Raw genomic sequence first — 288,358 nt, 5'->3', positions numbered from 1 at the left:
TCAAGAATATACAAGAAAGTTATATTTTCTTAGATGCACTAAAAGTTCCAAAGTAGTTCTCAAATAATAACAGTTGCAATCCTGCTTACATTATCACTTAAATAAAAACTCAGTTTGTAAATAAAAGCAGAAAACTTAATCTGATATTCAAGGTGGATTTTAAGAGCAAAAAGTTTTATACAATCCTGAATTAGGGTATGTTTATAAAATCTGGTTTACTTATTTCTTAAAAAATTCTACAATACTGAAACAATTGGCAGCATGATTTATAATAACAATAGTAGTCAGCTCTTATGCAGGTTTACTCAGAATTACGTTCAATGAAGTCTGGTGGCTTTTATTTTTATGCAAACATGCACAAAATAGGGCTCTAAGGACTGCAATGCAACCTTATCTGGGTATAAGCCCCAATTAATGCCAAATACTTTTTTCCAAGAATATATAAGATTGCAATGTATAAAAATACATTTTCTTTTAATATGCCCCACCACTTTATCCTAGGCTTATACCAAGATATTTTAGAATCAAGTATTTTTATCTTGAAAAACCATTTCATTGATTGAAGTTCAAAACTGAAAAATGGCTTCATGTAAATTATGTTTTTAATCCTTAATATATTATGTTGTGGAAGAAATTTAAGAAGAGCTTACCCAATAGTGAAGAATTAAGATATATGCATGAAAACAGAATTTCACAGCCTGTTCAAATGTGAGACTGCTTGATCATGTGTCATGTCTATGAATTTACTTTTATATATGCAATTAAAAAAAACACAAAAAGTATCCAAGTATTCGTTTGTTAATGATAATAATGCCCAGGGGAAAAACGGAGGTAAAATATGAATAGTTAAACTGAGAAATGGCAGATGTTAGCTTTTCCATATAATTTTCTCTTATCCTACAGTGCCAGTGGCAACATCCATTTAAAAATTGTCTTCAGAATCCTCACTTAGCAGGAACAAGAGCTATACCATATAAAATGCTCTTCTATTGAATAACTCCTGTATATTTCCAGGTGGATATATGCAGAACACTTCTGGAAATTGCATGCCTAACACTTGAAAGGTCTTATAAATACATTGGATGATGTTTATGTTGTCATTAGAACTATGCATTATTCTTGATAACATTGAGGCAGAAGGAGTTGTGTCATTGGGAAAAACTGGTTTTCACAAAAGATGCTGCAGTTGTGCTAAGAATCTGCTTGTGACCTTCTTACATGCTCATAGTCTTGAGCAGCAGGCATTTCAGTGGAAAGAGGGAAAGGATAAACAAACAGATTCAGCAATGAAGTTGCTAGGCATGTAAACACTGCTGCTGCAATAATATTACTTGGCACAATATATTATCAAAACGTTAGAATTTATCTAACCAACAACTCAAAAAACCCCTCTATGACATAGGTTTGTAATATGGAGCAATTTTTAATTACTCTTATTTCATAAAAGCATATTTCCCAATTCTTCCATTTCTCAAGGCTTTCTAAACAGGGATTCTAGAGGTAAATCACTTTTAGATAATCCCGTCCAACAGCATCACATCACAATAGTTACACTTTGACCTTTGGGGATTTGAAAAGCAACCACTTTCCCCTTTTGACCCCTAAAATGTCTCTCTTAATTAACAGATATGCTGTCCAAGAAAGAGTGTATCCCACCACATATACATTAATTACGAGGTTATTCCTAGGAAATATGCTTTGGTTCTTAAACTCTGTTCTGTTAATTCAACATGATATTTTATTGCTTTTTTCCCATTCCCCAAGCACACAGCATTTCATTTCATACCTGTCTTGATTATTTCCTGTATCTTATATTTTCACCTCACACCTCTTATATGAGAGACTGGGTCATGACAGTCTCTCTCTCTGTCTACTGTCTACTGCTATCACAATTACTTCCTCTTATATTATTGTTCATGATCTTTCTTTCATGCTTATAGAAAGATGCACGCACATTCAATGTGTTTCCAATATTTTTGATATTGAAGGATATATATTCATTGACTTTGCAGTTGACAATGCTGTTTTATCTACCTCCCGTTGAATTTGATAGCAAAACTCCAAATTTATTTTAATGAAATTATTTTTGTCCACTACAATAGTATGAGAAAGTTAGATTTTTTAAAATTCTGACAGTATCACTCTTTGGGCTCTTAAAAGGAAAAGAAACAAACAGAAAACTCTCATGCCCCCTAGTCCATCCCAAGACCCTTCAACAGGCTTTTAAAAGTACGTATGCAAAGTAAGAGTAGGAGAATTTTTACATAATACTTATAACCATAAAACATGGTGTGTGTGGGGGGGAGTTCCTGTTACACTGGAATCCTGAATGCAAAAGGTATAATTTTGAACTGACCTTTTGAATTCACAAAGTGTTTTGTTCTTTCTGCCAAATGGACTTAGCTTTATGGTCTGTTTAGCAGTGCCGTTACCTTCTGCATACCAATTTAGGGGCTGTGAAGACACTCTTAACAGTCCTTGATAACAGCCTTACACCTTTTCAGTCACACATACATTGATTCTGGATATTTTAAAAGGAGACTTTAACTAAAAAGGAACATGACAACAATGCAAAGCTTTTTGTTTGGCTAAGTTATTTACCTTTCTTTCACATTTCTTATTTAATGTCATCATATTCAGGTTGAGATCCAGAGTTGCAAGTGACAGCAGGAACTGTTTGTGCATTTGCCTTAGGTTTAAAAACCATATGGAAAGCACAAATAAGGTAAAAGACAAAACCTTGCCATATCCTTAAGCAAGCAGATGGGGCAGGAGGTTGTAGAGGATTGTAGATACAGAGGGAACACCATATGGTCAAAAGTGCCCTCTACTGCAGTACTTTCTGGAGGACCAAATAAACTAATATTTGGGTTTTGTTTTTCTGTAGTTAATCAAATACAGTACAGTATAAGAACTTTTGTTTCTTTTCCTTTCCATTTGAAAAGGAGAGACTCACCAGGTCATCCTGATCCCTGAAGGTCAATCTTGCTCACTTCCACTGTAGTTCTCTCTCTAGGACCCTCAGAATACTTGGCTTGTCTTTCTCGCCTTCTATTGCCACCACCCCCTTCGTCCTCCACCTTCCTCTGGGTCTCCCCCCCCAGTCAGTCGCTTCTTCCTGACAGTTCTAGAAAGCAGTGAGAAGTCGCCTTGCTTAAGCCTTTGCCCAGCATCCGCAATCAGATCCCATGATCGCAATCCACATCTCGGCAGATGTACCAGAGAATCACATATAGGATGAGGAGGATGGCGAAGATGAACAAAGCCACCAGAATCGCCTTGGTCACAGGAGAAATGAGGGACTGCATGACACCCGGGGGAAAGCAGCAGCCAAAGGCGATCAGTTGGCAGTCAGGACAACGTTTCGGGAAGGAATGCCAGGAACGGAAAGCCCCGCCGATGAAGGAGGCGCAGGTGGAAACAGCTGCTGCTGCTGCAACAGCAGCAGCCCAAGCAAACGGTGCTTCCCCGGCTGTCTGATATAACCCAGCTAAAACCCAGGCTGCATCTGCATTGGTTCGTGCCAAGCTGCCAACCAGAGGCTGCGAAGCAGAGCCGCCGGGCGGGTGGGCGAGCTCCACACCACCTCCCTGTTCAAGGCGCCCGAGAAGAGATGGACCCGCGGGCGCTCGCTCACAAGCCCCCGCTCTTTGGATCCTGCTGCTGCTGCTGCTGCTTGGATCCGTCGGCGGTGAAGAAGCCGAGAAGCACTTCTTCGGGGAGCGGAGGGGGCAGACGGAGAGAAGTTAGCGCTCCAAACGGCGCTGCCATGGGCGCCGCGCGCTCGCCTCTGTGGCCCCGCGGGTGTCGGAGGAAGGGAGGGGAAGAGGGGGGGCCCGCAAGAAAGAACCTCGCTCTTTTTCCCTCGCCGCTGCGCTCGCCTCCAGTTCAGGGAAGCGTCGGAAAGACGCGCCAGGACTCGGCGGCTCGGCGCGCGCCTTCAAAGTTGGACGGGGACGCCGAGGCCGCTTGTAAAGCTCGGCAGCCGCTGGGAAAAACAATGCGCCCCGAAAGCTGGCTGCCGAAAGCCATGAAAAGGGACAGGGAGCGCGGCGCCCGGACGGGAAAGACTGAGGAGACGCGCGCCTCGAAGTTCCCTCAGCGCGCCCTGAGGTGCTTCCCCCTCAGCTAAGCGGTGGCGGCGGCAGCGGCGGCGGCGGCGGCGTGCAGCCAGAGCTTCTCAAAAGTCCCTTCTGTGGCGCGTTTTCTGCAGAGGAGGAAGCCGGCTCGCTGCAGAAAGGGAACCTGCCTGATTAGTATTCCACCCAGCAGAGCCTGTTCTCTCGTTTTCCCGCCTCCTTCCCACTCGCCTGCCCGCCCCCCGCGCCTTGTCTCGTCCTTCTCCTCACGCAAACGCCAGTGCAGCTGGGGAAGCCTCGCCTGTTACTGACGATGCGTGTCTTTGCCTGGGTTGTGATAGTAATTGCAGGGCAGTATGAGAAAAGCTGGGCGCCTGTGGACGTAGGGGAAGACCTGGGTTTATAATCCCCAACCTCTGGTTGAGTTTAACTCGGGTGTTCTTTCGCTTCAGTTTCCATTAGGCATCTAATGTAACTGCGGCCAGAGGAGAAGAGAAAGAGCTGTTTTGCCCCCCCCCTCTCTAATATAATAAATAAGGGGTAGAACAGGGATGGTGTGTTCTGGGGAGTTGTTCAGGCAAGTATTTCAAAAATCCAAGGACATCCATAGGTTGTACTCCGGATTAATCTAGAAAAAGATGCCCTCATTGGTACAGTGGATTCAAGATGCAGGTTACTCATCACTGGTTGATTGCATCACCAGTGAGATGCTGCTTGTGCTGTATGCAGACCGAATTCCACGGTGTTATGTCACTTCACCTAATATTTTCCACTGAAGAAGGTTCCTTCAGTTCAATTACAGTGCAGATCAGCCCAAGGTATACAGTAGGGCTACTCTGAGCTCTCAAGAAATGTGTTCTAACTGGGGCTGTACATTGTTGGAAAATAAATGATAAAAAAGGAGAATGTATAGAAACTGCAATTGATAATCATATCTGTAGTGTGGTTTGTGGTTGAAGGTATGGGATAAAGAGGTTCCGTTTAATACAATTAATGGGAAAGCATCTCACCTGGGACATTTTATGTGGACATTTGTATCTGCATGAGTGTGCACAAAATTATATCACAGACTACAGTATATCATTTCATCTGAGGCTTTTTTGTGTCATCTAATCTATGTTCTTTCAGAGCATACCTTGACTTCCTTACATGGTGGTTACATTTTGAATTTTGGTTTGCTTGCTTGGTTTTTAGCACCAGATAATGAACTTTGTTTCTTTCTGAGTTTCTAATTATTTGCTTAGTGCATTTTAGATTGTTGATTCATCATTATATTTGCTTTCTATTTTGGAGGCTGCTTTTATATTACTTTAAATTCTACTTTATATTAATTATTTACTAATTTGGTGAGATGAGTTGATTTTATGTTTATATTTAATTTTTTAATTCTGTTACCAATTTTTTTAAAAATATTTTACAAGTTTAAAAAACTGCGGATAACTCAACAAATGTTATGAATAAATAAAAATTCTCATTTACCTGTTGGTTTAGGCTTTGAAACTGCCAACATGTTGCTTATTTCCCCCTCTATGGAACTGTTAAATTATATAATGAGTACATTGAGACAGAAATTTTACATGCAATAAAGTAAGATGTGGTCAGAAATGTTTAGAAGAATTCATCCAAAGAATGGTAAAGTGAGCAATACCCCACCCATATTTTAGGTATATTATTTCCAATGACATATAAAAGCTATAAAACAACATTTTCAACAATTATTTGAAATAAAAATAATATTGTGTTGATAAGTAGTACTAGATAATGTTTTGGTGATCTTAAACATTACCATGAGAAAACTACAGTATTTAAAGTATTAAAGTATTTTTAGGGGGGGGGTCCAGTCTGCTGTTTCCAATATATAAAAATAACTTTGATCAGCATGTTAAAAAAAGTAAGAAAAACTGTCTGATTATTTTATAGCCATTTAGTTTGTACATATATTACCTATATTTAGGATACGATGTCCATAGTAGTAGTAGTAGTAATAGCAGCAGCAGTAAACTGAAATTCTGCTCTGTAGCAGAAATTCTCCTGCATTATTAGAGACATCATGTTGTAGAATAAACCAAAGGCGGGGAGAAGCCTCTGTGGGGCCTCTCTAGGAATTTCCTGGGAGGAAACAGGTCCTCCACCCTCCCTGTGGTTTCCCCAATCACAAGCATTATTTGATTTTACATTGAATCCTATGGGGAAAATTGCTTCTTCTTACAAACTTTTCTACTTAAGAACCTGGTCATGGAACAAATTAAGTTTGTAAGTAGAGGTACCACTGTAATTGAAAAACATTTTTTTAAAAAAAAAGAAACTTTAAACAAGGTCATCAGAGTAATTAGGATGCTCGGCTTTCTATAAAGAAAGGCTACAGCATTTGTCTTTTAGAAAGAAGGTAGATGAAGAAAATATGTGTATAAAAGATACAGAGAAATTGAGAAAGGTTTTTTTTTACTTTTTTTTTAATTTGGTAATCATATTTAAGCTACAGCATTTGCTACCAGTAAATAAGGTGATGGTCATCAAGTTGATTGACTTTAAAAGTAAGTTCACAGATTATTAGGGAGTTCAGTGCTACTAGCTTTTACTCAGACAAATTCTTGACCAAACTCAAGGCAAAGATTCACAGACACAGTTATTATGTTTTTTTCCATTGCAGATATTAGAAAGCTCCTTAATAATAAGCAACTATAATTTTATTTTTTATTTATGTATTTATTTTGTCCAATACAATACTTCTTTTAGGCTTGCTGTAAGGAATAACTAGGATGGAAGGGGTACGCATGAAGGATAGATATATCTGTCCCAAAGTTCAAATCCTGCTTGTTTCCTCACTTCTTTATGTCAAAGACGGACACAAAGCCATTCACCTCTCAAAGAAAAGTGGTTGGCACCTATGTATTATTGTTGTTATTCACTTAAATTCCTTGAAAAGAAATAATCAGACAAAGAAGGCTTCGGAGTAAGGAAACAAGATTTATTTGGGCGCAGTAATGTCTATACTCAAGCAATTTGCAAAACGTGGTGCCATCCTGAGGATGCACACTTACAGAAACAAAATGCAGGTTAGTTATACTCTAACAGACTGCTCCCAGATATGCCAGCTAAGCTGACATAGTGGGTTATAAACTAAGTTCGTCTCCCGACAGGTGCCTTTCTCCTATCCCTTTATCTTTGTCTAAAAAGCTACGTGCAGGTATTTTTGGTTTCCTGTCTTTCAAGATGGGACACAAACAATAATAAATCATCTATTTTTGCTGACCATCTTATCACCAGTTTCAACAATACTTATTTGTTTTACTCTTCTGCTTCTTGTTACAAAGGTTACTGGAAAAACTTTTCATCAATCACCAAAGTTCATTCAATGGTCACACATTTTTATATACAAAACTTTAATTTTTAAAATCTTCACCTCTCATTGTTATAGATCAGTCTTGTGTCAGGATATCTCGACAACTATGAGAGATAGCCACAGGAAGGCAGGGGGGAAAAACCATTATTGCAGTAATGAGATGCAAATGGTACCGTGTTTCCCCGATAGTAAGACCCCCCCGATTGTAAGACATATGGGGGGTTTCAGGGGGGTTGGCTAATATAAGCCATACCCCGAAAGTAAGACATATGTCTTACTTTCGGGGAAACACGGGGGTATTGCCGGGGGGGGGGAGCCCGATGACCAGCGCCGTCCTTCGCCACCGCCTCTTCCCCGGCTTGGCAAAGCGAAGGACGGCGCTGGTCCCCGCTAAGCCTTCTGTGCCTGACTCGGCGAGGCGAGAGGGAAGAAGGAGAAGCGCAAGTGGATGCGGAGCGCCCGGGAGGCATTTATCCGCCCGGGAGGTATTTATCCATCCTTCGCTTTGACGGCGCTGGTCCGCCCGCTCGGCTCGCTTCGGACCAGCGCCGTCAAAGCGAAGGACAGATAAATGCCTCCCGGGCGGATAAATGCCTCCCGGGCGCTCCGCATCCACTTGCGCTTCTCCTTCTTCCCTCTCGCCTCGCCGAGTCAGGCGCAGAAGGCTTAGCGGGGACCAGCGCCGTCCTTCGCTTTGCCAAGCCGGGGAAGAGGCGGTGGCAGCGAGGCGAAGGACGGCGCTCCCCTCCGCTCGGCTCGCTTCGGACCAGCGCCGTCCTTCGCCTTGCCGCGGCGCCACCGCCTCTTCCCCGGCTTGGCAAAGCGAAGGACGGCGCTGGTCCCCGCTAAGCCTTCTGCGCCTGACTCGGCGAGGCGAGAGGGAAGAAGGAGAAGCGCAAGTGGATGCGGAGCGCCCGGGAGGCATTTATCCGCCCGGGAGGCATTTATCCATCCTTCGCTTTGACGGCGCTGGTCCGCCCGCTCGGCTCGCTTCGGACCAGCGCCGTCAAAGCGAAGGACGGATAAATGCCTCCCGGGCGGATAAATGCCTCCCGGGCGCTCCGCATCCACTTGCGCTTCTCCTTCTTCCCTCTTGCCTCGCCGAGTCAGGCGCAGAAGGCTTAGCGGGGACCAGCGCCGTCCTTCGCTTTGCCAAGCCGGGGAAGAGGCGGTGGCAGCGAGGCGAAGGACGGCGCTCCCCTCCGCTCGGCTCACTTCGGACCAGCGCCGTCCTTCGCCTTGCCACGGCGCCACCGCCTCTTCCCCGGCTTGGCAAAGCGAAGGACGGCGCTGGTCCCCGCTAAGCCTTCTGCGCCTGACTCGGCGAGGCGAGAGGGAAGAAGGAGAAGCGCAAGTGGATGCGGAGCGCCCGGGAGGCATTTATCCGCCCGGGAGGCATTTATCCATCCTTCGCTTTGACGGCGCTGGTCCGCCCGCTCGGCTCGCTTCGGACCAGCGCCGTCAAAGCGAAGGACGGATAAATGCCTCCCGGGCGGATAAATGCCTCCCGGGCGCTCCGCATCCACTTGCGCTTCTTCTTCTTCCCTCTCGCCTCGCCGAATCAGGCGCAGAAGGCTTAGCGGGAACCAGCGCCGTCCTTCGGTTTGAGAGCCGGCTTCTCCTTCGCGCGCCCTGAATTCGGGGCTGGGGGTGGGTGGACGCCTAACGCCGCCCGCCCGGAGGAGAAGAGGCCTCGCCCGGGCCAAAGCCCGAAGACGAGCCGGCCCCGGTGCCCAGGACAATATAAGACATACCCCCAAAGTAAGACACAGTGGGGCTTTTGGGGGTAAAAAGATAGTAAGACACTGCCTTACTATCGGGGAAACACGGTATACCTTTCACCTTGTGTAAATGTGGGTGGCCTTCAGCACATTGCCAATTTATGGTAGATAAAAATAAAATAATTACACCTGGAAGTCATCGTATTAATTTTTATTTATTAATTTGCATTAATTGTATTCATGTTTAAAATAAAAATTAATATAATTATAATTATTGTATTAATTATAATTAATGTAATAATTGTAATTATAATTACATTAATTAATAATTAATAGTATTACAGTAAATAAGTTTTCCTAATTGTTCTAATTAATATGTTCATTAGAGGTCTTCATCCTTGACTCATTGCATATATACATCCAACTGGTATCAGTCATGAAAAGCTTGACACCATCTCTTGTCATCACATGTACAGTACAAATATCTAGAATCAGATTTTACCATATTTCCAGAAACAGTTGCTAGGGAATAGTGAGAGCAGTATTGCTTACAGGTCTAACTTGTGAGATTTTCAAACATCTGGACAGCCAGAGGTTGGTATATCTATAGCTCAATCTGATAAAGTTCTCCTTCTGTTCTAACATATTTTAGGAAAGTAAATTGAATTCTGAAAAATAAAGAGTAAAAAAAAAAAAAAGAAGTGTAAGCAACTGAGAGAAGGATGGAAATGTAGCTAAGCAATGCCAGATATCACATAGATGAAGAGGAGATGGATAGAGAGGAGTTCATTAACAATTTGCTGTATCTCATTAACAGCAGCTCAGTCCAAGCTGCAAAGAGCCTAGGAAATAATATTCAAAATGTTTAATGATATTATGTCGTAATGAATGAATTAATAAATGAGAACTAGAGGTGATTATTTTAGTTTTCAGAATTCTATTCTGTTTCCTTAACATAAGGTCATTACTGTTTGTAATAAGGTCTAAGGCAGAAAACTCTTTGTTGAGAAACAAAAGGGTTTTGGTAGATTGGATGTACTGAATGGACCAGTCAATAATAATAATAATAATAATAATAATAATAATAATAATAATAATAATAACAACAACAACAACAACAACAACAAGTCTCCGAAGACTCGGGTGGAAGCTGCTGTCTTTGAGAAATTTTTTTAGGTAAACTACAGTTTAAAAATTGTAAATTGGAATAAACAGGAAAAATGCATGATTCCAATGCAAACTAATAGGAAAATTGTATGAAAGTGGGAGGGAAGCTGAATTTAATTTTGAAAAAAAAATGAGAAATTGAGCAAAAGCAAATTTGACAGACTCATTTATTCCTACAATAAGTATAGTCAGTATTGCAAATCTTTTATAGTGGATTAATTTTCCTTGAACTGAAATATTGTTGAAATTAGAACGCTGTCAGTTGCCAGGACTACAGCAATTATTTCTAAGCATTGCACTTTTGCTAACTTGACTTGAATTCCTTTTTAAAAATAATTTTATTAAAAATTACAGTTGCAAAGATAAAACTAATACAAAATAAACAAAATAAAAAATAAAAAAGGTGTAGAAAAAATGGAAAGTAAAATGGGAAAAATATATGGTAAAAAGCGGGGAGAAAGAAATATATAAAGAAATATAGGTAATCCTCAACTTACAACAGTTCATTTAGTGACCATTCAAAGTTATAATGGCACTGAAAAATGTGACTTCTGACCGTTTTCATTGTTATGATCTTTGTAGTGTTCACATGATCATGAGACCAAAATTCAAATGCTTGGGAACTGCTTCATTTTTATGACCTTTACTGCACCCCAAGGTCATGTGATCATATTTTGCAATCACATTCTCACAAGTAAAGTCAATGGGGAAACCAGATTCACTTAAAACAAGTTACCAGGTAAAAAGGGAGGAAATCTCACTTATCAAATGTCTCACTTAAACTTTGAGCTCAATTGTGGTAAAAAGATGAGGACTATCTGTAACTTTTCCCTTCAACCCAACTATAAAGAATTTTAGTAACTTATCACCTCCTCTTAAAATACATCAAATGATCTCTTCTTCTCATTCATCTCTTATCTACAAACAAACCACTAATGTTCCATCTTTTCAGTGTTGTTCAGTAAAACTCCATTAAGGTTGACAGGGTTCAGGAGAAGAGCCTTTCTACTGAAACATGATTGCTTTTTAGGGTTTGGGGTTTTTTGGTTCCTTCTCACAACATTATTTAAAGCTTTAACAATGCTCTTTTGTAAATCCAATACAGAAAAATTATCCAGGTCACTCCCTTGGTTTATTTGTATATGCCTTTTAATAATTAAGTCATTAACTAGTTTCTTTTATATGTTCAGTATAGCATTCTTTTCTATATCTTTCTTATAACTTGTCATTTTTAAATTCACTTTCAGATTAATCTCAATCTTCCCAGGTTTCCTCTTTTCACTTTTCTCTTTCCTAATTTCCTAATAGTTAACCGATAGTTAACAAGCAATTTCTAAAAGTGATAATAAAGGGAAGTATGTGAAGGTAGGGCCCTTAAAGCTGCCAACCATATTTTGAGCAAAATGGCTGTTCCCTTGTTTCTCAAAGATCTAAACCCATTGGATATTGTTGTCTTGCTCTCTCCTCATAAGAAGCAACTATCTGGTGCAATTACGGGCAATCTCAAATCCTCTCTTTCCAGCTTTTCCTTTTACTATAATCATTCACAACCATTTTCAGTTGGCCATTTCCCAGAACTCTGCTACTTGGATTTTTAAGAGTTCACTGAAGGTTAAAAATATGGAACCACAAAGCAAAATCACTTCAATGAAATAATTATTGTTTATATTCTGCTAATCATGGCCTCTGTTTATGATGCTTTCTCCCAAGCACTACATGGATCAAAAATGGAAATGAAAGCAGAAGTTTCTTGTCACTGGATTGATTGTGATGCCATCATGCCTTTGGTAGTATCACTGAAATAATGGACAACATTATTTTAATTTCTGTAGATTTAGGATAAGCTTGCTTCATTTTTGTTATTTGAGTAAGATTAAAAAATAAGCCTCCTTTCACCGTATCCTTTCACAAAACAAGTTGGTTGAGATCATATATGGGACTGATTGGGTTAGATTGTAGGCATGACACTGAAATATAATTTTATTATATTTTATTTGTCCATATACTATTATATTTTATTCCAATTCCATTTTAAATTGTTTTTATTGGATTTTAGTAATAATTTGTGTTTGGGATTCTGCACTTTGATATGGCCCATGGGCTAATCAGTAAAGTAACCCTGGACAACCCTGTCCTTTCAGATAGAAAACGATACTTAATATTTCTAGAGAACTTTTGAACATAACTTCAAATCTGATATTTCAGTTCACACTCTATAATGATGCTTCCTTGTTTCTAGAACAAAGTTTCTCAGCTTTGACAGATTAAAGATGCATGGACTTCAACTTCCAATATTTGCCAATTACTGTATTTTCTGGAGTATAAGATGGACTTCATCTGGCTAGTGTCCTTAGTCGGGTGAGCTTCAGCACATTATTTTATCCCCTGGTTAAGGGCTTAAAAAAACCTTTATTTTGAGAGAGTAACAATGAAAGAGCTTGCAAGCCAGTAAGAGCTGGGAACATCATTAGCACCTGGAAAAAAGAGTCGGAGCAAGTAGAGCAATGAAAAAAAACCCTGCAAAGACTTAGGGCTTCACAGGGCTTCACAGAGCAAACCAATGAAAGAACCTGAGAAGATTGTTAGCAGCTAGTTAGGGGTGAAAAAAAACCTATATTCAGAGTATAAGATGTACCCTAATTATCAACCTTTTTAAGAGACGAAAAAGGTGCATCTTATACACCGAAAAATATGGTAAGTATGCTGTACACCAGGGACGTTCAACCTTTAAGAATTGTGAATTCCCCAGCCAGCATGGATGTTGAAGTCCACAGGCCTTCAATCTGCCAAAACTGGATACCTCAGCTATAGGCTAAGCTATGTTCATTGGGGAATTGTTGGAGCTGAAGTCTACATATCTTCAAGTTGCTAGGTTAAGGAACACCACTCTAAAGAATAAGGATGGATGGACCATTTGAATAAATGGTTGTCAGTCCTCTTCTAAAACACTAGCTTGAAATTCTTCTGGCTATCTCTGTCATGGTGACCAATGTCTTCAAACTTGGATAATGCTATTCCATTGAGTCCAGTTCAATTCATGCTGTGGTTTTTGCTTCCAGGTATTAACAACCACTTGTACAAACCATCCAAAGCAGGTTTGGTCCTAGTTTAAGTAAAAGTGCTGGTAGATTGTTTATGGGAAATTTATTGAAGCAAAGCAGATGCTGAAAATAAAACTTTAGTAAAGCTACTCGTATTCTGGAGAAAACTGCAAGGGAATTTTTAAAAAAAATCAAATAGTTGAAGAAACAATAGCAACAGGAGTCTAATTGATGTATTTTTCCTGAGCAATTCTACTCAGATACAAGGTAAGAAAATTCAGGGTCATCCCAAGTAAGTTGATTTGTAGAAGATTCTGGTCATATTTTTAAAAATACATTTTCTCACAATGCTTAAGTAAAATTTACTACAATAAAATGGCAGTATATGTGTGTGAGAGTAAGAGAGAAATTGAGAAACAGATTGAAATAGAGTTAAAATGCATTTTTAAAGGTTTACAGACATATTTACTCAGGAATAATTCCCACTAAATATAATTAAACTTTTCTCCACACACATGTATCATGGATAATGCTGTAATAAATTGTTTTGTTTTAAATCAGAATGGGTAAAGCTGTATGATAGATTCTTAATTGCATGTAGTACATGTATTGTTTTGTAGGAAGCATTGGGGGAAAAAGTCAGGTCTGATTCCAATCTAGGAGAAAGATGCTGAAATAAAATGGAGGCAGGCTGCAGGAAAGAAAATCTCCATTTATTTGGTAGCCAGAAAGTTCAGTGACATCAGCATGTTTGTGGAGTAGCTGACAAATGGAGTTAAGAATAGGTAGGCTTTTATACATTCTTTGGGGTTTGTGATTGAGACACCTGCTCCTGTGCAAGAATGAGTCTTTAATATTTTAATGACAGTTGCCAGATTCTTATGGGGTCATGTAGGGGTCATAGCTGACTACAGGCAAAAGGGAAAATGCAAATTCTAGGTGGTTTGTTTGTCTGAGCCAATCTTGTCAGCTTTCATTTCTTACCTATTGTGCTGCTTATTTGGAGTTTCTAGCTGCTCTTTGCTTATAAATAGAATGCCCTGGCTTTCTGAATGGATACAAAATATCCATTCCTAAAGACTAGTCTCTTCAGGTTTTCGCTTGAGGCTGCTTTCCTATAGCACAGTGTGTCACACTGGCGGCCAATGGGTCAAATGTGTCAGGGGTAGCCATACCACCCCAACATGATGCCACAACTTTGACACTTGTGTTATAGCACAAATAAAGGGGATGCTTTCTGCCTTTAAGAAGATGTCCTCCAGGTGAAATATTATATTCTGCCTCTTTATTATATTAAGAATAAATAATATTTTATTCTAGGGAGGGGGGCTTCTATGGAGATAAAAACTCTAAAATGATTTTTGTTATTCACATTTAGAATATTTTTTAAAAAATCACATTCTCTCTTCAGATGAAATTAATCAAGACCCACCTATATCGCCAGGCATGGGGGAACTGAGACACCTCCCCCAGGCTTTTATATTTTATGTTTGGTATATATGTGTTGTATGGTTTTAATTGTTGGGGTTTTATATATCTTTTCTTTTAATATCAGATTTGTTTACTGTTATATTGTTTTTATTATTGTTGTGAGCCGCCCCGAGTCTTTGGAGAGGAGCGGCATACAAATCTAATAAATTGAAATTGAAATTGAAATGGAGAAGATGATTTAGAAAGGCAGGATAAATGAGTAACAATCTCACTACTGATTCTTGCATCTACAATTTTAGCAGTATAATCTGCTACAATGTGATTAGTTTTTGTGGCAAAAATAAAAATAAAAGAATAGTAACACAACCAATAATTGATTGTTCAAGAGTTATTATATACCTTGAATTGATGAGACAAAAGACAAGATTGTTCAAGAGTTATTATATACCTTGAATTGATGAGACTGCTGATGCTCAGACTGTAAACCACTTGAGCCAAGTCTAAGCTTTCAACGTATTCAGGAGAGATACAGTAGATCTATCCGCAGTTCCTTCTTGTGTAAGCTAAATTAAACATTTATATTGGGGTCAGGATATCTTAGAATATTAATAACTGAGACAATAATTATTATGCTTTATGCCTTATGATCAGCTACAAGCATTATCAGGATGGTATAATGCTGATTCATCTTAGCCAAACATGTCTAAATCTTTTATTATTCTGAACACATTTCTTTATATGTATTTTTAAAAGTGAATGCATGCCTGTTGAATAAATAGTTTACCTAGCAGACAGAATTTACAAATGATTTAGAAATTTCCAGTATATGCTCAGAATTTTTTTAAAAAATGTTTAAATTAGGCCATTAACCCTAGGTATCAATCCAATTTAGATCTTTGAAGCTATTATCATCTCTTTATCAAATAATGGGGGAAATGGATACGTCTATGTTCAAGATAAAACACTTTCACTCATACACATGTATACATATCCCCAATAGCATTTATGTTAGCCATCAGAAGAAAAACAATACAAAGTTTTTAAGGCAATATAATTACTAAATAAACTGACAACTTAGAATTAACACAAAAATTTGAGCTGCTTGAAGGCCATCAGATAGTTGAAAACTAAGGGAGAAATGGATTTTAAAAACAGAGGCATACAATCAAAATCACATGAAATATCAGTACCACTTTATACCGTATTTTTTGGTGTGTAAGACGCACCGGAATATAAGACACACCAAGATTTTGGAGGAGGAAAACAAGAAAAAAAGTATTCTAAGCCAAATGGTCAGAGATGGTAGTTCTCAGTAATCTAAATATTTAAATGTACATGTATTTTAATGCTGCTGAAGGGAGGGCTATCTTTAGGCCAAGATAATGCTAGTTATATTTTTAGTGGCAGTGCAGATGAATCTCTAGATATGCAAATATGGGTCCAGACTATTGGTCAGTTGTAGCAAACCAATGGGTTTCTTCCATGTTCTTCCCTAACCCCATTCATTTGCAACCTGTTATTTGTATTACACAACCACCACCACAAATTTAGGATGGGACTGGAGAGTCTCTGGAGGGGAAATAGCTGCCATTTACTCACTAAAGCCCCATACTCTGAATTCTATCCTTTAAAAGTTTTAGAAAAAAAGCAACTGAAGCCTTGAATCACTGGAAGTTTTCCATTCTTATACTAGAATATTCCCTACTTGAGAATGGGTGGAGGATAAGAAACAAGTCAATGATTCTAATCCTTCCATGTTTGAAAGTGTAATTTTGAATTGGGGTGACTTTTAAGCATTATGCCAAGCATAGACTTTGTTGGAAAGCAGTGGAACATTAATTAGTGAAAGTAAATAGGATCTAGATTGGAAAACAGAAGCACTGAATGGAATTACAAAATCTGATTAAACATAAAGGAGGGATATATACTGCATGGTGTACTATGTTTCATAATAAATGGGACTATCTTCCAGTTTTATTGCACAAATGGCTCTCAGGTACCTATTCAATATTCAGCAGTTTTCTGCTGAAAAACTTAACAAAAACCATCAATATCAAAATATGATGTCCATAGAAAGCTGAAATAATAGCGAAGATAATAGTTTTAATGTATAATAATGTATAAAGCTTTATAAATCAGAAACTGAAGGGAAAGTGAACAAAATCAAAAGGAGTATGGAGAGGAACAAATATGTTCCTAACTCCACTTCAATCAATCAAAATTGAATTTTCTTATATTTGAGAATGAATGTGAATGTCATATACTGTATATTCCTGGACTTCTTCAAATTTAACAACATCTGTAATATTTTATACAGTATATATATATAGCATGTTTATGTATAAGAAAAGATACAAATGTCAAGTTATCCATGAATTTGGGACAGATCCATAGATGCTCTTATACTCTACAATACATCAATATATTGATGACTAATTTAGCTCTTGGCCCCAAGGAGATAAATCAAATGGTTATCTAGCTTTTTGGAACTCATATTTAGTGCTATATTTCATATACATATATAAATTTTAGTAATCTATATGTTGGAAAGTTAATGAATGTTGTAATTTAATGTGGAACCAGCACACCTTTTTCTGATCTTCATGTCTGCAAAATGTCCCCTTGCAAAAATAGAGCAAAAATAATTTTACTTAAAGTTAAAATTTACCCGAGGATTCTACACCAATAGTCATAAAGTGATCAGAATTTCTCACCCAGGCTAAATTAAATCCTGGGAGGCTGAGCTTTGCTGAAAATAGATAATTATGAAAGTGTTACATCTGCATAAAGCAAAGATTAATAGGCTTTTCTCAATTATTGAAAGTGATTAGGTTAAGTTAGTAATTCTCTACATTAGGTCTAGCATTTTCTAGGAATATTGGTGAAATATTTCGTGTCTTTTCGAAAGTGTTATAAAGCTTTTTTCTCTCTCTCTAGGATAGACAAACCCCAAACCTCTGCTTTGAAAACTCTGCAACTTAATCTTGTATGATAGAGCATTTGAATGTTTCTAAAAAATAGTAAAAAATAGTAATTCTTCAAATTATGCAGCAAACCAAATTAATACTTGAATAGAACAAATTGGGTTTTTTGTTAAGCTGGATATTACTGCATACAGTGATAACCAAAAAACAAAAAAAAAAAATATGTACAAGCTTTTGCAATGGGTATGTCAGTGAAGGCCAATATATGCCATGTTTTGAAATGGTATAAAAATTAGACATGACTCCTATAAATACCCTGGGGGAAAGGCTCAGTTTTCTTTGATGCATACAGAAGGTATCTTATAGAGGATTAGAATTTGATTCATGTAACGTAGTGTTGGCTTTTACAGAATGCCAAACATCATGATTTGTTGATGAAAGTCAGAACTTATTCATTGAACTGTGGCCACATCAAGTTATAGATGTCATTTACAAACCATACAACCCATAATGGTTGGATTCGCACATCATGTGAAACCAACATCAATCCAATAACAATATTAGCTTAGTAATGCATTGCATAATATCATCCTTATTGGTTGTACTTCTTCAAATGGTAAAGAGGAGGTTTTTTTAATATCCTATTTGAAAATGTCTATGATGTAGCTTGAGACCTGCATGCAGACTCTATGCTCTATCAATGCATTGTTCTCAATGCATCAATACATGCTGCTTCACACTTAAAGGTACTTTGTCCTTATTGTGATTGGCCATTGGCCAGTAGTTTCAGTATGTAAACAATTATAAATTGATATATTAATCTATTGAGTGCATTCATATATGAAATTAGGAAAGTTTGGTTTAAAACTTAAATATGGGTCACATGTTGAATAGTTCCTGTATTTCTTCCAAAAGTGGAGAAGATCTTATTGTTGCAGGAGGGTGTATATAATTATATATGCAAAGGAACAGATTTTAGGAGAGTAATTCAGTTACTTTTTTAGGCTGTGGCTCTTTATAATCTTGTGAACAATCAGTAAAATTAGGTTAACTGGATTTATGGGGTTAACTGATGTATAACCTAAGAATCAGCGGTGGGTTGCACCCCATTTAGACCAATTCTTAGAACCGGTAGAAGTGGGAAGCTCCGCCCATCTGCCCAGGATGTTCCGCCCACCTGCCCAGGACACTCTGGAGACAGAATAGCGCACCCTAGTGGCTGGCAAATCATGGTAGATAAATGTGACATTCTGTGATAAGCACTCTGACCTGTGTGATCTTTTGTCTACGTGACTTTCTGTAAGCACCAGATCAACAATTAAGGTGATACGTGACATTCCATAAATTTCTCCCCTTCCCTTGGAAGACATGCTTCCTTATCAGTTGCAAACAGCTCTGGAGAAGACCTCCTTAAAAACACGTATGCCATGAGCTTTAAGGAAACATCAATTGACCATTCACTGTCCACAAGGTAAAGCACAAACCAATAGGATCCTGTGTTCTCTAATACCCAATGAGATGTAACTTGATGACTAGTGGAAAAGGGGATACCCAATGAGATGTAACTTGATGACTAGTGGAAAAGGGGATGCAGGTTTTGTCCAAAAAGGAAAAGTGCCTTCCCCAAAAGATGCCATGCTGCTTCCTCCCTCTTGATTGACAACAGGACACTTCTGTGCATGCGCAAAAGTGTTATGTGCAAGTGCGCATAACCAGTGACAATCTAATTTAGAAATAATCACTGCTAAGAATCTTGCTTATTTGAATTATATGTATCCATTAATAATGTTGTTTTTATTTTGTAAAATAACAAACTATGTGTTCTAGATATCTAGATCATTTCCCCCAAAATTTGATAGCATATTCTACTTTAATGGTCTAATCTGAGAAGGTTACACAGCTATTTAATGTTTTCTTTGCGTGTGGTATAATTAGGCACTTGGTTTCAATTCTCTGCCTTAGAAATTACATCTTAAAATAAATTATAGATATTATTTTGATATTTTCAGTGCAGAATTTAAAAATGAAAATTTTCTACTTAATCAGTTTGATATAAATGATTTCAACGACATTACAAAATCTTGATATGTTTGCAAAATCCTTTTTTCTCTCTGCCTTATTTTGCTTTCTTTTCTTTTTACTTTTTAGCATTTTAGTGGGTCTGTCTTTATTTCCGTTTAGAAATTTCCTCAAATATATAAATGATTACAGCTATCTTTAACTTATGAATGGTTGCTTAGCAATTGAAGTTACAATGGACTCCCAAAAACAATTTACAACCCAGTTTTGAAGTTCTAACCCCCATTGTATATGTGATCACATTTTGGCCACTCAGCAACTGATCTACATCATGGCCAACTGCTATGGACAAGTGACTGGGACTTATGCTGGTTTTGCCAGAAGCAAGCATTTACTTTTAGTTTCTGGCAAAAATGTCCTACAATTTATTTGCTTAACAATTGCAGTATTAAATTATGACCAGTGACTTCACTTAACAACTGCTGCTGCAAAAAAGTTGTAAAATCAGATGTAGTCATCCGGTGACCCATTTTATGATTGCCACAACATACGACCATAGTTGCATGGATCAATCGCCTTTGTAAGTCAAGGAATATGTGCAATGGGGTTTTTTTTTAACTGGTTCACTTTGAATTTTATGTAAGGCTAATTAATAAGTACAGCTTTCAGTGAATTTACAGCTTTGCTGCAAGAATGGAAGATATGTAGGTTTGCTTTATTGGGCTCAGGAATAGAAAAAGATCAATTTGGGGCTAGAAAAACAAAGAGAGCTTTTCAGAAGGAAGGCAATGTCAAACTTAGACAAAATTATGAAGGATTTTTCTATAGCAATAAAAATCAGAAAAAATAATAGTCAGACAACCAAAGTCAAATTAACGGAGTAATGTTCAATTAACAAAAAGTCATATATTTAAAATAAATGATGCAAGTGGTGATTGGATTAGAAAAAATTATTACATTTCAGAGTTGAACGGGCAGATAATGAATAATCTGGATACTGTACATTATATCAATATCCTAGAAAAAGCTAAACTCATTAAAGAAAGATGAGATGATTAACATTTTTCCATTTACTCACTAAAACTCTAGTTTTGATGGTATCCAATAGACATATTATTTATTAGATTTATATTAGATTTATATGCAGCCCCTCTGAGGATTTTCCAAGGACATAAAATCATATAAATAAATAATGAGGAAAAAATAGTGAAATTATCTATAGAAACAGACTGAAGTTGACCAAAATCAACATCAAAAAGTTAATTTATTTTAAAAGAAAACATAAAATGCTATTTTGCATTATTTTGCAACATTAGAAAATTTTAATTTCTTTCTGTGTTGATTTATCTAACAGTGCCACCTAATGGGCTTTGTCAGAAATTGCCTACAAAGCTTTTTACAGCCTATTTATGATTCATTCTCCACTGCTGAATTGAGATGCTATCAGCCCATCCTTGAACTGACAGAAAACATATTGGCATTAAATTTTCTCTTTGCATTTCCAGATTCTTTCCTGCATTTATTGCCTGTGTTCCTAGTCACTAAATTTACTTGACTTCCCTCTAAATAATAGGTAACAGCCTAATAGGTTTTATGCAAGGTGAAGTTGTCTTGGAATGCTAGTACCACTTTAAAAAACTCAACTAAGGTTAATCTATGAGAATGTACTTGGTACATTGGAAGCAAATGAAGGTGAACTTCAAGAGCACAGTAGAAGAAAAAGTTGCTGCCCACAGGTTTGTGCTGCAGTTATGTGCAAATAGCCTATTTAGCGTTAGCTTATTTAGTGAATTTAGAATCAGCTTTCTTCTGCAAGAACCCTCTACAACAGGAATGTTAAAGTGGCAGGCCATGGGCCACGTTCATCACACACAACCATGCCCACTCCACGAAGGGGAAAATTTTCACGAAACATCATGTGATGTGGCGAATTTGACACCTTTACTCTAGAAGGTGTACTGGTGCTAGAATTCCCAGATAACAAAACTATCTCACACCAGCTTCATTAAATTATGTAGAAGTTATAATTTACAAAGTCGGTTTGAATGGAAATTTATCTTTTTATAAGATTGTTTTTGTAAAACCATTTAAAAACTTTGCTGAGCTTTTGTGTGATATTTGTACAGAAATAAATAATAAAATGTGGTACTGGTTAGTTTTTCATCCTCACATGATAACAGACAAACTTTTAATACATTTTCTGCAAAGAGATGTTATGCACTAGAAACAAATTCTTTATGTGTTCTTTATGTGTTGGCCAATAAATAATATTTTATTCTTTCCTATATAATTCTAAATGAAATGAAACAAAATCTGCTGGCTCTCCCTCAAACATAGCTAGATTTTAAGGAAATTGTATATATATGCGGGGGAGATTCCCTGAGATCCATATATATATCACTATATATATGTAGATTGTTCTGAGTTCGGGTTTTGCCCCGTGTAATATTTTGAGTGTCTATGCGACGTTTCGGTGAAATCACATTCACCATCATCAGGCTGAAGTTTTAAGCTTCGTGCTGTTGTAAATATGGATATATATATCACTATATACACTATATACACTATATACACTATATAAATATGGATATATATATCACTATATACATCACTATATTACATAGTATCACTATATAAATAACAAGGAAAAATAAAGGAAACAGTAGGTCCACTATATCTTCTCTCTTAAGTGGACCTACTGTTTCCTTTATTTTTCCTTGTTATTTATACAGTACAGTGATACTTTTTTATTATTATGTTTCATCTTTGTTGCAAGTCTTTGTTCATTCTGAGCCTTTGCTTTCTTCACTTCTTTGCAGATTCAAGATGACTACTGAAACTCTGCCTTAGTTACATGTTTAGAATCAGCTTTCTTCTGCAAGAACCCTCTACAACAGGAATGTTAAATTGGCAGGCAACTTTGTACTTGTCCTTTTGTGCAACCGTGAAGGTTTTTCTTGGATTTCTTGTTCCCCCCCCCCCAGTAGTATTGTGTTAAAAATGAAATACTGAAAAGAAAATATTTTTTTCAGACAGACCATTGCTACAAATGAAGAAGTATGTCCAAAATTTCCAAAGAGATTGGACATCAATAGCTACACATTTATATTGTTACAAAGCCTTGAAAAATTCTAATGAACAATTATGCCTTCATGCGTAATGCTTGAAATACTGATGAAGGCTGAAAGATGAAGGATAAAGAAAATACTGTGACTCCCAGATAGTAATGGTCTGCTGCCTCCAAGGGGTGGGGGACACAGTGGGGGTAGTAAGTTTATGCATTATTTATTGAATACTTAATAGTTTTTTTATTGTCCTTCCTTCTCTTGTACCTTAGTATGATCCTTAATTACTTTTAAAATAGGAAATAATGAAATAGTATGTTTTTATCCATAAACGCTTTAATCAATTTAATCATTATCTAGAACTGAACTTTTATAGCAATTAAAGAAAATTGAGCTAATTGTCTAATATGCAATTGCCTAATTAGGCAATATTGAACCTTGTGGGTTCAGTACAAAACCTTAAAATGTTACTGAAAAAGAGTCCAAGCACCTATTTGAAAAGTTATCTTGGTCAGTAAGCCACTCCCACCCAGTCACATGACCTTTAAGCCACCACCCCATCACATGAATGTTAAGCGACTTCCAACTGGTCACATGGCTGGCAAGCCACTTCTACCCTTTCACATGACCATCAATCACACCCACAAAATAAGCCAAAATTTTGGCAGCCCATCACTGCTCTCAGCACAACTAAGAAAACCATGCACGAATTATATTGAACAATCCCTGAGATCCATGTAAGGTTAGCTCTTCTTTTAGTGACTTAAGTGTCTTAGCTGTCACTCTTACATTGATTTACTCCAGATCTTTAATGGGGAGACTATAACCTATAGAAAATTCAACATTATATTGCATTTTATCATATTAACTTATGATTCAAACCATGTGAAACTAGAGATCTTTGCATATCTATGAAGAAAAAGAAGAGTGTAGTTGACAGGCTTGTTCTTGTTATGTAAACAGATTTCAAGAGTTTGTCAACTTGAACAGCTATAGTAATTATTCCTTGTTTGCTCTTTAATGGAGCTTGAGGTTTTCATGTAACATTAATATTTATTAAAAATCAACAGGCAGCCATTGACGCTGAAAGTTTTGCAAAATACTATTCTTCAACAGGGACATTTATCATAATAGATTCAGACAAATTTGCAGAATATTGGGTTATTGTTATCTTATTGATTACTTGATTAATATCTTAATAATTTAATTGATTATGTCTGAGATCTAGCATTCCTAGTCAATTACTTTGGATTGCTTGTATATGTTATAATTCTTACAAATTCATTGATACTAATTCTTCAATAGATTTCAGGAAAGCAAGAAGCAGATATGCCTATCCCTGATTCATTGATTCAAATCAATAAATAGATATATTGCAGAAAATTATATGAATTAAAACTCCCACTTCAAAGTGGATTCCACAACTGAAAAGGTCTATGCTAAAGTATTCATTTTTGTATAAATATTTTTGTATACAGATTTTCAAAACTAACATTTCTAAGCATACTTAATTTGATACATATTTCTATTGTAAAATATGTTTATATATTCACTCTATAAATTTCCCATATATAGTTTTAGCAAAATTATTTTTATATTTCTCAAATATAGTTTTAGCAAAACAGTGTTGGGTTTCATGAATTATCTGCCCCAACAAATTCTGCTTTGTTCTATTATTCCTCACCCCACAAGAGTTGTAAATTACAGATCTCATGACTCTTCATGGCAGAAATTTTACAGTCACAATTTGGATAAAAAGGAATTTTAACTGTGAGGCTCCTCAGGAAGTGCAACGCCGGAAGACACATCTGCTGATCACACTGATGATATTTTAATGATAGACTTTCCACCCCACCCCAAAATTTCTCTCCAAAAAAGTGAAATGACTATATACATAAACATAGAAACTGGGCTGGAATATATATACACTGGAATATAATCTCTCTTCTGTACTATTCACATGTTCATATTTTTTACATTTAAAATTATGTTGTATGACAATATCTGATACTGTATATGTGTTTTTATGTTGTGTTTTGTTTTTAAAATTGAGTAAATTATTTTTTAAAATTATGTTGTAATTTGGTCATAAATTATCATGATAAGAGATGGCCAAGAGTGGAGAAAATGAGAGAAGACCAAGAATGGCAGAACGAAGGGTTACAACAAAGGAGTTTTATATAACAGCTTTCTTCCAGATATCAATCAACTCCTCCTATTTAATACTTCACAGCTCCATCTGCTTACTTCTAGGCAGGTGCTTGTCTATTTCCTACTGGACATGCAGTCTGTGAGAAATGCTCAGAAACAATTTGGTGAAAGGCAAGCAAGCATTGCTTTCTTGCCAGGAAAAGAGTTCTAATATAAACTTGTGTTGTGAATATAGCTCATAATATATAAGCTGAGACTCATTTATCAAGGAAGTATGCAGGCAGAAAAAGAGAACTCATTAAACAGAAAAAAGGAAAATTGAAAACCAGTGAATTATATAGAGTAGGTGAATATAAAAGTCAGTAATATGAAATGATTAAAGCCTATTGGTTTGTACATAATGAGGAAAGGTGTGCAGAATTTAGATCCACTGATGGCAAGGTGAAATGGTATGCAGGAATGATCTTGGAAGATGTGAGGGAGAGCCGCCAACTAGACAACCAGCATGAAAAAGATACCTCAGCCCACAGAAGGAAGAAGGGTGTGGGGAAAGTTTCAGAAAGGACTTCTCCTAGTTTTCTGGAAAGTAAAAGGAAAGGAGGGAGAAACACTTTCAAGTTTATATTCAAGTTTATATTAATGAAACCTTACAATAGAATACTCCTGGTTGTTTCTTGTTTGGACTACCTCACAGGGCTAACATTAGATTGCTTCAAGGTCTTTGTGGGCACTCATATATCTTAATTCCGTATAGAAGACCCTTTTTCATTAGTTTCCATAGTATCAGTGTATCACCACTCTGTTGCCTCTTCCTTAATGTTGCCTTATTCTGATATGTATTTGTATGAGCCCATATATTACACCTTAAACTGAGTCCACATATTTGACTTTGCACAAATAGTAATAGATTATTAATTTTTCAAACAAATTAACATCATATTATTTTAAATTATGTTTAAAAATTATATAACTAATATTCTAGCAGCATATATCACAATTTATAATTTACAGGGGGATTGACTCTAAGTTCACATATCATGTTCTCCAGCACATTATTTTGATGCTATTTTGATATAATATGCTCACCCTCTTATTGCTCTTTCCTTGTTTCTTCCATTGTCTGCTGTTATAACCAATTTCTGGAAATTATGGTAATTATGGATGCTGCTAGGCAAATGTGTTCCAATGTTGCAGTATTTTAATTCTGCAGTTGGAGTGATTTCCATGGATGGATGGACAGAGAAACAAAGTGTGTCTATAATTTTATCTGGAAAAATAGAAAGTTTTGGAATGCCATAGAGGATGCTGTCTTTTGCCAGACACTTATTAAACAATATTTTAATTATGTAGGATATATTTTTTAAATGTAGTACATTTCCATCAAGTGGCTCCTTTGTCCTGGTGATTTCATAGAGACATCCATGTGGTTTTTTATTTATTGATTGATTGATTTTGTCCATTGCACAATGAGAGTTATATTGGGTATACATATAGTAAATATATAATGAAGGTTATAGAGGATATACTCATAGTAAAGTATATCTAAGAAAGAAGAGAAGAGAAGAAATAGGAATAAAATATATCAGTGAAAGAATAGAATAAATATAAGAAAGAAGAATGGTATAGGAGATATAGGAGAGCAATAGGACAGGGGATGGAAGGCACACTGGTGCACTTATGTACGCCCCTTACTGACCTCTTAGGAATCTGGAGAGATCAACCGTGGATAGTCTAAGAGTAAAGTGTTGGGGGTTTGGGGATGACACTACAGAGTCCGGCAATGAGTTCCATGCTTCGACAACTCGGTTACTGAAGTCGTACTTTTTACAGTCAAGTTTGGAGCAGTTAATATTAAGTTTAAATCTGTTGTGAACTCTTGTGTTGTTGTGGTTGAAGTAGTTGCCGACAGGCAGGACGTTGCTGCATATAATTTTGTGGGCAATACTTAGATCATGTTTAAGGCATCTTAGTTCTAAGCTTTCTAGACCCAGGGTTGAAAGTCTAGTCTCGTAGGGTATTCTGTTTCGAGTGGAGGAGTGAAGGGCTCTTCTTGTGAAGTATCTTTGAACATGGCAATTTTTTAAACTTTCCAATCCAGTCTAGATCAATCTGGCTGGCTCCCACCCAGCTATCTCTATTTGTTTTAACTGTAGATATTGTACTTCTCTTCTAAGCTTGCTTTCACCCTCTTAAGGATTGTGCAGAACCTTTGAGTTATCAAGGACATGCACAGAGGAAACGTGGGATTCCAGCAGATATCCAGGAGATATTCAGTCATAGAAGACAAATATATTAAAGTGTATAAAATAATGTTTATTTTAGAAATAGCACAGTCAAGTTAAACAGTCTGGTCATACACATTCAAATCAGTCAATACAATAATAATATTACAAGCCTGTCTTTGTCTTACATATCAGACATACATTACAGCTTACAAATGCATCAAACTATAATCGAACACACAGAGCTGACTACATCAGCAGTGAATCAGCAGAAAGAATAGAGAACAGAGAGAGAGAGAATCATGCTTGCTGGCTCCCTCTTATAGCAAATTGCAATACTACCTCTTAAAGCTATAGTACCTCAATAAAAACAAACATTCATTGTTAGCTTGTTTATATATTGCAAACTCAACTGTTTTGTACAGTTGGGCAGGATACCAGACCATCGCATCCCTAAAAGCTCCTCTATAATGAACTGTCTAAAGGAAAGCAATTGCGCGGGGGACAAAAGAAGCGATACAATGAAAGCCTCCTTCAAATCCCTCAATATTAATATCACCTCCTGGGAAACCTTGGCACAAGATCAATCAATACGGTGCACCCCAATTCACAAAGGCTGCCAGACATCTGAAGACAGAAGAACAATCATATCAGAAAAGAAGTGAGCACTCTGCAAACCCAGATTTGCAAATGTTTTGACAATGGTGTCCACACATGTCTGCCCAACATTGGCAGAACATTTCATGCCCATATAGGCCTTACCAGCCACCTACAGACACATCATGGACAGCCCACAACCTGTTAAATGTCAAAGTCCTCTTCGAACACAATGGACAAATATCATCATCTGGTTGGGTTGAGATAATCAACAGATTTTTTCATCAGGGGTATAAAGTAATTGCAGGAAATAGCCTTTTCATAGGTGTGAGTCACTTTTAAAAGTCTTTAATAAGACACCTGTTGGAACTTAAAGAAACTCCGGGTTATGGGCAGAGTTTGCCTGCAATACTGCATTCTAACCCCTGTACTACCCTCACACAGAACCTTGGTAACATGGTCTCAACTGCAATTTTTATTTTAATTTTTTTGACATACCACTGTATGAAACATCTCAGTATGTTAGGAAGCTTATTTTAAAAAATGTTTACTTGGTTTACCTCCTGTAATTACAATCATAGGTGTTGCCAGTCATTAAGTGGGTCACCACATGACCACGCCGGATTTCGTGATCTTTTTTGTGGTGGTTGTTAAGCAAATGCTAATTTCATTAACTGAATCCATTATTTGCAAATGGAATTTTTTATGAGTTAACATCAGTTTATGGCAAAAATAAGGTTATAAATTATAGTCATGTGTCCATGGGATGCTAAGATCAATCGCCAAGTGCCCAAAATGCAATTTTGTGACAATGGTGTGGCAACTATCAGAACTTTGAATCTGGATTGTAAGTGGCCCTGGGGAGTGACCAGTCATAACTCAAGGATTACCTCTATGTTTACAATCATTGATGAATGAAATGAATAACTCATTTTGAAATTAGTCTGTGTTCACTGAATATGCTTTACTGCTTTTAATATACTGAAATGGGAATGGGATGAGTAGTTAAATTGAACATATTTTATTTGATATGTCCACCAAAATAAGACATCCTGTGATAATAAGCTCAGTTGGACTTGACTGCATGACACTAAGGCCAAGAGCTTATTTCAGGGTTCGAAAAAAATATAGGACAGTGTCTTATTATCAAGGAAATATGATAATAACAATAATCTTCTCCTTTCTATTTATATAAGTATTTGAGGCAGCTTTATATCAGGGGTGAAATGCTCCCAGTTTGCTCATGGCTGTCAGTCATCAGCGAGCAGGTCGTGAAGGCAGAGCAAGGCTTTGCAGATGCCACCATTTGGGTTCTTTTGCCCTCTGTGCATGCAATGAATGCTTTGCGCATGATCAGAGAGTAAAAGAACCCAAATGGTGGTGTCTGGGCAGAAGGGAGGACAGAGCCTCGCACTGCCTTCGCGACCAGCTCTCCAACAACCAACAGGCATGAGTAAACCGAAAGCATTTCACCCCTGCTTTGCATATGAATCATGAAGTATGATTAATGTGTCTTCTATCACCATGGAGAGTGGTTTTCTCATTCCAGTAAATGGGCTAAAAGTATCATAGAATAGTTCAGGATTTTGTACAAATGTGGCTAAAATCTTCATAGTGCCTCAATAGTGGTTTAGTGGTTCATTAATTTACATACCATCTATTTTTAATATTTGTCTCTACTATTGCATAACTATTATATGCAAAAGAAAGAAAAGCCTCAGGCTTGTTTTAATAATAATAATCTTTCCTGCTTTTCATTACTGCCTGCTATAATGTGTATGGAAAAGGTCATCAGGCATTGTGCTGAATTTCTCCTTCAAGCCAAACAGCTTGACAATTTATATTCAGCAGTGCTTTCATGTTTTGTTACATTCGTGATCTGAGGAGGGAGGGGGTATGAATCAAAATAAAAGAATGAAAAGAATGTTGTTTTTTCAACCTTTGAAATATACTGTATCTTTGTTAACAGTTGTTTACTGAAGATTCCACTCACAAAATTGGAAGTGGCATATTAGTGTCACATTAGCAGAACATTATATCTCTATATGAGGTGGCAGGAAGTAAGCCATAATTTATTTTGTCTATTGTTTTAGAAAGGCCGTAGAATTAACACATCCTGTTTAACTTTTTATATACATCCTTTAATGATCGTTTAGCCTATTTACCTCAGGTACCATATTTTAATTTTATGTTGTAATATTTATGTGTTATTATTTTTTTTAGATTTAAATCTATCCTTCAGGAAATAAAACTGGTATACATAACACTTTCTCCTTGATTTTTTCCTGCAACAATATGGTGGGAGGAGAGAAAGAGTGATAGGCCAAAATGACTGTGAATCCAGTTCTCCTCATTATTAGACCACCACCATGCTGGTTTTTACAGCTTCCTTGAATCTAAACACAACAAAACCTTTTCTCCCCCTTCATCTGACCATCATTTTGGAACAAACCCAAAAGCTATAAAAATATATATATATATAGGGAGGTAGTGCCTTTCCAAGCATAGGTTATGAGCCTCAGGGATAATGTAAAACCATGGGAAGAAAGTTCCCAGACAATCCTTACAAGTCTTTTCCAAGCAGGATAGCCTGTCTGATGTAAAACTATACTGAATGCAAAGCAACACAATGTTTTTAGATCCCTGAATGCAGCCTGAATGTTATTTTTGTTTAAGACGCTTTGGCTTCTTAACAAAGCTTTGACTATTGTCTGGTCTGCACTTTGCAAATTGAATTATGATGGAAGTGTTGCTCAAACTGTTGATTGGCCCAGCCAAATGCTGGATTTGTTTTTCTCTGGTGCAAAGTAGTCAATTGTCAAGCTGGGAGACTGTAAAATGGTTTATTTTGTACAGTACAAAGAGATGTCCTTGAGTTGGGGTGTCAAACTGGCAGCCCATGGGCCGGATGCATCACAGGCAGTCCAAGTCCACTCCCGTTCCATGAAAAAAAAAATTATGAAACATCACATGACGGCAACATGATGTTGTATTTCCTGGAAGGACTAAATTACAAATCAACAGCCCCCAATACACAAATTAACATACTTCTTATATGTTTGGAAAACATAGGCACATGTTAATTAGCAAGCAATACACAACAAACAACAAAATATTTGCATGCATACGGTAGTAGAAGATGGCCCTCCCATCATCTACTGTAGAGGGGTGGGTTCATTACTAAAGAATTCCAGCACTCACTCTTCTGTGGCTATTTGATGTGGCTCGTAATGAAGTATGCAAAACATTTTAGCTGATTTATCTGCAGTAAGAAAGGAAAGTTAATCCTGAATCAGCTGCTGACCTGAATCACATGATCCTCCAGGACTGTAAAGGAAGAAAAAGGGGCTCAAAAAAAGAGACAAAAAAATGCAATTAACTGAAATTGACTTTCTGTGGCTCAGTACAGCCACTGTAGATGAAAGAACGCAAGAATAAAATTGTAAAAATGAAAGTGGTGGAGATTACAAGCATCAAGCAAAGTCCCAGAAGGAAAAGAAAAGATGAGCTATATCTTTATTTTCTGGTTTGTTGGGAGAGTCCAAGAGCAAATTACAACCTGCCAGTATTTTGTAAAGAGCATCATTTAAGAACAGTGATGGAGAAGTCAATTTAAGGCAGGGTTGTCAAACTGGCAGCCCACAGGGGGCCACATGCACAGGCCACGCCCACCTTGGCCCCTCAAAAGCAAAAAACTCCATGATACGTCACAATACATCATGTGACGCAATCGAGTTTGACATCTCTGAGTCTACGGAGAGGGGCGGCATACAAATCTAATAAATAATAATAATAATCTGTAATTTAAGGCAACTCAACACTGTTTTATTTTTTCGCTCCTGACTTTAGCAAATGAGAGTGGAAGCCTACAAAATGGAAACAAAATTTCAGTAATTATGTGAAAATGAGCAAGCTTGCCCTTCCCATTAAATGTGTTATTATTTTTTTTTTAAAAACCCTCAGATGAAATCATTTTATATTTAAAAAACTCTAGAATTCTATAATTGCCTTATTTGAAATTTATTTAATTATAAAAATAAATAGCATATTTCTTGCCCAGCCTCCAATAAAATCGTTATTTTTAGGGGGGCACAAATATAATGTGAATCTTTTAATCCAAGCATTTGCTTGGAAACAAGAAATTCCAGAAATTCCAGGCTTTGAAGAGGGTGTGGCCATATGCTGTAGTGACATGGAGTTCCCTGCGCTCAACAGGGGAATCCCAATATCCACGTCACTTGGGGTATAACCCACCCTGGAAGGGTGGGGAAGAAGTGGGACCATTGGTGACCTCGGAGGAGTGGCAACCCTCCCCCATAGGAAACTGGCTTAGAGCCCTTGACCAGCAGTGCTGCAAAAAGGCTTCAAAAAAGTCATCCAAACCACAACAGCCACAACTGGTTTGATTGACATGCTTGAAGATTGGTGGAGCGTGCTGGAGGGCTAGAAGAAGGAAATAAATAGAAGCTGGTGAGTGTTTCTTTATTGATAGAAGCAAAAGGGACTGTTTAAAAAGGAATTAAAGGGGGATAAAAAAACAAGAAATTTTAAAAAGCAGTTATCTAGCCACAGAGGACCATAGAGAAATCGTGTATGTGTGTGTGTGTGTGTTAAAATTGCACTGCCTAAACTTTGAAGATTTGAAACCTTGTTAAAATTGAAATGGTTATTTAATAGTTTGGCAAAGAAGTTTTTTTTTTCTATATAAAATATTCTGCTTGATAGAACTGACTTGAAGGCATTAAATTCACACCCAATCACATATGAAAATGTTATAGAAGCAGTCCAATAAAAATATAAAGCAACCGTGTTTTGTGTTCCTTACCCTTTATCATTACTAAATTGGTAGGAATTGAGTTTTTTCCATAATATTTGTCATTTGAAATAATGCCTGAAACACTATTTCACTTATCCTCTCTAATTAATTTATTTCCCGTGATAAATGTGCATCCTTTCATTTGACCTGTTGTGGCCTCTTACGCCAATTCCTGTCAATGTATGAACAGAATGTGACAACTGAGTGTTGCTCAAAGAATGCTAAGGTTAGTTTAAATTCCAGAGGAAGGGAAGATGTAAGAGATGGAAAGTTTGGTCTGAGAAAAGCTTGGAATTCCAAATAAATTTTTCCACCTCTTAGTAGGAAAAAAGGGGAAAGGGGATTACAAATAGATATTTATTTCCAGAGAAGGCACAGATTAGCAGTCTGCATACACTTTATGCAATGTACGTAGCAAAAACTTAGCTTGATATCACAACTAATAAGATATACTAAAAAAATTAACTTAAAACATAACCTTAGAGAACTTTTACTATCTTGTAATTTAATATTTTAAAATTATGTTTGTTAATTATTTGTTCAAATATGGGACATTGTTCCACACTTTTCTCACATACTGGCAACTCGTGTTATTGCTGCCTAGAACAGAAACCCATGATTAAGCAATTGACAGCATAGAATAATCACTCCTGAAGAATGAAGAAAACATCAGGTTCACGATCTTGGTGGAAGAAGAAAACCCTTCTAAATTTCCTGCCAATGAGAAATTACCCCACTGTGCAACTCCAAAGGAAATACTGAGAGATTCTCTCTCCTCTATTTCTGCATAAGCGGATCTGAAATTGATTAACAAAATTAACTCAGCACAATACTGTAGTGGTACCAATTGGTGGCACCAATGACAGGTTACATCAACCGTAACAGATGATATCTGGTTCCCCTTCAATTACTCCTGATTTGTTGAAATTAACTTTAACAGTTCATGTTCATACTTGAATTCAGACCATTACGTCCCGAGGAGACACTGTGCTCTATCCAGCAACTGCCAGACATTTTTCCATTGGCTAAAGCCTGACAGCTCAGCCGGCAGGAGAATTGGACAACTCCTATTGGCTGCTCCCTTTTGACAGCTATTATTATAAAGCGCAGCTGACAGGAAGAGTTTGCTGGTTCTTGTTGTTCTTATTCTGTTAAGGTTGTCTTTGAATAAACGTTATTTCTTGTATTACCTAGCCTCAGAAGTGCCTTCTATTGTCCCAGATAGAACATTTGACGATGAGGATGGGATTCTGACGCCACGGTATAGAGAAGTGGAGTTAGTCACTAAAAGAGCCGACTGCGCTTTGCTGAGAATGATTCTATTTTTCGTTAAATTGCTTTCCTTTTAAGGAGGGCTTCTAGGCAACCTTCAGAACTTATGAACTGGCCACTGAGACATGGAATGCTTACTTGGAAGGTTTTGGGTTCTTCCTACAAGCTAACAATCTGGCTGAATTGTCCAGGGATCGGAAGCGGGAACATTTTTAAAACGTGTGTGGCCCACATATCTTTGCGATGGCCAGAGTTTTGGTGGCCCACAGATCTTTGCGATGGCCAGAGTTTTGGTGGCACCATAGCTTGTATACGCTGTCCCCTCAGGCATTTTACTGGGCAAACTGCAGAACCATTATGCATCAGCTCCTTCACATATATCCAGATGCTTTATGTTTCACCAGAGAATCAAAAGGGATGGAAAAGCTATCAATCACTTCATGGCTGCCCTCAGAGATGCCATCTGTGAGTTCCCTGATTTAGACAACTCCCTGTTAGAACAATTGGTTTGTGGTGTGAAGGATGTCCAACTCCAACACTGGCTGGTAGTAAAAAAGGATATCACCCTCCAGTCCATGCTAGATGATGCCTGCATGTCCCAGATGTTTGACAAATCTACTGCCAAGATGCACCGCACCCCAGCTCCAACCCCCTCAGATCGAGCCACCCCACCATCCATCACAATGATGCCATTCCTGATGACATGCCAAACAACGTGGATGATGTAAGCCACCTCCAGTCATCCCAGGCACGAAAGGGCCAACTTGCTAGGTGACTGCCCCAAACACCATACTTCGGCTGCAGCCCGACTCTGCCGTTTTAAGATGGAAGTTTGCCAAAAGGGGCCATCTACTCAAGTTCTGCCAATCTGCCCTGCAGGACCTCCCTCCACAGTCTACCCAATGCCCTGACCGGAGACCAAGGGGTGGATTTCTTAAACCTAGGGAAGATTGCTTCACAATCTTCTGGGTAAACAACCAGCCTGCAGTTGCCATACAGCTACAGCCTCCAATAACAACATTTTCCTAACAGTTGGGATTGAGGGTACCCTTTGTCATATGGAGGTGGACACAGACTCTTCTAGATTACTTATTGTCTGGCCCACCAATCAGAAACTGGTCCCCAGCCTAACCAGGGCACAATTGTAGGTCTGGTATCCCAGCCTTAGAGATTATCAAGGCAATCCTATCCCTATCCTAGGTCAGGCCAAATTTTTAATTGAAAGGGGTTCTATCTTAGCTTGCCTTCCCTTAATCATAGTCAGGGACAAATTGCCCAGTTTGTTAGCCCCTGACTGGTTTCAGGTCTCCACATCTCTGACATCTACCCAACTGTCGCTGGTGATTTTGAGGCACTGACCACTGAATTTGCTGAGGTCCTTGATGACAAACTTGGTAAATATATGGGGACATCAATCTCTCTGAACCTAAACCAGTGGTTCCCAAAGTGGGCGTTATCGCCCCCTGGGAGGTGGTGGGATGCCTTAGGGGAGTGCTAAGTGGTAAGGGTGGGTGGCAGGGCAGTGGTAAGAGGGGCCAGGGGGTGGCAGGTAGTTCACCAGTCCTGTCCCTGCACTACTGCCCATGCCCACCCAATCACTGCTTTTTCCTGGTGGGGGCTGAGTGGGTGGGCATCTTACTGGAGTTTAACAGCTCTGGCCCTTTAGGTAAAAACATGCAAAATATACAGCCTTTTTTAAAGATTGATTGGTAAGACGCCATCTTGTGGTGAGACGCAGTTTGGGGTAATCGGTCAGGTGGGGTAGAGCGGAGCAAAGCGGGGGCTGGGTGGGGCTGGGCGAGCCACGAGACAGGCATCCTATCTAACACTTGTAACTCTATCACATTCCTCAGTGTTGTGTCCAGAGAAGCCCATTATAAAAGAAAACATCTCAAGTTCAATCAAACTTCTCGAACTCGGGAGACATTTTCTTTTGGAATGGGCTGCCCTGGACACAACATTAAGGAACACAATGGAGCTACAAGTGTCAGGTAGAATGTGCATCTCACGGTGGTGCGGAGTTTAGGAGTGACTGATCACATGGGGCAATGTACTCTCAGTGGTGCTAAGTTAAATAATACTATATATTCTATAAAAATATGAGTAAGATGCTATTGTTTAAAGGATAGTAGTGTTTATATACCTCTTCTACTAAATTAGCAGAAAGGGTTAAATCAGATCTGTCTGTATATCTCATATATTTTTTTCTACATTTTATATATCTCCTTCTCTATTCTTCATTGATACATTTTATTTTTACATCTTTTCTTCTATCCTTTCCTTGATATATATTACTATATGTTTATTCTCTTCAATGTGTACAAAATAAATAAATAAATAAATAAAATAAGGCTCTGGCCACAAAATGAACATATGCTAGAGTTTACTATTAGCACATCTTTGCCAGAACCTTTTGCTAATTCCTATATTTCCTTACCTGGCAGATTTTCTGTCCAATGTAACAGTTCACTTAGTTTACTTAAGGAGTTAATAAAAGTTTCAATTTCCTTAATTCATTGTCATTTTTCAACCCCGCTCCCCTCCCAAAAAAAAATCCTCAGGAAATGAACATATTTTTTTAAAAATCTCAGAAGAATTAACAGTAACACATTGCTTCATGGGTTTTTTCCCCCCTCTCATCATATTACCCGCTGTTTCTCTATTCTAGCTAAGCAGCATTTCAAGCCTAAAATATGCTCACCCCACCCCTGAATTGTTGCTAAGAGAAAATACAACACTGGCAACAATTTGATTAGTCAGAAAAGGGCTTTTTGTTTTGCAGAAAGTTTTTTTTCCTTTCACATAAGAATAAACATACAGGATTTGCCAACAAGCACACATTTCTTAAATTAGGGGGGGAAATGAGTGCAACCTTCTGCTTTTGTTTAACTATGCAACTTATTTGCTCAATAAGTTTTCTTGGAAGACTGAAGCATTTTCCAGAGGTCCATATTTGCCCCTGAAATCCGTTATTTTGAATGGCTTTTAATCTTCTCCACTCTTAAAATTATAGTACCATTGTTACACTATTCATTTGTAGTAAGCTACAAATAATACTGGGAGAACAAAGAACTGTTGCAGTTTTTGCTACTGGTTTGTTTTTTTTAAAATCTAGACTCTTTCAGCTTAGAGCTAATATTATATAGACAAAGCATCTGTCGGCTTCTGGACTTTGGTAAGACAGCTATTTGGTTCTTCTGCCTCCCCTGCACACAGAAGCAATTACAGAAGAATAAAAAAAAACCCCAACCCTTCTTCCTGCTCCAAGAAAAGAAGAAAAGCAAGGCATTCAGAATCCAATTGTAACATTACCAGTAGGTCTCAACTCTGCTAGGGATAAGCTAGAAGTCAGACTGAGGAAAGCAATCATTATATGGGGATTTCAGAAATGGTACTTTAGACACAAAGAGATCACTGCTTGGGAAATACTGATCTGGCATTAAAAACAATCCAACTATAGCTCATCCCTACAGACTGAAGGAAACCGATTAATTTCAAACAGTTCTGCAGGATGTCTTTTCAATGCTGACACCCTTTCCTAGCCCATTCTACTAATGACACAGTGGCTCATGTGCATCCTGTCACATGTCAAGCTCTATGATACTCAATAGTACATTCAGTTATTGTATGAAGTAGCTGCCCTGCCTAGGGACTGTAGGAATTTGGTTAGGGGATAACAGGCTTCAGATGAAACCTGGCAGAATATCTGTGCGTTAAAGGGGCCTGGATATCTGGAAGTTTATTATCCTTATTTCTGGATGGGTTTACCCTACCTCTGAATGTATACTGCTCAAAAAAATAAATGGAACACTCAAGCAACACGATATAACTTCAATTAAATCAAACTTCTGTGAAATCAAACTGTCCACATAGGAAGCAACACTGATTGACAATCAGTTTCACATGCTGTTGTGCACATTCAACTTTGTACAGGACAAAGTATTCAAGGAGAATATTTCATCCATTAAGATCTAGGATGCGTTCTCTGAGTGTTCCCTTTAATTTTTTGAGTATTGTATATACTGTACTTCTTAAATTCAGCATACATTCCAAGAAAAAAAGCCTTAAATTTAATAGTCACAGGGCAATATAACATTTAATAATTGTAAGTTCAACTGACAAATATTCTGTGTTTGCTTTTAAGACTCTAGAAAACTGGTGCAAAAGGCCAGCTTCTGTCAGAAGATATGCTCTTAAAACAGTTTTTCCAGTTTATGGTTGCTTTATATATCATATTTTTGCCCCCCAAAAGAGGGTGGAAATGTTGGTGTGTCTTATACACAGAATACAGCCATTTTTGGCCTCCTAAAGGCCAACCCCTGGATCTCTTTTTTGCGAAAAATGGGCTCATTTTTATTTATAAAATGGGGTGCGCAGCGAGTTTGGGAGGCTTGCAGAGTGCTCCTAGGGGGTGGCAGAAGGCAATAACACCCATTTTTGAAACAGTGGGTGTGCACCTGCGGCTCCATGCACGATTTTGCTACCTCCTCAGGTGCAGAAGCAAAATCGCACTGGTCGTGCAAGCACTCACGAGTCGCGGCGGCGATCCCAATTTAGCATTCCAACTCGTAGCCCACCGCTGCATATGGCCCTCAGGACATGATAGGATTAGCCCTACTCAAGATTCAAACCAGGACAAAGCCATTAAGCCATAATACGATTTGTCCAAAGCCCCTCCATTACATCATCACCCAGCAGGATTCAACCAGGCCTGGGACTCAAGACAACCTACAATGTTACCTCTGCCTGGTCCCACGGGTGTCTGACAACCAATTAGAGTACATTTCTTACACAGGAACAGGAAGCTCCAAGGCAGGTTAAATCTCTTTTCCTATCTCACCCATGTGCCCTTTTTGCCCAGGACCTCAAACTATATGGTCCTGTCCACCATTAAACAATCTTTCCAACCAGTCTCCATGTGTCCAGTGTCTTTCTTCCCACTCGGAATTGAACCCACATGGACATTTCTTCTAACACAGTGATTACTGAAATTAATGAAAACACTCATTGGCAGAATTCTCTTTTGGAAGTAGTGATGAGATGTTTGCTTATAAGCATAAACACAACAAACATCTATAAGTCCAATGCCTATTTCTCCTAGTGCTATTCAAAATATGTGTGAGATATCCTCTTGACTCCTTGGGAGCTATCATACTTGGTAATACAAAGATACACACACACACACACACACACACACACACACACACACACACACTTATCTGGACCTCTTCAGAAAGCATTATGAACGATATCAGACGGGACTGGTGCATCTATCTTTGGTCTTCTTGACCTCTCAGCTGCTTTCAGTACCATCAACCATGATATTCTATTGGGCTGGGTGGCATAATCTGGCACCGGTTCAGCTCCTTTATTCAAGGCCAGTACCAATCAGTGTTAATAAGAAGCAAGAGATCCAATCCACAGCTGCTCTTTTGTGGCAGGATTTAATACTCTCTTGGCTCCTTTTTAACATCTACATGAAACTTCTGAGTGACATAATCCTATAACCAGTGGTGGCAAACCTTTTTTGGTTCACGTGCCAAAAGGGCACGTGTGGGTGTATGCTAGCATGCGTGCCTATGCCCACACCCCTTCCCTCCCTCCCACACATATGCACCCCCGTGCTGCCACCAAGCATACACACAATCCCCCACATCCCTGCGCATGCATACAGGCCTCACTGAAGCCTGCGACGTGAAAAAACAGCCAAACAGGCAAACTGGAAGTTTTGAAAAATTGATGTCAAGTTTGCCCATTGTGCTATTTGTTTTGCACTCTGGAGGGTTCAGGGATGCTTCCTGAAGCCCCAGAGTGCAAAAAACAGCCCAAGAGGCAAACCAGAAGTTCAGAACACACTTCCGGTTTGCCCGTTGGACTGTAGAAATCAAGTCAAATCAAATCAAATCAAATCAAATCAATACAGACAGAAAAGAAAGAAAGAAACACACACACACACACACACAGACATACACACACACAACACACACAAGCTACATGAGTTGCCACTTTGCCTCCACATCAATTCAAAGTGTTGGTATTTACCATCTTATCTGAGGCATCACCTCTTCCTATTTATATCAGCCTGTTCCATGAGATCTTCTAGAGGAAGCATGATGTGGGTACCATCAGCTAGGATTTATATTTGGTAAAATTCAAGAAGTGCGCTTCTCTGCCATGGCACCAGACCTTTGAAACATTCTATTTCCTGAAATGCAATTATTAAATTAAATTAAATCATTTTGATATTCTGAAAGATCTGGTTATCAAGATCTGGGACTGGCTATTTTTATTCTCTCTTGGCCTAGGATTTGCATTTTTTAAATACTATCTACAATTAATGTGATTTCTGAATATTTCTTTACCATCTGTAAGTTGTTATAAGTGGTTTTATCCATTTGTTGTGGATACTTTTGGTAATTTATTTATTTTATTTTTATTGGATTTGTATATAATGGGTGATTATATAAATTTGATTCATAAATGTCTATGTGTGTGTGTTTAGTAGTTACCACAATGTGGCATTTTTTCATGTAAGATTAAATTGTGGAGGGGTATGAAAAATTACATGACAACAATGTATTTGAGGCAGACTAAGTGATTCATCATAGCTCAGGAACAGTGCTGACCTAGCTTTGAATTCTATTGTTCTGAGGTTTTGTAACCAGTTTAAACACTGGATGGATATAGCATTTGTCATCTCTGATGAATACTTCCTTTTATTTCTTCCACTAGAGCAGAGCAGTCCTAATCTTATTGGGTGTGCCCCTTTGCTAGCACAATGGAGCACTACTGATAGGGTGGCATGCTCAACCTGGATGCCTCAGATATGCTTGTTAGAATTGGGGCACCAGCATTCCATTGTCCAAACTCCTTTTTAATTCAAATCCTTTTTAATTTAGTTTTTGTAACAAAACTTCACTTTGGCAACTTAAAGCATAATTCTTGCTTCTGCATTGAGCAGGGTAGGGATAGAGCACTGTGGCCACTGATAATATACAGGACTTTGGATGTCATAAGGAGTTTCTGGAAGATCTTTTTTTCTCCCAGCTAACTACATAGGACTGATGTAAAGTTAATTGATATTGATATAAACGTAATTACAAATTGTATTACAAATTTTACAAATACAGTACACGATTTTTTGGGGGAAAAAACCCCTAACAACTTCCTAGTAAAAGATGATTGCTATATTCTAGTCCACTTAAACGGTAACAATCTCTAAAGAACACAAAGTTATTAAATGAGATTTGTCAGTTCTACAATTACTATAATATTTCTTACAATCATTACAAATAAATGTTTTTGAAATTCATATCATGGTGGAGATTGTGACTATTAAGACGATAAAGTATTTTAATACCACAACAATTAAACATAATACATATGCTTTGCATACACAGGATTGACTTACCATTTGAGAAAATGTGGTTGTTGATTAAAATATCGTATTTGTATGGCAACCCTCAGCTTCACCTCCTCAGCCTCCCAACTTTTATCAATTAAATGGGCTATTAGCATAAGTTTGCAAGTGTAAAAAAGACTTACGAAGGCCATACACCCAAAGCAGGGAAGTCCTTTGCTTCAAGTCTTAGCATAGGCCAATATATCTATATGGAAGCTTACACAAGAAATATATCTAGTGGTGGGATTCAACCAGCCGAACCAGTGGTTAAATTGATTGCTGGCCCCACCCCTTCCAGGTGTCCCCATGTGTTTCGTTATGTCTCCCAGATAAGTTCAAGGAAGCCTAGTAGCCCAAAATGGGATGCGGAGTGCGACACAGTCCTCCCATGGCCCGTTTTTGGTTCTAGGGGACTGCAGGGAGACTTACTAGTCCTAAAATTGGGTGTGATAGGTATGGCACGCCCATCCTGCAGCATGTTTTTGCTCTCCGGGGCTGCAGGGAGGCCTACTGTTTATTTTATTTATTTTATTTATTCATTTGTCCAATACACAAATACATAGGAAGAAAAATAGACATGTGATAATATAAAAGAGGGTGAAAGTGAACTTAGAGGAGAGGATATATGAAAGGAAGAGACAGGGGACGAAAGGCACACCATTGCACTTATGTAAGGGTTCCTAAGAGGCCCTTACTGGCCTCTTAGGAACCTGGAGAGGTCAATCATGGAGAGTCTAAGGGAGAAGTGTTGGGGGTTAGGGGTTGACACAATTGAGTCCGGCAATGAGTTCCACACTTCAATAACTCGATTGTTGAAATCATATTTTTTACAGTCAAGTTTGGCGCGGTTCGTATTAAGTTTGAATCTGTTGCGTGCTCTTGTGTTATTGCGGTTGAAGCTGAAGTAATCATTGACTGGTAGGACATTGCAGCATATGATCTTGTGGGCAATACTCAAATCGTGTTTTAGGCGCCGTAGTTCTAGGCTTTCTAGGCCCAGGATTGTTAGTCTATTTTCGTAGGATATTCTGTTTCGAGGGGAGGAGTGAAGGGCTCTTCTGGGGAAATATCTTTGGACATTTTCAAGGGTGTTGATGTCTGAGATGTGGTATGGGTTCCAGACAGATGAGCAGTAGTCTATGATGGGTCTGGCAAAAGTTTTGTAGGCTCTTGTGAGTAGAGTGAGATTGCCTGAGCAGAAGCTGCGTAGGATCATGTTAACAACTCTAGAGGCTGTTTTGGCGATATTGTTGCAGTGGGATTTAGCACTTAGGTCATTCGATATTAGTATTCCAAGGTCCTTTACAGAATGTGGGTTAACAGTGAGAGATTGTTTATTCAGTTCGTATGTGCGGTTAGGATTCTTTTTGCCAATGTGGAGGATAGAGCATTTGTTGGTTGATATTTGAAGTTGCCAGGTGTTAGACCAGTCTGAGACAAAGTCCAGATCTTTTTGGAGAGTGAGTGTGTTATCAATGGTGTTGAAAAGTTTCACATCGTCGGCAAAGAGGAGCTCCGGATGTTGAAACGCCAAAAGAGACGTCTAGAGAAGTGATGGAGGAAGAGTAGGTCCGAATCTGATCGAACACTTGTAAGAGCTTTTATTAAGACTTACAAAGTGGCGCTCAAGGCGGCAAGATGCGCGTACCATGCCGCCTTGATTGCATCAGCGGAATCCCGCCCGGCTGCTCTGTTTAGGGTGACCCGCTCCCTTCTTAATCAGGGGGGAGTTGGGGAGCCCTTGCAGAGTAGTGCCGAGGAGTTTAACACGTTTTTCGCTGATAAAGTCGCTCAGATCCGGGCCGACCTCGACTCCAATTGTAAAACAGAGTCAACTGACAACGAGTCAGTCGAGGTGACTGGGGCACGTACTTGTCCACCTGTCTGGGAAGAGTTTGATCTGGTGACACCTGATGAAGTGGACAAGGCCATCGGAGCTGTGAGTTCTGCCACCTGCTTACTGGATCCGTGTCCCTCCTGGTTGGTCTCGGCCAGCAGGGAGGTGACACGGAGCTGGGCCCAGGAGATTACCAACGCTTCCTTGGGGAGGGGAGTTTTTCCATCACTCTATAAAGAAGCGCTTGTGCGCCCCCTCCTCAAGAAGCCCTCCCTGGACCCAGCCGTACTTAACAACTATCGTCCAGTCTCCAACATTCCCTTTATGGGGAAGGTTGTCGAGAAGGTGGTGGCACTCCAGCTCCAGCGGTCCTTGGAAGAAGCTGATTATCTAGGTCCCCAGCAGTCGGGTTTCAGGCCCGATTACAGCACGGAAACCGCTTTGGTCGCGTTGATGGATGATCTCTGGCGGGCCCGGGACAGGGGTTTATCCTCTGTCCTGGTGCTCCTCGATCTCTCAGCGGCTTTCGATACCATCGATCATGGTATCCTTCTGCACCGGTTGGAGGGGCTGGGGGTGGGAGACACTGTTCTTCAGTGGTTCTCCTCCTACCTCTCTGGCCGGTCGCAGTCGGTGTTAGTGGGGGGTCAAAGGTCGGCTCCGAGGTCTCTCCCTTGTGGGGTGCCTCAGGGGTCGGTCCTCTCCCCCTTGCTATTTAACATCTACATGAAACCGCTGGGTGAGATCATTCAAGGACATGGGGTGAGGTATCATCAATATGCCGATGATACCCAGCTTTACATCTCCACCCCATGCCCAGTCAACGAAGCGGTGGAATTGATGTGCCGGTGCCTGGAGGCTGTTGGGGCCTGGATGGGTGTCAACAGACTCAAACTCAACCCGGATAAGACGGAGTGGCTGTGGGTTTTGCCTCCCAAGGACAATTCCATCTGTCCGTCCATTACCCTGGGGGGGGGATTATTGACCCCCTCAGAGAGGGTCTGCAACTTGGGCGTCCTCCTCGATCCACAGCTCACATTAGAAAACCATCTCTCAGCTGTGGCGAGGGGGGCGTTTGCCCAGGTTCGCCTGGTGCACCAGTTGCGGCCCTATCTGGACAGGGACTCATTGCTCACAGTCACTCATGCCCTCATCACCTCGAGGTTCGACTACTGTAATGCTCTCTACATGGGGCTACCTTTGAAAAGTGTTCGGAAACTTCAGATCGTGCAGAATGCAGCTGCGAGAGCAGTCATGGGCTTACCTAGGTACGCCCATGTTTCACCATCACTCCGCAGTCTGCATTGGCTGCCGATCAGTTTCCGGTCACAATTCAAAGTGTTGATTATGACCTTTAAAGCCCTTCATGGCATCGGACCAGAATATCTCCGAGACCGCCTCCTGCCGCACGAATCCCAGCGACCGATTAGGTCCCACAGAGTGGGCCTTCTCCGGGTCCCGTCAACTAAACAATGCCGGTTGGCGGGTCCCAGGGGAAGAGCCTTCTCTGTGGCGGCGGCGGCTCTCTGGAACCAACTCCCCCCGGAGATTAGAACTGCCCCTACTCTTCCTGCCTTCCGAAAACTCCTTAAGACTCACCTTTGCCGTCAGGCATGGGGAAACTAAACATCTCCCCTGGGCATGTTAATTATACATGGTATGCTTGTGTGTGTGTTTGCTATTACATGGGGTTTTTCTTAAATCGTTAAATATTTTAATTAATTGGATTGTTGTGACTGTTTTTACTTGTTGTGAGCCGCCCCGAGTCTTCGGAGAGGGGCGGCATACAAGTCCAACTAATAAATAAATAATAAATAAAATAAAGAGAACACAGTTGCTTTTGATATGGTCACAGAGATCATTGATGTAGAGAATGAAGAGAGTAGGACCTAGTACGCTTTCCTGGGGAACGCCGCTTATGACAGGGGCGGGGGTGGAGATGGCGCTACCAATTTTGACAATTTGTTGCCTGTTTGACAGGAATGCAGTAATACAGTTGTGGAGGAGTCCTGAGATGCCATAGGATTTGAGTTTTAGGAGTAGTTTGTCGTGGACCACTGAGTTGAAGGCTTTGCAAAAGTCTATATAAATTGCATCAATGGATTTTCCTTGGTCGAGGAGGGTAGTCCAAATGTTTTTTCAGTGAAGTAGTTGTAGGTTGCAGGATAGTTTCTTTCTGAATCCAAATTGTTTGTTTGAGAGTAGGTTATTAGATTCTAAGTAGAGGGTGATTGGTCGATTTATAATTGATTCCATGATTTTATAAGGAACGCAACAGAGAGATATTGGTCTGTAGTTGTCCACTAGTGAAGGGTCTCCTTTTTTGAAAATGGGGATGACTATTGCTTTTGGCCACAGCTTGGGGAGCGTGCTGGTCCTGAAGGATTTTTGGAAGATAATGCTTAGGGGTTCAGCAAGAGCAGAAGAAAGTTTCCTTAGGAAGTATGCACAGAGACCATCTAGTCTGACAGATAGGGAGGGTTTGAGGTCACGGATTGCTTTTTCTACATTGTCTACAGTGAAGACGATTTGGGTTAGGTTTTTTAGGGGGTTAGAGGTACGATTTGCGAAGATGGGGGAAGAACCATTGCTGCTAACAAAAACAGAGCCGAAAAAAGAGTTGAAGAGGTTGGCCTTGGATGGGTCATCATGGTATTCTTTGTTATTGGATCCTACGAGTTGTGGAATAGGTCTGGAGTCATTGAGTTTGTTGTTGACGAAGTTATAGAAAGCACGGTTAGACTTGGTGCGAAGGAGGCTTTCCTCTTGTTTGCTGTGATAGTTGAGGCATTCTGCTCTTATTCTTTGGCATATGCTTTTGTAGCGGACTTTAAAGTTGGTTACTGGGCTTTTTTTGTTTCTACGCCACAGGGATTTTTTTTTTGGTTTGTAGTTTCTTTATCGAGACAGGTATGTTATTTTTTCGTTTACCTCTGGAAGAAGTGAGTGGCACATGTAGTTCGATAAGCCTTTTGATTTGGAGTAAAAACATATTGTAGGGATCATCAGTGGTGATGCAGTTAGAGAACAAGGATTGCCAGTTAAGGATTGAGAGATTGGTGTCTATGAGATCATAGTTGGCTTTCCTGAATTTGTACTTAGGCGCCGCATACTTCTGGTGAGTGTTTAGATGATGTAGGTTGAGGTTGAAGTAGATCATACTGTGGTCGCTGTTGGAGAAGGGTTCTTTTGTGTGCAGTCCATAGATAGCACTTTTGCTGTTGCAGAATATGAGGTCGAGACAGTTGTTGAGTCTGGTGTTGTTTGATACTAGTTGTTCTAGTCCTAGGCTGGTGACAGCGTTATAGATGGCGGTATGTATAGGTTCAGTGGAGCATTCATTAAGTGACCAGTTGATGTGTGGTAGGTTGAGGTCACCAAGGAAGATAATGGGATGGGGGCAGGAGGTTGCCCAAGTTAGGAAGGAGGTTAGTTTAGTTGCATGGGTAATGTTGTAGTTTGGAGCTCTGTAGCACTGTAGGAAACGGAGTGTAGTGTTGAGGGAAATGTCACAAACTAGGCTGTCAGGAAGGATAAGATGTTGTGCAACTTGAATGTTTTTTAGATTGAGTGAGCTTTTGTAGAATATGGCTACACCACCCCCTCTGCGGGATTCGCGGTCAGACCGGAAGACCAGGTAGTTACTTTGTGTGATGATGGAGTCAGGATAGGAAGAATTCAGCCATGTTTCACAAACAAAGATTAAGTCAAATATGTTTGTGTCAAGTAGGATGAGGAATTCAGACAACTTGTTGATTATGCTTCTTGCATTGATTAGTTTACATTTGAGATTGAATTTGTGATCAAGGGTGAGATTGGAATAAGTTGAGTTGAAATTGGATTGGAATGAGGTAGTAAGAGGCGCACTATCCTATTCGTTGCTTGAAGTACTGGGTTTTTTTTTTTTGTAGATGAGGGATGGTGGGTGGAGAAGATGGTTGAGGAGGGACAGTGGGTTTGGGGATGAAGGGAGGATTATGAGTTTTGGTCCTGATGCAATCAGAGCGGTAGTCAATGTAGAGGTTAGTTTCACCTTGGTCACAACGTCTCCGGCCTGTAGTTCCCGAGAGCGGATGCATTGGAGTAGTGTTAGGTCTGGTCTGGATTGGAGTTTGTTGTATTTTGTGTTATTTCTGGCGATGGAGTTCATGGTCTTGATGAACTGTTGTTTGGTAATTTCATTTTTGCAGACTATTCTACACAGCCGGGGAGCCATTGATCCATCACTGTACTTTAGTATAGGGCCGCTTCTAGAAACCGCTAAGATATCATCAGGGACGATTGATTGAGGATGATGGTTGTGGATGATACTACGGATATTTGATAGATCGGTTTCCCCATTTTCTTCTAGGCCAAAAAGTACGGCATTATGGCGTTTTTGTCCACGTTCCATGGCATTTTGCATCAGGGTGGAGATGTCAGTAGTAGGGTTTGGAGATAGAGGTAGTGGTGGCTGGGTGGAGTATAAAGTGGTGGTGGGGTGGTGGTGTAGGGTACTTGTTTTGGTGTTTTAGCGTGTATCAGATCTTGGATGTTTTTTCTATGGAGGCAAGCTGTAGTTCCATGCTTTCTGTGTATGATTATTGAGTTTTAGAGACTGCTGATTGGATTACATCGGATAGATTGCCAAGGGAGTCTGGTTTGGGAGTACAGGATGGGCAGAAATAGTAGAAAGAAGGATTATCTTGAAGAAAAGTGGCGACATGCTTATTTATGTTAAGGCAGGTATGTTGAGCTGATTTTTTGCAGGAATGACATTTTATAAATCCTTCTTGTGTATTAATAGTGTTGTTGCATATGAAGCAAATGTTAACAGAATCATTTACTTGATTTGCTTGGGGTTTTTTCTTGGACGGCATAGCTGCTGGTTGAATGAGAGCAATTTGGAAGTGACTGCTAGGTTCCTTTGCAGCCACTAGGGGTGTTGGAGCGACCTGTACAGATCTATAGCTTTTGAATGAGAAAGGTTTTGGATGTGACTGCTGTGTTATTATACAGCCACTAGGGAGGGTTGGAGCGTCACTGCAAGCTGGGTGGTTTTAGGATTATGAAGAACAGAGATTTGAGGAGCAGAGCTGGTCTTTCAGCCACAAAGTAATGGCGGAGGTTGGGGGGAGGTCGCCAAGGGCACACTGCCTGGCTTCAGAGCTTCATGGGGGGGGGTTACAGAGGGCTCCGGAGGCTTGGGGGAGTCCTCCTGGCTTCTGGTGCTCCCGGTGAAGTCAGCTGGACATCGGGGGAGGTTGCTGTGGGCACCGAGGGCTCCGGAGGTTCGGGGCAGTCCTCCTAGCGTCTGGTTGTTCAGGCAGAGTCAGCTGGGCATCAGGGGCTTCAGGGGAGGTTGTAAATGGCTCCGGAGGCTCTGGGGAGTCCTCCTTGCCTCTGACGCTCCCGGAAGAGTCAGCTGGGCGTCAGGGCTTCGGGGGAGGTCAGGGATGGCTCCGGAGGCTCTGGGGAGTCCTCCTGGCTTGGTTGATGGCTCCAGGGGTTTGGGGGAGTCAGCTGGGTGTCATAGATGGTTCTGGAGACTCTGGGGTGTCCTCCTAGCCTTTGATGCTCCCAGGAGAATCAGCTGGGCGTCGGGGCTTCGGGGGAGGTCGCTGTGGTCTCCGGAGGCTGGGGGGAGCCCTCCTGGCTTTGCTGATGGCTCCGGGGGCTTGGGGGAGTCAGCTGGGCATCGGGGCTCTGGGAGGGGGTGTCGCCGAGGGCTCACGAGGCTTGCGAGGCTCGTGGGGAATCCCCTGGTGTCTGGTGCTCAGGGAAGTCAGCTAGGCGTCGGGGCTCCCTGTAGATAGCTGGGCTCGGGGGAATCCTCGTGGCGTCAGGGTCCCTGGGAATCGGATCAGGGGCAGCTTATAACATATGAAATAACAATATATAACATCCTGAATCCAATTAATAAGTATATGTACATATACACACACACACACACATTCAAACTTGTAAAGAACTGATAAAGAAGTAGAGGGAGACTTGGATAGATCTATTTGGAACTTTTTAGCTTTTGTCAGCTAGTCATATCCTTATAGGATTTGAACCTTCTTTAACTTCTAGGCCATAGGCTTTACACCCTTTTATCAGTAGAGCCAGGGGAAATTTAAATGTTTTTCTGTCAAGTTACCCAGCAGATCCAAATATGAGAGGGAACCCACTGCTCCCTACTATATATAAAATAATGTAGTATATAGGTATATATTCTCTTCTAGGTCAACTCACCACTCTCTTTTTCTCTCTCATATATACTGTATTTGTGTTGTCAGTTGATCTGGAAGAGACATATGTATACAGTATATGAATGTTTTATACCCACATGTGAATTTTTAAAGCAACTTATGTCTCTTCCAGATCAACTCACATCTATCTTTTTAAATTAGTTTGGCTCCAGAGTCAGCAGCTGGCAAAAGTTGAAATCTGAAGTGCCTCCGAAAAAAAAGTCACCAGTCATTTATTTGGACGCTAACCATAACTGAAAATAGGAACACATTAAAAATAAGAATTTCTCCGGTGCTTTACCCACGTTAAGGAACTATAAGGAGGATCCTCCAGTCCCGATAGAGCAGTGTTTCCCAACCTTGGCAACTTGAAGATATCTGGACTTCAACTCCCAGAATTCCCCAGCCAGCAAATGCTGGCTGGGGAATTCTGGGAGTTGAAGTCCAGCTATCTTCAAGTTGCCAAGGTTGGGAAACACTGCGATAGAGGGTACAATACAGAAGAACACGAGCTTCATTTCCAGTAGAGGCACGTTTGTCAAAAGACGAACCAAAGAAAAAGAACACAATATTTTTGAAGATCGATTCCATCCCCGGTTTCTTGCCATCAAAGTAAATCTTTAAATTCTTGACCCGGGAGCAAACTCTACTCTCTTAGTTAGAAGCATTTACAATCCTCTCTCGGCAATTAACTTTACAAGCACCCTTTCCCTCCAGCTTCAAAAAATTTAAAAAAAAAAATCCCAAACGCGCCACACCCTACGGACCTCTCGCCCGCGGGTTTCCTATTACGGGGACATGACTCAACGCCTGTGTCTTCCCTGCTAGACAGCGTTTAACAGACATTCCCTTCGCCCTTTTGATTGGCCGCCGATATTTAGCTCCTTCCCGGGATTGGTTGGTCGACTTCCCGGAGGGCAGCCCCACAGTTTAGGGGTAGCGCATATCGCTCTTGTTTTCGCCCAGTTGCTAACTTTGGGGTTGTTGTGTTGCGGTTCTTACGTAAGAATCGACGTTCCTTCTGTGAGGGCAGGGGGGGGGGGGAAGAGCGGGGAACGAAAAGAGAGGAAGGCGTTTCTCTTAAAAGTTTGCCTCAAGACTTGGAGAGAAGCAGCTGCTCAGAAAGTTCCTCGACCCGCCATGGGGAGACTCGCCCTTAGCCTCTCCTTAGCGATTCTGCTGCTGGCGGCCCTTTGCAGAGGTAAGGTCGATCCCCCTCCCTCAAAAAAGTTGCTCGGTCCGATTTCCCTCCCCCCCCCTCCTTGGTGCCCACCCGCTCAGCTGGGTGTGGTCGCTCGGTTATTTTCTTCAGCCCGACGGGCCCCCCCTTCTCTGGTTGATGGATGCCGCTCGGGTATCAAAACAGCCCCGCTCGAAGCTTTTATGCTGCAATGCCGCGGAAAAGGGGAAGGGCATTTATAAAAGCTTTAAAGATTTAGCTTTCGCCCTTTTTTTTTTTTAAAAAAAAAATCAGGTTGCCACTTCTCCACCCCGCCCAAGCTATAGGACATATTTTGAAGGAATAGTCCCAGAGGGACTGAGAGACATTGCTGGCTCATTGGACTGAAATTGCGCATTTTCATTGAGGGTTTTGAGTCCTCGGAGAGGAGCGGCATAAAAGTCCAATAAATAAATAAATAAATTTTGTTAATTCATTGGACTATAACAGATTTAAGACCTGGCCTCCAGATTTAAAAAAAGTGGTTTGCAATGTTTGTTTAAATAGCATATTGTGAACAGTTTATACAAGGTCGCATTTATGCTCAAATAAATACTTGGCTTAGGAACTTGAAGTCGTTGCCCAGCAAAATCCGCTTCTCTTTCCATTTTGCATTTGGTATATTACACAGTAGCCATAGTTCATTAACGGTGTTGTGTGAACCCAGTTAATTGTAGATTAGCCTTCAAGCTTTTGGGTCAAAGTAGCCTCTGAATCAAATAGTATTGGTGAAGGCAAAATGCATGAATGTTGCTAGGTCAAACTGCTGACTACCATATTTGCAGTTGTAGATTTTTAGAGAGACCAGGAAAAAAGAGTAAAGTCAAAGGAAATCTTGGAAAACCTGCATAGTAAAATGTTATATTGCGCAGTCTTATATTAAATGTTTGTACTATTGCATTTCAAGAAAGTTCCTGCTGAATTCTGTAGATTAAAAAGTACTTCTCCAGAGCTGAGATTTTAGTGTGTTGCTGCAAAATGACATGAATGTTTGGAATGTAAAGATTGATCACTTTAATGTGGCATATATTTTATGAGCTTCTCAGAGTCCCTAAAGTATTAAGTCTAAGTGTATGTGCATGCACATATGATTCAGTGGGATAGTGAGTACAGTAATAGGTTTGGGAAGAAGTAATCACCGAATTTAACACAGAATAGTATGGTTGCCTTAATAAAGATAACACAAATGGCTTGATAAATTCATTGTGTTATTGTTCTAGTATTTTATTTATTGAAGTTATTTTGCTCTACTTCATTAAAAGAATGTCGTAGAAAACTAAAGTATTGTCTCACTGAGCTTTAGATGTTGACATTTTTTATGTCAGACTTGTCTTTTTCTATATGCTCGGGATTTCTATTACTGTACTGTATTGCTATAGACTCCATACTTGTATTGAAAAATGGCAGACAGGAATTGAAGGCAGTATGATTGAATGACATTATAACTTATTAATATGGATTGGTTATGAGGGCTAGCCATAAACTTAAGTTGGTCTGTTTGGAAATCATGACTATGATCTGGAAATTAATGACTGGGAGTCATAATGCAAGAAATAAAATAAAGCTTCTGCAGGATTTTGGAATTTACCCCTCAGCTGCTCAAAGCAGGAAGTTTTTCTAACTCAGAATTGCCTTGCATTTTAGGAAAAATGCATTAATGAAATTGAATGCAGCTCTTTTATTTTGCCTCTAATAAAAATGAAGTATTTTTAGATGTAAAAATATTTTCCGTTTTCACTAATTGGGAAGTATTTTTAAAAAGTTAAAAAATATTTAATATATATTATGGAGGGGGGGATAATAATTTGGAAAAAAATATAATGTAAAAAAATTATTTTACCTTCAGAGCACAAAATTTGTATTTGTATTTATTAGATTTGTATGCCTCTCCGAAGACTTGTGGCGTCTAAAATAGTGATTGCAGTACAAACTTGTTTCATGTTATATCTAAATAGCTTAAGAAACTCACTAATGCTATCCCTCCGAAGCATTTTAAGAGAATGGGGGTATGATTTGTCTTTTGAATACTTTTGGGCTAGCACATGCAGCATTAACTCCATAGTGTTTGATACTTTGATATCGAAATATTCATAACTTTAATTGTGCTTTTTCCTTCAAACTGTTTGCAGTTAATGCTGGTCTGTGACCATAATAAAAAATTATTGAAACAAACTGTTTGCAGTTACTGATCATTTCCAAATTATCCACTATGCAATTTAAATAAGAAAATAAGTCATTAGGGAAGCTTTCAGGGTAGAAATTTATATGAAGCCTGACTATAGAACAATTGGTTGGTCAGTTTTAAAGTCAAAATCATATATTTAAATTTCTGCAATAAGCTTTCTAATACAAAAGTAAATGGTATTATATGTCAGCAAATGAAGTAAGCAATAATTATTATTTGTAAATAATAGTTTTTTATTTGAAAATAGACTTGTCATTTGAAAAGCCCCTAAAATATTAATGCTGATTATCAGAGATGGTCGTAACAACTGGTTCACCCAGCATCAGAAATATGAGCACATGTGGCATCGCAAAATATAGGAATCCGCTTGTGCATAGTGTACACATGCATGCTGCACCAAAAAAGCACAGCAATATAGGACGGGATTGCATTTGGGAAGATGGCCGGGGCGGGCCCATCTGCAGATCGCAACTACCAATCCTCCTGAACCGGCACAACCCACCACTGCTGATTAAAAAATTTCCTTCTCTTTAGTCACATGTTATCTTCAAAGGGCGCGGACTAGTTCATCTCTTCATTGAAGCCATTTTTCCATTAGTTCTGCATACCATAGTTCTGTCTGGCTAATATTGTTGACCTGACTATAATTTAAACTTTGTTTTTTTCAATATTTTGAGAGTTTGGCTATAGCTGCTTTACAATTAAATAATTTATTTTTAAAAAAATATTTAGTTATATAAAGTTGGGATTATTAAAATGTGGAATTATACATTTTATAAAATAAATTGAATGTATACTGCTCAAAAAAATAAAGGGAACACTTAAACAACACAATATAACTTCAATTAAATCAAACTTCTGTGAAATCAAACTGTCCACATAGGAAGCAACACTGATTGACAATCAATTTCACATGCTGTTGTGCACATTCAACTTTGTACAGGACAAAGTATTCAAGGAGAATATTTCATCCATTCAGATCTAGGATGCGTTCTCTGAGTGTTCCCTTTAATTTTTTGAGTATTGTATATACTGTACTTCTTAAATTCAGCATACATTCCAAGAAAAAAAGCCTTAAATTTAATAGTCACAGGGCAATATAACATTTAATAATTGTAAGTTCAACTGACAAATATTCTGTGTTTGCTTTTAAGACTCTAGAAAACTGGTGCAAAAGGCCAGCTTCTGTCAGAAGATATGCTCTTAAAACAGTTTTTCCAGTTTATGGTTGCTTTATATATCATATTTTTGCCCCCCCAAAAGAGGTTGGAAATGTTGGTGTGTCTTATACACAGAATACAGCCATTTTTGGCCTCCTAAAGGCCAACCCCTGGATTCCTTTTTTGCAAAAAATGGACTCATTTTTTTAAAAAAATGGGGTGCGCAGAGAGTTTGGGAGGCTTGCAGAGCACCCCTAGGGGGTGGCAGAAGGCAAAACCACCCATTTTTGAAACAGTGGGGGCGTTTTTGCCTTTTCCCACCCCCTAGGAGTGTTCTGCAAGCTTCCCAAACCCTCTGCATGCCCCGTTTTTGGAAAAAAAAACGGGGGGGGGGAATGGATCATTTTTTACATAAATGGGGATATTTTTGCCTTCTGATTACCCAATCTAGCATGACTTGAGGATGAATTCTGGGAGTTGAAGTCCACTAGCTTAAAGTTGTCAAGTTTGAATACCCCTGGGTTAGAGGTGCAAGGGTCTTCAAACTTGGCAAGTTTAAGACTTGTGGACTTCAACTTCCATTCCTGAGCTAGCATGACTGGGGGAGGAATTCTGGGAGTTGAAATCCACAAGTCTTAAAGCTGTCAAGTTTGAAGTTTTTAAAATGTGTACATGGTTCTAAAAAGTGTAGATGGTTATAAAAAGTATACATGGTTATAAAAAGTATTCTGCTACACTGGTATTATATTAAATAATATATTACTACACCATTTGGTTCAGAATACTTTTTCCCTTGTTTTCCTCCTCTAAAATCTAGGTGCTACTTATATTCCGGTGCGTCTTATACTCCAAAAAATACAGTACCTATTTTTAGGATTGCAAATAATCTGCCAGGTGTCAAACCACCTCCTTGCTTAATGCAGGATCATCTACTTTTGGGTGGAGGAAGGGAGAAGCAGTTAGAGAAGACTGTATTATTATATTTTAAGCAGCAAGCCAACAACAATGCACTGTTGTTTGGAATTAGGTTTAAGCTGAAACAAACTCCAGAGTGCTGCTGTCCACAATGGGGCAGTGTATTAAATACTTCATGGCAATCCATTATAAATAGCTTAAGCAGTTATTCATGTAGTTTATCTTCCTTGGCTTTCTCCTTCTTCCCCTCTAAATTGACTCTTGTAACAATCCTGTAATAAATTTGTTTCCCCTTTCAGCAGGCAAAAAAGAAGTCTTGGATTCAAAAGCAAAAGTAGCTTGTTCCCAATGTTGCCTAAGGCAAATTTTTGTATACATTTTGAACAAAAAATAAGTTTGCTTTTATCTACAAAATTCTAATCTTGAATGTTTGGTTATCATGACCATACATGAATCCCAGGTTTGATGACAGAGATATCAAGATAAATTTAGGGCAACTTTTATGAATTTGAAAAATTCTTGATTTGAGTGTGACTGTACAGAATTGCTCTGGGTGAGCCCAAAATGCTAATGTATGTTTGTACCCATTCCTTGATAGTCACCATCTGTATAAGAAGCTAAAAATAGAATAAAAGCAGCTTCCTGTTTTTATTTCTCAGCACCTGGTATAGAAAGGCATTCTCCTGTGTTTGGAAGTTATAAAATTATAATTTTCTAATAATGTTCACAAATATTGAAACTAGTAACTAGTAAGGAAACTAGTAAATAAAAATGCTTCAAGTTTAAATAAAAGGCAAGATATACCATAAATGAAATCTATTTCAACGTTGTTAACGTAAAAGCAGAGACGAGAGCTTTAGAGTCCTTTTTTATACTGTTGTGATTCAGCCTGAGGCTCCTCAGGGACGGGCTGGAGCTCTGCCGGATCCATGCCCAGGAGGAGGACAGTGACCAGGAGGGGGAGGACCAGGCAGACGGGGAGAGGAATGTCAGGAAGAGGAGGAGGGAGAGCAGCCTGAGATCCCGGGGGGGGGGGGCTCTCCCCAGCTAGTAGCCTGGATTCATTGGATGAAGACGCACAGGCTATAATAGACATGAGGCAGAGATGTGTAGCTCAAAGAAGGAGCCAATTAGAAAGGTATTTCCATCCCTGAATTGGCAACAGCTGGGTTTGGGTGTGGTTCTCCTCAGCAGGGTTGAAAAGGCAGGCCCGCCCTTACAGTCTTGTGGAGAGTTATCAACTGGGAGTCCTGTGACCTTGCTTCGATTCTTGGCATCTCTGATCTTGGCTTGTGGCCTAGAAGGCTGAAAGACTTGGGGGAGGCGTGGGTTTTATTATCTCCAGTGTTGTTTTTGCCAGCAAGACTCCTGTTTTATTGCCTGGCCTTCGTGAAACCTCTGTGAAGCTTCATCGTGTTCCTATCTGTAAGAACAGTTTTTGTTACCTGTGTTTGCTTTCCAGTATATAAACTGCCTTTGCTTTTTACCAGTGTGTCTGATACTCTTTTTGGTTGTTATTGGCGTCTGGGGGGACCCAGACAGAACAAATACTAGCAGGGGTAGGCAAAATTGGCTCTTCTATGACATGTGGACTTCAACTCCCAGAATTCCTGAGCTAGTATGATTGGCTCAGGAATTCTGGGAATTGAAGTCCACAAGTCATAGAAGTGCCAACTTTGCCTACTCCTGGTATAGTGGCTTTTAGGAATAGTTTTTGACTCATGACCATTTAATAACAGTTTGAAATTATAACACCCTCAGAAAAAAAGTGCCTTATGATGTGCCTTGAAGTAATGATGGTCAAACTACCCTTGCAGTCATAGAATACTATTTGGTGCTTGGTAATCTGGCTCACATTTGTTATGTTTGCAGCATCTTGCAGTCACGTGATCACAACTTATGACCTTCTCAGATATCTCTGAATAAGTTTGGTAATTTCACCAAATTCATTTAACCATAGTAAAAGGATAATAAAATTATTTTGAGTCACATGATGACTTGCTTTATGGCCACACCAACTTCTGATAAAAAATCCAGTACCAATTGGGACATAAGATGAAGACTACCTGTATTCATTTACAGTGTTGACTTGCAGTGAATGTCATATAGAGCACTTAGTAGTCTTCAGATTATTCTAAATAATCTAAGTAATAAAAAATAGAAATCTAAGTAATAAAATTATTCACTGACTTTACTAATAGTATTTAAATATAGTTCATTATTTGATTGGAATATGGGAAAATAAATACAATGACAAATGGCAGTTGTGTGAGCGAATATAATAAATAAAAGGATGTACCCAGACCTGTGCGCTCCTAAGGGTCAATGAGCCAGCTAACCCCTCTGGTTCGAAATACAAGAGGATACCTGAGATGACTGGAATGTTATTTTTATTTTCCTATAATAATAATTTGGGGTTTTCATCTAGGAGCTGCATTGTGTTTTCCATGGTCAAAATAGCATGGTAGATAATATCTGTTGTGAGTGCTCCTTGACCACCTCAGGTCATGTCAGATTCTGAGGAGGATGAGCCAGGCCCCTATAGATTCTCTAGGCGGATTGCCAGCTGATGCAGAGAGTGAGAGTGAGGGAGAAAGTGACCTGAGTGAACCCGAGCAACCTAGAGGGGGCTGATATAATAATGGGGGAGTGGCCCCAGTCAGGAGATGAGGAAGACATTAGAGTGGATAGTCCCTGGATAGATCCTCAATATAGGAGATTGCTAAGAAGGCGATAGGAATTGCACAATAAAAGGTATTACTTTACAGCCTTACCTCTTTAGGATGTGATGTCACTTCCAGGCAGTACAAAAGCAAAGGATTTGGGGTAATTGGGTGTGGGGTTTCAACGCCGATCAGTGGAACAGGTTTGAGAGTGGTGGTGTGTTTGAAAAACCATGATTTCTGCCTCAATAAAAGACATTCTCTGCTGGAGGATTTTTGCTCTGGATTTCAATGAGTTGATTGATATGCTTGAATGATAAATGGACTTGTTATCTAAGGAATGCCAATTAGGCCAAGTTTGGTACCTTTCCCACACTTTGCTCCCGAGAGAGAAATAACTCCCTTTTCCTTGCCATTCAAATCTACTTTTCACTGTGTATGCTTTTATCAATAAAGAGTTTGATTTTACCATGAAATAAGAAACTTTTGAGTCAATGGGTTCGCTGAGAGGGCCGTGCACAGAACAATATCAAAAGCAACTTCAAGTCCAAAAAGACTATTCGTCCTGCACATTCCTTGTTAGAGTTTTTCTATTCAGAGGATTACAATTTCAATTGTTACATTCCAAAGATATTGGAGGAAAAAAAAGTGAAAAAGATTGATGATCACTTCAGATAATCACTTAGACCCCATCAAGGTTGTGTGTGTAAGCAGTTCACACTTACTAACAGACTCATTCAGCGACCATTGCTAAAAGTTACAACATGCTGAAAAAAATGTTATGATCAGTGTCTGCATTTACAACGTTTGCAGCATCTTTCAATTACATAATCACCATTACATTCAGTATGTATTGTATTATGTACCTTAACTTATTGGTTTTCTCTCTCCCCCCCACTTGCATAGCAGAGATATTAGAGAGGAAGGGATTACAAGAGAGTAAACCGTGAAGAATAAACATCAAAGAAATGCAGTGGTGTCAGCAAATCTGGTTGCAGTTTGCAAACAGCCCATGTATTTCCATTGTGTGCCTGTTTACTCTCTTCCAATCCTTTCCTCCCCAATCTTTCCATTCTGGGAGGAGTGGAGGAAGTAGGAGAAATTGCCTAAAGAAATCACTTATTTCTTCTTTCTCCCTTCACTTAAAGACAGAGATGCTGGTTACAATTTGATTGCTAAACAAAGACTACCTCTAAAGTTTATATCTATTGCCTAAGAAAATGGGTTATAAGGCAGAATAAAATTTATTGTTACATTACCATTTCACATTTTTCATGTAAATTACCATTTCACACTTGATTATTCACTGGGGAGTGGGAAATTTCAAAACAATCTATAAAACTGTCAGTTTTACAAATAGCAATAATCTGAAGATTCATTTTCAAATGAAAATTAATTGAGCCAAAAATGGCTAAGAGTTTGGTTGTCTATTTTCTCCATGATGTCCTTAAGGCAATGTTACCTCACTAATGTGTCTCCCATTTTTCAGTCACTTTAAGGAGCAAAGTCAGTCTTTGTTTTGTTGTTGCTTTGTTATTTTCTATAGCAGACTGCTCTGGAGGATTATGCACTAGTTGGAATTTTTGGAAAAGTGGAAGAATAGTCCAACTATGGAACCTCGGCTAACGACCACAATCTGTTCTGGAAAGTTGGTCGGTACCCGAAATGTACGGTATCCTAAATGATTTTTCCCATAAGAAATAATGGAAATAGATTAATTGGTTCCTAGCCCCTGTCGACTCGCTAATACAGTATATGAAACTCACTCCTTTCGAAACATTAGCTTCTTTAAGCTGCTCCTTTTGCTTTAAAATTGTCGAGTTTGTTGACTTTGGCAAGCTGTATTTAGCGACGATATCTGACACGGGCATGCCTCCTTCATACTTTTTCAATCATTTTGATCGTAACTGTGTCTCAAGTGCGAATGATGCTTAGTCTGAGATGCTGGTCAGTCACGTATGGACGACATGGCCGTTCGGTATCCGGTGCAAATTTTTAACAAAATTTTTGGTTGATATCCGAAATGTTCGCTATTGAGGGCGTTCTCTAGCCGAGGTTTCACTATAGTTTTAACTTGATGAAAAGTTCGTTTTGAAAATCACTTCTTGTTTTTATACAGCCATTCTTTGTTTGGCAACTACCTCAGTAACTATTTGGAGCTCTGAGTGTCTGTCTCCCTTAGGATTTTTATTTCTTTTCTAGAGGCAATATTTAATTATTTAATTAATTATTTAATTTTTAGATTCGCCCTTCTCCTTAGACTCAGGGCGGCTTACAACATGTTAGCAATAGCACTTTTTAACAGAGCCAGCACATTGCCACCACAATCCAGGTCCTCGGAAGGATGAAAAGCTGAGTCAACCTTGAGCCGGTGATGAGATCTGAACCACTGACCTGCAGATCTGGCAGTCAACTTTAGTGGCCTGTAGTACTGCACTCTACCCATTGCGCCACCCCGGCTCTTTATCCTGCCTTTTTAATATTTCTCAAAATATTTCATTCTTCTAGGAGAGGTGTAGGTACTAACATTCTTCAAGAGGTAGGCAAGGTTTGGAAAGAGAAGGTTCTAGGTATTGTGGAAAGTATTTTAATGCAATTAGAAGTCATATTAGCCAGAAATTATATATAACACTATTTAACTCAGACTCCAGTTGTAAATGTAATGACAAAAAAAAAACAACCACCCAGTGAAAGAATGAAGTTCCAGCCAAAATAGGTTTTGCTTCAAGTTCCATATCCAATTTTCTATCTAAACAAACCATTTATTTTCTCTAGATTTAATTTCAGTTTCTCTTATCTAGGATGTTACTGTGATTAGGTGAAATTTAGGCATGCTGCATAAGAGAAATGGTAAAATTTTGTGAAATATCACAAATCGGCAGCTTACATATAATTCAGTATTTCAGAGAAACCTGGTGGCTTCATTCTTTTCTTTCTGTTCTCAAAAATTTTATGAGCAAACTGAAAAGGTTCAGCTTCCATAGCGATTTACAGTAAAAACCTCTTCAATGTCTGACTTCTCTTTTAGTCCATGAAAATACTGGTCTCTGCTTAGGATGAGTCTTAGCTATATTTGTTTTTATCATTCATAGAAAACAAAGATTGGATCAATGGTTTTCATAAGTGACTTAAAAGATATTTTTTTTCAGGATAAACTTCATATCTCGGTTTCTTTTTTTCTTTGTTTTATCTTCCTGTTTGATGCACTCTAGCAACACTGCAGTGAAGAGTTGAGTCATCCTAACTTCACTTGCTGCAGAGCTAATTAAAAATGCTGCTTGGCAGGATATATAAACATCTTGCCAGGATTTCTTTGCTTCATTGGGATGAATGATGCCTATACATTTCTGCTTAGTATGAAGTGACTAATGATGGTACAACCAGTTATATATTTTTTTCTAGATTGTCCATTTAAAAAGCTCTAAAAAGTTATAAACTGCTAAACCTTTACAAGAAATGAATGGCAAAGGCATTTATGATAAGCAAGACTAGCACTGAATCTTTTTTAACATTTATATTCTATATTGCACATGAACACTTAAGTTTTGAAGAGGCATTGCAGATGTCCACTAAGTTTTGAAAAAAATATTTAAAAAAAACAAATTAAAAAGGAAATACTATTTTTCATATCTTTTCAAAAGTAAATTAGAACATTGTAATCATTTCATCTATATCATTATTTTAATTTCCCTTTCACTACAGGAAGATTATTTTTGTATAGACTGCTTTTCCTCTGTAAATGAAACTTCATTCAGTGAAGAAATTTGTGATGGTTATAGCAAAGCATTTTCTTCAGGCACGCTGCAAAATTATGTGACAACAAAATAAATATGATCTTTTCTCCATATAATTTGGTATTATGTATTGAAAATTAAGTGAGTCTGAGTTTAAAACTTGATTACCTTTTAATATCTTCAAGAAGTCTATGGAAAAATTAATGGAATTAAATTATATAGATAAAATTATTTGGGATTAAACCAAATTGAGGAATGCTAAAATAAATAATTTGATTATTTGTATGAGTTTGATAGTGGTGCATAAAAAATGAAATACAGGTAATTCTCAATGTATGATTAAAGCCTGTAAGCCTGTAATTATGATTGTCATTGTGATTGTAAGTTGAGGCATTGTAACTGGTTTCAAAATTTGCATTGCATTGGCATCCTTTGGTGTTGAAAGACCATGGTATCATGCTCTGGACTCCCCAGACCACGAAGCCTGGGTGGATTAGTATGGAGGATAGACTGTTACGTCTCTGAATTAATCCACCGGAATGACAAAGGCCAGCTACATTGCAGGAGTTATCAGAACGTTACTGTACACAGTCAGGAACTGCTTCCCGGAGTCCAGCTCCGGATTTTGCCTCAAGGTTTACTCCTGAAGCTTTTTCCAATGATGAATATAGCCAAAGGCAGTGGAGGTTTGCAGTTAGAGTTTCCCTTCTCCTAGTGGTTGACCACTTCATATTTTGCCGTACTCTTGGCATACCACATCACTTGCAGAAACTGACTTCATGACTGTTGACTATTCCAGTAGGTTTTATCCGCTCAGTCCGTAGGAATCTGTCTTCACATGCTCGGGATAGACATGTTTGTATCTCGCCGAAGGTCAATAACCCATCGGCTACTGTCAGCCTGGTTTGGCCAGCCTGTTGAAGCTGTTGCCCAAGATGTAGCCACTGTGCATGCTACAACTAGTAAGAGCCACAGTACTGAGTGACAGGTGGGGACCAAAGGTGAATGAGCCGCCCTAAAAGCTGCCCTAAATGAGCTGCCATAAAAGGACATGACATGCCCCTACACCAGAAGTGTTACCCCTCCCTGAGCACCCCCTAAAACCCTTTCAAAATTACTAGTATTTTTAATGATGATCATTAGTGTCATTCCATTTTCCACAATGGAAATTTCCCCCCCAGAAACTGGGAGTAAGTGCATAGAAATCAGTAAAAAATGTGTAACACAGTCATGTAACTGCGAGATGCTGCTAAAGTGAGCTGGTTGCTAAAATGTGGTTTTACATGACCATGATTTGCAGCTATCTTAATTTAAAAAACACTGAGAAAATCCATTGTAATTTCAAATTATCGTTAAACAATAGATATTAAGTCAAGGACTATTTAGAATAGAATAGAATAGAATTCTTGATTGGCCAAGTGTGATTGGACACACAAGGAATTTGTCTTTGGTGCACATGCTCTCAGTGTCCATAAAAGAAAAAGATAAATTTGTCAACAATCATGTCGTACAACACTTAATAATTGTCATAGGGTCAAATAAGCAATGAAGAAACAATCAGCATTAATACAAATCTTAGGATACAAGCAACAAGTTACAGCCATACAGTCCTAAGTGGGAGGAAAAGGATGATAGGAATGATGAGAAAAAAATAGTAGAAATAGAAGTGCAGACTTAGTAAATAGTTGACAGTGTTGAGGGAATTATTTGTTTAGTAGAGTGATGGCTGTAAACCCAATGGGATGGGTTCAGTTGTAGAAGATATGGCTGTTGTTGGTGTGTCTGGGATGGAGGTTGTGCAGATAGGTGGTTGTGCCTTCTTTTCAACCTGCAGTAGAACACATTCAGGTCATCTGCCAGTTGCTGATTTCCTTCAGCTTGGGAAGGTGGTTTGCTGAAACCAGTGTTGTTTTTGAGAATTAACCACATGTGTTAGCAATCAACGAATAATTTAAAGGATTTCATAAAGTCTGATAGAATGTTAAACAACAATAAAGTTGCAAGTGTAGATTGTACAGCTAGAGAACCTGGAATTAGAAAAATGCAATTATTCTTCTGGTCTATGGTGGGAAAAGGCTAGATATGAAAGCTACAGGAAATTGCAGTAGCCCTTGATTTATCACTGTTCACTTAGACACCGAAGTTATGACCATCCCCCAAAAGGTATATAATATTCAATATGTATCTTTATTAAATAAAATTGGAAATTAACATGCAGCCAAGCACAATTTAAAGTATTATTTCTTACAATAATTCTATAGTTTCTGTAGATTGTATATGTTTCCTTAGAAAATAAAATGATAAGTGGCTGATGTCAGTACTTCGCTCTGGATTACAGAGAATCCTGAAGTGTTAGAATGGACAGTGGGTATATTTTCAGCCAACTTCTATTTTGAGAGTGGAGAGTCAAAGAAATATCTCATATATTAGGTGTGCTTGAAATGGAAAATAAATACATGTTTTGATTATGAAACAAACACAGCACTGCAGGCTACTTTAGCTAACTGCTAGCTGTAGTTCAGCAGTTCAAAACTCACCACCGATTCAAAGTTGTTTCAGCCTTCCAGCCCTCCGAGTTGGGTAAAATGAGGACCCAGATTGTTAGGGGCAATATGCTGATTCTGTAACTGCTTAGAGAGGGCTGTAAAAGCATTATGAAGCAGTATATAAGTCTAAATGCACTATTGCTATGTTGAATATTTGTGAATTAGCCATGAGTCACTAAAAAACTCTTCTCAGATTTTTATAAGATATAGAAATCTGTAGGAACTCAAAGTAATTTTATGGATTGAATAGGACAAGGATAATGCAAATCATCTGCTACTCTTCTTCAAAGTCAAGGAAATATGGTGCTTTTCTGTGCCCCAAACTTCTTGGCACCTTCCTTTTCCCCCTGCTTCTCCTAGGTCAGTGATGGTGAACCTATGGCACGGGTGCCACAGGTGGCACACGGAGCCATATCTGCTGGCACAGGAGCTGTTGCCCTAGCTCAGATCCAGTGTGCATGTGTGTGCCAGCCAGCTGATTTTTGGCTCACACAGAGGCTCTGGGAAGGTATTTTTGGCTTCCAGAGAGCCTCCGAGGGGATGAGGGAGGGCATTTTTGCCTTTGGAGTCTGGGGAGGGCAAAACACGAGCCTACTGAGACACCAGAAGTTGAGAAACAGGCCAGAAGGACTCCAGGGAGCGGGGGAAGCTGTTTTTGCCCTTTCCAGGTATTGAATTATGGGTGTGGGCACTTGCACATACCGATAGCACGCGCCTACACTCTTTCAGTACCCGAGAGAAAAAAGGTTCACCATCACTGTCCTAGGTTGTTATTGCTACATCAAAATCAGCCTTAATTTTTCCTGCTGTTGACTCTCAAACATTTCTGCCTACAACAACTACATTACTTGTTTCATTGCATACCCAATCTAAATGTTTGGGCATAAACCATCCCAAAATAGCTATTCTGGGTACAGAACAATTAATGTGTGACCATTTTGCCCATCCTTACTGGTAATATACAAGGAGCTATCTTTCCAATAGAGTTAAGAATAGGAAAGTGCAACAAGGAGCAAACTGCATTATGGTACGTACACTCACAAGTGATTGATTTTTCTGTAGCATGGGCTGATTTCCATAATCAAATAATAAAGACATAAAGTAAAAATCCAGTCATGTCTGACTCAAGATGCTCATCTCCGTTTCTTAGCTGAGAGAGCCAATGTTTGAAGGCATTTTTGTGGTCATGTGGCCAGCATGACAATATGCCAAGATGCACTTAACACTGTTACCTTCCATCCAAAGTGGTACCTATTTATCTACTTGCATTTGCATGCTTTCAAACTGCTAGACTTTCCAGCTGACAAGTTCAGTGCTTTAACCGCTGAATCATGGCGCCCCTCCCAAAGACACACCAAAAAAGGCTTTGTTAGACTAGTTGAAGAAGGCATCTAGTTTAAATGTCTATGTGCCTCTTCCCTGATTGGTTTGTAAATCAAAGTTGGGGAACTATTTTGACTGGTCATATATAATATATTTTATGTTGGAATTTATGTATATCTACTTTTTAGCTTGATTGATGAGTAAAAATCAATTGCTGAGAATCTGGCAAGAATTAAATGCCAAAATATAATAATGTTCCATTTTGGCTTCATGTGTGGTGAGCCCACTGGGAAAATGACAACACTGTTATTTATCAAAGGATTGAAGGTCTAAAATTATTTAATAAGATGTGTGAACAGGTTGCTAATTTCTGTTGCTAAAGATAATTTTATTTATGGATATTTCCTTCCCCTCTGTTCAAATTCTTTTTTCAACCCAGCAGCTGTAGAACAAAAATTCTCAATCTTTTTCCTACCTGTGAGCACATTTAGGATTTAGAAAAAATATTATGGTACAGAGTAGTGGCAGTTAGTTAGCTCAACCATTAACAAAATAGCAATTTATTGATAAACTGAACAAAATATTTAGGTGTGATCACACTTTTATTTTCTAAGATTGACTGTAAAATCTATGTGGCACCTAACAGCATTACTGAAATACAAGTTATGCATGCAGTTGGTGATTTGTTTCACTAATATCCTGTTCATTGTTTATTTATTTATTTATTTGGATTTCTGTGGGTTTTTCCTCCCAGGAACAATACCAACTATCCGTCCATTACCCTGGGGAGGGGGAGTTTTTGCCCCCCGCAACTTGGGCGTCCTCGATCCACAGCTGAGCTTAGAAGACCATCTCTCGGTTGTGGCGGGGGGGGGGGGGGGTTGCATGGCTACGCCTTGTGCACCAGTTGCAGCCCTATTTGGACAGGGAGTCACTTCTCACAGTCACTCATGCCCTTATCACCTCAAGCTTCAATTACTGCAATGCTCTCTACATGGGACTGCCTTTGAAGACTGTTTGGAGACCACAAATTATGCGAAATGCAGCCATGCGAGCTATAGTGGGACTACCAAGATCTGCCCACATTTCAACATCACTCCGCAAGCTGAACTGGCTGCCAATTGGTCTCTGGGCCCAATTCAAAGTGCTGATTAATGACTTACAAAGCCTTACATGGCTTAGGACCAGATTATCTTCGGGACCATCTTCTGCCTCATGTATCCCAGTGGCCAGTTAGGTCCCACAGAGTCAGCCTTCTCCAGGTCCCGTCAGCCAGACAGTGTCGACTGGCAGAGCCTTCTCTGTGGCGGCCCCGGCCCTCTGTAATGAACTCCCTCCGGAGATACGTACTGCCCCCTCCTGGTCTTTCGCAAAACCTTAAAAGCCTATCTTTGCCAGCAGGCATGGGGGGCATGAGTGATGAGACTGTCTCTGGCCGATATGAGATATGATTAGATTGGATGAATGCATGCGAGTGTTCATGGGGTCTTTTAAATGTTTTTAGTAAATGTTCATATTTTAGAGATATTAGATTTCGTATATATTGTTATATTAATGTTGTATGCTGCCCTGAGTTGCCTCAAGAAGGGTGGCATAGAAATCAAATAAATGAATGAATGAATGAATGAATGAATGAATGAATTTCTATGCCGCCCTTAATTAAAATAATCTAAAATAATAAAATAAAGGCAATCAGGAAGATATCAGCGAATTTCTGTGGCATACCCAGCCATAGTGTACAAAATCTAGTCCATGCAAACAATTATTGGTATCCTATAATTCTGTGAATACACTGGCCTGGGGTGATAGTGAAGATTATTTTCACCAATGTTAGGATCACAGTGGGTCACATGGTTAGGATGTTGGATTGGAGATTAGCAAGTCTGCATTCGACACCCATGTGCTGCAGCATAGTGGGTGAGTTGCCATCATTCGTTCCAACTCCTTGATGGAGACATGAAAGGTGCCTCCACAGACGTCCCCTGGGCAACAGTGATATCACTGGTTCATTCTTTCAATTCAGAAATGCCTTAAATGGTGCCATGGACATGAAAGGAACAGGGAACAAACAGTAGGGGGTGTTTATTAAAATGATTTAGAGCAGTTTAGTCGAGTATATTAAATCTCATTAGGGCACCACCAGGTCTTTTATTTCTATTTATGTGGGAAGCAGTGGAGGAAACCTTTGAAAGAAGAATTTAAAAAATAAAATGTTTGGGGCATGTGAGAGTGTTTTTTCTTCTTACAATATTTTCCATAGGATTAGTCAACTTTGTGAATAAATATATCATGACATATCATCAATGTCTAACATATATAAATCGGGAAGGGTTCTAACTTACCTCGCTGCCAGTTTGCTTCATCTCACACATACATGTGCAGTGTCCAAAACCAAGCCTCTGTGCATGTGCAAAAGGAAAAACAAGATGGCACAGCCTATGGTGCCGCTGAGAGAGCCAGTTCAGGGGCGAGGCCAACCTGCCATCACTGGTCGGAACTGGGGCAGTCCACCTCTGGTGTAAATTTACACTGCTCATCTGAGTATGTGTTTCATGTTAGGGCCATAATTTTGGTGTTGTTGTAGTTTGCTATTTGTACCCAATATTAGAATCTGTCTGTTAATTGCTTTAAGTAAGTGAGTTGATTTTAGCTGGTAGTTGTTATGTGAGCCAAATAATTTAATAAGCTGTCACTTTTAATATATTGTATGAATAGAACCAGATGAACTGTTTTTGAAATGTATTTAAGACAAAACATAGATCACTCAATCAATTGGGATGATTGGGAAATTTAAAGTTAACAATCTCTTCAGCCTATAAAGAAAGTCTTTATAACATATTTTACCGCTGGCACATCACTCCAGTAAGATTAGCCAAAATTTATCCAGGGATTTCTCCTAAATGCTGGAAATGCAAAAGTGAGCTAGGAACATACTTCCACATGTGGTGGACATGTGTAGAGGCCAGAATCGATTGGAAAAAATAATTGGAATTGGACAAAAGAGATTATACAAATTGACATAAAATTGGAACCAGAAATTTTCTTATTAGAAATGGTCGACACAAAGATTAAAAAAGATGATAGATACAGTGATCCCCCGAGTTTCGCGATCTTGAGCTTTGCGAAACGCTATACAGTGATCCCTCGATTAGCACGGTCTCGATTAGTGCGAAACGCTGCAACGCGGTTTTTCAAAAAATATTAATTAAAAAATACTCCACGGTTTTTTTGCTATACCACGGTTTTTCCCACCCGATGACGTCATACGTCATCACCAAGAGTCACTTCTCTGTCTCTTTCTCTTTCTTTCCTGTCACTATGCTTCAATCATTTTCTCATTTCTCTTTTTTCTCCCCTTTTTTCTATCATTTCTCTCTCTCTTCCTCTCTCACACTCTCTTCCTCCCTTCTCTCTCCCCCCCTCCACTTGCCCACGAGAAGAAAAAAAGCAACCTCTGCCGGGCAGCTCCCCTTGTGCCCCCGCTTTGTGCCTGCCTCTTTTGGGGATTTCTTTTTCTTTTCTTTTTTGCGCTGGCAGCGGGAGCTGTTGGGGAGGGCTCTGCCGGGAAGGCCTCTCAGCTGCAGAGCCGAATGGGGGCGGAGGCAACAGCGGAGCCCGGCGCTGGGGCCATGCGAGGCTGTTCATCCAGGGGGGCGTGGACTGGCAAGTCGCCCTCCTTTCTCTCTCTTTCTCAAGATCGCTTGCCGCTTGCCTATTGCAGCGAAGGAGGCGAAGCAAGGCTCCAAGCTGCAAAGCGGCAAGCGGCAAGCGATCTTGGAGTTTCCCCTTTGCCTGGGCGGCAGGAAGACCAAGGGAAGGTTCCTTCAGCCGCCCAACACCTGATCCGCTCCGCAGCGCGGCAGCAGCGAGGAGCCGAAGATGGGGTTTCCCCTTTGCCTTTACCCCATCTTCGGCTCCTCGCTGCTTCCGCGCTGCGGAGCAGATCAGCTGTTGGGCGGCTGAAGGAAACTTCCCTTGGTCTTCCCCGCCGCCCACACGCAAACTCCACCATCTGCGCATGTGCGGCCATGAAAAAAATGGCGCACATGCGCAGATGGTGGTTTTTACTTCCGCATCCAGTATAACGCGGAAATCGGTTAGCGCGGGAGGTCTTGGAACGTAACCCCCGCGCTAACCGAGAGATCACTGTATCGCGATTTTTCCACCCGATGACGTCACTCCCTTCCTTTCTCATCTTTCTTTCTCTCTCTCTTTCTCTATCTTGCTTCTTCCTCTCTCACACTCTCTTCCTCCCTCTCTCATCTCTTTCTTTCCTTCTCTCTCTTTCTCTATCTCTCCCCCTCTTGCTCTCGAGTGGCAAGCGAGCAGCCGGGCGGGTGGGTGAACGGGCAAGCGGAGCGGCCGGCCGGGCGGGTGAACGGGCAAGCGGAGCGGCCGGCCGGGTGAACGGGCAAGCGAGCAGCCGGGCGGGTGGGTGAACGGGCAAGCGGCAAGCGATCTTGGGGTTTCCCCTTTGCCTGGGCGGCGGGAAGACCCAGGGAAGGTTCCTTCGGCCGCCCAACAGCTGATCTGCTCCGCAGCGCGGCAGCAGCGAGGAGCCGAAGATGGGGTTTCCCCGTTGCGGGGAAACCCCATCTTCGGCTCCTCGCTGCTGCCGCGCTGCGGAGCAGATCAGCTGTTGGGCGGCCGAAGGAACCTTCCCTGGGTCTTCCCCGCCGCCCACACGCAAACTCCACCATCTGCGCATGTGCGGCCATGAAAAAAAGGGCGCGCATGCGCAGATGGTGTTTTTACTTCCGCACCGCTATATCACGAAAAACCGAGTTTTGCGAGGGGTCTTGGAACGGAACCCTCGCGAAACCCGAGGGATCACTGTATTTAATTATACATTTGATTACAGCTGCAAGAATCTGTTACGCCAAAAACTAGAAAAAAGTCTCCATGCCCACCAATGTACGGTGGTAACTCTACTTAAGAACGCCTCTACTTAAGAACTTTTCTAGATAAGAACCGGGTGTTCAAGATTTTTTTGCCTCTCCTTAAGAACCTGAGCCCGTAAAAATTTCCTAGGAAATTTGAGGGCGTCACAAAGGCCCGGCCAGTTTCCTGCCATTCCCCCTGGGTTTCTCTCTCTGACGCAATGTATGAGAGGCAGCCTTGCGCCGGGTGTATCTTTTTTTAAGCCTTAAAAGTTTTGCATTTTTAAAAATTCCCCTCCTCTCCCCTTCTTCCTTCGGTAGTGACTGTCTTCCTCCTCTTCTTCCTCCTCCTCCTCCCACCCAAATTCTGAGCTTTTATTTCTTTCCTAATGGGTTTGCACATATTATTTGCTTTTACATTGATTCCTATGGGAAAAATTGCTTCTACTTACAAAGTTTAGAACGTAGTCTACTTAAGAACCTAGTCACAGAACAAATTCTGTATATATTAAAAATAAAATAATGGAATTGGCAGAAATAAATAGATTAACTACGTGTATAAAAGAGAAAGAAGACTCAATCTTCTACAAAATTTGGGATAAATGGTATTGGTTTCAAAAATAAAAAGAAGAAAGGGAAAAATTATCTTAAACACATCACATTTAGGAGATCTTATGAGAATGAAGTGGATAAGCTATTTCAGATATGCCAGAATCTAGGTGGGCAAGGATTAGTTAAATGGTAGATATTCCATCATTTGATAAGACGTACTTGTTTGATTTAGAATTACATTTACCGGACATTAATAATTAAGTCTTTTTTATGAATTTTAGTTATTATTATTACTATTATAAGAAATAGAGCTAAAATGTATAAGTATGTATGATACTCATATGAAAATCTACAAATAATTTAGAAATGTATGAGACAGCAAGGTCATCTCTCTTGTTTTTAAAGTTGTGTATGTATTGACGTTTGCTACATATATTTGTATATAAACTTTTCCCCCTAATAAAGTAATTAATTTTTTTTAAAAAAAGACTTACAAGAAAGAATGGGACATCGATCAAACAGAATAAATTATTTATTCACAAGCTTTTAACCATTGCTAGATACAGAAGCTATAGCATGCTATGGCATGGAAACAATGACATGGCTATGTAATGCCTTTGCTCCATGAATTATACTGGTTCCAAGTAGGTTTCCAAGTACAGAGCAAAATATTGAATATCACTGGTTATCAGCCTTTCATAGTATAGGACCAAGTTAGTTGGGAGACTGCTGTTTTTGCTTGTGTGACAGAGTTAGCATGACCATAGTCCCATCAATGAAACAATGTTTCTGACTGGACCCTGGAATTGAGAGTTTTCTGTCTTAGTGCTTACTCCCTGAAATATCTTTCCCAAGATTCATGGCTTCTACCTGTTCTTTTTAAAGAAACATTAAAACACACAACAGACTCTGTGCTAGAATGCCCCTCTCAAATGTTCAATTGTTTGTTGTTTCGGCCTGGTTCGATGAACCAGTAGCAGCGGAGGTGGAATGCTCCGCCCACCCACCTGGGACGCTTCTATGCATGCACAGAAGCGTCACGCACAAGTGTGCATGGAAAACGGTGTCAGCAGTATTTACAACCCACTACTGATTTATATATTATGTATTTATGTTTGTGCCTGTAATCCATTCAAAGCAATACAAATTGCAATGGGCTATAAATTATTATTTATGCATAAGTAAATGTTGGTTTAGAATATGCAAAACAATAATATTTTTGTTTTTGTGGAATAGGACAAGGTTTCGATTTAAGTGATGCACTTGAAAATATTGGTAAGTGATTATTTATTTATTTTATTTTATTTTAATTTAATTTTTTTTTATTTTAGGCCGGCCTTCTCCTTAGGCTCAGGGCAGCTTACACCATGTTAGCAATAGCACTTTTTAACAGAGCCAGCATATTATAATCTTACAAGACCTGAAAATGACTTTCTATACATATTATAGTAATAGTAATATTACTTCTTTCTCTTCGGAGAGGGGCGGCATACAAGTCTAATAAATTATTATTATTATTATTATTATTATTATTATTATTATTATTACATTATAATGTGATGTTACTCAAATTATAACTAGATTTTGTTTGAGTTATATAATACTACATCATTTTATAGCTTGCTCAATCTAGGTGCCTAGGATCTTCCTGGTTTGAGCAGTGCATTTTATTCTGCTAGTAAGCTTTAACTTGCTGGCAAGGCAACAAATTACAATTTAAGCTTTTCTAAATGCTAATGTTGTAGGGTTTTAAATATATGCTTATTAACATACAGAGTTTTTTTTAAAAAGGAAAGTTATATATTATATCATCATGATCACCGCTAACAAATTAAACACAGAGCATAGCTTCTGGAATACTCTCTACATTCTTTACCAATAAGAATTATATTATAAGAATTATCTGCCTTTTTTTCAGTGTAAGGTAAAGCGTTTTATGCCTTTTCTTCTTCTTCAGAGATTATATTCAGGTAGCGGACATAACATTGCCTATATGGGAATGAGTCTGGGAGTCTACTCAAAACAAATTTCTGTCTGTGTGCTTTTATCTATTTTTCTTCTCATTTATTCTTATTGCACATATGAGTGAGTGAATGTGTTTTACGAAGCATTGGATGACTTCATGTACCTCATTTTAGGTCATGTAGTCAGGTAGGAAAGAAAAACATAGGTTAGATAGGAAGAGGTGAGAACATTTCAAGCAGCTGTTCTGGTTCTTCCTTTAGAGATGCATTGGGGATCCCCCCCCCCCCAAATAGTTACAGCTGGATAGGACATCATTTCAAACATGATTTTTCCGTTGGTTTTTTTCTGTTCACTAAATATTCACTGAATACTCTGTTTTTGCCCATTTAACTGATAGACAGACAGTCCCAAAACGTTTTATGCATTTTCTGCTGTTCCATTAGGTGGACTTTTATAACAAATATAGAGAAAGTATGGTAAACATGGCATTTGAAATTCTTTTCAACCTGTTTACTAGCAATAACCATAGCAGAGAGCTGTATTTCATTATGTATGGTACTTATGTATGTGTTTGTATTTTTATTTTCCCCTTGTACTATTTGTGCACAGGGTACCATGGGATAACTTAATATATTTCAAATGCAAATTTCTAGGAAACATAAAGGAGAGTGGCTTAGAATGGAACAATAAACAACACTGGGTTCTGCCATCTAACTGTCTTTCATGTAGATTTTGAAGAACTGTTTTCAACAGTACTTTTTCTCCCCTACAGCCCCAGTTGGGATGCAGCTCACTGTGAAACCTTATCTTTCTTTGGTGGCATCTTCTACCAAACCAAATTTGTCCTCTTTTGTCCATATTTTTAGAAACAATCAACCTGCTGATAGACAATCGGAATCTCACGCACCTTCATATATTTGGAAGGAAAGATTTTTTAAAAAATGAATCTCTGCCTACTTGTAGATTTAGTTATTACAAAATCAGTTTATCATCACTGTTGAAGGGATGGAGCATTGTATAATGATGGAGCATATTTTGGGAGCATCAGTACTTACAGTAATAAAATAATGGGTACCGTAGTTAGGATTTTTAAAAAATTGTTTTTTTGCTTTATATTAATTTGAATGAGAATACTTTTAAAAAATTGTATAAAGTGTCTTTTAGTGCTTTTTGGTTATATGAAATCATGCCACTGATTTTCACTTCTAAAGGACTACAAACAAGGATTTAAGGACTAAATGTTTATTCTGTTCTGTCTTAATGTATCATTGCAACCAATTATATTCTACTTTTATATTTTAGCTACTACTAAAAGGTCTAGTACAGTTACCAAAAAGCCAAGTAAGTATAGATTTTTGAAGTAAGCATATTTTTGGAACGGTTTTATTTTATGAATGTGGTTGCATTTGAAAATAAATGGCTATGGTTCAAAAATATACTCCTTTAATGTTCTTTTCCTATTAACATAAGAAAACTCTTTAAATACAGTGATACCTCGTCTTACAAACCCCTCGTCATACAAACTTTTCAAGATACAAACCCGGGGTTTAAAATTATTTTGCCGCTTCTTCCAAACTATTTTCACCTTACAAACCCAAGCCACCGCCACTGGGATGCCCCGCCTCCAGACTTTTGTTGCCAATGAAGCGCTCATTTTTGCGCTGCTGGGATTCCCCTGAGGCTCCCCTCCATGGGAAACACCACTTCTGGACTTCCGTGTTTTTGCGATGCTGCAGGGGAATCCCAGCAGCGCAAAAACGGGCGCTTCACTGGGAATGGAAGTCCAGGGGCGAGGTTTCCCAGCGAGGGGAGCCTCAGTGAAATCGCAGCATCACAAAAACATGGAAGTCCGGAGGTGGGGTTTCGAGGACTTCTGTGTTTTTGCGATGCTGCAATTTCGCTGAGGCTCCCCTCGCTGGGAAACACCACCTCCGGACTTCCATTGCCAGCGAAGCACCCGTTTTTGTGCTACTGGGATTCCCCTGCTGGGATTCCCCTACAGTATCACAAAAACACAGAAGTCCAGAGGTGGGGTTTCCTATGGAGGGGAGCCTCAGAGGAATCCCAGCAGCGCAAAAACGGGCACTTCGGCTGGCAAAAAGGGTGAGTTTTGGGCTTGCACGCATTAATCGCTTTTCCATTGATTCCTATGGGAAACATTGTTTTGTCTTACAAACTTTTCACCTTACAAACCTCATCCCAGAACCAATTAAGTTCGTAAGACGAGGTATCACTGTAATTGTAAAAAATACCAGTGGATTCTAGAAAACATTTGAAGATTCATCAAATTAATTAATATAGTTCTCTATTGTTTGTCTCATTTACTACTTTGTGCCAATAGATTTGTTTGTTTTTCACAGTATAATTATATACACATACATACACATATATACATACATACATACATACATACATACATACATACATACATACACATACAAGATAGCAGCCCCAGGATCAAATCCCAGTAAGGGTATGGCTAGCTGATGAGGCAAGAATAAAGCTGAAATAGCGCTATCCTAGTCTCCCTTAATTTTAAAAAAATTCAGCAAAAACATGTGAGACATATATATATATATATATCCTTTCATGCATGACCCCTAGCCTTTGGTTTGGTTATTCTACATGAGGCATTGATATCTTATATATTTTTCTGTCTAGATGATGGCTTCGACTTAGGAGATGCTGTAAATGGTAAGCATTAGAAGAAGTTGCTCATAACATCACTTGTTAGAATTTACCATAGTTTCCTAAGTATTAGTTTTGTATAGTTTAAGTACAACTGAGAAAAATAACTAGTGTATTTTTCGGCATATAAGAAGCACCTTTTTCCTCCCAAAAAGAGACTGAAAATTTGGGTGTGTCTTATACTCCGAATGCAGCTTTTTTGAAGCTTTTTTCCCCCCAGCCCTGACTAGGTGCTAATGATCTTCCCGGCTTCCTACTTCTGAAGGTTTTTTCAAGAAGGTTTTTTCTAACCCTAAGTTTTTGCAGGCTTATTTTCATTCCTACTCCTTTTGATAAAGGTTTTTTCAGCCCTAACTAGGGGATAAAATAATGTGAAACTGAACAGACTAAGGACGCTTGCCAGATGAATACCTGGTAGGTAGATTTTCCCCCCATCTTTTCCTCCCCCAAAATTAAGATGCATCTTATACTCTGAAAAATACAATATTTTTAAGACAATTAGATGAGAAGAAAGCCTTCTAATGGGCTTGGCATAAACAAAAAGTATTCATTAGTTACATGTGGAAGACCCCCCCCCCCAACTTTACAGAGGTTGGCAAGTTGTCTTAAATACAGTGATACCTCGTCTTATGAACTTAATTGGTTCCAGGAGGAGGTTTCTAAGGTGAAAAGTTCGTAAGACAAAACAATGTTTCCCATAGGAAACAATACAAAATCAATTAATGGGGCAAGCAAAAAAAACAACAACCAAAAGAATGGTGCTCTGCTGGGCACTTCTCAGCATTCTCCCAAATGCCGAAAAGTTCGGGTTCAGGTTTGGGAGGCCGCCGAGAAGCGCCACCACCCGGCTGTCGCCTTTTGAAACAGCCGGGGGGGGGGGGCGTCTCGGCGTTCTCCCGAACGCCGAACCCGGAAGTTCGGCAAAAGTTCAGATTCGGCATTTGGGTTCGGGAGAACGCCGAGAAGCCCCCCGGCTGTTTCAAAAGGTGACAGCCAGGCGGCGGGGCTTCTCTGCGGCCTCCTGAACCCAAACGCCGAATGCGAACTTTTGCCGAACCTCCGGGTTCGGGCGGCAGGTTCGTAAGGCAAAAAAAGTTCGTAAGAAGAGGCAAAAATTTTCCTAACCTCAGGTTCGTATCTCGAAAAGTTCGTATGATGAGGGGTTCGTATCACGAGGTACTACTGTATACCATATATTTATTTGGGAATATGAAGGATGGTGATAAATAATTAAAAGCCTGTAAAGAAAGTAAATATACTTACTTTGTTTTCATTACTGAATCATCAGTGAAATGAATTTCTCATTAAACATCAAAATGGCAGTTTTAAATTTTAAATTTAATGTAAATTTATATGTATGGTGCCTATAAAAATATAAAAAGGGTACTCAGCTATTCGATTCCATTTGGAATAAGCGGCATATAAATACAATAAATAAATAATTAAATAAATAACAGTTAAACTATTTAGATTTTAAATGGCAAAATAAATGTGTTATATGTGACCTCAACTACTACTACTACTACTACTACTACTACTATTATTATTATTATTATTATCATTATTATTATTATGCAATATGTCCCCAATACTTAAATGGCTGAGCTTTTTGTTTTTGAATTTGGTATAAGTTAATGGTTTTGCACTTTCTTTAAAAATTTCCACTTGTAATATGTTGCAGTGATATAGCATGATTTAATCAAAACGTGTATTACTGAGCTAAACGGTTAGGAAATATATTTTCCTTCAAGCAGAGACATTTATTTCCATCCAAACCAGTACCAGCTCTGAAAATTCGGGAATCATTTTCATATTTTTTTTCCTGTATTTTTCTCATGTATTTTTTCATGTATTTTCATGTATTTTTTCATGTACACACTTTACTTACACTTTTCTGATTTATGGTAAAATTGAGAAGTGTAACTGCATGTAATTCACATACAAATCATATCATAGCCAAGACATGTATAAAGAACTCTACAACTATAATTGCAGCATTGCAAAAACACCGAAGTCCTCGAAACCCCACCTCCGGACGTCCATGTTTTTACGATGTTGCGATTTCGCTGAGGCTCCCTTCGCTGGGAAACCCCACCTCCGGACTTCCGCTGCCAGCGAAGCACCCGTTTTTGCGCTGCTGGGATTCCCTTGCTGGGATTCCCCTGCAGCATCGCAAAACCACGGAAGTCCAGAGGTGGGGTTTCCCATGGAGGGGAGCCTCAGGGAAATCCCAGCAGCAAAAAAATGGGCGCTTTGCTGGCAACGGAAGTTCAGAGGTGGGGCATCCCAGTGGCGGTGGCGGGTTCATAAGGTGAAAATAGTTCCGAAGAAGAGGCAAAAAAATCTTAAACCCCGGGTTCTTATCTTAAAAAGTTTGTATGATGAGGAGGTTCATAAGATGAGGTATCACTATACCTCATTTTCCAGTTTGAAAGTTGTACTTATCTTTCTTTATCAGGTGAGGATGATTCCCCAAAAGTACCAGCACCACCTCCTCAGCCCAGACCTGGAAGTCATGGCAACAGTGGGGGTAAGTTTCCCCCCAAAAAAGTACATCTTTAGTGCCTACTCACATAATCATAGGGTTGAAAGGGATTTTAGAAGTCAAGCCCCCCTGTCAAGACAGGAGACTTATGTGATATCAATCAAAAGGTTGTCCACAACCACAGGAAGCAAGTTATTCCATTGGTTTAATTGCTCTCACTGTCAGAATATTTATGCTTACTTCTAGGCTTTAACTTTATTTGATAAGCTTCCACTCATTGCTTCTTGTCCTGTTCTCTGGTGCAGGACTATCTAGAGAATAAGTCAATACTCTCTTCTTTGTGACAGGCCTTCTGGTCCTGGAATAATCTGCCCCCCCCCCCCCGCCCCCAGATTCTTATTTTCCATACAGTACACATATGTAAATCCATCAACCGTTTGTCATATGTTTTAGCTTTCAGACCCTTTATCATCTTTGTTGTTGTTGTTCTTTGCACTGTTTCCCAGGGTTTCAACATCTATTTTGTATGTTGAAGAGTACTGGATCCAAAACCCAATCCTGAGGTATTCCACTGCATGCTTCCCTCAATATAGGTGTAGTTCCAGTGAAGACTACCCTCAGAGTGCAGTTGGTCAGCCAATTGAGAATCCATCTGTGGTAGTACTATCTATCTCAGATTATTCTATCCTTGCTGAAGTCCTAGTATACAATATCCACATAATTTCACTGAAATTTGGTTACTTTAAGAAAAAAGACAATGACAAAGTCTCGCATGATCTGTTTTTAACTCACACTGACTATGATTTGGAAATTTATGACTCGGAGTCATAATGCAGGAAGAAATAAAATAAAACTTCTGCAGGATTTTGGAATTTCACCATCAGCTGCTCAAAATAGGAAGGTTTTCTACCTCAGAATTGCTTTTGCTTTTTGTGAAAAATGCATTAATGCAATTGAATGCAGCTCTTTTATTGTGCCTTTAATAAAAATGAAGTATTTTTAGATGTCAAAATATTTTCAGTTTACACTATATTGGAAACCATTTTTAAAAAGTAAAAAAATAAACATTTTATAGATGTTATGGAATAATAATTTTGGGGGAATAATAATTTGGGGGAAATTATATACAAATTTTGTTTTTTGATACCTGTGTATTCATAATTATGAAACATTAATTCAGAAACATTTTTGGTATTTAGAGAGCAACAAAACATGAATCTGAGATATAGTTAAGGTAATCTTAATGTAATGACTGAAGCTGGAAATTATGTACAATTCCACTAGGCAAATTGGGGGATACATTATATGCAATTTAAAGTGTTCTTTTACTCCTTTTGTTATTATTAAAGGATTTGAAGATTCAGATTTATTAGATGGTAACTTGCCACCTGAGAATCCACAATCAGGTATGTTTTAAATATTCACTATATTTAAAATATTAGTATAGCTTTTATGTAAGCTTTAATATATTCCAAAATATATTAAATGGGAAATTGCTATCCCGGAATTCAATTTTAACTTCACATTTGATTTACATTGGTTCAATTCATTATATTAAGTTTATTTGTTTTTTGGAACAAAACGAAAGCCTTTTGTGGGTATATGTTCTAGTGTGAAACTTTTAGTTTTGATTTCATCTTAGGTAAAATTATTTTTTTATACTCATCTTTTACAAAATCTAGCTGGGAGGTAAATAAAAAAATTAAAATAAATAAACATTTCATATTGCATTGTATTTGCTAAGAATGCTGAAAGTGTCCTTAAATGAGACTACTGTATATCTTCATATTCATATTGTTCTGTTCTAAAGATATATTGTTCTAAAGACCTATTTTAGAACTAGGGTTAAATGCAGTGATTGCAGTGCAGTCTAAGACAGTATTATTTAAAAGTCCCATTGGGCTCCATACGTTTTGCTCACAGATAAATGAATACAAAAATGTAGGCTGACAGAACTGTTGTTGCAAAAATGCATTCCCAGCATTCCCTTTCTTAACATGCTTGGGTCTGATGATATGCTGAATTAATTGCTATAATGTTTCTTTATAACTTAGATAGTTCTCCCATTTTTAATAGCATGTTTTTTTCTAAAACATATTTAAGCAGACATATTTAAGTTTTTTTACAGTTCATCATTTAGCAACCATAATTGGGACCAGTAACTTAGTTGTTGAGTGGCTCCTAAGTGAAACTTCCATTGTGCTTATATAGTTAGTCCTTGAGTTACAAATGTAATAGAGCCTATCCATTCCATTTGTAACCTGAGGATTTGTGGGAATGAATCTCATATCTTGAATGGGATCACTCCCACCTTTCAGCCACGCATTGACTTATTAAGTGCACATGAGGTATTTCAGGCTGGGGAAGTCCATGAGGGGGGCTAGTGATGACAGACCACTTGCCTAAGACCACCCAGGACCTACTTGACCCACTCAGGGTGTCCAGCAAACCTGGCAAACAGGGAAATTAGGGAATTATCAGGGAAATCGGCAGTTTGGGAAATATCAGGGAATTAGTGAAAAAAACAGAATAAATCAGGGGAAAACTGTTTTATAGTGTTTAAAAATCAGGGGGAAATCATGTTAAAAAAAATCATGCTTCCTGGCACAGTCAAGCAAAAATGAGCATAACTGTGGCAACAACGTGCTTCCTCAGCTACCAATATTTCTCCACGACTTAGCCATTTGGTATGATTGACTAAACAATGTCGTCTGGCGGCCCTAACCCTCTGGAATCAACTCGCCCCGGAGATTAGGATTGCCCCCACCGTCCTGGCCTTTTGTAAACTCAAAACCCACCTCTGCTGTCAGGCATGGGGGAATTGAGACATCTCCCATGGGAAGAGCCTTCTCTGTGGCGGCCCTGACCCTCTGGAACCAACACCCCCCAGAGATTAGGATGGCATGGAAAGCTGAAACATCTGTGCCCCGCCAATTCTGATGAAATGGGCTGCAACCGCGAAGCAAGCTATCAGCCGCCTGGTTTTCACCCCCTGCCCCCCCACTGACTCACAGCCATAGTATGTCTGCTGCGGGCAAATGGGGGCTGGGGGATGCAGGCTGGGTGGCTGGCAGCTTGCTTGGCGCTGTGGCTGATTTCACTGGGATTGGCTGCACGCAGGGTGCAGAGTTTTGGGACACCGTTTCCTATCCGGCTTTCTACACCAAGATAGCCACCGCTGCAGCTTCAGCCGCCGCACAGAGTGGCTGCCAGGAAGAAAGGACGCAGGGGCTGAAACTACAGCAGCAGCTACTGGGGGTGCCAAAAAAAGGAAACACCTTGAAAAATCATCAAAATATCTTTTAATGTGGTGTTGGTCCATCTTTTGTGGCAAATACAGCCTCAATTCTCCAAGGTATTGATTCATGAAATTGTGAATTGTTTCCAAAGGAGTTTTAGCCCATTATTCAGTTAAAGCACCCTCCAGTTCTTTTAGAGATGATGGTGGTGGAAATCATCTTCTTACTTGAATCTCTAAAATCGACCATAAATGCTCAATAATGTTGAGGTCTGGTGATTGTGGTGGCCAGATGAGATGCTGAACTTCATTAGAATGTTCCTCGTGCCATTCTTTAACAATTCTTGCTCTATGGATTGGTGCATTATCATCTTGAAAGATGGCATCCCCCCTCTGGAAACAGTTCTTGAACCATAGGATGAATTTGGTCGGCCAAAATTCCTAAATAGTGATGGCTGTTAATTCTTCCATGAAGGGAAATCATTGGCCTGGTGGATTTCCAAGAAATAGCACCCTAGATCATCACTGAACCCACACCATGTTTGACGGTTGTGAGAAGGCAGTCTGGATGAAATGATTCTTTTGGCTGTCTCCAAACGTAAACACGGCCAGAGGTCGGAAAAAGGATAAACAATGATTTTTCAGAGAAAATCACATTTTTCCACTGCTCAAGGGACCATTTCTGGTGGTTTCTAGACCACTCTAAACGCTTTGAAACATTTGTCTTTGAGAGCAGAGGTTTTCTAATTGAAGCTCTTCCATGAAATCCAGATTTGTGAACAGTTTTTGTGGACACTGGGTTCTGTACGTGTCTATTGAGCTCTGCAGTGATTTTAGGAGCTGTGGTCTTGCGATCCGCTCTAACAATTCGTTTAGAGTCCGACGGTCTCTCTCAGACAACTTGGCCTGTGCTTGGCTAAGGACATTTTCCCTTCTCTTTCAAAAGCAGTCATTACTTTTGAGATATTACCTCTTGAAACGCCAAACATTCGGGCACTTTCTGTTACACTACGCCTGCCATTTGAGCACCAACAATTTGGCCTCTTTGAAAGTCTGAGAGGTCTGCCATTTCTAGAAGGTTATAACCAATTTCCTTAAATTTCTGTTAAAAAAAGGTAAAAATAACAATTCTGTTAAAAAAAAGGTAAAAAAATAACAATTAAAAAAAACATTAAAATATGTCAAGTTTTGATTGATTTGAACATGTTCAAACATTATGATGCCAAAAAGTCAGGTGTTTCCATTTGTTTGTCCACCCCCTGTATCTTGAGCACAGAGAGCTGGGTCGGAAGAGGCAGCCGAAACCTCTGTGCCTTGCCAATCCCAATATATCCCTATCTTCACAGTCTACAGATATTGTGTCTTGATATTGACAGCATCTCCTGTCTATCCCAGAATAATAATGTATTAGCCTATTATTTGTTTGTTTGTTTGTTTGTTTGTTTGTTTGTTTTAGATGCTGCTGCTCCCCGAGGATTTGGGGAGGCTCACAACATATAAAAGAACAATGCAGTACAAATTCAAATCCAATTAAAATGAACCCACTAATCTAACCTAAAACCCCATTATTAAAAATAAACTAAACCCACTCAACAACAACATACATATCATTCATCAATCAGAGGACTGGAGTCTAACGGCCCCAAGTCTGGTAGCATAGAGTCTTATGAAAGGCGAGGAGGGTGGGGGCAGTGTGAATCTCTGGGGGGAGCTGATTCCAGAGGGCTGGGCTCCCCATAAATAAGGCTCTCCCCTAGGTCAGTGATGGTGAATCTTTTTTCCTTCTGGTGCTGAAAGCGCGTGTGCATACACTATCGCACCTGCATGAGTATCTACACCCATAGTTCAGTGCCTGGAGAGGGCGAAAATAGCCTCCTCTGTCCCCTCCCCCCCGATGCCTTCTGTAGGCCACAAACCGCCCTTTTCCCAACTTCTGGTGGGCCCGGTAAGCCTCTTTTTCACCCTCTCCAATCTCCAGAGACTTCCCTGGAGCCTGGGAAGGGCAAAAATGCCATCCCCTGGAGGCCCTCCTGAAGCTGAAAATGCCTTCCCAGAGCCTCCATGTGAGCCGAAAATCAGTTAGTCAGTACGCACAAGCATGCTGAAGCTGAGCTAGGGCAACAGGCTCGTGTGTCAGCAGATATGGCTCCGCATGCCACCTGTGGCACCTGTGCCATAGGTTCGCTATCACTGCCCTAGGTCCTGCTAAATGACATTGTCTAGTTGACGGGACCTGGAGAAGGCCAACTCTGTGGGACCTCACTGGTCACTGGGATTCGTGTGGCAGCAGATGATCCCGCTATTGTTTCTAACCATACCTATATAATATATAATGGCATTCATAACATATGCATATAATAACTGTAGTATGTAAGATATAGCTGTGTGCTGACGCATAAGTAAAAACACTAATTTAGTGTGCTTCTTGAAAGGTCATGATAATGTTCTCTCTTCTAGGTCTACAAGGCAGAGTTCTGAATTTTCCCAATGAATCAAAAGGCAGTTTTGTGATCATATCCCCAATACAGCCTTTAAATTTAATGGCATTCACACTCTGTATGAGGATTGCAGTAGAGTATTTAGATGAACACAAAATAATTCTCTTCTCCTATCAGTCTCAAAGTGATGAATTGAGAATCTTGCATGAAGCAGCGGGCCACTTTGGTTTACATATGGGGAGTAGGAGTGTGAGGTTTGCCCTTCCTGATATCAGCCCTTTGGGGAGCCACATCTGTGTCACCTGGGAGTCAGTATTTGGCCTTACAGCCTTTTGGAGAAATGGAAAAAGTAGTATCCGAAAAGTGTATAATAAGGGACACATTCTGCAAGCAGGTGGCACAGCAATGATTGGACGGGATCAAGGGGCACAAAATATGTCTGATAAGCAAAAGCCACATTTTGTTGGAGAAATAACAGATCTCTACATGTGGAATTATGTACTAAAATCATATGACATACAGAAAGTTTTCCAGGCCCATGAGTTTCCCAGCGGAAACATCTTTGACTGGAAAATATTGTCATATAAAATTAGAGGCAATGTGATGGTATTGCCTAAGGGCTAATAATTCCATGTGTGCACATAAATATGTATGGAAATACTGTCCTACTGCATTGGGTAGCAGGCAAATAAGCAATATTGATATGATGTCTAAGATGACGAGTGAGCATTTTGTTCTTAGTTTGTCACGGTTCATGTTGAAATTTCTTGAATTAACCTATGAAAATATAATAAATAAAATTGTCTTATGAATAATAAGTTTGAAAAAGTGTATTTTTCCTTCTCATTTGATATGGCCAACTAAAATATAAAAAGACATGGCTGGTGTCTACTATACTATAAATCAGTGATGGTGAACATATGACACGGGTGCCACAGATGGCAGACGGAACCATATCTGCTGGCATGCGAGCCATTGCCCTAACTTAGCTCAAGCACACATATGCACAACCGCCAGCTGATTTTCAGCTCGCACATAGGCTCTGGGAGGGCATTTTTGGCTTACAGAGGGCCTCTGGTGGGGGGACGAGGGAGGGCATTTTTGCCCTCCCCAGTCTCCAGGGAAGCCTCTGGAACCTGGGGAGGTGAAAAACAGGCCTACCCTGCCCCCTCCCCCGGAGGCCTCCAGAGGGCGTCTGGGGCATGTTGGAGAGGCAATTTATGCCCTCTCTAGGCATTGACATATGGGTGTGTAGTTTCAATAGTGTGTGTGCATGCACTTTCGGCACCCGAGAGAAAAAAAGGTTCACCACCACGGCTATAAATAGTCTCTACATAAGCAAGACACATACATAGCAAACATGCTATATCAGATACAAAAGGAAATTTGAAAAAAATATAATTGCACAGCACAGAATGCATGGCATATACAACTATTAGAATAGAATAGAATAGAACAGAATAGAATAGAATTTTATTGACCAAGTGTGATTGGACACACACAAGGAATTGTCTTGGGTGCATATGCTCTCAACGTACATAAAAGAAAAAGATACATTTGTCAAGAATCATGTGGTACAACACTTAATAATTGTCATAGGGGGCAAATAAGCAATGAAGAAACAATCATTACTAATAAAAATCTTAGGATACAAGCAACAAGTTACAGTCACACAGTCCTAAGTGGGAGGAAAAGGATGATAGGAATAATGAGAAAAACTAGTAGAATAGAAGTGCAGATTTAGTAAAAAGTCTGACAGTGTTGAGGGAATTATTTGTTTAGTAGAATGATGGCATTCGGGGAAAAAACTGTTCTTGTAATTATAACATTAAATCAGTTTAATTCTAACAACCCTGGCAAAATATTTTCATTATAAATAAAAGTTTTGTGCAAAAAACAGATGAAATAACAATACAACTGAAAAGTGAAACTAAACAATAGTCTTCTTCCTGAGCAAACATAATAGTAAATTTAGTGCCTTATTTTGCCATATTAATTTGATGTGACTGTGATCCATCAAGATACTTTGGTTGAGAATTAAATATATTAGTTTAATTGCACAACTGAAAATATTATTTCTATTACATGATTTATGTGTAAGTAGTATTTCTGCTATTTAGGAGCGTGCCATTTGCCCTTAAAACTCAAATTCAAGCTGAGCTATCAAACACATTTTAATCTAAATTCCTGCTGTTTTAGAAGGAGAGTTACTGTATTTTTCGGTGTATAAGACGCACCTAGATTTTAGAGGAGGAAAACAAGGAAAAAAGTATTCTGAACTAAATGGTATAGTATTATATTGTTTAATAAAATACCAGTATAGCAGAATACTTTTTACAACCATGTATATTTTTAAAACCATGTACACTTTTTAAAACTTCAAACTTGACAGCTTCAAGACTTGTGGATTTCAACTCCCAGAATTCCTCCACCAGTCATGCAAGCTCATAAATGGGAGTTGAAGTCCACAAACCTTACATTTGCCAGGTTTGAAGACCCCTGAACTCCTAACCCCTAACTCAGGGGTCTTCAAACTTGACAGCTTCAAGACTTGTGTAATTTAACTCCCAGAATTCCTCCTCCACCACCACCATCGTAATAATAATTCCTTCTCTGTAATCTATTGGAAGATATTTTTTTTCAGACTGCTTATTTTTTTATCTTCAAATAATTTTTTAAAAAAACATGTCAAGTATGTTCTAAATCCTTTCACCATTCTCATCATCAGATTCCAAAGGGAAACATTACAATACATAATAAAAATGCAAAAGATGAAATTGTCTTTCTTACATGAGACTTGGCAAATATTTATGGGGCAGTTGACAAACTCCTGCCTAGCAAAGGAGCCAACACTGAGAGCAATTACCCTGATATTCATGACTCACTTTGAATATCACGTTGAATATTACTCACAAATCTTTTATGAGCACATCCCCAGAATTCATTTAACAGCCAGCTTCTCTCAGTGGTCAGAGCGGTAGAGTTGACCTGCAAGGGTCCCAAACATACAGCCGTCACTTCCTCCGGGGCGTTCAGGTCCTGCCTCCTTTCGGAGCCATGGCAAGTTTCGGCATGGGGAAAAGCCAAGCTTCTGTCCTCCGTCGTGTGGGCGCCCTTCTCCCTTGGTAGGTTCATCTCGCGTGGAGGGACTGAGAGTGCCCACCTTTCCTTCCCCCTCCCGGCTGCCAAGGAGAGCAACCATCAACAGCTTGCAAAGTGGGAAAGCTGCTTTTCCCTTGCTGGGCGAAGTAAGCGGTCTCCTTCCATCTGCTCGTGCCGGAGAAGCTCAGTCGTCCGGAAAGGCAGCTCCCGGGCTAGAGGGCTGCGTGACAAGGCTGCTCCTAAGGAGGAATCGTTTTCCACCCTTGCGCATGGATCCTGGGATTCCGAGGCAGGCATCTGAACTGGGGTGGTGCCGGCAGGGGCCCTGGGGACAATGCCCACCGTTGGGCAGGTGAGATGGGGTGCACAGCAGCAGGTTCAGAGAAGTGGGCGGGCGTTCCCTCAACATATCCAGCCAGCAGAGGAGCCTGCAGGGCAGCTTTGATCATCCAGCAGGATGGGGCTGGGCTCCATCAGCCCCCACTCCAATCTCCCGCCTTTGGGGACATCTTTGGGAGAGCACAGCGGTTGGCAAAGGCGCTTCAAGCAGAGGGCACCAGCTGCGTAATTCCCGAGGTGAGGCAACTTTGCTCGGAGCGCCTTCACTGACCGCCGCGCCCTTCAGGTGCATCTTATACCCAACATTCGGTGTATAAGACGCACCTGTTTTTGACACACCTTTTTGAGGTAAAAAGGTGCATCTTATACATCGAAAAATATGGTAAGTTCATTTTCTACAATTTTGTGGTAGTTAATTAATGTAAGAAATTTAGAATTTTTAACTTTAAAAGTAGCTTATAACCAAACATATTGGATCATCTCTAGGTATTGCAGTAATGAGCAACACTTCAGCAAAAAAAAATTATACTCTGTACATGTAGAATACAAGAAGTCTTAAGGCTTGGTTTTAAGCATGAGGACTTAGAACATGCTAATTTAAACTCTTTCAAATATGAAACATCCCATTTGAACTGAAATGTTTGGAGGATCTCCTGATTTCAAACATGCATCAAGGTTATTTCATAAAACAACCTGGCTTCTACTTTACTTTGTAACAAAAGTACCCCATTTTCTGTCTTGTACAGCATAATTTTATAACATGTAATAAATCTTCTTTAATCAACTATTCTTTGGTTAAAGGTGGGGGTGATTCAGGCTCCGCTGGAACTAAAACAGGTAAGCTTTTCTTTTAATCCCTTGTTCCAATTTTTCCCACATTTTGAATGTTCCTTGGCAGATAAAGTTAGATTTCCAATTGAGGGGAATTCTTTTAAGCTTGGTCCCTTATCTGAAAATTGGAGTCCTCATTTGTATCAAAAGAAAACATTTTACCATCACGTAGAATCCATAGCTAACCATCTCATCTCTACTTTAAGGGCAATAAGTTATAAGAAATTTTCCAGATAAATTAGATTTGATCTTAGATTGATGAAGCATGATCTTCCATCACATGCTTTATACGCCCATTTATACCATAAAAAGTGTAAAGGATTTGATGGTATGTTCAAAGACGTACTAAAGAACTAAAACCAGCATTTTTTAGTTCCATACTAAGAATGGCTTCCTCCTATATTCAGGAAGACCAAAATTATTGCAAACCAGAGAAAAATGCAACCTTCTCTAAAGTTACAGCCAATTGCTCTTCTCTATGTTACTGTTTTGACCTGTCTCCCAAACACGACAAACCCTCTGTAGTTAAATCAATGATCCCTTTATTAGGAGCACCAGGAGCCCTGGCAAAAGTGTCTCTCTCTCACAGCAGGCTAACAAGTCTGTCTGGCAGAAGATTAATAGTTGTCTACTATACTTATTCATTTCCTCCCCCTGCCCAGTCTTCTGATGTGGGTTGGTATGACACGTTTATCCCCAGAATTAGGTTTGCTAGCAATGATGTCTCTTCTTTCCCAAGGATTTCCTCATAGATTTCCACTGCTGTCCTCTTCTTCCTTCTGCACATCAGGTACTTGACCCAGCTGTTCCTCCTCTTACTGATCAGGCACCTCAAGGCCTGGGGGTTGTTGATTCTCCATCTGAGGGCTGATGGACAGCCCAGGCTCTGCTTCTGTCTCTGTCTCTGACAGCTCTATTCCCTATTCCCTCTCGGAGCTCTCAAGTTGTCTTGATGCTGGCCCTGACTCCCACACTGCCTCTTCATCTGATTCGGCTGCTGGAGGGGCCGGCGCCCACAGGCCAAAACAATTATCTACAAACTTTTAGAAAGACTTGTATTAAACAGAATAACTCTTGCAGTAGAATCTATAATCCAGGTAGAGCCAGCTGTATTTCACACTAAGTGTGTTTGTAGCAATCAAGTCATTGTATTAATTTCCTACCTAGAGAATGGATTCCAAAAGAAAATGAAAAATGTCTCTGTTTTTCCTGACATCTCAGTGGACTACAATACTGTCTGGAGAAAATGACTTCTTCTCAAATTTATCAAGATTATACCTTGTTGTACCTTGATTGACAACATACTGAACAACAGGTTCTTTCACGTTTTTCACAGAATTAAAGAGACACAGATATCATAAGTTGAATAACAGACAACCACAAGGATCGGTGCTATTCCCTGCTCTTTTTTACTTGTACATGCCTGACCTGCCTGAAACCATTTCTTGGAAATTTATTTATGCCGATGATATCAATCTCACAGTCCAAAGAACCAACTTCAGCGATGGAAAGGACATCCTTTCTCAAGATCTCCAGAAGCTGGATGATTACTCCAAATAATGCTGTCTCCAATCAAGCCTAAAAAAACAAAGTCACCACATTCTACATCAACAATAGATATGCAAATTACCACCCTTAAGTGAAATTCCAGAAGTGTATTTTACAATGTAATAATTAGCTGAATTTCCTGGGTTAACACTAAAGAGATCACTAACCTTCTGGCAACACCCAGAAAAAACAGCCACGAAATTGAAAGCTGCATCAATTTACTGAACAGATTGGCTGGAACATCCAGAGGTTCTGATGCTAACATCCCATGAAAGCCTTGGCTTTGGTTTATTCCATAGCTGACTATTATGCCAGCATGTGACTTAATAGCACCCACATCCAAATGGTCACTGTCCAACTCCACTAGACAATACATATAATCTCTGACAATGTTCCCTCTTAATTTTTTTTTGGTGTGGGCGGAAAAGTATAGTGTCTGAGCGGCAGTCCCTCGAGACTGGGCGGCATAGAAGTCAATAAATAAATTAATAAAATAAAATAAATAAATAAAATTTAAATTCATGATTTTATTTTATTTCTCTCTTTCTTACTCCCATTCTTTTCTTTCTTTCCTTTCTCTCTTTTCCTTCCTCTCTTTTTTCTATTTGTTGCTCTCTTCCTCCCTCCCTCTTTCCCACTCTCTCCCTCCCTCCTTCCCTCTCCCTCTTTCCCTCTCTTTCTCTTCCTCCTTTCCCTTCTATTTCTCTCTCTCCCTTTCTTTCTTTCTCTCTTCCTTCCTCTCTTTTCTCCCTCTTTCTCTCTTTTTTTTTCTGCCCTGCAAATACCACTCACACACACAAATATGTTTTGTGCGCCGTTGGGCGGTCGGCTGCAAGCAGGAGCTCCAGGACGGAGGCACCGATGGCGGTGGGTCGCCGTACATTGCTGTGCTGTGCATGGGCACGGGGCTGGCACTGGCCCGCTGGCTGGGCCGGGATGGAGGTGCCAGTCCCATGCCCAACGTAGCACCAGCATGTACGGCATCCTGAAACACATCCAGATGCCGTTGTTGGGGCCTCGCAGCCAACCGCCCCCCCCGCCGCCCCGCTCAGTACTGCTGCTGCCAATGCCCTCCCGCTCGACCCACGCTTAGCGGCGCCACCTTTGCTGCTTGCCCTTCTGCCCCACGCCCACCAGAGCTGCTCAATGTGACTGAAGCATGGGGCGGAGTAGGCGGTGGCGCCTGCTGCTGCTCCAGGCCCGCCCCTGAGCTGAGCTTCCTTCAGCTTCCTTGGAGGTGGCAGGTGAGCTTTGCAATTTTGCCTCCAAGAAAGGTGAAGTAAGCTCAGCTCCGGGGCGGGCCGGGGAACAGCAGCATCCGCTGCTGCCGCCTACTCTGCCCCGCACTTCGGCCGCACCGGCGCCAAGTAAGCCAAGGCTAGGTCCGTCGCCCTCGGCTCCAAGGGGCAGCCCCCAGCGTGGCCCAGTGCAGGGCCTGGGCGGTGGGTGAGAATCGGGAGGGCCTCACCGTCACCTGGCCGGGGAAGAGCTCCCCTCCCCTCCCTGCGATCCAGGACGGCGTGACTTTGTGCGCTTTAAACAAGTTAGTGTGTGTGTGTGGGGGGGGGGGGGTCCTGATGGCTGCGCGGGCGCATGCCTGTGCAGCTTAGAGGTAACATTGATTTCTGACGTATTGCATGCTACTCCTATGCACTTAGTACTTAGCAATATCATACCACCCCACATTAGAAGACAATTTGGTTGCAATCAACGAGGCTGAGCAACAAGGCCCTCCTTATTTATTAAGACAACCCTTCACAATCCTGATGTTAAGCCATTTACTCAACATCTGCCCAGTTTAACCCTGAGAATGCCTTGGAGAGAGCATTCTTAGATATCTTCTGACCGTTAGTGATCCCTCTACCAAACCACCTGGTTTTGACCTGCCTTGCTTTATCTTGTTGAAACTAAAAGAAATTAGGTGTGATACTGGAAGAACTGCTTCTGCCCTGGGATCAGTGGGGATGGAAAGTTCACCTTGTTGTGGTGCTGATGTGCAAACTTAACATATTGTGCAAGATTGTCCATAATGTGCATTCCCTGGTTCCATAGAAAATCTGCATGTAGCAACACCAGAGGCAATTGCCTGGATAACTAAATTGGTCATCCAGTTATAAGACCACTGCCATACCTCCATAGAAGTTTTACTTATAATTATGTGGACTATGTGTGTGTTTGTGTATGTATTTTCTGTCGAATCACCCTGATATCTCCAAATATGAGAGGGAGCATACTGCTTCCTTTTTGCCATTTGGCCCCTCCAGGAGCCATTCAAGCAGTTAATTTTTATAGCCCAACAAACTATATTCTATATGTGTAACTATGTATGTGGCCTGCCTTATAGGCAGACTGCATAGGTTCAAATCCTGGTAAGGGTATGGCTAGCTGATGAGAGCAAAATAGTTTGAAATAGATCTATAATAGCCTCCCTTCCTTTTCATTATCAGCAAAATTAAGTTTTACACACACTCACACACACACACACTACATACATACACTTCTGCTCTGTCATGTTATAATCATTTGCATTATTTATTTATTTATTTATTTCTAATTGAGGAAAATTCTTTTCACAGAATCTCCAAGCATGCTAGCTGGCATTATTAGTTCTGTTGTAGTGGCAATAGTTGGAGCTGTTTCAAGTTTTATAGCATACCAGAAGAAGAAGCTTTGCTTCAAACAAAGCGGTAAGTGACAGCTAACTTGACTTGAAACCTCCAAATGTTGGGGTTGTAAGATCTCCTAAAACAATTGCTTTAACCACATTGACATTGCGTGGTTTCCAAAGTAATGGAAAGCTCACAATTTGAAATAAACTGTGGATATAGAATGTTATTCTGTTCAAGACTGAGCTGAAGATACATGAATGTAAGGTATTTTAACTGAGCTTGTTTCTACAGATCAAGAAAACATTCCTGTGGAAAGCCAGCAAGGAGCACATGCAGAACCACCTGGTAAGGTCATAAATAAAGAGCTTTTAAAAATTACATATACACCTTTCTTGACCTGCAAAAGTGGCTTATATTTGTGATTTTGTGCAGTTTCCCACCTAGGTAATTTTATCAGTGCCCCATTTAAAGAAAAAGCAACAACATGGTTTTCTTCAGCCTAATGTCTTCATTTTCTTTTATTGCTAATTTTTGTATTGTAGATTAGATACAGCTAGCTCAGTTAAGAGACCTTTCTGGACCAAGACCATTGAAATAGGCTTTTGGAAATAGGTGGAATTTACATGCAGCTATTTTAAGCTCATTTAAATTTGATAGTAAGTACTAAGCATTGCTCAGACTTGATTTAACCAGACATAATTATTACATATAAAACAAAGTTCATGCTATTAGATTTTGCTCTTTCCACAGAAGACACTAGGAATCTTTTCTTCATTTTTTTTTGTCCCTTAAGAACTCCAGTATAGGACAGAAATTAGGAAATACAGTGATACCTCGTCTTACGAACTTAATTGGTTCTGGGAGGAGGTTCGTAAGACGAAACAATGTTTCCCATAGGAAACAATGTAAAACTGATTAATGCATGCAAGCAAAAAAACCCTTGCAAAAACGGCGCTCTGCTTGGCGCCGCCACCTTTTGAAACAGCCGGGCGCGTCTCGGCGTTCTCTCGAATGCCGAACCCAAAAGTTCAGCAAAAGTTCGGGTTTGGGAGGCCGCCAAGAAGCGCCGCCGCCCGGCTGTCACCTTCTGAAACAGCTGGGGAGCTACTTGTCGTTCTCCCGAACGCCAAACCCGGAAGTTCAGCAAACGTTCGGGTTCGGGAGAACGCCGAGAAGCGCCACCGCCCAGCTGTCACCTTGCCAGAAGAGCCCGAAGCTGTCGGCCGGTTGGCTCAAACAGAGGTGGGGAATCCCAATAAGGAATTCCAGGGGCAGAGCTTTCACGTCACGGAGACGTCCTTCCTGGAGTCCACGTTTCGGCCAGCCAGGAAGGACGTCTCCGTGACGTCAAAGCTCCGCCCCTGGAATTCCCCATTTGGATTCCCCACCTCCGTTTGAGCCTCCTGACCGACTGACAGCTCCGCAGCTCTTCTGGCAAGGTGACAGCTGGGCGGCGGCGCTTCTCGGCGGTCTCCCGAACCCAAACTTTTGTCGAACCTTTTGGGTTCGGCGTTCGCAGCAGCGGGTTCGTAAGGCGAAAAAAGTTCATAAGAAGAGGCAAAACAATTCCGAACCCCGGGTTCATATCTCGAAAAGTTCGTAAGACGAGGGGCTCGTATCACGAGGTACTACTGTATGTGTCATTTTAGGATTTTTTTAAATGAAGAAAATTTTTGAAGTAAAAGGAATAATTGCCATAGAGGAATAGTGTAACTGGGATGATAATAAAGCCCAAGTGGTTCCATTTAATCTAAAGAAAATACAGTAATACCTTGTCTTACGAACTTAATTGGTTCCGAAACAAGGTTGGTAAGGTGAAAAGTTCGTAAGACGAAACATTGTTTCCCATAGGAATCAATGTAAAAGTAAATAATGTGTGCAAACCCACTTTAAGGCTTAAAAAAAGTGGCAGGCAGACAAAGTGAGGCTAACGGAGTGGAGACAGACAGCGAGAAGTGAGGAATGGAGATCTTAACGAAGGCTAACGCCGCCCCAAATCTCTCCCAAATTGCTCCCCCAAAAGCTTCGTATCTTGCCCCAAATCTCTCAAAAAATCGCTCTCCCCAAAGCTTCATTTCCTGCCCCAAATCTCTCCAAAAATTGATCTCCCCAAAGCTTCATTTCCTGCCCCAAATCTCTCAAAAAATCGCTCTCCCCAAAGCTTCATTTCCTGCCCCAAATCTCTCCAAAAATCGCTCTCCCCAAAGCTTCATTTCCTGCCCCAAATCTCTCCCAAATTGCTCCCCCAAAAGCTTCATTTCCTGCCCCAAATCTCTCCAAAAATCGCTCTCCCCAAAGCTTCATTTCCTGCCCCAAATCTCTCCAAAAATCGCTCTCCCCAAAGCTTCATTTCCTGCCCCAAATCTCTCCAAAAATCGCTCTCCCCAAAGCTTCATTTCCTGCCCCAAATCTCTCCAAAAATTGATCTCCCAAAAGCTTCATTTCTTGCCCCAAATCTCTCCAAAAATCGCTCTCCCAAAAGCTTCATTTTTTGCCCTAAATCTCCAAAAATGTGGCAAGGAAATGGGACAGCTCCGGCGTTCCCCGCCTCAGGTGCAAGCAAAAGGAGGCAGGGAATTCCAGCAGGGAATTCCCATGCAAGCAAATGGGAAATCCCGGTGGTGACAGTCACAAGACAGGGGAATCCCTCTGGCAGTCAGATAGCTCATGCGCAGTAAGAGAGCCCACGGACCCGGGCTCAGGTTTGTAAGATGGAAAGAGTTTTTAAGACGAGGCAACGAAATATTAAACCCCGGGTTCGTATCTTGAAAAGTTCGTATGACAAGGGGTTCGTAAGACATGGTATCACTGTAGTGGTAAAGCTGTCTTTTCTGTCTTGACTTTTTGTTTATTTTTGATTTTTTTAAAAAAAGGAAAGGAACAGCCACTATTCTCTTCATTTATAATTATGCCTCAGACTCACGAAGACTAAAGGAAAGTGAGTGACAGACTTTGGCAATATTTTACAACCCACCAGATTAGGGGGGAAAAGGAAAACAACCTTAGACAAGCAGTTTGCTCTTTCTTTGTTGTGAACCGCCCGGAGTCCTCAGAGAGGAGCGGCATACAAATCTAATAAATTATTATTATTATTATTATTATTATTATTATTATTATTATTATTACTACTACTACTACTACTACTACTACTACTACTACTACTACTACTCTTTCTTTAAATATTTAAAGTATTAAATACTTTCTTAGGATTATATGTTTAAATCTGATAAGAACTAAATGCATTTAGTGATTATTACTTCCAGGTGTATTCAGGATTACAACATTAACTGGAAAAATTAACAATTGTAATAACCCATATAATTATAAGTTGGCTATGGCTAAAATGAGTCAGAAGCCTGACAGCAGTTTTCTTTTAGCGGTCAAGAATAATGACTGAACCACCAGAGAATTTGCTATGTTAAAAGGCCAAGTTATAGTGTGTCTTAAGCTCACCTATTTCAAAAGACAAATATAAAAATAAAAAAGCTCTACATATATCTTTGTGATTTCCTTAAATGGGATAAAATATAACAGTTGAAATATTGTACTGGACTTCAAGTAGTGAAATATGATTTTGTCTTTCATAATTCTCCATCTGTAATTTTTAAGCATTTCAACCGCAATTAATAGCTTGTTTATATGTTATTTAAGCCCATATTAATACTGTAGCTTGTATATTTATTTATTGTTTTTATAAATAAAAAAGGGAGACACACTACCTGTAAGGAAAACAGGAAAAGCCTGCTTGGAGGTATTTAAGTAGTATATTTAGCATGAGCTATAACAACTTTCAATTGTGACCTATATGTTTTTCATTTTCTGTCTGTTCAGGTAGTAAATAGTGGCAAAGAATATAACTTTTTTCATTATTTTCCCCTTTTAGTTCAACGTACACTTTTGCAGAAGCAATAGCAGAATCTAATATGAAGAGAAGACCAGGAACTGGATGTATAGCCTGCATAATTCCCTGAAGGAGCAACACAATGGAATTGCAAAGTAGATCTTTAAAACAGGCCTGTGGAAACATCTTTAGAAAGAAAGTGCGATGTTTCTAACCAATGAAAAATATTTCATCCACCATTTACCCTTTGAAGTTCAATTTTATACAGGGTGATTATTGTTTTTCAAATGTATTTTTATGGCATTTGTTGATTGGATTAAAGAGTTTTTTTCTCTTTCCCTTTTTCTTTTTCTTTTTGTAGCAAGGAGCTTGAAAAGGGAGGTGATGTACTTGCAAAATACCTTCAGGCAGGTTGTTCGCTAAGGAAAGCTTTGTTGATTGTAGATATCTCATAGAAGTACAGTTTGACTTTATTTACTGATGCATATCACACCATATGGATAAGGCCAGCTATTTAGATATTGGACGTGAAGTACAAGTTTGCTCTTATTAAATGAGTGGGTCTTAATACAGTACAGTTGTTCACTTCATAGTTGAAGTTACATGTTATAAATATGTAAGAATTGACTTAGGGCTAAGTCCCCTTGTCCCTGAATTTCCAGTTCATAAATACAGTATTAACATTTTTCCTTCTGCGTATTCTTGGTCACATTTAGAACATTCAACATGGAGTAAATGCCTTATCTGACTAGCAAACCTTTCGAAATTTTATCCTTGTATACAAATTCATAGGAATTGAAGGCATTAAAAATCTAAGTTGCCTTAATGTTTAGACTCAGAAATAATCTTAATATAATCCTTATCTTGAACATCTAAGCATCCAAAGGTTTATTATTTGTGTGTAGTGGGGCTGTATTTCTGAGCTGCATAATTCTGGAAGCAAATGTGATTTTAAAGAACAAGCACCATGCTCCTACAGGCTTTACAATACTTTTTTTGAAATGAAATCCAAAATACTTTATAGCCATAAGAAGAATCTATCATCTTTACATCAAGTTTGCTTAGGGTTAGTGTGGGAAATGTTTGCAATGCCTTCTAGTTCCTACTGCCAACATCTGCTGTGAGGCCTTAATTAAATGTGGGGACATAGCCATGGTATATAGTGACTTAAGTTCTTAGGCCAATTATGACCAAATATGATAGGGATATTACTCCTGGATTTCAATGACAGATTATGTGCAACAATCATCCCTTCCCTCACTGTCAGATCAACAAGGGAGCCTCTTTATATTAATATTTTGGTATTGGGAGGTTACGATTTTGGAGTGGTGGTAGGAGGAGGAACTCTAGGTCTAACCTTGCTTAGTCAAACTTGCTTAGGGTTAGCATTCTGACAGGGAAATGCAGGTAATTGAACTCCAGACAACTTAAAGTTGCTATGCTTGAAAAACATTGGCTCAAATAAACCCTCCAAATTCTGTGATTTTTTCTTTAAAAAGAGTGATAAAATTGCATTATAACAATTTAAATCTACCACAAAATTTTGGTGATATTGTTTTAAGGAAATTACTGTGGGGAATCATCCTCAACTGGGTGCTATTCACCCATTTTAAAGTAACTTGTTGGAGCTTTTAATAACAATTGGGGGGGGGGGGGGCGGGTAAAAGTGAAGTCTGGAGCAGGCACATTGCTTGCTAAATTATAAACTTAAATAAGCATGTGAACTAGTCCGTAATTGGCTCTTCTTTTGCTCTTTATTCCATAATAAAGTAACTTTCTGTAATGGAATTCCTGTTTAAAATTACTTAAAACTGCATATGACTCTGATTACAGAATTTATCTTACAGTTCATAAGTGCCCTACTAGTTTACATTTCATAAAGGCTTATTTGCACAATATTTTTCAAAAAATACACAATAAACTTCAATTTCAGATGCCTTATGTACAATACCTTGAAGTGCCAACATATGAATTGAGTAGAAATATGAGCTCAATATTTTATATTATTTCATTTAAAGGAGATTTGGAAATGGTCACTGAGACCATGTAAATTGAGTTACATATTAACTCAATTATTTAAATTTGTGATAAACTGAAAACAAAAATAATTGTATGTTGTGAGCCGCCCCAAGTCTACGGAGAGGGTCGGCATACAAATCTAATAAATAATTTTTTTAAAAATGAAACTCTGTCAAGAAATGTCGACACCATATTATTTAAGGGGACCTCATGTTAAGCATCATGCCAAAGTAAATTAAGTAAATCTTTGCATAATATGTGTATACATAGCCTTCTGGACATGTATATTGGGCCAACTTCCAATTTAAATTAGAGATGAATTAGCTGTATAAGCAATGCACGGATTTTTAAGTTGCCCTTTGCATTTCAAGAAACAAAATTTTGGGTCATGAGAATGTAGCATGTGTTCAGCACCAAATCCTAATAAATTCAGCAAGAACCTGCATTTTGAGGAAAAATGTGTGCATGATTGCAGTTAGCTTTTGCTAAGTGGCATTATTTCGATAAAATCCTTATTTCATGAACCAGGATTGATGCAGAAAATGATTGCTATTTATAAAGATATTTCCATGTTATTACTGAACAGAAGGACCTTAGTTCAAACCCATAAAGACTCTGAACTACTTGTGGCAAACTAAGCATGATTATTTTTATCTATTTGTTCTTCCTCATCTACCAGGAGTCTAGGTAGGAGGCAACTAATGGTTTGTTTTCAGTTTATCATTTGTTTCCCTTGTCCTTATCTGCAGCTAATGAGAGAGTTTCCCCATGATTTATCATAAACAAAACCCTGGAGACAATTGTTTAAGTTGAAAGCTCACTGCAGAGTTTAAATACTCAAATCCAGACACCTGTTTACTACCGAGGAAGAGAAGAACCAACATATGCAATAGCAATACATTAGCAAGCAGTTCTCATGTTATCCCAGTGTGTTCAGACTTTGCTATAAAAATTAGAACATGTTTGGAAAACATACTTAATAATCTATCCTATACATTTTAAAACATTGGAAGAGTTTCACATACTACAGTACTGTACAGTATTACAGATAAATGTGCATAAGAATTTGTAGACGTGGCTACACTTCTGCATTTATTTGGATGTAAATACCATTGGAACCAGATGGTATTGTTCTTTGGAAGGAATGCATATGATTCGGCCATTCATCTTTAAAACAAATCATTGCCATGGGTTGACAATGTGATTCATGCATGCTGCATGAAATATATCTATAGTTCAGTATGTTTAATTTTTAAGTAGATTTATGGCTCTTTGGATTATGAGAGTCTCAAATATTTGGTAATTAAAACCTGTCATTTGTTTTTAATAAAGAAATCTAAAATTATTTGCCTGATTATTTTGAGAGAATGACCTTGCGGGATAGAATTTTCTATTTGTAGAAGAGAATTCAAGATATAATTTGAGTAGAGGTGGTTTATGAAATATGAACATCCATTCTTTTGACCAGATAGTACTTGAATTCATTTTAATGAAAAGATCAGTGGCACATAACAGAATATCCAGCACAAACACATCCCAAGATAATCACAGGCTAATTCAGATAGATTCATGTCAAATATATTTGTATAAATTCAGCTACGTTATGTTTCTTCTAGGAATGCCATATTGATATTTTGGTATCAAAATCAGTAGCAATTCCATTGAAAAATTTAAAAAATGGTGTTATTTCTCAGATGTATTCACATTAGTGGATTACGAACGCTAATCAAGACAAAGCAAGATAGTTGTTTTTTATTCGATCATCATTCAAGGAAATTATCTTATGGAAGATAAATCAATGCCATTTGAGAAAGTAATTTTTGCAACAAAATGTAATGATGTATTTTTAAAAAGCCATTGTATGATGATGCTTCAAATTTTGGGCTCCCCAAAAAGAAATACAAAAATATAGACAACCATTAGCTAGATGGCAGCAAAAGGTTGGAACTTGACAGATTTAGAGATAAATTACAGCCCGCATGGACCATAATAAATCAAATCTGAGAGTCAATGGATTGAAGTAGAGAATCAGCTTTCAAACAAAGTTACTTTTAATATGAAAATAAGAAAATATAACTAATGCCTATCAGAGGCATCTGGAATGCGTGCTACATCGTTGCAGACAAAAGAGAAAGAGACAGGGCAAAATGGAGTTTTTCATGAAGGAGGAAATGATGCATGTATGACATGGCAGGATTTAACATCATGATGGGTGGAGCTAATACAAACACTATTTAATTAACTAATTACTGCATAACTCTGAATGACTTAGAATGTCTCTGGGGCTGTCAATATTCAGTGTGACAGAACTTTCTGTACCTCTGCTGCTGTTTAAGTGTCTTGAGTTTCTTTAATCCAGGGATAGTACTGTTGAGTTCTTGAAGGGGCATGAGGCAAAATAGTGACTTAGCAGCTCTTTATTGCATGCAGAATGAAATCAGCAAAGGGCCAGCCCGTAAAGCTTTCTTTAAATGGAGGGCTACCGGCTAGCTGAACAATCAGCGCTCTTTATTCTTCCGCTCTGCAAAGCGCACCTTGGTGGTAACAGCTTGCTTAAATTCAAATGCTGAATACATAACAGTAATCCTACTAAATTCTACGGTTTTTAAGTCATGGAAACTTGGTTCATGCTTGTGCTGTAAATATAAGTAGTCCTTGACATATGGCTACAACTGAGCACAATCTGTTGCTTAGCAACTTAGTTGTTAAGTGAGCATTGCCTCATTTTATGACCTTGTCACAGTTCTTAACCTTTCTGTTCTGTTAGCAATACATTCATACTGTTTCAGGTGTAACAAAATCAGCGTGTACCAAAAAGGAAACAAAACGGGGGGAAATCCACACTCATAGTAAGGACTTCTCAAATGAGGAAAAGTCAATTATTTACAAGTTTCAGATCTGCATGACAAATAATCTACAGGTCTCAAATTTCATTTCAGGTCATATTGACCCCAGCAGAAAAGCAAATCAATGACTCTTCCCCATTGACTTTGTTTTTGGAAGGCCACAAAAGATGCCACATGATCCTGGGACACGTCAACCATCATAAATGCATGCCACTTGCAAGCATCCAAATTTTGATTATGTGACCATGGGAAAATTGTAATGGCCATAAATGTGAAAATGGTGATAAGACTTTTTTCAGTGGCCATGACTATTTGTCCTCCACGGACCACAGAAGTACTCTGCGAGCCTCCCAAACATTCTACGCACCCCCTTTCTTTTGCAAAAACAGGTATTTTTGCCTTCCCTAGCCCCCAGGAGCACTTTGCAACCATTCCAAACCCTCTATGCATCCCATTTTTTGCAAAAAAAACCCCACCTGTTTTTCATCTGTTTTTGCAAAAAAATGGGGCACACATACGTTTGGGAAGTCTGAGAGTGTTCCCGGAGGCTAGGGAAAGATTAGATTAGATTAGATTTATTGGATTTATATGCCGCCCCTCTCCGCAGACTCAGGGCAGCTCACAACAATAGTAAAAAAAACCCAGTACATAGTGACAAATCCAATGCCCACCAATCCAATTACAATTATAAGTTAAGAAATTCATAAAATAATCCCAATATATATAAAAAACAGCACACAATCAATCAGACAACAAACAACATGGGCAAGGGGGAGATGTTTTAGTTCCCCCTTGCCTGACGACAGAGGTGGGTTTTAAGGAGTTTACGAAAGGCAAGGAGGGTGGGGGCAATCCTAATCTCAGGGGGCAGCTGGTTCCAGAGGGTCGGAGCCACCACAGAGAAGGCTCTTCCCCTGGGTCCCGCCAGATGACATTGTTTAGTCGACGGGACCCGAAGAAGGCCGACTCTGTGGGACCTAACCAGTTGCTGGGATTCATGCGGCAGAAGGCGGTCCCGAAGATATTTTGGTCCGGTGCCATGAAGGGCTTTATAGGTCATAACCAACACTTTGAATTGTGACCGGAAACTGATCGGCAACCAATGCAGACTGCGGAGTGTAGGAGTAATATGGGCATACTTAGGCCCATAATTGCTCTCGCAGCTGCATTCTGCACGATCTGAAGTTTCCAAACACTTTTCAAAGGTAGCCCCATGTAGAGAGTGTTACAGTAGTCGAGCCTCGAGGTGATGACGGCATGAGTGACTGTGAGCAATGACTCCCGGTCCAAATAGGGCCGCAACTGGCGCACCAGGCGAACCTGGGCTCGCATTTTTGCATAAAATAGCACATTTTCCACCCTTTATTTGCAAAAATGAGGTGTGCAGAGGGTCTGGGAAGTTGCAAAGTACTGCTGGGGGCTGGAGATAGGCCATTTTTGCAAAAAAACAGCCCATTTTTTTTTTACAAAAAGCTGCAGAGTCTGGGATGCCTGCAGGATGCTCCTGGGAGCTGAGGAAAGGCAAAAACGCCCCCGTTTTTGCCCAAAATGCCTTGTTTTCCACCCATTTTTTCACAAAAGTCTATTTTTGCCTTCCTCCAGCCCCCAGGAATATTCTGCAGGCCTCCCAAACCCCCTGTGCACCCCACTTTTTGTTAAAATGGGATGCAAGGGTGGGGCTCTGGAAGCTGTATCCAGCTGTACTGGCAGTTCCACTCTTAGGAGGGGAAAAGGTGTGTCATATATTCCGAAAAATACAGTATATAAAGCACTAACTAGGCCTGGTGCCTTGCAAGTGCAGTATAATTCAGCAACTCTGAAGTTCTATATCAGAGGTCCTCAAACTTGGCAGCTTTAAGACTTGTGGACTTCAACTGGAGTTGAAGCCAAGTTTGAGGACCCCTGTTCTAGTTCAATTTTTTGTGGTCTGCTCCACAGATGTATGACTGCAGCTGACTAGAAAGGTGAGAATTACAGTCTGGGAAAGATTCTGGCTTCTTTAAATTTGTCATGTTTCCTTTGCCACTTTCAGCACTGATCAAACAAACCTAGTGACATGTAAGTATTTTACAATATTTAAGGACAAAATAGATTTAATACTTGATTTAGTGAATGAAAGGAGCAGTATTTTTCTAAGTATTTAACATCTCCAATAAAAACAACAGTTCCCAATTTCCAGAGATTTGATTGAAATAGCCTATGCAACATAATTGTCTTCAAGATGAGTGCAAGTTAGGTGTATATTTTTAATACCAAACCACGTTTGTCTGTATTGAGTCTTCGAAAACAATTTTACAAAGTTTGGTAATTTCCCGAGAGTTAAGTTAGGAAAAAGTGTGATCCAGATCTCTTCAGGACTGCCAGCAGTTTGATTCCTCCCACTTTCAATGTAATTGCCTCTTACTACGTATTAGTTAAGGGATGGTTCTTGCAATGTCTCTGTGGGTGTTGCATTAAACAGCTGCCAAATGTTAAGATAGTTTGTGACTGGATTATGTTCTGTTCCCATCTTCTCTGTTAATTGGACATATAAGGCCTCTACAAGATTTGAAAGTGTTTGTGGTTGGAGAAGAATTTGTTTTTTGTTCTAATACCTTTAATTCATATTATAAAAATAAAAGCCAAGACAGAAGACCATGGTGAAGCTGCCAGTTGTTTTTTTGTGCTTTGGATATATTCTGTTAACTCTTGCAGGTAAGTTATTATACTCTTTGGTTTTGGTGATGGATATTATGTGTAATATTGATGTAATTCCATTGTTTTTCTAAAGCAAAGTATTTTAGACTCGAGTAATATCCAAAGCCGACTTATGTATTTCAAGGTTAGTAAGAAACCGATTTATACCAAGTCATATGTTAATTGATTTAACTCAATAGCATCAATATTACAGTCAATTGAATTATGGCATCTGTTGACCACTGACCAATATTTGAACAAGACTAGTATCGGAGACCATATGCCTTCCATAACTGGCTTCAGATATGTAGGTAAAGTTTTGAATAAAAATCACTAAAATGAGTTGGGAATTTTTTTAAAAAGTGATCTGTCATTTGTTCCTGTGTTCACACTATTACAGAACAATTTCTAATGTTCTGGTTTGAAGCAAGATATTTAGAAAAGTAGAAGTTAGACAACTGCACGTATTATTGGATGCTACTGATTTTTAAAACAGCTTTCAATTATAGTGCTGTTCTAAAACAAAAACTTTTCAATGCTTAAACTTGATTCCAACTATCACCATGTTGTTTGCTATGAACAGAACTTGCTCTGATATTTTCCTCTGAAATAAAATGTCTAACATGATGTTGGGATCATTTTATTTCCTTTTTGTCCAAGTTTATTCAGGATAAGTGTATGATGTTTTAACATGGCATGTCAGAACATCTGCTTAATTATAAAATTATGAATATGTTTGAAATGAATTAAGAAATCATTAGAAACCCATATAGTACAGAGTGTATTCATTAGTTTTAATTTCATTGTAAGCCTATCTACTGAAATATGGAAGCTGATATTGTATTTTACAATGCAAACAATCCCATCATGATACATTCATTACTTAACATTTTCGAGTTGATTCCAGAATTATAACAATACATTCATATATAATTTACAAAATGATCTTAGTTTTTTTAGCACTTTGGAATACAATCTGTTAATAGACATAAAAAGTGCCAAAAATGTACCTTTCCAGATATTATAGAACGTTAGTTCCCATAAACTTTACTTCAAGTAGATGAGCATGAGCTTTATTCAAATAATAACTAAGAACTGTAATAATTCAGATCTGTCTTCTGTTGATTACAATTTTTAGTCATTTTTGACAACAAATAACCAGGAATAAGAGTTGAGTTCAAATGGTAAAAAATGTATTACATGCTACCTATATGCGAGAATAAGATCCACTAATGTTCAAGGTAAATTGGCATCAGAATAGAATTTTGTTGGCCAAGTGTGGTTGGACACACAAGGAATTAGTCTTGGTGCATAATCTCTCAGTGTACATAAAATAAAATATACATTTGTCAGGAATCATAAGGTACAAAAAACAATCAAATCATATTAGGAACCAGTCAATATAAATCATAAGGATACAAGCAATAAAGTTACATTCATGGTCATTAGTGGGAGGAGATAGGTGATAGGAACAATGAGATTAATAGTAGTGCAGATTTTGTAAATAGTTTGACAGGCAGAATTGGCAGAACTCAAAAGTGGCTGGATCTAATGGGAGCGTAAAGATGCCAAACTGATGACATGTTTGATCTCACCACTGAGTCAGACTGACCATCTACAATTTTGTTAATGGAAGTTTTGAATTTAGTAAATTATTAAAGTCTCAAAACATTATGAAAAATCGCTGAATAAAGGTAAATGTTTCTCAGTGTCTTCTGAATTTAAAAAGTGTTAATCTTTGTATAAATTTGACAATAATAAATATTGATTAATTGTACAAATTCGATTTCAGCACACAGCTTTGATTGCCAATATCTGTCTGATGTTTTTGATCAAATGTCTTTAAACTACACAATCTGAAACATATTTCATGACTACATTTAAATTACTAAAGTGAAAGGCATTTTTTCTAAGCTGAAGGGGAAAAAATTACTGGAAAGGCATTGCAGCTGTTTCTGTTTGCAATGGATAAGAATGAGGAAAGGGAATGTTAAAGAAAAGAAGATGATTAATTTGAATTTGGTAAAAAGTAATCTGTACACTGTGAATCTAGATTCTTCTTTTTAAATGTTTCAGCCTTTAAGCATAACACTTATTAAGTCAAGTATGCGGACTTTCTTGTTCCAAAATAATTGCACTGGGAGTAGTCTCCTTATGTAATTACAATTATGAATTCACATGCAGAGACAGCTCTACATGCAAGCAGTGTGCTTTACCAGATGTATTATTTGTGATCATTATTAATATAAAACATAATAAATGGTGTTTGCTTGGTAGGGAACTTCGATTTTCCTTCCTTTTCGGCATATGAGCCATATAGCTCTCTACATGGGGCTACCCTTGAAAAGTGTTCGGAGATACAAATAGTGCAAAATGCAGCCAAAATGCTCCCAAGATCTGCCCACATTTCAACATCACCCCATGAGCTGCATTGGCTGCCTATTGGGCTCCAGTCACAATTCAAAGTGCTGGTTATGACGTATAAAGTCCTACATGCTTAGGACCAGATTATCTACAGGAACGTTTTCTGCCTCGTGTACTCCAGTGGCCAGTTAGGTCCCACAGAGTCAGCCTTCTCCAGGTCCCATTGGCAGGACGTAGGGAAAGAGTCTTCTCTGTGGTGGCCCCGGCCCTTTGCAATGAACTCCCTCCTAAGATACATACCACCCCTTCCCTCCTGGCCTTTCGCAAAGTTTTGAAGACCCATCTTTGCCAGCAGGCATGGGGGCCTTGAGTATGGAGATCAATTCCGGCCATAGCTATGAGTGATTGATTAGGCGAATGTGGATGCTTGTGTTGGAATGAATGGGTTTTTTAATTTTTTTCGGTTTTTTAATAGTAATTTTTACTCTGAGTCCTCGGAGAGGGGTGGCATACAAATCTAATATTATTATTATTATTATTATTATTATTATTATTATTATTATTATTATTATTATTATTATATTACTATGTTTATAATAGTAATGTTTATGTTTTTATATTATATTAAATTATATTAGTAATTTTTATACATGTACATTGTACTGTATTTGTTATGTTGTACGCCGCCCCGAGTCATCTCAGAAGGGCAGCATAGAAATCTAATAAATAAACAAACAAACAAACAAACAAACAAACAAACAAACAAATAAATAAAGAAATACTTCTCATATTTGCCACATAGCTTGCATTTCCCACCCTCTATCCTTGATTCAATCTTGATTAATAAAGATAATGCTTAAAGTATTTTCAATATTACCTCTCACAATAATAAATTAACCTGACTTTTAAAATGTCAGAAGGGAGGCATACAAATCTAATTAATATATAAATGAATTAATATTCTCAAAAACTCACATTCTTTCCTTTTTACAGCTTCTATGCCACTTTGGTATGTCCACGCACTCTCCCTACCTCATTTGTTGAATACAAATCTGAAAGAGGCATGACTCAGCTGCCCTGAATGTTGTGGGATTAGGCAGCATATAAATTTAAATAATAAATAACTAAATAAATACATTTGTGCCAAAGATTGCTGTAGTAATTTCCAAATCTACAGAAAAAATTTATTTGCCTTCTCTTCCAATATACACTATGGTGACCATATATTATTTCCACATTTCCATAATCTGTCTAAGTTTTGGTACTTAACTGATTGGTTGTCATTTTAGTCCTATTTTAAACCTACACTTTCTTTTAACTAGACCAGTTTTTCATAGTGTAAATGTTTAATAACAACTTTTTCTTCTTCCTCATCTTTTCCAGAGCCCATTATTCATTATTTTTATATTTTTATCTCTTCACGCTGCAATTCTAGTCCATTATTGTTTTTAATAGGGAAGAACTGCAATGTTGTTGGTGTTATCCAATTTTTTTTACTACCAGTTCTGTGGGTGTGGCTTAGTGGGCATGGCTTGGGCGTGGCAGGGGAAGGATACCGCAAAGTTTCCATTCCCACCCCATTCTAGGGGAAGGATATCGCAAAATATCTATTCCCTCTAGGGGAAGGATATTGCAAAATCTACATTCCCACCCCAGTCTGGGGCCTGCCAGAGGTAGTATTTGTCGGTTCTCCGAACTACTCAAAATTTCCACTACCGATTCTCCGAACTACTCAAAATTCCTGGTACCGGTTCTCCAGAATCTGTCAGAACCTGCTGGATTTCACAACTGGTGGTGTCCTATGCAGCAACTTCCCCCACAGTTAATTATGAAGTTTTGGTGACATTAATTGTTCATCTAACACTTTTTTCAAGGTTTTAGTACTGCCCAACCTTTTCTCAGTCCAGTAACCAATGTTCTTTGTCTCTGCATTGGGTACAATAATCATTTTTGCCCATCCCATATCTTATTAATCTTATTCATGCTTTTGCAATAAGAAAACAATTTATAAAATAAGGACACTGGAGGTGGGGAAAGAGGTGACAAAGAGGTGACAAAGAGGTGACAAATGACAAAGACCTGCTTCAGACTGACTGAAGAAGAGAATATGGTGGCAAAACACAGTGGTGTCCTGACTTCAATTTGAACCAATAAGATACCATTCACCTCACAATGTCACAGGTTTGCACTTTTCCTTAATACATTAGTTGCTGAGCCAAAGTTTAATCAACTGGCAAAGATGTTCGTAGAACATTGGGTCCACACTTGACATAGTGGAGAGATAGGAATAGGCCAGTCTCTGATACAGTCTTTCTACATGTCCATAATATAACTGAAACCATTGTGCTGTCAGATAGTCAGCCCTTGGAAATAGACATAATCTAGAATTTTAATAGGATTAAAGGATTCTCACATAATCTTGAAGGCCTGCCACAACATCTCCTGACTTCAATTTATATTGTATTTAAACCGATTGAGAAATATTTCTTTGGAGTTTCTTTCTTACACAAGTCAGATATATTTTTCCCCTTAACAACTCTACATATTCCTAACCTCAATCACACTGTCACTACAGAATACCACACTCTGGGTCCATCAATCATGCACATGGCTTGTCACAAAAAAAATAAGGTGTAATTTTTTTTGGAAAAAATATAATGAATATTTTCTCGTCAGAATCCATAATCAGAAAGAGCTTTTTGTTGGTTTTTTTCACAGTAGAAATTGAATTTGCAGTGAATTTCAGCTGTTTATTTCAAATGTCTCCAATGTATTCTGCATGATATATCTGTGCAATATTCATATAACTGAGTTGTTGCTTATTGATAGGTCATAGAACTTATTGTGAATTTATTTGCCATTGATCAAAAATCTTTCAGACAGGAGATTTTAAGACAGATGATGGGCAAAAGAAAGAAAAAGAAAAAAGGGATCCATTAGAAACTATATTCAGGAACAAAATAAACAACAATACATTTGTATTATTCCTAACAACAAAGATGCCACGATCAAACTCACTATGAGATACTATATACAATATAGCAATATTTTTACAGGTCACCCTATGGAAACATGGAGCCATGGAGGACACATGGCTTATTAATGAGCATTTCAGTAATGGCTGTTGGTAGCATAAAGTATCTTTATACAACTATGGCAATATATACTATGTAGAACATGTACACGTAATGACTGTATGGAACATATCAAGAGTTTTATGCTAATACAGTGGTACCTCTACTTACGAACTTAATTTGTTTCGTGACCTGGTTCTTAAGTAGAAAATTTTGTAAGAAGAAGCAATTTTACCCATAGGAATCAATGTAAAAGCAAATAATGTGTGAGATTGGGGAAACCACAGGGAGAGCGGAAGCCCTGTTTCCTCCCAGGAGATTCTTAGAAAGGCCCCATGGAGTCTTCTCCCTGCTTTTCCGTCCCTGTTTCCTCCCAGAAGATTCCTAGAGAGGCTCCATGGAAGTTTCTCCCTCCCTTTTCTGGTTACAGTTTCGGAGGTTCAGGTTTGTAAGTAGAAAATGGTTCTTGAGAAGAGGCAAACAAATCTTAAGCACCCAGTTCTTATCTAGAAAAGTTTGAAAGTAGAGACGTTTGTAGGTAGAGGTATCACTGTATATAGAATATAGAATATAAGCAAATTGATTAGGCCAAGAAAAAAGAAGAAGATATTTTTAAACGTTTTAATGTTTGTGTTTCTTTTGATAGACGATGGTGATTTTGACTTAAAAGATGCTCTTGACCCAAGTAAGTATTAGAAAATAAAATAAATGTTACTGAACAAGGCAAATGTTTTCACTAAACTAAATTCTGTTTCAGCTTATATTGAGGGTGGACAACATTATGACCACCAGTGGACACTTCTTTTTAAGTCCACTAGACTTCATGCATTAATTTTGAAATGATGTGACATTTTGCAAATTCAAACCTCAGTGTTTAACATCGGAATTATTTTCAGCACTGCTTCAGCACATGGGGTCCCACAAGGATTCTTAGAAAATTAAAATAATGGATGACTACAAGTAGAATCTTTGTTTAAACAATGTATTCCCACCAAAGCAGATATGGCAAAATCTATATATTGATATGTCACAAAATTTTAAACATTTGGCCCTGATGCATTCCTGGAAAGCTAGTAATGCAGCCCCACAAGATTGTTTACAGTAGTGGCGGTGGGCTGCTGCCAGAACGCCTATTTGTGTGCAGCTCTGCGGCTCTGGAATGCGAGTGCAGGATTGAGCGCAATTATGCTTCCTACACTTGTGCAGGTAGCAAAATCACGCACAAGGACATGTGGGCGTGTATGTTTCGGCAAGGTTTTTTTGCTTCTACGCATGCCTGTAGTGTAGAGGAGTTCAGTTGCCCACCTTGGGCTAATTCTGGACATTTATTTCCAGTAAAGAGATTATAGCAATGATGGGTTCCTCCCAGTTTGGACTGGTTTGCCCGAACTGGTAGTGACCCATCATGATGATGTCACCAAACCAGATCAGTCGATATTTTTGTATCTTTCCAGAGACAGAAAGAACATGGCTGAATTTCCTTATAGTTATTCTTTGGGGGTAGGAGTTAGGAAGTGGATGTGGGGAGTGGGTTAGACAAAGGGAGGGAGGGAGGGAGAGGGGAAAGAATGAGAGAGATGGACAGAATGAGAGAAAATGAGAAAGGGGGAGGGAAAGAATGAGAGAGAGAAAGATCTTGCCTCTGAGCACTGAAGGATGAGGCTCTCTTATGCAGCTGTTACGTTTTAGTGGCTAGCAGGAGACAAAATCCTCTCCATCCAGGAGCTTTTACCGTATAGTTCTCTTAGTCTCTCTTTCCCTGATGGACAAAGGTGGGAAAACACCAAGCATGGGACCAAGCTTGATGCAGAATTTGGGGAAGGGAAGGAAAAGACAGCTGCAGATGGACAACCTTGAAGGGAGGGAGTTCCTGAATTAAAACATTTTAGTCTGAGGAGCAACCCTCATACTCCTGGTAGAAAGGAGAGTGGGACAGAGGAGATGCTTGGAAAGAGTGTGAAGAGAAGATGGGCTGTTAGTTGAGCCTTAGTCTGTCCATTTGCAAGCTGAGCCTCCTTTATAGTCAATTCTTCCCACTCAAGAGGGCAGATACTTCCTTCCTGGAATAGAATCAGAACTTGTAGGATGCTGTTATTTCACTTTTCCTAGTAGCTTATTCCCCACCCCTTTGAAATTAAAGCAGCAGGTGTTTCCCTCTATTTAGGTAAAGTGTTCTCTAGCTGGTAATAATTCATCTTATGAAACGGTGTGGAAGCAAAGGTTTAACAAAGTTAGGCTCCTACCCTGTTTTCCTGAAAATAAGTCACTCCTGAAAGTAAGACGTAGGAGAGATTTCGTAGAATTACCTAATATAAGGCATCCCCCGAAAGTAAGACGTAGGAGACATTTCGTTTCTCAGCATTCCCAAACAGAATATATAGAATAGAATAGAATTTTATTGGCCAAGTGTGATTGGACACACAAGGAATTTGTCTTGGTGCATATGCTCTCAGCGTACATAAAAGAAAAAGATACATTTGTCAAGAATAACACTGCTGTCCATAAATTGCATCCCAAAACGCTGCATCAATCAGATTTAAAACACATCCAACACGCATCCAACATGTGGCTGCATGTTTGGATGCATTTTTTCTGCAGCAGGATACAGGACACAATTCATTGGAAAAAAAACAAGACATCCCCTGAAAATAAGACATAGCACATCTTTGGGAGCAAAAATTAATATAAGACGCTGTCTTATTTTCGGGGAAACACAGTATGATTTTTAATGACTATGGAGATGAAAGAGAAAGGGGGCAAGAGGGAGGGAGAGAGGCTAGAAGAAAGAAAGAAAGAAAGAAAGGTGAAAGGAAGGGAGAGAGGGAGGGAGACAGACAGAGACAGAGGAGTAGAGAGGGCGGAGGGAGGGAGAGAGAAGAGGAAGGAAGCACTACAAATCCTGGCACTAGATATGGATTCAGAAGACACTTTGAAACAGCACAGCAATAGGGCTGGAAGACATCTTGGAGGTCATCTAGTCCAAACCCTTACTGAAGTAGGAAACATTACATTGTCTGGATTATTTTGGTACTTCTAACAGAGAGGGAAATTGTCAGAAAAGAGAAGGGGTTTGCTAGGACAAGGCTGCCATGCAGAGGAAGGCAGAGATAGTCCTTGACTAGACCCCCTCCACGAGCAGCAAAAGCCTAAGCGTCGGAGCCGAAAGGCAAATGGCGCACCCCGCCGCTTAGGCTTTTGCTGCTCCTGGAGGGGGGGGAGGATTTTCTCCTCCCCGCCCCCCCCGGCAGCCAAACGGCGCTGAAGCTTTCGGCATCGGCGCCCACCCCTCCAGAAGCAGCAAAAGCCTAAGCAGCGGGGCACGCCGTTTGCCTTTCGGCATCGGCGCCTTCCCCTCCACGAGCAGCAAAAGCCTCAACGACTGGGCACGCTGCTTGCCTTTCGGCTCCGTCGTTGAGGCTTTTGCTGCTCTTGAAGGGGAAGGTGCCGATGCCGAAAGGCAAACGGCGCGCCCCGCTGCTTAGGCTTTTGCTGCTTCTGGAGGGGTGGGCGCTGATGCCAAAAGCCTCAGCGCCATTTGGCTGCTGGGGGGGGGCGGGAGGAGAAAATCCTCCCCCCCTCCAGGAGCAGCAAAAGCCTAAGCGGCGTTGTGCGCCGTTTGCCTTTCGGCTCCGACGCTTAGGCTTTTGCTGCTCGTGGAGGGGGGGTTGGTGGTGCCGATGCCAAATGCTTTCCCTCCGCGGTGGGGGGTGCAGGGCAGGCACAGTCAGCCCCAGGAGACAAAGAGAGAATGAGAGAAAGGAAAGAGAGAGAAAGGGAGGGAGAGAAAGAAAAAGTGAGAGATAGAAAGGATAGAGAGAAAGGAAATGAGAGAAAGGAAAGAGAGAGAAGGGGAGGGAGAGAAGGAAAGAGTGAGAGATAGAAAGGATAGAGAGAAAGAGGGAATGAGAGAAAGGAAAGAGACAGAAAGGGAGGGAGAGAAGGAAAGAGTGAGAGATAGAAAGTATAGAGAGAAAGGGAATGAGAGAAAGGAAAGAGACAGAAAGGGAGGGAGAGAAGGAAAGAGTGAGAGATAGAAAGGATAGAGAGAAAGAGGGAATGAGAGAAAGGAAAGAGACAGAAAGGGAGGGAGAGAAGGAAAGAGTGAGAGATAGAAAGGATAGAGAGAAAGAGGGAATGAGAGAAAGGAAAGAGACAGAAAGGGAGGGAGAGAAGGAAAGAGTGAGAGATAGAAAGTATAGAGAGAAAGGGAATGAGAGAAAGGAAAGAGACAGAAAGGGAGGGAGAGAAGGAAAGAGTGAGAGATAGAAAGTATAGAGAGAAAGGAAAGAGACAGAAAGGGGAGGGAGAGAAGGAAAGAGTGAGAGATAGAAAGGATAGAGAGAAAGAGGGAATGAGAGAAAGGAAAGAAACAGAAAGGGAGGGAGAGAAGGAAAGAGTGAGAGATAGAAAGGATAGAAAGAAAGAGGGAATGAGAGAAAGGAAAGAGACAGAAAGGGGAGGGAGAGAAGGAAAGAGTGAGAGATAGAAAGGATAGAGAGAAAGAGTGAATGAGAGAAAGGAAAGAGAGAGAGAGAAAATAAGAGAGAGAACGAGAGAGAGAGCAACAGAGAGAGAAAGAACAAGAGAGAGAAAGCATGAGAGAGAGAAAGAACGAGAGAGAGAGAAGGAAAGCAAGAGAGAGAAAAAGATAGCAAGAGAGAGAGAAAGCAAGACAGATAGGGAGAGGAAAGGAGAGCGAGAGAAATGAGAACAAAAAGGAGAGAAAAAAGGAGAAATGAGAAAATGATTGAGGCAGAGAATGAGCGGAGAGAGAAACAAAAGAGAGAGAGAGAGGTGATTCTTGAAACATATGGTAAAAAGCATCCAAATAATAAGAACACCCCCCCCAGCCCACACCTGTTTTTGAAAAGAATAAAAGAGAAAAAACCCCCAGCCCTCAACTGGTTTTGGAAATGGTTACACACACACACATAAGGGGGGGGGGGAGAGAGACAGGGATGGAAAAAGAGAAGTGAGAGGGAGAAGGAATGAGGGAAAAAGGGAGGAAGAGAGAGAAATAAGAAACATGAGAGAGAAAAGGGGGAAAGACAGGAGAAGTACCCAGAAATGAGACAGTGGTATAAATTTCAGGAGGGATGATTGATGATTGACTGTATTTATAAGGGAATGTTACATGGGATTGTATATATGAGGGGGTTATGTATGTATGTATGTATGTATGTATGTATGTATGTATGTATGTATGTATTTACTTATTTACTTATTTACTTACTTACTTACTTATTTATTTATTTATACCTCTATGCCGCCCAGTCCCAAAGGGACTGTCGCTCAGACACTATACTTTTCCGCCCACACCAAAAAAAAATTAGAGGGAACATTGCTTGGTGTGTTTTTCTAAATGCAGTAATAGAGCTTGAATGCGTATAGTTTGAGAAGAGGTTTGCGTGTGTGTGTGTACATACACATACAGTATATGTAGTAGATAATGTGTATTTTTGTGTGTCTGTGTGTAGATATATACACATGTGGCATATATACATAGGATTAAATAGTATATTTTGGATGTTCAGTAGTAGTAAATAGATAGGGAAATTGAATCTCACTGAGGTCTTTAAAGCGAGGAGAGGCCAGACACCCTAACCCTTGATGTGAGTGACATCAAGTTGGCCATGTCCACCCAGTCACATGCCCACCCAGTTACATGATTGCCAAACCACTCCCACACAGTCACATGACCATCAAGCCATTCCCACAAAATTAAGCCATGCCCACAGAGAGGCAGTACAAAATTTGGAACCCACCGCTGGAAGATATGATTGTGTTGTAAACATCACAATGAGTTTTAGAATTGACAACTAGTTTTTTTTTAATGTAAACTTTCTTTTTGATAATCTTAATAATACTTCAATGTTCCTTTACTTTTCTTAGATGAGAAGCCTTCTGAACCAACAAAAAAGCCACCAGGGGGTAAGCTTTAAATTGCAGTTGATCAAATAAATACCACAGTGCTAAAGCTTTCTCAGTGTCAGAAACTTTCCCAACAGCCTTTAAGGAGTTTTTGCTATTACAGTGGTATCTCTACTTAAGAACTTAATTTGTTCCATGATCAGGTTCTTAAGTAGCAAAGTTTTTAAGTAGAAGCAATTTTTCCCAATAAAAGCTCAGAATTTGGGTGGGAGGAGGAGGAAAAAGAGGAGGAGGACAGTCACTGCCGAAGGAAGAAGGTGAGGTGAGGGGAATCAAAAAAATCCAAAACTTTAAGGCTTAAAAAAAAAGAGGAACTCTGAGATGGTGAGGAGGAGCACACACCTCCCATACACCGGGCGTGAGGCTGCCTCCCATACCCTGTGCCAGAGAGAGAAACCCAGGCGGGCGAGAGGGGGGAACTTCCCGCTCCTTTGACCAAAAGGCAGCTGCTGCTGCTGCTGCTGCTGTTACCTGCTTCTTCTTCCTTCCCATGCTGAAGGGCTCCCCTCTCCTCTCACTCGCTTGCTTTGTAGCCTACGCCTTTCCTTCACTGTAGTCACTCCTTGATTTGGATAAAGCCGAGTTGATTCAGCTGGGGTGAAGCGGCCCCTTTTGCCTTTCCGCGCCCAGATCCTCCAGGAGGCAACCTCGTGCCAGGTGTGTGAGAGGCAGCGTGAGGGAGTCACCATAGCAAAGTGGTTTATTCCCTCTCCAAGTGCCGAGAGAAAGGAAAACACTCCGTTTGCTCTGGGCTGCCCAGAGTGAAGGGAGCATTTCTTTTCTCTGGGTGCTGGCAGAGGTTTAGTCCTTCTCCAAGCACCCAGAGAAAGGAAAATGCTTTGTTTGCTCTGGACTACCAAAGCCTCCTTAAGTGCCACTGAAAGCCTCCTCTGGCAGCCCAGAAAAGCTCGAGATGGCCAGGATTAAAGGGGGAATGGCAGGAAACTGGCTGGGCCTTTGTGCCGCTCTCAAATTTCCTGGAAATTTTTTCTGGGCTCGGGTTCTTAAGTAGAAAATGGTTCTTAAGAAGAGGCAAAAAAATCTTGAACACCCGGTTCTTACCTAGAAAAGTTCTTAGTTAGAGGTGTTCTTAAGTAGAAGTACCACTGTATACTTCTGGTTTGGACATTATAACCTTTTCTGGAGTGGTTTGCTGGTTTCTCCAGAGTGCAACTCATGCTTAATTCTTAAAGACGAATGCCATTTCTTCCTGCCCTTTTCCATCAATTGCCCATTCCTAATGTTATGTAATGTAAGTAGATATAAAAATAATATTCCAGTATTGGTAACAAGAATAATAATTGGCATTTATGGGCATTGTAATCCAAGTTTTTTTCTGGAGAAGAATAGTTTCAATAAATGTTTATTGTTCCTAAAGAAATAAAATGTACGATAAAGAGATTTAATTTATATCTGGAAATATTTATCCTAGGTAACAAACCTCCACCTAACTTATACCCTGACCTTAGACCATACTCAGATAATCATGGAAACGGTGGTAAGAACAGAAATTGTGTTGTTTAGATACATTCATAATATGTTTCTTTTCCTTGGTTTAATTTTATTAATTGATTTGTAATATGTTGATTTAGGAAATTCCTTTTATGGTGGTGGTGGTGGCAGCAGCATTGGAACTGGTAAGATTTCATTTTATTGTTAAGTTTTGAAATACTTACTACCTTTCCACCCTTTTCATTTATATCCATACATCAATATTATTGGAACATATTGATCACCACTTCTAATTTAATTTTTAGTACTTAAAAGAAAGTATTGTTCATATTATCTACTCTATATTAATTAGATTATAAAGTAGATATATGCCATCAGATAAAGGGAATATGATGTAAAGTTGAACTAAACTGCTTCTGAGATTGAATAGCATCCATGTGACATGTGAATATCTATGCTAGAAAAGCTGAGTGGCAGTTGGCTGCAGGAATTTGCATGGCCTGGAAAGACGCAAGTTGTGAAACAAGGCCACAACAATTTCCTTTAGTGCTGCTCAGGTGGGAGCTCCAACTTACCGTTGCTACTGGTGCTGATGTGCACACAGCTCTGGGCAACTGGGAGGCATGTGCACACATTGGAGTGAGATTTGTCTTCTGTGCATGAACAGGAAGCAAATGTTACGAGAAGCAAACGTTACAAGACTTTTGGTAATTTTTTGCTTCCGCGCATGCGTGAAAGCAAAAAGTCACCAAAAATCACTGAAATCTTGCCCTCACATGCGTCCTCTCGCAATATTTTGCTTCCTGTGCAGAAGCCAAATTTCGCTCCAATGCGTGCACTCGCCCGCCAGTCACCTGAAACTATGCCCACAGCTCCATTTCCACTACCGGTGTGGCATCCACCCCCGTTCTGGTAGCAACCCAATACTGGTGCTGCTTCCTTTAAAGATTCCTCCTTACCTGACTTTCATTTTAGTTCATGCATAAGAATCTGCTTTGCTATTCCACATGATTGCTTAATCTGCTTTTGACCTTTTACATCTTTTGGATATTGGTAGGTTCTTCACCAAATGCCATCAGGCAATTATCAAGGCACTTTAAGATGCATTTTGGTATACCCACTAATATTTCAGATAGATTCTGAAATCCTCAAGAAGGAAAAAAGGAGAGGATGAAAGAAAGAGAGTAACAAAATAATTAATTTTATTTTTTAGGTGGTTTGAATGACCTAGATCTCAATGATGGGAAACCTTTAGTTCCACGCCCAGCAGGTAATATATAGATTTTTTCCCAGGTGACTCATATTTCTCTATTTTCTTTGACAAAATAATTTCATTGGTAGATTTCTCATTATTATTTTCTAGCCTGCTTTTATTATGTAGACAGATCATTAACATATTGTCAATAAGGTTTCATACTGATGAAATGCAGTGCCCAGTGTCACTGAAATAGCACACATGCTTGCTTATATTGTCACATGAATGGTGCACCTAGGTCCAATCTCTGACACAGGTTAGAGGGTCCCCATAAATTGTTTTTTATTGTCAACTTTATTATCTATTTTGAGGATATATTTTCTGTAATATGAATTATTGTTCAATATTTTTGATATTTGATATTTGGCTCACTGCAAACATAGAATACATAGTAAAACAATTGATCCAATTAATTACGATTAAAGAACTTTAAAAAGATTCTAAAAACTTAAAACATTCAATTTATCATTCACTCAATAGGTCACTCTAAACGCACTTGTTGGTCAGGGGAAGAGATCTAGTGACCCCAGGCCTGGCGGCAAAGATGAGTTTTTAAACTTTTTTGGAAAGCAAGGAGAGTGGGGGCAGTGCAAATCTCTGGGGGGAGCTGGTTCCAGAGGGCCGGCCCCCCCACAGAGAAGGCTCTTCCCCTAGGCCCTGCTGACGGGGACTTGAGGAGATCAACTCTGTGGGACCTCACCGGGATGCTGGGATTTGTGCGGCAGAAGGCGGTCTTGGAGATTTATTTATTTATCAGATTTGTATGCCGCCCCTCTCTGTAGACTTGGGGCGGCTCACAACAGCAATAAAACAATATACAACAAATCTAATAATTTAAAAGTCACTAAAAATCCCCTTATTAAAAAGCAAAAACATACACACAAACATAACCATGCATAAACTGTATAGGCCTGGGGGAGATGTCTCAATTCCCCCATGCCTGATGGCAGAGGTGGGTTTTAAAGAGTTTACGAAAGGCAAGGAGGGTGGGGGCAATTCTAATCTCCGGGGGGAGCTGGTTCCAGAGGGTCGGGGCCACCACAGAGAAGGCTCTTCCCCTGGGTCCCACCAAATTACATTGTTCAGTCGACAGGACCCAGAGAAGGCCAACTCTGTGGGACCTAACCGGTCTCTGGGATAACCTGGTCCTATGCCATGTAGGGCTTTATAGTCAAAATCAACACTTTGAATTATGTCCAGAAACCGATTGGCAGCCAATGCAGTCCGCAGAGTGATGGTGAGACATGGGCATGCCTTGGAAGGCCCATAACCGCTTGCACGACTGCATTTTGGATGATTTGAAGTTTCCGAACACTCTTCAAAGGTAGTCCCATGTAGAGAGCATTGCAGAAGTCAAACCTCAAGGTGATAAGGGCCTGAGTGACTGTGAGCAAAGACTCCCTGTCCAAATAGGACCACAACTGGTGCACTAGGCGAACCTGGCCAAACAACCCCCTCACCACAGCTGAAAAACGGTGTTCTAAAGTCAGCTTTGGATCGAGGAGGACACCCAAGTTGCGGACCTTCTCTGAGAGGGTCAATAATCCCCCCCAGGATGATGGATGGACAGATGGAAATGTCCTTGGGAGGCAGTACCCATAGCCACTCCGTCTTGTCTGGATTGAGCTTGAGCCTGTTGGCACACATCCAGACCCTGATAGCCTCCAGACACCGGCATTGTGGTACTTATGGTACCAGTAGTGTAGTTTTTTTAAAATGCTTTTGTTCTTGAAATAACCATTTATTGGCTCTATCTTAGGTGAGAAAGAGCAAGGTGGAAATATGGGTAAGAGTTTGCATTTGTTTTATTTTGTATTTGTGTCTGTGTGATGATTAAGAATCAAAATATGTAAATAGTAAATACTTTATATATATTAAGTATACTTTATAACGTATTAAAAGAAAGGGTAATTAGAGGTATCTAGTCTAGGAATAGCTGAGGGCCACTTTGTTGGAATAGTTGGAAAAAGATTAATTTTTGATGAAAAACACTTGAAATTATCAGATCTGGAACCAATCCATATTGTTGTTTCTACTCCTCCATCTTTATCCTATTGCATAAAATTTTAGTTCAGTCCTTTCAATAAGCAGATAAGGAGAACCATATTTATTTCATTCAATTTAAGTCTTCAGTTGAATTCCAACTCTTACTGCATTACTGATGTTGGTAGCTTGGGGAAATCAGATAACCTCTTGAAATTTGAGAATGTATTTATTTATCACATTTCGATGCCACCTAAGCAATTCTGGTTGGTTTATAAATGTCTCACCTCTACTACAATCCATAACTCTGACTTGTTTATATTCTGGACTTCAATAGAATATTATTATAAATATCTTTGGCTCATACATTCAATCGGAATGATGCATACCAAGAGCTGAGAGGTCATACTGGATCTTTATCCTCAATATGGAGGTAGACTCTGGGTAAAGGAGTTTGAGACCTCCCTATAGAAATGTTAAAACAAGCCACAGTGAGGTCAGAAGGGTTACTGCTGCTCAGGGGTGGGCTACTGCCTGGATGGGGGGGGGGGCAGTGAAAATGGAGCTCCACCCCAGAGCACCCAATTCGCACTGAAAGATGTTCAAATACAGGGTGTCCTGCATAAGCCATGCCCACAGTGTGGTAATAAATTTTTTTGTTAGCCCTTCACTGCTTGCTGTTGTATCATAAAGTAATCACAGAAAATATACCACATCATATTGCCTGAAGCAAATATGCATATTTACATTACGATGTGTCATAATTGGTCCCCCCTTTCTAACCTTTAATACTGTATATCCATGGACTTCTCCTAGCTTCTAAACAAACAGCCAAAATTTTCAACTGTTTGTTTTAATACAGGAAAAAAGAAAGATTAGGATGTATCTTGTGGAGAGGTTGAGAAACCAGATTCTAAGTTCTGATCCTCTGGTTTCTCATGTACTGATTCCAAAAGAAAAGTAATCATTGGGTAAAAATGGGTTTGAGTTAAAGACAGACGAAGTAATTTCTTGCCACCAAACCTAGGCAAACATTTGGGTTGGAAGGTTCTTACATTTTTTCGTTCTGTCCATCCCAAATGGTGGCATCATTCCAATTCATTGATATTTACATGATTTGGGGGATGAGGAAGAAATGTGATTATAATACATGCGGTCCTCAACTTAACAACCATTCAACAGTCCAAAGTTACAACAGCACTGAAAAATGATTTATGACCATTTTTCACACCTACAACCACTGCAATATCCCCAAGGTCATATGATCAAAATTTGCATGCTTGGCAATTATATTTATGGCAGTTGTGGTGTCCTGTGATCACCTTTTGTGACTCTCTGATAGGCAAAGTCAATGGGAAATCTACTTTCATTTAACAAGCATGTTACTAATTTAACAACTGCAGTGATTCACTTAACAGCTGTGGCAAGAAAGGTCATACAATGGGACAAAATGTACTCAACAACTGAAATATTAGCAACAGAAATCTTGGACTTGACTGTAGTCACAAGTCAAGGAGTACATGTGGTGTTATTCATAACTGTTTTTCCCCCATCCTTAGTTGATTCTGCTACGACAGCTCAGATTACCTCTCCTGTTGTTGCTGCAGCTGTGATTCTGACTATTGGAGCCATAGCTGGCTATAGTGCTTATAAACAGAAAAGATACTGTTTTAAACCAAGAGGTAAGACTGATTACTTTAAGTGTTCTCTAAAGGTCTCCAAAATCAATCCTGGATGCCATAGCTTAGATAAGACTTGAGAATATCTTCATTATATATGGGACAAACTGTATTAGAGACCAAGTCTTTTCTCACAACAATTAGGGAAGATTTACAGTACTGTATTTCCAATTGGATCAATCAATCAATCATTTTTAGTGAGTCTTACTTTTATGATAGAAGGGATAAAAGAAACTATAAAGCTAGCCTTTTTCTATGAATGTTTTCTTTATCCTAATGCTATTATTTTTTTAGTCTTCTGCTACAGAAACAGGTAATAAAATTTCATCCAGTAACATCACAATGCCTTATTAAAAAATAATAATAATAAAAGCTTCATTTTAAAGAATGTCTTTGTCCTCTGTGAATTTTATTTTGAATACTTTTGCCAATTATAATTTCTCTCTGGTCTGTTTGAGTAGTGTTTTATATGTCTCCTTTAAGAATTGATTAGCATCAGAAACATGCTTTGGATATGAGCCATCAGTAAGGACTTTTGATTGAATTTGTGGCAGAGCTTCTTGAACATGCGTTGGATCATAGCCCTTAAATTAGCATGTTCTCTCTCAGGTGCTCTCTTAGACTGAAATCCAAGGCAAAAGTATTTTACACTTCCCCATCCTACACGGGTCTAATCCCTAAAGGCTTTTGGAACAATCTTGTGCATTTACTTTGAGGTCAGATCCACTATATTAATGCTATATCAATGCTACTTATTCTCGTGAATGTTTATATTACAGTACATTTTTATTTGAGAGTGAAGATATTTTCTAGAAAAGCCTCTCACAATACACTTTCACAAAAAATATGTAAATGCCAGACTTCATTCATTCATTCATTCATTCATTCATTCATTCATTCATTCATTCATTTATTAGATTTGTATGCTGCCCCTCTCCAAGGACTTGGAGCGGCTCACAACAAAAACAATACAAATCCAATACTAAAACGATTTAAAACCCTTAATATAAAAACAATCATATATCTCATACAGACCATGCATAAAGTGGAAGCAGCCCAGGGGAATCAATTTCCCCATGCCTGATGACAAAGATGAGTTTTGAGGAGTTTGCGAAAGGCAAGGAGGATGAGGGCAGTCCTAATATCCGGGGGGAGTTGATTCCTGAGGGTGGGGGCCACCACAGAGAAGGCTCTTCCCCTGGGTCCCGCCAGACGACATTGTTTCGTCAATGGGACCCAGAGAAGACCAACTCTGTGGGACCCAACCGGTCACTGGGATTCATGCGGCAGAAGGCGGTCCCGGAGATAATTACCTTCCATTCCATTCTATTATTTCTTCCATTTGTTTTCTTACCAAGAAATTATATTTTTGATTGAACTAGCACACTAGAAGCATCCAGGGGTATGTGTTGCACATTATTTGTAATGGGTTGCATTATTATTTGTGACAAAGGAACTTTTTTTTATATTAACACATGCACTTATGTTTTAGATGGAGCAGTTGTATAAACGGATCAGAAATTATCTAAGAAATATTGAATTCTACAAGATCATCAACAAAATGAAGGAACTGCATACTGTACTATGTACTATGATGCTGTTGCTAAGATTTTATGAAATGAGGCATTTTGTTTTTGTGTATTAAAACTAAAGAACAAAATTTTTCAAAACAAGAGATTGATTAATGATACTGTATACACTCCTCTACATTGTATGAATAGTAAAAAATCATGCTATGGTTTATTTTCCACCAGTTCATACAGAGTTAAAAACATTTTGTGTTCTCTTTATTTAAGATAACTGGATCCAAACAATCAGAATCTCAATTTCACTCTTGCTATACAGCCATTGGTTTATACTTAAGGCTCTTTATATGCCCTTTTTCAGATCTTCAGGATTACTTAAAAATCTATGGGGTGTTAGATGCACTGAAATGTGGAAAGATGCACAGAAAGATGTCCTCTCTCTAGTTTAGCTATACTGCACCAGCGTCCAGGGAAATATTGTACTTCTCTAACTTTATAAATTAAATTTCATTGAAACAAACATGATTAGTTATCTTCCTACATAAGCTACTTGAAACCACCTATTTTGTTAATAGTTCCCCTATTTTGGAGTGTGACTAACTGAAATGTTAATGTTAATTTGGTGATAAAATACCAGGTGCTGAGAAATAAAGATATTTTGTGGCAGGGGTGACATACCGGTTCAGGCATACCGGTAGCGGTGGCCACTGGTGGTTTGGAAAACCAGTAGCGGTGGCTGCACAAGGCTCCACCCACCTGCCCAGATGTTGCCATTTTCTTTTTTTAACTCTCTGCGCATGCGCAAAGGCTTCTGCACATGCACAGAGGATGAAAAACTATGTATGACAGTAGTGAATGCAAACCAGTAGAGAAGGTAAGTAGATTTCACCACTGGATTGTAGTCATCTTCATGAAGTGTTGAACAAATATTGTTATATTTAAAGGACATGGTCAGGAAAAGGAGAGTTCAGGAATACAATGGAATATGTGTATCATTTTTTCTCTTTAATTAGGGGGATTTTCCCCCTTCTTCCTTCAATTCTAATATATAATATATTGCCATGTATATTAATTTTTTGCTGATAATTCTTGTAAATCTATGTAAAAGTAAAGTTTTCTTCAAGTTAAATTTGACTCCCAGATTTAAGTTTGAAACAGAACTATGTCCTAATAAGGAACATGGCATTACTAAAATGTATAAATCTTTGTTGAAATATGAGCTAGCAATACAAGTGAAATAATGTATGATAAAATGGCTAAATTTTTTGGTTACTATATACAATTGGATCAGTGGGAAAATGTCTAGTTAGAAGGATTTAAATTTCAATTATAATTTTAATGAAGATAATTTTTACAAAATTGTATTTATTTATTTATTACATTTTTTTACACACTGCCCATCTCATGTAAATGATTCTAAGTGACTAATGATGTATAATTGGTATCTGTCACCTAAGAAATGTATATGCAGAATGTATAAAGGTATTTTGAATCTTTGTTTGAAATGAGAATAACATGAAGGGAGAATTTTATCTGTACACCGCCCTGAGTCCATTTGGAGAAGTGCGGCTTATAAATCTAATAAACCGAATTGAATTGAATCATATTTGTGAACATGCAAAAAGGTTAGAAATTTTTGGATACAAACATATATATTAAATCAGAATATTTTAAAGACTAAAGTACAATTGAAAACAGGCTTTTTTGGGGGGAGTGATATACAAGCAACTAGAAAAAAAATGTATGGTGGTTTGTTTTTGTATATGACAATTCCAGCAAGAGAATTATACCGTATTTTTCGGAGTATAAGGCACACCAGAGTACAAGATGCACCTTAGTTTGGGGGAAAGAAAACAAGGGAAAAAGGTGTCTGCCTTCCAGTAATTCACCAAACAGCAAAGAGCACAGAAGATATACACTGTTTGCTGTGTATTTCTGTGCATGTGCCTGTGTATTTCTGTGCATGTGCCTGACCCATAGAAATAGCAAAGAATCAAGAAATGTACATTATGGCAGTTATTAATCCCAGAAAGTTTTGTTAAATGTAATCACACTAACTCCTCCCAATTATTTAAATAGACCTACTCCAAATATGACTAAGTGAGGGTTTAACTCAGCTGCCTTATCTTAATACTAAAACAGGATACTGTTACATTTCAGATAACACTTTTACAGATCTTTAAAACTGAAGTGGCAAGGTTGGTAAAACAAGGACCCAGATTGTTGGGGGCAATCTGCTTATCAAATAATTCCCTCACCATTGTCAAACTATTCTCTAAGGCTGCATTACTATTACTATTAGTTTTACTCATCATTCCTGTTCTGATTTCAGGCTGATTATATAATACTTGGAATAAAGAAATTCTCAATGCATCTCATTGTAAAACATATTCTCTTTAATTTCTCCATTAACACTTCAACTCTGCATGCAGTTTTCTTCCCTCATCATTATTATCTCAGCAACTAAGTAGATAAGCTTGGCAGTAACATAAAAGACATTCCGCAAGTCATTCTGAAATTTATAGCTAATTAGGGCTAGCCAGGAGTCATAAAGAAACAAGTAATAAATCACATGTGATAGCTTACAATTCAGAGCAAGTTTGGGAGACGGTCATTCTTATTTTGCAAGATTGAACGAATTTAGCGTCTCTTCCATTTTACACCCGGATGTGAAGTAATTCAATAATTAGTTATTCTCTAATATCTCCTCCCTCTTTCTTCCAAGCATTTTTTAAACCTTCTGAAATGAGCATCCCTCCATCTGTGATCTCCCCCATTTGAGTCACTCAAACTCATGTCTATGTCATTAATAATAATAATAATAATAATAATAATAATAATAATAATAATTTATTAGATTTGTATGCCACCCCTCTCTGAAGACTCGGGGCGGCTCACAACAGTAATAAAAACAATATTATAATAGAACAAATCTAATATTAAAAAACATATAAAACCCTATCATTATTTAAAAAACCAAACAACACATTCATCCCAAACATAAAACAAAGTACAATAGCCTGGGGGAAAGGTGTCTCAACTCCCCCATGCCTGGCGGTATAAGTGAGTCTTGAGCAGTGTTCCCCGTAATACCCTCCCGCGCACCCTTTTCCATGGGCGCGCGCTCCCCATCCCCCTGCCAGACCACGTGTGTGTGTGGGGGGGGCGGGGAGGTGCCGGCAGTAGGAGGAAAGGGAACCGTGGCCGTCCCTGCCTCCCCACTGTGCCTCCGGCCCCCTAGCGCCCCTGGCCATGCCCCCTGCCCACCCGATCCACCCCCTCTCCTCCTCCGCGCCTCCTGCCTTGGGGCGCAACTTCGCTCGCGGTGGTGGTGGCTGCGGCTTCTCTTCGGGACGAAAGCACTCCCAGCCAGGGGGCTGTGAGAGAGGGCTTTCTCCTTGCACTTCAGGAATGCCCGCCCCGCCCCTCTCGCAGCCCCTTCGCTGGGAGTGCTTTTGTCACGGACTTTCAGCAAGGGGGCTGCAGTAGAGGCAGGGCAGGCATTCCTGAAGCACTCGGAGAAAGCGCTGTCGCAGCCCCCTCGCTGACAGAGAAAGAGAAAGTAAGTGAGAAAGAGAGAGAGAAAGGGGGGAGAGAGATAGCAAGAGAGAGAAGAGAAAGAAAGCAAGAGAGATAGAAAGAAAGTGAGAGAAAGAAAGCAATAGAGAGAAAGAAAACGAGAGAGAGAGAAAGAGAGAGAGAGAGAGAAAGAAAGAGAGAGAGAGAGAGCAAGAGGGGGAGAGAGAGAAAAAGAGAGGGAGAGAAAGTGAGAAAGAGAGAGAGAGAGCAAGAGGGGGAGAGAGAAAGAGAGAGAAATGACTCTTGATTTAAAGCATATGGTAAAAAGCACCCAAATAATAACAGAGGAAAAAAACTCCAGCCGTTTTTGTGTGTGTGTGTGTGAACACTTGAACCATTTCCAATAGCTCACCTGTTATTGGAAATGGTTCAAGAGTTCACACACACACACACACACACACAAGGGGGGAGGAGATAGGGATGGAAAAAGAGGAGAAGATAGTAATAATAGTAATAAATTTTGGTTTTGTTTTATTATTAATTTCTTTTAATAAAAAAAGAAGGGAATTGTTTATTTATTTATTTGTTTGTTTATTTATTTATTTGTTTATTTATTTATTTACATTCTATGCCGCCCAGTCCCAAAGGGACTGTCGCTCAGAAACTATACTTTTCCGCCCACACCAAAAAAAAATTAGAGGGAACATTGGTCTTGAGTAGTTTATGAAAGACAGAGAGGGTGGGGGCAATTCTAATCTCCGGGGGGGGGGGGAGTTGATTCCAGAGGGCCGGGGCTGCCACAGAGAAGCTCCATTGCTAACTGTTGGTAGAACAGGGAGATTTATGATATCTAAATCCCACTCATCATCCGAATCTGAAAACTCCTCACACTGCAAGGAAGTACTGTACAGTGATCCCCCGATCATTGCGAGGGTTCCGTTCCAGGACCCCCCGCAATGATCGGTTTTTCGTGAAGTAGTGCTGCGGAAGTAAAAACACCATCTGCGCATGCGCAGATGGTGTTTTTACTTCCGCAGCGCTAGCGAGGAGCCGAAGATTGGGGTTCCTGGGAAGGGGACTCAGCTGGGAAGCGGCGCTGGGGTTTCCCCACCGCCCACGCAAACTCCTCACTGCCGCTCGCCCGCCCTTCGCCCGCCCACGCCGCCACTTCCCAGCTGAGTCCTGAAGCGAACTTCCGCGTTTGTCTTCGGGACTCAGTTGGGAAGCCGCGCGGCTGTTTTAAAACGTCGCCGCCGGCATGGGGGGCTTCCTAGCAGCCCCCCAAACCCGGGTTGGGGGTCCGGGGGGTGCTGGCAAGCCCCCCATGCTGGCGGCGACGTTTTAAAACAGCCGCGCGGCTTCCCAACTGAGTCCCGAAGACAAACGCGGAAGTTCGCCTTTGATGTTTGTCTTCAGGACTCAGTTGGGAAGCCGCGCGGCTGTTTTAAAACATCGCTGCCAGCATGGGGGGCTTCCTAGCAGCCCCCAAAACCCGGGTTGGGGGTCCGGGGGGTGCTGGCAAGCCCCCCATGCCGGCGGTGATGTTTTAAAACAGCCGCGCGGCTTCCCAACTGAGTCCCGAAGACAAACGTCAAAGGCGAACTTCCGCGTTTGTCTTCGGGACTCAGTTGGGAAGCCGCGCGGCTGTTTTAAAACGTCGCCGCCGGCATGGGGGGCTTGCCAGCACCCCCCGAACCCGGGTGGCCGGGCGAGCAGCGAGCGAACGGCGGGTGGCCGGGCGAAGGGCGGGCGAGCGGCGAAGGGCGGGTGAGCGGGTGCTGGGGGGGCTTCTCGCCCTCCCGCCAGCAAGAGGGGGAGCGAACGGCGTGGGCGGGCGAAGGGCGGGCGAGCGGCAGCGAGGAGTTTGCGTGGGCGGTGGGGAAACTCCTCGCTGATGCCCGCCGCTCGCCCTCCCGCCAGCAAGAGGGGGAAGACCCAGGGAAGCCGCCCAGCAGCTGATCTGCCCGGCGCCATCTATGCATGCGTGCCCATAGAAAAAAGGGCGCGCATGCGCAGATGGTGTTTTTACTTCCGGGTTCAAAAATCGCCATATAGCCGTTTCGCAATGATCGGGAACGCAATACCCGGGGGATCACTGTACATACAATTCCTATCACCCATCTCCTCCCACTTATGACTGTATGACTAACTTGTTGTTTGTATCTTTACAATTTATATTAATATTGTTATTTAAACCTTATGACAATCATTAAGTGTCGTGCCTCATGATTCTTGACAAATCTATTTCTTTCACACACTGAGAGCATATGCACCAAAGACAAATTCCTTATGTGTCCAATACACTTGGCCAATAAAGAATTATATTCTATTCTACTCTATTCCATTGTACTCTATTCCATTCTATATGCTAACTCTTTAGAATAGAATGGAATAGAATAGAATTTTATTGGCCAAGTGTGATTGGACACACAAGGAATTTGTCTTGGTGCATATGCTCTCAGCGTATATAAAAGAAAAAGATACATTTAAACCGTTTAGAAGGGGCTGTAAAGCTCTGTGAAGTGGTATATAAGACTAAGTGTTATTACTATTGCTATAGTTGTCTCAAAAGTGCTTTTTCAGAAGGCAGCCCGACTATTTTATCCTTGAGGAAGAACCAAAGTTTTGTTTCTCATCCAAGAAACTCCATCAGTTGTGATTGGGCAGAAGAGACACACAGTATAGGTGACCAACCCCATCAGGACAAGCTTCAGCTGTCCCTCTGCATTTGAAAGACAAAATGCTGTTTCTTTTGAAGACAGCAAAGTCCAAATTTGGCTAGAGAAATCATTGGTTGGAAAGAGGTGTAAAAGAGAGAACATCAGCCTTCTCACCACCTGTCTCCAGTCTACAACGCAGCTCTTGCAGCGGCGCCAAGAAGATCCCGCAACCAAGTGAATCCTGAGGACAAGGAAGGACATCTTCTATTCTTCTTCCTCATTGATAATAAAACAGTCCAGTTGCCTTTTTTGCAAATTTTTTTGCCGCCTTACTGCAAAATTCTAGCGCGGCACGTCAATTCTTTTTTTTTTTTTGATTGACACTGGAGGGCATCGGTGCCGCGCAGACAGAGGAGGAGCCGCCGAACGGGCCAATGAGGGGCAGCCTCGCTCCCTCCCGGGCTGGCGCAGGGAAGGTTGCCCCCCACCAACCGTGCTTTGGACTGGCGGCACCGGCGACCGAATAGCAACTGAGCTCGTTGCACGAACCGCGTATGGAGTCCCAAGGGTGGCTAGAGGATTCGAAGAGGGCGCAGTCCGGCGTCGCCTTCGAAGCTCGGCTTTCTTCGTAAAAGGTGCGCGCGGTGGTGGTCTTGCCCCTTGGCTGGAACCCGGAGGGAGATGGAAGGTGCGGGAGGAGGGATTGTGCTGCGGGCAGGACGATGGGTGGGAGAAAGGAGGAAAGCTTGGCTCAGGATGGCAGAGGAGGCGCTCTCTGCAAGGAAGACAACGCGTTGGACTCCTAAGAGACAGCCTCGCTTTGCTAACGGTACTTTCCCTCTGTCCCTCCTTCTTTTTTTCCAACTTCCAAGTTATTTACTTACTTACTTACTTACTTACTTACTTACTTACTTACTTACTTACTTACTTACTTACTTACTTACTTACTTACTTACTTACTTACTTACTTACTTCTATTTTATTTATTTGTTTGTCAAACATGTACAAGATAGTAGGTATAGGTATAAACATAGAATAGAATAGAATAGAATAGAATAGAATTCTGTATTGGCCAAATGTGATTGGACACACAAGGAATTTGTCTTAGTGCCTATGCTCTCAGTGTACATAAAAGAAAATATAGATTTGTCAAGAATCATGTGGTACAACACTTAATGATTATCATAGGGGTCAAATAAGCAATGAAGAAACAATATTAATAAAAATCTTAAGATACAAGCAACAAGTTACAGTTATACAGGCGTAAGTGGGAGGAAAAGGACCATAGGAATGATGAGGAAAAAAACTAGTAGAAATAGAAGTGCAGACTCAGTAAAAAAATTGGACAGTGTTGAGGGAATTATTTGTTTATTAATATTAATTTATTAATATTAATAAACAAATAAGTACAGATAAATTAGGACAATAGAACAGTAAGATAGAGATGGTAGGAATGCTGGTGCGCTTATGCACACCCTCTTAGAAAGGGGGAGAGGTCAACTGTAGATAGTCTCAGGTTAAAGTTTTTGGGGTTTGGAGAACAAACCACAGAGTCAGGTAGTGCATTCCAGGCACTGATTACACTGTTGCTGAAATTGTGTTTTCTGCAGTTCAGTTTGGAGCAGTTTACATTTAGTTTGAATCTAAATCTCCCTGTGTATTTCTAAATTAACCTCTGCTAATCCATTCTGGAAGGAGAGCTACTTGTGTTAGTCTGTTGCAGAAAACTTTTTTTAGGATAATTTTTTTTTTTTACTGGTAAACCTGAAGATGGCAAATGATTTGGAGCGCCTCTAAGCCTCCCTGCTAAAGCTTTCTAAAATAAATACTCAATTTTAAACGAGGGCAAAGTTGAAGCGAGGAAATCCAATGCCAAAATTTAAAGGAAAGCAGGTTATATGATTGTGGAGAAAGGAAATACACAATTATGAGTATAATTAAAAGATTATAGATGGAGCCAACTCACTATAATTCTTGGGAGATACTTTTTGGATCAAAAACCAATACTGGAAAAGGGTATCTCTACAGTAGTGCCCACCAATTTTGCTAATTTTAAGGCCACTGCATAGGAGCTTCACTTCTTATCTTTGCAGACTACATAAAAGTTGTGGCTCCCGTTCAGATAACTTGGTCCAAAATCTTTTAAGGTTTTGGATATGTCAGTATGTATAATGGTTTTAGTCTGGGTAATCTCAATAAGGGTACAGTAATTTAGTCAAACATATACATATGATTAACATATGCAGAACTAAGATTAAATCCACCTTTCAAAGAATGGGTCATAGCAGTTAGTAAATCACACTCCTTATCTATTATTCCACTGGGGAAAAATGTATTCAGAGCCACAATCGAATTAAGAAGTTAGTCTTTCAAAAGTACTAAATCTGCTCCCCAAATCTGGATTAAGCAGATTTATCCCTCAATCTGAACATTTATTTCTTGGCTGTATTTATTAAGAAATAAATCCATTGAGTTCTGTGTTTTACAATTCTATGTGCCCTATGCCTTATATAGCAGCTGAAATGTAATATGTTTAGAATTATACTTTTGTTATGGCATCATATTATTGCTTGTGTCACCAGATGTCCAAATAAATGTCTTGTCCTGCTATTCTATGATTACTTTAACTTTATTAATAGTGTCCTTTGCTTTTCACAAAGTACCTCCCACCTAGTGGCCTAAATAAATAGTGATTCCTGATGGCTATTAAATAGTTAATATTTTGCTAGGGAATTTGAAAAAGGGAACATGAAACTACTTGTTAGACCCTCCTTTTCCTAGCAAAAGGGAATGGAATAATATGTATGCATTAGAATTGTCTTAAATTTTGCTTAAGAAATCTCTTCTTTCCCCCCTCAAAGAAAGTTGGGGGGTGGGGAATGAGAGTTTCAAAACTTAAAACATAATTTGAAAAGAAAAACCCTTTCTTTTCTTCTTCTGTTCTTTTAGAGGCAATTTATGTGGTTAAAATTCTCTGCACAATATTCACTTGTCTTCAACAGGAATTTTAAAAAAACTAATCCCAATTGGTATTTTTGGTTCTAGAGGAGGACCTATTGAAAATAAGGAAGAAGTTGTGGCATTAAAGGAATGCCTGTTAAGTTGAACATTACTCTGCTAGCAGTTGGACAAAAATGCCTGGTAAGTGGATTCCCGCCCTGCCTCTCTTGTTCTTTGTTCTCTGATATTTTTCTCTCTGGTGTTTTTTTTTATTACCCTAGAGGTGCACCTTCAATATTTAAGCAATATTTTACTTATGATCAAAAAGTAAAGAAAACATTTTATTGTGTATTTATTTTGATACTGGCATACCCACAACAGAAAAAAAATTAGAGATGTTGTAGGATTGTAAATATGTTACCTTTCAAATATGTGATAATTATATTTCAAATATGTGAAAGGTAATTATTTGAACCATATTTTAATATTCTAAAGAGTAATTGTTTTTAATGTGCATTAGAATAGATCTTGGGAAGAGAGAGCAATTTTATTTAAGAGTTTATTTCTGAGTACATATGAATAGAAATTTAATGTAGTGTTTGTATCAACAAAACACCCCAAACTTATTTTATGTAAAAAAGAACAAAATTTGTTTAATTAGCTTGCCCATTTCCCCCAACAGAAATGTCAAACCTAGTTAGATTTATAATTTATCAATTTTAAGATAAATTCTATCTTATTTTATGCTAATTATTAGTAGCCTAAACTTAGTCTGGAATGAACAACATCAAAAATTGTCTGTAATAAAGTAGTTTGTCTTATATACATACTAAATATTGTTTGATGAGCAACACATCTGTTTTCAGAAGTACAGTAAACATCTATTTACAGTAGTTGAATTTTTTTTGCAAATGCTATAGGGAAATGATAAAAAATTTGCTTTGGCTCTTAATATTAAATAATTAAACATTCATTTCAAAGGATAAGCTTGAAGAATGAAATAATAATGGTTTATTTGCATTTTTTAAAAAATAGACAATTTTTTTATTTTAATAAGGAAAGATTCATCTCTTATGCCAACATAGAGGAACTCTATGATAAAATTAGTATATTGATATATTTGTTTACTCAATATGCATCCTGCCTTTTCATTCCAAGAATTTCAAAGTGAATAGTGTTACAGAAATATAAAAAGGGATTAAAATGCAAAATATGAAAATAAGATTCTAAAATAATTTTATAGTGCAAATGATATATGCATGCTATTAAAATGTGTAGAAATAAGGCATGTAAATGGAGACAAATTGAGATGATTGTTTGTGAGCATTTATTTTGTGCTTCTTTTAAGAAGCTTAAAATGTTTTTGTTAACAAAAATAAAACAAACAACCTACCATGCAGCAGAATCTCTCAGAATATGATGTGCCAGAACAACAGAATCTTTGAAAATTCCAAGTAAGTACAGGCAGTTTTTGATTCACAACAATTCAACATTCAGAATTATGGCAGCAATGAAAAAGATGACTTATGACCATTTTTCACACTTACAACCCTTGCAGTATTACCTTATTCACATGATCAAAATTCAGATCATGGGATCATGCGACCCCCTTTTGCAATCTTCTGAGAAGCAAGTCAGTGAGAAGCCAGATTCACTTAACAACTGTGTTACTAACTTAATGATTAGAGTGATTGACTTAACAACTGTGGCACGAAAGGTTATAAAATGGAACAAAACTCAGTTAACAAATGTCTTACTTAGCAAAATAAATTTTGGACTCAATTGTGGTCATAACTCGAGAACAAGGGAGAGAGAGAGAGAGAGAGAGAGAATACCTTTTATGTATCTTAGGCCAGTTTTATGCTCTGCCTATTTCATTTCATTTAGAATCATGGTGATGGTCCAATATTTTATGATATAGAACAGTAATGGCGAACCTTTTTTGTCTCGGCTGCCAAAAGGGCGAGCGCGGGCAGGATAGCGTGAGCCTGCATGCCCACACCCATAATGCAGTGCCTCTCCACCACGCATATGCACAACCCCCACATTGTCCCCCATGCATGCGCACAACTGTCCCATGTGCTGCCTCCTTGCACATGCTTACAGGCCTTAGTGAAGCCCCTGGATTTCTGGCAGGCCCATTGGACTGTTTTTGCTCTCCCCAGAGATTAAGAAAGCTTCCTGAATCCTGGGGAGAGTGAAAAACAGTCAAATGGGCCAACTGTATATTGAGAAACGAACTTTCGGTTGGCCCGTTGGGCTATTTTTTTGCCATCCCCATGGTTGAGGAAAGCCTTCTGAAGCCTGAGGAGAGTGAAAACTCCCCAAAAGAAGGTTGAAAATCAGCTGGCCATCATGCACATGCACACTGGAGCTGACATAGGGCAGCACCTCAAGTGCCCTCAGATATGGCTCCATGTGCCACTTGTGGCACAGGTACCATAGGCTCACTATCACTGATATAGAAGGATGGATAAAATTTCAAGATTTCAACATTTTTCTCCAGCATTCTGGATGCTGCCTCAGAATAAGATATGCAATGCCAAATTCTTTCATTTCTCAGAAAAAAAATTCAATTTATTCCTCCTGATTGGATCATTTTGAAATATGGGATCTGTGATTTCTTTTAGTCTCTGACTAATAGCAACCAAAACACAGATTGCATCATGTGTTATACATCGCATTTAGTAGGAAAACATAAGCTAAAGACTTAAGTTAGCATTTTTATAGGATGTTTATACCTGTGTAATACCTAATTTAAGTATATATTACCCCTCTCCATATTTTTCTTTATGGAGAAAAGAGTGTGACACAATATACAATGTATAGAAAAAAGTAGAAAAAAGCTACTGTGGGCTTTTGCTAAATTTGCAACTGGGCTGCATAGTAGGGTAAAATAAAAAGGGGCCAAGAATAGAAATCAACTCTGAATTACATGAAAATGTTTTTTTCCCTAGTAACAGATCAGGCTTTTGTTACTCTTGCCACTAATGATGTTTATTGTCATGGAGCTCTGGTTCTTGGACAATCCTTGAGGAATCATAAAACATCTAGAAGACTGGCAATACTGATTACACCTCAGGTCTCTAAGGAAATGAGGTAAGGGCACATCTCCCAATTTCATCCTCTTATCTTCTTAACCACTCCATCACCTTGCCTTCTATTCTCAACCATCTGAGCTGATCTGGAACGATACTGTGATTTTTGATGTCAAATGCCACTAAGATCAATGAAAACCAATGTGAATATGAACCCTTCCATCTCATAGCCAAGTCATCCACAAAGTACAATCAATGCCATTGGCAAGCCAAAGTCTCTAACTGGAATTTGATTTATTTCTCAGATGCTATTTGGGATACTGACAGCCATCTAGGTCTTACACCCAGCTCTGACCCTGACTGAAAGGTCCATATAACCAATTTCTTCCACGATTCTCTGAAGTTGTAGCATATTGGATGAAAATATCAGATTGGATGAAAATTGTTCAATATGGTAGGGTACAAAGAAGGTTTCATAAGGAGAGGGTAGACTACTGCCTCTTTAAGCATTCTCTTTTTGTAGAATGGATTTCCTTCCTGGACCAAGCCTCATATCCCCTGTGAAGCCATAGTAAACCCTATCCGCTTTCTCAAAAACAATAGGTTCAAGCTCATCCCAGTTAACACACCCAGATCCCACCTCAGCCAATTCCATGAATCCTGATAAAAAGCTGGAGTTCAGCTTGGGATTCATCTGAGCAATTTTATGCAATTGATGCTCCTCGCAGCAACCCTGCAAGTACATTTCTTCCTCGATTCTTTTGCAGGACTGCTGGATGAATTCAGTAAAGATGGAAAAATAATGTTTTGTGCACTTAGTATCACAAGGTAATCCTTAGGAGAGGCTTATGCCCATGTTTGTTTAGATACTGCTCATCCAGTGTTACTCTAGGTCAGTGGTTCTCAACCTTTCTAATGCTGTCACCCCTTAATACAGTTCCTCGTGTTGTGAGGACCCCCAAACATGAGTCTAGTGCCAATTCTCCCAAAAGAGCTTTAAGCTGATTGGTAAGTAGGTCAGAGGGACACTCCCACTGTAAACTCCTGATTGGTCGCATTGTAAAAATATGTTCCAAGGTGCCAAAATAGAAGCTTTAATTCCTAACACCATGGGAAATTTGTCTTTTCCCATGGTCTTAGGTGACCCCTGTGAAAAGGTTGTTCGACCTCCAAAGGGGTCCCAACCACCAGGTTGAGAACCAATGCTCTAGATGTTTCTTCTAGTGTTCTAGATTTTTCTTCTATTGTATATGGAATTCCTCTATAAACCAGGTGGTATTCTGAGCTCAATGCAGAAAGATTGGACATAAAACTGCTGCTTCCCTCTCATTTCAAGTGACAATTAAGGCTTCAGTTGAAATGAACACCAGATCTTGAGAAAAAACCTTAAAGTCTTTGTGAAATCTGTCCAAGAGGCATTTATAATGGACTTCTAAAATAGAGCAAGCCTCCACATTGCAAGCCCACCAGCAGGGATGGGTTCCTCCTGGTTCGGACTGGTTTGACCAAACTGGTAACGACCTGCTGGAGAAGTTATGATAACATCACTGACCCAGTTCAGTCAGTGTTGGTCTGTGGGGGCCACCATCATTTTTTTGAATTTAAAAAAAAATTTATTCTTCTGAGCATGTGTAGAAGCCGAGTTCCCGGCACTGTGCATGCAGTCACCACCTTGTTTTTGGTTTTTTTTTTAAAAAAAAATCAGATTTGTCTGCACTGTGCATGTGTGCGCAGGCAAAGTGTGCACATGCCTATGAGGCACGCTCAAGTGGCGTGGGAGGAAGCAAACCATTAACGAGGTAAGTTGGAACCCACCCTGGCCACCAGAATGTGATTACTCCATGACAAGGACATTAATAATATTCTCCAGACCACGCCACCAGCGACCAGAGGCTGGTACAAGAGCAACAGTCCCAACTGATTCCTAAAGCCCAACCTTGAAAATGGGGTCTCATATATAGCTATCTGAAAGCCACTAGAGTGAGCTATCAAACTCGTGGCCGGTGGGCCAGATGCATCATATGCTGGCCACACCCCTGCTTGGTTTATAAAAAGTAAAAAAGTCCCGATTTGTCACGTGACACCGCCATGATGATGCCCTGCACTTGAGTGTCCCAGACACTCTACATCCTAGATCGGTGATGGCGAACCTTTTTTCCCCTCGGGTGCCAAAAGTGTGTGTGTACACACTATCGCGCCTGCACGAGTGCCCACACCCATTATTCAATGCCTCGGGAGGGCAAAAATTGCCTTCCCTGCCACCTGGAGCCCTTTGGAGCCCAGAAACAGCTCATTTCCCAACTTCTGGTGGGCCTAGTATGACCATTTTTCTTCCCCATCCCCCAGAGGCCCCCCAGAAGCCGAAAATGTCCTCCCAGAGCCTCCAGACGAACCGAAAATCAACTGTCCAGTGCCTACATGTGGTGGCAGATATGGCTCCATGTGCCACCTGTGGCACCCGTGCCATAGATTCACCATCACTGCCCTAGATCATACCTACACTCCCTGGGTGGTGACTGTGTATGTAGGTGTGTGTATGGATAGATAGATAGATAGATAGATAGATAGATAGATAGATAGATAGATAGATAGATAGATAGATGATAAGATAAGATAGATATGAAGGAAGCTTAATTACAGACTGACCTAGCAGCCAAAGGTCAGCAACTTTAAAAGTCCAGTGACCAGTCACTGGGGTAGGGGAAAGGCAGTGATAGGGCTGTTTGCACACACTCATTTCTCTGCCAAGTTTTTGTTTTCTATATATTCCAATGGATGCTTGAACAGAGTTTCTGTCTCTGAAAACAAATATTGATAAATAGCAAATCAAGGCTCTTTGAGGCATATCTCTATCTGGTTCTGTTTTTAGAAACTGAACAACGGTCTAGGTAATAGTGGGTCAGAAGCAATTGGTTTATGGTATTAATTAGATCTCTTTAAAAAAAATTAAAATAAAGCCCCCTTTCTTCATTGAATAATCACTATCCAAATATCTTTTATCTTGAAATCATTTCACTAATATGCTTGAATTAAAACTAATATTAATATTGATCATATTGATCTTAACTGACTGCAATATATTTAATTTATGTGTTTAAAATGTAAATGTATTCTGCAGTCCAAAATCACATGTTTCCCAACATGTGGTTCTTGGCCTTTTATCATCAGCAATCCTATCAAATAGATCTTAGGAAGTGTGTGTATATGCGTGTGTGCGCAGATATTTTTGTTTCTTATTTCCATTATATCCTGTTGTATGTCTATTGTTCATACATACAGCAAACAGATAAACATATTTGCTTAACTTTTGCAGTTATTACTTAATAATTAAATTTTAAGCTTTTGTTACAGTTCAGTTCTTTTAATTGTCTATTGCACTGCATATCTTCTAAAAAGAGATTATAAGATTCATGATTTTATTGTTTTGGCAGGGCTGCCCTCAGGACCATCTTTGATTCCGTGATTGATGTTAAAGAAATTGACAGCAATGACTCGGTGCACTTGACTCTCCTGAAGAGGCTGGAACTGGGTGTAACCTTTACCAAACTGCATTCCTGGACTCTTACTCAGTATAGCAAATGTGTCTTCATGGATGCAGACACATTGGTAAGGACAGCAGTGCCAGAAATGACCAGCTGGAAATATTTAATAGGAATCAATTGTAAAAAATAGAGTTCTCACTTGCAGGGATTTTCCTGTTTGCTATGGAATCTGCACTCAGGAGATTTAGACTTAGAAAAAAATGTATGTAAAAGTGTAAATTGGGGCACGTAAACGTATGTTTAAAATGTTTAGTTATAAAGACATTCCCAAACCTTAGTGTATCTTCATTAGTGATGCAAAGCCAAAGTAAACTTGCTAATAGTAAAGGGTAAACTAACGAGTGAATTCAATTAATTTTTTTTTAAAAAAAAATCTTATATCTGTAGCAGGAGAATTTACTCCGATTTCGTGTTCTTTCCAGGTGCTTTGTAATGTTGATGAACTCTTTGAGCGGGAAGAATTATCAGCAGCTCCAGATTCTGGTTGGCCAGACTGCTTTAACAGTGGTGTCTTTGTTTTCCAACCTTCTTTGAAAACCTTCAAACATCTTCTTCAGTTTGCCAGTGAACACGGTAGTTTTGATGGTAAGTCTCTGGACTTGGTCCTCTCTTTGGCTCTGGAGTGCGACCATTGACAAAATTCTTTTAAAAATCTGAATTTTTGATTACCATTCATCAAAAATTCTGATATTTATATCTGGAACCAGCTGTCAGGCCCATCATTGTGTCCTGCCACTCTGTTGGAGGGTGGGGAGGAAGGCTTGCTGGCATGAGCCTTAATGGCGCATGAGCCTTGGTGGCGCAGTGGTTAGAGTTCAGTATTACAAGCTGCTTCTGTTGACTGCAGTTCACCAGTTCAAATATCACCGCCGGCTTCCTTCCTTCTGAGGTGGGTAAAATGAGGACTCAGATTGTTGGGGGCAATATGCTGACTCTGTAAACCGCTTAGAGATGACTTTAAAGCACTGTGAAGCGGTATATAAATAAGTGCTACTGCTATTGCGATTTACCCCATTCTTTCGCTTTTTTTGTAACTGCTTGGGAATTAGGGAGGGGTACTGTCTTCAGAGATGGAGCAGACTCCCAGTTGGTTCCAACCTGTTTCCAAGTCCGTCGTGTCCTGAGAATGACCTGTTTCCTGCCTAGCACTGCAGCATTCTCAAAACATCCTTGTGGAATCACATTGGATATTGATAAACTGGTCAGAAGGATTGGGTTTGCGCAAGACCTTCAGATTCGTGCAAGTACTTTATCTCATTAAAAGTTCTTTTGATTCAACTTGATGGAGTCAAGAATTTTGCTTTCCTGAGGGACTAGCTGGGGCAGGTCCTTACACCCGCTTGCAATAAAAAGTAAAGGCAAAATAATAGCTGTTGCTAAAATTAACCGATGTATATACAGGTTCTCCATTTTTATATCTAATGGCATGTTTCTTATATTCAAGTATTATCATATGGAGTCTTTTAAACATATACTTGTTTTGACTACTGCTGATTGATGGACAGAAATTTAGAATAATTGTTGTACAACAGTATAGTTCATCTGGGCTTAAAGACAAAGCTTTGATACCATACCTCATTTTTTTCTAAACCAATTGCCATCCTTTGTGTTGGATTGCAACTCTGGAACATTATGGGTGTTGTAATGTAACACCTGTGTAGAATGCTAGGTTGGGAAAGGCTGTTGTTTACATTAATAAGAGTTTGAACCTTTTGTATGCTCTTTTTATTTTGCAGGAGGTGATCAGGGATTGTTAAACAGTTTTTTCAGCAGCTGGGCAACCAAAGATATAAACAAACATTTGCCATTTATCTATAATCTAAGCTGCAGCACTCTCTATACATATGCCCCTGCTTTCCATCAGTAAGTACTAAAATGGTTTTTTAATTGATAATTCAGTGATAAGCTGAATTTTTCACAGATTTCTTTTTCTAGTAGCTAGAAATGGAGCCCTAATATACATATAATATGATAATTAATAAGTGCAGACCTTATGTTTTATAGCAGTTACATGCACTTTCAGATATATACCCATCTTAGAATATAATTAGCTCCATTGACAATTACAGTGGTACCTCTACTTAAGAACTTAATTCGTTCTGTGACCAGATTCTTAAGTAGAAAAGTTTGTAAGTAGAAGCAATTTTTCCCATAGGAATCAATGTAAAATCGAATAATGCGTGCAAACCCATTAGGAAAGAAATTAAAAGCTCGGAATTTGGGTGGGGGGAGGAGGAGGAAGAAGAAAAGGAGGAGGACAGTTGCTGCTGAAGGAAGAAGGTGAGGTGATGGGAATAAAAAAAAATTCCAAATCTTTAAGGCTTAAAAAAAAAAAAGAGGGAGTCTGAGGCAGCGAGGAGGAGCATGCGCCTCCCATACACCCGGCTTGAGGCTGCCTCCCATACACTGTGCCAGAAAGGGAAACACAGGCGGACGAGAGGGGGGAACCTCCCACTCCTTTGACTGAAAGGTGGCTGCTGCTGCTACCTGCTTCCTCTTCCTTCCCATGCAGAAGGACTCCACTCTCCTCTCGCTTGCTTGCTTTGTAGTCGGCACCTTTCCTTCACTATGGTGACTCCTCGGTTTGGCTGAAGCCAAGTTGATCTGGCCGGAGCGAAGCCCCCCCTCCCTTTTGCCTTTCCGCACTCAGATGCTCCGGGAGGCAACCTCATGCCGTGTGTATGGGAGGCAACACAAGGGAGTCACCATAGTGAAGTGGTTTATTCCCTCTCCAAGCGCCCACAGAAAGAAAAACACTCTACGCTCTGGACTGCCAAAGCTTCCTTACGCACCACCGAAAGGCTCCTCTGACAGCCCAGAAAAGCCCAAGATGGCCAGGATTGAAGGGGGAATGGCAGGAAACTGGCTGGGCCTTTGTGCCCCTCTCAAATTTCCTGAGAAATTTTTCCTGGCTCGGTTCTTAAGTAGAAAATGGTTCTTAAGAAGAGACAAAAAAATCTTGAACATCTGGTTCTTATCTAGAAATGTTCTTAGGTAGAGATACCACTGTATTTTAGGTGATAAAATGGCTTGGGTAGTCTTTCCTATCATTATGAATTAATAGTATTGAAAATGTGCACTAGCTTGAAACTGTCTTATGCCCACCTATTTGCAGCTCTTGCCTTCTCAGCATAAGGTGGTTAATTCTCCAATTTCTAATGAACGGTTTCAAGAAATTAACCTCTCCCTTTAACAGGAATGGGGCTTCTTTATTTATTAATTAGTGGAAGCCTCTACGGAGCAATACCATGGTGGAAAGAAATAAACAAACTTTCAGCTTTGGACCCTGAAAAATGGATAGTTACAAGGAGTTTGCTTTTCTCATACCAAGAAAACATCGTTGCCCTGACAGTGGAAAAGTAAATGGAAGATACCTATTATCTCTTGCAATCTTCCATAGAATCAAAGGATGCTTGAAAATTACAGCGTTTATCTCAGAAAGAACTCTGACAAAGGGAGACCAATGTTCATTATAAAGATATCTTCAGTGTTTTGTCATTTCGAACTGGTAATGGAAAAGCGATTTTATCCCTCTGTCCTTTATTTCTTTATTTTGTGTATCTTGACTTTGGTTTTAGGTTTTTAATCAAAAGGCAAAACTTAATATATTTTCATTTAGGTATCACAGTCTGCATTTGTCAGTGTTTGTTGCAGTACACACAATCAGACAATTCAGCAGGATTAAAAAATTGTGTGTGTATGTATGTATGTACATAGGTATATACGTATGTACGTATATGTGCATGCAGCACATAACAATACCTATGTTGGCTTTTCCAACCTGAAAGAGAGAAGAGATTGTAAGTAGGTACAAACACAGGCCAGAGGAGAGAACAGTTTCAGTTTTAGTTTCAGAGTTCAGCACAGACTTGGCAATTTTATGACTTTTGGACTTCAACTCCCAGAAATCTCCAGTCCAGCCAGTTTGGGGACCCCTGTCCTATATGCAACAGTTGAACAACTGTAAGCCATGCCCAGGCTCCTTGCTCTCTGAATCAGAAAGCCGCCCCCGTTGCTAACCTTGTTGCCATGTCTCTTCTGGTCTATGAACTCTCACACAGTGACCATATTTAATTCAAATTCTAAGCCATGGTAATAATTTTTTATCTTAAAAGTTGGTAGAAATAGTATTAATGAAATTGTATTTTTCTGCCATATAATTGCTGAGTTGAAAATCGTGTACTACACAATTGGTCCTTAGGTTAATAACTACTTGTTCAATAAATTTCAAAGTTGCGATCGCACTGAATGAATGCTCCTATGACTGCTCCTCAAAGTTCCAACTGTTGTAGTGTCTCCATGGTTGCGTGATTACAATCCAGGCGCTTGGCAATCAGCTGGCACCTATGAGAGTTTCAACATGTGATTGTGACTTTTTCTGCCAGCTTCCTACAAGCGCACTCTTTAGGCAAACCAGCAGGGAAGTTGCTCTTGTAAACTGCTGTTGCCTCCTTTTTCTCTAAGGAGCCTATGGATTATGAGATCTCGGGGATATTGTATTCTATAGAATCCACTTGCAGTACTCCCAACCTGTACTCCATTGTACTACATGTACTACATTGCATAAAAATCTAAATAATAATAATAATAATAATAATAATAATAATAATAATAATAATAATAATAAAATCTCCATCTGTCAATTGCAAAAGGCCGCTTTACTGGGATTGGCAAACATAATTCGCCGCTACATCACACAGTCCTAGGTGCTTGGGAAGTGCCCTCGTTTGCTGTTTTGTATTGACATAATAATAATAATAATAATAATAATAATAATAACAACAACAACAACAACAACAACAACAACAACAGCAACAACAACTGCCAACTGCCTGTCTGGCTGCTCTGGAGTGGCACCACATCACTCCTTCGTCTCCCCTGCTGCATTCAAGCAGTACCTCAGCAGCCGCTCTCCATCTCATGGCTTTTAACTCCCCCACCTTGTTTCATTCATATTAATGCTACACCACACTCTTCTCTGCCTACCCATATTCAACAGTGTTACAACGCTCCTCCCTTGCCTGCACTCACATTGCATCACACTGCCTCTGCCCTTATGCCAGTGGCCCCTGATCTTTTGGGCACCAGGAATCAGTACTGTGGAGAAAGGTTTTTCCTCAGACTGGAAGGGGCATGGTTTCATGTGCTGCCAGCATCCCATGGATAGAGCTTCACTTGTTTACGCAGCTTGGTTTCTGGCATGCTGCAGCCTGGTGCCAGTCCATGGACCAGGGGTTGGGGACTCCTGTTCTACAATCTTCTAGGAGCCGTGGTCATGTAGTAGTTAGAATGCAGTATTGTCAGCTAACGTGTCCCACACCTGTAGTTTGATCCTGATGGGCCTTGAAATTGACTAGTCTACCATCCTTCCAAGGTCAATAAAATGACGACCCAGATTGTTGGGAACAATATGCTGACACTGTAAGCCACACCAAGAAAGCTATAAAGCATTATTGGGGGTTATTTAAGTCTAAGTTATTGAGGTCGTAGTCTTACATCAACCATTGAACTGAAGCAATATTGTTTTACTTTCCCCCTCACAGTTTTGGTAAAGATACAAAGGTAATTCATTTTTTGGGACCAACAAAGCCCTGGAACTACAAGTACAACCCCCAGACAAGAACCGTCATACCAAATGATTCAGCTGCTATATCTGAAAATCAGCTTCCATTCCTAGAATTCTGGTGGATAACATACAGTTCTACTATATTACCATTACTGGAAAAATTTCAGGAGCCTCCAATCCAGCAAAAGGAGGTAAAATAGTTATGGTAGGAAAGGTTGACTAATTTTTATGACATGAGAGACCTCTTCCACACTGTATGATCATTTTGTAACTTAAACTGTAACTTTGAATGAGGTTACATTGCAACAATTGAAAATTTAGTCCTTAGTATATTGCTTTAGTCCACATTTATCCCTTCATAAGTTTTTGTGCTTTATTATAGTTAACAATTGAAAATAATGCCATGAAACATTTGTTTACAGAAATGAATGTGTATTTTAACATAGTGGATTTAATTTCACCCAAACATAACAGTAATTAACTAAGTATAGCCAATGTGGTACTGTGGTTAAGATAGCAGGCTACTCAACTCTTTCTCACAGCCCTAATGAGCAATGGCAAACCACTTCTGAAAATCTTGCTAAAATAAAATGAAGGGACTTGACCAGGCAGTTGCCAAGGTCAAAATTAACTTGAAGGTACAAAAAAAGTAGCTATAATAATTTTAGGCCAGAATAAATGTTTACAAAAGAAGCTTATCCTGAAATATGTTGGCGCTGCAGGTTTGCAGTGGCTATGGCTGTCCTTTCTTTTCCATATAATCTCCTTGCCCCCCTTCCCAATTTTCAAATTATTTGTATTATCATTTCCATCCCCCAGGTTAATGGTTTAGTTTTCCAAGCAGATTTGGGCAAACCTCTCAAAGAAAAGCATACCGCTCTGGTAGCATGTCACTTTTGAAATTGAATATTAATGTTTTCCATTGTAGAATAGAGATCACAGTAAAAAAAAGAGAGCTCTTAGTGAGGCATTCAGGCACATTCATGTATAAATATATTTTAAAGCACAACTTTAGCAACATTCTACTGTGGTTGTGCATATTGCACAACATTTTTATTGAATGCATCAAGCCAAAAGACAATATATAATGTAAATATCTAAAATCCAATCAATAATAACTAACTATTCTAAAACCCCTGGAACCTTAAAAATTATTCGTTCACATTTGAACAACAAGCATGCATCACACTTGTCGGCCAGAGGCTAGGGTCTAATGACCCCAACCCTGGCGATATAGATGGGTTTTCAGGTTCTTATGGAAAGCGAGGAGGGTGAGGGCAGTATGAATGTCTGGAGGGAGCTGATTCCAGAGGGCTGGAATCCCCACAGAGAAGACTCTTGCCCTAGGCTCCACCAAGCGACATTGTCTAGCTGACGGGACCTGGAGAAGGCCAACTCTGTAGGACCTAATCGGTGCTGGGACTCATGGCAGGAGGTGGTTCCGCAAGTAATCTGTTCCGATGCTATGTAGGGCTTGATAGGTTATAATCAATACTTTGAATCATGTTCGGAAACCAATCGGCAGCCAATGGAGTGCTGGGGAAACATGGGCATGCCTTGGGAGGTCCATGATTGCTCACGTAGCTGCATTCTGCACAATTTTCAATTTCCGAACACTCTTCAAGGTTAGCCCCATGTAGAGAGCATTGCAGCATTATCATCTCAAACTTTGAGATGATAAGACCATGAGTGACTGTGAGTAGTTACTGTCCAAATAGGGCAGTAACTGGTGCACCAAGGAAACCTGGGCAAACACCCCCCCTAGCCACAGCCGAAAGATGATGTTCCAAAGTCAGCTATAAATTGAGGAGGATGCCCAAGATGTGGATCCTCTCTGAGGGGGGGGGGTGTCAAAGGTCCCCCCCCCAAGTGATGGACAGATGGGTGGAAGTGCCCTTGGGAGGCAGAACCCACAGCCACTCCAACTTCTTGGGGTTGAGTCTGAGCTTTTGCAATCTGCTTTGAGTATTGTTTGGATAAATTGTAGAAAATAAATAAAGTTAAAAGCAGAAATAACAACTAGATTCTAGATGTAATACATTTAAACACCTATAGTGAAAACAATATTTTTGTATTGTAGCCTGAAAGGAACAATGATGAGCTGACATCTGAAAGCGAAAATTCTCTTACCAACAATTCTTTGCCAGCCTCAACAAATACAGAATATATTTCAGAATCTGCTGTAAATACATCCTGTGAGTTTTCTGCCAAAAATAATATTGTGAGTATGTTTTTATTACAATTATTTTAAATAAATGTAGATATTTGGAAGATGCATCCACTTTTGTAAATATGTTATTTTCAGAGATTTAAAATATCAATATATCTTCATCTGATATGATTTTAATTTAATGTACACAGCTTTGCTTTAAAAACAACAGATGTTTCCTTTCCAAATCATCTCCCTGAATTAGGTTTTCAGTTGGAAATGACTTGTAATGAAATGTCTTTTAAAATTGGGGCTTTTTATTACAAAATCAGTCTTTGTTTGTTTACTTACTTACTTACTTACTTACTTACTTACTTACTTACTTACTTATTTATTTATTTATTTATTGGATTTGTATGCCGCCCCTCTCCAGAGACTCGGGGCGGCTAACAGCGACAATAAAACAGTGTACAATAGTAATTTGGTATTGATGATTAAAAATCAATTAATATAAAAACCAAACATACATACATACATACCATGCATAGAATTGTAAAGGCCTAGGGGGAAAGAGGATCTCAATTCCCCCATGCCTGGCGGCAGAGGTGGGTTTTAAGTTGTTTACGAAAGGCAAGGAGGGTGGGGGCAGTTCTAATCTCTGGGGGGAGTTGGTTCCAGAGGGCCGGGGCCACCACAGAGAAGGCTCTTCCCCTGGGTCCCGCCAGGTGACATTGCTTAGTTGACGGGACCCGGAGAAGATCCACTCTGTGGGACCTAACTGATCGCTGGGATTCGTGCAGCAGAAGGCGGTCCCTGAGGTAATCTGGTCCGGTGCCATGAAGGGCTTTATAGGTCATAACCAACACTTTGAATTGTGACCGGAAACTGATCGCCAACCAATGCAGATTGCGGAGTGTTGGTGTAACATGGGCATATTTGGGAAAGCCCATGATTGCTCTCGCAGCTGCATTCTGCACGATCTGAATACTTAATAACAATGAAAGATATATTTTATATTTATCGAGGTATATTTTACTTGGAAATATCTTCTGCGTGTTGTGAGTGTTCCCTGTCAGCCTTTGGAAATGTCAGATTCAGAGGAAGAAGATGCAGAAGCTGTAATTTACCCTGATTTAAGAGAAGTGGAGGAGGGTAGTGGTGATGAGAGCTTAGTAGAAAATCCATTGGATGTTAGCATGGATAGTAGTACTTCTTCAGACAATGGGGGTGTAGATAATATCCTTGGTTAAGTGCCAAATTTAGGAGGTTAGAGAAAAGCAAAGATGAGCTTTTGGGAAAGAGGTTTTAAATCTGCTATTCAGAGTGTGTAAATTAATTAATACCTCACATCCGGAGATGGCCGGAAATGAGGGATGCTTTTCTGCAAAGTGAAGAAGACAAGATGGATGTTCTACGGTTTCTCCGGAGAAGTGAGTTTTAATATTACATGATAAAACTGTTTGAAATTAGCTTGAACCCAACCCAGAGATAAGGAGATGTTAGAAGCCGACAACCTGCTTATTAGAAAGAATTTATGGCCTTGTAGTTTAGCCTGTGAGATTGAAATGCACTTGCATGTTGTAGATGTACATTGACGAATTCCAGTATGGAAGAAAATAAATAAAGAATTGTTATTTTGAAAATCCAAGCCTGTAAAGAGAGTATTTTTGGAGCAGCACAGCTAGACCAGAACACTGTGTTTCCTTAAACAAGATATGAATATCTGGTGAAACTATTTCTGCAGTCTCAGTGTCTCTGCTTTTGAGTTCCAAATTAACAAGATGCTTGGGGTTTGGCAGGGCCCTTTTTGAAAAAGAGGTATTTTTAGTTAAACTTGTCTGATATTGTAACAATACAAAGTGATTTTTTAACAAGAGACTTTAAATTCATGTTGTGGAACATGGCATACCAGTCTGATGCATATTCTTATACATTTTTAATGGCATATAACAATATTTTATTTACTTCAACAAAAAAGGCTAATTGTCAGTATCCCTTTGATCTTTTATGATTACCTGGAATCTGCCAGTGCAATATTAAAGTAAAATATGCAGACCATAATAGTATTGAGGAATATGGAATATGCTCCAGGTGGGTTGTAATAAAAGTTGTTGTTTTCCTGGTTAGAGTGCAATTAAAGCCTGTATTTTAATTTTATTCAGACTGTAAAGAAAGATGAAAGCAATCTTGAAAGTGATGTTGTTGATCCAAGAAAGTCCTTTACGGAATTGTCTGTTCAGCCTATTCCTCTCCAGACTACAGTAAAAGTAAATATATAGATGCTGCAAGGTCCACTGAAAGTTCTTTCTCAGCTATTTACTCCAGGTTTACCCTTGCTGAACACTATAGGTTTTTTAACCATTTATTGATACTTTTAAAAATATATATTTTACTGTATTATTAGCTCTAGAGCCACATTCACAAGATGGACAACCATATAAATGAATTTAATAAATTAAATTAATCATACATTATGATATACTTTTACAGCAAATATTTGTTTACTTGGGTTTTCCCCGATAGCAGTGATGGTGAACCAATGGCATGGGTGCCACAGGTGGCACGCAGAGCCATATTTGTGGGCACGCGAGGCGTTGCACTATGTCAACTCCAGCATGCATGTTTGTGCTGGTCAGCTAATTTTCGGCCTTCTTTTCTGCCATTTTTGCTCTCCTGCGGGTTCAGGAAAGCCTCCTGAACCCTGCGGACAGCGAGAACGGCCCAATGGGCCTACTGGAAGTCCAGAAGCTTCAGTGAGGCTTGTGCACATAGGTGGGGGCAGTACAGTAGTTGTGCGTATGCATGGGGGCAGGGCGTTGTATTATGGGGGTGTGTACGTTATCATTCACACACACACACCCTTTTGGTACCTGAGCCAAAAAAGGTTCGCCATCACTGCCTATAGACGTAAAAGAATATTTGAAAGATATGAATGATAATAATGTCTTGCTTACATTTGTCATGTGAATGAAGAATTGGCACCTGCTTCTATTCCAGTATTCTAATAAATGTTGCTTAAACCAGCTTAGATTCTATAACCCTGCATCATTTGTGGCCTGCAAATTCAACTGCTTGCATTATGTACATCTTGAATCTAGTTTTCTGGCTGTAGCTATTAATATTATTAAAACAGAAACATTAATGTCTGAAATGCCTATCATTCTTTGTTCTTCTAGAATGAATTTGTCAGCCCTGTTGCAGAGGCTACTATTCAGCCAGAGGCAAAGGAATCAAGTGCAGAAGATGAACGAAGAAACTGGGAGGAAGGCCATATTGATTATCTAGGAAAAGATGCTTTCGAAAACATCAAGAAGAAGTTAGATGCCTTTTTATTATAGGTGGTTTTTTTTACTTTTCCTTATTGCAATTGATCTGTTTACATTTGCAGAGCACACAAAACCTTCAGGATTATATGTTTTGCTTTGGTGAAAGGGAAATTTCAGCAAAAATAGATTTTCTGACATGACTAAACTTGCAACCCTAGATAAATATGTATTTGCCAGTGTTTACTTTCAGAGAATGAAATGCATGGAACTTTTAAGCTTTCCATTTGCTGAGTCAAACTTTGATTCAAGTTCTCCAGAAACTTCCTTAGTTTAGGAATAGCCTCTTATAGCCTTGCATCCTATAAACTTTCTAGCTAGAAAATTAATCTGAAACTATGATAAATGGCTGGCTAGGAACTCTTAAGCTTTGTACTGTCAATACTTTTGGAAAAGTCTACACATAACAATCTATTACACCCAAACTCAGAGCAGATTGTAACATCTTAAGTCATGTGTCACTGTACTATAAGTTTTTGTGAATTAGAACCCATCTCATCAGATGCAGGAAGAGAAAAGAATATTTCTTCTGGTTAATGGACAGCTAGCTCACCATTGGTAAAATGGGCATTAAACAGTGTTTGTAGTATAAACTTAATCACATTGAATTTAGTGGACCACTTTTTGTCATTGTACACTGGTTTCTTTTATTGGTAATGTATATTTTTTATTTACTGTCAAGTGGTTAATGGTAAAAATATAACTTTATAGCCTCTTTACCTAAGAATATTAAAAATTCTTAAATTTTAACATTGAATCTTAGGATAACTTGTTTTATAGCATTATGTATAATTGAATAATTAAAACCCCTATGTATCCATTGAGATGAATACCAAAACTAAAGTGAATCTTTTATCTTTATAACATTTGAAATATATTTGTTGCATCCTCTTTAAGTTTTTTTGTGATTTTGCATCCCTGTTTTAGATTGCAGAGATTTGTCGAATAGTTTCTTGAAGAAGTTTTGTTTTACATGCAAGGAGGTATCGGGGTTACATAATTTATGTTTTTGCACCAACATTTATGTCTTTTTAATTTTGATTTGATACTTTCCGATTTTGTAAATATTTAGTAAAGGTATAAATGCTATCTTAGAATTTCCAGATTTTTCCCCCTCCATTTTTGTAACATAGTAGTTTATCAAATAAACATTTTATATTCTTGAAATCTCCATAGTCCTCCTGTCATCATATTAACTGATTTAAGAATCTTATAAAAGTATACTCATGAATAATCAGAAAGCAGTGAGTATTATACTAGGAGCAACAGCCCGCTGGCAGAGGAGACAGGTTGTGGGCCCCACCAGTCAAGGTATTTCAGCTGGGATGGTCCTTCTCTGCTGTGGCTCCTGCCCTTTGGAACATCTGACCTCCCTTGTGGTGAAATCAGCTCCTGCCCTCCCGGCCTTCCCTAAGATCCTGAAGAAATGGCTCTGTCAGTTGGCCTAGGGGCCCCAGGAGAAACAACATTGTTTTTCATAGTGGCACTATTTTAATTGTAAGGCTTTTCCTTCCTTCTGTTATGACACAGAATCCATTTTGTTTCTTGCAAATAGATCTTATCCTGGAGGGTGGCACCTGGTTTTGTAGGATGCCAACTGTATATTTATTTCTCTTAATTCAAAGATTGTGAAGAAATAGATGGGGCAGGAAGGAAAAATCATGCTAAAAAGGTATATTGAAATAATAAGAATAAACAAGTCAGATTGTATACCTCTGTGGATTGCATCCTTAAAGTGATATGAAAAGACAATTTTAAAGAAAGCAAACCCTTGTCAAAGAACAGACGTTTCCATCTGTTTTCACTGCTACTGTTGCTTCTTGCAGTTGGTTCAGAATTTAAACTGCTTGGAAATATTTGGCTGCCTACAAGCATGTGCCTAAGAAGTAAAAACTACATTGCTAAGGAGGTGGTCCATTTAAGAAAAAATGAAGAAACAGGGTTATAGTTTGGTATGTTTCAAAGAAAGAAGCAGTTGTCTCATTTACAAAGGGATAGGCAACTAATTTGACACAATTAACTATTGTATTGTATTGTATTGCATTATTTAATGATGACATTTGAAGACAAAATAAGTTTGTAACTCACCATCTTAATTCACTCATTTAAGGACCATTATAAGTAACCTATTTCTCACCAACTTTATGAAGAAAACATTTAAGACAACTTTATTTTAATAATTCTCTTAAAATCTATTTAATGATGGTATCATTATTGCTTTCATCATTACACCAACAAAAAGGGAATGTCCCACAACATGGCTGCAACCAAGGCTTCCAAACAATATTGTACGCATCAAGTTGTTGGGGAACAGGTGTGAGAGTATTACGATGTTTGGCTACTGCTGTTGCCATTTGACTTATGATCATGTTAAACAGTGGTTCAGAAGCTTGGGACAAGGGGTTGGTCTCTTGAAGGTCATGTAAAAGATCAAAAAGCAAAGGAGGGTTATGATGGGTTACTTCATCACCAAAACATTGGCACATTTTAATTTCATAGCAGGCTCCGGCCCCCTGGGGTTCAAAGTTTGGGCTTACATAATGGACTTTCCAAAGTGCACCACCTTTAAGAGAACAAATACATAGATATTCAGTGACTACAGGGGTGGGTTCCTTCTGACTTGGACCAGATCACCTGAACATTTAGAGACCTGCTGGGGACGTGATGATGGCATCACAGATTTGGTTTGGTCAGTGCTAGCCCATGGGTGCCACCATCCTTTTTTTGGGAATTTTTGGTGAATTTTTCCATGTTTGGATGGCTTCTCCTCTTCCGCTGCTTGAAAAAGAGCCCTCCTGACTGCCCCCGGTTAATACTGAACTTTATTTCTTTACCCAAAGCACAGCTGGTCAGCTCCTCAGCTATGTTTCAGGCTGAATCCTGCTACTGAGCATGCGCGGAAGCAAAATTGCATGGGGGGACAAACATGTGGGCATGAAATGTTGCAATTTGAACTTGTGGTAAAGGTAAGTGGAATCCACCCCTGTGTAACGATCATATAATCCTGTCCTCTTGCCCAAGTCTATCCGCAACACCGAAAGGAGATTTGAACTAATTACTGTACACTAATTTACTTCTGTGACCTTTTCCCACCTTGTCATAAAAAAAGGGATATGGTGGTTCCTTTTCAAGCTGTTGAATTTTCATCCATCCATCCACCAATCCATCCACCAATCCATCATCCATTCAATCAGCATCCATTCACTGAATCAAAGGCTCAAGGTATAGAGAAGCAGTAGATGATAGTCACTATTCCATTATCTATCACTTCCTACTGTCTTTTTCTCTTAAGTATTTGCTGCTTAGATTGGCTTTCTACTTCTGTTTAATTTAACTCAACGTACTAGACTGTTATTTTTATTTCACTCATTACCCAGAGAGTCCAATGTATTTTTCAACCAAATTGGCTGGGATTTTATATGAGATGTCAGGAAATTGGGTTGATTCAATAAACTGTAGTTCAATTAAGTATGGGACAATCTTTCATGCAAACTAAGCTACTGCCTTATGGTAAGGACGGTCTTGAATTCCAGCAGCATTGCCAAATATATTAAAATTACAGTCATAAACTAGGCTATGGAGTTAAACATCTTATAATTAGCTAGGATAATGGATCATTTTCAAATTCAAGCAATATACATATTTAACGATTCTGTTGCTTTGAAGAAGAAAAAAATGTAGAACTGCAAAAGGGGAGAAAATAATTCAGAGATGCTTATAGCAAATTTTTGCCCTGCTCTTTGAATATATCATGCAAAACTAATTTTTATCTTAGAGACAAATCAACTAATATATGAGGCATAAAAATAGATTTGTGGTGGCATCCATTTTGCAACTTGATGGTTTGTTTGCAAAGCACATCTTCCAACAAAACTGGTAACTAGGCAACTTAAAAAAAAAACTTTATAATTTTTTTAAAAGGAAACTAAGTCAAACCTTACTGATTTTTCAATTTTGCAGAACTGCACAGTAGAATGAAAAACTCCCAAGATAAGAATGACAACCCTTACAAGAGAAACAGTATCAAGCAACAAACTCTGCTGTCTGATAATCTCTTCATGAGTCAAGCCACGTTTACAGTGTATAAGAATGAATCTATGCATATTAAATGAAAAACCATGCGGTACTGAATGACACTTTAAAAAAATCAGGATGCATAGTTGTGTCTATAGTATGCAAAATAACATCATATTGGCATTCCAAGTCAAATAGGGGTATGCAAAATAACATCCTATTGGCATTCCAAGTCAAATTGTAGCACCGAAGCTACATGGCAAGGCATATTGATTAAAATGAGGGAAAGGGAACTAGTGGAGCCTGTCCTCTCTCTCTCTCTCTCTCTCTCTCTCTCGGTGTTTGTGTCCTCTCTCTCTACTCTTCCTCTCTCTCTCTCTCTCTCACACACACACACCTGGGAAGGTACAGCTCAAGGGAGATAATTTATACTTACTTTCTTTCTGGTACCAACGCACTGCATGCAAATGTGACCCACAGTAGTGAAACATGAATTCATGCTCTGAGTGTTGAACTTCGTTCAGCAGTAAAGGTATTAGGTTTTTTCCATCAATTATCCTAGCCAAAAGGAACAATAAGTCTGTGAAAGAGATATCCTTCACTAATGTAGCTGTCAAAAGCTGTCAAGGCAAAGTCTAAGTGAGGAATTTGTTGAAAATTACAAGGATTATAAGGGGCAGAGAAAGATAATGCAAAAAGCATTAATGCCAGGGTTGGTATTTATTTATTTGAATAAGGTTATTTTTTTCTTAGTAGGTTTTGAACCCCTGCTCCAGTTTCATGGACAAAGCTCAAAGATTTGCTGTAATTATATAAAGGAGGACTATGAAGTTGTGCAAGAACTTGATGTAAATTGTAAAGCTTATAATGAATGTGACAGAGGACAATAAATAGATTAAAAATAGATTACAAATGTATACTCATACCTAGAATGCACAAGTTATTACAATGGCAAAATTCTCTTTTGTTTTAGATATACTTAATTTACAGAGATGTCAAGACATGCTAATAAAGAAATGTGTGAACCAGGGCTGCTTGCAAACCTCACCAGGCAGTTCATCTAGGCTTTATATAAGTGTCTCTAAAACTATGTTAGCTTATTAGGAAGTAAGCAGAATCTAACATACTTGGTGGATTTGTTTTTCTATTGTTACTTGTCCTCAAATTGGGTCCTGTGACAATAGAAAACATTATGTTGGGAACCTAATTGCTGCTGGTGGCTGTGATGGGTAGTGTACTTGAAAGATACAGTACATCTTACATTTAGGCATACAATACTGCAAAAAAGAAAAAAAGCCAGTTGCTTCAGTGCTATGATAGTACCCAGCTGCTGTGGCTTAGAGATTAAATTAACTGCAGTTTAATGTTTCCAAATGTAAAATAATGAACTTGGGGAAAAGGAATACTCAATCTCAGTATTGTATTGGCAGTTCTGTGTTAGCAAAAACTTCAGAAGAGAAGGATTTAGGGGTAGTGATTTCTGACAGTCTCAGAATGGTTGAACAATGCAATCAGGTGATAGGGAAAGCAAGTAGAATGCTTGGCTGCATAGCTAGAGGTATAATAAGCAGGAAGAGGGAGATTAGATCCCGCTGTATAGAGTGCTGGTGAGACCACATTTGGAATACCGTGTTCAGTTCTGGAGACCTCACCTACAAAAAGATATTGACAAAATTGAATGGGTCCAAAGACAGGCTACAAAAATGGTGGATGGTCTTAAGCATAAAACTTATCAGGAAAGACTTAATGAACTCAATCTGTATAGTCTGGAGGACTGAAGGGAAAGGGGGGACATGATCAAAACATTTAAATATGTTAAAGGGTTAAATAAGGTTCAGGAGGGAAGTATTTTTAATAGGAAAGTGAACACAAGAACAAGGGGACACAATCTGAAGTTAGTTGGGGGAAAGATCAGAAGCACCGTGAGAAAATATTATTTTACTGAAAGAGTAGTAGATCCTTGGAACAAACTTCCAGCAGACGTGGTTGGTAAATCCACAGTAACTGAATTTAAACATGCCTGGGATAAACATATCTATCCTAAGATAAAATACAGGAAATAGTATAAGGGTAGACTAGATGGACCATTGAGATCTTTTTCTGCCCTCAAACTTCTACGTTTCTATGTTTCTAGAGATGGAGCTCTTGCCTCACGAGCAGGAGGTTGTGAGTTCAATCCTAGATAGAGGTAAATGTAGGGTCTCATTTTGGGCAGGGGGTTGGACTAGATGACCTGCAAGGTTCCTTCCAACTTGGTTGATCTGTTAGTGTGCAGCATTTGAGCTTTTAGGTGTTCCATATCTGTCTTCCAAATCAAACTCCTTCACATATTTAATAATATATTTTATTATATTTTAATATATTTTGCATATTTACCTTAAAATGGAATAGAACACCTCTCAATCACTTTTTGAACAAAACTGCATACCTTTCTTGTGGCACTGGTGCCCCAGCCAAATGAGCCACAGTCGGGTAAATGTCCATCAGGCTTGTGGGTTCATCAAGAACAGTATTAGGAGCGATCTTTCCTGGCCATCTAATTATTCCAGGCACATGGATTCCTCCTTCCCAACCTCCCATGCCCTTTCCACCTGCATCAGGAGTAGCAGTAGGAAAAAGAATAGTTGTATGAAGTCAAAATTACAAGTAATTGATTTTATCCTACAGTTCACCTGTTTCGTTTAGACAAAGGATAAAACCCTCATTTAATGTAGTAGTGGGAAAGCTATGACCCTTGTTGATTAGCAACTTATCACTTTTATGGATCACTATTTCTTTCTTCATTGCTTGTTTTTTTTTTCTCTATCAGTTGCTGAAAGGCAACTACAAGTGTGGCAGGTTATAAGTTTAATAAGAAAATATCCCCTGTGTTGCACAGTACAGTACATCAAACCACTACTAAAAACAATAAGCAACACCTGAACAATAAGCAACACCTGAACATTTTATAGACTTGGGAAAATGAGATTTTAAAAATCTTAAATGACCTGAAAATAAAACAATATTTGCTTTGTATCCAAAAGAGATCAAACCATGGTTTCTTGAATATTGAATATTATTATTGAAAAGGCTTTTTCATTGAGTCTTCAGAGAGGAATAAATGGGTGAAATTCAAGGGATAGGAGTGTAACAGTTATGGTCCACAAGTCACAGAAGCAACTCTAAAACACTGGCAGCAGTGATATATCAGTGAAGGGAAGTCAAACAAAGCTGCAAAGAAAGTGTCAACACCTGCAGTTATGGATTCAGTTAACAGCCAACCTCACACCTGGCAAAACATTTCAGTGAAATTACTAGAAAATACTAGAAGCCCCAGTTGGGTGAAGCAGAGTTTTTGCTTATAACATATTCCCACAGGAGAGGGGTGGGTAATTATGACAACTTTACAACCTGTAGATTTCAGCTTCCTGAATTCCTGAACCAACCATGTTCAGTTCCCTTTGAGGTTGGGGGGGGGGGAGAAGACATTAGACAGAGAAAGAATAGCACTTCCAACTGCATTGGAACTTCAGGAAGAAACTTGTCTGAGGCTTCTTCATAGTAACAATGTTTGTAATTACTACAACCACTGTCTATGTTTGGATAGCTCCTAAGTGACGCATGACAGTGATCTAAGCGCATGGATAACAGAAACAAAACTTTCATACCTTTAAGTCTACCATTCCAACCACCAACCTGGATATTCCCTTCTCTAAATTCCAAACATCCTCCATGATCAGAAGTAAAATAAGTAAAAGTGTTGTTCCTTAATCCCACTCTGTCAACAGCAGCAAGAATTCTTCCTAAATAATCAGAATAAACCCAACATTTTATTTAAAATGAAAGAAAACACTGCCTTTATATATTATGTTGCTAGATGTTGAAATGTACTGTCACTTTAAAATATTACAAAGTATACAGGATAATAGGCATATACAATATACATATACAATATATAAAAATTACAAAACATTTAAATGTAACTATAATGTGATGTACACAAAAACACTCACATGGAGAGTACACAAATATATTGTAGCTTCACAAGACCATCGTTCTACCTTTTTCCCACGACCAAATTATCTCAAAATTAGACAAGAACCATTCTTGTACTGTATTTGTCAATTGAAAATTTGGATGTGGACGAAAAAGAGCACCTTTAAGCCAGAGGTGGGCTGCTAAGGTAGAACGACATGTGACATGTGCTCACCCCCGTGGCTCTGAGTGCTAGTGGAATTCAGCCACCTGAGTGTCCGCGTGTGATTTCGCTACCTGCCCAGGTGCAGTAGCAGAATTGTGCTGGACTCCGCTAGCACTCAGAGCCATGGGGTGAGCACATGTCACCATTTCACCTTAGCAGCCCACCTCTGCTGTAAGCTCTAGCAATGGACTACTCATGGGGAATAGTAAGCTTTTATTTCCAAGAATTTGGAATCAGCTGCCAAATGAAGTATTTCCTTCAACTGAAAGATGCTGGATGGTGAAGAAATTACTGTATACAGTATATTCTAGAAAACTATGAGGGAAAATAATTCCCAACTTTTCGAGCCTTAGACAATAGATCAGTGTTTTTCAAACTTGACAACTTTAAGATGTATGGACTTCAACTTCCAAAATTCTTCAGCTAACTTGGGGAATGCCAGAAAGTCATCCATACTCGGTGGCTGTAGTATGGATATTAGAGAGCCTTTAAAACATTAAACAATGTTACTTGCCTGTCATCCAGTCCATCTCTTCTACATTGTCTCCATATAAACCATGCTGGCTTTTCCCATGAAATGTCTTAGTGGTGAAGCAGGGTGCGTGGACATGGAAGAAGGAAACAAAGAGCAGGAATGGTCTTTTTTTGTTTCTGGGAAATAAATATAAGAAACTTCATTCTACCCAAAATGGCAGAAACAGCCGTGAACTAATAAGACTCATAGTTGAAAACACCTAATTACCTTAGCAGATACCCAAACTTTTCTGCTTCTATATTATTGTATAATCACTAAAAGTGAATAATAAATCTTAACAGGTCTCTCTTCAATTCTCTTGATCATTATAATCAAGCTACTCTATCTCTATGTATTGTTGAATTCACAATGTAAAAATAATAATGTTTAATAGGATCAGTCAAGCTTTGACAAAGCTTTGCAGGTAGAACCCATTGAAGCCATTTTGCAAAGTCCATTTGTTTCTAACAATGAAGGAAAGTGACTGTGTCACTTTGCTTTCAACATCTTTAAAGACCCTTCTGTCAATATCCAGATCAGAATGAGCCTCCAGCATGCATCAAAAATGTTTCCAATTTGGAAGTCCCAGTATGTCTCTTCTAGAGCTGTCCAGCCTGTCTTGGGTATTGTCTACCATAAATCCTCAAATGATGGTTAGTGGTGGCATATTAGATACACCAACTCAAAGTTTTCTTGATTGCAAAAGAACCAATTAGATCAGGGTGCCCTTGGCAGATATGTTGAGTCTTCCAAATTATGAGGATTCAGTGCCAGTCAAGGGCAAAATGTTGGTAGCAGTTGCTTCTACCATCCATTGGCAAGAGATGAGGCAGGTTAGCAGCATTAAAAATCTTAGATCTTGTTCTTCTTTTTCCTTATTGGCCTCTCCATCAGGAAGAAGTAAGGGACCTAAGAAACATTTTCAGGAAATAGTGCAGGACTATTGACCAAAATCAGCAAGGCAGACATTCAAGGTCTTCCAGGCTAATTCTTTCAACAATAATTGAAAGCAATCCTGTGATATTATCAACATTGGTTAAGGTTACCTTTTACTTTTTTCATCTTGTCAGAAAAGTGAAACAGTCACTTCCATGGCCACTTAATTGAAGCATTATATAAGACCTGGCTTTTCTAGCAGGCCTGGGGCCGTTGATCGAATAATGTTACTATCTTGATCCAGCCATGAGTTTATTGAGAGATATGCATGGTTTTATTAAGGGCTATTAACGTATTCTTAAGATGTCTTTTAATTATTGTAAGCCATCCAGAGTCAATGTGGAATTGGGTGGCATATTAATTAATTAATTAAATAATGGCTTCTTATTCAAGATGTATGCGATCAACCCTGGAAACACAGACAGCTTGGCTTAAATACTTCAGTCTAGTACAGTGATGGCAAACCTATGGCATGGGTGCCACAGGTGGCATGCAGAGCCATATCTGCTGGCACGTGAGCTGTTGCCCCAGCTCAGTTCCAACGTGCGTATGTGTGCCAGCCAGCTGAAATTTGGCTTGCACAATGGCTCTGAGAGGGAATTTTTGGCTTCTAGAGAGCCTCCGGGGGGGATGGGGGAGGACACTTTTACGCTCCCCCAGCTCCAGGGAAGCATTTGGAGCCTGGGGAGAGTGAAACACGAGCCTACTGGGTCCACTAGAGGTTGGGAAACAGGCTCTTTCTGGCCTCCAGAGGGCCTCCAGAGGGCAGAGGAAGCTGTTTTCGCCCTCCCCAGGCATTGAATGATGGGTATGGGCACTCGCGCATTCATGATAGCGCACATGCATGCTATTTTGGCATCCGAGGAAAAAAAGGTTCACCAACACTGGTACAGTATCAAAGCATATATGTTTATATATGCATATAAACAGGGAGGCGATGGCTTGCTTTCAATTTAACATGTTACCCCTCCTATTCCCTCCTTAGACATAACCTGCATAGAAATAAAAATCTTTTCTATCCAATTTGAAGTTAGTTTAATAATTTTGTTAGTTACCGTTCAATAAATGCGACAGATTCTTTCACTATCCTGGAGGCAGCATTTTCTAGATTTATTGGTTGTTCAATAACTGTGTGGTCTCTCATCAACATACAGTTCCAGTATCTTACAAATCCATACTTGGCAAACCAGGAAATAAAAAATGATACGCCACAAAAAGTTATGAAGGCAATTGTTTTCCATTTCACAGGGAACAAAGTAGTCGTCTTTATCAGAAGAAGAGTAAACACAAAGAGAGCAACCATCTGTGTGGAAAACCAATAGGTAGCTTGCAGCTGTACATCCACCTCTGGATCCTTATTAGCCTGGCATTCATTTAGTAGGGTCAATGGTATACCATAGAAATAATCAAAGCCATGTTTTAAAGGATGGTGGCAGTGATCGTTACGGGATTCACAGTTCATACCTTGGTGCCATTTTCCTGAAAAGTTAAAAGTTGATTGGTAGTCACCAGCTAAACCATGATTTTTATTGTATGTTAATAGATTTTGATTCCAATTATGTTATAAAGATAACATGATGTCCAATTTGGTCCCTTCCTCCTTCCTCCCTTCCTTCCTTCCCACTAAGCCAGTGAAATAAGTACTGTAGCAATAAACAAATTGTATAAAGATATTGATGCAGTATTTTTATCTAGCATCACGTCATCTCCAAGTTCACAAAAAGTTTCAGAATTGCACTTGAAACTCACCTGTATGTTTCCAGTTCCCCCCCATTATTTTCCTTCCATAGAAAATTTACTTTTTAAAAAAAAGTAAAGGCAGATTTATTGTGCAACCTTGCAACTGGAAGTAACTTAACAGTAGGAGAATTTTAAACTTCATCAAAGAAAAGGAAAGAAAAAGGGAGAATGCAAAAGTAACTCAATATCTATAGTCTTCATTCTAATCTTGCCCCCTTTCTACAGACACATGAGATTTAACACACAGAAACAGCAGACAAAAGTCAAGTGAGAAATAAAGCATATATTGTACCTATAATACCAGTGGCATAACCGTTCTGCTGAAGCAATTTAGCAAATGTTGTTTCATTTTCAGGCAAGCCTCCTGAGGCCCCAGTCCAAATGAAAACACGTTTTTTGTTTTGAGACACCATGCCTAAAATATAAATGGGAGAAAGGAATTAGTCTTATATTCAACCTAAGCTACCCACCTGAGGGAAAGTGATGAACAGGTTGGAAACTATGGTATTACTACAGGAGATGCCAACCTGATCTGATGGGGTATCTGCCAGTCAGAAAAGCTGCTCTGCTTGGGGTACACACTGAAGCTGCAGCAATATGTTGAGTGAGTTTTACTCCTTCCTTTGCCAACTGATCAATATTAGGAGTCCTGTAAGGAAAAACCAAGAGTTGTCTGCGTGGGAAATTACATTCTAAAAAATGAACTTTCCCTTTGTATGCACCAGAGGTGGGTTCCTCCAGGTTCACACTGGTTCTATAGCAAACTGCTGGTTACATCACAGTGATGTCATAGAACAATTCTGTCGGTACTGGTCTATGGACGCTACCATCTCTTATACATTTTTTTGGGGGGGGGGGGAATTTGTTTGATTTTATTCTTCTGTGCATGCACAGAAACGGAGTTTCCAGCATTGCACATGCGCTGCCATCTTGGGTTTGGCTCTCTTGTTTTGGAATTTTTTGAGAATTTTGGGCAGTGTAAACAAGACGTGGCCATGTGGTTCATGAGGGGTGGCCATGCAATGCACAAGGCACGGTCACATGGCCTATGCAGTGCAGCCATGCAGTAAACACACTGTGGCCATGTGGAGTGGCCATGCGGGGTGGTGGGAACCCAGCCCTGGTACACACAGTCTTGGGAATTATACAGATAATAAATGATTGTTTTATATCACATATTTTTATTATGCCAATATATAGAGATCTAATTTATTTATTTATTTATTTATTATTTGGATTTGTATGCCGCCCCTCTCCGAAGACTCGGGGCGGCTAATTAAGTGGATTGTAATAACATATTTGTTGACCTTTGGAATGTCATAAGACATGTTGTTGTTATTGTGGTTAATTTTTAGTTTTTTTCAGGTTTCAAAAGGCTATAATTGAAGACATCCAAATTGTAGTGCCCAGAACCACTTTCCTAGGTCTGGGAAATAGAAGTTACGTGAAAATTCTTAGCTATTTTAAGATTCATAAACTAACTACTTTACTGAGAACTAAACCAAAAGCTAAGTAAATACATGATAAAAATGTAAATTAAAAACTACAACAATCATCCCATTTGCTTGAAAGTACAACTATTTTATTCTTTTCTTCAGTCATGATATTTGCTATCCATTCATTCCTGAAAAAAATCCACAATAATATATAGCTGTGCTTTGCTTCACTTGCCTATCTTTATAATGTCATCTCTTATAAAAGTCTTTTAGTGATTATTACAATTTCCAATTTAATTTACACAAACTCTTTAGTGCTTCTATCATGGACTTGTCATGGTATAAACTGAAAGTCAAATGAAGAAAACCAAAAAGAATTTTGCTTTCAAGAGAGTAAAAACCTCAAAGGTGTAACTGAGATAATGGCAAATAAAATTTTCAGTTGACAGTTAGCAGATGTTCTCCAACCACAGCAAAGGAATCGGTACGGGAAGCATCACAAAACCTGAATGGCCAAGGAAATCAGCACTAACACTAATACAGTTTTTGGGAGTTTTTTCATACTTTACAACTTTTTGATGTTAGGTGGGACATTCTGGGAGTTGAAGTCCTCAAATCTTAAAGTTGCCAAGGTTGAAATTCAATATCTTGAAGTTGTCAAGGTTGAAAAACACTGGTTTATGGCAAGCTCGTCTCTTATAGCATAAAATTGTCCACAGGGGGAAAAATGATCTCTTGGAGGACTGATCTAGAATAGCCTTGCAAATCCTTTAGTCAAATTACTAGATCTTCCAGGACAATAGTCTGTGGTAGTAAACCTAGGCAGTGGCTCAGTAAAATTCTTGCTTGTTAAGGAAGCTGCAACTGAACACTTGAAGCAAACCTGTTTTTAATGTGGATTGTTTTCATCTTACATATAAAGCCACTTCCTTTCTGACATCGCAAAAGATGTCATTTGTGAATGAAATCTTAATTTTTTAAACTCTCCCTTTCCAAGTCTACAGAGAGGGGCAGCATACAAATCTAATAAATTATTGTATTATTATTATTATAAATTATTATTCCAGGTCAGATTGGTCATTGTCTACATTGCAGCAATTATCTCTTCCTTTCCCATATACAGTACCTATCCAAAACACATAATTAAAAAAACTTCCAATAAGTTTAAAAAATATATGATTCCGTTGAGCCACTTCTGGTGGGCAAAACATTGCCTATATGATCTAGTGGGGTTTTTTTTATTAGAAGAGTATCTAGCTTATTCATGTATAATAGTTTTAAAAACACATTCATTTTCTTATTTTATTTTATTCACTTTGGTCTCCTCTCGTTGGAAACATTGCATATTTTCCCTCAACTATGCTTTCACAGTTTCTAGAATTACAAAATATATCTGGCACATTTAAAATTTTAGAGTTACCTGATGGTATTGTTACCAAAGCATCCTAAATCACCATATCCAAGGTCATCTGCCATTATTAACAAAATATTGGGTCTTGATGCATTTATTCCATATATTTGGGAAAATAAAGAGGAAACCACCCAAGCAACTAGACTGCAGAAATAAAACACATTTGAATTAGAAGATTATATGATTGGGATATATTACAAGATAGACTTAGTTCCCTGGTATACCATACATGGCATCGGGCCAGAATACCTAAGGGACCGCTTCCTGCTGCATGAATTCCAGTGACCAATTAGTTCCCAAAGAGTTGGCCTTCTACAGATCCCGTCAACTAGACAATGCCGGTTGGCAGGGCCTAGGGAAAGAGCCTTCTCTGTGAAGGCCCTGGCCCTCTGGAATCAACTCCCGATCCTTTGACCAAAGGATAACTTAGAACTGTATCTCTTGTGGTCAGACCTAGGTATTGCATACAAAACTATATGTAGTAATGTTTTATCTGTAAATGACTTTTTCTATTTTAATCACAAAGGTATGCCCGTAAACAACCACTTTAAACTCAACGTAAATCGTTCTAAATTTGACTGTAAAAAAGATTCCTTCTTGTCAAAGTGTGGAATGCCCTACCTGATTCAGTTGTCTCAGCTATGAATTTTCACAGTTTCAGTCACAAATTGACTTCCATGAACCTAATTTCATACTTAAGTGGTCAGAAAAGGGGGCATAAATAAGCGCACTATTATCTTATTCTTGTTTGCATTTTTGTTTTACAAATTTCAATACATTAATACATTCAATACATAAATAAAACAATATTGTTAATTTAGGATGAGCTAGGTAGCAGTATAAGCTAATATAACTTAATCTCGGAAATCAAAACTGGATCGGAAGAAAGTAGTGGTAAATTCTGCCCAAGAAATCACAACAGGCCTGTTTTGCCCCCGGTGGAGTCTGCTGATGAAGGCTTCTCTGACCAAGAAGACATGAGTGACAGGGAGGAGGAGAGTGTGGCAGACAACTCAGAAGGAGATCAATTATCTAGCTCTTCCTTGGATTCAGAACAAGAGTTAATGATACAGCCACGCATGCGGAGAGTGATGCATAGGCAACAACAACTGAGAGATTATTATCAAAGAAAATGAGGCCACCTGTGGTTGGGTGGGGCTGTGGTAATTAGTGAGGCTGCTATAAATAGCAGCCTGTGGGTTTGGCCTTTGTGGAGGATTATCTGAGAGTGATGCATAGGCAACAACAACTGAGAGATTATTATCAAAGAAAATGAGGCCACCTGTGGTTGGGTGGGGCTGTGGTAATTAGTGAGGCTGCTATAAATAGCAGCCTGTGGGTTTGGCCTTTGTGGAGGATTATCTGATCATGGTGTTTCGTGACTGCTTTACTGACTTTGACATTTTGTGTGCTGATTTTCCCCCGCTTTGAAACTAAACCAGAGCAAAGTGTGTTTCACTTTGTGAAAGAAGAAGGACTGTGAATTGCCTCACAGCTGCAAGCTAAGTATCACAGAACTGATAAGGGGCTTGTACAAATTACCAGTTTGTTTGGAGACCAGTGCTCTTTGTTATACCAAAAGAGGGCTTAGTGAATTTTCATTATAAAGAACATTGTTTTTAATTTTCAAACGTGTGTGTGTCTGAAATTTGTACCTGTGAATTTTTGGGAGGAGTCTACCAGAGAGCCCGACAGAACATGGGTTAAGCTGGAGAGCCATATAAATGCATAAATAAATAAAAATGACTTGGAAAGGAAAAGTTTTCTATGGTCCATCATCAACAGTGTTGAGGCAAGCAATTCCATCCGAAGGCAGATGAATACAAAGGGCCATGTCAGCCTTTCAATGGCACATCAGATCTGCCGTGCAAAAGGGGAATATTTAAGTATACAGATGGTCCTTGACTTACAACAGTTCCTTTAGTGACTGTTCAAAGTTACGACACAGAAAAAGTGAGTTCTGACATTTTTTCACACTTATGACCGTCGCAGTATCCCCATAGTTACATGATCAAACTTTGAACACTTTGTAACTGGCATGCATTTATGATGGTTGCAGTGTCCTGGAATCACCCTTTGGGACCTTCTTACAACTAAAGTCATTGGGAAATTGGGTTTACTTGACAACCATGTTACTAACTTAGGAACTGCAGTGATTCACTTAACTGTGGCACAAAAGGTCATAAAGTGGGTCAAAGTTTAGTTAACAAATATTTCACTTAGCAACAAAAAATTGAGCTCAATTGTGGTCCTTAGTCAAGGACTACCTTTATGTAAAAGATTTTAGTGGTCTTGGTGGTGGTGGTGGCACAAGCAAATAAATCAAGCATAAAATTCCTCACTTACTTGATTTCCAAGTCTAAAATGAATTTTAAAATATCTATTTGTAGATTAAAAAACCAGGAGTCTACTATCATCTTTTTTGCCTGACATGTTTTATTCAAAGGCCTTTGTGGGTTATAGCTTATTTAATCAGATGTTCAGAGTGGCTAAACTGATGGAGAATTTAAATTGGGGTGCAGTGAAGGACAAAAGGAAAAGGGTGGGGATGATAGATTGATGCAGATCACATTTTGCAGAAATTACAAGTACCTTTTTAATCAATAATTGCAATCATTTAAAATCTATTGTGTTTAGACCTTTTGAGATTGAAACTTCTTGATGTAACTATATCTCCCCTCATATTCACATGTTCTGTCATAAGCCCAAATATATAAATTTTATGAACAAGAAAAGCAACAGAACAAAACTGAAATAACGAAGTAGAGTTATTGGTCTTATCATTGAAATATCAAATAATAAGTTTAAAGAGATATCTCTCCTGAGTCTACTCTTCTTAATCACTCCTTTCAAAAGACAGAAATTTCTAATCAATTTAAATATTTCTATTTTAAAAACCACACAGCATAAGCATTGTTCAGAGTCTCATGTTGAGAAAGCAGGGTTGAAGGGTCATGCCTTTGGCAAGCCACGACACATGTAGCCAAAGTGCCATCTTAGCTCACAATGCTACACTTCTCAGTCTAACCTACCTTTTTGTCCCTACTTATGGATGTTGCTGACACAATCACATGAACTAACCCAAAATCATGTTAAAATCATGTTTCTTACCCGACAACCCTGTGGCTCAGTTGGCTAGGCATTCTTCACTAGAATGCAAATAACAGCATATCTTGTGGTTTAACTTTGTTGTTAAAAATTGACCTGAGACCTTGAATAGCAGTGTTCAAAGTCCGTGGTGGGAAGGCTTTTTTCTTATAACCTCTTTTTATCTCTTGTTGAAACATAATGAAGTTTTTTAAAAAAAAGTACAGTGAAGGGTTTATGTTCTCTTGGTTGCAGTTTCACCTGTGACCATAGCTCATGACTTTGGAAATTGGTCCCATCTACTGTGTTTCCCCAGAAATAAGACCTGGTCTTATACATTTGCCAAGAATAAGGAGGTACAACACTTAATGATTGTTATAGAGGTCAAATAAGCAATGAGGAAAAAATCAATATTAATACAAATCTTAAGGATACAAGCAACAAGTTACAGTCAAACAATCATAAGTGGGAGGAAATGGGTGATAGGAATGTTGAGAAAACACCTTTCAGACTGAAAAAGAATACAAAAGATAAGAAGAAATCAAGGTAAAAATTTATTGTTTCATGTTTAAAGACAGGAGTTTGGATCATAGAGAAAGTTATAAGTGAAAGGGTTTTTTTTACAAGGCGAAGGTGAAAGTTATTGGAAAAATTGTATCAAACCGCAAATAACAGCCGGATCTAAATTTTTTCACTTTTGTTTCTTACTTTGAACTTGATCTTGAACTTTTGAACTTTTGAACAGTTAAAAATATTCAAGAACTAATTATACAATCTAAATTTGACATGACCTTATGAAAGATTAAATCTGCAAAGTTAAATAAAATGAATAAAATCTGGAACTTTTAAACCCTCAGTAAACACTGTATACCGGGCTCTAATTTTAACAGCGGAAGGATAAAGACTATTTTTGCTACAACCTTTCTTTTTTCCTTTTCTTCCAACGACAAAATGAAATAAATTAACAATTTGAAAATAAATGAAAAATAAAATGAACTGATACATCAAAACTAAGAAGACTTATTTTGCTATTCTTTTTGGACTGTTTGTTCTTTGATTACTGCCTTTGGATTACTTGCTGTTCTCTTTTGGATTATTAGCGGAGACTTTGCCTGCATCTGTCTTGGACTGTGAAACATAAACTGACTCCATTTTAAAAGCCTCAAATTTGACTTTGATTTTAACTGGAAAATTGTGACTGCGCAAAACACAATAACATTTGAACTTCTTCCTTGATATCACTGGAATAATAACATTTTGCATCAATAAGGATTACCCGAAATACAAGAAGAATATAAGCATATAATATCTGCATTTTGTGTTTTAAATTTTATAGCGTTAATTTTTCCCCCAACTTTTCTTTTCTTTTCTTTCTTTCGTTTTTCCTAAGAGAAGATTGATTTAGAACAGAGGTCCCCAACCGCCGGTCCGCGGACCAGGACCGGGCCGTTGGGGGTTTTCAGCCGGTCCGCGCCGCCGCTACCCTCCCGGCAGAGAACATTATGCAGGACGGGGTGGGGCGTCGGGCGGTGACGCAGCCCTCCACACTTCTCCACAGGGCGGGGAGAATCAGGAGGCTCCTTTGGTGGCTTGGGGCTGCCTGGCTTTGTGATTTTGGCTGGGGGGGGAGTTAGGAAGGTCCTACTTTTCCCCCCCAGCCAAAAATTCAAAGCCTATCTGCTGGATACGGGCGATGAGTGGGACAGAGCGGCGCGGAAGCCTCTTGCAGCAGCTGCCACAGCCACCGGCTTCGGCGCCGCTCGTCCCGCCCATCGCCCGTATCCAGCAGAAGCTGCTGCCCGAGTGCTCTTGGACGGCGGGATTCAAAGTGCTGGGGTGGGGGGTGTCCTGACAGCCCCCCCACCCCAGTGCTTCGCCTCCCGCTGGGACAAATCTCAGCAGCCCACCTTAACAACAATACAAGAAACTTTGAATGCAATGAAGGACTTTATGCTTAAATCTCAAGAAGATGCAACTCAACAAAGAGAAGCTATAAAAGACGATGCAACTCAACAAAGAGAAGCCATAAAAACAGAGCTGGCTGAATTCAAAACAGAGATGGCTGAACTAAAAGCAGATACGGGAGAAATGAAGGCACAGATGAAGGAGATTCAACAAACTCTACAAGAAAGTGAGGAATGTGTTAAAACAGTCGAAGAAAAGACTGACAAAATAGAGAAGAGAATGGACTACACGGAAGGCAGAGCTGACTCACGATACAGAAGATATGATGAATTAATCACTCATTTGGAGATGCAACGTGCTTCGTATGGGCTACGATTTCAAAACATAATAGAAGAAAAAGATGAAGATTTAAAGATGATCATGGCTGAAACCATTGGAGGAATTCTTCAGGTGGATTCTATGGAAATAATGAGAGAAATCGATGAAGTTTTCAGAATTTCAAATAGCTACATACGTCGCCACAATCTTCCGAAAGAGATTCACATCAAGTTTGCAAGAAAGACCCTGCGAGATGACATACTGCACTGGGCAAGAACCGCAAAACTGCATCATAAAGGATTTGAAATAAAAATATTAAAACAAGTACCAAGAAGTGTCAGAGAAAACAGAAGAGACTATCACTTTCTAACTAGAATTTTGATTAAAGAAAACATAACCTTCCGTTGGCTCATTCCACAAGGACTATCATTGACTTGGCATTCTAGAAGATACAAGTTGGAAAACCTGGATCAAGCAAGGGACTTTTTTGAAAACAGTGGTATAAGCCAACTGGATCAACCAGCAAAGGAACAAACTGTACAACAATAACCAGTACAACAGCAACCAGTGAAAGAATCAGCAGTACAACAGGAGCAAGTTATGGGGGCCACTGCTCAAATAGAGGAGCAGGACCAAGGTGCTAGAAGAGTACAACCTCAGCGCGAAACCAAAAAACTCAACAAATGACAATACTTAAAGATTTAAAAATCTTTTCAGTAAATGTGAATGGACTTAATGAACCAAAGAAAAGAAAACAAATGTTCTCTAAAATCAAAAATCAAAATGCTCAAATTACAATACTACAAGAAGTGCATATTAAAAAAAGTAATCAGAAATTATTATTGAATCCTAAAATTGGAAAAATGTATGCTGCATTAGCAGACCAAAAAAAAAGAGGAGTAGTGATGTATGTTGAGAACTCTATAAATTCCAAACAACTATTTACAGATGATGAAGGTAGAATTTTGATTGTACACATTAACATTGAACCTAGACCTCTGGTTATTGTTTCTATCTATGCCCCTAATGAAGATCAAATGACATTTTATAAAAAATTACATCAAAAAATAACAGAGTTAAATATTGAAAATATGTTAATAATTGGTGACTTCAATGCTATTACAAATAGACAATTAGACCATTCGGGGGGGGGGGGATAATAATAGTAAAAAGAGAAGAAAGAATTTATTACCTACTACTTTCCAAAAAATGAAAGCGGAATTATTATTAAATTATATTTGGAGGGAAACACATCCCTATAAGAGACAATACACTTTTTACTCTAACCCCCATAAAATCTGGACAAGAATAGACATCGTATGGGCCCCAAAAATAACCGCAGAACAAGTCAAAGAGGTAGAAATAGATGTTAATACATGGGCAGATCATAATCATGTAGTAGTTTATATGAGAACCAATAATAAACAGGTTAATTGGCGGATGAATAGAAATATTTTGAAAGATAAGAAATATAAGGATTGGATTGAGAAAGAACTAAAAATATTTTTTGAAATTAATAAAAATTCAGACACTACTCCACAAAATTTATGGGACACAACTAAAGCATACATAAGAGGATTAATGATATCTTACACAGCAAAATACAATAAGGAAAATAAAATAAAATATGAACAATTAATAAATGAACTAAAAAAACTAGAATCATTATCACAACAAAATACAAAGAATAAAGAATTGAAAACAAAAATGGATGTAATCAAACATAAAATTAGATTGATAGAACAAAACCAAATAGCTGAAAAAATAAAAAGAGCAAAACAACATTACTTTGAACATGCTAATAAGCCAGGCAGATGGCTAGCATATAAACTTAGAAAACAGAGGCAATCAAAAATAATTAAAAAATTAGAAGATAAGGATGGTTTAATAAAATATGACACAGAAGGGAAGGCAGACATTGTATACAATTTTTTTAAAGAACTATATGCAAAAGATAATATTAGTGAAGATGAAGTTTTTAAGTACTTAGAACACTCAGAATTACCACAATTGACTGAAGACCAACAGGAGATTATGGATGGACCAATAACAATGGAAGAACTCCTAACAATAATAAAAAAACAGAAAAATAATAAAGCCACTGGACCAGATGCTATACCGGCAGAATGGTATAAAATAGAAACTGAGACGATAAGAAACAATATGTTAGAAATTTTTAATGAATGTAGACTTGAAGGTAAAATCCCCAAATCCTGGTCTGAATCCTTAATAACCTTAATCCATAAGTCGGATACAGAACCAGAAAAAATTAAAAATTACAGACCTATATCATTATTAAATGTAGATTATAAGATATTTACTGCTATATACGCAAATAGACTAAAAAGGGTTATAAATGGGATAATTCATCAAGACCAAAATGGTTTTTTACCAGGTAGACAAATTAAAAATAATCTTAGAGTGGTTATTAACACATTAGAATATTATGAGGAACATCCAGGGAAAACATTATCATTAATGTTCCTGGATGCCCAAAAAGCCTTTGACAACGTCAACTGGATATTTATAAAAATGCAATTAAATAAAATGAGATTCGGTCCAAAATTTGTTAATTTAATAGATGCCATTTATTCAAAACAAACAACGAACATTATATTAAACAATGAACAACTGGAAACTCTTGAGATAAATAAAGGAGTCCGTCAAGGTTGCCCCATATCACCTTTGTTATTCATTATGTCTTTGGAAACTTTATTAATTAAGATAAGAGCAGATCCCAAAATAAAAGGTTTAACCGTACGAGACGAGACATATAAAGTCCAAGCTTTTGCAGATGATTTGACTTTCATAACTGAAGATCCGATAACGACAGTCCCAATATTAATGCAGACAATAGAACAATATGGAAAGGTAGCAGGTTTAAAGTTAAATAAAAGTAAAACACAATTCCTAACAAAAAATATGAGTAAAATACAAGAAACCAAATTAGAATGTATTTCCGGAATAAAGATAGCTAAAAAAGTCAAATATTTGGGAATATGGTTAACAGCTAAAACAATAACATTAAAAAATGACAATTATATAAAATTATTGACAGAAATTAAGAAAGATTTAGAAATTTGGAATAATTTAAAAATATCCTTTCTAGGAAGGGTCGCCACAATTAAGATGAATATTCTGCCCAAAATTTTATTTCTTTTCCAGGTAATCCCAATAAATCCAGGGAGCAAATTTTTAAAAATTTAACAAACATAGTTAAAAAATTTGTATGGCAAGGGAAAAAAGCAAGGATAAAAATAAACTCTTTAGAGGATATTAAAGAAAGGGGAGGATTTGGACTTCCAAATTGGAAATTATATTATCAGGCTGCCGCTTTAACATGGATTAGAGATTGGATAACTTTAGAAAATAAAGAATATTAAATTTAGAAGGGCATGATCTTATGCTTGGATGGCATGCCTTTATATGGTATGATAAGGAGAAAAATCACTCATATTTTAAAAGACATACACTAAGGAAATATTTAATAGAAGTCTGGAAGGATATAAGGAAAAACAATTTCCTAACTATTCCCGAATGGGTTGCTCCTTTAGAAGCAATAATTCATCCAAAGTCCATAAAGGAGGAAAAAAATAATAAGATATAAAGACTTTTTAAATGATCAAATGAAATTAAAATCTAGGATTAAACTACAAGAAGAAGGGATAACAACAGATTGGTGGCATTATGCACAGATTCGATCTAGATATCAGAAAGACATAACACTTTACATCTTTAATAAGAATAAAAATTTACTAAGTAATTTAATTACTCTTAATCAAACAAAAATAATAGGGAAAATATATAAATTTTTGATTGCACATAAAAATGTAGAGTTGACTTTAAAAGACAATATGATAAGATGGTGTAAAAACATTGGTAAAGAAATAGACATAGATACATGGGAGAAAGTTTGGATTAATAATTGGAAAATGACAAAATCAGTGTCATTAAAAGAAAATCAAATCAAAATGTTTTACAGATGGCATCTCCCACCAAATAGGATAGCAAAAATGTTTCCTAAAACTTCCCCGTTGTGTTGGAAATGCAAAAAAGAAATAGGAACTTATTATCATCAATGGTGGACATGTAGTAAAGCCAAAATATACTGGAAGATGATAGAGAAAATAATAAAAGAAATTGTAAAGCAGGATATAGAAATCACCTCGGAATTTTATTTATTAGGAATTACTAATCAGATTTATAAGAAAGAAATTTTATATTTAATTATACACATTTTAACTGCGGCTAGAATTATTTATGCGCAGAATTGGAAAGGGGAGGAAGTCCCCAAAGAAGAAGAAGTTATTGCGAAAATACTAGATTGCGCTGAAATGGATATGATGACAAGACGTTTAAATGATCAAGAAGATACGAAATTTTATGAAACATGGAACAAAGTTTATATATGGATAGATAAGAAAAAATAAGATATATAATCTATTTTTAGTAAGCATAAGGTATTCATTTTTGTTTGGGTTATATTAGTATTAGTTGAATCCATTTTGTTTAACAATTATATTAGAATTAGTTTATATATAAGTAATAGGGTAAGAATTTTGGTCTTATATTTGTATTAGTGAAAATGTGAAAAACCTTAATTCAAAATTTAGCAAATCTTTTTTTAACATTTAACATATATCTAATTATATATATTTTTTCTGTATTTGAATTTATACTTTCGAGATAAGCGGGGAAAATGTATCCCCATTTTGTGTTTAATGTTGGTATGTCTGTTTGTTTATTTTATGAAAATTAATAAAAATATTTTTTTAAAAAAAAAGGAATGTTGAGAAAAAACTAATAGTAATAGTAGTGCCGACTTAGTAAATAGTTTGACAGTATTGAGGGAATTAATGATTGTTATAGGGTACAAATATTCAATAAAGAAACTATAATTACTGATGGCATAATTATTAGAATTGGTGATAACACAGGTTGTGTTTTTTTGAGAATGAAAGTTTGAAGAATATGTAGATAATACTTGGTACTTTAATTTTCCATTTCCTTCTCCCTGCTTCTCACATCTCCTTTTGAACTAAGAAATAATTGTGTTTTGCTATTTTCTGCATTTTATACCAGCTGGTTTTGCTCTATCTGTTTACAATATGGTACATTTTCTGCTCGCATATATGGATATACTTCTCACCTCTAACACCCATTTTTCCCCATGATTGGGAAGGATAGCTTTATTTTAAAAACTTGGCATATCATACATTATGATTCTTTCTGCTTTTTAAGAGAATAAGTGGAGGATAAATTACAACAGAAAACTTGCATTGATATTACTCATTGGGAGTTGAAACATCTGCAAGCAACTGAGACAGCACTCCTTATTTCACAGTCTAATCCTGAGCTACAAATAGCCTCTTCTACTATTAGAAAAGCATTTTTATCATTATTTCCCTTTTTAAATTTAGAAGTTTAATATTTTACTTTCCGATCTATACTGTGTAACATGCCCTTGACCAAACTGCTGCAAGGCAATAGTTTCTGACTCCTTTGTTTGCACTTATATTCCTTAAGCTTGGCTTTTAGTTTAGTAGAAACCCTGAAAGACAAATGTTTTCACCTCATTTTAGGCCTTACTATTACTGCTTATTTGCACAGATTACAAAAGAGTAATTGCCAATTATTAAGTGACAAGCTAGGTAGCCTCATCTTTTATGAAAGATAAAAGTCTACTTATAAAAACTGACTGCTCATCAGTTTTGCTATCTTAACCCCCGTGTTGTTTGCATTTACTATACACTTGTTCTGTTCCAAGTTCTATTTGACCTGGACTAAAAAAGGTTGGTTTTAGCTACTTAATTTTTTTAAAATAGCTATTGCATTGGTATACTAATTTGAACATTCCTTAGCAAAAAGCTTTGGTAAAACATACATGAATGAAATTTGTGATGATCCCACTGGTGGGTTGCTGCTGGAATGGCTAATTGCGCGCAGCTCCACAGCTCTGGAGCATGAGTGTGGAATTGTGTGGGATTGAGCGCACTTTTGCAGGTAGCAAAATCTCATACAGGGATGTGCGTGTGGACACATTTTGGCGAAGTTGAGGGGAAGCAAAAAACCTCACAGAAATGTGCCTGCACAGGTGTCCCTGTGCAAGATTTTGCTACCTGCACAGGTGCGGGAAGCAAAATTGTGCTCAATCCCACACTCACACTCCAGAGACGCGTATCTGCGCACAATTAGCCATTCTGGCAGCAGTCCACCACTTATGATACCTCAGTATTGTTTCAATATTTAAAAAAAACTTTTCTTTTATATGGAATTCCATAGTTTCCAATAAATGCTTGACAAACAAGTAATCTTAATTGTAAAAAAATATCAAATTGAAGAAGCTCATAATGCTAATTGAAACTCTTAGTTTTGAAGAATTTTCATTTAATATAATTTTTGGGTAATCTATATTAATTTGAATGGCTGTTAGCACTTTCCTTGTCGCACCAACAGAATGGAAATGTCCCACAGCATGGCTGAAGCCATGGTTTCCAAATGGTGTTGTAGTAAGAGAGCTGTTGTGGGACAGGAGTAAGAGTTCCGCGATGCTTCTTCACAGCCTCATCTATTTTTTTAAGAATTTCCTGAAAGAGTGGTTCAGTGGTCTCTGATAAAGGCATGGCTTCTGATGGATCTCTTGAGAGGTCAAATAGCAAGGGAGGAAGGTGATGGATGACACCTTCTCCAGAACATGGACAGATTCCTTTTCCATAGCAAGCCCCGGAATCTTCAGTGGAAAATATTGGTGTCACGTAATGAGCCTTCCATAAAGCACCACCTGGTAGAAACAAAACATAAACAGTATCAAAATATTTATGAAGCTGGGATATGAATAATATATAGATTTATTTTCCTTTTGGAAATCAAACAAAAAATTCTTGCCAGCACCAAAAAATGTTCATCCCTGCTCACACCATGTATACTCAATGCAAATGCTCTTTAACAAGGATAGAAATGTGATTTATATTTTCTACTAAGCCCCTCAACATGGTTTGTCTCTTGTATGAAGATTGTCATTGTCATCAGTGAAGGGTTGGCGGCTCCTGCCACTCCCGGTGCGCTCCACGCGCTGCTCTGCATCTCTGGTGGGCGCACATGCGCACCCAAGCAAGATTTTGCTTCTGCGCATATGAAGGGAGCAAAATTTCACACGGGTATGCACATGCGTGGAAGCAAAAAATCACCAAAAATAGCCGAAACCTCACATGCCTGTGCGTCCTCTTGTAAGATTTTCTTTTTGCGCATACGCAGAAGTAAAATCTCGTTTGGGTGCACACATCCTCCAGTCCCCGGGGCTGCCTGTGCAGGTCCAGTTTCGCTACCAGAATGCCGTCCCCCACGATCTAGGTAGGAATCCAATACTGATTGTCATATATAAACCATGGTCTCTTCAACAAATTATAGTCAAAGAAGTCTGAACCTATCTACAAAATAATTATTTCACATTGGTTTTGATCATTTTCTCATGTACAAAGTACTATTAAGTTATTTGTGCATTAGTCTTAGGTATTACTTTACAGGATAAATAATTAGCAGTGTATTTGTTCCTTCTTATTTTTCTGTGTTCTTATTTTGCCCACAATTCTGATTGAATTCACCTCATCCTCTTTCCAAATTTAGTAAAGTAATTTTAGATATTTATGGCCGTTTACGTCTATTGCTATATTAGTGACTAAATAAATAATTCACTAGTGATATGTGCGTATATAATGTTGAAGGGATATTTTCAAATGCAAAATAACTCTTTTAACTCACTGTCTTTTTGATGCCATCGCACTGCATGTAAATAACTTCCACAGTAATGAAATAGGAATTCATGTTCCGAATGTTTGACTTCTTGTTGCAATAAAGGTAGAAGATTTCTTCCATCAATTATTCTACAGTGATACAGAAAAAAGTAGTCAACTAAAAGTAAGCAAATTAGATCTTATATTCAGGCTAATATGATCAAATCTACAATAACATGCTGACAGATATTTGTTTTCCAATATTTTTTCTGCATGTTCATAATATACATATTTTCTGGGTGGACCATATACTATATATCTTATATTTTAAAAGAAAATATTAAAAAACAATATTTTAAAAAATAAAATGAATACAATCTTTCTAAAAATGCAAAGAATTTTTAGAGAAAACTATAATTTTCATACTGTTTGCCACTTAAGCAATACTTTAAGTTAGTGTTTCTAAATCTCTAGTGTTTCTAAATCTTCAAAATACATGGAATTTAACTTCCAGAATTCTCCAGACAGCTTGCTGGTTAGGGATTTCTGGGAATTTAAGTCCACATATCTTAAAGTTCCTAAGGTTGAGAAACATTGCTTTAAATGTATTATGCAGTAGAAAAAAACTGTGTTCCAGTTTTCAGCAGGGAAACAAAAGATTAATTAAAATATATAAATATTTAAACATTTCCAAAGATACAAAATGTTACAGATACAAATAAACCAGATTTACAACATCATCAGTAAGGAAAATGCAGAAAATGCTTTCAGCACATATACAATCACCTGTAATACCGGTATTCATAATCCTAGATGATGTATTACATATACTAGAGATTATGTTAAGCAATTTTAGTAAATGGCAAAGAGCAATTTCTTTAAAGTAGTAATGGAACTGCCCATTAATATATATTGATTTCAAAAGAAAGACAGAAAAAACAAGTTTCTGTTGTATATTTTAATAGAGAAACTATTGGATCACTGCTGGATCACTTATGAATAATTTAAATACAGTGGTCCCTCTACTTAAGAACTTAATTCGTTCTGTGACCAGGTTCTTAAGTAGAAAAGATTGTAAGTAGAAGCCATTTTTCACATAGGAATGAATGTAAAAGCAAATAATGCATGCAAACCCATTAGGAAAGAAATAAAAGCTTGGAATTTGGGTGTGAGAAGGAGGAAGAGGAGGAGGACAGTCGCTGCCAAAGGAAGAAGGTGAGGTGAGGGGATTCAAAAGAATCCAAGACTTTAAGGCTTAAAAAACAAACAAACTAGGGACTCTGAGGCAGCGAGGAGGAGCACGCACCTCCCATACACCCGAACCGAGGCTGCCTCCCATACACTGTGCCAGAGAGAGAAACCCAGGTGGGGGAGAGGGGGGAACCTCCCGCTACTTTGACCAAAAGGCGGCGGCTGCTGCTGCTACCTGCTTCCTCTTCCTTCCCATGCTGAAGGGCTCCCCTCTCCTCTTGCTTGCTCACTTTGTAGCCGGCGCCTTTCCTTTGCTGTGGTGACTCCTCAGTTTGGCTGAAGCTGAATTGATTCAGCCGGGGTGAAGCACCCCCTTATTCCCTCTCCAATCGGCGAGAGAATGGAGGAAAATGGTCCATTTGCTCTGGACTGCCAAGGCTTCCTTAAGCGCCACCAAAAGGCTCTTTTGGCAGCCCAGAAAAGCCCGAGATGGCCAGGATTAAAGGGGGAGTGGCAGGAAACTGGTCGGGCCTTTTGTGACGCTCTCAAATTTACTCAGAAATTTTTCTGGTCTTGGGTTCTTAAATAGAAAATTGTTCTTAAGAAGAGGCAAAAAAATCTTGAACACCTGTTTCTTATCTAGTAGAGGTGTTCTTAAGCAGAGGTATCACTGTATAGGCATAATGAGAATTCAGGTTCTATACCTGTCCTGTGGCACATCTTTTCCAGCCAAACGAATCATTGTGGGAAAAATATCCATGAGGCTTGTTGGTTCATCAAGAACAATATTTGCTGGCAACATTCCTGGCCATCGAACTATGCCCGGAACACGGATGCCTCCTTCCCAGCCTCCCATGCCTTTGCCCCCTGTGTTATGGACATAAGATAATTGCAGCTTTTAGCAGAAATGGACAGGTATGCTAAATTGACTTGTAATGTTATATTGTATATATTTACAGAAAATAACATTTGATTTCATTTTGAAGATCAAGTGTTACAACAATCTCTTGAAAATAATAAGTGTGTCCAAATTTCTTCAAACATTACAAAGATTACTAACAACCATAGATTGAAAGCATGAAATTGGGTGGCCAGGTGGAAAGCATTTTGAAATTCCCTGATATTTCCCTGCAACTTGCGATCTAGTTAAGCGCGGTCGTAGGTGACGTCATACAAAACGGCTAAGCCATGGAGAAATATTGGTAGAGGAAGCAAGTTGTTGCCACTTAGGCTCATTTTTGCTTGACTCTGCCAGGCAGCACGATCTGGGGTTTTTTACATGATTTTCCCCTGACTTTTAAAGATTTTAATACAGTTTGCTTCCCCCCCCTGATTTATTCCATTTTTCACGAATTCCCTGATAATTTCCTGATATTTCCTGAACTGCCAATTTCCCTGATAATTCCCTGATTTCCAGGTTTGCGGGACACCCTGTGTAAAATATTAATATGGCAACTTAAACATTCACAGCTCCCTTGAGCTGGAGCATCTGAAAAATCAATGGAAATAAATTAGTATACTTTTGAATTTTTACTTTAGGCCACAAGATTAAAATAGAAAATGTAAAGGAATAAATAATGTTTAATTTTTTTAAAATAAAATAATTTGGAAAAGAAACAAAATACTTCCAAATGCTCAGCTTCAACCGTTTTAGTTATAATCTGAATCACTTTTTATTCCTGTATTCTAAACATTCGTGCTTATAATATCTATTGTGCTTCAAGTCAGCAGACATTACATGTATATAAATCAGCCTAGAATTTATTAGTTTCTTGAGATACCAATCTACAGAGGCTGTCAATGAAAAAAGAAATGTGCACTTGAATATCACTGGGTATGTTTATGTACTGATCCTAGAATATAGGCAGAAGAAGAATGACCTGCAAAATCCTAGTTAGGTAGTCAGAAAATCTTACTGTCTTATTCACCTTTATAGATTCCATTCCAACCTCCAACCTGTATTGTTCCGTCATGACCTTCTAGGTGGCCTCCATGGTCTGAAGCGAAGTAGACAAAGGTGCTATTTTGCAAGCCTTCCTTGTCAATAGCGTTAAGAATCTGACCTGCATGGGGAGAGAGAGAGAAAGTTCCACCTTTTACAGAATTATACAGATGTATTCAAAGAATAATATAATAATATTTTAATTATTCATGGTGCTCACCATAGTTCTCTTTACAAAGACAAGGTTTCCTCAAAACAATCCTGTGAATTTGCCATCTCTAACTTAAATCCCAAACTTTATTTGTGAATTTATGAAACTTTCCTTTTTCTGAAGCTAACAGGATGTATCAAATGGTGCTCCTGAACAACAGGTCCATTCAGTCACTTTGATAGTCAGTGCAAAGAGAAATTATTCTGCAATCAGAACATGCTCTCCTGAGTGAAATTGACCTGGCAACACAACCATGCTAGTAAGCCTTCAAGGTGGCAAACAGATGTCAATCTTCAAGATTGGGAATCCAACAATCAGAAATATAATGATTCTAAAATATGGGTATAAAAAGTCTACAAATGACATGCTAGATTTGAAAAAAATATCTCTATCATCTCTGTATCTGTCTCACACCATCAATCTCATTGAATCTAAAGCTAATCTAGTCTAACCTATTATCTCTACTAAATTTTGAAATCCTGCTTATCCTTGCAATGAAAATACATATATGTTAAAAGTTAATTAAAGGAGGTGGGGTCTTTCTGGGACCCTGGGGCTTTGTGGTCCTCTGTAAGACCCAAACAAAACAGCAAAACCAAATTTTCAAACCTTTCTGGAAGGCCAGGAGAGTGGGGATCTGCCTGAGTGTATGAGGGAGAATATTTCAAAGGGCAGAGACAACACCAAAGAAGTCTCTCTTCCTGGGCCCCACCATATGATCTGCAGACAGCTACTGAGTTCCTAGTTGGAGATGCATTGCTAGGTTTGCATGAAGTCTGACAGTCCACTTTGAAACACAACTTTTCTCTAAGGTCATGAGTGACAAAGCCTAATACAATTTTATACTCCTCAAGGTTGTGTTGGATAGTGTTGTAATGTAGATGTGGGTGGACCAATACTTTGATAAAGTTACAGGAGCAATTGTTCTTTAATGAATTAAAGAGCAATTTAGCCTGTCAAGTTTGTGCCTTGCTTAGATGCAAATGGAGATCCAACTTGAGGAAGATCAGAGTTCATTTAACCTGAATAAAATATTGCAGAAATTTTGGTTATATATTTCTAAGATGTCTCTTAGACTAAATTCAGGCTACATACAATATGCATGGAGTATTTGTGTTGGTTGGTTATTCATTAGATGTGCATAGAAGAACAGATGAGCCAGTCTGTATTGCAATAGCAGCATTCACTTTCATTTTTCTCGCCATGGACATATACTGTACATCCAAACTATACTGTGTTGTTTCTCTGTGTCATATATGTAGATATATGCATAATTTGCATTTATTTATTTATTTATTTATTTATTTATTTTGTCATGTTCATGTAATATACATTGGAAGTGGTGACCATTTGAGAGCTGTATGCAACAAAATTTCATTTTAATGTAGGCCGATTACACATTCAAAGTCACAATAAACTTATTCTAAGTTTAAGTCGTGTATGTGGTACCACTAAGGAAATTTTCTAACCTGCCTACAACCTTTAGACCTTTGCCCCATTTCAATACTAAAGTAACACATTGAAGGACTGAGATGGGACATCATAACACACACAATTACATCTTAAAAAGTAAATATATAAAATGACATTCCCAGTTCCCAACCACTTCCAATTGTTTTTCTTCTAATTGGTCAGAAATAAATTAAAAATTCTAGACAATATTGCTGTCCAAAACAGGAAATAGGATGTAGACAATTATATGATCCTAGATTAACCATATTTTAATCCTTCTTGAGAATGGTTTAACTCTGTTCTGTAGCAGAAGCAACTCACCTACTAACCAGTCCAGTTCTTCTACATGGTCTCCATATAGACCATGCTTGCTCTTTCCCACAAAATTTTCAGTTGTAAAGAGAGGAGTATGGACGTGCAGAAATGAAACAAACAGGAGAAATGGCTTGTGTTTCTTGCTTAAACAAATAAAAGGGTCATATTTAGGTTCCATATAGAAAATTTCAATACAGGTAAGTTCTTGACTTATGACCACAATTGAGCTCAATTGTGTTGCTAAGTGACAGAGTTAAGTGAGCTTTGCCCCATTTTACATACTTTCCTTGTTAAATTAATCACTGCAGTTGTTAAGTTAGTAACATGATAGTTAAGTGATTCTGGCTTCCTCATCAAATTTGCTTGTCAGAAGGCTGCAAAAGGGGATCGCACAATCACAGCACATTGCAACCATCATAAGAACTAGCTGCCAAGCATCTGGATTTTGATCACATGATGATGGGGATGCTGCTGCAACATTTTGTGTGAAAAAGACTCAATAAGTCACTTTTTTTAGTGTCATTGTAACTTTGAACCATCATTAAATGAACTATTGTAAGTAGAGGATTACCTGTATTTTTGATATTTAGATAGATCTATTACCTTTGAATAAAAGAAAGTGCTTCTTTTAGTAAAATAGAAGTTGCCCTTCCCAGTTTCATAGGTTGTTCAGTGATGTTATAGTTGCGCATCAAGATACAGTTCCAATATCTCACAAAGCCATAGCAGCAATACCATGAAGCAAAAAATAGGAAATTAAACAAAGCAAGGAAGATGACCCATTTCCAAGGAATGGACACCAACCCAGTAATTTTTCCAATAAGAAATGTGACTACTGCAAAAGTAATGACTTGAGTATAGAACCATAATTTAGCTTGAAAGGCTCTATCCAGTTCTGTAGGTTTGTTATCCTGACAATCGTTGACAAGTGTGAAGGGCATGCCATAAAAATAATCAAAACCATGATTCAAAGGATGGTGGCAATAATCATCGACAGTGTCACAGTTTACACCTTGATGCCATTTCCCTTAAAATCAAAAGAGAAAATATTACTTAGTCTGAATTGTTCTTTGGAATAATCTCAGTACCCAGCAAACATAGTACTGTACTCCTAAAATATCCCACATCTCCATTTAAACCTGAATTTAAAATGACAGAAACTGTGCTCTTTAAAAATGGTGTCATTTCATTGTTTCTCTACTATTCTTGAACCATAATTTAAATCTACGATGTTACCTTTACATGATTTCCTACATAGAAAGTATATTTATATTGGAAATTATCAGGGAAATTTGATGATCTTGTTCCATGATACAACTGAAAGTGAATTCTTACAGTGCCTACTTCTAAAGGATACACTCATTTTTATAGAGATTAAAGAATATAAGGTCAAAACAGATAAGACCTGATCAGATATTATAAAGCAAATTTCTAGGAGTTCTATGATGAATATTATATTTGGGTAATGCTAAATCTGATGGTTTTAGGTTTAGTTCCAAACATAAATCAATCAGCAGGCAGGTTTTTAAAAATTTCCCAGAATTATGTTTGCAATCAGTAAAGTTTCTTACAAAATATCTCATATTACTATTCTGCCAGAAGTAAATATATAAATTATCCTTGCAGATGTGCATTAATCAAATTATTTGGTTGGTTTATGATATGGATGGTATATATTGTATATACAGTGAAGGGCTAGCTACCAAAATTTTTACTACCACCCTGTGGGCGTGGCTTATGCAGGACTCCCTGCATTTTCTTTCAACATCTTTCAATTCAAATTAGGTGCTCTGGGGTGGAGCCCCATTTTTGCTACCAAACTGCGTCCCCCCCACCCCGGGGCGGGCAGCAGCCCACCCCTGTGTATATACCATCCATACACATCTATTTTTAATCTCTAATAATTTTTTTTGAAATATATAAGAAACTACCTCTTTGTCTATCCCTTTCTCTCTTTTTCCACTATTTTTCTTGAATCATAACCATGCCTATGTAAGTAAATTGTAGAATTTATCCATGTTCCTCACAATGCTCATAGCCCTACATGTGAAACTTGACACTGTCTTGCCTCTGTTTATGATCAGCTGTTAATGTATTACTCTGGTTCAGGCTGAGGAAACTATGTGTATTTTGCCTTGTCCTAACATAGATAATTAAGATGGTTGGGAAGCTATTAAGTTTTTATCTATCTTGCGGATTCCCCAGCAATGTCTTGCTGACCTTGGTGGAAACCAGAAGGGCCATTAATCTTATCTAGCAGTTTTTTTCTATTTTCTTATTTACATATGGATATGTACATCCTATTATTTGTAGTGAGTAAGAAGGCTGGCCTTGATATAAATATTCAAAAATTGTTAGCTAGGCAAAAAAAAAATCTTGTGAAATGAGATAATATTTGAAAATTACCCTCCTTAATTCATTAGAGTTAACCTCCTTAATTCATTAGAGAATAAGATAGTGGTGGAGATACAGCACAAAGACACTTGAAAGATTTTGTTATTATAACCCATATCAGTAATTTTAGCCTTCTTAAGGCGGTGACTTTCCTGTCTGGTCTAGAGGAAAAATATAGTTGTTTAATCACAGAACCAGTTTACAAATCAGAAATCAGCACAATGGCATTTCCAAGAGGCTTACTAGAATATTGCCCAAAAGAAAATCATTATTATTTCCCCCAAATGTTGTTATTATTTAGCATATGGTGTATCATACATGGACTAGTAATATAAAATTAATAGATTAACTAATTAATCTAATCTAATTAACTGGATTAGTAAATATTGTAACATGGCAACAATCCTATTTGAAAGTATCACAATCTCATGCGACTACCTTCTCCTCCTTCTTGCACAAAAGGTTTGCCAACCTCATGTGTGGATATTATTAATTCTCAATCTCTGATGATAGGGAAATAGAACTTTTAATGAACAGTAGCAACTATATCTAGAAGTAATAGTTAATACAATAGCCAGGGCTCCAATTGCATTTATATCTTTATATTTTAGGCCTAAGAAACAAATAAAACAATGCCCCCCTATGCTGCTATATAGTTTCAAAATACATCTAAAATTAGGTGTTAGAACATCCAGAGTAAAGAGAATTCATTAAAAAACCTATTTTCTGAAAAAAGAATGCTATTGCACTAGACCCAATATATTTTAGGCGAGAATGACTTCATCCCCCCACAAAAAATAGATGGGGAAATATTTACATTTCCTGATACAGTAATGGTTCATCTGCATAAATTCTGCTTTTATGGTTTAGTATTTACTTTTACACCCACATCTTCAATATAGAACAGTGTTTCTCAACCTCATCAACTTAATAAGTGTGGACAACTTACATAATTCCTCAGCCAGCACTGATAAGGTTGACTGATCGAGAAACACTCATACAGAGATTTCATAATAACTTTCTACAAACCTATAAGGCCTGTGGTATAGCCTTGCTGTTGTAGCACCTTGGCAAAAGTTGTCTCATTGACTGGAAGTCCTCCTGAGCCAGCATTCCACTGCAAAGCTCGATAGGCATTTCTTGAAGCCATTCCTGAAAAGACAAGAGCATTTTATCTGTAATCTGTAAAGAACAGTATTGTGATTTCCTAATTGGAAATATATAGAATTCTACAAAGTGATTGAGTGAATGTAATCATGTAACTCCCCATTTACTCAGGACTTTTGCATATATCATCAACGTAAGAGATGATTTGCCTTTCAAAATAAAAGGGAAATGTTTAATGTTTTGATGACACTTCTGCTCTACTCACTTTATTGACTTCAGAAAGGTATTAAAGCAAAACAGTAAAACAGCAAATTTGCATTAGATTGATCAGACAAAAGGGTAAGTACAGTATCTGCATTGGTTTTTTGCTTTATATCTGTGATGTATCATAGTTTGTGTGGGGGGAAACACATTCTACAACAATTGCAAATTATTATAAGTGAGCCAGATTGAACAAAAATCTTAGACTACAAAATCAATAGACAAATCTTCTCTGTGCTGGTATCTTTTGGTTTAATTAGGATAATAACTCCCAATTCACAACCAAAATGACCAGCCCCAAGCTAATGACCATACCAGAATTAACTGAGGAATTATAATCCTGTTTGCTTCTGGTGAATACTGATGATGTTCTTGGAACTAAGCCTAGATAAAAGTACCTCAAGAAGACAAAAGCCTGGATTCTAGCACCACAGTTAAAAGGAATATATTTAAATTACACAGCACAGGTGGCCAGATTCTATGTAGCAATAGTGGTGCAAATACAGTATTTTTGGGTGTATAAGATGCACCCTTTTCCTCCCCAAAAGAGGCTGATAATTTGCGTGAGTCATATACTCTGAATGTATCTTTTTTCCAGTCCTAACTAGCTGCTAACAATCTTCCCAGCTCTTACCTTATATGCTCCTTCATTGTTTCTCTCTGCAAAAAAATGTTTTTCAAACCCTAAGACTTTGCAGGGTTTTTTTCATTGCTCTAACTGGCTCCAAATAAGTTTCTTTCCAGCCCTAACTAGGTGCTAACAATGTTCCCAGCTCTTACCCGCTTGCAAGCTTTTTCATTGTTGCTCTCTCTGTGAAGAATGTTTTCCAAGCTTCCATTCTTTACATTTGTTCTTTTCTATTAACGAGCTACAGATATCTACAACAATGCCAATGATTGCAAATGTAATACACATATGCATTATGTAGCATAGTGGTAAACTATGACACTGTGTAGCCTAGACCAGTGTTTTTCAACCAGTGTGCTGTGGCACACTAGTGTGCTGCGAGACATGGTCAGGTGTGCCGCAAAGAAGGAACTCAGGTTCTGGTCTTGCAACTTTTTGCTGAGGACACGAAAAGCAAAAAGTTGCAAGACCGGAACCTGAGCTTCCTTCTTCGCGCCTTCCAAGTTTTCCAGCAGCTGCAGCACCCCGCCTGACTGGAGCTTCCCTGGCGGTAGTGGCAGGTGAGCTTTGGGGCCCAGTCGGAGGGCGCTGGCAGCGGGAGTGCGCCGACAGCAGCGGCACCAGGCAGTAGCCGTGGGGTGGCGGCAGGACGGTCGGTTGCGAGCGGGAGCTCCAGGGTGGAGGCACTGATGGCGGCAGCTGGATGAGTTGCTGGACACTGTACATGCTGGCGCTGCGGGGCTGGCACTGCCCTGCTGGCTGGGCCAGAGGTGCCAGCCCCACGCCCATACCCAGTGCAGCGCCAGGATGTACAGCGTCTACCGACATGTCAGGCCGCCACCATCGGTGCCTCCACCCTGGAGCTCCCACTCGTAGCTGACCGCCCTGCTACCACCCTACTGCCCGATGCCGCTGTTGCCGGCGTGGTGTATGAGACAGAAAGAGATAGAGAAAGAGAGAGAAAGAGAGAGAGAGAGTGAGAAAGAGAGAGAGAAAGAAAGCAAGAGAGAGAGAGAGAGAGAAAGAAATCAAGAAAGAGAGAGAAAGAGAGAAAGAAAGAGATAAAGAGAGAAAATGAGAGGAAGGGAGAGAGAGAGAGAGAGAGAAATGAGAGCAAAAAGGGAAGAAAGAAAGAAAAATGAGAAAATGATTGAGGCAGAGAATGAGAGGAAAGAGAGAGAAACAAAAGAGAGAGAGAAGTGACTCTTGATTTAAAGCATATGATAAAAAGCACCCAAATAAGAGAGAAATCCTCCCCAGCCCTCACCTGTTTTTGGAAATGGTTCAAGAGTGTATATATATATATATATATACACACACACACAAAAGGGGGGGGGAGGAGACAGGAATGGAAAAAGAGAGGAGAGTGTCTTAGAGTGTCATTTTGGTTGGTGGTGTGCCCCAGGATTTTGTAAATGTAAAAAATGTGCCATGGCTCAAAAAAGGTTGAAAATCACTGGCCTAGACTATGAATGGCTATGAATTATCATTTGCAGTGTGTGGTGGTCTGTTGCTTGAACTAATGTACATTTCACTTGACAATAATTAAGAATTGAAGATTAGAATCCCCAAGGAGCACATAAAAGACAGTCAAATGAATACATGCCACAGAACTAAAACATGCAAAAATTGTAGCATATTACAAGGACATTAATGGACTTTACAGGATGTTCTTCCTTGTGGGTATTCCCAATATTGATAGCAATAGCACTTAAGACTTATGTACTACTTCACAATGGTTTACAGCCCTCTCTAAGAGTTTACAGAATCAGCACATTGCTCCAAATAATCTGAGTCCTCATTTTGCTGACCTTGGAAGGATGGAAGCTTTGAGCTGATCAGGATTGAACCCCTGGCAGCCAGCAGAATTAGCCTGCAATACTGTATTGTAATCACTGTGCCACCACAGCTTTGTTATCTTAGTTTTTGTAGCATCAAATACATTACCCCTTTCCTAGTTGTTTTGTTTTGTTGTTGTTATGTTATGGTAGTTCCATTCCTTAAACCCTCATTCATCCAACTCCGTGATCAAAAAACCCCTCTACCTGATCTGATGGGGTATCTGCCAGTCAGAAAAGCCGTTCTACTTGGGGTACAAAGTGAGGCTGCTGCAATATGCTGAGTAAGTTTCACTCCTTCCTTAGCTAGTTGGTCAATGTTAGGGGTCCTACAATAAAAATATAAAATTTCAGTATAAGTAGATAAAGAGCTAGTCATATAAAAAGAACTGAAAAATGTAAAACAACGTAGCAATAGCGAAAGTGATTTGTCTGATACGTTTTTACTTTCAACAACATGTAGAGATGCTCTAGCTCAGTCCTTCTCAAATAGTAGGGCGTATCCACCTGGGGGGGGCATAGAGTAATGCCAGGGGGGCATGTGTGACCCTGGGGAATGTGCATGGTCCCTCTCAATTAATTCCCCAGGACAGGCAGTGTTTTCCCAGTTGCATGCTGCTCTGAGTCCAAAAGAGAAGGCGGCCAGGTGGGGTGGGACGGCTGCGTAGGTTCTTGTTGTTCTTGGCAGGCGCCGTAGTAGCCATGAATGGCATGGCAAACCTGCTGCTGGACAAGTAGGAACATCTTCTGCAGCTGGGATAAAGCTTCAAATGGTACCCTAAAGCCCCCTTCCACACCATTCGCTGTGAGTGCCCGGCAGAGGAGACACTTATAGCCAGGCTGATGATGCCAAAATATTGGCTTGATTAAGCTGGACTGGCCCCATGTCAAAAGTGGGGCCCTAACCAAAGTAGCCTATGACTGCCTAACTCCACTGAGTTCAGTGTGACTTACTCCCAGGTAAGTAGCTTTAAACCAACTTTAAAGCAATATAAAAGTAATTTGTCAATACTTTACTTGAGAGTAATGTTACCATAACAGCCTATATCTCCAATTCCAAGATCATCAGCCAGCATCAGAATAATATTTGGTTTGGAATCAAGAGCTGCATCCATTCTACAGGTATGAAGCATAAGAAAAGCCAACAGGATCATCAAGTAGATTCTGAAATTAATATTAAAGAAAGCAAATAATATTTGTAAAAAAAAATATCAAGTAGACAAACACAAACATCCTAGAGAGTAAGTTACATGAAATTTAGTTTTCAGCAAACCAAAATGTATTTTAATTGATTAGTACAATTTGTTGATACCTGCAGTTACAATTTCAAGATTCAATAAGATGAAAAATATGGACCTTCCCATTTGCAGATAAGATTTTGTTATAAAAGCGTCCATCTCTTTGAAATATTTTGCATATACAGTAAGATGTCCATGTTTAGAATCAAATTAATATTGTAACATTTTACATTTGTCTTTTAGTAACATGAATCTCTGTTAAATAAGTAAGGTGCATGTATTTGTTTAAATTAACTAATCCCCCCCCCACCTGATCTTTCCTTATTTGGTTAGAGTCAAGACTGATAATAATAGCAATAGTCCATGGACTTATATACAGTATCACTTCATAGTGCTTTACAGCCCTCTCTAAATGGTTTACAGTTTATTGGTCCTAACAATCTGGGCAATAAATTTGAGTAATCTTGGAGAACTGCTGTTTTATTTCCCTTTCTTTCTTAGCCTCATTTTATTTCTCCTTTAGGGGGAAAATGCTCAAACCTGCTTTATTGCTACATATATAGGGGCTGTAAATAAAACAGGGGGTTAGGAAAAGTAATTGTATTTAATTCTTTCCAGATACACTTGTTTTTGTGCTTTTTCAAATAGAATCAGCAGCCATATTAAATTAAGAGTTACGAAACTTTTTATTAATTAACAACAACCCCCCCCCCCACACACCTATTTAAAGTGTTGGAAACATTTGTGTTAGTGAATTTCCAGCGAGAGCTGTTCTAGATTAGAAGAGGGAAAGAAATTCAGGGTGTGTTTTTCTCGGTCGCTAATCCAGCCTGTTACGAAACAATTGGGTAAACTTTTGCAACAAGAGATTTTTATGCTCAAGCCTGGCTATTGAAACAAAAGAGTAAAAATGAGATGTGTACACAGAAAGAAACAAGAGTGATCGGGATCCGAGGAAGCTTAGAATAAATCCCACCTTTTAGATAGAAATATGGGTCCCACCAGTAGTTCAGCAATCCCCATGTTCAAAGCCCGGAAGAAAACCAGCACTCGCTTCAGAATCTGGGCAAATTTGCCGAGGATTTAAAACCCCAGGTAGGAAGTTTAGAGTTAATTAAGAGACCGAGGGAAAACTTCACTCCTAAGCAAAAAGCGTAGACGCGGCTCTTTTCACTGCATAACCCGTAACACTATCCAGTAAAATGCAATATTTTAGCGAGAACAAATCTCGGAGAGAAATGTGATGGTGTAAGATTGACGTTGGAGTGAAAGAAGAGAAACCCCCGCCCCTCACTCTCACGTTCAAGGTCAATCTTAGACCATCATATTTCTCAGATTTCTCCCCGAGGTCTCACTCTCGCTAAAATACCATCAGGGGGTCTCACAGTAATATTGACCCGTGCCATAAATTAAAATCCACGTGCCGTACATTTTGCCTGAATGAGGGTCCCCTTATTTCCGTTGCAATAACCTGCATTAAAAGTATTGACACGAATTTCATATTGTCTGTTGGCAATAAAAACCTGTCATCCCCAGAGTAGGCTGAAGAACCATAGTGGATTGGGAAGCTAACGATGTAATTTTAAATTGTATAGGTGTAGGTATGTGATGACTCCTATAATTTTCACTATACACTGCTAAAAAAACGGGGGACGACACTTAAACAACACAATATAACTCCAAGTAAATCAAACTTCTGTGAAATCAAACTGTCCACTTAGGAAGCAACACTGATTGACAATCAATTTCACATGCTGTTGTGCACATTCAATTTTGTACAGAACAAAGTATTCAATGAGAATATTTCATTCATTCAGATCTAGGATGTGTTATTTGAGTGTTCCCTTTATTTTTTTGAGCAGTATACTTTCTGTTCACCAAATCGTACTTGATTAAAATTCTTATAGAATTAATTAAGTCTTGATGGCTTTATCTCTCCTGTGTGTGTGCGCCTGTGATTTAAGTTAGTGGTGCCTATATATAGAAAGGTTTAAGAACAACCACCTTGTGAGTAGATCCTTGCTTACTTACTGTACCTTTTATGAATGATGTTGCTATTTCTTTTGTGCTGTAAGAGATATTTGACTCTGATCTCTTAAAAACAATTTCCTGTTTTGGTAGCCAATCTGCGCCATCTTGTGGTCTGCTGGAATTCTCATATTTACTTTATTGTATTTGGTTGGTTTTTGTTTCTTTTTCCATTGATTGCCATTGGCAGATTGTATTTATCCTTTGCCACAACCTTATTGTTTAGACTCTGTGATACAACACAGCCTTTTTCAAAACTGAAAACATGCATTCTAAATTTAACACTAAATGTAGTTTTTTACAATTTTATTTTATTTTATATTTTATTATTTTTAATAATTTTATTTTTAAATAATTTTATTTTTTAATAATTTTAATAGTTTTAATTTAATTTAATTTTATTATTTGTTTGATTTATGGGCTGCCTACCTCATCAATTTATCTTTTCTTGCATAATATATAACATTGGTTGTCTTAAACCTGTGACTTACTTTCAACTAACTTTTGGCCTCCGGATCCAAAAATAACCAGAGTTTTTGTCTATCACATCAACTTTTAAAGCTACAGGATGCCCTCAAACATCATACAAATTGTGTATATAAAGGAATGTAAAGTAAAAACTTACCAAATATACTGTTTACAAAGAATAATTTTATTCATATAAAGGCTATAATAGTTACTGCAAGTTAAATTGTGTTCATACAAATAGTTGTTTTTTTTATCAAATGGTAATTATAAATATTAAGATAATTTTTTTCTTATAGTTTTTTCTGGAGTGTTTAATCTGTAGACATTCTCACTTGATGCTCCAACCATCATATGTGTTCTGTCTGGGTTCCCCCAGACCTCAACACCAACTGGAAAAAACAGCCAGACACTCTGGTAAAAGCCAAAAGTATTTTATAGCTGAAAAAATAAACACAGAGGAAAACCTGTTCTTCCCAACAGACAGGCTATAATACTTTACAGCAGAGTCCTGATGTCCAGACAATACAGCAAGCTTCTTGCTGGCACACCCACCCCAAGTTTCAGTAGTCAAAGGCACAAACCAGGATTCCAAGACGCCAAAGTTCACAGCCAGGTCCCAAGACTCTCAAAGATAAAACTCCACAAGCCAGGAAGGGTGGGTCTGCCTTTTAGCCTTTCCAAAGAGCACCACACCCAAACCAAGCTGTTGCCTCTTTAATGCTGAAAGTACTTAGCCAATTGATCCCTTCTCTGAGTAGCTCTTCTCTGTCGCAGATCAATTATGGCTTGTGCATTTTCCTCTAAGGAATCCAGGCTGCTTGCTGGGGAGAGCTCCCTCTGGGGGGACCCTGGCTGTCCTCCCTCTTCTTCAGCCTGGGATTCCTCCTCCTCATCTGCCTGCACCTCCTGTTCCTCATCATCTCCCTCTGAGCTGGAAACCGACAGAAGATCAGCCGTTCCCTGAGGGGCCTCAGGCGGAACCACAACAATATGTATGTCCCATCTACCTTGATACCATGCCTCCATGACTTTAGATCTTGGTGGAATCGCTCACCCTGCTCATCACTGACTGCACCAAGATTTTCCAGGAAGTTAGCAAGATGCCTATGTAAAAAATGCAATTTGATGCTCATGTTGTCTAATTAACTATATTACATATATAAAGTGTAGAGAAAAAAATTGACATGGTAGAAGAAAACTAACTATAGTTTTGAAACCAGCATGCCTAATTAATTATAAAAAACTCAAAAATTAAACTCAACACAAATTGTTCCCCAGTGTCTAAGGAGGAAAGTTTGATATTTCAGTCACATACTTTGATATTCTAGGTCCAAGTGATAGTACTTTAACAATTATACATTTTTATTTCTACTTAGCAGTTGCCCCAGAGTAATACATGGTATAGGAACCTATCACTCCAGGATTTAGGTAACTCAGAAGAAATCAAGGTGTGGTGTTTCCTAAGATATAGTTTGTGGCAGTGAGAAACACTAAAACATTACTACAAAGGTCAAGAGGTGGTCCCAGATAAAAAGGTGAAGGTTCCCCTCGCACATATGTGCTGCTTGTTCCTGACTCTAGGGAGCGGTGCTCATCTCCGTTTCAAAGCTGAAGAGCCAGCGCAGCCTGGAGACGTCTCCATGGTCATGTATCTGGCATGACTAAATGCCAAAAATGCACGGAACACTGTTATCTTTCCACCAAAGGTGGTGTCTATTTTTTCTACTTGCATTTTTATGTGCTTTTGAACTGCTACTTTAGCAGAAGCTGGGACAAGTAATGGGAGGTCAGTCCGTTACGCGGCACTAGGGATTCTAATTGCTGAACTGCTGGGTGTGGGCACTCACACATATGCGATAACATGCGTGCACACTCTTTTGGCACTCGAGAAAAAAAAGGTTCGTCATCGATGGCCTAGGGCTTTAGCTGCTGTCCTCACTTCCAGTGCAGATATTCCTAGGGGAAGAATCTTGGGGTTTTGGTGATGGTCCCATTCCTAGAATTCTGTTCTCCAAGGCTTCCTAACATTTTGCTAAATGTGATTTTTTTATATCTTACTAGGTTTTAATATGTTTCAGAAACACAGTAAGCAAAATAAATTCTGCTGCTAAAAGTATCCAGCATTGATCGCGCTTCCATTTAAATTTTAAATATTATTAATTCACTTTCAATATACTGTATAATCTATTTTTAAAAAATAAAATATTATTTTTTCATTCTCTTCTCCAAAGTAATTTTTAATTCGCTGAATAACCACCGTGAAGTATATCCAAAATGTTTTAATAGATAAACAACATTGCTTCTTTGATAGGAATTAATTGGTTTCTTTATCACAGTAACAGAAAGGGAAAATTCCACAACATGGTTGCATATTTTTTTCCCATTGATTACTTGGAAGATCCAGTTGATTAGGGACATGACTGACAGTCAACTGATGTTCTCTCACTGCTTCTTCAGCTTGGCTTATAATTATGTCAAAACGTGGTTCAGAAGTTGGGGAAAGTGGAGTGGATTCTGAAGGATCTCTTAAGAGGTCAAAAACCAAAGGAGGATTATAATGGGTCACATTGTCTCCTGAACATGGGCATATGATCTTTCCATAACATCCATCAGCCCCCTTTGGTTGAAAGTTTGGAGTCACATAATGAATCTTCCAGAGACCTCCACCTTTTGTCCAGGGTTGGGGGGGCAGGGTGGGGGATGAGAAACAGAGAAATATAGAAAAACAATTAAAAATAAAAATTGAGCTTTCCTAAAGTTTTTTCATTTTAAATAACACTTTGAATTATTTCTCTCTAAAGAACAATATAATTCCCCCTTTTTTACTTCAAGAATATATTGACTATAAAAATACTGTTCATATTGTCAGAAACAGTCAATTGTTTGTTAGATGGTATCTGATTGTTGCAGTAAAATACTTCTGAGTCTGTTTCAAAGAGTTTTTTTTAAATCCTCAATGGTATTCTGTATTTTTATTCTTATTTGGCCAAGTGATGGGACACACAAGGAATTTGTCTCTGATGCATAAGCTTTCAGTGTACGTGCAAATAACAAAGTTATCATCATAATATACATATAGTAGAAGGCAATAGGAAAGATGAGAAGGATAATACAAATATAGCCCCACTACATAGTAAATTATCCTTAGGCATAATGCAGTTAGAGATTTTTTTTTAAATCTGGAAAATTTGAAGCGTATGAATTCATTTCTGGGTAGAAAATAGAAAAAAGTACAGGCTTACTCATTTTCATGTTTTCTTACAGAAACATATATCACAAAAAATCTTTGATTTGTTTATAAAAGTACTGTATGTTTGATATTTAAATTGAACAGTGTTAAGTTTTTCAGTAAATAACTTTATTGATTAAATCACTATATATGTGTCTCTATGTATGTATGTGTGTGAGACATATTTTTGCTGACAATGAAAAGGAAGGGAGACTAGCATAGATTTATTTCAAGCTTATTTGCTTATTTGCTCTTGTCAGTTAGCCATATCCTTACTGGGATTTGAACCTGCAGGCTCAACCTGCCTTAGCCTCTAGACTACCAGCTTTCCTCCTTATCAGTTTGTACCAGGGAAGGGTTATATGTGATTTTTTTGTTGAGTCACACTGGTATACCCAAATATGGAAGGAGCATACAGCTTCTTTTTTGCCTCTCAGCCCCACTAGTGGCCATATTCCAAAGCAGATAAACTTTTTATAGCCAACAACTATAATCTATAAGTGTGACATATTTTTGCTGGTAATTAAATGCCTTACAAGGCAGAGACTACAGGTTCAAATCCCAGTAAGGGTATGGCTGGCTGATGAGAGCAAATAAGATTGAAATAGATCTATACTAGTCTCCCTTCCTTTTCATTATCAGCAAAAATATGTTATACTGTAGATTATAATTGTTGGCTATAATAATTTTTTTTAAAAGTTTTAAAACGTTAAAATGTTAAAAAAGTTTCAAAAAATATAAAAAGTTTATCTGCCTTGGAATATGGCCCCTGGTATGCCCGAGAGGCAAAAAGGAAGCTCTATGCTTCTCACATATTTGAGTATACCAGGATGACTCGACAAAAAAATCACACACACACACACACACACACAGAGTGATTTAATCAATAAAGTTAAAAGTGCCATAAATTAAGAACAATCAAGTTATCAAAAGCCTATATTCTGTTTGTATTTGTATTTTGCCACATGTTTACCAAACTATTTGATTACCGGTATATTTTTAATGGAAGTCTTATTTGTTTGTTTATTAGCAAATTTATCTGGCCAATCACACCATATAAAGCAACTGGATGATAAATAGATAAATAATGGATTAAAAACGCACGTGTGCGTGTGTGTGGGAGCTTTATACTCACTCTCCTTGTCCTGCCAACGCACTGCATGCAAATATGTCCCACAGTAATGAAACATAAATTCATGAGCAGAATTCTGAACAGTTCCCAGCAATAATTCTATCTGGTTCTTGCCATCAATTATCCTTTTAGAAGAAATAAAATTTAAATCCATTAGTTGATTTAATCTCAGTCTTGATCAGTGATATTTTGACAAGAAGATCAGAACAAAAATATAATATTACACATTTTGCTCATGCTGGTACATCACCTCTGAGAACAATGCTATGTATTATTAATGGGAAATTATAGATTTAAATGCATATAGATTATACTAATCTAATCTGATGATAATAATAAAGTTTGCAACTTTGTATATTTGCCTTAGTTAAAATAGAATGCCTCTCAATCACTTTCAGAACAAAACTGCCTACCTGTCTTGTGGCACTGATGCCCCAGCCAAATGAGCCACAGTGGGGTAAATGTCCATCAGGCTTGTAGGTTCATCAAGAACAGTATTAGGAGCGATCTTTCCTGGCCATCTAACTATTCCAGGCACACGGATTCCTCCTTCCCAACCTCCCATGCCCTTTCCACCTGCAGTGGAGGAAAAATGCAGCATTAAATCTTAAATTTTAATTACAGTCTTACACATCTCCTTTCAACTGTATAATGCATTAATAATATAGCCTAGATCTCAGATACAGCTGAAAAAGGAAGGGAAGTGACACTACTAGTTCCAATCCCTTTCTCCTCCTAAATATGAATGTTTTTGCACATACAAACCAATGATAGCATCCACCAAGTAAGCAAGTTTGCTTTTTAATTCAATTAAGATGTTTAATTACAAAAATATTAACAGAATATGTTCATAATTTGAGACTTTCAAGAAGTCATTGGGCAGTGATGGTGAACCTTTTTCAGCTCGGTGCTAAAAGGGTGTGCGCATACACAATATCAGGTGTGTTTGTGCCCCCTCACAGTCTTCGGAGAATGGTAGCATACAAATCTAATAATAATAATAATAATAATAATAATAATAATAATAATAATAATAATAATAACAACAACAACAACAACAACAATAACAATAACAACAACAACAATAACAATAACAATAATGCTGCTGCTGCTGCTGCAATGTTGCACATGTGCACCCCACTGCCCACCTGTGCAGGCCTCACTGAAGCCTTCAGACTTCCAATAAGTCCATTGGGCTGTTTTCCACTCTCCCCAAAGTTCAGAAAAGATTCCTGAAGCCTGGGGATGATGAAAAATGGCACAACGGACCAATTGGAAGTTTGGAAATGAAAGGAAGTGGAACATCCTTACTACTAACCTTCAGATAGTTGCAACTAGGCCTCGCACACCTCGGTCCATTTCTTCTGCAGCCGGGAAAGCTTTTCTGAATTCCTGTGTAGCCAATAACAGAGCTCCGAATTGATCTGGAGCTCTGTTATTGGGTGCGGCCGCCTTCAGAAAAGGCCTATAGGAAAGGATTCTGCAGCCTATAACAGAGCTCCGGATAGATCCTGAGCTCTGTTATCAGCTACACAGCCTTCAGGAAAGCCTTATCGGCTGCAGAAGAAATGGACTGACATGTGAGAGGCCTGGCTGCAACTGTCCAAAACTGAAGTCATTACTGAAGACCTCTGACAGCGAAAAGGAAGCTGAGGGTCAGCACACAAATGAACTTCTAGTTGGCCCGTTGGCCTGTTTTCACCACTGGGAGAGCAAAAACAGCCAAAAAGAAGCCCAAAAATCAGCTGGTCAGTGCATGCATGCGCTCTGGAGCTGACATTGGGCAATGCCTCAGATATGCTCCACGTGCCACCCGTAGCATGCATGCCATAGGTTCACCATCACTGATGTAGGTCTCCTGCTTGGACTAGATGACCTACAAAGTCACTTCCAATTCTATTAATCTGTTAAAAAAAGAATAACCGGGTTGGAAGGGACCTTGCTCAAGCAAGAAACGCAATCATTTCAAACAAACTCAATCATTTCAGAGAAATAGTTGTCCAGTCTCTTTTAAAAACCTTCAGTGTTGGAGCACCCACAATCTATGGAGACAAATCATTTCATTGATTAATTGTTTTGTCAGGAAATTTCTCCTTGCCTTGATTATTTTCCATGCATTACTTCTTGTCTTGCCTCTAAAGTATCTTATTACAATGGATACTTGCCCAAATTTCTGATCATCTTTGCAATAGGATATTCTTTTATAATTCAAATATAGATTTGATTCTTTATGCATGTTTTTTTCTTATTTTGTGACCATTTCTGAATAGGACCAAGCCTTCTTCATTTTATCAGCTAAACATATATTAACACAGAAGTTTCTTACCCTGTATCAGAATATAGGTTCACTATCTCTCCTCCTCTTTCTCTATCTCTCCCCCTATTGCTCTCTCTCTCTTTTTCTCACTTTCCCTCTCTTGTTTTCTTTCTCTCTCTCTTTCTATCTTGCTCTGTCGCTCTCACTCTCTCTCATTATCCGGAGGCTGGCGAAAGTGATTTTCAATGTCGGGCGCCAGCGAAGATTTTTATTAATTGAATGTTCCGGGCTGGCTGGCAGGGGGTGGGGAGAGCGCGCGCCGGCCCGTGCGCCCGACATTGAAAATCATCTTTGCCGGCCCCCGCTGTGAGAATGCCTGCCCCGCGTTCCCGCTGCAGGAGGAGCTGCGCTCCAAGGTGGGTAGCGGAGGAGAAAGAGAGGCGGATCGGGCAGGTGGGGGCAGTGGTGACTAGCCAGGGGCGCGAGGGGGCTAGAGGCGTGGGGGGGCGGGGGCGGCCATGGCTCCATGCGCGCCCTTGGAAAAGGGTGTGCGGGGGGCATTTTGGGGTGCGCTGGCGCAGGCGTGCGCAGCCTACAGGGAACAGTGCTGGGCACAATGACTGCTGTGGGCGCCAGGCAGCCGGCACATGGTGGCGGGCCAAAACTGCCCCCCCATTCTTCAATTTGGCCGGGCCCCTGATGCCAGTAGCAGTAATACTGGCCTATTGGCGGCCCTGAGAGTGGGCAAGATACAGTACATGAAGTGGATAACTGAAATACTGGAAGTTACAGTTTACCTACAAGAATTGTGTAGGGGCAAGAGGCAGGACAGTTGGAGAGCTTTTATTTTATTTTTATTTAATTTATTTGTCAAACATGTATAGTAGTTTGTATAAACATAAAATAAGTAAAAAGTAATGATAAAAAAGGACAATAGGACAGTAGGACAGGGATGGTAGGCACAATGATGCGCTTATGCACGCTCCTTACAGACCTTTTAGAAACAGGGAAAAGTCAACTGTAGACAATCTAAGCTTAAAGTTTTTTGGGTTTAGAGAAGAAACCATAGAGTCAGGTAATGCATTCCAGGCATGGTTCACTCTATTGCTAAAGTTGTATTTTCTGCAGTTGAGTTTACATTTAGTGTGAATCTATTACATGCTCGTTTATTGCTGTGATTGAAGGGGAAGTAGTCATTAACAGGAAGGATATTTTGGTATATGATTTTATGAACTACAGTTAGATCAGATTGGAGGTAATATAAATTGTCTAATTGCAGTATTTCAAGTCTGGTGGAGTAAGGTATTCTGTTGCGAGCTGAGGAGTGAAGGACTCTTCTTGTGAAATATTTCTGGACTCTCTCGATTGTATTAATGTCTGATATGCAATGTGGGTTCCAGACAGGTGATCTGTATTCTATAATTGGTCTAACAAATGTTTTGTATTTGGTTAGCAGTGTAATGTTTCCAGAGAAGAAGCTACATAAGATTAGATTTACAACTCAGTGCTTTTTTTTTTGGCAATGTTGTTACAGTCGGCTCTAGTGGTTAGGTCATTGGATGTGAGTACTTCAAGGACTTTGACAGAGTGTGGGTCATCTACAAGTTTTTTTCCTCCAAGTTTTTTTCCTCCAAGTTTGTATTTTGTATTTTGATTATCTGTAGAGTCAAGAGGAGTTGCTTTTACTTCATGGAACATAATATTTTACGGGCAAATGTCAAAATACTGTAAAATTTCTTCTGAATGATTTTTTAAAAACTATTTTTCACTTATAATACTTGATCAATCAGTTCTGAAAGTTCTGCAGCCCATAGTCTCACCTTTGTATTTACCATTCCAGCCACCCATCCGTTCACCCCATTGAAAAACTTCTATTTTTCCGCCATTGTCTGAAGTAAAGTATGTAAATGTGTCATTCTTCAATCCCTCTTTGTTGAGAGCAGCAAGAATGTTTCCTGTAGAATTTAAGCAAATGCAGTTTATTGCCAAACAGGAGATTAAGCAATAACATTAATATCTGAACAAATACAAAGAATTAATAAATTTATCTATTGCATGTACCAAGATTTTTGGCTTTCATTAGTTCAAAATAACTATGGAGGGTATTAAAGTGTCTTATGCTTGCAAAGGATTTCTTTCATTGTAGTTAAGAAAAAAACGAGTGAGGAACAATTGCCAATAAATACTTATAATGGTTCCATTTTTAACCCTTATATCTAACTCTTTTTCCCATTGAGAAATTTATCTACAAACAAAAATAATTTGTCATTTGTATCACATGTTAGCTTTATTACCAGATCATAAACATATCTGTTGTATGTTCACATTTAAATAAACATGATATAACCTTCAGTCTTATCTGTTGCATAGTTAAAGAAATTAGGGAAACTGCCATCAAGACAGTGAAACCTTTTTCATCTCTGATTTCACAGACCATTATGCAAAATTTGGCTTCATTATAATGGCCAATATCAAACAAACAAACAAACAAAGTTTTCTGTGACATCTTGGCAACTCCAAGAGATCTCAAGAAGTGGGATAATGAGAAAACAGAAGATATGTCATATTCCTTCAGCATATCCCACCCTGCAAGAACAATTCTCAACATTTTTCTCAAATGGTCTTTATGGATGCCTCATTTTACCTGAACCATCACCCCATATAGAAAAGTACTAGGTATTTGTTTACAATCTTAGAAGATAGAGACGCTGACGATTCATTTGTTCAATAAAGCCTGGGGAGAGCAAAAATTCCCTCCTCGCCCCTTGGTGGCTCTTTGGAAGCTGAAAACACCCTTCTAGAGCCTTTGTGCAAGCTGAAAATCAGCTGGCCGGTGTACCCATGCATGCTAGAGCTGAGCTAAGGCAATGGCTCATTTGCCAGCAGATATGCCTCCGTGCACCACTTGTGGCACACATGTCATAGGTTAGCCATCACTGACATAGGAGAAGTCTTTGCGAATATTGGCATTACTCAGTTGGGCTGATCTATAATTGATCCTATTGTTCAAATTCTGCCTGTTCTTCAGGTAGTAGCTTTTCTCCTTTATCTATTCCTGTAATATCAGCACAAAGATTTGGTATGCGGTCAACTTTGTAATGTAGAGAAAATAGAAGGGCAATTAACTGGATCTGCTGTATTTCTTTCGTAAGTATGATAAATGCAATATACAGTCCCATATCAATAAACCAAAGAACATGAAGCATTTCCTGCCATTTCTCCTCTTATTTGTTTTGCAAAAACAAGATTTAGCAATATTTCTCTTTCTTTCCTTGACAGTAAATAACTTTGTGAGTATATATGGAAGATTGTACAAAAACACTTTGTCTTAAAAATCATGTATGAAAGAGTAATTATATACAGTGGTACCTCATGATACGAACCCCTCGTCATATGAACTTTTCAAGATACGAACCCAGGGTTCGGAATTTTTTTGCCTCTTCTTACGAACTTTTTTCACCTTACGAACCTGCCGCCGGCCGCTGGGATCCCCACCTCCAGACTTGAGTTCCTCCCATTTTTTCCCACCCTGTCCTGCCCCATTCTCCCCTCTGGATCTCCATGGGTTTCCCCCATTTTTCCCCACCCTGTCTTGCACCATTCTCCCCTCTGGATCTCCATGGGTTTCCTCCGTTTTTCTCCACTCTGTCCTGCCCCATTCTCCCCTCTGGATCTCCATGGGTTTCCCTCCCCGCACTCCATTCGCCTCAGCTTCGTCTGCCGGCAGCTTTTTTTTTTAAGCCTTAATGTTTTGGATTTTCCTAATCAGCTTGCACGCATTATTGGCTTTTCCATTGATTCCTATGGGAAACATTGTTTCATCTTACGAACTTTTCACCTTACGAACCTCGTCCTGGAACCAATTAAGTTCGTAAGATGAGGTATTACTGTATTTTGTCTCTAATTATTGGCGGATAAGGTACAAAATTCAAAGCAATTGGATATGGTAAATATGTTGAAGATCAATAAAAAGAAAATGTTTCCAAGAAAGATAACTATTTTAATTACTCACCAACCATCCAATCCATCTCCTCGACATTGTCTCCATATAAACCATGCTTGCTTGTTCCATGGAACAGACTAGAGCTGTAACATGGTGTGTGGACATGTAAGAACGAAACAAAAAGAAGGAATGGCCTTTTTTTGTTTCTGGGGGGAAAAAAAGATAAAATAAATGACCTCACAGTTTCAGTTAAAGATAGAGGTAATCCTCAATGTATGACCACAATTGAGCCCAAAATTTTCATTGCTAAGCAAGACAGTTGTTAAGTGAATTTTGGTTCATATTTGGCTCATATTTATTTATTTATTTTGCCCTTCTTTGCCTCAGCTGTTAAGTGAATCATTGCAGTTGTTAAATTAATAACACAATTATGTTAATCTCATTTTACCATTGATTTTGTTTGTCACAAGTTTATCACATGACCCTGGGACATTGCAACCAGCATAAATATGAGCCAATTGCCAAGTGTCTGAAATTTGATTGTATAACCATAGGGATGCTACAACAGTAATAAGTGTAAAAATTGGTCATAAGTCACTTTTTCAGTGCCCTGTAACATTGAATGGTCGCTAAATGAATGGTTGTAAGTCAAGGACTACCTAAATGCTATTTAGCCAAGTGGAATTAATGGGTAACACCCCTGTATGTATCAGGTTTTATTAGCTCTTCTCCAGTGGAGAGCTATACTTCTATAGGCTGAAACTAGAGGGGACATAAAGAAACAAATGATGAAAGAAAAAACAATACAATTCATAGGTGTTAGTGCATAAAAACAAACCAGAGGATCTAAGACCACTGCTTCCATTATTGTTTTTGGGTAGCAGTGTCATTTTATAAAGAATAATTGCCAAAACAACATTAGATAGATTGGGTAGTGTGGATTATTTAATATGGATATTTGTGATCCTGAATTGAAATACAAGGGATATAGTACTTGTGGCAAGATATCTACAGGTTCATCTACAGGACACATTCTAAATTTTCTTCCAGATGGAACAAAGAAAATAATATCTTTATGGTGAAATTCAAGGTGCTGGTTGTCACCTTTAATTGTAATTGTAATTTGTAATTTATTAAATTTATAAGCCGCCAAACTCCTTTTGGACTCTGGGTGGTGCACAAACAATATAAACAGCATAAAATAATATAAACCCCTCAAAAACATTCATTACTTTGGGCCATTCATTACTCCTGGAGACCTAGTTATATGCCTGGGCCTGCGGTCCCAAGTATGTGAATAATCACATTTCTGGTTATATTTAACATCTATGGATTGTGATATTTTTCCTTACCTGTTATATGTATTTAATCTTTAGTATTGTGTTTGTAAGTTGTGATTGCAGTTTCTTAATTGATTCTACGAATCACTTTTTTGAGATAGGCAAACTGATATATTGAATGAACAAACGAACGAACGAACGAACGAACGAACGAATGAATGAATGAATGAACAAACAAATTAATGGATGGATGGATGGAATCAAGCATATGTTCAGTTTGTGGGAATAGTCTACTGAAGTTGCATATTAGTTACCTTTCAATAAATGAGACAGCTTCCTTCACTACCCTAAAAGCCGCATCTTCTAGTTTCAAAGGTTGTTGAACAATTTCATGATTTCTGAATATCAGACAGTTCCAGAATTTTAGAAATAAATAATGCACAAAAGTGTAGGTAATATAGAGAATGCCACACAACATAATGATAAAAACTATTTTCCATTTCAAAGAAACCAAACCAATAATCTTTCCAACCAGAAGAGTTGACAGCAAAACAGCAACTATTTGAACATAATATGGATTATTATTTCCTGGTTCAAGCTCTGAATATTCCCAACTCAGACAATCGTTCACAAGACTGAAAGGATCACCATAGAAATAATCAAAGCCATTGTTTAAGGGATGGTGACAGTGGTCATTGTGGGATTCACAGTTCAAACCCTGATGCCATTTTCCTGAAAATAGAAACACAGAAATGATTTTTAACAGCTCAGCAAAAATAGATTCAACATTTATGTACAAGGACTAATAATCAATTTGATAACCATTTACCAGAAAGGACACATTGAAAAAAGGTCACAGTGGAAAAAAAATAGTGAAGTAGAGAACATTTGTAGAAATGTCATTTCTGCCACTTACAGCTAATAGAGCCAATTCTGAATGAGCCCAGCAACCTTAACCCTGCTCCTATGCTTGGGTCTATATGACCCGAAATGAAATTTGAGACACTGTAGATTATTTGTCATGCGGATCTGAAACTTGTGATTAATTGACTTTTCCTCATTTGAGGGTTTTTTACTATGAGTGTGGTTTTTTTCCATTTTGCTTACTTTTTGCCACACTTTCATTACACCCAAAACAGTACAAGTGTATACAGTAAATGCGAACCTAACAGCAGGGTTAACTGAGATCCCGGGTCTCCAGCCATTCAGTTCAAAGCCAAGTAGAAATCTTACTGAGTTCCATGGGTTTCCCCCCCAGTGAATATGCCCAATTTTGTTCCCAGTTAGAAATGAATTATTTAAAAGATAGAAACCATAAATCCTGACTTTTTAACTCTTGAAAACACAGAAACAACCTAGCATTACACCAGCAAATGAGCTGGGTTTTTTTTTTTTTGCAGCAATCTGGATACTACAAAATAACCAGTCTTGTATTCTGTTACAATTATAGTCTTGCTGCTAGGAATGAAGAGATGAGATGATAAGATATTATCCTTAAAGTAGTTAGTTTTATTATGCATTTTGCTTTGGGGTCCATAAAATGTATGTTACTTTGTCCTGATCAACCTAAAATATGTAAACTTTTTTGTTTTAAAGTTTCGAATAGGAATATGGAGTGTAGGTTTTTATACTTTCAAACAGCAAAGGGCTACAGAAGTTTTTATTACCACACTTTAGCCATGGCTTATGCAGGCTGTCCTGCATTTTCTTTCAACATCTTTCAGTGCAAATTGGGTGCTCTGGGGTAGAGCTCCATTTTCCCTACCCCACTGCTTTCCTGGTGGGAAGCAATCAGCCCATTCCTGCTTTCAAATATGAAGAGTAAAAGCTGTAACGGTCCAAATAAATACAGCGTCTTCCATCCTGAAAGGTTATTCTTTCATCTGGGAAACTTGGGGAAAGGAATTAAAATCTGAACTATGATACTTGTCATTATGGACAAAAACTCACATTACCTATCATGCCAGTAGTGTAGCCTTGCTGCTGTAATAAGGTAGCAAATGTAGTTTCATTTGTAGGCAGCCCTCCTGTAGTACCTGGCCCAGCCTTGACACGCCTCTCAGTTGTAGCTGCCATGCCTAAAATATTAACAGAGGAATAAATGAATGCCCTCTTTGTCCTTCTCAGAATTGGAAAAACAATTCACGTTGGAGGAAGGGTTTAAAAAAAACCCTGAAGCAGAGTGAAAACAGTTTTGCAAACTTTAGCAAAGACCATCAAACTGAATATATATTCTAGCCTTCAGAAACTCTGTAACATTTCTAATCACTGGAAATAAAGCAGGAAAGCTTTGGTGAGTGTAGTATTGGTAATAGCAATGTGACAGGTTACAGGAAGCTATGCTTCTGTATAATTCCATCACAAATGCACTGAGGCAGACAAGACTTCCAAATCCTTTGTTATAGTCAGCTAATAAGCAAAAGTTGACAGTAGGACTTAGTTTTGTTCCACAAAGAAAGGCTAAGAAATACAATTAATAGAGTTGAGTGGCAAAGGAAGATGGAACTTGTGTGAATGCCATTATCATATACCCCTGACTGAAGATCTGTATGCTTCTTCTGTTTGGGTTGGTTGTTCTCCTCCTCTGATTATACATCTTCAAGAAGATGCACATGGAATGGTGAGGGAAGAAGGGGACACCTGTCTAGCCAGCCAGATGAGTTGAATCAATCCTGGCAATCAATCAGGTGGTGATTGGGCAGGTCAGTTGGCAAAGAGGCTCTGGAAAAAGGCAGGAGACCAAACATTGGTGACCAAACCAAGGCAGCCTGAGAGAGCGCAAGTATCAATTCTGAATAGGGAAGAATACTATACATCACTGCCATATGAATTGTGTAGTGTTCTCCAGAGGCAAAAAAAAAATCACCTTACAATCCATTTTAAATTAAGGTGACCAGACGTCCTGCTTTTTGTGGGACAGTCCCCCTTTTTGCCAATTTGTCCCACGTCCTGTGGTTTTTTAAAAAAGTCCTGATTTTTTGGAAATCTGAATGAATTTATCTAACACGCTTCCCTCCCTCGGTTTCTCTCTCCTCACCAAAACATCCCAGGGATGCCATTTCACCGAGTCAAGCAGGGATATGGGTTTAGTCCCACGTGGGTCAGGCCGGCCAGCCAATCCATGGCCAGAGAAACCCGTGCAATGCCCCGCCTTCCTCCTCCTCCCCACTCCCTTCTGTTTTCTTCAGCCGCGACTGCTGAAAATGATTAATTTTTGACATATGACTGTCACACTGAATGGAGTCGGGTTTGAGGAACTGAGCTGGCTGTCCCAGCTGCACAAAGGACGATCGCTTGCACAGGCTGTTCTCCAGCTGGAACAGAGCGTCGCATTCCCCAAATGCCTCCCACATCCACCTTGTTGCAGAAGTTCTTCAACAAAAAGAACAGCTTGTTTCCCCCCTACCAGGTCCGAGCATCATGAAAGTGTGTGTGTGTGAGAGAGAGAGAGAACAAGAGAAATAAAAAGGGAGGAAAAAAGAGGGAGGGGATAGAGAAAGAAAGAGGAAAGGGAGGGAGGAAGAAAAAGAAAGAGATTTTTTTTCTCCATAAACACCAAATTTGTATGGGGAAACTGTGGGGTGAAGTGAAAGCCGGGGCGGGAGAGAAGTGCGGGAGAGAAGCGATGGTGGGAAAGGCACCATTGGCTGGGTCTTAAAAGGGGCATGGTTTATTTGCATTCCGAGAAGGAGGAGCCCCTCAGTGCTTCCTTCCCCCTGCCAAGCGGCCTGGCGGTCCTCATGCTGTTCCTCCGTCTCCCCTTCCTGATGAGTCAGCGGAGACACCAGCATTGCCAAATTTCTACAAAATGTGGCAGAAAATCAAAATATATGTTTTAATGAAAGAAGAAAGAAGATATTCTTGAGATAAATGTACTATTTTCATGAAATCTTGAGAATTCACAAAAAGATTCTGAACCTAGTGTTAGTATTTTTTTTCTATAGAAATTTAATAGGACTTAGTCAAAGCAGTAAGTAAATTCCTATGTATTTCAGAAATGGAAGCTGCATGTCCCCAAATTATGAGTCTTCTATTTTATGGCTTTATAATTAATATTTACAATATAAATTGATCTCTTAAATCTGCTTCTCCCCATTATGTTAACATAGAGGATGTAGCGATGAGTCCCTAGTAGACCTCAGCCTGATTTTGGGGACTTTACCTTGACTTTAACACAGGAACCATGAATAGTACAGGGATGTTGAAGGTCTTCCAACCCCCTGCTCAAGCAGGAAACCTGTACCACTTCAGAAAATGTCCACTATCTTCTTTAAAGCTAACAAATAAGTATAGTATAGTATATGAATAAGATCTGCCATAAGCCTGTGTTTCTTGACAAGTAACAGAATTGGGATACAAATAAAATATAGATGTACAGCTAGGACTCAGCATTGTTCATATGTTGCCCATTATGAAACAAATAAGCATTTAATCTTTGTGTATTGATACTAAGTCTACATTTCCTTTATCTAATGTTAAATGGCATCTAGTTCTTTCTATGAGATAATCTTTATTTTAAAAAAATATACCCTTATTTGTTATACATTAAATATATTTAATATGCAATATGAAGGTCTGGCTACTATTTTCAAATAATCTAGTTCTCAATAACAGAGTAGCATATCCATAGCTAAGCAACCTTCTTGTCTGCTATTTTCACAAAAATCTACCAACCTGATCTGATGGGATATCTACCAGTGAGGAAAGCAGATCTGCTTGGAGTACAAAGAGATGCTGCACTAATATGCTGAGTAAGTTTTAGCCCTTCTTTTGCCAGCTGATCGATATTTGGTGTCCTAAAAAGGAGAGAGAAAATGATACCCAAATAGAATTGTCTGCCTTATCTTCAAGAATCCTAACAAAGCAAAACATTAATGCTTCTTTTCAGAATAAGGCCTAAAGCACTATCTCAAATGAGATGGTGCCCAGAGCTTCTGGATTAGCAAAATCTTTTCACATTCTTAATTGTTCAGCCGAAGACTTGGTAATTTTTATTTGATAGATATTCCTAATATCTTGTGGGGCCGGGGAGAAGTTAATGGAGGAGACCACAGTTTTGTTGATTTCTTGTTGGAGCAGTGTTTTGGGCAGGTGTTTCTGATGCTTCTTTCTTTAGTTCAGACTATGGGTGTCAAACCTGCGGCATCCCGTTGCTGTCACATGACCTTTTGTGTATGAAGTTTCGGAAAGTTACCCTAATTAATTTATGAGTCATGAACCAAACTTTTAAAGAAATATAACAATTTATTATGAGCAACATTCTGGCAAAACTCTAATGCAGTCATAAACTGAGATCACATAGTTACGTGCCCTCATGACCCTGTTTCCCCCCTCCTCATTGGGCATGTTATAAATCACATTCTCCAAAGAATCACATTGGCAGGCTGTGAAATCCCACACTCCTCTTTCTGCCTTTTAACCCAGGACACAACCAGTAAAGGAAACATTTGTGGAATGTACTTTCAGTTAGTATAATCAGCCACTTCATATAAGCATTCCTGAAAAGGCCTCCCTTAATATATATCCATGGTGTCAAATACTGCACTGAATATGAATTTTTGCAAGATAGAGCTGCTTTGGCTCATATGGAATGAAATGCATCGCATATATTCATAAATCACCTGCATGCATATGGGTTGCATATGTTAAGAGTGTGCGGAGTCATTTGATTGATATCTGTCTCTCTGCCACACAAAGGAAACAAGACAGCTTGACACAATGGTCAGGTATGGGAGATTCCATTCTATATCCTACAATGAGCATCTCTGTATTTGGGGAATGGCAGAGGTAGAAGACCTGGCTCACATCCTATTTGATTGTTCCTTATATAAGGGTGTGAGAGATAGGTACCTTGGTCTAAATACCAAAATAATGACCCATTGGGATCCTCATATCAAAACGACTTACCTTATGTGCAGCCAGAACTTGAAAATAACATTTAACACAGCACAGTACCTAAAAAAATGGTACGGTTGAGATCTGCATACGTGTGATTGATTGGGTTAGATTGCAAGGGTGATACCAAAATATAATTTCATCATATGTTATCTACCATATTTTTTGACGTATAAGATGCATCTTTTCCTCCTCTAAAAGAGGCTAAAAATTTGGATGCGTCTTATACTCCGAATGTAGTTTTTCAAAGTTTTCCCCCCCAGCCCTAATGAGGTGCTAACAATCTTCCCAGCTTGCAAGGGTGTTTTCATTGCTACTCCCCTCAAATAACCCTTTTTTTACCCCTATGTCTTTGCATGCTTTTTCATGGCTACTCCCTCCAAAAAAAGTTTTATTCAGCCCTAACCAGGGGATAAAATAATGTGCTGAAGCTGAGCAGACAAAGAATGCTAGCCAGATGAATATCTGATATGTAGATTCCCCGCCCCCCCCCCTATTTTCTTTCTCCAAAACTAAAATGCATCTTATACTCCGGTGCGTCTTATATTCTGAAAAATATGGTATATCTTAAATTATTGTATTTTATTCAATTTCATTTTAGACTGTGTTTTATTGCAATTTCATTTAAAATCATATTTTATTCCAATTTCATTTTAAATTGCTCTTATAAAATTTTAGTAATAATTTGTTTCTGGAACTTTACACTTTGATATGGCCCAAGGGCTAATCAATAAAGACTCATGTATTTAGAAAGAAAGGGGTTAGAAATATAATTCCTTTTTTCTCCCTCAACTCAAAGATGTAGTGTGCAGGGGTGGGCAGCTCCCAGAATGGGCGGGGGGGACACCGTTATGGTTGCAAAAATGGAGCTGTGCGCACAGCTGGAGCTGACTGACGGATGTGCACATACAAAACCAGTGAGATTCTGATGTGAAATTTCAGTTGCTGTACATGCGCAACAGCTGAATCTCATTGCATGCCTGAGAACCTAGAGCACCAGCCAGGAGCAACAGTGGCAACACCAAGCTCCAGCCGCCTGTCATACTCCCCGCGTCAGTGAGGCAGAAAGAAGGAGGCAAAGGAGCTAGTAAGCGCTGTGGCCTCCTCCCAAAGATAGGGAAAAAAAGTTTAAAGAGACCAGGCAGCAGGGACATGGAGCGGAACCTTGCAAAATGGGGTCGTGGTCGTCTGGAGGTCTTTCTTGTGAGCAGCGGGGACGCAGAGGGGAACCTTTCAAAAGGTGGGCGGGGGGCAGCCGGAGGTCTCTTACCTGTGCAGGCGGGGGAGGAAGAGAACAGATCTCACTCAATGGAGGGCTCTTCTGCCCCCCTCTCTTGCCCTCCAAGCAGCAGCAGCCATTTTCACTGATTTTTGGCTTTTTTTTTTTTGCTTCTGCGCATTCACAGAAGCAAAAAATGCCGGAAATTGGCAAAATCTCTCTAGTGTGAGCATCCTCACGTGAGATTTGACTTCTGCGCATGTGTAGGAAGCCAAATATCATGCCGGGAGCATGCGCCCACCTGCCACCGGGAGCGTTCCACAAGCACTGGTGACAGGCAACCCTTCACTGGTTGTGTGGCTGTTTTAGCTTTGCAAGTCAGATGGAGGGAAAAATGAATGGGACTACCTGGGAATCTGATACCTTATGAAACTGATACTCATTTTGAAGTCTGCTGGAAAGGCATAATTGGATAACTTAGTAAAATTACTATGTTTTCTTCTGTCAAATTTGTTTATGAAAATTTTTGCTTTGTGTGGCTAAAATTTGGCTATAAGAATTACCTATGGATTTGCTTAAAGGGCTTCTGTTGTGTGTCTTCTATTTTTGTGAACGGGCATGGTGAAATGAGCCGAGATGGTGCAGTGGGTAGAGTGCAGTACTGCAGGCTACTTCAGCTAACTTCTAGCTGTAGTTCAGCAGTTCAAATCTCACCACTGGTTCAAGGTTGACTCAGCCTTCCATCCTTCCAAGGTGGGTAAAATGAGGACCCAGATTGTTGGGGGCAATATACTGATTCTGTAAATCACTTAGAGAGTGCTGTAAAAGCATTATGAAGTGGTATATAAGTCTAAATGCTATTGCTATTGTTATGCTATTGCTATAGTAATACAAGAGACCAGTCTCCTAAATTGAAATATCTATTTGTATCCTAGGTACCTGCATGCTTATATAATAATCATGGTGCATGTGATATCACTGAGACATGTATCAGGCATCTATGATTCATATTGTAGTCCTAACTGTATATATATTATATATCCTTCATATGGCATCTTAGATATTTTGCCCTGATGGACAATATTTTCCTGTCACTTAATGTAGCCTTCTTAATATCCCACAATAGAAATTAGTGCATTATTCTTGAACTGTATTTTAAAAAATCTTTTAAACCTAGTTTTAAAAAAATACTTTTTTGGTAACATTTACCTGATAGTATCATTTCCAAAGCATCCCAAATCACCAATTCCAAGATCATCTGCCATTAGGATCAAAATGTTAGGTTTTGACATGCCGGTTACCCAGGTTGGGGAAAATAAGATGGAAACAAGCACAACAGTTGGAGAACAACTGTAAAAATAAGAGCAATATTACCAGTAGAATAGAATTTTCAAAAATGTTTCAATTGTTACAGGTAGAGAATTTCTTTGATGCAATCCGATCCAGAATGAAAGACCTTCTGATGTCAAAGTTTTATTGAAATGTTGTAGTTTCTTCAACTTTTAGTTGCCACCTTTCTTAATTGGAAACTGGACCATCTTCAGAGAACGTCTCTGTTGTTGTCTATGTGGGGTATTTATAGTGCCTGTTGCATATAGCTTTTTAGATGTTGATTGGGGTGTGTTGATGGCTGGCTTTTAAGTAAGGAGCTGTCATTTGCTTGTGCTGTCCAGCCCTTCCCTTTTAAGTATTTATTTGTTCGTTCGTTTGTTTGACTTATATGCTGCCCCTCTCCGTGGACTCGGGGCGGCTTACAACATTCGATAAAACAGATACAATATATAAAACATTTCTAAGCCTATTAATAGAATAGTTAATTTAAAAATTATCTTAAAACTAATCCTTAATATCGAACAATCACATGCATACTATCACATCCAACACATTTACTGGGCAGAATCTGGGGTCTCGTGACTCCAAGCCTGACAACATAAGTGCGTTTTCAGGTTGGTACTTGATAGGTTTATGGTAAATCAGAACTCTTGTTGACTGATGGTGGGTTTATTTCCCAGGTTTTAATCCCTTCCCTTATTGTTTTTGTGTCTGCTCGTCCAGCAATCCTAGTAACTGCAGAATTAATATGTGTCCTTATTCATTCTAGTGTGAGACTACCAATGAGTTTGGGTCTTCTCGTCTGACCGCTTGCTTGTGCTCTCTTGCAGTTTGGTGGTTAGCTTCCTCCCCATCTGTCCTTGCATAGTCACGTGGACAGTCACAGTGGGTTTGGTAGATTATATTGAAAGTATCTGCCACCACTGAGCAATCTTTGCAATTCATAATGTTAGGACTCTGTCCAAACAGTTGGGTTGGCAATATATAAACCAACAATGTATGTCTGTATGTTTAACTGGATGCTACTTCTAATTGGCTGACATGTTACAGGTTGCCCTAAGAGGGAGTTAGAGATCATAGGTTACAGAAGCAAAACTAGATAAATTCTTCTCTTGACTTAAAATGATCAGTTTTACCATCTTGGCCAAATTCATTACTTTCATCCAAATGACCAGTGTGAGAATCAATGAATCTATAAAACATGGTTCCAAAAGCCACAGGATCCACATATTGATTGTGCAACCTGAGATATGTTCACTTTGCATAATCATTTTGAAATTTTTAGATTTGGTGTTTATTTGAGATAACTAGTGTTTTACTGTTAGCAATTGTTACATGAGCTGAATAAACTTGTTAGCCTTTTGAAAGTGTCTGCCTCAGTTTGTAAATCTTCTAAAACTGCCTCTCTCCCATAGTATCTGTTGTGGTTGGCTCTGGCCCAGCTCCTGTGCCAAGAAATGTGGAGGTGGATGTGGGGGAGACATCCACATGCCACAGGCCTATTTTGCTCCCAGTAGAATCTGCTGACGAAGTCTTGTCTGACCAAGGAAGCATGAGTGACAGGGAAGAGGGGAGTTTGGCAGACAGCCCAGGAGGAGATCAGTCATCTGTATCATCTCAGGATTCTGAACAAGAATTAATGACAGATCCACGCATGCGTAGAGTGAAGGATTATTACAAGAGAAAATGAGGCCGCCTGTGGTTGGGTGGGGCTGTTGTAATTAGTGCTACAGATAAAGGTGCAGCCTGGGGTTTTAGCCTCATGGCAGTTTATCTGATTCATTGTTTCAACAAGATCGTGGTTTTTGCTCTTCAGGATTGTGTGTGTGGACTCCCTGGACTTTAGAATTGGACTCAATTTCCCAGTTATTGGGTAAGCAATTGGATTGCATTTAACCTGTGCCTTGTGTGTATCAGAAAATCCCTTTGACATTTAAAAAGGGAGCTGTTTCTGTTTTTCTGTTTATAAAAACTTTTTGTTTTTCCTTTTATCGTGTGGCGTGTGTCTTCCTGGACTAATTACCCTGTAATTACGGGCAGTTGAGACCCACCGGCAGAACAGTATCTACCTAGCCAATTTGAATTGGAAAGGTTGGTGCATTCTGAGCTGCTTTGATTTAAAAATGCCATCTGTCAGGCCCCCAGAAATGTATCTCATCTTTAGCACTACCTGAAATGTTTCCCCTGAGATTTGGATGGCACTCATTCTGCTAGTGTTTCAAAAGGTCTATCTTATTGACAAACCTTTGGCAAGGATTCCTCACTTCCTTGAATTGTGTAGATTTTGTTTCCATTCCGTTTTTTGGGGGGGTCATCCTTGCCATCATCTATCCTTTATTTTTATTCATTTTTATTTTTCTTTGGTTTTAATGTTTTTTTATTTGTGAATTTTTATTTGTTGAGTGCTTGAGGACATACAAATATAAATAAATAATAGTAATATACCAAGATCTTTCTTGGAAGTTTACTATTGGTCTATTGGTGGCTACAAACCATATAAAACACAGTAAATTTTATAGACCATCTGTAGTGATTAGGATTTGCAAAGCATTTATGCAAAATGTCTGGTTTATATCCACTTGGCTATAAAACATTATTAAAACTGTTAAACAAAATCACATCAATATCCAGTTGGTTTCCTATTAATAGAGTTTCTACTGATATAAATCTGACTCACCCAGTTTCTTGTTAGAATAAATAAATGTTTTATTTGGGAAGAAGCTGAATTTCTTCTCTTCTTTTTCTGTTTTAATTTCTTAGGTATAAGTCTCAGATTGCTGACATTTCAAACTACAGTGACACTATTGCCTCCCAAGGACAATATCATCTGTCTGTCCATCATCCTGGGGGGGGGGGAATTATGTCACGCTGAGAATTGCCAGCCAACAGAGACATTCAGTAGTTAAAGAGTTAATGTGTGCCTTCCCTCTAATCACACCCATATTTACATCACATCCCACATAGTCACATCCGCCTGCTTACGTAGCAAGCATTCCAATCTAATATGCTTCTCTGTGCAGCCATGTTCCGGCTATTTATAAAGTGCCGCTCCTGGCACACTTTACTTTCTGTTTACTAAATAAAGTTTGTTTTACTTTCATTCCTGCCTGCCGGGTCTAATTAAATAAATCCATCCCTCAACATGGTAGCAGAGGATGGTTCGTTTATTTTTAAATCAGGCTGAAATGCCTGCCAAGAAAGATTTACAAACATGGAGACCTCGGCAGATGCAGACTGTTCTAAAGAAAGATTTATTGCTCCAGTGAACGCTATGCCTGCTTCCAATGCACAAGAAATTCCTTCTCAAAGAATCTTATCTCTGGTTCCAGATAAAGAAGCGCTTCAAAGAGTGAGTAACGATTACATTCCTATTATAATTAATAGCTTGCAAGACGGCCAAACTGTCTCTGATGTTCCTAACTCTTCTGCAAAGCAAAAAGCATTTCTCTGTGAAAAACAATGCTCTCTGAAAAATCATGCAAGCAATATTAACTCAGTGGCAAAACTGAAAGCAGAATGTTATAAACCATATGTGTTCCTGGACAACTCTGAAATGAAAGCAAATGTTTTGAATTTTGAGCTGAGTACGCAGGCTAATTTAAAATGCAGTACAGAAACCACTACAAAACCTTATCAGCAAGCAAGTATGCCAAATATTTTTGGAGCTCTGCCACAGCTCAAAGTTAATGAGAACCAGATGTTAATAATGAATTTTGAGCAAGCTTCACAAGAATGTCAGTCCTTCTTATTGATATGCAGACTGTAAAAATTTTAGCAGATGATTTAAGGCATGAGATTAACGCAATGCAGAAATGTTTATCAGATTTACAACTAGACAAGAAAGCATATGATTTAACACAGCCTCAGAAGGACCTGATTGATTTCTGTTGTACCGAATTAATCAGAAAACAGCTCAAACTTGATGAGATAACAAGCATGTAATTAATGTATTGCCAAGGAGAAATATGTGGTTTACCAGAACAAAAGAAGAAAATGGCATCTGTCCAAAAACAGTCTGTTCTTTTGAAAAGCAGTGATGAGGTCATGCATTCCTTAGCACTCAAGGAACTAGGTGCAGCACCACCCAGTGGCCAAATTGAGAAAATACCCAGTTCAACTTGGTTTTTAGAATCTGGCTCATTTCCAAAATGTTGTTTTATTGCCAGAAGGCTCAAAAACGTCATCCAGTGACCATTTTAAGCAATGCAGGTCACCAGAAAATTTAGATGGCCAGAAAAATGTTGATTTGCGCCACAAGGATTTCTTTTTAGATTTCCAAATGAACAAAGAAGCTTCAGCAGAACAATTCTATTCTGCAGACAAAGAAAGGTTTGTACCTCAACAGACATTTTCGCAACAAGTACCCCAACCAAGTCAAGGGGTGCAATTCTCACAGGTACAACCACTTCAAGTTCAGAAGAAAAATGTTGATTTATGCCAAAAGGATTTCTTTTTAGATTTCCAAATAAATAAAGAAGCTTCAGCAGGACAATTCTACTCTGCAGACAAAGAAAGGTTTGTACCTCAACAGACATTTTCGCAACAAGTACCCCAACCAAGTCAAGGGGTGCAATTATCACAAGTACAACCGCCACAAGTTCCTGCTACACCCGTGCAACCGGCGCAAATTCCACTTCAGTCGGCTCAGCCATTGTTGGCACCACATCCTCAACTACAGCGACAGATACTGACTGCAACTCAAGAGCAATTTTCTGCCTCACCACCATTAAAAGAAGATGAAGTCATTTTGGAACGCAGGAGTCCTAGTAACTCCAGATCGGCTCAACGAGATTCCGAAAGCGAATCACACTCTACAATCAATACCGTGCTTCTAAAAAATGTTCCTGATTCAAATTGTGAGTATAGCACAAAACATTTATGGACTTTAGATAGCGGAGCTGCTTTTCACATTACTCACCAAAGAGAACTTTTTACTGAATTACATGAGTCTGACATAAAGCAGGTGTATGGATTCTCGAATCACCTATCCCAAGTCAAAGGAGAAGGAACTATCTACATAGATTAACTGGACCAGATGATTCCACGCGTTCTCTACATTCCAGACTCTGAAAGCAACATACTTAGCCTTCATCGCCTAAACAAAGACAGGCTACAAAGCTATGCTCCTGAACTATGATATCCACATTATTAGAAATGGAACTGTTGTCGCATATGCCATTCTGATTAGTGGTGTTTTCTACCTGAAGCCAAATTTTCGTTCACTGGTAGATGTAAGTATGAGCGTTCCAAACCATGAAAACGCAGGCCCAGAGAGAAAACCTGCTGCTACTATAAAATCAGAGGCTCATAAAGCCAATGTACCCCAAGATGTTCCGCATAATGTTGAAAATGCAAAACCTGTACTAACTAATAAACCTTTTCATTCCAGGTGCATCCACCATTGGCATCGTCATTTGGGCCATGCTTCATACGATGTCTTATCCAAGATGCCCGAGTGTGTGAACGGTTTCAAAGTCGATAGTAATTGTCCTATTTACCTCGATTGTTTTTTTTGTAACAAATCAAAATCAAAAGCTGCCCCCATTGCTAAGCATGCCCTTTGTTTGTCTTCACGCATTTTCGATTTGGTTCATACCGACATTGTCAGTCCATTTCGGCCTACTAGGAGTAACAATAAGTGTTTCTTAACAATTGTTGATAGTTTTTCTAGGTATGGTTTTGTATTTCTTATGAAACAGAAATCAGAGACGTTTCAGATCTTTACAGACTTTGCTGCACAGGTCTTCAATCAATTCGGTGTCCGTATCAGAAGAATCCAAAGTGATCGTGGCGGAGAATTCATATCTCAGCGATTCCAGAACTGGATGAGATGCAAAGGAATACGGCACCGAGCTTCAGCCCCTTACACTCCTCAGCACAACGGGATTTCTGAAAGATGCCAAGGTGTTTTACAGACTACATATCGCTGTCTCTTAGAAGATGCTGATCTCGACAATTCCTACTGGGGCGAAGCACTAAGGTATGCAAAGTACCTTGTTAATCGTACTTGGAGCAGTGTTTTAAAACAAACTCCGTACTACATGTTCTGTGGGAAGAAACCCGACATTCAAAACCTTCACATTTTTGGCTCGTATGCCATGGTTAACATTCCACTGGCCCAGAGAAAGAAGGGCGGTCCAGTGGCAGAAAGACTGAGATTTATAGGTTTTGATGAAAGTTCCAAGTACTACAAATTTACTGACTCTAACTACAGAGGTGTTATTTCCAATTCAGCAAAATTTGAGGAACATACAAATTGGTCCAGAATACACAGTAATGATACTTCAGTTTATTTTCCTAAAGATGTCCAAGGTACAGCGCAACTTGACTCTCAGATAGTTGTTCCAGTTGTTCCAGTTGTTCCAGTTGTTCCAGTTGTTCCAGTTGTTCCAGTTGTTCCAGTTGTTCCAGTTGTTCCAGTTGTTCCAGTTGTTCCAGTTGTTCCAGTTGTTCCAGTTGTTCCAGTTGTTCCAGATGTTCCTGATGTTCCAGATGTTCCTGATGTTCCAGATGTTCCTGATGTACAGTCTTCACCAGTCGCAGATGATGTTACTAGCGATGTAAATGAAGATGGAGATGACCAAAATGAATGGACCACAGTTCTAAGACGTTCCAGGAGAACCACAAAAGGAGTTCCTCCTCAGAGATATCAAGCGCAAGTAACTCAAAAATTGTTTCCTGTTATTTGCAACAATGTTTTACTTCCTCCTGATAATTTCTATCAAATAAGACATTTACCTGAACCTGAACAAGAAAAATGGTATGATGCCATGCAAGCTGAACTTGACAGTTTAAAGAAACTTAAGGTGTACAAACATGTTGACCCTCCAGAAGACAAGAGAGTTATTGGTACACGATGGGTCTACAGAATTAAGCGAAAGCCAAATGGTGAGGAACTATACAAAGCAAGATTAGTAGCACAAGGCTTCTCTCAGACTTTTCCAGATGATTACACCGATACTTATTCACCTACTGTCAGAAATGAAAGTGTCAAAATCGCCTTAACAACTGCCGCTGCCCTGAATTTAGAAGTTTTCCAGTTCGATGTCGAAACTGCCTATCTGAATGCTGATCTAGATGAAGAAATCTACGTGAAAGGTGCACCCGGATTCCAGGACCAGGAAGGACATGTCTGGCGCCTGCAAAAGAGTCTGTACGGATTGAAACAATGTGGTTTAATGTGGCATAGATGTCTAATTGACAAGCTGAATTCAATGGTCTTTATTAAGTCCGACTCTGATAAATGCGTGTTTACAAAAGGGCAAGGTAATGTTTATGAAATTGTTCTTGTTTATGTTGATGATATTGTTTACATTGGTCCAAATCAACGTATGAGTGAGATTTTTGCAAAAGGTTTAGAAAAACACTTTACACTGAAAAGCTTAGGACACATTCATGATTACTTAGGAGTTCAGATTCAGAAAACTCAGAAGGGGTTTAGCCTCTCACAAGCAAACAAGATTGATAAACTTTTGCAACAATGCAACATGGCTGATGCACGCCCATGTCGGTCTCCAATGCAGACAGACTTTTACAAGTTGACATACCAAAACAATCCTTTGTTTAAGGACCAAACGCTCAGTCATTGGGTCACTGTTATACATTAGCAGTTGGACAAGACCCGACGTTTCACTTAGTGTGAATTTGTTGTCACGACACGTAGGCAACGCAACTACATTTCATTGGACATGCATAAAGAGATTGCTCAGATACATGAAGCACACGATGGACATGAAGTTGTTCCTGGAACCAGAACACAACAAGTATCCTGAATTGATTTGCTATGCAGATTCCGATTGGGCGAGTGACATTGAAACTCGTCAAAGTACTTCTGGTTTTATAATGTTTTTGAATGGTTGTCCAATATATTGGAAAGTTAGAAAGCAGAAATTTATTTCTTGTTCCTCCACTGAGTCCGAATATGCTTGTGTTTCTGATTGTTGTAATGATTTAATCAATGTTTCTGCTCTCATTAATAGTATCTGGGCTGATCCAATGAAGCCAATTGTTATTATGGAGGACAATACTTCAGTAAAATTAATTGCTGAAGCTGAATATGTGGGAGCCCGTTCACGGCACATCAATTTAAGATATAAGAATGCAAGAAAGTATGTGCAACAAGGATTCGTGAAACTACAATATGTGCCTACAAATGAACAGATTGCTGACGTGCTGAATAAACCACTGCCAGCTGACCTCTCCGAGAAAATGTGCCTTATGTGAACCAATGTCCCTGATGACTACCAAAGAAGGGGTGTCACGCTGAGAATTGCCAGCCAACAGAGACATTCAGTAGTTAAAGAGTTAATGTGTGCCTTCCCTCTAATCACAACCATATTTACATCACATCCCACATAGTCACATCTGCCTGCTTACGTAGCAAGCATTCCAATCTAATATTCTTCTCTGTGCAGCCATGTTCCGGCTGTTTATAAAGTGCCGCTCCTGGCACACTTTACTTTCTGTTTACTAAATAAAGTTTGTTTTACTTTGATTCCTGCCTGCCGGGTCTAATTAAATAAATCCATCCCTATTGACCCCCTCAGCGAGGGTCCGCAACTTGGGTGTTGTCCTCGATCCACAGCTAACATTAAAGCACCATCTTTCAGCTATGGTGAGGAGGGCGTTTACCCAGGTTCACCTGGGGCACCAGTTGTGGCCCTTTTTGGACTGGGAGTCACTGCTCACAGTCACTCATGCCCTCATCACCTCAAGGTTCAATTACTACAACGCTCTCTACATGGGGCTACCTTTGAAGAGTGTTCGGAAACTTTAGATTGTGCAGAACGTGGCCACAAGAGCAATCGTGGGCCTCCCCATATATGCCCATGTCTCAACAACACTCCGTGGCCTGCACTGGCTGCCAATCAATTTCTGGTCACAATTCAAAGTGTTGGTTATGACCTATAAAGCCCTACATGGCATTGGACCAGAATACCTCCGAGACCGCCTTCTGTTGCATAAATCCCAGCGGCCGATTAGGTCCCACAGAGTTAGCCTTCTCCGGGTCCTGTTGACTAAACAATGTCATCTGTCGGGACCCAGGGGAAGAGCCTTCTCTGTGGCGGCCCTGGCCCTCTGGAACCAACTCCCCCCAGAGACTAGGACTGCCCCCACCCTCCTCGCCTTTTGTAAGTTATTAAAAACTCATCTTTGCCACCAGGCATGGGAAAACTAACACACACGCCAATTGTCAAGGTTGGTGTATGGTTTGATTGGATTGTGTGATTATTTTATTTTATTATAAGGGTTTTAAATTGTATTTTTAAAATTGGATTTGTACACTGTTTATGTTGTTGTGAGCCGCCCCGAGTTCTTGGAGAGGGGCGGCATACAAATATAATTAAATAATAATAATAATAATAATAATAATAATAATAATAATAATAATAGTAATAATAATAATAATAATAGTAATAATAATAATAATAGATCTCTGGGAGGTTGAAAAGGACTATAACAGGAGTGCTGGGTGGATAAAGGAGTTTGAGAAGGAATTCTCAGGGAGCAATATGCAGCAGCTGGAGATAACACCTGAAATGATTGCAGAAAGAGCGAAGAGGGTAAAGAACTGGACATCCCCTGGCACTGATCAGCTGCATGGTTTTTGGCTGAAATACCTGACCAGCCTGCATACAAAAATGGCCGAATTGTTCAACAAAATGCTGCAGACAGGAAATATCAGTGAATGGCTTACAACTGGCAGAACATATTTAATACAGAAAGATGCAGCGAAAGGAGCCATACCAGGAAACTACAGGCCAATAACATGTTTGCCGACCATGCTCAAACTGCTGACAGGTATCATAGCTGACAGAATTCGGGACTACCTAGAAGAAAATGACATCATGCCAGTGGAACAAAAGGGCAATAAAAGACGAAGCAGAGGTACGACAGACCAGCTCCTAATTGATAAAATGATTTCGGAGAACTGTAAGAACAGGAAAACAAGCCTATACATGACCTGGATTGACTACAAGAAAGCCTTTGACTCATTGCCACACAGCTGGATCATAAAATGCCTGGAAGTCATTGGAGTCAATGAAAGCATCAGGAAATTCATAGAAAAGATGATGAAATATTGGAAGACTGAGCTTTTTGTTGGGAATGAAAGCTATGGACTGGTCAACATCAGAAGGGGCATCTTCCAGGGGGATTCTTTGTCCCCATTGTTATTCATCATTGCTATAATCCTGTTGTCACTCATCCTACAGAAAACAAACCTAGGCTACCAAACTGCTAGGAATTCACCAAAAATTGCACACCTGCTGTATATGGATGACCTGAAGTTGTACAGAAAATCAGAAACTGAGATACAGTCACTAGCCAACACTGTGTGAATCTTCAGCAATGACATCAGCATGGAGTTTGGCCTGGATAAATGTCCCACAGTGGCACTGAAAAAGGAAAAAATCACTGAAAGTGAGGGCATTGAAATGCCAAATGGTCAAACCATCAGAAGCCTACAGATACTTGGGCATCTTGCAACTGGATAATATCAAGCATGGCCATGTGAAAACTGTGATCAGCAAAGGGTACATCCAGAGGACCAGAGAATTTTTGAAGAGCAAACTGAATGGTGGCAACACTATCAAGGCTATAAATACTTGGGCCATACCTGTCATTAGATACACAGCTGGCATAGTGAACTGGACTCAAGCAGAGCTGGACAACCTGGATAGGAAAACCAGAAAATTAATGACGATCCATCATGCACTAAACCTCCGCAGTGATGTTGACAGGCTGTATTTACCAAGGAAAATAGGCGGCAGAGGACTTTTGCAAGTGAAGCAGACAGTGGAAGAAGAGAAGCATGCACTAGCTGACTATGTGAAGGGGAGGAAAGAGTCAGCATTGTTGGAGGTCAACAATAGGAAGCGTCTCAAGGTGAAGCAAACTAAGGACCAGTACAGAAAAACTGTAACTCAATGCCGTATGGACAGTTGGCGGAACAAAGCATTGCATGGGCAGTTCTTGGAGAAGATTGAAGGCAAAGTGGATAAGGAAAAGACCTGGTCATGGCTTACAAGTGGAACACTCAAAAAGGAGACAGAAGGACTAATACTGGCGGCACAAGAACAGGCCATTAGAACAAATGCAGTCAAAGCCACAATTGAAAAATCAACAGACGATCCAAAGTGCAGACTCTGTAAAGAAACAGATGAAATAATCGATCACATACTCAGCTGCTGCAAAAAGATCACACAGACTGACTACAAGCATAGACATGATTCTGTGGCACAGATGATCCACAGGAACTTGTGCCGGAACTACCATTTACCAGTGGCAAAGAACTGGTGGGATCATAAGCCCAAAAAAGTGGTCAAAAATGAGCAAGCAAAACTACTATGGGACTTCCGACTTCAGACTGACCGAATTCTGAAGCATAACACACCAGACATTGTGATCATGGAGAAAAAGAATGTATGGATCATCGACATCGCAATCCCAGGAGACAGCAGAATTGAGGAGAAGCAGCTGGAGAAATTAGTGAAATACGAAGATCTAAAAATCGAGCTGCAACGACTTTGACATAAGCCCGTGAAAATGGTCCCAGTGGTACTTGGCACGCTGGGCGCATCTCAGCGGACATTTGAAAACCATCGGAATTGACAAAATCTCCACATGTCAATTGCAAAAGGCTGCTTTACTGGGATTGGCAAACATAATTCACACCTACATCACGCAGTCCTAGGTGCTTGGGAAGCGCCCGACTGGTGATGAAATACGAAATCCAGCATTGTCTTCGGAGAGGGGTGGCATACAAATCTAATAGATAGATAGATAGATAGATAGATAGATAGATAGATAGATAGATAGATAGATAGATAGATAGATAGATAGATAGATAGATAGTGATCTCGTTTGCTGTGTTGTACTGACATAATAATAATAATAATAATAATAATAATAATAATAATAATAATAATATCAATCAGCCAGCTCATTCACAACCATATATTACATCTCATAAACACTTGATTCTAATTGTTTTAGAATTATATTAGAAAAGTAATATACATTACAAAAAGGATTTGTTCTTATTTAAAAAGCCAACTTAAAGCAGGCTGTTTAAAATGAAATGTCTAAACTGAATAAAAATAGCATTAAATGTAGTAATAAAATTTTAAATCTGGACTATGGAAGAATTGATAGTCATGAAAATGAGGGGGGGAAAGGGAAAAATGGCATTAGAATGGAAAATAGATATAAGATTAGATATATAAAATAAGATTATTGTATAAAAACCGGTTTACAATAAATATGTAAAAATAGTTGTGTAATAGAGTGTGAGCACAATAAGAATTGTAACACAGATTTGCTAAACAAATGTCCAATATTTTTAAATGTTTTTGTTTTGTGTGTTATGTGTATATATGTTTATAAATAAAACTTTATAATTAAAAAAAATATGGAGAAGGGGAAGAAAGTAGCAGCAACAAATACAGTACTTAGATTTCTGGGAGAGAATCGGGAGAACAAATGATTACCCCATCTTCCTTCCATTTTTTTTATTACAGACTTAAATATTTCTCAAACAACATTTCCTATACTTCATATTTAATACAATTAAAACATTCATTGTAACACATTTATTTTTTCTTACAGAATTGCTGCACTGCTCCCTGACTAACTCAAAGAAAATTGACATCAGACCTTATTTTTATATAATTTGCAGCAGTATTAGGACCACAGTATTTTCTTACTCAATCATTTGTATAACATTGTTGCTATGCAAATAAACAAATTGCACCAGAATTTGGTCTGTGGTAGTCAAAGAGATAACACTGAGATAACATTGTCTATTCAATCACAAACTAATCCTAAACATAACATTTTTGGTATAAAATCAAAGCCGCCCTGAGTCACAAAGCTGCCCTGAGTCCCATTGGGATTGGGTGGCATAGAAGTTGAATTAAATAAAATGTTTAAGAAGAATTCAGCTTTTCAGTCTTAGGTCTCATCCCCAATTGGTTTCTCAGACTGTTGAAAAACTGCCCATTTTTCTCAGATTCCAACATAATCCTATCTCTGATTTATGAAAATGTAAAGTACTTTGAGCTGGATTTATGGCTAGGTGAGTGAATATAAAAGCCTTAGAAAGTTAATTATCAGACCAATCTGCAGTAATTATTTACAAGGACACTCATAGCCACCATCATATGAAAATAAAATTCATAGACATAATTGCAAAAACAGTTAGGAAAAGCAACTAAAGAATCTAGCAGTATACCAAGCAGTATGTCCTGTGGTAAAAAGAAAGTTCATTTTCAGAAGTAAGTATCAGAAGCAAACTTGCTTACGGCTTCTCTTACCTGGCATTTCCTCCACTGAACCTGTTAAGCAGCTTCATTTGGTGCAAGCAAAGGCAGAACTGGAGGAGATTTCAGGACTTCCTTCTGTTCTGTTTTAAAATCACTTTCTCCACCCTGGATTGCTTTATAGGCTGTGATTTAATGACACTACTCTAAAACTTTAAAACTGACACAGATCTCTGGGGAGAGCATACTTCATTCATTGGCAAGAAGTTTAAAAACCAAATACTGTATTCACCTTTGGTTTTTCTGACTGAGATTGTTGGCAGGGAAAGCAGGGTCACTGGCTGATGTGTATAGTTAACTGAGCCTTCTAAACATTTTTGGTTTATTTTTAACTAGAGTTTGATACGGTAACTGGCTGACTAACTGCCAATTTGGTTTAGTGGTTAAAACATAAGGCTAAAAATAATAAGATCATGAGTTGTAATCCCACGTTATGTTCCCATAGATCAAATGCAACAGCCCCAAAATCACCTAGCTGTCTTTATAAGACAGCTAGGTGATTTTGGGGCTATTCCTCTCTCTCAACCGTGTGAAAGGAAGGAATGGCAAATTGCTTCTAAAATGTTGCAAAGGACACTACAGGAACTTGCCCAGGCAACTACCATGAGTCAATACAATAGAAAAAGTGGCTGTCTTGCTACACTACAGGAACTTGCCCAGGCAGCTACCAGGAGTCAATACTGTTAAATCAGAAGCTGGAGGCCGAGGAAGGTTAACAGCTCTTTTTTGGCAATCAGAAACAGTTGAAGTGACCAGCTCGCAGGTAGGAAGTGACTGCGAGCTACCGGCTAAAGCCGCACCTTATATACCTTGCTAGCGCGGGGAAAAAGCTGTGAGTTCCTCTTTTTTAAACTTTCACGCCAAGGCTTCCCTTGGCCGCATCTAAGCCAATCAGCGGTCACCTTTACTTAAAAGTACAAACATTACAAATACAACAGAAAACGTTCTTCAGTGATGGGACACTCACAACCTTTGGAGACAATATATTCCACTGATTAATTAATTGTTGTCAGGATATTCCTCCTCAGTTCTAGGTTGCTTCTCTGCTTGATTAATTTTCATCCATTATTTCTTGTTGTCCCTTCTGGTGCTTCTGAAAATAAGTTGATTCCATTATCTTTGTATAACCCTCAAATATTGGAATGCTGCTCTCATGTTTCCCTGGCCTAGTTCTTCTTTTCACTAGACCAGACATACCCAATTCCTGCGACTATTCTTCATAGGTTTTTACCCTCGAGACCCTTAATCATCTTTATTTCTGTTCTCTACACTCCTTCCCGTATCTCAATGTCTTTTTTATATTGTGGTGACCAAAACTGCATGCAGTATTCCAAGTGTGATTTTACTGAAGCTTTGTAAAGTGGAACTAATATTTCATGTGATCTTGATTCTATCCTATTAATGCAGTTTAGGATTGCATTGGCTTTTTTGGCAGCTGCTGCACACTTGGAACTAATTTTATTTATTTATTTATACAATCTGATATCCTGTATACACAACAAATGATATTTTTAAAATAACTTTATGAGACTTTTGTTCAAGGAAGTAATTTGCCTCTGAAAAACACATTAACTATTTACCAAAGAAAGGTTTACCAGCTATTACATCCAAACTTTGCATTTCTAATGACAAGCTAACCCAGATCTGGAACTATTTTAAAAACTTGATTAAATAGTACCTGAAATAATTCTGTAACACATTCATATGAGGTTTATGCCTGTTTTAGATATAAGGAAGAGTTCACACTGCTTTTTCAAGTGAATGTATTTTTGAAGAAAGCCTAAATTAATAGAAAATAGGGTTTGGGCATTAATGAGTAAATGGATGCTTATTTTGGGTAGAAAAGGCTCTCCAGAAGGCCAAATCAGGGAGGAGGAACATGATTACTGTAGTAGACTTTCTGAAAGATCATAATTTGGAAAAAAGTGTCACAATTCTTAACATTAAGACAATTCTGTAAATGTTTGCCGGAAAGGAAAAAAATATTATAATCATCACATTTTGTACTTCCATTCAGACTAAAACCTAAGCTTCCACAATTACAAAAATGTTTTCTGATGCCCTAATCAAACTTGAAATAAATATAAAAAGAAGCTGTCTCAGAGATGTTACTATACTCTTAAACACGTTACCAACTCAACAATTGCAGTGATACATGTTATGTACCCTCGCCGGATCTCATTGGCTAAAACCTCCCCCACGACTATTGGTTGTTGTCAGGCAGCTGGTTTTGGGTGGGTTCTTTATAGTTACGTGATTGGATGTTCTGTCAGCGAGTGTCAGCCTTAAATACCCTGCCGAGCGAAGTTAAGTGTGTGTTGCTTCTGAATTAAATAAACGTTCCTTGCTGTTACCTGCTCTCCACGGGGGTCTTCCTTCCGACGTATTACTGGTGACGAAGGTTTGGACGTCTCCACGCGACTCCTTCCTGTGTCTTCTTTTTTGTAAACATTATCGTGAGTCAAAATGTCCACGCAATTGACTTTTCCCCCTTTTAATCCTCAAGGGGAAACCTGGGACTTGTATGTCGCCCATTTTGATTGTTTTTTTATCTCAAATGGTTACACAGAGATCTCTGATGACCGTAAACGGTCTTATTTTCTGGGATTTTGTGAGCCTAAAATGTTTGAGACTGCAAGGGCGATTTTTGCACCCACTTCCATCAATGCTGTACCTTGGACGGAGTTCCTGTCAACCCTCCAAGATCATTATGCCCCACCTCCATCCCGTTGTGCTCGCCGCTATAATTTCTTTCACTGCAGCCAGAATGAGGGGGAGAAAATTAATGATTTTGTGGCGGCGTTACACCGCGCTGCCCTGTACTGCGAATTCGACAATTTGGAGGATTATCTCCTCGATCGTCTGGTTTTTGGAGTGCGTGATGGCCGTCTTAAGCACCGATTACTAGCAATCCAGCAACTTACATTTAAATTGGCCCTGGCCGAGGCTAGGGCGTTTGAGTTATCCACCCAGTCCTTGGCAGCCATGGACTCTCCTGTTAATGCCACGGTGTCGGCCCCCAGTCCCAAAGTTTCCCCTCTTGCCCAAGAATTAGAACGGGCTCTAGTCTTAGAGGAGGAGGTCTGCCGCCTCTCCATGGCCCGTGCTAAGGAGCCAGCTGGGGATTGGAACCACCCTCCTCCTACTCCGTGTCGCAGATGTGGGGGCGACCATTTTCGTGCTAATTGCCCCTTTAAAGATATCAGCTGTCGTCGCTGTGGAAACCGAGGCCACATTGCCAGGGTATGCAGATTGTGGCATCAACCTCCTCCATACTCTGCATCATCAGCGTCATAGTCATCATTTTCGTCACGTGATCGACCTTCATCGACTCCTCGTTGGCCGCCCCGTGACAGCGCCCCTCGTCGTTTTGATTGCAATGCCATCTACTGGACCAACACGCCTGCTGCTGCTGTCATCCGCCAAACTTCAACCTCGACCACGGACAAAATTGAACTTACAGTGTTTTGGGGCGCTGTTTCATGCTTGATGCAAGTGGACACAGGGTCCGCGTATCCGCTTGTCTCATGGATTACAGCAAAGCGCTGTTTCCCTCGTCTGTCTAAGCGTGACCTACTTGCCTGCCCTACTAACCTTCGAGACTATCAAGGCACAAGGATTCCGATTATTGGTCAGGGGCGTTTCCCTGTGCGTTACAAGGCATTCTCTGGGAAATTTCCCCTTATTGTGGTGGATGGACCATTTACGAGTTTATTGGGGCTGGACTGGTTCACTTCTCTGGGCCTTTCGGTTACTGGTGCTAATATGGTGGGGAATGGTGGGTCGTTTTCTCAACTGGCTACCCAGTTCCCCGATGTGTTTGATGGAAAGTTAAGTTGCTATAAGGGTTCCCCTGTAACATTCAGTTCTCCCCTGCACTGCTCGGAGAGTCCAATGTGGGTTGTTCTTCAGCCTCATTGGCAGGGACTGAGTTAAAAATTAACATATTTATTATGTCCTGCCCACCTCTGCCTCCCCAGGTTCAGTCTTAAAAACTCAGTCATAGTGTAGGGACTATGAGTTTTCTTCTCCAGAAAGTGAGATTTATAGCATTGCTTACTAACAAATTTTTCTCTCCTTTTTTCCTTATAGGAGGAAGACCTGGATCTTCGAGAGCCACTGTCCTCCGGGGTATTGCTTTCCGTCTCATCAATCCCTGAGAAGCCACTGCTCTCCGGAGTATTGCCTTGCAGACAGGGATCGCTGGATTGGGGTCCCTGACGCCCGCGATCAGACCCCCCCCCCAACCACTCTTCCAGCGCAACGAGCCTCTGAGTATCGGTTCTTACCGATCAGAGGAGCCCTCAGCTCACAGTATTTCCCCACGGGGGAAATCAGCTGTAAGGCGATCTCAGCGGCTTCCAGACAGCGTCCCTGCCGATCGGATCGGCAATGAGGGGAAAAAAAGATCAGCTGTTCGGCTCTTTCTTTTGGCGCCCAACGCTTTCCCGATCGCTTGGAGGATGCAGCGATCGGAGGACTTGAAGGGGGGGCTGCAGAAGGAGATCGCCAAGTCGCCCGAAGTTGCGCCCGCCATTTTGGCGCAGGGCCAAAGCCTCTGGGTCCCCCTCTGGCCGTTTGAATGGCAGAGTTTTTCCTGCCTGACGTCACGGCCGCCATCTTGCTTGGAAAAAAGGAGCAGAGTGACTAGGCTTATTTCAGCCTATCCCGAGGCCGCCATCTTGTTTCAGGGCATTGCCAGGACAACGAACCTATTATGGGCCTCTGCCTGGCATTCAGCCACTCACGAGCAAGTAAATGATGACGTGTTATTTAGGGGACGCCAGTTTTCCCTAGTCCACCATTTTACTTGCCTTTTGAGCAGCAACCTCGTGAGTTTGGTTTGGTGTTGTTTCCAAATATGTCTCAACCACCTCAAACCAGTCCCAGCGCTCCTGCTGCCTCCTCCTCCAAGACTAAAAGTAAGGACAAGGGGCCCAGCTCAAAAGCAAAGGGGAAAAGCTCCCAGTCCTCCTCTGCTCTAAAGGAGGCTGAGAGGAAAATAAGGGTTCTGGAGGCCCAGCTGGAAAAAGCCAAGCCTAAACAGGGGCCTAGCCCCTTAGCCACAGTTGTTCCACCTACTCACAGTCCGCTGGGCCCACCTTTCCCAGCAGCCACCTTTGAGGGGCCTACTTTCACAGGTGTTGGGGACCTTTCACCAGACCGCCCATTAAGCACCCCCCCCCCACCGTCTGAAGGGCTTCAGAGAGCAGACTGGATCAGACCTGCTTCCCAGCCTCAACCTGCAGCAGCCACTTTTACCCCCACGGCAGCAGGATTCAGAGGGCCCGCTGATAACTGGCAGACCATGTCACCATCATTACAGGACATGATAGCCTCAGCATACGCTCAGGGCATAGCAATTGGAACCCAGCAGCACCAATCCCCACTGCCACCTCGCCCCAGCAGGCAGGATCTCTGGGCAGCTCCCACATCTGCCCCTTCTCTTCATGACTCCCTTCAGGAGGAGCAAGAGATGAGAGAAGCCCTCTCAGATCCAGAGAATGAGCTATCAGAGGATGAAGCCACCTTACCTGAGCAACCAGTAATGACAGGCTTATTCAAAGCATCCCTTTACAGGGTTCTTCTGAACAAGGCCAGGACCACACTGACTTTGACAAGTGCTCAAAAGATAGCTGGCCAGGATGTGGGTATCCTACCCGCTGCTAGACTCATTAACGAGCCTCAAAGGGAATCAGAAAATATCCCTGCAGTGCCTATATTTGCAGAAAACATAAAGAGGCCCTGGCAGCAACCAGCAGCAGCTCTGGGTCCCTCGGCACTGGACAAGAAGTTTTACTCCTTTGATCCAGAGATAGAGGATTTACTCCAGTATCCGGCGGTGGATACCCCAGTTACCTCGTTAATATCCAATGCCCTGGTTCCATCAGACATGGCGGATGGCTTGCGACTGGACGATAGGAAGGCTCAGAACCTGATTCGGAGAATGCATCAACTCTGCGCCTGGTCCTTGAGAGCAGCAATGGCGGCTTCCTTCTTCAACCAGGCCTCAATCCTCTGGCTTCGGGATATCCTCCCTAGGCTCGGCCTGGAGGATGCTCACCTCTGCCAGGACATTAATAAACTGATCGCTTCCGACTTCCGGTTTGGAGGAGATCGCAGCGGGACGTTTCTGGCAGGGCTCTGCCAAGCGATCCCTTCTACCCCCTCCGAAGGTCGCATTTGCGATCGGATCGGGCTCGGATGGCCCGATCCAAGAACAGGGGGCTCACCTCTGCCCGAGGACCCATCGCCAGGACTCCGGAGGCAGCGGTTCGCCCCGCAGCTTCGGAGACGGGAGAACCGCTCCTCTTTGCTTAAGAGGACCGGCCAGCGCTTTCTCCCCTCACCCAGCGGGAAAAAGAAAAAAATCTAAGAAGTGAAAGTATAAACTATTTTGATTGAAAAAGAATACAGTAGAGAAAGGACCTAAGGTAAAAAAAATTTCATTGTGTTTCGTGTTTAAAAGCAGAAGATCGTGAAAGCTTTAAGTAAAAGTTTTTTTTTCTTCAGGGCGAAAGTGAAAGTTTTTCCCTGTTTGAACTCATCCGCAAACAACAGCCGGATCTAATTTTTTTACTTTTACTTTTCCATTTTGAACTTGAACTTTGGAACCTACAAAATAATTTCTTGACTTTATGGTTTAATAAAATAATTTAAATTTGATATGACTATTTAGAAAATTCTAACTGCTAAAGGAAATTACTAGTGATGATTAGAATTTGTTTTTGATAGACTGTTAAAATCATAATGTTCTGGGCTTAAATCTTGAAAGCGGAGGAACACAGTCTTGCTGCCTTTTTTCCTTTCTTGTTGCTCTTTTTCACAACATGAAATAATTTAATAACTATGAAATAAATGGAATTTAGAAGAGATTGAAATCATTTCTTTTTTGGATTACCTACTATTGGATTAACCTATTTGGATTACTTGCTGAACCTTTTTGGATTATCTGCTGACTCCTTTTGGATTATTTGTTGAGAATTTTTTTTAACATCTGCCCTGCTGCACGGAACTTAACTTGACTCCATCTTGGGATTTGTTTCTTTGTTCCTGCCTTGAACTTGGAAAATAAACTGACTTCATTTTGAATACAAGAAAGTTTTTGAGTTTTTGATTTGTCTTTCCCTTTGAACTTGGAATTGAAATTAAATACAACTTCATCCTCTGAGACTTGGATTTTCATCTTTACTCCCTAGCAAAATTACAGGATCTATAAGAAAAATATAAGTATATAATATTGTTATTGTGTCTTTTGAATAACTATTTTTCTTTTCCTGACTTTTCTTTGACTTTCTTTTTTTCTCTATTCCTTGTGTATTGTTATTATTAAAAGAAGTTTAGCTTGAACCATATGCATTGTTAACAAGCCTTGAGTTCCTGCTCTATTCTAATTAGTTGAATTAAAACATTACCTCCTCTTTTTTTCTTTCCCCTTTGAACAATTCCTTTCACTTTTCTCTAATAACTTTTACTTTTTTCCTCTCTCCCCTTCCTTCCCTCCTCTAAAAGTTTTTCCTCCCATGCTTTTCTTTCTGTTTTCTATATACAGTTGATATTTTTTTCCTTTCTTTATTTCTTGCCTTTTCATCACACTACTTATTTTTAACTTTTACTTCTCTCTTATTCGCAAAAGTTAATACTTGTTTTCTCTTTCTGTGGCATTGAATATTTTAATTTTTTTTTTAAAAAAATAATAATAATATTTTTTGAATTCTGTTATTAATTGAATTGGTACTGAATTGGTATAGTTATATTATAAGGGAATTTTTTTTTTAACAAAATACATTGAACAGATTTGGAATTTATAGCAATTCTTTTCTTTTTTACTACATATAAATTGAAACTAATCTAAATTTGAAATAGTGGATTCTAATTTGACAATGTCCAGTACCTCAACCCTTGTTAAAACAGCAAAAAAACAAACTACACCAACTACTCTCTCTCCACAAGTGTCACCGCATTCTTCCCCCTCGCACCAGGTGTTAACCATGTCCACCAAAGATAAAGACAAAGACAAAATAATGCAGTCTAATTTTGCAACTTTACATGAGACTTTAAATACTTTGAAGGACTTTATGTTTAAATCACAAGAAGATGCCACTCAACAAAGAGAGGCCATAAAAGAGGATGCAACACAACAAAGAGAAGCCATAAAAGCCGACTTGGCAGAATTCAAAGTGGAGATGGCCCAATTGAAAGCTGATATGGGTGAGATGAAAGACCAGATAAAGCAGATTCAACAAACACTCCAAGAAAGTGATGAACGAGTCAAAAAAGTTGAAGAGCAATCTGATAAAAATGAGAAAAGAATGGACTACCTTGAAGGGAGAGCTGATGAAAGATACAGAAGATATGATGAATCAATTATTCAGCTGGAGATGCAACGAGCTTCGTACGGACTTCGATTTCAGAATATAAAAGAGGAAAAAGATGAAGATTTAAAAATGACTATGGCGGAAACTATTTGAGGTATACTCCAAGAGGATCCTACAGCTTTACTGAAAGAAATCGATGAAGTATACAGAATCTCGAATACCTATATCCGTCGACACAACCTCCCAAGAGAGATACATATTAAGTTTACAAGAAAAGCGTTGCGAGATGAGATACTCCATTATTCAAGAAATTCCCAGCTTCAACATCATGGAGTAGACATAAAGATACTAAAACAAGTTCCAAGAAGCGTCAGAGAAAACAGAAGAGATTATCACTTTTTAACTAAAATTTTGATCAAAGAAAATATCACTTACCGTTGGCTTATTCCACAAGGACTTTCTCTGACATGGCGTTCTACAAGGTACAAACTGGAAAATGTAAAACAAGCTATGTACTTTCTTGAAAAGAGTGGCATCAGCCACTTTGATCACACAAGTAAGCAACAAGTGGTCCAACTACAACCAGCTCAACAGCAACCAGGGGAAAAATTACCAACTCAGCAAGAAGAAGATCTGGGGGCTACTGCTCAAGTAATAGAGCAGGACCAAGGTGCTAGAAGAGTTCAACCTCAGCGAGAAACCAAAAAACCCACTAAATGACAACAAATAAAGACTTAAAAATCTTTTCCGTAAATGTTAATGGACTTAATGAACCAAGAAAAAGGAAACAAATCTTTTCTAAAATTAGAAATCAAAATGTTCAGATTGCAATATTACAAGAAGTTCATATTAAAAAAAATAACCAAAAATTACTGTTGAATCCCAAAATTGGAAAAATGTACGCTGCATTAGCAGACCAAAAAAAAAGAGGTGTAGTGATGTATGTTAAGAATTCTATAAATTCCAAACAAATATATAAGGATAAAGAGGGTAGGATATTGATTGTACAAGTTGATATTGAACCTAGACCTCTAGTGGTTGTTTCTATTTATGCCCCCAATGAAGACCAAACGACATTTTATAAAAATTTACATCAAATAATAATAGATTTAGCTATTGACAATATATTGATAATAGGTGACTTCAATGCTATTGCGAATAGACAATTAGACCATTCAGGAGGGGGAGGTAATAAAAAAAGGGAAAAAGGTAAAAAAACAAGAAGGAATTTGCTACCTAGTACTTTCCAAAAAATGAAAGCGGAATTATTACTAAGTGACATTTGGAGGGAAAGACACCCTCACAAAAGACAATATACCTTCTACTCCAACCCTCATAAAATTTGGACGAGAATTGACATGTTATGGGCACCAAAAACGGTTGCAGAACAAATAAGAGAGGTCGAGATAGATGTTAATACATGGGCTGATCACAACCCAATAGTGGTCTCTATGACGATGAATAATAAACAGAACAACTGGCGGATGAATAGATATATACTAAATGATAAGAAATACAAGGATTGGATTGAAAAGGAACTAAAAATATTTTTTGAAATTAATAAAACCTCAGACACTACTCCACAGAATTTATGGGACACAGTTAAAGCGTATATAAGAGGCTTAACAATATCTTATACAGCAAAACATAACAAGGAAAAGAAATTAGAGTACCTACAATTAATAAATGAATTAAAACAATTAGAAGCCTTATCGCAGCAACACATTAAGAACAGAGATCTAAAGACAGAAATAAATGTAATTAAACATAAAATTAGAGTCATAGAACAAAACCAATTAACTGAAAAGATCAAAAGAGCAAAGCAACAATATTTTGAATACGCAAATAAACCCGGCAGATGGCTAGCATATAAACTTAGAAAACAGAGCCAATCAAAATTAATCCAAAAATTAGAAGACAAAGACGGTATAATAAAATATGATACAGAAGGTAAGGCAGACATTGTGTATAATTTTTATAAAGAGCTATATGCTAAAGATCATGTTACCGAAGATGAAGTTTTTAACTATTTAAAAGCTTCAAAATTACCACAAATAACAGAAGACCAACAGGCCACCATGGATGGACCAATAACAATGGAAGAACTCCTAACAACAATTAAAAAACAGAAAAGCAACAAGGCCACAGGCCCAGATGCCATACCTGCAGAATGGTACAAGATAGAGAATGAAACAATAAGAAACCACATGTTAGAAACCTTTAATTTATGCAGACTTGAGGGTAAAATCCCCAAATCTTGGTCAGTATCACTGACAACTTTAATACATAAACAGGGCACAGATCCAGAAAAAATTAAAAACTATAGGCCTATATCATTATTAAATGTAGACTATAAGATATTTATTGCCATTTATGCAGAGAGACTCAAAAGAGTTATAAATGGAATAATACACCAAGACCAAAATGGGTTTCTACCAGGGAGACAAATTAAAAATAATCTTAGAACCGTAATAAATACACTAGAGTACTATGAACAATACTCAGACAAGATGGCATCTTTAATGTTTCTAGATGCTCAAAAGGCCTTCGATAACGTTAATTGGATATTTATAAAAATGCAATTAAATAAAATGAGATTTGGCCCAAAATTTGTTAACCTAATAGATACTATATACTCAAAACAAACAACGAACATAATATTGAATAACAATCAATTACCAACACTTGATATAAATAAGGGAGTTCGTCAAGGTTGCCCTATATCACCATTGTTATTTATCATGACTCTTGAAACCTTATTAATTAAAATAAGAGCGGACCCTAAAATAAAAGGTTTAACTGTAGGAGATGAAACTTATAAAGTCCAGGCCTTTGCAGATGATCTAATGTTCATAATTGAAGAACCGACAACAACAGTTCCTACTTTACTGAAAGCTATTGAACAATATGGAAAGGTAGCAGGTTTAAAGATAAATAAAAGCAAAACACATTTTTTGACCAAAAATATGAATAAAACACAAGAAACTAAATTAGAAAGTATCTCTGGAATAAAGACTGTAAAAAAAGTAAAATACTTAGGAATAAACTTAACAGCGAAAACAATAACATTAAAAAATGATAACTATATAAAATTATTAGCAGAAATTAAAAAAGATTTAGCAATGTGGAATAATCTGAAAATATCTTTTTTAGGAAGAATTGCAACAATTAAGATGAATATTTTACCCAAGGTCTTATTTCTTTTCCAGGTAATACCAATAAACCCAGGGGGAATCTTTTTAAAAACTTTAACAAACCTAGTTAAAAAATTCATATGGCAAGGGAAAAAAGCAAGGATAAAAATGAATTGCTTAGAAGATATTAAAGAAAGAGGAGGATTTGGCCTTCCAAATTGGAAACTATACTATCAGGCTGCTGCATTAACATGGCTTAGAGAGTGGATAATCCTAGATAACAAAAGAATACTTAACTTAGAAGGACACGATTTAATGCTTGGATGGCACGCATTTTTATGGTATGATAAGGACAAAAACCATTCATATTTTAAAAGGCACACATTAAGGAAATATTTACTAGAAGTCTGGAAAGACATAAAGAAAAATCACTTTTTAAATATCCCAGAATGGCTAGCTCCTTTAGAAGCAATAACGCATCCAAAGTCTATAAAGGACAAGAAAATAACTCATAGATATAAAGAATTACTAAATGATCAGATGAAGCTTAAATCTAGAATTGAACTACAAGAAGAAGGGATAATAATAGACTGGTGGCACTATGCCCAGATCCGATCTAGATACCAGAAGGATAAAACTCTTTACATTTTTAATAAAAGTAAGAATCCTTTAACTACTTTAATTACCACCAATTCAATAAAAATGATAGGGAAAATATATAAACTACTCATCGCTCATAAAAATATAGAGTTGACTTTAAAAGATACTATGATAAGATGGTGTAGAAATATTGGCAAGGAAATAGACATAGATACATGGGAGAAAGTGTGGATTAATAACTGGAAAATGACTAAATCAGTTTCATTAAAAGAAAATCAAATTAAAATGTTCTATAGATGGCACCTCCCACCAAATAGGATAGCAAAAATGTTTCCCAAAACATCTCCAGTATGCTGGAAATGTAAGAAGGATATAGGAACCTATTACCATCAATGGTGGACATGTGGTAAAGCTAAAATATATTGGAAGATGATTGAGAAAATATTAAAAGAAATAATAAAGCAAGATATAGATAATACCCCGGAATTTTACTTACTAGGTGTTACAAATCAGACCAACAAGAAATAAATTCTTTATTTAATTATACACATATTAACCGCGGCTAGAATAATATATGCGCAAAATTGGAAAGGGGAGGAAATCCCCAAGGAAGAAGAGGTTATAGCCATAATATTAGATTGCGCTGAAATGGACATGATGACAAGAAGATTAAACGATCAAGAAGATACTAAATTTTATGAAACATGGAACAATGTTTATAAATGGATAGATAAGAAAAAATAAGACATACATATTTATTTCTAGTTAATTTTCTGTATTTGTTTTTACCTAGGTGATAACAATATTAATACTAGTTCAAAAGTATTTTTTGACGATTATGATATAGTAGTGTATGCATAAGTATAAGTAACATATTAAGATTTTTGATGTATAATAGTTGAAATTAGCTTAAATGTTTGGTTTGATGGTTTGATATTATTTTATCATAGTAATTAGGATTATATTAAAGGTATTTTTTGATGATTATGTTATACTAATCCTATCTAACATTTACATCGTATTCAAGATTTGTAAAACTTTAACTCAAATTTACTAAAATTTTTTTTATAATAGTTAACATATATTTAATTATGTATTCTTTTTCTATATTTGAATGTATACTTTCAAAAGAAGCGGGGGAAATACACCCCCACTTTATGTTTATTGTTTGTATGTACTTGTTTGTTTTATGAAAATTAATAAAAAATTGAAAAAAAAATAAACAAAAAATAAACTGATCGCTTCCACAGAGTTTTCCGCTGATGCCACCTTGGCTGCTTCAAGGTTTTCATCCCGGGCGATGGCTACCAACCTTTCCACTCGACGCCTAATATGGCTTCGCTCATGGCAAGCAGACGCCAAATCGAAATGGCGCCTAGCAACCGCACCCTATCAGGGGGCTAAACTCTTCGGAGAATCATTGGATTCAGTCCTAATCGAGGACAAAGACAAGAAAAAGGTGCTGCCGAGGTTGGCAAGGAGGCAAGACAGGCGGGCAGTGCCATATTACAGAAGGCAGTCCTTTCGGTCGGACGTGGCCGCGCCCGCGGCTCTGAACACCAGGACCTATGGACAGAGCTCCTACACACAGCCATCCTTCAGGTCGGACAGAACCGGTTACGGAGACAGAAACCGACAGTTCCAGCAGTCCCGCAGATCTTTCCGGGGCGGGAACAGAGGAGGGTATCGTAAACAGAAATGACTCGCCCATCGAAGTGCCCATAGGTGGATGCCTGCAGTCCTTCTCAGAATCCCGGGAGGCTATTTCCACCGACACTTGGGCGCTGGATACCGTGACCAACGGACTGCGAATCAACTTTTTACAGACCCCTCCAGACAGATTTTTGCAATGCCCGACACTATCTCAGCCATAAAAACGGTCCCTGATTGCCCGGGAAGTACAACACCTTTTGGACATAGGGGCCATAGAACCGGTGCCAATCCAGCAACGGGGACTGGGATTCTACTCCATCGTGTTTGTGGTTCCCAAAGCATCGGGCGGTTGTCGACTGATTCTAAACCTCAAGCAGCTGAACATCTACATTCGCTACCAACAATTCAAGATGCATTCTCTGCAGTCAATCCTGGCATCTATCAGGTGTCAGGACTGGATGACTTCCATCGACCTCAAAGAGGCGTATCTGCATGTACCGGTGCATCTGCATCATCGACAATTTCTCTGCTTTTGTATACAAGACCAGCATTTTCAGTACAGGGCCATGCCTTTCGGCCTTTCATTGGCCCCCAGAGCTTTCACCAAGCTCTTGGATGTGTTGACAGCCGACCTGAGAACCAGGTCCATACGTCTCATGGTCTACCTGGACGACATAATCATCTTGTCCAGCAGTCCTCAACAGGCCAGGCTAGACCTTCAACGGACAATACAATCTCTAGAGGCCTGCGGCTTCACGATCAACTACGTCAAAAGCCACCTGCAACCAACCAGGCGGCTATTACATCTTGGCACTCTGATAGACTCTGCAGCCGGGATCATTTACCTGTCATCAGAGAGGCAGCAGAGGGTGAGGACACTGATAGCTTCCATTCAGCACTGCACCAGGGCCCCCTTGGCCCTTCTATCCCAGCTGCTGGGAGTCTTCATTTCCTGCATCAGCATCGTCCCATGGGCTCGGCTGCACGCCTGCCCACTTCAGTGGCTCCTCCTCCCCTTCCAGAGAGCACACATGAGCCACTCCAAACACCTGGTGTGTCTCACTTTGCCGGTCCGTCGCTCTCTGCCCTGGTGGATGTCTCCAGCGCTAACCAGAGGCTCTCCCTTCCTGCACCATCGGGAGGTGACGATTACCACGGACGTGAGTCTCTCCAGCTGGGGAGCACATTGCGGTTCCCAAGTGGCCCAGGGTCTCTGGACATCAGACGACCTGAGGGACCCCAATATCAACCTTCTGGAACTAAGGGCAGTCTTCAAGGCACTCCACTCCTTTGCGGACAGCATAGAGGGACAGCACATTCTTGTCATGATGGACAACGTGGCGACAAGGGCCCATATAAATCATCAGGGAGGTACGAGGTCGGGCCGTTTGATGGAGAAAGCTCATTCCCTGATGTCTTGGGTGGAAATGCACCTAGTCTCGATCCAAGCAGAACACATCTCAGGATCAGACAATACCCATGCGGATTGGTTGAGCCACACTACAATCGACCCGGGGGAATGGTCATTGAACCCGGAGGTTTTTCAGGACATTATACATCGTTACGGGGAACCGGTAGTGGACTTGTTCACCACGCACCTCAACAACCAGGTGCCCCGGTTCTTTTCCCGGTTCCCGTGCCCGGGAGCCGACCGAATCAATCCGCTCCTCTCCCCATGGCCAAGGGGACTGCTCTATGCCTTCCCTCCGACTTGCCTTCTACCCAGGGTAGTCTCCAAGATACTCTCAGAGCGGGCGGAGGTGATCCTTGTCGCTCCATTTTGGCCCAGGCGACCATGGTTCGCGGACCTGATGGACCTCTCAACCTCCCCTCCGTGGAGGATCCCATACCACAGACTCTCCCTCACACAGGGGTCATTGGTGCACCCAGACCCCCAGTGGTGGAGACTTGCCGTGTGGAAATTGAAGGGGACCGCTTAAGGGGGGAATCTGTCGGAAAAGGTCATTCATACCATCCAATCGGCTCGACGCCCATCAACAACTCGCATTTATCAGGCGACATGGGCAGCATTTTGTAGATTCTGCAGAGCTCGAGAGATCCCACCTCGCTCATCCTCCGTTTTGCATCTATTGGACTTCCTACAGAAGGGGCTAGACGAAGGGCTGACCCCAAACACCCTTCGCAGGCAGGTGGCAGCTATATCCACGGTCTTAAGACCAGACCCTCTCCGCCCGATCTCCCATCATCCATGGGTTAAAGACTTTCTCCGAGGGGACTCAAACATCTCCCCTCCGGTTATCCATCATTTCCCATCCTGGGATTTGACATTGGTCTTACAGGCCCTTACAGGACCACCATTTGAACCACTAAGAGACATCACGCTTCGCCTTTTATCAATCAAAGTGGCATTCTTAGTGGCCATCACATCAGCTCGCAGGGTGTCGGAGCTCGCAGCGCTGTCAGTCCGGCCGGACCTTTGCGTGTTCCACCCGGATCGGGTTACTCTTCGGTTGGATCCCAGTTTTCTGCCAAAAATCAACACGAGATTTCATAGGTCCCAGGACATAATCCTACCAGACTTTTGTACCCATGGCTCACACCCGTCGGTTTTACGCTGGCATAAGGTGGACGTCCGTAGAGCGTTAAAGATTTACATTCGACGGACCAACTCTTTCAGGAAATCAGAAGCATTATTCGTTTCCTTCTTCCCAGGATCCATGGGCAACAAAGTGTCCTCTAAGACTATCAGTAGATGTATCCGGTCCTGCATCATGGAAGCATATAGGACACGAGGTATTCCTTTACCAAGGACAATCATGGCACACTCTACCAGAAGTGCAGCCACCACAGCCGCCTGGACCACACAGGCTTCGATTGAGGATATTTGCCGGGCCGTGACCTGGGCGGCCTCCACGACTTTCATCAGACATTACCGTATAGACACCTTCGCTTCATCGGAAGCGGCCTTCGGTCAAAGAGTGCTGCAACGGGTTTGTGTTCAGGCACCCCTGGTCCAGCCTATCCCGCCCTAGTTTGGTTGCTTGGGTATATCCCACATTGGACTCTCCGAGCAGTGCAGGGGAGAAGGACCGTTGAACTTACCTGAACGGTCTTCTCGCTGCACTGTGAGGAGAGTCCAAACCCTCCCGGCTTCTTGGCCCAGGGGTTCAGTACGTTTACAGTTTATCTTCTTAGTTAATAAAGTTGGTTATTTCCACTATTCCTTCGTTTTTATTGACTGAACCTGGGGAGGCAGAGGTGGGCGGGACATAATAAATATGTTAATTTTTAACTCAGTACCTGCCAATGAGGCTGAAGAACAACCCACATTGGACTCTCCTCACAGTGCAGCGAGAAGACCGTTCAGGTAAGTTCAACGGTCCTTTAGACCCATCCATTCCGCCAATCTGTCTTAAGCCCCGGAGGGTTCCCCTTGCTCTTCGCCCAAAAGTGGATGCAGAATTAGATCATTTAATAGCCCAGGGGGTGCTGGAGCCAATTGATCAAGCCCCTTGGGAAACACCGATTGTCACCGCAATCAAAGCAGATGGTGGGATTCGCATTTGTGGGTATTACAAATGCTCAATTAACCAGGCTTTGGTGCACCACGCATATCCAGTGCCTGTGGTTCAACACCTGTTGCATTCACTGGGTGATGGCACCATTTTTGCAAAGTTGGACCTGTCTCAGGTGTACCAGCAGCTGCCTGTAGACCCCCAGGCCGCAAATGCCCAGGCCATTACCACACACAGGGTTTTTTTAAAATGCCATCGCCTGCAGTTTGGGGTGTCTACGGCCCCTGGCATTTTTCAAGCATTAATGGAGAGATTACTATATGGGGTCCCCGGAACCGTGCCCTACTTTGATGATGTGCTGGTATCCGCCCGTTCCGAAGCGGAATTGCTGACCAGGGTAAAAATGGTGTTGTCCAAGTTCCAGGAAGCTGGGTTAAAAATTAAGGCCCATAAGTGCAAGTTTGGAGTTCCACAGGTTGAGTTTTTAGGGTTTATTATTGATGCCGCAGGAATCCACCCCACCCCAGAGAAGACGGCTGCCATCCAGAATGCTCCCACTCCCCGGTCTAGGGCTGAATTGCAGGCATTCTTGGGCCTCCTCAATTTTTACGCTGTGTTCATTCTGCACAAAGCATCTTTGGCTGAGCCTCTCCACCGTCTCCTGGACAAGAATTCCAGATGGTTTTGGGGTCCTCGGGAGGCGGGTGCTTTTGCAGCTGTTAAAGGCGCCCTAACATCCACTGCTGTGTTGGCCCAATACTCACCTCATCTTCCACTCGTTCTGACGTGTGATGCCTCCCCATTTGGTGTTGGTGCGGTGCTAAGCCACAGGCTGCCCAATGGTTCTGAGGTACCCATCTCATTTTTTTCCCGAACACTGGCAAAAGCCGAGCGGAATTTTGGCCACATCGACCGCGAGGCCCTGGCCCTTATTGCAGGTGTCCGCCGTTTCCACGACTATCTGTACGGCCGGTCATTTGACCTTGTTACGGATCACCAACCACTTCTGGGCCTTATGTCAGGAGAGCACCAAAGCCCAGCGGTCTTATCCCCCTGGATGGCCTGTTGGATCATTTTTCTGGCCAATTATTCTTATTGGCTGTTTTACCGCCCAGGGCGTCACATTGCCCATGCTGACGCTCTCAGCCGTTGCCCTTTGCCTATCGTTTTAGATGACCCTGCTCCCGCTTCCACCATCCTAGCTATCACTGACGACCCACTGGCTTTGTCGGCCGTGACGGTTGCCCACGAATCTCAGCGGGACCCTATTTTATCTGTTATCCTGTCATGGGTCTTCGGAGAGGGGCGGCATACAAATCTAAGTAATAAATAAATGGGTATTACGGGGCTGGCCACCAAGAGTAATAGCCCCTGAACTGGTTCCTTATTTTCGCTGCCGTTCAGAGCTGTCGGTTGTACAAGGGTGCCTGCTTTGTGGCAACCGAGTTGTTATTCCCCAGCTACTTCACGATAGGGTGTTCTCCCTTCTCCATAAAGGTCACCCCGGAATGGTCCGGATGAAAGCCCTGGCACAGGGTTACGTTTGGTGGCCGGGCCAGGACAAGCAATTTGAGCATAGGGTGGCAACCTGTGTCGTTTGCCAAGAATCACAGCCAATGCCCCCTTGGGCAGTTCCTCTGGCATGGGAGCCACCAGCTCCACATCAATCTGGCCAGCCTGTTTCAGGGGCAGGTTTTTTTGATAGTCGTGGATGCTCACTCTCGTTGGTTTGAGGTCTGCATCTTGACCTCTACCACAACCCAGGCAGTCCGGGATTCCCTCATGACCCTATTTGCCACCCACGGGTACCCGGATTTGTTAGTCTCCGACAACGGCCCCCAGTTTGTTTCTGCAGCATTTGAAACCTTTTTAGCGGAAGCCGGCATCCACCATGCTTTAACGGCTCCCTGGCACCCTGCTTCTAACGGTCAAGCAGAACGGATGGTGCGATCCATGAAAGAAGCTCTCCAGAAAATGACCCAGGGTAGTTGGAAGAGTAAGATTGCAGAGTTACTATTCAACCAGCACTCAACGCCCTGCGTTTCCACTGGGAAGTCGCCAGCGGAACTACTTCTAGGCCGTAAGATCCGTATTGTTTTGGACCGCCTGAACCCAGCCTATTCACAGGGCCCCCCATGGCCGGTTCCCTCACCCCGGGGAATGCAGCCGGGGGATTTGGTTTACACCCATGCGTACTCAGGGGAGTGGAACTGGCTACCGGGAACGGTGTCCGCAGAAAGGGGCCCGCGTTCCTATGACATCATTTTGTCTGATGGGTGATGTTGGCGTCGGCACATCGACCAGCTCTGCCCACACTGCTCACCTGTCAATGGCCCTGGTGGCGAGGCCCCGCCTTTAGTCGTCCCTGAAGCGAGTACCCGGAATACGGCACCGCCCAGTAATTCCGAAGATCTTCAGGTGTCACCAACTCCTACAGTGTTTCCCACAGTTCCAATGGCCACGGGCGGAAACCCCAATCATTCAGCATCATTGCCTGGACCAATCAGTTCCCCTCCTCAAGGCGCTGAACCTCAGGGTAGTACCTGGGAGGATGTATCTGTACGACACTCAGAAAGGCAGCGTCGGCCACCTGGGTATCTCCAAGACTACATATGTGCTAACATAAAGGGGGAGGAGTGTTATGCTGGATCTCATTGGCTAAAACCTCCCCCACGACTATTGGTTGTTGTCAGGCAGCTGGTTTTGGGCGGGTTCTTTATAGTTACGTGATTGGATGTTCTGTCAGCGAGTGTCAGCCTTAAATACCCTGCCGAGCGAAGTTAAGTGTGTGTTGCTTCTGAATTGAATAAACGTTCCTTGCTGTTACCTGCTCTCCACGGGGGTCTTCCTTCTGATGTATTAATACACTTAACAACTGTGTCAAGAAAGGTCTAAAATGGGGCAAAACTCATCTGATAACTGTCTTATTTAGCAACAAAAATGTGGGGCTCAATTGTAGTCATAAGTCGAGGACAACCTGTATAGGAGGCAAATTTATATGTAAGACTAGATTGCAATTAAGTACGGAAGATTTATATTTGGCTTGTTTTCCCTGTGCACCAATCAAACCAAATTGAAAATAAAAAGTTTTAGGAGAGAGCAAGTATCAATCTGAAATAGAATTGTGCAAAGGTGTCAAACATATAATAGCAGAAATATGGATACTGTGATTAAAATAGGATACAAAAGCTAAACAACTTAAATAATATATTAAATGAATGTTTAATGCAGTATTAGCATAGATATTTGAAAGAAATATGGACTAAAATATTAAATTTATTCTGTGCATTAAATTGAGAGAAAACATTAAATGAAATTAGAACAGTGAAACTCTGAAAAATATATAAAAGCATTTCAAGTCAATGTTAGAATTGTGGAAAAGAGGATTATTACCACATGTGGCAGACTTGTGAAGTGCCCATGATAATTTTGATTGGTGATCCACAAGACATTGGTGAAAACGACAGCAATCCCCTTTCAGATAAAATCACAACTGTACTTTTAAGAATTTTGGGAAGAAGAACTGAGTAAAAAGCTATGTCTTATTGTTGGCAAGATTATTATATGCACATAAATGGAAAAATAAACCGAAAATGTTGAAGATTAGCTATTTAAAGTTATGGTCATGGCAAAAGTTGAAACAATACTGCTAGCTTGAACGACTGATAAAGAGAAGCAGGCTTTGGCAGGCAGTAGAGTTGAGTAAGCAGAGGAAGGCACCCTGACAGGAAGATCAGGACCTCACCAGAAGATCAGGAAGTGATGTACTTATTTTATTTATTTATCTATTTATCTATCTATCTATCTATCTATCTATCTATCTATCTATCTATCTATCTATCTATCTATCTATCATCTATCTATTCAATTTTTATGCCGCCCTTCTCCCTAGACTCAGGGCGGCTTACAACATGTTAGCAATAGCACTTTTTAACAGAGCTAGGCTGTTGCCCCCACAATCTGGGTCCTCATTTTATCCACCTCGGAAGGATGGAAGGCTGAGTCAACCTTGAGCCGGTGATGAGATTTGAACCGCTGAACTTCAGATCTACAGTCAGCTTCAGTGGCCTGCAGTACAGCACTCTACCTGCTGCGCCACCCCAGCTCATCTGGTGGATGATTATACTTGCTCATCTGGTGGATGATTATAGCCAACTGAACATCGTGGCTGACTAGGCAGAGAAAAAGATTAGTAGAAATGGTACCAAAATAGTAACTTGAGCAGGTGGCTAAATCCTACCTATTGTTGTGGCCCGCCAGCAGCCTGTGCAGCTGGTAGCGGATCCCTCCTGAGAAGAGGCCGACATGGTGATGTGCAGGTAGCACCTGAGTTGGACAGTGAGGAGTACCAGAGTCAGAGATTCAGCCAGAGCCTTCAGAACCTCCAGCACCTCACATCAATGATGAAGAAGATGAGGAGGAAGAGCCTCGTTTTAAAGCACGGACACGCAGAGCTGCCAAAAAACAGTAATGGTTCCTTAGGAGGAGGTCTCCTCAGGAGTAAGGCTTGGGGCTAATTGGCCACTCACCTAGCCTACTTAACCCACAAGGGCAAAAATTATGAAGGAAACTTTTATTTGTTCAAGTGCCTTTGTGGTCTGAAAAATGTTTGATCATCTTGTTTTGGGTGGTGGTGGTTGTGGACTGCTTCTAGGCATTTTGCCAACCCTTGTAAGCTTCTTGAGATATTTTAAATTATATTTATAATTTATGACTTTATGGACTTCTGATAGCTGTTAATGCTGTTTAATTAACAGCTGGGTTTAAAAAAAAAAGAAAATACTGCTTTAACTGGAGTTTGTGTGTGTAACTACTAATCAAATTTATTAGTCATTCATTGAGTAAACATAGGTGTGTGTGCTAAGTTCTTTCTGGTCCATAGCTGGGGCAGAACACCTATGCCCATTAACCTTGAAGAAGTGAAGTGAACTTCCCAAGTTCTATCAAGAGCGCTCTATCCATTTTCCCTCTTTAGAAAGGTTCTTCATCTCCTTTTTTTCTTACTTTTCTTACTTATGGCTAGTGTTGGGCGAACCCAATGAAGTTTGGGTTTGGCAAACTTACCCAAACTTGGTGGCGGAGTTCAGGTAAGTTCGTCAAACCCGAACCAGAACACTTCTGGAAATAAACCCACACACCAGGAAGAAGTCTCCCTGTCATCAAAGCTCCGCACCCGGAATCCCATCACGGGATTCTCCACCTCCTTTTGGTACAGCGCTGCTGCGGCGTCATTTTCTGTAAAAATTTAAAAAAATATTTTTACGGAAAAGGACACCAGGGACGTGGGGAATCCCACAATAGGATTCTGGGGGCAGAGCTTTGACGACAGGGATACTTCTTCCTGGCTGGCAGGATGGAGAGCCTGCCGGCTCATGTCGCTGCTTACCGGCAGGGAGGGTGGCCTAAAAAATAAAAAAAAAGAAAGAAGCAGTGAAGGGTGGGCCGAGGTGGGGGAGGGAGGTTGCGCACAGGTTCTCCTCGGGGGCGGCACTAGAGTAATGGAGGGAGGATGGAATCCAGGAAGTGATCACCTTGGCATGCTTAGCTACCCGACCACGTGGCACCCGCAATGTGGGGCTTTGCCTCCGTGCACCGCCACTGTCGGGGTGGAGAAAAAGCAACAGGAGCATCGCTGCTTACCGGTGCGGATGAGCAGGTCGAGTTGGTTCGTGGACCCTTCATGCAGGGAAATCGCCATGTTTATGCCGCTGGAGCAAATGGCAGTGGCAGCAACGGCTTTGTATTGACCCGCAGGGGCTTTCTGGTGCTCGGGCCCATGCGCGCTGGGATGTGCAACCCCACTTGAAAGGACAGGTGCGCGCTTCCACCGCTGCCGCCACACCAGTCAGAGCAGGACCTCGCTCGGCCAGAGCTTCCTCTGTGTGCTTGCTCCTGGCCGGCCGGCTGCCCCGAAGCCAGCGCTTAGCTTGCACTTCTCGCCCTCCCGCATGGAGTGGCAAGCGAGGCCCCCGTGGGAATTTTTTAGCTTTGACGACAGGGAGACTTCTTCCTGGTGCGTGGCTTTATTTTGTCCGGCCAGGAAGAAGTATCCATGTCATCAAAGCTCTGCCCCCAGAATTCCATCATGGGATTTCCCATGTCCTTGACGTCCTTTTCTGTAAAAATATTTTATTTTTATTTTTATGGAAAAGGATGCTGGAGCAGTGCTGCACCAAAGGGAGGTGGAGAATCTCACGATGGAATTCCGGGGGCGGAACTATGACGTCATGGATACTTCTTCCTGGCCAGCTGAAATAAAGCCTCGCGCCAGAAAGAAGTCTCCATGTCATCAAAGTTCCGCCCCCAGAATCCCATCGTGGGATTCCCCACTTCCTTTTGCACCTCCCTCCCAGCCTCCCTCCCAGCCGACAGCTCCCTAGTGTTCACCTTCCTCTGCCGCCACTGGCGTCCAGCTCATCCTTCTCTTCTCAGCAGATGACAGCTGGGTGGCGGCGCTTCGCGGTGTTCGGCACGAACGCCAAACTAAAACCTGAACTTTTAAAAAAGTACGGGTTCAGCATGCCGAACATCACAAAGTTCGGTACGAACCCAAACTGTGCAAGTTCGGTTCGCCCAACACTACTTATGTCATTAATCTTGGAAACACAAACCCTCACACCGAAACACGCATCGAATCTGAGATAGAATCTTTCTTTGTGACACAACATATTTTAAACTCTCCTCTTTATTTCATCCAGTGAAAGTTACATTGTTTAGAAGGTTTCTTTTTCTAGACTTGATAAAACATGAAAGACAAACAACTTCAAAAATGACGCCATATTAAATATTGTTCTTTTCTTTGTCACAGTAACAAAATGGAAATGACCCACAGCATGGCTGGAGCCACGGTTTCCAGATGGTGTTGTAGAAAGACAGCTGTTCTGGGACAGGAGTGAGAGTTTTGCGATGCTTTTCTACAGCTTTGTTTATTCTCTCAAGAATTGTGTAAAATTGTGGCTCACTGTCTGCTGATAGAGGGTTGGCTTCTGAAGGGTCTCTTGAGAGATGAAACAGTAGAGGAGGATCATGATGGGTGACCCCTTCTCCTGAACATGGACAGTACTTACTGACATAGCAGGCTCCAGATCTTTCAGGTTGGAAAACAGGGCTCACATAATGGGCCTTCCACACATTTCCATCTGATGGAAAAGAATCTGAGTTATTAAAATGGAAGCAAACTATGAACAAGTTTTAAACAGTCTAGTTTCCCCCAATATAACTGTTTTAATTTTAGTAGACACCTTTGTGCCTACCGTTCCTGTCCTAATGTGTTTTTATCTTTTCTATCTCTACTTTATACTGATATTATGTTAAACATACTACAATACAATACTATATTTGTATGACAAATAAAATAAATAAATAAAATTGAGAAAAGCAATCTTTTTATGTTGCCTATTAGCTGCATTCTGATAAGCCGCATAAGCTGCATCCTGTTGTAAACTACCTTGAGTCTGCAGAGAAGGGTAGCATAGAAATCTAAGTAATAAATAAACTAATAAAATAAATAAATTCTCTTTTAAGAAAGAAAGATGCTACTGTTCCACTCCTTTATTTTTTAAAAATAGCACTTTAAAAAGGCAACGCATTTGCTTGTAATACAGCTTCACCCCCCTTTATTGTTTCCTACCCATATTACTTGCAGATTTTTTTTCCTCTGTGATTTCTATACTTTATGATATAAGGGTACTACAATCAAATACTATGTCAATATCATGTTAATTCTTACAGAATAATATAATTTTTTGAATTAGACCCATAGCAATTTTATATCAATTGTTCTGACATCAAAATTAAAATCAAAAAGAGTCTGCGGAGAGGGGCAGCATACAAATATAAATAAATAATAAAATAAAATAAAATAAAATAAAATAAAATAAAATAAAATAAAATAATAAAATAAAATAAAATAAAATAAAATAAAATAAAATAAAATAAAATAAAATAAAATAAAATAAAATAAAATAAAATAAAATAAAATAAAATAAAATAAAATAAAATAAAATAAAATAAAATAAAATAAAATAAAATAAAATAAAATAAAATCCTGCCCATGTCTTAGAACTAGAACTAAATTTAGAATTAAAAGTAGCCTTTTGAGATTAATTATGTTTATACTATTTTTGGTGCCAGTAGCGATGTCAAAAGAAATATATAATGATGGGGATGGAAGGATTTTGATAGTACAATTAGATCTAGAAACAAAACCACTAACAATTGTCTCAATTTATGCACCAAATGATAATCAAAAACAATTTTATAAAGATTTACATGAAAAAATTAATGAACTATCAATTGAAAATATGATAATAATAGGAGACTTTAATGCAATCTCAGATGACCAAATGGATTACAATGGGAAAAGAAAAGAAAAGGTAATTCTACCGGCGTCATTTTGGAAAATGAGTTCAGAATTAGCATTAAAAGATGTATGGCGAGAACAGCATTTAAAAGATAAACAGTATACTTTTTATTCCAACCCGCATAAGACATGGTCTAGAATCGATATGGCTTGGGCTCCTATACACATAATGGAACAAATAAGTGAAATAGAAATAGAGACAAATACTTGGGCGGACCATAACCCTTTATCCTTATATTGAAAAGGTAAAAGGAGAATAAAGAATTGGTCAATGAATAGAACTATAATAAAAGATCCTGAATACAAGAAATGGATAGAAAAGGAATTAGAGATTTTTTTAAAACATAAATAAAAATACAGATACCACACCTCAAAATTTATGGGATACAACTAAAGCATATATACGTGGACTAACAATATCATTTATAGCAAAAAAAAAAATAAAGAAAAGAAAAAACATCAAGGAGCATTAATAGAAGAATTAAGAAAATTAGAAATTTTAATGCAAAAAGAGGACAAGGATGACAAATTAAAAAACCAGAGAGAATTAATAAGACATAAACTGAGATTAATAGAACAAGAACCAATTGTAGAAAAGATAAAGAGAACAAAACAAGATTATTTTGAGCATGCGAATAAACCGGGAAGATGGCTGGCATACAAACTAAGAAAAGAGAGAGAAAATAAAATTATAAAAAATTTGATAGATTCAAAAGGTATAATAAAACATAGAATAGAAGATAAAAAGGAAATAGTATTGGAATTTTATAAACAATTATATAAGAAAGAAGAGATAAATGAGGATTTAATTTTTAAATATCTAGAAAAAATAGAACTTCCAGTTTTAACTGAAACACAACAGGAAAGATTAAATAGACCTATTACAGATATAGAATTAAAACAATCTATAAAGAATCAAAAAAATAACAAAGCGACTGGTCCAGACGCAATACCAGCTGAATTTTATAAATTAGAATTAGAAATATTTTTTTCAAATATGCTTGAGATATATAATCAAATATTGACAATAGGTAAATTACCAAAAACCTGGTCAGAAACTTTAATAACTTTAATACATAAGGCTGATATTAAGAAAGAAAAAATTGAAAATTATAGACCCATTTCATTGTTGAATGTTGATTATAAAATATTTATATCAATATTTGCTAATAGACTTAAAAGTATTATAAATAATATGATACATAGTGATCAAAATGGATTTCTACCAGGAAGACAAATTAAAAATAATTTAAGAATAATAGTCAATACTCTGGAATATTATGAGCAGCATCCAGAAAAGCAAATGGCACTTATATTTTTGGATGCCAAAAAAGCATTTGACAACGTGGATTGGAATTTTATGAAAATACAATGAAATAAGATGGAAGTAGGAACAAATTTTTTTAATATAATAGATGCTATATATTCTGAACAAACTGCTAAAATTATTATAAACAGTGAACAGACAGAAAAAGTAGTTATACAAAGAGGAGTAAGACAAGGTTGCCCAATATCACCATTGTTATTTATTCTAACTTTAGAAGCATTGTTGATAAAAAATAAGAGCGGATAAGGAAATAAAAGGATTGGAAATCAGAAAAGAAACTTATAAAATACAAGCATTTGCTGACGATGTAGTGTTTGTTTTGGAGGACCCAATAGAATCTATTTCAAATTTAATAAATGTGATCGAAGAATATGGGAAAGTTGCAGGATTGAAAATAAACAAGGAAAAGACACAGATATTAACAAAAAATATGACTGAAATACAGAGAAAATATTTAGGAGACTTATCAAACATGAAGATCACGAAAAAAGTGAAATATTTAGGGATATGGATGACTTCTAAAGGCTTATCCTTAAAAAATGATAATTATCTAAAATTATTAAGTCAGATCAAAAAAGACTTAGACATATGGAGTAATTTACAATTATCACTCGTAGGAAGAATCTCCACAGTTAAAATGAATATTCTTCCAAAAATATTGTTTCTTTTTCAAGTGATCCCAATAAATCCAGGTACGAAATTCTTTGCCGAATTGAATAAGATAATAAGAAAATTTATTTGGCAAGGCAAAAAATCAAGAATAAAACAAAATTCACTAGAAGATCGTAAGGAAAGAGGAGGCCTAGGTCTCCCAAATTGGAAACTATATTATCATGCCACAGCCTTGACATGGATAAAAGAATGGCTGACATTAGAAAATCAAAGATTGCTCAATCTAGAAGGCCACGACTTGATGGTCGGATGGCACTCATTTGTATGGTATGACAAATTAAAAACTCACTCATATTTAAAAAACAATGTTATTAGAAAAGCATTAATAGAAGTGTGGAATGAAATAAAGAAAAATCACTTTTTAGTTATGCCAGAATGGGTTTCACCCTTTGAAGCAATTGTACACCCGAATCTTAAAGGAAAAGGTAAGATTTGGAAATATAGTGACTTGTTAGATAACCAATTAAAACTTAGAACAAAACAAGAGTTATACGAGTTAGGTATAGATTTAGATTGGTGGCATTATATGCAGATTAGTTCTAGATACCAAATAGACATAAAGACTTATATTTAAAAAAAAGAAAATAATGTATTGAGCAAATTATTATTCCAAAGTCAAACAAAGACAATTGGAAATGTTTATAAATATTTATTAAATCATAGAACGATAGGTTGGATATTGAAAGATAATATGATCAGTTGGTGCAAAAATTTTGGTAAAGAGATTGATATACATACTTGGGAAAAGGTATGGAAGTATAATTGGAAAATAACAAAATCAATCTCTTTTAAAGAAAATCAAATTAAGATGTTTTATAGATGGCACCTTCCACCATATAGAATTTCTAAAATGTTTCCATCTGTATCGCCTATTTGTTGGAAATGCAAAAAAGAAGTTGGCACATATTATCATGCATGGTGGACCTGTTCTGAGACAAAAATATTTTGGAATAAAGTAGAGAATTGGATAAATGAAATAACAAAGGAGAAGATCAAAAAATCTCCTGAATTTTTCCTATTGGGTATTTCAAATATAAAGTATAAAAAGGAAATTTACTATTTAATAATACATATATTGGCGGCGGCACGAATAGCATTTGCACAGAAATGGAAAGAAAAGACGATACCGAAAGACACGGAGGTATTTAAAAAAATTATAGAATGTGCAGAATTAGACATGATGACTAAACGTTTGAATAACCAAACTGAAACAGAATTTTACAAAATATGGGATAAAGTATATGATTGGTGGAATGTTAAAAATAGTACTAAAATTAAATATATAAGAATAAATGACTATTTGAAAAATTATAAGATAGAATTAAATAGTTTATATGATAACTAACCTAGAAGTGTTTATTTTGTTTTCTTTTTGTACTACCAATAATTTGTTTATTGTTCTTTATATATACATATATATATATATACAAGTGTATCATTTTTCAAAACATAAAGAAATTTAATCAATAATTTTAATCTTAAAAATATGGAATTAAATTTAATGATAATGTATTTTGCAAGAGTGGCATTTCTGCTTAGATCTCGTAACAGTTAGAGTTTTTTATATTCTGTATTAGTTAGACTTCTACGATAAGCGGAGCAATGGTAGCTCCTTAAATGTTCAATGTTGTATGTCTTTGTCTGTCTTTTTTGAAAATAATAAAAAATATTTTTTTTTAAAAAAAAGAAATCTAAGTAATAAATAAACTAATAAAATAAATAAATTCTCTTTTAAGAAAGAAAGATGCTACTGTTCCACTCCTTTATTTTAAAAAAATAGCACTTTAAAAAGGCAACGCATTTGCTTGTAATACAGCTTCACCCCCCTTTATTATTTATTTATTTATTATTTATTTATTTATTATTTAGATTTGTATGCCGCCCCTCTCCGAGGACTCGGGGCGGCTCACAGCAGAGAAAAACAAATCATAAATAATCTGAATACATTTAAAACATTTAAGATTTAAAAAGAAACCCCATATAGTACATACACACTCACAAGCATACCATACACAATTTAAACATGCCCAGGGGGAGATGTCTTAGTTCCCCCATGCCTGACGGCAAAGGTGGGTTTTAAGGAGTTTATGGAAGGCAGGTAGAGTAGGGGCAGTTCTAATCTTCGGGGGGAGTTGGTTCCAGAGAGCCGGTGCCGCCACAGAGAAGGCTCTTCCCCTGGGGCCCGCCAAGCGACACTGTTTAGTTGACGGGACCCGGAGAAGGCCCACTCTGTGGGACCTAATCGGTCGCTGGGATTCGTGCGGCAGGAGGCGGTCTCGGAGGTATTCTGGTCCGATGCCATGAAGGGCTTTAAAGGTCATAACCAACACTTTGAATTGTGACTGGAAATTGATCAGCAGCCAATGCAGACTGCGGAGTGATGGTGAAACATGGGCATACCTAGGTAAGCCCATGACTGCTCTCGCAGCTGCATTCTGCACGATCTGAAGTTTCCGAACACTTTTCAGAGGTAGCCCCATGTAGAGAGCATTACAGTAGTCGAACCTCGAGGTGATGAGGGCATGAGTGACTGTGAGCAATGAGTCCCGGTCCAGATAGGGCCGCAACTGGTGCACCAGGCGGACCTGGGCAAACGCCCACCTCGCCACAGCTGAGAGATGGTTTTCTAATGTGAGCTGTGGATCGAGGAGGACGCCCAAGTTGCGGACCCTCTCTGAGGGGGGCAATGATTCCCCCCCCCAGGGTGATGGACGGACAGATGGGATTGTCCTTGGGATGCAGAACCCACATCCACTCCGTCTTATCCGGGTTGAGTTTGAGTCTGTTGACACCCATCCAGGCCCCAACAGCCTCCAGGCACCGGCACATTACTTCCACCGCTTCGTTGACTGGGCATGGGGTGGAGATGTAAAGCTGGGTATCATCGGCATATTGATGATACCTCACCCCATGTCCTTGGATGATCTCACCCAGCGGTTTCATGTAGATGTTGAATAACAGGGGGGAGAGGACCGACCCCTGAGGTACCCCACAAGGGAGCGACCTCGGAGCCGACCTCTGACCCCCCACTAACACCGACTGTGACCGGCCAGAGAGGTAGGAGGAGAACCACTGAAGAACAGTGCCTCCCACTCCCAACCCCTCCAGCCGGTGCAGAAGGATACCATGGTCGATGGTATCGAAAACCGCTGAGAGGTCAAGAAGCACCAGGACAGAGGATAAACCCCTGTCCCGGGCCCGCCAGAGATCATCCATCAATGCGACCAAAGCGGTTTCCGTGCTGTAACTGGGCCTGAAGCCTGACTGCTGGGGACCTAGATAATCGGCTTCTTCCAAGGACCGCTGGAGCTGGAGTGCCACCACCTTCTCGACAACCTTCCCCATAAAGGGAAGGTTGGAGACTGGACAATAGTTATTAAGTACGGCTGGGTCCAGGGAGGGCTTCTTGAGAAGGGGGCGCACAAGCGCTTCTTTATAGAGAGTTGGAAAGACTCCCCTCCCCAAGGAAGCATTGGTAATCTCCTGGGCCCAGCTCCGTGTCACCTCCCTGCTGGCCGAGACCAACCAGGAGGGACACGGATCCAGTAAACAGGTGGCGGAACTCACAGCTCCAATGGCCTTGTCCACTTCATCAGGTGTCACGAGATCAAACTCTTCCCAGACAGGTGGACAAGTACGTGCCCCAGTCACCTCGACTAACTCGTTGTCAGTCGACTCTGTATTACAATTGGAGTCGAGATCAGCCTGGATCTGAGCGACTTTATCAGCGAAAAACGTGTTAAAATCCTCGGCACTGCTCTGCAAGGGCTCCCCAGCTCCCCCCTGGTTAAGAAGGGAGCGGGTCACCCTAAACAGAGCGGCCGGGCGGGATTCTGCTGATGCAATCAAGGCGGCATGGTACGCGCATCTTGCCGCCTTGAGCGCCACTTTGTAAATCTTAATAAAAGCTCTTACAAGTGTTCGATCGGATTCGGACCTACTCTTCCTCCATCGCTTCTCTAGACGTCTCTTTTGGCGTTTCAACTCCCGGAGCTCCTCATTGAACCATGGGGCTCTACGGGGTCTAGCGCCGCGGAGAGGTCGAAAAGGCGCAATCCGGTCAAGAGCCCCAGCCGCAGCCCTGTTCCAGGCCTCAGCAAGGGACTCCGCCGAACTGTGGATGAGTGCCTCTGGAATAACCCCAAGCGCCATCTGAAAGCCCTCTGGGTCCATCAGGCGTCTGGGGCGGAACATCTTCATTGGTTCCGCCTCCCTGCGGGGAAGGATTGGAGCCAGGAAGTCAAGCCGTAGTAGAAAATGGTCTGGCCATGACAAAGGCAACGCTTCTAAGCCCCTTAGTCTCGGATCATTACTCAATTGCTCGGAAAGGAATACCATGTCAGGTGCGTGCACTCCCTCGTGAGTCAGACCCTGTACTACTTGAGTCAGGTCCATGGCTGTCATGGTGGCCATGAACTCCTGTGCCAGCCCAGAGGTTTCGCCGAGTGACGGCAGGTTGAAGTCCCCCAGGACAATGAGTCCGGGGAACTCCACCGCCAACCCGGCTACCTCCTTGAGTAGCACAGGCAGGGCTTTTGACACGCAGCTGGGAGGCAGGTATGTGAGAAATAAGCCCACCTGAACCCCTAAGTCCAAATTCAGCAAGAGAGACTCGCAACCCGCAATTTCCGGAGCAATGAGTCTACGCAGGCAAAGGCTCTCCCTGGCTATAATAGCCACTCCTCCCCCCCTTCCCTGGGGTCGAGGTTGATGCCATATCTGAAACCCGGCTGGGCAAATTTCAGAGAGAGGAACACCTCCCTCCGGGCCCAGCCAGGTTTCAGTAATACAAGCCAGGTCGGCCTCCTCATCCAGGATCAGATCCCGGATGAGGAGAGCTTTATTTACCACTGACCTGGCATTGAGCAGCAGCAACCCGAGCCCAGGGCCAGAGTTACACTCATCACCAGTACCCAAGATTGGGCTCACAATCTGCTTTATTGTTTCCTACCCATATTACTTGCAGATTTTTTTCCCTCTGTGATTTCTATACTTCTTTATGATATAAGGGTACTACAATCAAATACTATGTCAATATCATGTTAATTCTTACAGAATAATATAATTTTTTGAATTAGACCCATAGCAATTTTATATCAATTGTTCTGACATCAAAATTAAAATCAAAAAGAGTCTGCGGAGAGGGGCAGCATACAAATATAAATAAAATAAATAAAATAAAATAAAATAAAATAAAATAATCAAATCAAATCAAATCAAATCAAATCCTGCCCATGTCTTAGAACTAGAACTAAATTTAGAATTAAAATTAGCCTTTTGAAATTAATTATGTTTATACTATTTTTGGTGCCAGTAGCGATGTCAGGAAAACACTTGAGAATCTTTAAATTCTAGATTAGGTGGTCTGAAGCACATAATCCCCAGTGTTCTCTGGACCAAAATAGTTTTCCAGGTTTTGGATGAATGTTAATGCAGTAAAAATCACTAGGTTATTCTACAGGATTAAATATTTGTCTTTAATTTTTTTTTTCCCAAAATGAAAGAGACACTTACTTTGTTACAAATTATTTATCTCTGAATAGATAAAAGCTAATGCGATTTGATTATAATGGAACATAAATGTTATAAATAATTTAAGCAAATCAAGTGACTAGTTGGAATCATGTTACAACAACAGTAGTAACAACAACAACAACAACAACAACAACAACAACAGTATACTATCATCTGAAATGTAAGGGGAAAAAAAGCCAATGACGTTTAATATATGGAGAATTTCTCAAAATTAAACCCAGATCAAAGTAACAATTTTTGAACTGTAAAGCATAATTATGGCTGTTCTTTGCACAAACTAAAAGAAACAGATACTGAAATACAGATCCATTAATTCTTCAAAATACTGACATTCCACCATTTTTCAAGATGGACAGAGTACCAGATCTATTTTTGTATGCAGGGTGGTTTAAAAAAAAAAAATTTGGAACAACTACCTCCCCCCCCCCGAGGTCAGTACTGCTCCCACCCTACTGGGCTTCCGAAAAGACCTGACTCTGCCAGTAGCCCCGGGGGCCATGAGAGTCAACATCTTATCCCAGCCGATTGATTGGTATGTGTGAGGGTGTGATAGTATTGATTAGTTTAAGGGTTTTTATTGCTATTAATATTTAACATATTGATTAGTTTAAGGGGTTTTATTGTTATTAATATTTGATTTTCTATTGTATTATTTTATTGTTGTAAGCTGCCCTAAATCCTAAGGGATTGGGTAGCATATAAGTCATATATATATATATATATATATATATATATATATATATATATATATATATATGTCACATGTTTAAGCTGAATTTGAAAATTAAGGGAGACTAGGATAGGAGACTATATATATATATATATATATATATATATATATATATATATATATATATATATATATATATATATTGTTCTGAGTTTGGGTTTTGCCCTGTGTAATATTTTGCATGTCTATGCGATGTTTCGGTGAAATCACATTCACCATCATCAGGCTGAAGTTTCAAGCTTCGTGCTGTTGTAAAATGGAATGTTTGCAACTGTCATTTCTTCTTAGTATATAGTGTGGGGGTGGAGATTTGGTTTGAATGTAGCAAATAGATTGGGTGATTATGTTTTAGTGATCTGATTGGTTGGTGGAATCATAATTATTAGAAGGATTGACATGGTGATTTTTATGAAGTGTTTTTTTTTTTGTTTAAGGCTGGTTTCCAAATCTCTGGTAGGCGGGACGTGTCATCTCTTTTATTTATGCAAAGGGGGCTCCTCTCAATCTCTATGGCTTCCAAAGCAATTCTTCTATATAAATTCTCTGTGTTGTGAAGTAATTTAGTTTTTTCAAAGTCAATTTCGTGCCCTGTTTTTTTTAATGTGCTGGACAAGGGAGGAAGTTTTTTCTTCTTTTTTAATTGCATTGGTTGGTAAGGTCTAGGATATATTTGGGGGGCTTGTGTTTGTCCTGGATGGCTGTCAAGGCTTCTTTAATTAGGTATTTGTGTGAAAAGGGACACAACATCAAAACTCACAAGTAGGTCATCGGGTTGTAGGTTTTGTTTTTTAATTATTTGTATAAAGTGGAATGAATTTTGAACATATGAGGTAATAGTTTCTGTATATGGTTGAAGGTATTTGGCTACAAATTTGGCAAGGTTTTGTAGAGGGGAGCCTATAGAACTGACTATTGGCCTAAGAGGTATTCCTTCCTTGTGTATTTTTGGAAGGCCATAGAGTTTTGGACATATGGAAGATTTTTCTCTGGGGATGACCTACTTGTGAGTTTTGATGTCGTGTCCCTTTTCACACAAATACCTATTAAAGAAGCCTTGACAGCCATCCAGGACAAACACAAGCCCCCCAAATATATCCTAGACCTTACCAACCACTGCCTGACTAATACATACTTCATCTATAACGAACAAAGATATAAACAGATAGAGGGAGCCCCCATGGGATCACCTATTAAAGAAGCCTTGACAGCCATCCAGGACAAACACAAGCCCCCCAAATATATCCTAGACCTTACCAACCACTGCCTGACTAATACATACTTCATCTATAACGAACAAAGATATAAACAGATAGAGGGAGCCCCCATGGGATCACCCCTCTCACCTGTCATCGCCAACCTCTACATGGAATATTTCGAAAATAATGCATTAGAGCAATCCAAATACAAACCTAAACTTTGGCTGAGATATGTTGATGATACCTTTGTAATTTGGCCACATAGTAAGGAAAAGCTAGACAATTTCCTCACACATCTCTATAGCCTACACCCCAATATACAGTTTACCATGGAAACAGAAATCAATGATCAACTTCCCTTTCTAGATGTACTGGTCTATAAAAAACCCAATGGCAGCCTAGGACACACTATCTACCAAAAGAAAACCCATACCAACCATTATCTAAATGCACACTCACACCACCACCCCGCACAAATCACCTCAGTGGCCAAAACTCTCATCACCAGAACCAAACGCCTAGCTGACCATGAGCACTTAAAAACTGAATTGAACAAACTCAAAGATGTATTAATTTCTAATGGATTCGAAGGGAAAACAATCACAAACCTAATCAAAAAAGAGACACTCCCCAAAAAACAAGATCAAGAACAGGACAATGGTACCACCATCCTCCCTTACATCAAGGGCACCACAGACAAAATTAGTAAAATTCTGCACAAACATAACATCAAAACTTCATTTTGCACTAACCAAAAAATATCTAATATCCTAAGGAGCCCAAAAGATAAAATCCAATTGGAATACCAAGGAATCTATGAAATTCCTTGCAAAACATGTGCAGCCACATACATTGGACAAACCAATCGAAGAGTAAGTGCACGCATTGCAGAACATAAAAATGCAATTAAAAAAGAAGAAAAAACTTCCTCCCTTGTCCAGCACATTAAAAAAAACAGGGCATGAAATTGACTTTGAAAAAACTAAATTACTTCACAAAACAGAGAATTTATATAGAAGAATTGCTTTGGAAGCCATAGAGATTGAGAGGAGCCCCCTTTGCATAAATAAAAGAGATGACATGTCCCGCCTACCAGAGATTTGGAAACCAGCCTTAAACAAAAAAACACTTCATAAAAATCACCATGTCAATCCTTCTAATAATTATGATTCCACCAACCAATCAGATCACTAAAACATAATCACCCAATCTATTTGCTACATTCAAACCAAATCTCCACCCCCACACTATATACTAAGAAGAAATGACAGTTGCAAGCATTCCATTTTACAACAGCACGAAGCTTGAAACTTCAGCCTGATGATGGTGAATGTGATTTCACCGAAACGTCGCATAGACATGCAAAATATTACACAGGGCAAAACCCGAACTCAGAACAATCTACATACATATACCCGTGAAAATCTACGAAAACAAATATATATATATATATATATATATATATATATATATATATATATATATGTGTGAAATGTTTTGAGCTGGAATTTTTAAAATTAAGGGAGACTAGGATGGTCCCATTTCAGCCTTGTTCTGGGGTCATCAGCTAGCCACACCCTTTCCTTTACTGGGATTCGATCTGGTGAACTCTGCCTTGTAAAGCAGAGAACTAGCAGTTAGAGCTATCAGATCAGAACCCTTCCAGCTCTGTACCAGGGAGGGGGTATATGTTTTTTTAATGTCGGATCACCCTGGTATATTTTAAGGAACGTCACAGCTCCTTTTTTGCCTCTAGGCCCAACCCAGGACCACTACAAGGCAGTTAATATATTTTATAGCCGACAACTATATTCTGTATGTGTTAAATGTTTTTAGCTGGAATTTTTAAAATTAAGGGAGACTAGGATGGTCCCATTTCGGCCTTGTTCTGGCCTCATCAGCTAGCCACATCCTTTCCTTTACTGGGATTCGATCTGGTGAACTCTGCCTTGTAAAGCAGAGAACTAGCAGTTAGAGCTATCAGATCAGAACCCTTCCAGCTCTGTACCAGGGAGGGGGTATATGTGTTTTTTTCATATATATATATATTCCATATTCACAGCAACACGAAGCTTAAAACTTCAACCTGATGATGGTGAATGTGATTTCACCGAAACGTTGCATAGACATGCAAAATATTACACAGGGCAAAACCCGAACTCAGAACAATCTACATACATATACCCGTGAAAATTTACGAAAACAAATATATATATATATATATATATATATGTAGATTGTTCTGAGTTCGGGTTTTGCCCTGTGTAATGTTTTGCATGTCTATGCGACGTTTCGGCGAAATCACATTCACCATCTTCAGGCTGAAGTTCCAATCTTTGTGTTGTTGTAAATGGAATGTTTGCAACTGACATTTCTTCCTAGTATGTAGTGTGGGGGTGGAGATTTGTTTTGAATGTAGCAAATAGATTGGGTGATTATGTTTCAGTGAAACATCACTGAAACATAATCACCCAATCTATTTGCTACATTCAAAACAAATCTCCACCCCCACACTACATACTAGGAAGAAATGTCAGTTGCAAACATTCCATTTACAACAACACAAAGATTGGAACTTCAGCCTGAAGATGGTGAATGTGATTTCGCCGAAACGTCGCATAGACATGCAAAACATTACACAGGGCAAAACCCGAACTCAGAACAATCTACATACATATACCCATGAAAATTTACGAAAACAAATATATATATATATATATATATATATATATATATATATATATATATATATATATATGTAGATTGTTCTGAGTTCGGGTTTTGCCCTGTGTAATATTTTGCATGTTTATGCGACGTTTCGGTGAAATCACATCCACCATCATCAGTCTGAAGTTTCCAACCTTCGTGCTGTTGTAAAATGGAATGTTTGCAACTGTCATTTCTTCCTAGTATATAGTGTGGGGGTGGAGATTTGGTTTGAATGTAGCAATTAGATTGGGTGATTATGTTTCAGTGATCTGATTGGTTGGTGGAATCATAATTATTAGAAGGATTGACATGGTGATTTTTATGAAGTGTTTTTTGTTTAAGGTTGGTTTCCAAATTTCAAAATTCCAAATTCATAATTATTAGAAGGATTGACATGGTGATTTTTATGAAGTGTTACATTCAAACCAAATCTCCACCCCCACACTATATACTAGGAAGAAATGACAGTTGCAAACATTCCATTTTACAACAGCAAGAAGCTTGGAAACTTCAGCCTGATGATGGTGGATGTGATTTCACCGAAACGTCGCATAAACATGCAAAATATTACACAGGGCAAAACCCGAACTCAGAACAATCTACATACATATACCCGTGAAAATTTACGAAAACAAATATATATATATATATATATATATATATAGATAGATAGATAGATAGATAGATAGATAGATAGATAGATGATAGATAGATAGATAGATATAGAGAGATAGAGATAGAGATAGAGATAGATAGACAGACAGACAGACAGACAGACAGACATTTAGAAAGGGATAAATTTTGTTTCAAATGAGAAAAGACAAAGCAAAATGCAAACCCTATCAGTTTCGAGTCATTTCAACATATAACCCTGCAAGATGAACTACAATAAGCTTTTAAGGATACCATGGTTTGCCAGGCAAATTAGGTTTTGCCTGAAGGAACCCTTGAAACTTACTCTTCTTCTCATACCATCGCACTGCATGTAAGTGTACACCACAGTAATGAAACATAAATTCATGCTCTGAATGCTGAACCAGTCCCTGCAGCAAAGGCATCAAATTCTGGCCATCAATTACCCTAAAAGGACAACAAGCACATAGTTTTAACAGATATATTTGGAGCCATGCATTAATACTCCAAAAACTGAACATTTGTTAATACACTGCATGAATATAGCTGGGCATCTGCTATACATGAATACAGTCCAAATTCCAAATTGGAATTTGCAAATTCTTGTCTATGCAGAATTCTACAGCCAGAAAAGATTCTCTATATACTTCTTCAAAAAATATTGTAAAGGCTATTTTGGGATAGTTTTCTTCCTTACATAGGAGTCTTCATAGACTGTCAGAACTGCGAGATAGTTTTTTTCCCTTTTTAAAAAAATACTATTCCTGAAAAAAGACACACATCTGTATTGCTGCCAATAAAACCCCAAAGACATATTCATGATATCATGAGGCATCAATCCTAATTTTAATGAAATCTTTATATTTCATTAAATATAAAGGAGCCGGGGTGGCGCACCAAGTAGAGTGCTGTACTGCAGGCCACTGAAGCTGACTGTAGATCTGTAGGTCAGCAATTCAAATCTCATCACCGGCTCAAGGTTGACTCAGCCTTCCATCCTTCCGAGGTGGGTAAAATGAGGACCCGGATTGTGGGGGCAGTATGCTGGCTCTGTTAAAAAGTGCTATTACTAACATATTGTAAGCCACCCTGAGTCTAAGGAGAAGGGTGGCATAAAAATCAAATCAAATCAAATCAAATAAAATAAAATATGAGAACAAGTATTCTCAGTTTTCTCTCAAACATTTCCAAAATATTATTTTTCCATTGTATTGTTGCAGGTAAGATTTGTTGGTAAAACTTTCTACTAGCTTACTAGGGGTCACTGTAAGTACTATTCCATGGGAAGAATAGCAATTCTGCAATATCAAACAACTTCCCATCTTTTTCACCCACCCACCTGGACTTGTGTTCCTAAATGTAGAACAAATATATTCTGCTTATATTACTTTTGACCATGCAACTGTTTTACTTTATTTCTCAACATTTATGAAAAATACATTTGCTTCTTTAATTTGAAACTTTCCAAGTATTCCCATTGCTTCACCCATTTCTTTTTTTTTCTTTTAGAATAAAATCAGCACAGTTTCAGAATGGAAGGAACAGTTGGAAATATTCTGAAAGTCAGTAAATCAGAATCCTAGCAGGTCTGTACTACTAAGCACTTTTCACTAGCTTTGGGGATCACTAGGCTTAAGATATTAAGTTCTGTAGCATCCATACCTATCTTGTGGCACTGTTTCACCAGCCAAGTGAACCAATGTGGAAAAGATGTCCATTAGGCTTGTTGGTACAGCAATCTCTTTGCCCTCTGGCAACACTCCTGTCCATCTAAATAATCCCGGAACACGGATTCCTCCTTCCCAACCTCCCATGGCTTTTCCACCTTGAAATAACAACATTTCATTTCATTCCATTTAGAAACATAGAAACATAGAAGACTGACGGCAGAAAAAGACCTCATGATCCATCTAGTCTGCCCTAATACTATTTTTTTGTATTTTATCTTAGGATGGATCTATGTTTATCCCAGGCATGTTTAAATTCAGTTACTGTGGATTTACCAACCACATCTGCTGGAAGTTTGTTCCAAGGATTTACTACTCTTTCAGTAAAATAATATTTTCTCATGTTGCTTTTGATCTTTCCCCCAACTAACTTCAGATTGTGTCCCCTTGTTCTTGTGTTCACTTTCCTATTAAAAACACTTCCCCCCTGAACCTTATTCAACCCTTTGACATATTTAAATGTTTTGATTTCCTTCTGTCCTCCAGACTATACAGATTGAGTTCATTAAGTCTTTCCTGATAAGTTTTATGCTTAAGACCTTCCACCATTCTTATAGCCCGTCTTTGGACCCGTTCAATTTTGTCGATATTTATTTATTTATTTCTCTTTTTCTTTCTTCTTTCTTTTCTCTCACTCTCTCTCTCCCTCCTTCCCTCTAACTCTCCCTCTCCCTCCCTTTTCTCTGACATTATGTAAAGATCTAGCTCTCTGGAGAAGACTCTAATGCTGGGAAAGATGAAAGGAATCAAAGAACAGGATGACCAGCAGCATAGGCACAGTATGCTTTCCACAGTCACTTCTTGTGATATGGGTGGCTATAAAAATTTGATAAATGAATAAATACAGTAGTAAGGAGTGTGCTTTTGGAATAGATGACAAACCAGATATTAGGGAGGAAATCTATGTGGTTGCTAAGAGCTGACAACAATTGAAGGGCCCTCCTCCTCCTCCCCTTCATCTTCTCCCTCTTGGAAGCCTCTTTTATTAGTCTCGCAATTGCTGCTGATTTCTTGATAAGTCTGTGTTTGTGAGAGGTTTTGCAAACACAGAGAATTTTCAGTCAGAACTCAGTGCTTCTAACCTATCTTAGCTAGATTGTATTGTCAATAGGTCTTACAAACAATAGAGCCTCTTAGGACATTCATAAAAGATTCCTAGAGCAAGAATACATGAACAATTATTTTGATTTTCAACTAAAAGGAACTAAGCAGAAAAAATGAAATTAAATTATTTATTTACTTAAATGATCTATCTTAAACAACTCTGGGCAGCTCACAACAATAATAAAACCAATAACAAAAACAATACAAATAATAAAACAAAAAGCAAATGTTCTGAGTACTAATTATTCCCCTTGGAATGCTCCACAGCAACCCCCATTCCATACTCTTCTCATTGCACTTATATAATTCCAGCATCCAATTAAAAATATAGGTCTTCTAAAACAGTGATGGTGAATCTTTTTTCCCTTGGGTGACGAAAGAGCATGCATGCTTGCTATCACGCATGCACAAGTGCCCACAGCCATATTTCAATGCCTGGGGAGGGCGAAAACAGCTTTCCCCGCCTCCCGGAGGCCCTCTGGAGGCAGGAAATTGCTTGTTTCCCAACTTCTGGTGGGTCCAGTAGGCTCATGTTTCTCTCTCCCCAGGCTCCAAAGGCTTCCTTAGAGTCAGGGAAGGGTAAAAACGCCCTCCCCCATCCCCCTGGAGGCTCTCTGGAAGCCAAAAACGCTCTCCTAGAGCCTCTGTGTGAGTCAAAAATCAGCTGGCTGGCACACACATATATGTTGGAGGAAATGGTGGGCTACAAGCCGGAACGCTAAATTGCACACGTCGCCATGGCTTGTAAATTCTTGCGGGACCAGCGCGGTTTTGCTGCTGCACCTGTGGAGGTAGCAAAATCGTGCATGGAGCCGCAGGTATGCCCATATTTTGGCATGCGCAGAAGCAAAAAAACCTCATCAAAACACGGGCGCACCTATGGCTCCATGCACAATTTTGCTACCTCCATAATATCCAAGCTGCGGCAGCGAGCACAATTTAGCATTCTGGCTCATAGTCTACCGCTGGTTGGAGGTGAGCTAGGGGAACAGCTTGTGTGCCAGTAAATATGGCTCTGCATGCCACCTGTGGCACTTAGGCCATAGGTTCACCATCACTGTTCTAAAAGGCTAGAAGGGAAAAGATCTGTTGAATTGCTGCTGAGACCTGAAGCAGGCCCAACCTATCTGATCTAGTAGGGTGGTAGATGTTCTTAGGGAGAAACAGTGCCACAAATGATCAGTAAGTGAAGCAGATGATCAAGGATGTGTGTTCATAAGCACATTGATATCTACATCTAACAATGCTTAATCATCCTTTGTTTTTGCCTAGGAGACTTATAAACATTAGATCTTGCAAAATTGTTAATTCAGATAGATCTATGTGGGACTTCATAGAATAATTATTACAGCTCTTTCTTCAAGGATAAGTATTCCATCCAAACTATTCAATCAAATAGGATACTAAAATGAAAAAATAAAGGAAAACTAAGAGATTTAACAGTTATATTTGCATCCTGAGGATTGTGCAAAAAATTCCATTAAGACTTGCCTTTTCCATAGATAACTTCATGTTTTCTATTAAATTACTAATTTCTTTTGTTCTAGCAAAGTTGATTATTTTCAGGAATTAAACTCCTATTTTGTATCTTTTTATTGCAGATTTATGCTTCATTGATCTACTAGATTTTGCTTAATTCAAATTTCAATGTTTCATATTTAAACTATGTTTCAAGTAGCATATCATGGCTTTGAAAATATATATAAAAACTTTTTAAGGAAACATATGAGGGTTACTCTCACCTTTGTATATACCATTCCAAGACCCTAGTTGAATATTTCCTTCCCGAGCCTCTAAGTGTCCCCCATGGTCAGAAGTAAAATATGTCAGAGTACTGTTTTTCAAATTTTCTTTATCAAGCGTATCCAAAATTTTCCCTATAAAGCAAACATTACTTATGTATTACTAACTTTTAAGTCAGGCAATATTCTAGTATACCATCTATTTTTGGTTGTCTTGATTAGTTTGTGCATGACGCTAATATTGTTACATTATTTCATTAAATTAAAAATCAACTTTTCTTAAAGTAATTCCAAAATTGTGCAGATAAGAGATCCTAAGGACATGTTTTTACTGCTAGATCCTTTAAAAGACTCAAAGTTCAGATTATAAATTCCATTATTTCAAACAATCATTTTCCATACTATTTATCCATATCTTCATTTGTAATTTTAGAAGGTATATTTGACATGGAACAGTACATTGAGAATAGCATAATCCCTGGTGATATCTATCTAGATACTCAGGTCAGCAGACATAATTCTGTCTGATATTTCAATCAAATTGCTATATTAATGTTATACTAATGGCATGTTGCAATGAATTGCCAGTTGAAGTTTTGAAAGAAGTTGCCAGAAAATCCTATAAAATGAACATCTTTACTACTGCAAATTATGAGCTATTGAAACAAAAGCTCCTGTATATCTTTACTATCAATCATGCTATGAACTACGATAGAAGTTTTTCTTAACTTATGTTTCAACTTGTATTGCTTCTTTTTGTTTTATCTAATATTATAATTCTAATGGGTAATGGCTTGTAATATTTTTAATTGTTTCAGGACCATGCCAGGAAATTTTGATTTGATTCTATTTTTATTTACCTTTGTGACCTTATTTTACTTTTAATTCTATTTTACCTCATTATCTCATTAGTTTAATTTCATTATTTTTTATCTGCTTTGTGACACTAGTTTTATTTCAATAACTAAGACAAAGTTCAATTCTATGTTGGTCCCTTACATTTTTCACACTTACAACCACTGCATCATCCCCATGGTCTCATGATCAAAATTTAGATACTTAGCAACTAGTTCATATTTAGTGTTGCGGGGTCACTTTTTGCAACCTTCTAACAAGCAAAGTCAATGGGCAAATCAGATTAAGGGACATGCATAAGTGCATCAGAGTGCCTTCTGTCCCCTGTCCTAATGTTTCTCTTTTACTAGTATCATGTATATAAATATTATTATATCTTTGTATACCACCAGTACATACTTGACAAAATAAACAAGCAAACAAGATTCACTTAACAAATTGTATTGATTCATAATGGTGGCAAGAAAGGTCATAAAATGGGGAAAAATTCACTTAACAAATGTTTGAGTGTTGTGGTTAGCTCTGGCCCAGCTCTAGCCCCAAGGAATGTGCAGGTGGATGTGGGGGAGACATCCACATGCCGCAGGCCTGTTTTGCTCCCGATGGAATCTGCCGATGAAGCCTCCTCTGACCAAGGAAGCGTGAGTGAGAGGAAAGAGGGGAGTTTGGCAGACAGCCCGGGAGGAGATCAATCATCTGTATCATCCTTGGATTCTGAACAAGAATTAATGACACATCCACGCATGCGTAGAGTGATGCATAGGAGACAACAACTGAAAGATTATTACCAGAGAAAAACCCAGCGTGTGGGTTTGGCCATTGTGAAAGAGTATCTGATCGCATTTCTTCAGGAATCGTGTGTTCCTGTTTTCTGGACTTTGTTCGTTGATTTTTCATGCCTTTGAAACCAAAGCAGAGCAACATGTGTGTGTGTCTCACTTCGCTGGAAGAAGAAGGGGTATGAAGTTTCTTCACAGCTGCTAGCTAAGTACTTAATGACTGCTTTAGGGAAATTGTACAGACTACCTGGTTGTTTTGGGACGAGTGTTCTTTGCAATACAAAAAGAGTGCTTAGTTTATTTTGAATTTTGTGATAAAGAACATTGTTTTGAATTTTCAAATGTGTGTGTGTCTGAAATTTGTACCCTTGAATTTTCAGGAGGCTCCTATCAGAGAGCCCGGCAGAACATTGAGCAACAGAAATTTTGGACTCAATAGTGGTCGTCAGTTGAGGACTATCTGTATGCATGTATAAGATATTAATATATGTCTACTAACAATATTTTTTATTTATTTATTTATTAGATTTGTATGCCGCCCCTCTCCAGAGACTTGGAGAGAAATATTCATCTCTCCCCCAGTGTCCTTGCTGATCAGATTTAACATACTGTAAGTTTTTACATAAATATTATATTCTTATTCTTACTAATAATATTTTTGGAGTATAAAATGCACCTTCTCCCCCCCCCAAAAGAGGCTAAGATTTGGGTACATCTCATATTCTGATTGTAGCTTTTTTGAAGCTTTCCCCCCCCAGCCCTGATGGGGTGCTAATGATTTTCCCACATCTTCCCAGCTTGCAGGCTTGTTTTCATTGCTACTCCCTCTGAAAAAGTTTTTTCAGCCCTAACGAGAGGCTAATGATCTTCCTGGCTTGCAGGATTTTTTCATTTCTACTCCCTCCAAAGAAGGTTTTTTCCAACCCTATGTCTTTAAAAGCTTGTTTTTATGCTACTCCCTCTAAAGATGTTTTTCATCCCTAACCAGGGAATAAAATAATGTGCTGAAGCTGATCAGACTAAGGATGCTAGTCAGATGAATATCTGATAGGCAGATTCCCCCCCTATTTTCCTCTTCCAAAAGGTGCACCTTATACTCTGGTGCATTTTATACTCTGAAAAATATAGTAGTTACACATATAGACATACAGCTTTTAAGTATCTTTTGTTATGTATAACAGCCTAGAAATAAAATCAATAATATACTTACCCACCATCCAGTCCATCTCTTCTACATTATCACCATATAATCCATGATTGCTCTTGCCAATGAAATTTTCTGTAGTAACCAGAGGTGTATGAACATGCAAGAAAGAAACCAAGAGGAGGAATGGACCTTGTTTGTTTCTAAAAAACATAAGGAAATTTTGCCTTTAATAATTATTCAATGAAATTAGTATTTAGAGAGGGTCAATTAATATTGTTCAAATTTATTTATTTATTTATTTATTTATTTATTTATTTATTTATTTATTTATTTATTTATTTATTTATTTATTTATTTATTTATTTATTTATTTATTTATTTATTTATTTATTTATTTATTTATTTATTTATTTATTTATTTATTTATTTATTAATTAGATTTGCATGCCGCCCTTCTCTGAAGACTTGGGGCGGCTCACAAGATATAATACAAAACAATGCATACAAAACAAATCTAATAGTTAAAAACTACAAACTAAAAACCCAGTATATTAAAATCAATCAACCAGTTCAGTCACAACCATACATCACGTTTAGTAGTCAGGGGGTCTAGATCTAATTGCCCCAGGCCTGGTGACATAAGTGAGTCTTGAGACTCTTACGGAAGGCGAGGAGGGTGGGGTCAGTGCAAATCTCTGGAGGGAGCTGATTCCAGAGGGCTGGGGCCTCACATAGAAGGCTCTGCTCCTAGGCCCCGCCAAATGACATTGTCTGGTTTACAGGACCTGGGGAAGGCCAACTCTGGGACCTAACCGACCTCTGGGATTCATGCGGCAGAAGTAATAAGTAATCTGGTCTGATGCCATGTAGGGCTTCGTAGGTCATCACCAACACTTTGAATTGTGTCCGGAAACCAATCAGCAACCAGTGCAGTCTGTGGAGTATTGGAGAAACATGGGTGTATCTAGGAAGACCCATGACTGCTCACGTGGCTGCATTCTGCACAATTTGAAGTTTCCAAACACTCTTCAGAGGTAGCCCCAGAGAGCATTGCAGTAGTCGAACCTCAAGGTGATAAGGGCATGAGTCACTGTGAGCAAAGATTCCCTGTCTGTGTAGGACCACAACTGGTGCACCAGGCAAACCTGGGCAAAAGCCCCCCTTGCCACAGCTGAAAGATGATATTCTAAAGTCAGCTATGGATGCCTAAGTTGCGGACCCTCTCTGTGGGGGTCAATAATTTCTCCCACTGGGTCATGAATGGACAGATGGAATCTATCTATCTATCTATCTATCATCAATCCATCCATCCATCCAATCTATGTCTATATAATATCTACATCTAGATGGGATATTCACATGTAGATGAAGCAGATAAACAAATTTAATACCTTTCTTCTGTTATTAATATTTTCCTTATTCTGAGTTATTCAATAAAAAATTAAAGTTTTTCCATAAAAATACAACATACCTTTTAATAAAGTTAAGGGCTTCTTTGAGCATAAGAGGTGCAGCTCTTTCTACTTTCATTGGCTGCTCTATAATATCATAGTTTCTCATTATAATACACTCCCAATATCTCAAGAAGCCAAATCTTGAATACCAGGAAATAAACAAGAAGAAGTCAAACAAAGCCAAACAGAAGATGGCTTTCCAACTGAGAGACACAAGATGAGTTAATTTTGCTACTATACAAGTCAGCAAAGCAAGGGAAATTATATGAGTATAAAGCCAGAGTTTCTTTTGCAGTGGCAGATTCAATTCAGAGGGATGTGGCATTTGGCAGTCATTCATTAGTGAAAATGGTACTCCATAAAAATAATCAAATCCATGATTTAATGGATGATGGCAGTAGTCGTTACGATATTCACAATTCATACCTTGATGCCACTTTCCTGAAAAACATAATGAAAAAAGAAGAAAAAATATAATGAAAAAGAAGAAAAAACAAAACAAGCAAAGGAGACATGAATAACAATAGCAAAGATAGGCCTAGTTTAACTTTTTTTGGAACTGGAAAAGGTGCAAAAAAGGGCAACAAGAATGATCAAGGAAATAGAGTACTTCCCTTATGAAACCAGGTTGCAATGCCTTGGTCTCTTCAGCCTTGAAAGATGGCTTTTCAGAGGTGACTTGATCAAAGTGTATAAAATCATGCATGGGACAGAAAAGGTGGATAGAGAAAAATTATTTTCTCTATCACACAATACTAGGATGAGGGGGCACTCCCTAAAGCTCAAAGGTAAGAAAGTCAGGACAAATAAAGGGAAATATTTCTTCACCCAGAGGGTCGTTGGTTTATGGAATTAACTTCCAGAAGAGCTCGTGACAGTTGTCAGTCTGGATAGCTTCAAAGCAGGATTACACAGATTCATGAATGCCAAGTGTATTGAAACAGATGTCCATTTGCCACCTCTATGTTGGTTGAGGCAGGCAGGATTCCCTTCGGTACCATTTGTTGGGGGTCAAGGGAAAGGGCAGGTTTTGCCTTCTTTTCTGTACAATTGGTGGGACACTATGTGACACAGAATGCTGGACTCGATGACTTTGGCTTGATTCAGCATGGCTCTTCTTATGTTCTTAATAACATTTTTTATATTTCATAACTCATTTCAAACTGATTTTAAACAAAATATTAAAATATAAGTCTTGTTTAATCTTTTTAAGATTAACCATTTTGATCTTTAAAAGAAGGAAGATATTAGACAAGAACTTATTGCCTTGGAAACCTAACATGTATACAGTGATCCCTCAAGTATCGCGAGGGTTACGTTCCAAGATCCCTCGCGATACTCGATTTTTCGCAATATAGTGATGCGGAAGTAAAAACACCATCTGCGCATGCGCACCCTTTTTTTCCATGGCCGCGCATGCGCAGATGGTGTTTTTACTTCCGCACCTGGCCTAGGGAAGGTTCCTTCCGCCGCCCAGCAGCTGATCTGCTCGGCAGCGCCGCAAAGGGGAAACCCCGATCTTCGGCTCCTCGCTGTTGCCGCGCCCGCCGCTTGTCCGCCCGCCGCTTGTCCGCCCGCCGCTTGTCCGCCTGCCGCTTGTCCACCCGCCGCTTGTCCGGCCGCCGCTTGTCTGGCCGCCGCTTGTCCGCCGCTTGTCCGGCCACTGCTTGTCTGGCCGCCGCTTGTCCGTCCGCCGCTTGTCTGCCGCTTGTCCGTCCGCCGCTTGTCCGCCCGCCACTTGTCCACCCGCCGCTTGTCCGCCCGCCGCTTGTCCGCCCGCCGCTTGTCCGCCCGCCGCTTGTCCGTCCGCCGCTTGTCCACCTGCCGCTTGTCCGGCCGCCGCTTGTCCGCTGCTTGTCCGCCGCTTGTCCGCCCACCGCTTGTCCGCCCTCCGCTTGTCCGCCCTCCGCTTGTCCGCCCTCCGCTTGTCCGCCCGCCGCTTGTCCGTCCGCCGCTTGTCCGTCTGCCGCTTGTCCGTCCGCCGCTTGTCCGTCCGCCGCTTGTCCGTCCGCCGCTTGTCTGTCCGCCGCTTGTCTGTCCTCCGCTTGTCCGGCCGCCGCTTGTCCGGCCGCCGCTTGTCCGGCCGCCGCTTGTCCGGCCGCCGAACTTCCGCGTTTGGCTTCAGGACTCAGCTGGGAAGCGGCGCGGCTGTTTTAAAAGGTCGCAGCCGGCCTGGGGGGCTTCCCAGCACCCCCCGAACCCAGGTTGGGGGTTCGGGGGGGGGGGTGCTGGGAAGCCCCCCAGGCTGGCTGCGACCTTTTAAAACAGCCGTGCCGCTTCCCAGCTGACTCCCGAAGCCAAACCCGGAAGTGGGGTTTTTTTTAATTAATATTTTTTTAAAAATCACGATATAGCGTTTCGCGAAGATCGAGATCGCGAAACTCGAGGGATCACTGTACTCAAATCATAGTACAGATATAATGGCATGAAATATTTTTAATTTATATGAATTATTATTTCTAATAGCATTCTTTTATATTAAAGATCTATTTCATTCAAAATGTATTCATCAGAAAAGATCTATTGATCCATCCCAAATATGGAGGTAGTCCACCAATTTCTAACAAACTGAGAAATGCTATGGGATTTGAATGCTAGTGGCTTGGGTTGGTATTTTTTATGTTGTTAGTCTGAGCTCCGAGCTTGGTGATTTGGTTGCAAATGTTTCATGCCCATTTGAGGAGACATCTTCAGTGCATTTTGGATTATACTTGTCTGGGGGAGCCCTGGCCTTTAAATATCTTCCTGATTTTGAGTTGTGTGATTGGCTGGCTGTAGTTACTGAAACATTTGTTAAGCATTATCTTGTCCTTTATCTAGAACAGTGATGGCAAATCTTTTTTCCCTTGGGTGCATAATTCAATGTCCCCACCACTGCTACACCCCTGCACATGTGCGTGAGACCCCCCCCATGTGCTGCCCTGTCCCCCATGCATACTCCCATTTCTCAACTTCCAGGGAGGCCAGTAGGCCTGCTTTTCACCCTCCCCAGGCTCCAGAGGCTTCCCTGGAGCGTGAGGAGGGGGAAGATGGCCTCCCCTGCCCCCTGGAGGCCCTTCAGAGGCCAAAAATGCCCTCCCAGAGTCTCAAAATCAGCTGGCCAATGCACACATGCATACTGGAGCTGAGCTAGTACAACAGCTTGTGTCCTGGCAGATATGGCTCTATGTGCCACCTGTGGCACACATGCCATAGGTTCGCTGTCATGGATCTAGAATAACCCGTTTCTAACTTCCACTTGATCTATATAGAATAATTTCTGTTCAGTTCACCCACTGAAGCAAATTAATTTTACAGCCAGGTGTTTAGTTAAACCTAAACTGAAAGGAATTATTTTCTCAAATTAAAAATTTGCATATGCTTCTTACCAAACAATCTTGAATTAATTCTGTTATACTTGGAAACTTCAGATAAAGATATTAGTGGAAAGGACAGTTCTGATTAAAATTATCCAAAGTGAAAGCCATGTGATATGTTGGTTTTTTCTTTTACCCAAACATTTAGAGGCAAATAAGTAATATCCTTACCTATTAAACCTGTGCTGTAGCCTTGCTTCTGCAATATCTTTGCAAATGTGGTCTCATTTGGAGGAAGACCACCAGAACTAGCAATTGACTGAAGAACACGATAGCCAGCGGTATCTTCCATACCTAAATTTAAGACATATATTAAAACAAGACAACCAGTCCATGTCTGTGGACTGTAGCCAGTCAACCATCTATGCAAATACACACTGACATTAAAAAAAATTAGTAATAGAAAACAAATAGCTATATATTAAACTAATCGGTGATGCCGTGGAGCGAGATAGGAGGCAGGAGATGGTTCTCATCTTGGAAATCTGAAATGTTCAGAGATTGGGGACCTTTCAAGGCGTGAAAAGTCTGGAGGACTTTGCGGTAAAGGAGAGGCATCCCAGGTGGTTGTTGTAGTGGAGGCAGCTGCCCAATGACGAAAGGGATTCTCCCTCAAACCCAATCCTGAATCATGCATGGGTGCTTTGCATGGCATACATGGAGCTCCAGCAGGTCACCTAGAAGAACACTAATATTTATAGTATTCAGCATTGAATATTTGGAGACTTGTGCCAGAGTCATCAACATTTGTGGACCAGAGAGAAAGGGGAATTGGAAGCAGACGGCCTTTAAACATCACTTCAATTTAAAACAGTGACAGCATAAAATATGTTACCAGTGTGCCGAAAAAGGGACAGAGATCTAAAAACCTAAAAACTTGAACAGAGAGAATTAGAGAGGAAAATATAAAAGATTGAAATTTGGGCGGATTGTTGGAAACTTTCTGATCCTTTGAACTTATTGGGACCTTTGATTTCAACTTTGGATTATTGATTTTCCTGATGGGAGTATAACGGAAGTGCAAATGACTTGGTAAAGAAGGAACTGAGATCGGACACCATTATGGAAGCTTTTGATGCTGACTGATAATTACTGACTTAAAAAAGGGGACAGATTTATGACATTTAAAACAAAAACCAGTAAGTAGTTAATGGGAAAGTAGAAAAACAGTAAATTTATTCTTCAAAAGCCAGATAGGCTGGATTACCTATTTTGGAATTATAATATAAATTCTAAAACATTGGGTAGGTACTAATTTGTGGAAACCTGTAGAGCATAACCAATTATTTAGCCCAAACTTAATTAGCATAAAACATTAATATTCCATATAAAAATCATTTCCCACTATTATGTCTAATAGTTTCCATTTGATACTTAAATATCAAGTAAGGGGCATGCATAAGCGCACCATTGTGCCAACTGCCCATGTTTTACTGTCTTATTGTTTTTTATCATTTTATCATTACTATTCTAATGTTATGTTTATACAAACCACCATCCTATAATTTTTGACAAATAAAAAAATAAGTAAGTAAATAAACAAACAAACAAACAAATAATAAACATGACAACAAACCTGATCGTATTGCATATCTTCCAGTTAAGAAAGCAGTTCTGCTTGGTGTGCAAAGGGAAGCTGCAGCAACATGCTGAGTAAGTTTTACCCCTTCTTTTGCTAACCGATCAATATTAGGAGTCCTAAGAAAAGATGTCAACACAGGGAATGTTGAAATAGGTGTGTGTGTGGTGGTGGTGGGGGTGTTGACAGCAAACAATTAGCCATTTTACAACAGAACATTCTTGCCTGTGTTAAAATTCACTTAAATCTAGAAAGATATATGTATGAAGGTGTTTGTTGGATCTTTTTTTTTTAGCAAAGGGAGAACTTGGGTAATAGAAAGAAACATTCTATAAAATAGAAAAAGCTGATCATAAGGATTATAGTCATTCAGAAGCAGTGATTAATATTTGGTGATCTTTGGATATGAAGGCAGTATAGAAAGATGCCATGTAAGAAGCCCCTGAAGGATAAACACCCACAACTGTTTTAACAGCTGTTTCTATTACCATTATGGGATAAAATCTGTCCAGCTCCAATTAATAATTCAATAAACAATTAAAATTTAGAGGAAAAACCCATTTTTTAAAAACATCTCAGAAATATATATAATAGTCTTATAAGTATTATTGAGCAGATAACTTTTTAAAACAATTTCTAAGCTATATATCTATTCCTAGATTATAGATAACACCTGATTAGTATTTATCTACTCATATGCTATGTACAGAAAGGGCATGATTACTCAGTGATCTTTTTCCAAGTCTGAGTTATGTCCCTAAGTTTTCCAAATATGTCATGCACTTGGATTTATGAAATAAACAAATGAATAAAATACAGCACTGATATGAAATATTTTACCTAATTGTAGTATTTCCATAGCAGCCCAGATCTCCAATGCCGAAATCATCAGCCAATAACAGGACAATATTTGGCTTGTAGCTGATCGAAGCATCCAATCCACTTGGCTTCAGCACCAAGTAGAAAATCAGAATTAAAATTGGGTATCTCCTAAAAAGAGGACAGAACAGTCAGACGTTTTGGCAAGATCTCAAGGAAGGCTGTTCTTCCTACATATTAACATTTATAGATGACTATAAAAGTACAGAAGTAAACAATTCAGGAGTGTCAAACTCAAGGCCTGCAAGCTAGATCCTGCCTGCGGGTTACTTAGATCTGGCCTATGGGGATGCCCTGGAATCAGCATGGTGCCTCTGCCAGTGGAAACAGAATTCAGGAGGGTAAACTCCATTTTCAGCAGAAACAGAATTCAGGAGGGTAAGCTCCATTTCCACAGCAACGGCCCCCTGCAACCCTCTGCCAGGAAAATGGTGCCTCCTGAATTCCATTTTTACTGGCAGAGGGTTGCAGCCAAAAACAGAGCTTGGGAGCCTATTTTCATTGGCAGAGCACTCAGGCCACCACAGGGCCGCCCAACATTTATTTATTTTTATTTATTCATTTGTCCAATACACAAATACATAGGAAGAAAAATAGACATGTAGTAATATATATAAGGGTAAAAGTGAACTTAGAGGAGAGGATATATGAAAGAAAGAAAATATATATGATAAGTGAGAGAAAGGAAAGACAATTGGACAGGGGACGAAAGGCACACCAGTGCACTTATGTACGCCCCTTAACATGAGTGACACTGAGCTAGTCATGCCCACCCTGACCCCATCCACCCTAGTCCCCAGAGATCAAACACAACCTTGATGTGGCCCTCCATGAAATCGAGTTTGACACCCTTGAACTAGATTGTACGAAAGAAATGTGCTGTTCTTCATTCTCAAGGACATTGATTTGAACAGAGAAAGCCTGGGTTGTTTGCATGTTTTTCTGCCTGACAGTGTAGTCAGAAGTGTTGTCCCACATTTTCTTATTGAAACCACAAGCATTAGACTAGAAAGCAGTAGAGCCATAACAGGCAGAAAAAAACCCATCTGAACTTAAGAATTCAAAGAATAATGCATGCTGAGTCTCAGCAGTGGATTGCTAAGACACAGATGTCAAGAACTTCTAACTTCACTATTAGTATGAAACAGTGCAGTTTCAAGCAGTCATTTTTCTCTGCACTTTTGCCCAAGACAGAGAATTTTTGAAATTTTCAATCAAATGACTTGTGTTCAATATTTTCATGTTGTTTTATGTTTCCATAAAGAATTATTTTCCCTAATGTACATTTTAAACACATTGAAGACTGCATTGCAACAATAAACTATAACTTTTGAATCTCAAGTATATATTAAATGAATTTCTTGGCCACCCGTAGTGAACATAAGAAAGCTATGTTAATTACCAAAATACTGAAATGTGCAGAGAAGTGTAAAATGACAATGCAATTACAGGATAAAGAGGACACAGAATTTTATAGAATTTGGGAGAACTGGTATAAATGGCTTGAACACAAAAAGAAGCACGAGGACGCACGTGCGAGATTTTGTCAATTATTGTGGCTTTTTTGCTTTTGCACATGCACGGAAGCAAAAAAAATTGGTGATTTTTGACCAAATCGCATGAGGATGCTCATGCATGGAAGATTTGGGTGATTTGCTGGTATTTTCCGGTTGCGTGCGTGCACACCTCCAGACCTACCGGAACTGCGTATCTGGGTGCATGAGACCTACTGGACCTGCGCAGCTAGGCGTACTGGCTTCTGCCCACCACTGATCCTCTTTGCTGGTTTCCATATTAATTGATATTGGATTGTAATGAATTTAGAAGTATTAAATCTAATGCTCATAAAAATGCAATTATGCCAGATTACTCTACACATTTTTATTGAGACATTAGTAAATTAGTGAAGAAAATAATGTATGCTTTATTTACCAGAAATGTGCACAACACTCCATGATCTCTTTCAGGAAAGTAAAGTTGTAGACAAATGAGGAATCTGAGACTAGACAAAAACAAGACAATATTAGAGAAAATTCAGATAATTGCAAATTGTATATTGACATACTATAAATATTAAATATCTTTAAAGTTTGTTCACAGATGTTTTCAGTCAATGAAATTCTTTGGAAAGCTAAGAATTTTTCTTCCTCATTTTTATTATAGATAACTTTTAATGGTGAAAGAGGGGTTAACTTCTTTTACCATGCTTCTGCCCAGATAAAACAAATTACTTAATATTTCCTCACATATCAATGTTTTTTCAACTTACTAAGACTTTTAGAGTATTGCCCCATTTTCAGATTGATGGATTCCCACTGTGTTTGACAATAAATCCTATCATTCCTCATGCTATCTGGAGTGGCTAAAAGTAGACTCTAAAAGATTGACAGGCATTGCACTGAAATATGCTACTAATTGTAAAAGTCCTTGCTGTCTAAACCTCTATTCATAAATGTTACTGAGCTTTTAGATGTCAAATGTCAATATAGGCATAACACATGATTGCACACAATAAGCACAGGCAATTCCATGTCATACCTCTCTGAATGCATAACCTGCTATGCACAACCCACACCGAGGTGCTTTTCTTATAATAAAAAGTGAAAAGACAAAAAAATCCAGTGCCCTCTAATTTATTGGAGGCTAACTTACTGTAGTATGTCACTAAAATCTCCTGGAAAAGTTAAAGGTACACATTATAGAAGTTTCAGAGATATTTCAACAGATGAATGCAGCATACTTTCCTTCTCTATCTCACACACAAACATTCACACACACTGTTTATAAAATTATATATTTTAAAATTGTCAGCGTGAGCATATTTTGAGACAACTCAGGAGCAAAATACAGTACGCTGACGTTTGTCTTACAAACAGTGGTTTATAGTGTTTGTAGTGCCACAAACAGTGGCAAGAGCTGGGGTGGCGCAGCAGGTACAGTGCTGTACTTCAGGCCAATGAAGCTGACTGTAGATCTGTTGGTCAGCAGTTCAAGTCTCATCACCAGCTCATGGTTGACTCAGCCTTCCATCCTTCTGAGGTGGGTAAAATGAGGACCCGAATTGTGGGGGCAATATGCTGGTTCTGTTAAAAGGTGCTATTGCTAACATGTTGTAAGCCGCCCTGAGTCTAAGGAGAAGGGCAGCATAAAAATCAAATAAATAAATAAGTAAGTAAGTAAGTAAGTAAATAAGTAAACAAACAAACAAACAAACAAACAAACAAATAAATATACAAGCCTTCTATTTACATACATACATACATACACACACACACACACACACATGCTAGGCACATACCAGACAAGCAATCAATCTTCAATTCTACACAAAGAACAACAATGCAGATAGAATACATCTAGGAGTAAGATAGATGAGGAGAGGGAGATTGCGGGTTGTGAGTCCCTCCTTGTGAAGTTGGACTTAGGGGTTCAGGTGGGCTTGTTACTCATGTACCTGCCTCCCAGTTGCATGTCAACAGTCCTGCCTGTGCTACTCGAGGAGGTGGCCGGGCTGGCAGTGAAGTTCCCCCGACTTATTGTCCTGTGGGACTTCAATCTACCATCACTCGGTGGTTCCTCTGGACTGGCACAGGAGTTCATGGCCACCATGACAACCATGGCCCTGACTCAGGTAGTTCAGGGTCCGACTCACGAGGGGGGACATACACCCGACATGGTATTCCTCTCGGAGCAATTGAGTAATGGTCTGAGGCTAAGAGGCTTAGAAGCATTGCCTTTGTCATGGTCAGACCATTTCCTACTGCGGCTTGATTTCCTGGCTCCAATCCTTCCCTGCAGGGAGGCAGAACCGATTAGGAGGTTCTGCCCCAGATACCTGATTGACCCAGAGGGCTTTCAGAGGGCGCTTGGGGTTTTACCAGATTCACTCATCCACAGCTCAACGGAGTCACTTGCTGAGGCCTGGAACAAGGCTGCAGTGGAGGCTCTTGACTAAATTGCGCCATTGCGACCTCTCTGTGGCATTAGACCCTGTAGAGCAACATGGTTCAACGAGGAGCTCCGGGAGTTGAAACGCCAGAAGAGACATCTAGAGAAGCGATGGAGGAAGAGTAAGTCTGAATCCGACCGAACACTTGTAAGAGCTTTTATTAAGACCTACAAAGTGGCGCTCAAGGCGGCAAGATGCACGTACCGTGCCACCTTGATTGCATCAGTGGAATCCCGCCTGGCCGCTCTGTTTAGGGTGACCTGCTCCCTTCTAAATCAGGAGGGAGTTGGGGAGCCCTTGCAGGGCATTGCCGAGGAATTTAAGTCATTTTTCACTGATAAAGTCGCTCGGATCCGGGTGGACCTCGACTCCAATTGTATAGCAGTATCGGCTGACAACGAGTCAGTCGAGGTAACTGGGGCTAAATGTCTTTGTCCATATGTCTGGGAGGAGTTTGACTTGGTGACACCTGATGAAGTGGACAAGGCCATTGGAGCTGTGAGTTCCGCCACCTGTTTACTGGATCCGTGTCCCACTTGGTTGGTTTCGGCCAGCCAAGAGGTGACACGGAGCTGGGTCCAGGAGATTGTCAATGCCTACTTGGGGAGGGGGTATTTTCCGGCTCCTTATAAGGAGGCACTTGTGCGCCCCCTCCTCAAGAAGCCTTCTCTGGACCCAGCCGTGCTTAATAACTACCATCCAGTCTCCAATCTTCCCTTTATGGGGAAGGTTGTTGAGAAGGTGGTGGCGCTCCAACTTCAGCAGTCCTTGGAAGAAGCCGATTATCTAGGCCCTCAGCAGTCTGGATTCAGGCCAGGCTACAGCACGGAAACTCCTTTGGTCGCGTTGATGGATGATCTCTGGCGGGCCCGGGACAGGGGCTTGTCCTCTGTCCTGGTGCTTCTTGACCTCTCAGCAGCTTTCGATACCATCGACCATGGTATCCTTCTGCGCCGGCTGGAGGGGTTGGGAGTGGGAGGCACTGTTCTCCAGTGGTTCTCCTCCTACCTCTCCGGTCAGTCGCAGTCGGTGTTAGTGGGGGGGGGGGTGTCAGAGGTCAACCTCTAGGTCTCTCCCTTGTGGGGTGCCTCAGGGGTCAGTCCCCCCCTGCTATTTAATATCTACATGAAACCGCTGGGTGAGATCATCCAAGGGCATGGGGTGAGGTATCATCAATATGCCGATGATACCCAGTTATACATCTCCACCCCATGTCCAGTCAACGAAGCAGTGGAAGTGATGTGCTGGTGCCTGGAGGCTGTTGGGGTCTGGATGGGTGTCAACAAGCTCAAACTCAACCCAGACAAGACAGAGTGGCTGTGGGTTTTGTCTCTCAAGGGCAATTCCATCTGTCCGTCCATTACCCTGGGGGGGAATTATTGACCCCCTCAGAGAGGGTTCACAACTTGGGCATCCTCCTCGATCCACAGCTAACATTGGAATACCATTTTTTGGCTGTGGCGAGGAGGGCGTTTGCCCAGGTTCACCTGGTGCACCAGTTGCGGCCCTATTTGGACAGGGAGTGGCTGTGGGTTTTGCCTCTCAAGGTCAATTCCATCTGTCCGTCCATTACCCTGGGGGGGAATTATTGACCCCCTCAGAGAGGGATCACAACTTGGGCATCCTCCTCGATCCACAGCTAACATTGGAATACCATTTTTTGGCTGTGGCGAGGAGGGCGTTTGCCCAGGTTCACCTGGTGCACCAGTTGCGGCCCTATTTGGACAGGGAGTGGCTGTGGGTTTTGCCTCTCAAGGGCAATTCCATCTGTCCATCCATTACCCTGGGGGGGAATTATTGACCCCCTCAGAGAGGGTTCACAACTTGGGCATCCTCCTCGATCCACAGCTAACATTGGAATACCATTTTTTGGCTGTGGCAAGGAGGGCGTTTGCCCAGGTTCACCTGGTGCACCAGTTGCGGCCATATTTGGACAGGGAGTCATTGCTCACAGTCACTCATGCTCTCATTACCTCAAGGTTCGATTACTGCAATGCTCTCTACATGGGGCTACCTTTGAAAAGTGTTCGGAAACTTCAGATCGTGCAGAATGCGGCCATGAGAGCCATCATGGGGTTTCCCAGATTCGCCCACATTTCTACAACACTCCATGGCCTGCACTGGTTGCCGATCAGTTTCTGGTCACAATTCAAAGTGTTGGTTATGACCTTTAAAGCCCTACATGGCACTGGACCAGAGTACCTCTGGAACTGCCTGCTACCACATGAATCCCACAGAGTTGGCCTTCTCTGGGTCCCATCAACTAAACAATGTCATTTGGCGGGCCCCAGGGGAAGAGCCTTCTCTGTGGTGGCCCTGGCTCTCTGGAATCAATCCCCTTGGAGATTAGAACTGCCCCCACCCTCCTTGTCTTTTGTAAGCTACTCAAGACCCACCTATACCGCCAGGCATGGGGGAACTGAGACACCTTCCCCAGGCTTTTATACTTTATGTTTGGTATGTATGTGTTGTTTGGTTTTAAATGATAGGGTTTTATATGTCTTTTTCTCTTTTAATATTAGATTTGTTCCACTGTAACATTGTTTTATTATTGTTGTGAGCCACCCCGAGTCTTCGGAGAGGGGCGGCATACAAATCTAATAAATTATTATTATTATTATTATTATTATTATTACTATTATTATTATTATTATTATATGCCCTCTCTTATATAGACATCATCTTAAAGTGGCAATAACCCTGCTGACTCATCCTCTTCGTTAAAGTGGTAATATTCATGCTTATCCTCACTTATCCATTCACTTATCCTCACTGCATCAGCATTTCAGTTTATAGTCTTACATTTGCTGGTAAGCTATTAAATCTTCAATAGTCTGACAGAAATGTATACAAAATTATGAATACACGAATAATAGAGGGATGTTGTAATGGTAGGTGGGAATGATCTTGGAAGACAGGTGGAAGAGCCGCAGACTAGACCATAAAATACCAGAGGCAGTTGAGTCTACAGAAGAAATGGGGATATGGCAAATATCTCCGAATGGACCCTCACCAGCGCCATCAACTGTAAAGGTGAGAGCAGAAAAACATACTTTCAGACTTATAAGATTCTGTTAATGTAACCATACAATAAAATTAGAGCTAGTGCTTCTGGATGTCCAGAGAGTTATTGCTTGTCTGGACTACCTTTTGAGGCTGGCAGGGAAAGGGCCCGCAGGTGAGTCAATAGACCTCAATCAGCCATTCTGGTTAACAGCAGTTCCTCCATATGTGCAATGCATGCAACAGAACCCTCTTTGACAAAGTAAAACAGACCCTCCATAGAAGTAGATAGTATAATTGTGAGAGAACATTTGATGAAGTCCATCAGCACTCGAATCTACCTTTTTGCACAGCCCTATGAACTATGTAGTACACTAAGTACTACATCAGTAGTACAAAGTAATACAAAGATAACTAAGCCAGATCTTTGTCTTATGAATAGCTCTTTTTTTAATGGCATTTCATTTCCAAAAATGTTTGCGTTAATCCTAAGCATATGCTTTTTTAGATAACTACTTTTTAGATATCATGGCATCTTAAGGTTACAGTAGTCAGAAAAAAGAAACAGGTAAGAATTAAATTAACAATTAAAACAGCAGCATTTAAAACAGCATTTCTTGCACGCTTATCAGTCATGTCCAAAGGAGCATTTTTAAAAGAAACATTTTGTGCAAAGAAACATGTAATAGATATTATCAAACCACTCTCTTACAATAAACTCTCTCACAAATTTATTTTTCAGTGCTAGCAGTACACTTGGATTTTCAAGTTACTTCTATATTTAAATTTTTAAAAAGAGTTTATATATTACCTGGAAAAATCTCACCAGTTCTCAAGAGATAAAGCAGCAGCAGCCACCACAACAGCAACTAGACAGTTGGAGAGCAAACTATATTCCTACTTTTTCAAAAACTCTGAACTTCATTCACATGTGTTAGCATGTTCCACCAGCCTCTGCCAGACCTCAATAAGGAATTCCTCACATTAATCCCATCTGCTCATGCGTAGTTGTAAGCCTACAGGGGAGTGTGGGGGAGAGCAGCTAACATAAGCGATTAGAAATTTTACAAGCGTACCTCTGCTTCCTTTCTCAACCCCGAAATTCTTGCTGATTACATCAGTTAACATTTGGCTGCTCATATGGGACTGATCAGAGAACAGAGAGGTTTTTCATAGAGTTCCGACTAGCCACGGCATAATGGCTAGTCTCCAGTCTCCAAAAGAGGGACGTCACATCCTTTAACTGAAGTCTTTCCAAAACAGTGATGAGCACAATGAGCTATTTTCAAAGCTTGTCATCTAGGAGGAATCAAAACAACAGTTATAGGAAAAACAAAAGCCTTACAGCAAGGGGGATTTCTTACTATTTTTAAAAAATAATCTTTTGAATATAATTGCAAGTAGGCATATAATTTTATGATGCAATCTTTCCTGTTATACTCTGATGTGATTATACTTCATGATAACCAAGATTCCTCATAAGTGTTTGCAAACTCTTGAAACTGCAGTGTTTGTATAGTAATGCCCTATCCTGTTTTATATAATTTCTTCCAAAAAAAGTCAGTGTTTATTTTGTAATTCAAAGGAGAGGAATAACAAGAGGTTTTCATGTAGTAGATGCCATGAATTTTGTAAATAAATTTCAAATGCATCTCTCAAATGTGATAAACAAGAGCCTCTTTTTAGATGAAGAAAATATTCAAGAAATCGGAAAACAGTTCAGAACAATATTACTTTAAAAACTAATTAATTCTAGTTAATACCAACTCAGGTACATTATCATATGGTGCTGGAAGAAATACCCATCTAGTTTAGTTACAAGCTGGGAGGAAGTCGTTGGAGGTAAAATGGAGACTTGAGGCTGTTCTCTTTACTTAGAGAACTTACTAAACAATTCTCTTTACTAATGAAGCAGAAACCACCTATTTGCAAAATACCCAATCTTAATAAAAGTAGCTTTTGCCTTCCTGTCCCCCTATGGTAATTGTTAGAAAAAATCTGGTCCAATTTATTTTATTTTGTTTTGTTTTATTTATTTATTTATGTACAAGATAATAGATATGGTATAAACATAAACAAAAGCAAATAGGTACAGGTAAATTTGGACAATAGGACAGGGATGGTAGTCATGATGGTGCCTTTATGCATACTCCTCACAGACCTCTTAGGAATGGGGTAAGGTCAACTATAGACAGTCTAAGGCAGTGGTCCCCAACCTTTTTTTTAGCCATACCCCACCTAAGCATCTCTAAAATCCTGAGGTTTCCCCCACCCCTGTAATATATAATTCTTATTATTCAAAAAGTAAGTAAACTACTCACATGGAGGAAGCCCAAAAGCCCATTAACTTGGTTTAAACAAGGTTCCAATTGCCCCCATTAAAAATCAAATTGTCCCCCTGTGAGGCATGGGCCCCAGGTTGTGAACCACTGGTCTAAGGTTATAGTTTTGGGAGTTTGGGGAAGAAACCACAGAATCAGGTAGTGCATTCCATGCATTGATCATTCTGTTTAACATTGACATGAAACTGCTGGGTGAGATCATCCAATGGCACGGGGTGAGATTTCAGCAGTACGCTGATGACACTCAGCTGTACATTTCCACCCTGTGTCAATTCAGTGAAGCAATGGAAGTGATGTGCCAGTGCCTGGAGGCTGTGAAGGCTCAAGCTCACCCCTGACAAGAGGGAGTAGCTATGGGCCTTGCCTCCCAAGGACTGTTCCATCTGTCCATCCATTATTCTGGGAGGGGAACCCTTGACCCCCGTCAGAGTGGGTACGCAATCTGGGAGTCCTCCTAGACCCTCAGCTAAGATTAGAGCAACATATCTCAGCTGTGGCAAGCCAAGGGGGACTGCTCAGGTTTGCCTAGTGCTCCAATTGTGGCCCTATTTGGATAGGGAGTGTTTTTATGGTTGTTTCCAAAGATTGGAATTTATAAGACATGGTAATTAGTTTACCCAGTAATGGTAGACATGATGGACAGAAATGAGGAAATGTGGTAGCTGTTGTTAGAAAAGTGGCTATTTGTTTATTTATTTGTAGGCAGGTATGGTAGGCATAATTTGAGCAAATGCGACATTTTTTGAATTCATCATCCTCTTTGATGATTTTATTACATTTATAGCATAGTTAGTAGAAGTGTCTTCATTTTGTGGATGTTTGATTGTGGAGTTTTTTGAGGTTTTGGGGGGCATGGTCAATAATGAAATAGTGTCTGACAAATTGATTAATATCAGATCTGTCAAGAACTAAAAATATTAACAAAGCAATAATTAATGTATAGCTATCAAATTAATTAATAAATGTGTGAATAGTTAATAATATTTAGCCAATCAAATAGCCAACATGATTATTAATAATTAGTATATAGCAGTGATGGTCA

At 39.4% G+C, this 288,358-nt stretch overlaps 6 protein-coding genes across 22 annotated transcripts; 3 read left to right on the top strand and 3 right to left on the bottom strand.

Moving 5' to 3' along the window:
* Window positions 1–50,209: 50,209 nt before the first annotated feature.
* On the top strand, window positions 50,210–98,924 carry LOC139166799 (CD99 antigen-like). 2 transcript variants are annotated; one of them, XM_070750883.1, is made up of 10 exons: window positions 50,213–50,500; window positions 71,713–71,751; window positions 73,744–73,782; window positions 75,103–75,135; window positions 77,588–77,659; window positions 78,964–79,020; window positions 87,533–87,568; window positions 91,687–91,797; window positions 92,011–92,064; window positions 95,603–98,924. In XM_070750883.1, exons 1-10 carry the CDS (start codon window positions 50,440–50,442, stop codon window positions 95,629–95,631), a joined length of 531 nt encoding a protein of 176 aa, XP_070606984.1. In that variant the 5' UTR covers window positions 50,213–50,439; the 3' UTR covers window positions 95,632–98,924. The 2 variants fall into 2 exon arrangements, with proteins under 2 accessions (XP_070606983.1, XP_070606984.1); XM_070750882.1 differs by lacking the exons at window positions 87,533–87,568; window positions 91,687–91,797; window positions 92,011–92,064; window positions 95,603–98,924 and adding an exon at window positions 83,310–84,119 and having other exon boundaries at window positions 50,210–50,500.
* Window positions 98,925–103,061: 4,137 nt separating this feature from the next.
* LOC139167151 (glycoprotein Xg-like) lies at window positions 103,062–122,409 on the top strand. The gene is made up of 9 exons (XM_070751574.1): window positions 103,062–103,119; window positions 109,186–109,224; window positions 114,432–114,470; window positions 115,903–115,968; window positions 116,063–116,107; window positions 117,136–117,192; window positions 118,937–118,963; window positions 120,720–120,842; window positions 122,332–122,409. Exons 1-9 carry the CDS (start codon window positions 103,062–103,064, stop codon window positions 122,346–122,348), a joined length of 471 nt encoding a protein of 156 aa, XP_070607675.1. The 3' UTR covers window positions 122,349–122,409.
* Window positions 122,410–128,993: 6,584 nt separating this feature from the next.
* On the top strand, window positions 128,994–150,273 carry GYG2 (glycogenin 2). 6 transcript variants are annotated; one of them, XM_070750877.1, is made up of 10 exons: window positions 128,994–129,179; window positions 131,590–131,685; window positions 134,442–134,583; window positions 137,954–138,128; window positions 138,487–138,649; window positions 139,801–139,927; window positions 143,608–143,821; window positions 145,711–145,851; window positions 147,942–148,046; window positions 148,956–150,273. In XM_070750877.1, exons 2-10 carry the CDS (start codon window positions 131,679–131,681, stop codon window positions 149,115–149,117), a joined length of 1,236 nt encoding a protein of 411 aa, XP_070606978.1. In that variant the 5' UTR covers window positions 128,994–129,179; window positions 131,590–131,678; the 3' UTR covers window positions 149,118–150,273. The 6 variants fall into 6 exon arrangements, with proteins under 6 accessions (XP_070606978.1, XP_070606979.1, XP_070606977.1 ...); XM_070750878.1 differs by lacking the exon at window positions 128,994–129,179 and having other exon boundaries at window positions 131,614–131,685; window positions 147,942–148,040; XM_070750880.1 differs by lacking the exons at window positions 128,994–129,179; window positions 131,590–131,685 and adding an exon at window positions 135,290–135,350.
* Window positions 150,274–151,243: 970 nt separating this feature from the next.
* On the bottom strand, window positions 151,244–190,016 carry LOC139166797 (arylsulfatase D-like). 2 transcript variants are annotated; one of them, XM_070750873.1, is made up of 14 exons: window positions 189,927–190,016; window positions 188,730–188,876; window positions 187,920–188,041; window positions 184,908–185,030; window positions 182,088–182,511; window positions 163,343–163,477; window positions 161,014–161,135; window positions 160,779–160,901; window positions 159,802–160,225; window positions 157,811–157,947; window positions 156,764–156,898; window positions 155,545–155,707; window positions 153,553–153,674; window positions 151,244–151,665 (listed from the first exon to the last, which is right to left on the bottom strand). In XM_070750873.1, the coding sequence occupies exons 1-14, from the start codon at window positions 189,971–189,973 to the stop codon at window positions 151,295–151,297; spliced, it is 2,595 nt and encodes an 864-aa protein (XP_070606974.1). In that variant the 5' UTR covers window positions 189,974–190,016; the 3' UTR covers window positions 151,244–151,294. The 2 variants fall into 2 exon arrangements, with proteins under 2 accessions (XP_070606974.1, XP_070606975.1); XM_070750874.1 differs by lacking the exons at window positions 182,088–182,511; window positions 184,908–185,030; window positions 187,920–188,041; window positions 188,730–188,876; window positions 189,927–190,016 and adding an exon at window positions 166,445–166,573.
* A 3,694-nt stretch (window positions 190,017–193,710) lies between these two features.
* LOC139166807 (arylsulfatase D-like) lies at window positions 193,711–225,304 on the bottom strand. 4 transcript variants are annotated; one of them, XM_070750897.1, is made up of 10 exons: window positions 225,288–225,304; window positions 211,611–211,751; window positions 207,962–208,083; window positions 205,243–205,365; window positions 203,602–204,019; window positions 202,077–202,213; window positions 199,885–200,019; window positions 196,221–196,383; window positions 195,811–195,932; window positions 193,711–194,113 (listed from the first exon to the last, which is right to left on the bottom strand). In XM_070750897.1, the coding sequence occupies exons 2-10, from the start codon at window positions 211,691–211,693 to the stop codon at window positions 193,761–193,763; spliced, it is 1,656 nt and encodes a 551-aa protein (XP_070606998.1). In that variant the 5' UTR covers window positions 211,694–211,751; window positions 225,288–225,304; the 3' UTR covers window positions 193,711–193,760. The 4 variants fall into 4 exon arrangements, with proteins under 4 accessions (XP_070606998.1, XP_070606997.1, XP_070606999.1 ...); XM_070750896.1 differs by lacking the exon at window positions 225,288–225,304 and adding an exon at window positions 225,050–225,262; XM_070750898.1 differs by lacking the exons at window positions 207,962–208,083; window positions 225,288–225,304 and having other exon boundaries at window positions 211,611–211,742.
* A 23,599-nt stretch (window positions 225,305–248,903) lies between these two features.
* LOC139166796 (arylsulfatase H-like) lies at window positions 248,904–286,192 on the bottom strand. 7 transcript variants are annotated; one of them, XM_070750867.1, is made up of 13 exons: window positions 285,786–286,072; window positions 284,922–284,996; window positions 281,901–282,070; window positions 279,955–280,024; window positions 277,984–278,133; window positions 277,141–277,262; window positions 275,736–275,858; window positions 272,226–272,649; window positions 270,818–270,954; window positions 267,974–268,108; window positions 265,063–265,225; window positions 263,726–263,847; window positions 248,904–249,375 (listed from the first exon to the last, which is right to left on the bottom strand). In XM_070750867.1, the coding sequence occupies exons 3-13, from the start codon at window positions 281,911–281,913 to the stop codon at window positions 249,017–249,019; spliced, it is 1,818 nt and encodes a 605-aa protein (XP_070606968.1). In that variant the 5' UTR covers window positions 281,914–282,070; window positions 284,922–284,996; window positions 285,786–286,072; the 3' UTR covers window positions 248,904–249,016. The 7 variants fall into 7 exon arrangements, with proteins under 7 accessions (XP_070606968.1, XP_070606969.1, XP_070606966.1 ...); XM_070750868.1 differs by lacking the exon at window positions 281,901–282,070 and having other exon boundaries at window positions 285,786–286,192; XM_070750865.1 differs by lacking the exon at window positions 281,901–282,070 and having other exon boundaries at window positions 286,051–286,182.
* Window positions 286,193–288,358: the final 2,166 nt, after the last annotated feature.

The sequence above is a fragment of the Erythrolamprus reginae genome, chromosome 4, assembly GCF_031021105.1.
Source record: "Erythrolamprus reginae isolate rEryReg1 chromosome 4, rEryReg1.hap1, whole genome shotgun sequence".
NCBI lineage: Eukaryota > Metazoa > Chordata > Lepidosauria > Squamata > Dipsadidae > Erythrolamprus > Erythrolamprus reginae.
The sequence above is the reverse complement of the archived record's forward strand: the minus strand, read 5'-3'. Positions and strand labels throughout refer to the sequence as shown.

Excerpts from the sequence above, each read along its gene's own strand:
- LOC139166799 (XM_070750882.1), top strand. The coding sequence starts at position 50,440 with ATGGGGAGACTCGCCCTTAGCCTCTCCTTAGCGATTCTGCTGCTGGCG. Across the intron at positions 50,501-71,712 it reads GCTGGCGGCCCTTTGCAGAG|GACAAGGTTTCGATTTAAGT; the intron begins GTAAGGTCGATC and ends TTTGTGGAATAG. Across the intron at positions 77,660-78,963 it reads AAGTCATGGCAACAGTGGGG|GATTTGAAGATTCAGATTTA; the intron begins GTAAGTTTCCCC and ends TTATTATTAAAG.
- GYG2 (XM_070750875.1), top strand. The coding sequence starts at position 134,420 with ATGAAAATGTTTTTTTCCCTAGTAACAGATCAGGCTTTTGTTACTCTT. Across the intron at positions 138,650-139,800 it reads TGAACACGGTAGTTTTGATG|GAGGTGATCAGGGATTGTTA; the intron begins GTAAGTCTCTGG and ends TTTATTTTGCAG. Across the intron at positions 145,852-147,941 it reads TTTCTGCCAAAAATAATATT|ACTGTAAAGAAAGATGAAAG; the intron begins GTGAGTATGTTT and ends AATTTTATTCAG.
- LOC139166797 (XM_070750873.1), bottom strand. The coding sequence starts at position 189,973 with ATGGGGATTGCTGAACTACTGGTGGGACCCATATTTCTATCTAAAAG. Across the intron at positions 185,031-187,919 it reads CAGATACCCCATCAGATCAG|GAATGGCTTCAAGAAATGCC; the intron begins GTAGAGGGGTTT and ends TTGTCTTTTCAG. Across the intron at positions 161,136-163,342 it reads TTTGGTAACAATACCATCAG|GACTCCTAATATTGATCAGT; the intron begins GTAACTCTAAAA and ends TTTTCCTTACAG.
- LOC139167151 (XM_070751574.1), top strand. The coding sequence starts at position 103,062 with ATGGTGAAGCTGCCAGTTGTTTTTTTGTGCTTTGGATATATTCTGTTA. Across the intron at positions 103,120-109,185 it reads TATTCTGTTAACTCTTGCAG|ACGATGGTGATTTTGACTTA; the intron begins GTAAGTTATTAT and ends TTCTTTTGATAG. Across the intron at positions 109,225-114,431 it reads AAAAGATGCTCTTGACCCAA|ATGAGAAGCCTTCTGAACCA; the intron begins GTAAGTATTAGA and ends TACTTTTCTTAG.
- LOC139166807 (XM_070750896.1), bottom strand. The coding sequence starts at position 225,087 with ATGAAGCTGCTTAACAGGTTCAGTGGAGGAAATGCCAG. Across the intron at positions 211,752-225,049 it reads TTCAGTGGAGGAAATGCCAG|TTGTTCTCCAACTGTTGTGC; the intron begins GTAAGAGAAGCC and ends TTATTTTTACAG. Across the intron at positions 208,084-211,610 it reads TTTGGAAATGATACTATCAG|GACACCAAATATCGATCAGC; the intron begins GTAAATGTTACC and ends TCTCCTTTTTAG.
- LOC139166796 (XM_070750865.1), bottom strand. The coding sequence starts at position 286,114 with ATGAGCAGCCAAATGTTAACTGATGTAATCAGCAAGAATTTCGGGGTT. Across the intron at positions 275,859-277,140 it reads AAGATATGCAATACGATCAG|GTATGGAAGATACCGCTGGC; the intron begins GTTTGTTGTCAT and ends TCTTAAATTTAG. Across the intron at positions 268,109-270,817 it reads AGAGATGGACTGGATGGTGG|GGAAAATTTTGGATACGCTT; the intron begins GTAAGTATATTA and ends TTTGCTTTATAG.